Source organism: Lissotriton vulgaris, unplaced genomic scaffold (assembly GCF_964263255.1).
Source record: "Lissotriton vulgaris unplaced genomic scaffold, aLisVul1.2 SCAFFOLD_555, whole genome shotgun sequence".
Taxonomy (NCBI): Eukaryota; Metazoa; Chordata; class Amphibia; order Caudata; family Salamandridae; genus Lissotriton; species Lissotriton vulgaris.
The window spans coordinates 834,409-1,122,766 of record NW_028243517.1 but is presented as its reverse complement, the minus strand read 5'-3'; the positions used below and the strand labels follow the sequence as shown (position 1 = coordinate 1,122,766).

Below are 288,358 nucleotides of genomic sequence, written 5' to 3'. Positions count from 1 at the left end.
TTGCCTGTTGTGTCACTGACAAATGCAGCTCACAAATAGGCCTGTCTACCCTTTGTTACCCTACACATTTTGGAGCAAAATAAAAATAAGAGGCAAGTGTATACAGAGGGGGCATCCCTCACCTGCAGGCTGGCACTGAGGATAAAAGTAGCACCTTCAAAACCTCTCATCCGAACACTGCTGGTCCTGTGGAGGATTCAGGAAAAGGACTGTCCTGCTATCTGAAGAAAGAAGATTGGACCTGCTTGACTTGAGCTCAGGCTTCACATAAGTTATTCAAAGTGTCAGTTGATTCTCCTGTTGGAGCTACAGGGAAAAAATAAGCTTCCAGATGTCTTCCTGCAACTGTCAAGCTGACCAGAACTAACTGGTCCTGCATGGACCGGCATGAGCCCTGGTGCTGGCCTCTGCTGGATTGAGTGCTGATCCCTAAGAGGTGCATATCCAGGTTGTGACCCTCAACTACCATCAGAGTGTTCTCTTCTTGCCTGAAAACTAACCCTGGGCGGAGTTGGCGGAGTGGGGCTTCGCGGAGCTACGCGAAGTGGGCGAGAAACTACGCCCACCTCCGCACTCCGCGTAGCCCCACTCCGCAAACACCACTGGCCGCCAGCCCCGCCACCCGCCTCCCTCCCGCCCTCCCTAAATACTTTAAATTAAAGGAGTCAAATAATTTAAAACGCACTTACCTTGCCTGCCGCTGCCCGCTGCGTCCCCGGGGCTCGCTATCTTCCGTCTTCCGTCTTCTTTACTAATGCGCATGCGCGGGCGGCCGCGCATGCGTATTTCTCATGAGAAAATGCGCATGCGCGGCCGCCCGCGCATGCGCATTAGTAAAGAAGACGGAAGACGGAAGATAGCGAGCCCCGGGCACGCGGCGGGCAGCGGCGGGCAAGGTAAGTGCGTTTTAAATTATTTGATTCCTTTAATTGAAAGTATTTAGGGAGGGCGGGAGGGAGGCGGGTGGCGGCCAGCTACGCTCCGTCTGCGGAGCGTGCGTAGTGCCGCCTGGCTACGCCCGCTCCACAAAATGCGGAGTAGGCGGCACTATGCACACTCCGTGCACGGAGCGTAGCTGGCCGCCCACCCCTACTGAAAACCACAAGTCCTGAGTTCCTGGTGAAGATAAGGTTTTTGTCCGTGTGCAACTACGAATGTACTCCTCATGTCGCCTGGCAACCATCTGTGATGCCCGCTGACGTGAATCTCCTGTGACAACCTGCTCTTTGCGTCCCCTTCAAGAACCAGCATCAGCAACAGTAGCCTGTGATGACTGCCAACATGAAACTCCAGTGACGTAGAAAGATTTGGGATCTTTCTTGTGTAGTGTTTTCACTTCATCAATTATTAGTTTGAGTGCAGCATAAGTGGTATCCACATTACCACTAAATTAAGCATAAGTCCTTTTGTGCTAGGGCACTAGAGGATAAGCACAGGCTTACTTAGTGACTTTTGTGGTTTACCCAGACAAGGAATGTGTTTATTATTAGAGTGGTACTTCCTTTTCTTTCAACTAAGAACCCAGAGTCAGATGCATCAACAATCCATTTTTGCGATTTCTTAATTGTGAATTCTTACGATTCGCAATAGGAAATCGGAAAATAGAATCCATGAAATTGTGTTTAACACCTTCTGCGATTCCTACGGGATCGCAAATGATCTACCTCATGAATATTAATGGGGTAGATCGCAATTTACGACCCCCTCGGAAGTGCAAAAATCCCTTGAATGGTGGTCTGCTGGGCCCCTCTTTTTTTTTGTAAATACAGGAAGGGGGCACCCCGGTACCCGCCTACTCCCCGCATCCTGCAGAAGCCTACATTGATTTTGGACAGAGGTAGCTGCTAAACATGCAGCTCCCTCTGTCCCAAAGCAATTCTGCTCTGCTTTCAGAAAGTGAGAGTATTTTTAATGTTCTTGCTTGATGAAAGCGGAGCAGCATTTGCTAGAAGCCATGGCAAACATCAATGTCCCAGGAGGGGGCCTCCCTGTGACATTGCAAGAGCGCCCAGGCCATCTACGGATCCACAAGTAGGGCCACTTGGCCCCCCTCTTTCAAGTATTTAGCCCAGGGGAGATGGTGGTCCCCGCGGCCAGGGGTCCACAATGGACACCCTCCCATTATTCTGTTTGTGCCCCAGGGAGGTAGCTGTACCCGGGGAGCAACGTAGCTCCACCACAAATATACTATTTCTGCCCTGGGGAAGTGGTTGTCACCGGGGCAGCAGGGGAGGCAGTAGGGCCACTCCAACATTCCTTCTTAAATAATGTATGTGCTCCAGGGAGGTGGCGGACCCTGGGGCTGCCAGGGGGCTGGACGGGCTCCCCATGTTTACATTGTTCAGTGCCCCTGGGAGAGGGTGGTCCCTGGGGCTGTGGGGCTGCGCAAGCCCCCTGAATTTGTGTGCTTAAGTCCCCCGGGTAGGTTGCTGTCCTCATGGCTTTTCAAAAGCCTAGGAGGGAGCCCCCTGAACCTTTTCCTTGATTGTAATATGCCCCTGGGATTTGGCCGACCTGGGGTCTTCATAAAAAAAACAGTGGGAGCCCATGTATCTTATTTATAAAAAAATTCTTGTGGCCCTAGATATCTAGATTTTTTTACTTTAAGATCCTCGAAGCTACTCAACAGTAGTGAATTCCCAAACTCTATCCAAAACTGATGAATAGCAGGGTTATTGTGAGCACATTGATAATTGGTTAGGATGTGTAGCTCTTCGGGCAGCTTTATCTTTAACCTGTTATATGCTCTGCCCCCTTCTCCTTGATTGTAATATGCCCCTAGGATTTGGCCGACCTGGGGTCTTCATTAAAAAAAAACCAGTGGGAGCCATGCATCTTTTTTATAAAAGATTACTTGCGTCCCTAGATATCTAGATTTTTTTAACTTTAATATCTCTGAAGCTACTCAACAGATTTACACCAAGTCACAAAAAGCTTGGTTTCTGAACCTACATCAAACTTTGTATCAAATTTGCTGTAATTCCATTCAGCGGTTCAAGCGGAATCCCTTGCAAATCTCAAACTTTGTAAAAAAAATAACACATTTTCCTCACATTTCTGTGATGGAAAGTTCTGGAATCTGTTTGGATCCACAATCTTCCACCCACCCAGCATTACCCAAAGACTCCCAATAGAAATGCTACCTCACTTGTGCCTGGTGCCCGTGACAGGAAATGGCACAAAACGCAACGTGCACATCAGAGCTTTCCAGTGAAAAATGACCCGTCTTTTGCTATGTGTCTAGCTGTGGAATTTGGACTCTAGCTCAGCCAGCACGTATGGAAACCTAGAAAACCTATACATTTTTAAATACTAGACACCCAGTGAAATGCAGGATGGGGTGACTTGTGTGGCTATCAGCAGGTTCTGTTACCCAGAATCCCTTGTAAACTTCAAACATTGTCAATTTTGGCTAATATTGGTGTCCCCTTCAGGGGAATCCACAAACCCTGGGTACCTCTAAAATCCACATGATGTTGGAAGAAAAAGACGCAAATTTGGCATGGATACCTTGTGTGTACATACGGTTACAGGGGCCTAAGTGCGAACTACCCCAAATAGCCAAAAATGGCTTAGCAGCGGGGAAGAAAGTTCTAGCTGCGAAAGGGTTAAAGTGTACAGAAAACTGATGGATGTCATGCTTGAATTAATCACATCCTTTAGTATTTTCTCGAAGGCTCATCCAGACCCATCATTATTTTCCATACTTTATCACCTCAGTGTGGGCCCAGTCAAATTCAAAATAGGTCTTAACTCTGCTCTAATGGGAAAAGGCCAGGTTCTCTGTGAACCAGAACACCAGAAACCTAGGCCTGGTTTCACCCTAGTAGGGTTCATCAGACAGGTATAGCTTGGTTCCTGTGGCACACTGTATGTACAGACATGGGTTCTGTGACACTGTGACACTGGAACAAAGCTAAAGTGGATTGGAAAGCTTGTGGGCATTCCCTTATTGAAGAACTGTGACAGTTTCTGCATTTTCTTTAAGGGAAATACTGCTTCAGTTGTTTGTTGTAATTTCCCATACACCAGGATTTTCAACTCATCTTCCACCCTCTGCAGATTCCGTGTCTGTGACATCATCAGCATTGCCAGGTAGCAAAAATAGAAACATAACAAGCAGATGGTTGCTGATAGTGTCATAATGGCTCCATTAGTTCTGCCTAGGACACCGAGGCTGAGAGTTCTAGATCTCAGGCGCAGTGGTCACTTTCCTTGGAGACCTGGAAGGAGGAGGTTGAAGCTGTGTTAGCTCAGGAGAAGTGCAATTTCTGACATTTATTAGTGAGCTTGACTACTTCTACCACTGGTAGGTTAATTTATGTGTTAGATTGCTTGATTGGGGGTCTTTTTTCAGTATGGTTGATGGGATACTCAGTCAAAATGTGGCATATACATCTTCCTCCATATTACAAGTGCCTTAGACGATAATACACTTGGAATACAATGGATGGGATATCTGTTATGTTTTGAATCTAAATCATTATGTTAATATTTAACTTAAATGTAATTCAGACATTGTTCTACCTCTAAAGGCCCATGCATTTTCAGAATCCATGCACACTTGCACAAACACGCACACATGCAGGGGATAAAAGACGATACCTTACATTAAAGTTAAGGGACTAGGGATTATGCATTAGGGGAATAGATGTGAGGCTATGGGGATTATATATTTGTGGTTTTAGATTAAGGGTATAATAGTTAAGGTGTTGGGTACAGGTTTAAGTGTTATGGTTTTGGGGTATAGTGTTAAGGAGTTAAAGGGTTAGGGGTTAGGGTTATTATCAGTTTTAATATTGTTTCATATACGGTATAGGTATGACACTTTTGGGTGTATGGTTAATGATTCAGATTCAGATTCAGATTAGTTTTTTTCGATTTTTACGATTTAAAATCATAAAAGCAACAATACATATATGTACAGCATTACATTTCATCTAACAATAAATAACATTTATCTTAAGATAGGATTAAACCATTATTATGAATCAGCTAATCATTGAATTACGATTTTTTAAAACATTTTTTAAAAATCCAGTCATCACCATAGTGCAAGTAACATTTCCCAGTTGCTGCAAGCTAAGAAACGCAGGTCTGCATTGCCGCCAAACACCTTGCCTCAAATACTATTTAATCCATCTTTTTCGCTCCCTCTCGTACAGTTTAAAAAACGGTACTACATGAAAGGTGGATTGCAGCGACATGTTGTCACAGGGGCAAGGAACTAAGGTTCTAGACCAATCATTTTTACTTGGAAATGTGACCAGCCGGTGAAATAAATTAAACCTAAATCTGGTCAGGATGAATCGGTCAAAGCCCACAGTACTCATGGTTAAATATGGTTGTATTGTATAGGTGGTTAGCGACAATTGGTGACCAATTACTGTTTTCTTCATTAACTCCCCTGCACATCTTAATAAGTCGAAATGGGCCATGCATAACCTCATCAGTTCTTTTTTCGAAACATTCCTAACTAAGTCCGGGTTACTAAATAGCTCAGGCCGTTGGAGGTCAGTTAATGTTTTCTTAATATACTCAAGCCAGGCAATGCGCTTCGCATTATCTAGGCCCATGACATCCCTTATAATGTCCTGGTTTAGGCCGAGAGCTTCTGAGCCCATACTCTGCGCCAAAGCAGAATAGGTTGCATTTTAATCAGGTCTGTAATATGGTCCATCCCTAATTCCGTATGACAATTAAAAACTGAGGTGCCCTTTGGGAGAGCTAGCAGGTATCTATAAAATTTGTTATCTCCGCACTCCTTAATGCAATCGCTGTGGGAGGCCCTGTGCCAGATTCCTGGAGAGGTGCTGAGGTAGTCCCCATCTACAAAAAGGGCAGCCGGGATCTACCTGGGAATTATAGGCCCATAAGCCTAATAGACTCGAGCCAGAAACTGGCGGGGAAAGCCATTTTGGGGAGGATCTCACAATGGGTGGACGAAAACCACATCCTGTCCGATATGCAAGCCGGGTTCCGTTCAGGCACCGGAACTATCGAACAGGTCTTTAGGCTCCTGCTATTGCACTGGAAGGTGGTGGAGCTAGGCAAAGGCAGTCTCTACTTGGCCTTTATTGACCTAAAGACTGCCTTTGACCTGGTTCCTAGGGAGGAACTTTGGAGGGTGCTACACGGTCTAGGGATGCCCCCGTATTTACTAAACCTCCTTATTAAACTGCATAATAACACCTATGCCCAGGTTAGATGGGGGTTGAACGGGGAAAAGACCGACAAGATCAGGGTTGAGAGGGGAGTAAGGCAGGGCTGTGTCCTGGCCCCTACCCTATTCTCCCTCTATATCAATGGGGTGGTAGACCATCTACTCGGCGAACCAGCAGACGCTCCCACTCTGGGAGGCGTACAAATTCCAACTTTGCTGTTCGCCGACGACACCCTCCTCATCTCTAAAACCCCCCAAGGTCTCCAGACACTACTGAATCGCTTCCAGGACTTTTGCACCACCAGGGGACTTGTCATCAACGTGGAAAAAACCAAGTGCCTAGTTATGCACCCACCCCGCAAACTTGGCCGCCCTCCCATTCTGAACTCTACACCCCTTGAAAGAGTGGCAGAATTCGACTACTTGGGAATTCGACTTAACGACGCGATGAGCTGGACCGCCCACATCAATAAAATGACAATGGCCCACAAAAGGGTGGGGGGGGGCCCTCCTTAAGGAGTTTAACAACTCAACAAAACATTGCGTTGCCCCTCTACTAGATATATATAAAGCACGTGCGGTCTCTGCGTCACTTTACGGAGCCGAACTGTGGGGCCTGGGCAAAGTGGATTTTACTGAGCAAGGCTGAAAACAAATTCATCAAAGACCTCCTTGCCATCCCATCGAGTAGTCCGACTATCCCAGTGCTCATGGATGCTGGCTGTAAAGCAATAGGGGATCAGGCTCGTCTTCGACCCCTCTTGCTCTGGGCTCGCCTGTGGAGGGTACCAGAGCTAAAACCTTATGCTGATGGCCTAGCTGAGGTGATGCACTCCGACGGTTGGCATAGCATTAAATGGCTAAAGGACATTAAACATCTCTTAGGGGACCTAGGCCTGGACTCCTGCTGGCATAGCCACTCCGCTCCCCCGAAGGAGACCTTAAAAAAACTTTTTTGGGAGTGGGTTCGTGTGAAGCGCATCAGTAATCAGCAGCACTGCAAAACCACCGCAGCCTTTCTGCTGATAAAAGATGTCGTCGCCTACGAGCCGTACATGGACATAATAACAATCGCCATGGACAGGTCCTTGTACATCAAATTCCGGTTGGGAACCCTACCCTTGGCCGACCGATGCTCCAGGTGGACTAAATCCCAGTCCTCATCACGCTATTGTGCCCTTTGTCCGGATAAACCTGAGACGGTGCCACACTTTCTTTTCGAATGCCCGGACTATAGTCGCCCCAGATCACGTTGGCTTGGACCTATCTGCAGAGAATTGGGTACCCGCCAGTACTCTGTTGCCCTTCGGATTCTTTTAACCAACACAGCCCCTCCTATTGTCTGTGCTATTGCCAAGTTTTTAAAATGGGCTTGGTTGATTAGACTTAGAAGACTGTCCATATCAATGTAATTCTCTTTTTAATTAATTTATGCTGATCAAATGTATTTTACTCTTTTATCTAATGTACAGTCACACTTTTTTCGACATGCTGTTTTTATCTTTTGTACCGCTTTTATGATATATGCATATCGAAATAAAGCAATCAACCAACCAACCAAAATTTGTTACAATGATGTTTCCTAGTATCCCCAGATCCCTGCCCCATACAATGCGATACTTCTGCATTTGGCCACATACATTTTTAACATGATTTCAGTTTTTTTTTTTACCCAACTTAAAGGAGAAGTTCTTCAGTGCTGCTATTGATCGTTTAAAGGAAAGGGTCCTATTCTTAACCTCAGGTCCCCAAGTGCCAGAACCATCAATTAATACCCCCGAGTATGGGAAGGTTTTAATTTACTCAATTTCAAGTCCTGAAACTTTCAGGTATTTGGAGGTAGCGCGACCTTTGCCACAACGCATCACATATGATTTCTTTGCATTGATGTTAAGGCCCCTTACTTCCATGAATTCTAAATGCTTTGTAAGGGCCTTCTTCGCACCCATCTTCGTTCTTGCCATCAATACCGCGTCATCCGCATACAAGAGTGTTACTATCTGCTTATTACCAAACCTTGGGGAGTCGATTTTGCTGGCCCCCAGTTCAACCTCAAGATTATTCGTGTAGAGGGAAAAGAGATAAGGGGCCAGCACACAGCCTTGTCTTACGCCTTTTTCTATGGTAAAGGACCCCGTGCACTCCCCCCTCAGCCCATGTCTTACTTTAGCTGTTGCCCCTGAATAGAGCTGCCGTAAAAATAATACAATGGCTGGTGCGACTTCCATCTCCTCAAGTATTTGCTTCAATTTAGTATGTATCACGCAATCAAAGGCGGCAGAGAGGTCGACAAAAATTGCATAAAGACATCCTCTTTAGCCCGTGTATATTTCGCTTGAAGCAAACCAAAATGTAGGACCTGCTCTACGGTGCCCATCCCTTCCCAGAAGCCATACTTCACGGGGCTTAAAATGCCATGTTCCTCGGCCCATGATTGCATTTTATTTAGGACCACTCTCCCCACCATTTTCATAAGGGAGTCTAATAGGGATATTGGACTATAATTAGTTGGACTCTCCCTATCCCCCTTTTTGTATATTGGTATTATGACCGATTCCAACCAAGTACCAATAAAGCCTTTAGCACAACAAGCCTCAAGGACCCGTGTGCAAAGTGGGGCCCATAAATCTGTATTAAGTTAAAAAATATCAATAGGGATCCCATCTGGTCCCGGGGCTTTATTATTTTTGCTGGCAAGTAGTGCTAACTGTACTTCCTCAAGGGAAATCTCCATATTTATTGGATGATGGCCACCCCCTTTCAGCAGATACCCTCTTTTCTTGTCCTCATTCGTGGGTTGCCCCTGTGTGTTACTGTAGACCTTTGAGAAGAAATCGATCCAAGTTTTTTCATCTATGGCAATGTCTAGCCTTGCCGCCTCCTTTTTAGTAAAAAAGGGTGCATTGACTGCCTGCCAAAAGCATCTAGAGTCTCTACACTGTGAAGCACTCAACAGATTCTGCCATGCTAGATTTTTGAATTCCTTTTTTCGTTGGCGCCTTGCCTGGGTGTACACTTTCCTACAGTTTCTTATTACGTCATGTTCCCTTGGTTTGGTACTTAGGGCCACCTTAAGGGCAGTATACGCCTTAGTGCACCGAGAATCAAACCAGCCCATCCCTTTATTAGAGTTATTACTCTGTACCTTAGTTAACTTGTCCTGGATGATACTAGTGATGTTACTAAAAGCCTCCAGGGTTTGTCCATAAGAAGAATTCTCATCCAGACAGACCATAATGTATTTAAGGGCCGTAGTTATAATTTCATTAGATTTTTTAATCGGATCTACAATGCTCCATTTTAATGCCAGTCCGTTTTGGCGTGCTATAGCGATATTTTGTGTCCAGGTCAGGGACTCAATAGTAGAAACGCTAGTAAGCTCTGAGGTGCTTATAGTCACACTAAGGGGTAGATAATCACTTAACTCAATTATGGGAATATCAAAGTCTTCCACGCAATTAGAAAATCTATTCGGTACAATCACAAAGTATATGATAGAATGAAGCCTCCTAGCTAAAAATGTGGCACTAAAATCAACCTTAGGAGAACACAGCATATTAGCAAATCCATGATCGAAATTGGCCATAATACTATTTATTATCTCTCCTCTCTCAGTATGCATAAAGTGACTCCTACCCACATTTTCTCCCCTTCCATAATCCTGAAACCCACATGCTTCACAGTCACATATATTCATATTGAAATCCCCTACCCATATCAATGTGGTATTTTCCCCCTTAGACAGATTATGGCCACTTAATTCCACCTGTAATTTGTGCAAGACTTCAGCAAAGTCCTCATTCTTTATGTTGTTATAAAAATTAACTATTAGTAGCTCTACACAGTGGTTTAGAATAACTGAAACCAGTTGAAAATAATGTGAACAGTTTCTACTAGCGATCTTGACAACTTTTAACAAATTGGACACATAAATACATATCCCTCCTTTATGCCTACCATACAGAGAACGTACTGCAGGAATATGGAAAGTTTTAAAACCATCAAGGTGTTTCTCGTTTATAGGCCAACTTTCCTGTATACATAGGATGTCAATGTCCTGCACGAACTCCCCCCAGATTGTATTGTGTACTTTGCTCTCTAGCCCACACACGTTCCAGGAAACAATCCTCACTTGGCCACCCCGCTGCCTGGGGGAAAACTGTTTTGACCGTGGTTTATCGTTATCGGGGTTCACCCGCTGAGGATCTGACATTAATCCCATCCTTATAACTTCTTGCTCATACTTGCGTTTTTTACTAATCGGAGTAGTTAGTGATGTGCCCTCGCTATCCCCTACAGTGGGCGTAGTCCTGAGTGAGTTATCCATTAGTACATTTTCTTTAGTGGCATCTGTTTCCAGCGTGGGGGAACTTAGCAGAGTAGGCACTTCTCCTATTACTCCATTACCCTGAATTGCGTGATCAGACGAGGCATACGGTGATGGGGACTTCCCCAACAGTGCGGCATGTGTGGATATCTGTGTAGCTTTATTATCCTCACCACCCAGTCATCCACAGTCATTAAGACCGGAAAGGTCTGCCAACCTGTTTAGTCCTTCAAAAACGGGGACATACCCCACATATCCCCGCTGTATGTGATGTGGGTGACATGAATGACTCTTTCTAGGACATCCCCATCCTTGACTTACTTGTGGGTGCGGTATCCTATTGTATCCCCACCCATTACCTCTATTGGGGTTTGTTCTATTCAAATCTCTGTAAAAATACTCAAGAGGAAAAATCTCAATTCCTTGACTCCGTGTCCCTGCATAAAACATGACCTCACTAAGGATTCTCCCCACTGGTTCGGGGCTGTTAAAGTTCACTATAACACAGTTCCCCTGTTTTGCCCACCCAGGCCACCCTTCGTGCCATTATGATATTATGCCATATCTTGCTCCCCTCAGTGGTGTTATTTGCAATCCAGTGAGCCACCTTATTTTTAAGCTGATCATGGTTCTCCCTTGTTCCCTTATTCAATACCGGTACATTTCCAAGGAGAAGTACCAGAGGTGAGGAGTCAGGCGGTAAATTAATTACAGGCAAAGGAACCTGATCTTCCAGTTTAGCTTGCCCATCGTCTACCCCCTTATTCTCAATTGGTTTCACTATTGGTGTGTTTTGTGACCTATTTTCAGTGGATTTATTTCCTGCAGATTTCTGCAGGTGGCCAATATTGTTTCGATCTTTAGCTACAACCTTGGTAACTGCGCAAATAGCTGTCTTAGCTTCAGATGCTACAGTATTGCTATGCCCAGGCATACTGTCCTTATTGTGTTCTGGTGGTACTAAGATGTCCAGCTTTCGTGAGTTTTCTAGAATTGTTTCGCTTAGGGCGTCAAGTTTCCCGTTGATGACCCTTAGTCTTTCTATCAGGGGAAGAGTAAAAGATCTTAATAAAGGTGTCATATTAGAGAATGACATTTCTAACTCTTTCTCTTTCCCCGTTCTTTGTGCAATGTTTTGTAATTGTGGACCCAGGGTATCCGTAGCTATAAGACCTTTTACTGTTTTATTAGGTTTAAATGAGACATTTTTAGGGGTAGGTATTCGTGGTTTATATGACAATTTAATGATTTTAGGTTTCCTCCCCAAATGGCGGCCTCCTCCTCTCTTTCTTTTGCCAACTTGCTTGGGACAAGTAGGTACTATAGTTTGTAAGTCGATGGCCTGTATACTTTTCCTGGCCACTATCGGGTGGAAGCCCTCTGAAGATAAGCTACTGCATGAGGAGATGTTCAGAGGTGATAACTCAGCGTCCAAGTCAGTAAATTTATCATCAAGTGATACCCCTTCTTGTTCATTAGGGCTTGTCGTAACTAAGCATCTTGGTCCATCATGGACTGGTGTAACAGCATTTTTCAAGTCCCCTGGCGAGGAGCGCTTAGCACCCAAAAGTTCATGTGATAGGCATTTTCCCGTGAGTGCAATCTCTCTGTCATCAACCCCAGCAGCTCTTATGAAAAAGTCATCCAATGTTCCATTTAAGCTCCCCCCAGGTCCAGTGGTGCTCCGTTTCCCCCACCCCCCCCCCCTTCCAGGGATACGAGCCATAATCAGTTATTAGTTAGAGGCTATGATGATTGTTAACAGAGTTAATAGGTGGGAAATCTTACCATGGAGGAAGAAACCTTAGAGGGGGGCCCAGCCCGGCCTTATCCGGCCCTGGACAGCCATAGACGGCCCGCCCTTTGCCCGGGCTTTGCCCGGCGCCCGCCCGCGCGCGTCCCGCGTGCGCGTGTTTGGGCGTTACTAAATAGGAGGAGGAGGGGGCGGGAAGAGGCACCAGGTGCGCGTGGTCATGTAGCGCAAGTACCTCTGGTCCTCGCAGTCTGGCTCCCCCTGGGCAGCCCAAGTTCAAGCCAGCAGCGGGTCCAGGTCAGGAATAAAACAAAGGGCACCAGACGGCAGCAGTTCCAAATAAGATGCAAGAGTGGGCTTTAAGTTCACGCTGTCACCAAACGCATAACTCGATTACGAGCGGCTCCCGCGGAGCCGGGGCCGCGAGTCGTGTTTTAAGGGTTAGCAGGTAGGAGGGGGCAGGAAGAGGCACCAGGTGCTCGTGGTCATGAAGCGCAAGTACCTCTGGTCCTTGCAGTCCCGCTCCGCCTGGGCACCCCAAGTTCAAGCCAGCAGCGGGTCCAGGTCAGGAATAAAACAAATGGCACCAGCCGGCAGCAGTTCCAAATAAGATACAAGAGTGGGCTTTAAGTTCACGCTGTCACCAAACGCGTAACTCGACTACGAGCAGCCCCCGCGGAGCGGGGCCGCGAGTCGTGTTTTAAGGGTTAGCAGGGAGGAAGGGGCGGGAAGAGGCACCAGGTGCACGTGGTCATGAAGCGCAAGTACCTCTGGTCCTCGCAGTCCCGCTCCCCCTGGGCAGCCCAAGTTCAAGCCAGCAGCGGGTCCAGGTCAGGAATAAAACAAAGGGCACCAGATGGCAGCAGTTCCAAATAAGATGCAAGAGTGGGCTTTAAGTTCACGCTGTCACCAAACGCGTAACTCGACTACGAGCGGCTCCCGCGGAGCGGGGGCCGCGAGTCGTGTTTTAAGGGTTAGCAGGGAGGAGGGGGCGGGAAGAGGCACCAGGTGCGCGTGGTCATGAAGCGCAAGTACCTCTGGTCCTCGCAGTCCCGCTCCCCCTGGGCAGCCCAAGTTCAAGCCAGCAGCGGGTCCAGGTCAGGAATAAAACAAAGGGCACCAGACGGCAGCAGTTCCAAATAAGATGCAGGAGTGGGCTTTAAGTTCACACTGTCACCAAACGCGTAACTCGACTACGAGCGGTATGGTTAATGGGTTAAGGCTGTGGTTCCCAAAGTGTGCGCCGCGGCACCCCGGTGCGCCGTGATGAAAAGCCTGGGGCGCTGCGCTGCCTCGCAGGATGGGTCCTGGAAATTGCAGCCGCAATTCCTCCCCCTCCTTTGTTCACACCCTAAAGGGAAACGACCTGCTGCTCAGACACCGAGTAATGCGTGTGACATCACAGACAGACGACGCTGGATTGCAAGTGTTGTCACGCACGGATACGTGCTCATGCAGAGACCCCGAAGTTTCATTTATGATTTTCCTATGTATCTTGTCTTCTTTAAAGCACGCAGCGGGGATTTGTTGAATGTTGCCCAAATCCCAATTTACAGATGATTTACCAATTTGCCCCAACAGAACGGTCCGTAATGTATTGAGTACCTTTAGATCTCAGGAGACGAAGAGCCGGGCTATGTAGTTCATGTAATGGGCTGGGGTCACTAATTGGGCATTTTTGACTTTGCAGTCGATGCTTCTCTTTCCCTCTTTCTTTTTGTCTCGGCCCTTCTTAGAATCTTATCGTCTTAACTTCCTACATTTATTTTGCTCGTGCCTGTGTGCTTCAAACCCTGTCCTTTCTCCATGACAAGTAGTTGTCATTCCCTTTCTTTTTTACATGGCAGTATATGCTGCTATGATCTCAGGACGTGGTTAAGGGTCAGTGCTGGACTGGGACAGAAAATAGACATGGCCACCAATAAAAAAAACGCCCCTCATTTGGCATATGTTTGCAAATTGGGGCAGTTTTGAACTTGTAAAGGCATGCTATATAGCTGTGGCCCCAAAGTGCGGAATTAATGTAATTTGTTTTTGCATATTTATGCCAAATGACAAAATTGTGCATACTTATGTGAAATGCAAATTCATCATTTCCCGCTAAACTTTAGCACAGAATGAAATTTAGCGCAGAATGTGACATTGAGTCAATTTTTGACAAGAGCTACATTTTGCGCTAAAAATAGTGTAAAGAAAGAAAAGCAACATGAACAAGAGCACTCTGCATTATGGTCCCACATGTTGGATGAAAACTTATTGTCACATATCGCGCTTTTGCAGTAAATATTTACTGTGAATTGTGTGTCATTATGTGAAGTGGCATAATTTTGGGAATTTCACTTAACATGCATAACATGAAATCCCTAAAATTATGCAAATTATACCAGTGTAAACTACACTTTTCCCAGGTCTATGAATACCACCTAAACATGCACAGTTACTACATTTCTTGTCATGTTCTTCTAATAGTCATGGTGCAGATGGGCATCAAAAGTAGGGAGTCCTGATGACTCCATGTCACCAGGCCATAACTTTCCACTTCTGGGTTTTGATTTAGCATATTGCATTTTGAGAGTTGTAGTCTTGGTTCAGGTTAATTGAGCCAATTGCACCAACGAACCTGATAACAATGATGCAAAAGCAAAGTCCAGGAATGGAAAGTGGTGTTCCTGAGACATAGATCCATCTGGTCACAGGTGCTGTTCATCTTTGATAATACTGTGCTTGCATCCTGCATGGATCTCCACTAAGCCCACTTGTTTAAACACCAATGTGCGCTTTCCCGTGGACACTACCTCTTCTTCTCAATGCAGAACAAAAATGCATGTTATTGTCAGAGTATTATGGGTATGTACGTCTTACAATAGTCCATCCGTAATGCAGGCCAGTGTCTTCAATTATCTTTTTGAGAGACTATACAGTTTTGGACCTGTCCCACTTGTCCTCTGTACCCAGTTCACTTAAAACACTGGGTAGATGGGATCTGGTGAGCCGTCTATGGGTTCATCAGAGCATACCCCATGTAAACTTCTTGTAACGTAACAGAGCTCCTTGAGCCTTTCTCTAGCCTGGTTACTTTTAGTGGGAGTGCTTTATGCTACTCTATGATGGTTTTGTATGCATTTAGATGCACTTATAAGATCTTTGTGAATGCAAATAAGGTTTTATGGTAATGGTTACTCTCTGAATCCTTCATCACGTCTAGGCTCCATTCTTCATGTAGACCAGTGGTTCCCAAAGTGTGCGCCGCTGCACCCCGGTGCACCGGTAAAAAAATGGTGGGGAGCCACAGCCAACTGCCAATTAGGTCAAGGGAGCCACAGGTCAAAAAAGATTGGGAACCACTGGGTTAAGGGAATAGAGCTTATTTTTTGACAATCTGTTTTATTGAGTTTTGAATGTAACAATAAACAGCACCATTCAGAGCTACATTATACACTGTCAGAATAGGGAAAAACACATCACAGTGACATCAAGGCTACACAAGTAAAACCAATAATGACATATCCATGTGTACCTGAAGAGCAGACCACTCCTTATCAGTTTTATATTACTCCAACCCATTTGCCCCACATGCAGAGAAATTTCTGAGGGCATCCCCTGGCGACATAAAGAGGCAGCTCCTGCGCAGCACATCAGTCCACCCCTCTGCACCAGCGCCCTAGAGTGAGTGCGGTAGTGTCCAGCCAAAGAGCAGCAATGTCCCTTTTGGCAACCACCAACGCTGTATTAAGGAAGAGCATCTCAGCCCTAGAGCCATCCAGTCCGTCGGTGATGCCCAGCAGAAGACGTATGGGATCAAGAGGGGGGAATAGAGTTTAACAAATTGGAGTATAACTTACAGGGACAAGGGTATGGCTTAAGTATTTAGGGGAATCGTTTTTAAGGTTTTGACGAAGAGAGTTAAGGGTGTGGGTTACAGAATAAAAGAAACTCTGCTATTACATTTCTTTAATAATACAGATGGATGGGCCATATTATCAAGGAACGGCATTAAAATTATCATCGCTTAAGCAGCCGGAAACTGCCACTAAAGTGGCGATAATGGGCTTGATAATATGCCCTTGAGAATTCCAATAGAAACCCATGTTCTGGTGTTAACATGGGCTTCTATTGGAATTCTCTACGGTTTATTAGCAAGCCCATTACAGCCATTTTTTAGGCAGTTTCCTGTCGCTAAAGCAGCAATAATTTTAACGCCATTCCTTGATAATATGCCCCGAAATGTTTTAGATATGAGGTACACTAATGAGTGTCTTGTGAATTTAAAGCCCATCTGTATTAAAAATATGCAGTTTCACTTTTCACAATAACATTGCACTCAATCCATTTCAATGGAACACACATGACTTTCCTGTTAATTCAGTTACAAGTGCTTCAAAATATCTGGAAATATTTCTCAGTAAATGGTGTGAATTATCAAGGTACATAAGAACAACACAGACCTCTTGGTTATGTCATTTTTTTGTTATATTTAATAGGTTATACAACCAACATTTACATCTCTCTGATCCTCTCCTTTTTTAGGTTTCAAATAAGTACCAACTTATATTGGTGCAACATGTACCATTTTAGATGATTTCTTGCTTCGTAAAAGGTTATGATTTATGTTTTCCTTTTTAATTTTCTTTCATGATTGATTTAGGTTTAAAACTTCTAGAAATATGGTAATTGAGTGTGAAGTGTTTTAAGTGTTAGGGGCTGAAGTCTGTAAATGTTACGCCTTACCTAATTTGTGAAATTCTTTCATCGTCAACATTTCCTTATTGGTTCAGAGTTGATTTTCTGAATGAATTTTATTTGGGTGATTTATTGTCCTCATAATTCTACAGACATCTCTATTTTTGCTTTGCTATTGCTCACATTTAGATTTTCTAGTAAGTTTTGTTTTTTACTGCTCTTCTGGGTTAGAGATGATGCTATTAAACTCTGCTGGCCATTCTGTCTTTTCATATGACTTTTGTGTTTGAAGGCTGTCAGGTAGTTGCACATCCGTGTTATGAACCTGGGTAGTGGTACAGTGCAAGAGGAAAACATACAGGGTTTGGTAAAAGGAAGAAGGATTACTTGTCTTCTGTTCAAACACTATTCACCATCTAGAGCAGGGGTCTCCAAACCGGTCCTGGAGGGCCGGCTCCATGCCAGATTTTTAAAATTACTACATGTATCTCAATGGGGAGATCCAAAAAATCTGGCCTGGATCCGGCCCCCCAGGACCGGTTTGGAGACCCCTGATCTAGAGATATCTAATATATGTCTACATTAGGGCTGGGCTTGTAGACCTATCAAATACTAAAAAGAATAAATGCTTATGAGTTATATTTGCATCTAATCAATGTCAGTGGTGATGGTTTCATATCTGTTGGTCAGCCTTACAACCTACCAAAATATTACTAGTCAGTGAGCTGGTAATATGTACTTTAGATGTTTGAGGCAAAAACAGAATGAGGTGGTGTTCAACCTGGCACCTTATGCAAGGTCACCCTAGATTTGTTCCTTCATTCGCTGAACCCGCTTTTGTTGGCTTTTATGCCTCTGCACAGTTTGCTAATAAGTGGTAAAGAAATTGTGGTCTTCCTAACAAACAGGGGAAAGTTGGCCTACGTCTGAGTTGTTACATTTACTTTGCTTGTAAGTCCCTAGTATATGGTACTAAATATACCTAGGGCCTGGAAATTAAATGTTACTAGTGGTTTGCAGCATGCATTGTGCCCTCCTCACCCTCTAAAGTAGCACTGCAAAACGTGTTTCAGGCCTGCCACTGAAATCTGTAGTAACCTGTTAAACTGCCATTTCAACCAGTCATTACAAACCTTTTGCTAGGCCTAAACCTTCCTGTTTAATACATATAATTCACTCCTAATATATAGGGCAGGGTGCATTGTATTTAAAATGTAGGACATGTTTATTTCAGTTTTACATGCCCTGACAATGGAAAACTCCTAAAGGCAGTTTTCAATGTTGTAAAGCCCACATAGACTAACACCGGGTTACCTTGCCACGCTTTATAAGTCATAACTTCAATTTGGAACCAGATCAAGGGTCAGTGTTTCCATTCAAATAAATTGTAATTTGTAATCCTCTTTAATCATAAAGCCGGATTTTAAGTTGCAATTCTGAAAAACCCAGTTTTGGAAAGTGTGTGTTTTTCTGCATGAACAAAATGTGCATTTCTGCCAAGATCCAGGATCACATGACTCTGGATGTTTCTCCCATTGTGTTTTGTGTATTACTTCCAGATGTGATGACTAAAGGGCCTTGGGTGTGGGGCTGGGTGTTCCCCTCCTGACTGGGATGTCCTGGAAGGGTGTGCTTAGCCTTCCTGAACTTCAAAGCATAGCCTTAGGGCTAGCCCAGCCCTTCCCGACTTCTAAGGGGTGCCTGCTGTGCCACTGACAAATGCATCTCACAAATATGCCTGTCTACTCTTTGTTACCCTACACATTTTGGAGCCAAACATAGGTAAGCGGCAAGTTTAGACAGACGCGCCATCCCTCCCGCATAGGCTGGCACTGAGGATACAAGTGGCACCTTCAAAACCTCTCATCAGAACACTGCTTGTCCTGTGATAGATTCAGGAAATGGATTGCCCTGTTATCTGAAGAATGAAGATTGGACCTGCTTGACTTGAGCTCAGGCTCCACATAAGTGCTTCAAAATGTCAGTTGACTAACCTCCTGTTAGAGCTACAGGGAAAAAACAAGTTTCCAGAGGTCTCCTTGCAACTGTCAAGCCAACCAGCACCAACTGGACCTGCATGGACCGGCATGAGTCCTGTTGCTGGCCTCTGCTGAAGTGAGCGCTGATCCCCCAGTCAAGGTCGTGACCCTTGACTGGCATCAGAGTGTTCTCTTCCTGCCTGACAACCACAATTCCTGAGTCCCTGATGAAGATTCTAAGGTTTTGGGTCCCTGTGCGACTACAAATGGACTCCTCGTGTTGCCTGACAACCATCTGAGATGCCCGTTGATGTGAATATCCTGTGAGAACCTGCTCTTTGCGTCCTCTACAAGAACCAGCATCAGCAGCAGTAGACTGTGACCACTGCTAACATGAAGCTCTAGCAATGTAAAAAGATTTGAGATTTTTCTTGTGCAGTGTTTTCACTTTAGTACTTTATTTGTTTAAGTACTATACACATTACCACTAAGTAAAGCGTGAGTGCTTTTGTGTTAAGGTACTAGAGGGTAAGCACAGGCTTACTTAGTGACTTTTGTAGTTCACCCAGACAAGGAATCAGTTTATTATTTGATTGGTGCTTCTACTCCTCTCAACTAAGAACCCAGTTTCTTATACTTGGTCTGCTTAATTAGAAAGTTTATAATTGAAGCCAAAAGACAGTAATCTGTGAATGCATGGATAGTCTCTCAGGTGCAAGGTATTCTTTTAAATGAGCCCGGTCAGAATGGCCTGGAATGGATTTATCAATTTACAACAGTGTTCACTTTCCTTGGATACTTGGAGAGAAAACGTTAAAGCTGTGTTAGCTTGAGAAAAACTGTGATTCATTTCAATATGGATACTGTGAGTCTGAACTCAAAGTGAGTAAGATAAGCCCTTTGACTTATTACTTCACATGCAGTGTAATTTAATTAGAAGAGAAATGGAAAAATGTCCCCTCCAACTGTATATGGCTTTTGCCAATTAGATTCTAATGAGGGTTTTTACTATAAGCAGCATGACTAAAGCATGTAAAATCCACATCAGACATCAAAATTGGTTGGACAAACCACATCATCTTTGAAAAAATGACATCACTCATAATGCAGGATGAATACAGATAAATATATAAATATTCAAATTAAATGTTATGAAGTCATAGGAGCAATTTATAATACTCTGAACAACGCGTCCCTCATCCTCTGAATGATCAGCGCACAGCAAATGTGTGAACTACATGTATGAATGATGAGTGTACCACCACCTCTTTCTGTGAGCTGTGATCATCTGAGAAATCAGTGCTTGCTCGCAGTGTGCCATTCGCCCTGCTGACTGTGCTACAAGAGCCTTTGTGAATTGTGACGCTTTGACAAATCGTCCTCGAGATCTACTCTCACTATGTGGATAAAGGCTGCCTTAGCACCTCAGCAAATCATGGTCTTTACAACCCACTCAAAGTACTTGCTTCCTGCCAGTCCTCACTACACTACGCGTATACCCTCCCTAAATCACAAACCCTATCTCTCACAACCTACCCATACCGACTTTGCAATAAACCTCTGCCATAGACTTTCATCTCTCCTAGCAGTTAAACTTCCAACAAACATTGACCTACAAAGAAAACCAACCTATCTCCCTCTTCACTTTATTGTGCCCATGTAATAAAAGGTGACCATGTAAAATTACTTTAAATTGTATTAATAGTATTCAACACTCCTTTCGCATTATATATATATATATATATATATATATATATATTCACAGAAAAAACCATAGGTTATAGACCATATATAGTTAGGAATTTGCATTTACAAAACCTTGAAAATTCACTGAAAAAACCATAGGTTATAGACCATATATAGTTAGGGATTTGCATTTACAAAACCTTATTTTACTCGCATAAAACCATTGAAATTCCATATATAGTTAGTTGCGCTAACTATATATCGCGCACCCGCAATCCACTGCTGATGATGTCACATATTACATCATTCATGACATGGTCAGTGACATCACTGATGACATCACTGATGACAACATCCAGTGACTATGTTTCTGTAAAGTTTAAATATGTTTTACATATTGAAGAATGAGTGGATGTATAAGTGTCTGGATGAAGAATTTAGTAGGTGCATGACTGACTGTATGAGTGAGTGATTAAATGTGTCTCACTGAGTGCATGGGTTAGTGACTAAACTGTCTTAATTTGTGCATTATTATGTCTGTTGTTCTGTAAACTGCTGCATGTGTTGATAAGTAGCTATATGAGTAACTATATGGGATATTCATTGGTTGCCCAAGTATTTGTATGGGAGACTGAGTGTGTGTGGGGGTGGCTGGGAGGTGTATGACTCTGTGCATAGATGTGTGAGCAGTTGATTCACTAGATGTATGGTTTCAAAAGTGCATGTGGAAACAGCTGTATGGGCGGTTGACTGTGTGCATGAGTGTATTGGTGAGTGAATGGATATCTCAGTGCTACATGTCAAAGTAAGTACATATGTAAAACACAGTACATGTGAGAGTTGACATATATAAATAACTGTGCATAAGAGCCAGTGAATGTGTGAGTGGCTGTATGGATCATTGTGAACTTGTATCAGGGATTGTATAATAGAGTAAATATGTGTTAGTATATGTTTGAATAAGTAAAGTTTGTATAACTGTATAGTTGAGGAAATGGAGGTGTGATTGATTCTTTGCATGACTGACTAGGTGTGTGAGTAACTCCATGGATGAGTGACAGTCTGTGAGTGTCTGTTTACACTGATTGTATCTAAGGTTATATTAGAGTCTGAAGAGGTTCATTGTATTATCACATGAATGATATCATCAGTGATGTGATCAGTAATGTCAAATGAGATGTCATCAGTGATGTCATTTGAGATGTCATCAGTGATGTCATCAGTGATGTCACTGACCATGTCATGAATGATGTAATATGTGACATCATCAGCAGTGGATTGCGGGTGCGCGATATATAGTTAGCGCAACTAACTATATATGGAATTTCAATGGTTTTATGCGAGTAAAATAAGGTTTTGTAAATGCAAATCCCTAACTATATATGGTCTATAACCTATGGTTTTTTCAGTGAATTTTCAAGGTTTTGTAAATGCAAATTCCTAACTATATATGGTCTATAACCTATGGTTTTTTCTGTGAATTTCATTGGTTTTTTAAAAGCTAACATCTGTAGCTGTAAAATGTATTCTTCTTTAAATCTTAAAAAATATATTTTAGATGTTTATTAATAATTTTTTTTTAAATATTTTTTTTCTTCGCTTCTAGTTCGCGAACCGGGAAGCTTTCCGTTAGCTCATCTTGATGCCGCGACCTAGTCCGCGAACCGGTCAACGTTACGTTAGCGGAACTGTGACGCGTCGCGGAAGCGCGACGTATCACGTTGTCGCGTAATGCGTCTAATGACGCGCTGCGTTAGCGCTCCCGGAAGTGCTCCGGACCGCGAACCGGAAGCGATCCGAGACACGGCACGCACCGCGTAACATAAGCGGAACAGGTCATGTGACTTGTTTATCAAACTTTTCATTGGTTCATTTCACTTTTGGTTTCCAAATGATGTATGACTAGGTCATGTGACCTAAAAATAACACTTTTCATTGGTTCAGAACTTTTGCTTTTCCCAAATCATGTAAACCCCTCCTTCTTTCCTCACTCTGACTTTCATCTTGGTGAGAGAAAGACCATTTTCCTAGAGTTCAGCAATGGCTTCCATACTTGCTGCAGCTGGTGCACCCCCACCACCACCTCCACCTCCTCATAAGAAGAGAGGACCACCAAGTCAATTTACCTCCAACAGAGAGGAGGAAGAGGAGGAAGAAGAAGAAGAGGAAAGAGATCAATCACAATTTATCCCGGAGTTGCCCCGTGTTTCTAAGAGAAAAACAAGTTTCATCTGGCAGTTTTTTTCCATCCCTCCAGGGGAGAAGAAGGTGAATGCTAAATATGCCACCTGCCTCATCTGTGATTACAGATTGTCTAGAGGCACAGAGAAAAAATATAGTATGGGCAACTATACTATGCATCGACATATGACCAGGTGGCATCCCTTAAACTACAGCCGGGCTGAGTTAAGGGACCTACAAGACAATCCCCCGACAACTCCTGTGGCCAGATCTACCTCAACAATGTCTTTGACTGGAAGAGAGGCACAGGAAACTGTGCCAAACATTCAGCCAAATTTTAAACATATGAGGTTTACGTGTATATATTGTGGTGCTATGCTGTCGTATGGGAACATGAGCGTCAACTTGATTAATATGGTGTTCGAAAACCATAAGTGCCCTAATGCACCCAAGAAGTAATTTTTTTTTTGCTCCTGTTGAGCCCTTTTCAATGCCTGTTTTTTTGTTGTTTCCCCTCCATAAAAAACACAAAAAAAACATAAAACTGTTCTAAAAATACAAAAAAATCAAAAAATGTTCAGAAAAAATAAATAAATAAATAAAACAACAAAAACAAAAAAAAAAGTTCTTTTCAGAACTACCCCCCCTTTCAAATAAAATTGCTAGAATGTTTATCACTCTGGCAAGCTCTATTTCTTTTGGTTCGCTTCAAGTTCGCTGACCGGTTCGCGAACTGGAAGCGAACCAAAAAAATATTTTTTTAAAAAAAAGAAGAGTTAGTATAAGGGAAGTAAACAGAGAATAATGTAAAAAGAAAGACAGCTATAGAGAGTAAATGAGAGATAGTGTCAGTGACATCATCAGCAGTGCATTGCGGGTAAAAAGAGTAGAAAACATTTACCTTATAATTCTTGTTACCTTTTTAAAATATTTTTTCATACTTTCAATCTGTAAAACAGAGAACAAACATTTCCAAAAATATTAAAACATGTATTTAAAAATTAGAAAAGACAAGGGAAAAGGTTCAAGAACAAACAGTTTTTCAACAACTTGGACATTTACAGAAGTCTCTGCTTCTCTACGTCCCCTACACAATCCTAAAGATATATATTTTAAAGAAACTGTATCTTGATGTTGATGAACTGAGGCCTATTTTGGAACATGGTGCTTTTTTTGCACTGCTAATGTCTCACAATAGTGATGCAATTGCAGCGCAAAAAAGATGTAAAGCCATCATAAAATTGTGTCTAACATTTTAAATGATTGTTTCAGGATGCAAATAAGATGTGTGCTTTCAAGAGCTTTCTTTGAGGTGAGGCCTATTCATTTTTTTTTAAAAAAAAAACAGTACCCAGAAGTACAGCACTGTAAGCATTAAAATTGACACTTACAGAAGACTCAGTTTCTCCATATCTACTTCACATTTCTAAATGTATATCATAAGTACAAAAAGCAAAACATTAATTATACATGTTAAATGGTTTATTTTTGCTGTTCTCAGAATGTATCAAATTTCACTTAAATCAGTGACTTGAAGGTATTCATCATGTAACAGCGGGGAAAAAAAACACAATCAAAATGATTGTGTTTAAAAAACCCATTCAACATAAGAAATCTGAATTCAAAACTCCTTAAAATTAACTTACTTTCAATGACGTCGAAGGATGTCCTATGAACAGCGTCCACTGTGTTGTGCTATAAATATTGTCAGCCCGCCACTTTCTGAAAGAAAACCTCCAACGATTCGAAAAATATGCTACATACAAGAAAAGACTTCTCACATTCTACCACATGTTTCCACTTGGCCAAATCATGTTGCAGCTATTCACAAGTCTTGTAATTCTTCCAATCAAATCCCGTCATTTTCTATATTCGCAACTTTCAAAAAGAAAACATTTAAGATAATTTTCACAATCCTGGACTACTAATATCTTACCCTTCTTTGTCACTCATGTTCTCCTTTTCCTATGACACTGATACTGCTTACTATGAAGCAGACTTACTTGCATCAGGTTTATATAGTCGGATTTTACAAAATAACATTATAATTAAAAGTTTTGGACCAATAATCTAGACAGCATTGCAGACTTACATTCCCTCAACTTGATGAACCTTTTCCAATTCTTCACAGGAAATCTCGAGATTCTTTCTTTAAAATTTTGGTTTTAAAAACACCAGGTAAGAATTTTTAAGGTCAAACGGCAATTTTTTTTTGAAACTTACAACGGAATCATTGCAGAATGACCAGCCGTTTCGAGACTTTAAATAAGCTGTATAATGTCCTGAAGTTGTTGAAGGACCATCGTGATAGATAATTGCTACAGTTACAAAAGTCCTTCCTGATATTGAAAGCTGAGAAGCCACAAATTTTTTTATTAAAGTTGACAATTTTGATCCATCAGGCCTACATCGTTGCATCATCAAAATGACATACTGTCCATATCTACGTATAAGTAATGTTGACATCATTTCAGATTTACATTGGCTACACTCCATGTTGTGATCCGCTGCATTTACTAGCTTATTAAAGGAGACTGATTTACTGTCTGGCAAAGTTAAATATATAAATCTTTCTGAGTCTACACTAGTAGTACTTGATACCCTACAATTCTCGCAGTCATGCTGCCATTGATAAGAAAGCCCAAACAGTTGATCTACATCTACACCCTCATCTTGCAATATATCAAGCATATACATTAAAAACTCCTGACAATCTTGCTGATTATTTTCAGAGAAGTCTGTTTGACCTGAACATTCATCTAACAGATAACGAACTTCAGACACACTTTCTACTTTTGTTCGATCAGTGCTACATTTCTCGAAAACAGAATTCAACAAACAGCATAAAATTTGTTCTGAATTCAACAGAATCTGTTCTTTTAAACTCTCTAGTGAAAAGAGAACATTAACCACTACATTTGCATAGCACTTGACACCAGAACTGTTTTCAAATTGAAAACCGACAACATCTTCAACAGAATCCACTTTCTTTCTGCTAACAATTTTCGGTTCATTGACTTTTAGTCTTTTTGCAACAACCTCCCTACTATTACTGCTATTTCTACGTTTGCGGCCTACCACACGTTTCTCAAACAAAGGATATTGAGGCAAATGTGGCGCATACTCTCTTCTTAACCTATTGTATTCCTTAACACAATCTAGATCCGCACAAATGTTTGTGACATCACAGTCAATTAAGTACAATCCCGATAAAGTTCTAACTCGTGACAATGCCACATATGCCATACCCTCCTTGAACACAGAACTGCCAATATTCACCAATGCACAGTCTACACTTAAACCTTGCGATTTATGGATTGTCACCGCATATGCCAAGCAAACAGGAAACTGTTTACGGCGAACATATAAGTCTTTAACAAGCAAAAACCTAGCAGAACAACGACCAATTTGCTGTACTTCCTCAATGCCATCAAATTTAATTCTTAAAAATTCTATTCCATCTCTATTTCTGTATTTCTCAAAATCAACAACATTACCCATTGATCCATTTACCAGACCTCTTTCTACATGTAAATTCCTTCTCAAAATGATTCGGCAATTTAAACACACATTCAAAGTCTTTTCAAAACCCGCTGTTTTAGATATAGTCTTCTCTAATGAATGCAATTTTGATTTCAAATTGTCTGACAAAATAATTGTTGATCCCATATGCTCTAATTTGTCAATAGCTTCAAGTTTCACAATCTCTTGCTTTTCTAAATTCAACATTTTGTTGTTGAAGATGGCACATTCTGCAAGAGTTGGCATGAGACATATCCCGGATTTCTTCTCAGTAATTTTCTGAAAAATATTCTCAGGCACAATCTCTTGTTTGGGATATAAATTTGACAGTAATCGTGCATTTAAAGCTTCTTTCCCATGCTCAGTCACTTTTCCAATTCTAATATCTTGTAGAATATTCTTGTAATCTTCATCCTTTGCCTGACGCATATTTTGATGCAGTTCTGCATAATTGAAGTTTAACCATATATTGACGTTGCCAATGCTCCCTAGGCACTTCCTGGTATCTTCATGCGTGAGTATTTTGAACACAGGTTGACCTTTTACTGGTGTCAGCTGCAGAAGATCTCCGAAAACAATGATGTGTTTCCCACCAAATAACACATCATATTCAGTTTTAAGTACTTCTTGCATTCTCAAATGCACAAAGGCAAGCATGACATTGGAAACCATGCTTACTTCGTCAATGATAAGTAGTTTCATTTTCCTCAAGACTCTTGAAACTTCACAGCAAGCATCTCCAGATAACTTGTTGTATTGTAATTTGTTGTCATGCTCCACCGGCAGCATCAGTAGACGATGCAAAGTAATACCTTTAATGTTATGTGCTGCCAGTCCAGTAGGAGCGGTGACAACACAAGACAGCGATGACTCACTCCTTTCCTGCAAATAACAAGAGATTGCTTTAATGAGGAAACTTTTTCCAGTTCCCGCTTCTCCACTCACGTACAGTCGGACAGGCTTCAACGATGTACATGAGCACTTGTTCTTCTCATGACTTAATCCGTGCTCAATTTCCGTGGTAACTTCATCATATATTTTCCTCTGCTCAACGTTGAGTTGTTTTTCCAAGTCTTCTAAGTTAACTGAATCCTCCTGAGCATGTGCCATGGCTCTTTCTACTTCATTCATAGCAGTGGCAGCTTCATTTTCGATAATAGGTCCTCCAAGTGGATCTTGACTCAATGAAACAGAACTCTGACTGTCCTGAGAACTGTCTCTGGCAATCTCGGCTGCAATCGTTGCTTCCTGCTCAATTTCCAAAGTTAGCATTTCTTGATATTTAGAAAAAGCAGGACATTCTATGGACTCCTTGGCTGCATTGAAAGAGTCTTCGTAACAGAGGAAATCTCCAAGCAGTTCCTCTTCTGCACGCCAAGGCTTGATAAGTTGCAAAAGTGCTAAATAAAAAAACTCCTTTTTTTCTGGAGATTCACCACTCAATTTTCGATGGTTTACTAATTGGCATTTTCTTTGCTTGACCAGGCATCCCTCACTTCCAATTACAGCAAACACTCCTTTCTCAATATCTTCTTTGATGTTCCTCTTGAATATATAATTTTGGAGAACCTCATATAGACAAACATTCTCAAGGTGACTGCTTCGATTTGGATAATATGTATCCAACATGTTGGTCTTCAAAATGTCGGTACTGTTTGGTTCCTTTTCTGCCAAATACTCAATTTCCCGGACAGGTTTTAGAACTCGATTTCGCGTTGCAGCAAGACCAAGACTCGCCCAAACGAGACTCCTGGATTTGGCATAGAGACTTGCTGAAGACAATCGATCAGAACATTCGTAAGCTCCGATTTCTCGATGCGACAACATCTTCAGACTGAAACTGTACAACTTCTTGCTGAGGCTCTTTTCATGGGAAATGTCCTCCCACATATCCTTCAGTTCGGTCTTTTCTTTTTTGGTGATGTAAGATGTCACATACCGAGCCACAGCCATACAGTTGTCAGCCACAAACTGTATATCCATGTTAGCATTCCACATGGACAAAATCACTGGGTTGTAGTCATTGATGTACTTGGACTCTTCGTTCCTTTTCAAATTGTATGTATTCTTGGGTGATTTCCTCGTCACATTATGTCGCAGCGAAGACATCAAACTGTTCACTCTTCCTTTAGAAATCACCGGTCGTGGAAAGTTGAAACGACATTTGGTGTAGAACTTGTCCTTGTTTCTGAATTTACGACGACAGTACTTTCCACAACGATGGCTTTGGAAACGTAGAACTTGTTCTCTTAGACTTTTCTTCTCCGTTGCGTTTGGAACAGCACACGTAGAATACTGTTCGATGAAATTCATCACTAAGTCATCCGGATCTGTTCCAAATTTAGGTGCATCCTTGATCCACAACAACATATGTATATGAGGGGCACCTCTTGCTTGGTACTCCTTTCTCCAGAAGAAATCCAACACCTCTCCAAGAGGTGGATTCTTTTTATTTGTGATGAAAGACATCATAGCTTCAAATCTATGATTGAAGTACCTGCATACATTCACTGGATCCAAAGAACACAGTTCTCCAGGTGTCTTGAATTCAATGTTTTCAATATTTCCATTTGCCTCTCGTAGAAATTCAAGTAAGTCTTCCCAGCCATACTCGGCACAGCTCAGAGTGAGGAACCATGTTGGAGTTCCTAAGTTCCTCAGCATACATTTTAAATCACCATGACGACGGTACCAGTACTCATTAGTACCACGCTGACACGCCATGAGATTAATTAAGTGAGAATCCAAAATACTGTCTTGGACATTGACTTTATGCATAAAGTCACTTGCCGAGATGTTTCGCATCTGTATACCACTTTTTAAGATGTGGTTCACTGCATATGACAGTCCAGACAGATCGCTTTCAAACAGGAGATGAAACAAATAGGGAATGCATTGCCGAAACCTAGGATCTTCTGCATACAATCGTAAAGTCCGGTATTCAGACGCAGGAATTTGATGAGGTCGCTCATCATATCTTCCTCCTTGACCTGTGGGAAATAGCTGTGGGAAACACCGAGCTTCCAAACTTTCCTCCCAAACACTAATGGGACTCCCTTTGGCTTGTTTCATTTGAAACAACTCAATAGCATTCCCCATGACTTCCTTGGAATGCAAAGGATGAACACTATAATGTTCATATATTTCTTCACTTTTAGAGGCCTCTACTTTCTCAATTTGGCCAGCACACAAATCGCTATCCTCTTCATCACTTACTTCCTCTTCTGCAACATATACATTCTTATAGTACTTATTATTTTTCTTCAAATACACTGTTGCCTTTTTGACTTTCCTAACATCCACTAAATCTTGCCATATTTTCTTATTCTTTGTCGGAACCCCATTAACCAAGATAACCAGAGGTTCCTCTTCCACTTTTTCTATTCCAATTGTGTTAATGTTTTTGTTCAAATCTAGAGGCAAATAAACAACTCTTCCCTTTAATCCTCTCTGTAAATCTGCTGGAGGCAACTTCCCTGTCTTTGGCTCCATTCTTACAATAGCCTGAAAGGGATGGATACTTTGAATCAAAATAGATTCATAAGTATTTAAATCCTTCAATTCAGAAGGAATCTCAACCAATTCCAGATTATTATGAACTGCCCTAGCAGGCATCTGGTTTTGGTTTAATTTATTACAACAATAAGTACACACACGTTGATCCGATCCCAAATCAAAATAATTTTCTACCATCAAGTATGTGGCAAAATCCTTCCATTCACTATTATTTTCCCTTTCACTTTTTGCATATAAATCCACTACCTTAGTCTGATTCTTATAATAAGTGCGTCGACAACATACACAAGTGAAATTAGGCCTCTCACTTGATTTCATCTGAAACGTGGCAATTTCCTTCTCAAAATTATCTGTACTGGAAACCTGTACATTATCTTCCACATTACCCTCTACTTCAGGGTCAATTTGAACATTCTCATCTTTACTACCAAAGTAACAAAACTCAATTTCTTCACAAATATTCTTCACATCTATTTCAGAACCATGCAAAAGAGCAGCACATAATTGTTTAAGCATAATTGCTGGACTCTTAGCATAATACAACATTCTCACTAATTTTCTCACTTTATTATGATGCACTGCTAGCATCCTGAAATGATGAAAAACACTCTGGCATACTCTCCTGGAAAGACAAGCCAGTGAATGACCACGCAAACCTGTCATTTGTCTCACTCTGCAAGGATCTAAATCTTGCAACAACTTCATTTTCTGCTTCAAACTTTTCTTATTAAATGTCCGTATAAAATCACAAAGCAAATTGATGGAAACCTGTCGCACACTGCAAATAGAACTACACTTCCAAATGTACACAGGACCCTTAGGACGTCTTCCTAAAACCTCATCACTTAGCGCCTCTTCTGTCTCTGTTGTCACAAGTTGTTCTTTTTCAACTGGACAACCATCCTTCACTTCATAAGCTCGACCACTGATGTCAACTGCATGCACCAAATCATTATCCTGAAAATAAGTCTCCTCATTAAAAAATGCCTCAGAACTTGAACTATGCATCCATTCTCCGGAAAAAACTTCACAAAAGTTAGTACGATTTACTACTCTCTTCCATCTACTTTTTGTTTTGAAATCAGAAATTACCTTGCTTAGTTTCCTAATTCTATTGATTACCAAAATAAACAACTTTCGCTTAATTTCAAAAGCATGATCAATAATTTTCTCTACATTTTTCTTCTTCTTATAAAATGCCGCTTTCTGTTGGCCTTTCTTTTTAATATTTTTCAATAAATTAACTAATATCCTATTACGGAACATTCGATTTCGAATGTCCCTAAACTGTTGTTTCCTTCTACTATCATGCACAGAGTTATCTCTTCCTCTACCAGTAACATTTGTGATGGGTCTCTCCTTTCCATTTAAATTACTTTTCTTTTTGTGAACTGAAACATTTTTTTGAGCAAAACTTTTTTTACTACAAATATTTCTTAAGAATGATTTCGTGCTCCTACCCGGACCTTTCTTGCTGTTTTGACAAGTATTTGGGGAAGAGGACTGCTGCAATAAAACATCATCCTGCTGTCTTTGACGTTTTCTCGCCTTTCTCATTCTGTTTTTTGTAGGCATTTTCCAAACTATGAAAGAATCTGCAGTTGAATCTGTGGAAAAATATAATATAAAATGTTATTAACCACTATTACCAAACAGTAAATAAATAACAGTCATCTAAAACTTAATGCCCTACTAATTATTTAACATAGCAAATGTTTTTCACCAGCACTGCATCACAAAAATGACACTCAATGGTACAAAACAGGCATACAACACTCATAAATCACTCCCTAATATTTTAAATCATTAATTCAGGATGACGATAAGATGTAGCCTATCGAAAGATTTGTTTAGGCCCAGATCTTTAGACTGGGGTGAATGTGTGTCATTGATCCACATTCAGTCCATCACCTGTTTTGTTTATTTGAGGTGAGGCCAACACATGGTTGCAGATAACATTTTCACTGAAAAAAACCAAGGTAAAAAAACATGTGAAGGCCTACCAATGAAGTAAATCATTAAATGAAAACCAATACATTTCTGGAAATATGCACTACTAGTGCTTCATAAGATGTTTTGGGTCATATTTATGAGGCATTTGAGTGTCTAGTATGCTATTTTACGTTCTTCATGGTGCAAATTTATTGTAAATACGCTCCCACCTGCGGTTGGCAAATTTAGATTTTGATTATGGAAGTTAGATAGGCATGTTAATAATTTCCCAAAAATGGTGTATAACCCCAAACAACCTTTGAAGCAAATGCTCTTAGCCATGTTATCCACCTCCCATTGGATAACATGGCTAAGAAGTGCTTGCAAATGTGAAAAAAAACGGCCGCAATGCATGAATATCGCTGAAAAATCAGCGATATTCATGCATTTTCCAGCAAATGCTCTTAGCCATGTTATCCACTTCCTATTAAATAACATGGCTAAGAACTGCTCAGGGCCCCATGAGGAACGCTTTCCATTTAAAAAGGGAAAAATAACATCAAAGACACTAAAATGCCTTCTAAATATGACCCCAAACAACCTATGAAGCTCTAACAGTACATATCCTGAAATTTAATTGATTTCAAAATTCGTTTTTAAACACAGCATATAAATCAATTGTATACCTGCATTCATGAAGAAATGACTAAAAATGTCCTTGAGACACATGAAAGTGTTTTCTGGAATGCCCTAGCACCATTTTTGAAACACTATTAACATGGCTAGGTAACTCCTATAATCAAAATCTAAATTTGCCAAGCGCAAGTGGGAGCGTATTTACAAGACACTTGCCCCAAGAGGAACGCTTTCCATTTAAAAAGGTAAACATAACATCAAAGACACTAAAATGCCTTCTAAATATGACCCCAAACAACCTATGAAGCTCTAAAAGTACATATCAAGAAATGTAATTGTTTATCAAAAATGCGATTAAAAACAGCCGCAATGCATGAATATCGCTGAAAAGTCAACGATATTCATGCATTATCCAGCAAATGCTCTTAGCCATGTTATCCACCTCCCATTGGATAACATGGCTAAGAACTGCTCGCACATGCGAAAAAAAAACGGCCGCAATGCATGAATATCGCAGAAAAGTCAGCGATATTCATGCATTTTCCAGCAAATGCTCTTAGCCATGTTATCCACTTCCTATTAAATAACATGGCTAAGAACTGCTCAGGGCCCCATGAGGAACGCTTTCCATTTAAAAAGGGAAAAATAACATCAAAGACACTAAAATGCCTTCTAAATATGACCCCAAACAACCTATGAAGCTCTAACAGTACATATCCTGAAATTTAATTGATTTCAAAATTCGTTTTTAAACACAGCATATAAATCAATTGTATACCTGCATTCATGAAGAAATGACTAAAAATGTCCTTGAGACACATGAAAGTGTTTTCTGGAATGCCCTAACCCAATTTTTGGGACACTATTAACATGGCTAGGTAACTCCCATAATCAAAATCTAAATTTGCCAAGCGCAAGTGGGAGCGTATTTACAAGACACTTGCCCCAAGAGGAATGCTTTCCATTTAAAAAGGTAAACATAACATCAAAGACACTAAAATGCCTTCTAAATATGACCCCAAACAACCTATGAAGCTCTAAAAGTACATATCAAGAAATGTAATTGTTTATCACAAATGCGATTAAAAACAGCCGCAATGCATGAATATCGCTGAAAAGTCAACGATATTCATGCATTATCCAGCAAATGCTCTTAGCCATGTTATCCACCTCCCATTGGATAACATGGCTAAGAACTGCTCGCAAATGCGAAAAAAAAGGCCGCAATGCATGAATATCGCAGAAAAGTCAGCGATATTCATGCATTTTCCAGCAAATGCTCTTAGCCATGTTATCCACTTCCTATTAAATAACATGGCTAAGAACTGCTCAGGGCCCCATGAGGAACGCTTTCCATTTAAAAAGGGAAAAATAACATCAAAGACACTAAAATGCCTTCTAAATATGACCCCAAACAACCTATGAAGCTCTAACAGTACATATCCTGAAATTTAATTGATTTCAAAATTCGTTTTTAAACACAGCATATAAATCAATTGTATACCTGCATTCATGAAGAAATGACTAAAAATGTCCTTGAGACACATGAAAGTGTTTTCTGGAATGCCCTAGCACCATTTTTGGGACACTATTAACATGGCTAGGTAACTCCCATAATCAAAATCTAAATTTGCCAAGCACAAGTGGGAGCGTATTTACAAGACACTTGCCCCATGAGGAACACTTTACATTTTAAAAGGAAAACATAACATCTTAGACACTCAAATACCTTATAAATATGGCTCAAAACAACCTATGAAGCTCTAGCAGTACATATCCAGAAATGTAATTGATTTCTTAAATCGTTTTTAAAAACAACATATCTGTTTCAGCTTACATAACAGACCATGGAATGGGCTCCATGTACCACAATAACTTGTGTTACTGCATGCCAGAATGTTACACCAAATATGCAATTACAATTTCTCTATGAAACTAATTCTATTAGTATATCACTAGAGACAAAACCACATTTTAAAAACACAGCTTTCTTCATCATTTTCTCCTTAAATCATACTATTCTCTATCTAAATTAAATAAATCTTTTCTCACCTTAGCAAATATTTTTTGAGTTTTGAAAACAGTCTCAGAAATACACCAAATTGTCTTCAGCAGAAGAAAAAGGATGCACTCCAAAGGCTGCAGCTATTGAAAGCACAGAAATACAGATATTCATTTCACATATCTCTCATATTAGCCAATCATACCTCTTCCCTCACTTTTTTCAAATCAAAACCCTTCCCCCCTCTGCCCTCTCTGCCTTGTTTCCATAGCAACCACCTCCTGGAAGACCTCTCATGTTTGCAAATTCACACAACAATGTTTCAATTGAACTCTGAACTCTCAGTGCACCTGCGTATCCAGAGCAATCTTTCATTAAATGTTTCTTCCTTGACCATTCAAATTACATGTTTCAAAGAACACATCCATGCACCCTAACTTTCTGTTTTCAGAAATGGAAATGCACCAATCACTGCTAATGAATCATTAGCATTGTAAATCCACAGTTTTTTTTCTTTAGAAACTCCTACTGTTTCAACTGCCCTTTCATTACCAGACTTCATCTGACTGCAGAACAACCTTCTCCCACCATGTTTAAGGTCTGGATTGTTGGACATAGTTACATCCACTGGGCTCAAAGGTATGCTGAGAGCAGAAATTTACCTAACCTCAATTTACAAGATGTGGAAATTAAGTGGTTGGGCCAAAGAGGATTAAAATGTCACCAATTGATACCATTGGTGAAAACCTGTATGCATTTGCCAAAACCTGACCTGTTAATAGTGCACTGTGGAGGTAATGATTTGGGCACTTTGACAGGGGTAGGTCTGGAAATGCTTTTAAAGGACACCTTTGAGCAATTAATGGCACTTTTTCCTCAAACTGCCTTGGTATATTCCAATATATGCCAAAGACAGAAATGGAGGTGGTCCAACCAATTTTGTCCACAAATTGAGAAAGCGAGGAAGCATGTAAACAAATCTGTTTCAGCTTACATGAGAGACCATGGAATGGGCTCTCTGTACAACAATAACTTGCGTTACTACATGCAAGATATCTACAGAGGAGATGGAGTTCACTTCTCAGATGAGGGCAACAGAATTTTCATTCTGAATTTAAGACTGTGCATTGGTACCTACTTATAAGTACCTAAATGTACCATAAACCCAAAAGCTCTTCTCAGAGCTACCCTACATCTGATCACTCACAATTATTATTTTTCTCTAACTTTTTTCACTAATTTTCCACAAAATTCGCTCCCCGGAGCGCTACCCGGTTCGCTAACCGAAAGCTAACCTCGCGGATTTTTTTAAAAAATGTTTTTTTTCCGCACATATAAGCCTCCTCAGCCACGCTCAGAAAACCTAGGGGGTCAAGATAAGTCTACCATGACCCCTTCTACCCATTCTAAACATTATTTGCCCTCCATCTTGTATCTTAATGCGACCGAAACACAAAATGGTGGACTCCCGTGACGCTTAAGGTTCGCTAACCGGGCCGCTTTCCGGAAAGCGGCCTTAAAAAAAGGTGGGAAAGTAATTTACAGAAAAACGACTAGAGACACTCTCACCAAATATAGATTAGCTCATACTACATAACAATCCCTTCCATTCTCACAAATTTCATTGAAATTTCATTTAGCCATTTAGCCTGTAGACCTCTCCAAGTACCGTGAGGTAAATTACTTCACAAAACACATCTGAATTGTTGGAATTGACAACCAATGAAAATGTTACTTTCATTTTCTACTTTTATTACCTGACATTTGATTGGTTATATACCTGTATATATATAAAGGGAGAGAAGGAAACACAGCCATTTTGACTACTACTTCTTGTTGTACCTCCTATTTCAATAGCTTCAAAAAACTTCAACTTCTTTGTGAAGGTAAGTTATAATTTAATATATTGTGCACTATAACTTAATATAGTAGACTTTTTCTGCTAGATATACACTATCCCTCTGTAGTAGTAATGTATTTAGATAGACTTCTCTGTTATAGTTATGAATGGAGTAAGGCTTGTCTTGGTTAAATCACATACACTTTTTTATAGTCCTATTTCCACTCTCATACTATACACTGCCAAAAGATAAATTCACTGATAAAAACTGCCTATCTAAAATTAATTCCAACAGTGCCCTATCTCTACTAATATATATTTTTTTAATCCAAATTTCAGGCAAAATGGAAGGCGAGCAGCAAGTTTCTTTTGAGATGGACCTGCAAGAGAGCAGCCAGGAATTAATTGAACAAATTGACATGGAATTTATGGATGAAAGCTTGGATAATGAACTGCTGCAATGTGTCCAAGCAGTAGATGTCCTCCTTGCAAATGAGGACATTTTGCAACCACACAGATTGCAAACAATATTTCAAGAAAATAATGACATTTCAGACACTGAAATGTTAGAAAGTTTAATAAATTATGAAAAAGAATCAAAATAAAAAAACACTTTAAAAAAAAGAAAACAAAAAAAAACAAGAAAAACAACAAACAATTAACATACAGTATTAGAAAAGTCTTTCATTCTTTTATCCATAAAGTTCGCTGCCCAGAACGCTTTCCGGTTCGCGAACTTGGCGCTTACCACGCAAAAAAAAAATTTTTTTTTTTTTTTTGGACCCTCCTAGGCCCTTTTAAAACCTCCACATAAAACCTAGGGGGTCAACGAGGATCTACTATGCCCCCTTATGGTAATTTCCCCCTTTGTTTTGGCCTCCTCTTGTCTCTCGATCCTACCGAGAGACAAGATGGCGGCCGCTCCGGACTGTTTAGAATGTTGACAGACACCGGAGGGCCAATCAGCTTCGCATCGCAAAGTTCCGATACGCGAAAGGTTCGCTAACCGGATCGCTGCCCGGAGCGCTGTTACAGATATATATCTTGATTTAAACGTTAATTTCTCAAAATCCACTGAAGCACATATATTGAGACCTAGCAAAGGCACATCGGGCTAACAGTCCCTACAATTTTGCCAAGTTTCGTGAAAATCCATTCAGCCGTTCGGGCTAAAAGTGAGTCCAACCGCCCTATGGAAATTAACATGGGAAAAAGGCGTTTTGGGACCCCCCTTTTTTCTCGGCCCCCCCTCCACAAAACCCCCCCAAATTTTCAAGGGCTGCTCAGAAACAAAATGTGCCATTTTCCTGAAAATTTCAGCCAATTCCGTCCACAAACGCAAAAGTTATTAGGCATAGAATTTTCAGAAATCCCATAGGGAAAAAATCCTAACTATATATACCTACTGGCGACCGCCAGTAGGTAATATATATATATATATATATATATATATATATATATATATATATATACACATACATACACATATATATATATATATATATATATATATATATATATATATATATATATTACCTACTGGCGGTCGCCAGTAGGTATATATAGTTAGGATTTTTTCTCTATGGGATTTTTGAAAATTCTATGTCTAATAACTTTGGCGTTTGTGGACGGAATTGGCTGAAATTTTCAGGAAAAAAGAACATTTTGTTTCTGAGCAGCCCCTGACAATTTGGGGGGGTTTCATCAAGGGGGGGCCGAGAAAAAAGGGGGGTCCCAAAACACGTTTTTCCCATGTTAATTTCCATAGGGCGGTTAGCCTCACTTTTAGCTCGAACGGCTGAATGGATTTGCACGAAACTTGGCAAAATTGTAGGGACTGTTAGCCCGATGTGCCTTTGCTAGGTCTCAATATATGTGCTCCAGTGGATTTTGAGTAATTTAGGTTCAAAAAAAGATATATATCTGGGCGGAGCCTAACCACACATCTGAGCTGATTGGCTGTCAGCACTTCATCCAAGAAGTGTTGGCAGCCATCTTGGGACCAATATACATGATAGCACCTCATTAAAAAGCATTGTAGTTAATAGAGGGTTTTAGGACTTTAGTTACATTATAAATCATTTGTTGATGGTACCATACTCGTTTTAGGAATTGTGGTGGGTTCTAAGGTGATTTTACCATGTGAAAAAACCTTCTGCTGTGATATCATGAATATTGTTTGAAAGAAAACTAATATCTCATGATTTTCCCACAGTGGTTTGGAAGGGGATCTATAAGCTAAACTGAAAGCATATTTTCTGTAAATTCTAATTATCTTTCTCAGTCATGTGAAAATGAAGTCTGACATTCTCAGTAAAACATGTACATCCAACAAGGACAGAGACTGTCAGTTGATTCTATTTCAGGACCGGAGGCTTCAGATTATGCTTCTCCATCTTTAATGAAGCTCACAGCAGCCAATGAAAATGCTTGCTTTTCATAGAAAAACGTTAAACAAACTACACATCCCATCAGGACTAGCCCAAAGGCACGCCCCCCTAGTCCATAAGAGGCCTCTGCCTGCCGCCATCTTCCTCTTTCTTTGCTGCTCACAGCAAGAGCTAAGTGCACATTGTTTACTCCCTCTAGCTGTTAGCGACATGTCAATGTGAATGATGTTATGTTAATTTATTGACAATTAAGTGTACCCTTTATTCTATGCTTAAAGCGCATATTGGCTTATCGAGTTACCTACTTGTGAGGTGATCGATACTTCAGGGAGTGTATTGTGCTTTTTCCGCTAGCGTCGCGGCGCCTAGCGTGTTTCGATTCATTCCTCTGTGTGGCTTGATACGCCTTGTGGCGTGAGGTAGTGGCGGTCGTTGACCGGGAGTAGACGGGCACCGGGTTTCACTTTCAGGGCCTTTTGTCCCGGCTGGTTTCCCTGTAGGCGCGTCTCGCGCATGCGCATCGGCGTCCCTCATAGGCCGATGACGCGTGTAGGGTCCGGGTGGCTCTCGGCCGTGGCGTGCGTCCAAACGCGCTGAATTTGGGCTTGTTTCTAGTAGGATTTCAGTCGCGTTTGGGCTGCACGTCACGGCGCGATCCCCAAACTGTCAGACATAGCGTTTTGAACACGGAGAGTTACCGGTGGCCCCTCTACTCTGAATAAACGCCTGTAAAGGTTGTAAAATATTGAGGCCAGTGATTAGAGTGCGCACACGCTCTGTGAACAGTGTTTTGGCCTGGGTCTTTGGCCCCTTATGACTACAGCTTTGCTGAGGGGGTTTGTAATTTGTAGAATCCAGTGTGCTTGCAGGGTTAACCCCCCCCTTGACCCTCCTGTGGCTGAACAGTGATTTGGCAATTCTTCATTGACGTACAGGACCAACCATCCCTGAAATGTCGCAGTGGGGTCAGTACGATGAGGAATATGCAGAGGAGGAGGTTTATGACGGACAGCAGGAGGCTGTCCTTGAGGACAATTTGGTCATTGCATTGGACGCATCTGTGCAATCGACTGTCAATAGGGCTATGGAGACCACGGTCCCACAAACAGTGCAGCAAGCCCTAGCCACAGCCCTTCGCCCAATCCGGAAACAATTGGAGGGCTTTGCCAAGAGGCATGGCTATGTTATGTTGTTATGTTATGTTATTAACTTTTGTATAGCGCACAGATGCCGCAGCCAAGAGGCGTCCCGGCGCTTTTGGAGATAGAAGACATAACACAACAGAGATGACCAAAACACAGAGCTATACCAAACCGCAGAAGAAGAGAGCGGAAGCTTCCACTTCCAGTCAACAGGCTGTTGACTCTGCCACATGGCCGCATGCACAGGCCCTTGCTACCCTACCGGACACAGCGGATCATTCCTATTTTGGCGCCAAGGCCAAGTCCAAGCGCAGGGTCCATACAGATACTGACACGGACACGGACGCTTCCACGGGCACGGATACCGACACATCGGAAGAGCAGCCTCCTCCGAAGAAGGTGCAGGTGGAGATGGCCCAGGTGCATACTCCTTTCACATTCGATCCTACGGAGATCATACACCCCAGGTCACAGGACTGGGTGCCGCCTCAGGCGGTGACGGCATACATACACGACAATCTGAGAAGGAGCTTCCCGAGGGAAGTCAGGAATCGCCTTAAATCAGAATGCCCTCGCCCGGACATCCCAGACAAGGTGGCGGAGACCCCAGAGATCGACGCAAGCCTCTTGATCTTCCTTCGGAAGTTCTCGAAGGACCCCAAACGAGGTCTGGATAGAGCATGGTCAGGCTGCCAGGACAAGATGTTAGACACAATCGGCCCTCTGGCGAAGATCTTAGAGATGGCCCTAGCGGCCAAGGAGAGTTCCACCCCCGTGGATCCGGACGTATTGGCTGGCTGGACCCAGCGTGCCATTTGCTTGCTGGGCAACGCCAACTGCGCCATTTCGTCAGAGAGGAGGAAGTCCCTGCTGATGAAAATGGACAGTAACTTGACCGAGCTAGCGGACGCTGAGCCGGGACCCCTAGCAGCGGGCCAACTATTTGGAGACAAGTTTGTCAAAGATGTGTCCAAATATGTAGGGACATTTACGGCGCTGGACAAGGCGCAGTCAGGGATAAAGAGAGCTCTCAGTCAGAGAGTTTTTAACAGGGCCGGACGAGGCGGGGGCCGCTCGTCGGGCCGTGGAGGTCAGCAAGGTTCCCAAAGAGGCGACTTTGGCAGAGGAAAAAATGAATACGACTCCACCCGCGGTGGAACCTTCTACCCCTCCCGCAGGAGGTTCGACAGGAGCCGTTATCACTCCAATAACAACAGGGGGACCTTCAAGCATCAGCAGAACGCAGGTGAGAGTAACAGAGTTTACACTTCTACCTTTGGGGGGAAGGACTCGGCACTGCCTAGAGCAGTGGCGAGCACTGACACAAGACGCATGGGTGCTACAAACTGTGCAGGGTTTCCGCTTGGAGTTCTATTCTCATCTCGTTCAATCGGGGCTCCCGGCGGATCTCCATTTTTCCCAACAAGATCTCAGTTTTATAGACGAAGAGATCTCAGAATTGCTGCAGAAGCGCGCGATAGCACCGGTCTGTCAAGGTCCTCGTGGATTCTGCAGCAATATCTTTGTTATACAGAAGAAAGGAGGCGGAAACAGATTAGTTTTGAACCTCAGAGATTTCAACCAGTTTATAACGTACAATCATTTCAAGATGGAGGGAATCCATCTTTTGACGGATCTACTGCAGGTGGAAGACTGGATGGTCCGGCTGGACTTGAAAGACGCTTATCTGTCTGTGCCGATATTTCCCCCGCATCGCAGATATCTCCAATTCCGGTGGAAAGGCCGGTGGTACGAGTATTTGGTTCTGCCTTTCGGGCTCTCCTCAGCACCTTGGTGCTTCACCAAGGTGATGAAACCAGTGGTGGCGTACCTCAGGGAACGCGGTGTTCGCCTCATAATCTATCTAGACGACATCCTGATAGTGGATCAGTGTTGTCAGGCACTCTTGCGTCACCTTGCTCTGACGACAAGGTTGCTTCAAAACCTGGGCTTTGTAGTCAACACCAGGAAATCAGTCATGATACCCACTCAGGTGATAGACTTCCTGGGTTTCACGATCGATTCCAGGATAGCACAGCTAAGCCTCCCGAAGGACAAGCTGAAAGATCTGAAGAAGGAGATCAGGAGACTGTTGATCAGTCAGACAGTTTCGCTCAGGGCGATTGCGAGAGTGGTAGGAGTTTTGGCATCATCGGTGCAAGCGATATTCCCGGGCCCTCTTCATTACAGGGCTCTTCAACAGTTGAAGATCAGACACCTACGGAAGGGTCTGTCGTACTCGGACAACATTTCCCATCACAGCGGAGGTGAGGACAGAAATGCAATGGTGGCTAGGTCATGTAGACGCCTGGAACGGTCGAGCAATCTTCGGCTCTCTTCCAGAGGTAACAATAGAGTCAGACGCCAGTCGTTGGGGCTGGGGGGCTCGCTGCGGAGATGTCTCTACCGGTGGCAGATGGTCTCCGGACGAGCTTTCGCTTCACATAAATTGTCTCGAACTGCTCGCGGGATCGTTCGCAGTGCGGACGCTGTCCCCGAGGCAGACATCTTGTTGTATCCTCCTGCGTTTGGACAATGTGTCAGCGGTGAGATACATCAACAAGTTGGGCGGCACGAGGTCGTCGATGCTTGTACAGATAGCCAAGGACTTTTGGCATTACTGTCTAGAGAATCAGATATCAGTTATAGCAGAATACCTGCCGGGCCAGTCCAATCAGGTGGCGGACTGGAACTCGAGATACCTCAGGGACTACAGCGACTGGAAGTTGCTCCCGAAGGTGTTCCACTGGCTGCAGGAGATTTGGGGTCCGTTCGAGACGGACTTGTTTGCATCCAGACTAACATATCAGGTACCCAGATTCTTCAGCTGGAGACCGGATCCCGTGGCTCTGGCAACGGATGCATTTCTCCAGAATTGGACGGAAGGGACGCAGTACGCTTTCCCACCCTTCCTGCTGATCCCGAGGGCAATGTCTCAGGTGATCAAGCAACGGGCAGAAGTAGTGATGGTGACGCCTTGGTGGACGTCACAGTCATGGTTCCCCAAACTGATGCAGTGGAGCTGCGACCGTCCCAGACTCCTCCCGGAATCGACAACGCTATTGCTGGGCCCTCATCAGGAACAGCATCCCTTGGTAATGGAAGGCAGGCTCCAGCTGATGGCTTGGAGGCTTTCAGGGAACAGTGGCAGCTGCCAGGCCTTTCGAGCAGGACTTGTAATTTCATCAAGCAAGCCTGGGCACCATCCACGCGGAAGCGATACTCCTCGGCCTGGAAGAACTGGATGGGTTGGTGCATGGAACGACATCTGGATCCCGTGGGGGCAGACTTATCCCACGTGCTGAATTTCTTAACGGACAAGGCTTCCGAGGGTTTGGCCTATAGGTCGGTCAATAACTTTAGGTCAGCCATCTCAGCAGGCCACGCTCGGCTGGATGGTAAACCAGTAGGCATGCATCCACTGGTATGCAAATTGCTCAAGGGAATTAGGGTGGAGAACCCACCGAAACCCAAGTACACTGGGTTGTGGGACGTGTCTTTGGTTTTGGAGCTCTTTAACAAATGGCCGGTTAACTCGCTTTTATCCAGAAAACAGTTGTCAGCTAAGTTAGCCATGCTACTCTGCCTCTCGGCATGCAGGAGGTCATCGGACGTACGGGCGCTGGAAATTACAGGTAGAGTATTTACTCCAGAGGGAGTTTCTTTTTCCATTTCAGGACGCACTAAGACATTATCTCGTCATATTTCTTATAATGCTTTTCATGAGAACGATAAATTATGTGTTGTAAAATGTTTGAAAACCTATGAGGAATGTACAGCGGCTAATAGACCGCAGGGCTGTTCTCAGTTGTTGATTGCCATTCAGAAACCATTTAAAGCGGTGGCAGCTGCCACCATTGCCAGATGGCTTCGTTATATTATGGAAGAGGCAGGTGTAGATATCACCATTTTCGGGGCTCATTCAGTCAGAGGAGCCATGGCATCTAAATCATTTATGTTGGGTTCCAGCATACAGGATATAATGCGTAGCGCAGATTGGTCATCAGAATCGACCTTCAAGACATACTATTATAAGCCGGTGGGGGATATTACCTCTGTTGTTTTTAGTAAGCGTTAAACATGCATAATCTGAAGCCTCCGGTCCTGAAATAGAATCACAAATTTGCAAGCATTCGCGACAAGAATTTGCAATTCTATTAAGGACACGGAGGCGAGGATTATCCCACCCGGCATGTTATGTATTAAATGCTTGCCCACCCAATGGTTATGGTGGTTACGGTCTCATATCCTTTGTTGCAGGGCCAGATAAGAAGAGTGACTGAAAGTCGACGACTGCAAGGATAATGCGACCGAATAAGTTTCTTCCACGTTGGAGGAGTTATCAAGTTATCTAAGTTGTTGGAGCTGTTCGCCTTCAAGAAAGAGGAAGATGGCGGCAGGCAGAGGCCTCTTATGGACTAGGGGGGCGTGCCTTTGGGCTAGTCCTGATGGGATGTGTAGTTTGTTTAACGTTTTACTATGAAAAGCAAGCATTTTCATTGGCTGCTGTGAGCTTCATTAAAGATGGAGAAGCATAATCCTCGCCTCCGTGTCCTTAATAGAATTGCAAATTCTTGTCGCGAATGCTTGCAAATTTGTGATTCCTTTGTGTTCTACTGCAGCCTCCTAGAGTGTTCTAAAGAACAACTAGAGCGCTCACAGTCCTACTTATTACAAAGGTATGGCACACCTGAAGCCATCTTGATTGGAATAAAGTGGTAACTCTTAAAACATTTAATTTAAAAAGAAACAACATGAGGGGGTATATTTTGCCATAGAAAGTATGATTAGTGCTGCAGAATGAAAAATTAGGGCACATTTTGAGTGACTTCTCAAATCCTTTTCTATTTCATTAAAACATTCTGACATGCAGTCTCCCAAAATGGCCACCAGAGACAAAAGAGCCCAAATGTAGCCCAAATATCACCCAGATGTAGCCCAAGTATAGCCCAATGACAGAATGTCCCAGAGTGTTCTAAAGAACAACTAGAGCGCTAACAGTCCTACTTATTACAAAGGTATAGCACACCTGGAGCCATCGTGATGGGAATAAAGTGGTAACTCTTAAAACATTTAATTTAAAAAGGAACAAAATGAGGGGGTATATTATGCAATAGAGGGTTTTATTAGTGCTGCAGAAAGAAAAATTAGGGCACATTTTGAGTGACTTTTCAAATCCTCTTCTATTTCATTAAAAAATTCTGACATGCAGTCTCCCAAAATGGCCACCAGAGACAAAAGAGCCAAAATGTAGCCCAAATATCACCCAGATGTAGCCCAAGTATAGCCCAATGACAGAATGTCCCAGAGTGTTCTAAAGAACAACTAGAGCGCTAACAGTCCTACTTATTACAAAGGTATGGCACACCTGAAGCCATCTTGATTGGAATAAAGTGGTAACTCTTAAAACATTTAATTTAAAAAGGAACAAAATGAGGGGGTATATTTTGCCATATGAATTATGATTAGTGCTGCAGAAAGATAAATTAGGGCACATTTTGAGTGACTTCTCATACCCTCTTCAATTTCATTAAAAAATTCTGACATACAGTCTCCCAAGATGGCCACCAGAGACAAAAGAGCCTAAATGTAGCCAAAATATCACCCAGATGTACCCCAAGTATAGCCCAATAACAGAATGTCCCAGAGTGTTCTAAAGAACAACTAGAGCGCTAACAGTCTTACTTATGACAAAAGTATGGCACACCAGAAGCCATCTTGATTGGAATGAAGTGGTAAGTCTGAAAACACTCAATTTAAAAAGGAACAACATGAGGGGGTTAATTTTGCCATAGAAATATGATTAGTGCTTCAGAAAGAAAAATTAGGGATCATTTTGAGTGACTTCTCAAATCCTCTTCTATTTCATTAAAAAAATTCTGACATGCAGACTGAAACATGCACTTTGAATACCAGCAGCAGACGTCCCTGGTGAGCAGTAGCTTTACTACAGTGATCTAATGTGCAACTAGAGTGCTAACATTCAGAATTTATGGCAAATGTGTGACACATCTGAATGCCTTCTTGATGGAACCAAAGTAAACAAGCATTGAAAATGCAATAGATCTCGCCCTCGTTTAAGTTAAAGCCATTCTGTTTGTAATGAGGTGGCTTTTTAGCTTTGCTTTTATTAGTGTTTTTTCAACTTTCATGTAAATAACATGCATCTGTATGCATATAAGTATATGTATGCATGCATTTATGTTTGTATTTATATAGATATACAGATGATATATGTTTATATATGTATGTATATATATATATATATATATATATATATATATATATATATATATATATATATATATATTCACAGAAAAAACCATAGGCTATAGACCATATATAGTTAGGAATTAGCATTTACAAAACCTTGAAAATTCACTGAAAAAACCATAGGTTATAGACCATATATAGTTAGGAATTAGCATTTACAAAACCTTGAAAATTCACTGAAAAAACCATAGGTTATAGACCATATATAGTTAGGAATTCGCATTTACAAAACCTTATTTTACTCACACAAAACCATTGAAATTCCATATATAGTTAGTTGCACTAACTATATATCGCGCACCCGCAATCCACTGCTGATGATGTCACATATTACATCATTCATGACATGGTCAGTGACATCACTGATGACATCACTGATGACATCTCAAAGGACATCACTGATGACATCCCTGATGACAACATCCAGTGACTGTATGTTTCTGTAAAGTTAAAATATGTCTTACATATTGAAGAATGAGTGGATGTATAAGTGTCTGGATGAAGGATTTAGTAGGTGCATGACTGACTGTATGAGTGAGTGATTAAATGTGTCTCACTGAGTGCATGGGTTAGTGACTAAACTGTCTTAATTTGTGCATCATTATGTCTGTTGTTCTGTAAACTGTTGCATGTGTTGATAAGTAGCTATATGAGTAACTATATGGGTTATTGATTGGTTGCCCAAGTATTTGTATGGGAGACTGAGTGTGTGTGTGGGTGGCTGGGAGGTGTCTGACTCTGTGCATAGATGTGTGAGCAGTTGATTCACTAGATGTATGGTTTCAAAAGTGCATGTGGAAACAGCTGTATGGGCGGTTGACTGTGTGCATGAGTGTATTGGTGAGTGAATGGATATCTCAGTGCTACATGTCAAAGTAAGTACATATGTAAAACACAGTACATGTGAGAGTTGACATATATAAATAACTGTGCATAAGAGCCAGTGAATGTGTGAGTGGCTGTATGGATCATTGTGAACTTGTATCAGGGATTATATAAGAGAGTAAATATGTGTTAGTATATGTTTGAATAAGTAAAGTTTGTATAACTGTATAGTTGAGGAAATGGAGGTGTGATTGATTCTTTGCATGACTGACTAGGTGTGTGAGTAACTCCATGGATGAGTGACAATCTGTGAGTGTCTGTTTACACTGATTGTATCTAAGGTTATATTAGAGTCTGAAGAGGTTCATCGTATTATCACATGAATGATATCATCAGTGATGTGATCAGTAATGTCAAATGAGATGTCATTTGAGATGTCATCAGTGATGTCATTTGAGATGTCATCAGTGATGTCATTTGAGATGTCATCAATGATGTCATCAGTGATGTCACTGACCATGTCATGAATGATGTAATATGTGACATCATCAGCAGTGGATTGCGGGTGCGCGATATATAGTTAGTGCAACTAACTATATATGGAATTTCAATGGTTTTGTGTGAGTAAAATAAGGTTTTGTAAATGCGAATTCCTAACTATAAATGGTCTATAACCTATGGTTTTTTCAGTGAATATATATAGGGGACCCTCCAGCGGATCTTAGAGACCTTCGTTTGGACCTTGGCGCTTTGTGTGGAGTTTGCGCGCCCTGTCAAGCAAGGAACCAGCCAGCGCCTCGCCGGACCCGCTTCGCGGGTCCCGCAGCGCTTTGTTGCCTGATTGACTGCCTGGGATAGCCTTCTGGAGTGCGGGGCAGGCGAGCGAGTCAGCGGGGCTGCGAGCACTGAAGCAGGGACTCCAGTGTCCAGGAGCCCCTGCGCGCCCAACCAGCTACACCTGGGCTGCTCTCCCCGCTGGCCATGCCCCCGCCGACGGAGCTAAAGGCGGACTGAACCTTGACCCATTGGGACCCTCCGGCGGATCTTAGAGACCTTCGTTTGGACCTTGGCGCTTTGTGTGGAGTTTGCGCGCCCTGTCAAGCAAGGAACCAGCCAGCGCCTCGCAGGACACGCTTCGCGGGTCCCGCAGCGCTTTGTTGCCTGATTGACTGCCTGGGATAGCCTTCTGGAGTGCGGGACAGGCGAGCGAGTCAGCGGGGCTGCGAGCACTGAAGCAGGGACTCCAGTGTCCAGGAGCCCCTGCGCGCCCAACCAGCTACACCTGGGCTGCTCTCCCCGCTGGCCACGCCCCCCGCCGACGGAGCTAAAGGCGGACTGAACCTTGACCCATTGGGACCCTCCAGCGGATCTTAGAGACCTTCGTTTGGACCTTGGCGCTTTGTGTGGAGTTTGCGCGCCCTGTCAAGCAAGGAACCAGCCAGCGCCTCGCCGGACCCGCTTCGCGGGTCCCGCAGCGCTTTGTTGCCTGATTGACTGCCTGGGATAGCCTTCTGGAGTGCGGGGCAGGCGAGCGAGTCAGCGGGGCTGCGAGCACTGAAGCAGGGACTCCAGTGTCCAGGAGCCCCTGCGCGCCCAACCAGCTACACCTGGGCTGCTCTCCCCGCTGGTCACGCCTCCCGCCTATTGGTCACCTAGTAGGCGTAGCAGAGTACAAGGCTGAGTAGGGCTACCGCTTCGCGGGAGCGAGCGGGAGCGTGCCGGGAGAAGCCCGGGACAAGGGCGGGACCGTCTGTGGCCGTCAGAGGCCGGAGTAGGCCGGGCTGGGCCTACCCTCTTGGTTCCGCCGACTACCCCTAAGTACATAAGCCGATAAATTACCACATAGCTGTATCACACCCCAAAAACTATGCCGTCCCCGGCTAGAGAAAGCACCCCCATAAGACAGGCAGGAACCAAAAATATGACTTTGGATAATTATTTTCCTCGGGCGGGGGGAGAAGGGGATAAGGAGAACACATTAAGCCGGCTTAGAGCCGAGCGGAGGCGTTCTATAGACAACTTGAAAGGCAGACCCCTAGGAGATTACCCTCCCACACCCAGCGCAGACCTAACATTGATCGAAGACGTCCCAATCCTGCTTAGGGAGGTCACAAAAACGCCCCCAGAGATACCATTGACCTCAACCCCAGTGAGGTGCATAAGCCCAAGCAGGGGGACGATTGATTTAATTTCCCAACCTCCCCCACCATCAAAGTCTAGAACAACCAAACCTAAACCAGCTGCAGCGCAGGGAGTATTTGGGCCCCCCCCAAACAAACGCAGGAGGAAGGCGAAGGGTGCCCAGGCTAAAAATAAACCCAAGATCTCCCACTCTGACTTTGGGAAGCCTTCTAAACATACCCCACCAACTGTGACAGTGGCGGGTGATTCACACCCCAAACCCACGGCACAGGATGTTGCGGTTCCCATTCTGACTAAAGAGATGGCTAGTAACATTACCAATGCCCCCCTTTCGGTTGTTCCACTGGGCAACCTGGAATTCCTGCTCAGGTCACTTTTGCTACCTATCAGCGAAAGCATTAAAAGAGTGGAAATTAGATTAATCATTCTCGAGGCCACACTAAGCAGCATGAAAAACCCGGCCAATTCCCACGAAAAGGCTCTTAAACCTACTGTCACCCCAAAAGCCCCGAAAAGCGTACCACATCCTGCTCCCCCACAGGCTGCCACTGCGGCTGCACCATCACAAACCCAGAGGAATAACCCTGCCCCAAATAAGCCATCTAACTCTACAGGACCTAGCCCCCCTGCAACTGCAAACACCGTTCTTCCATCACAGTCCAAAGACAGTGTTGCACCCACCCCATTATTGAAGCCGCCCTCTAGGCCACGCAGACCCAACTTACCACCAGAGGCGAATGACTTCACAGTAGTCATGGCGGGCGTCCCCCCACTAAAGGAGGGTGAAGCCGAGGATTTTTGTACCTTAAAAAGTAGGGTGATCAAGTGGTTAAACCAGAACAGACCCTTACCTGTACATTTAAGTAATGAGATAATAATGGTCAGAAGGGTACCCTGGATAGGGAGAACACGTAAATCCATCATAGGGGATTGCATATTGGTGAGCTTCAGGGACACTGGAACAGTTGCTCACATATGCCAGGGAAGGAATAGATCACAGGTGACAACAATCCAAACACTCCACGTGTCTTTTTTCTTCCCACCTGCCCCGGTTCGTGTACATGGGACCCACCCTTATGACAACTGGGAAAGGGTGGGCCGAAGGGGTGTTCATCACGAGTTCAATCCCAGGCCCTCATTTAACCGCCCAGAGCCACCCTTCCATACATTTAATCGGTTCCACTGTCTGGATGGCCTTGAGGGGGTGGACTGACAAACAGAAAATTGCAGGCGGGCTATTGGGGGTAGAGGTGCCCAAAATGCAGAGCAGGAGAAACACAGCCATGTGCCACCAGGTTGTGTCCAGAGACAGGTGTTGGATGTACCTAGTGTTGCTGACATTGCATGCACAGGGGGGGCTCAAGGACTGGTCCCGGGGGAACAAGGGCGAGAATCACTAGGTGGGCCGCAGCGAAGCGGGGTCCGGGTGGGAGATACACTAAAAATTATTTCATGGAATATAGCCGGTTTGGCTGGTAAAGTTAATAACAATGAGTGGCTCGAATACATCAGGAAATTCCATATAATATGCTTGCAGGAGACCTGGGCCCAGGAGAACAATTTCCATTTGCAAGGGTACAAGTCCTTCTTTGTACCTGCGCAAAAATCAAGATCAGGGAGAGCCATGGGAGGTTTGGCTATCTATACAGATTTGAGCCTACCGGGAAATTATGCCTGCCTTGATTGTAACTCTCATAGGATTCAGGCAGTCAGGTTCACCGGAAAAGGTCTTAGATTTATCGCTGTAAATATTTATAATAATGAGACTGCGGGACCTAATACCCCCCTTGTTACCGAACTAGATAACAGGTTGGGCCAGGTAACAACATGTCAAAAAAATGGGCCCCCATATGGGTTGGTGGTCATGGGAGATTTTAACTGCCATTTGTGCCCGGCACTGGTCCAAACAAATATAGATTGGTCCCAATGCCCCATGGAGAAGGGACCGCATTTCTCTCATACGCCGTTGGGCCTAGCTCTTAGGACATTACGGTTCAAATATGATCTTGAACATACCATTAATATGGTAGGGACACAGGAGGATGGTACACTCCCCCCTACATTTAAGGGCAGAGGATGCTCTTCCTTTATAGATTACATCTTGGTGTCTAGGGCACTAATTAATAAGACAACCAGTGTAGGGATCGAGTGGAGTGGTTTTAGTGACCACAACCCCCTTGTTCTGGAACTGCTGTACTTGGCAGGTCCAAGAATTAGAGCCCAACCTACAGTCACTGAGAGAGTAACAGACCAGGGCAGGAGTTTAAAATGGGAAAAAATAGACGGGGAAACGTTTTACAAGGGTCTGGTAGAGGCCGGGAAACTCGCTATTAACGATTGTCTGGACATAGAGGTCCACGGACCGAGGGTAATGGATGCTTTCGACCAGATAGCTAAGCTGGTCGATGGTTTACTAAAGACTAGTGCGCCACTCAAGAACGACGGGAACCCCCGTTGGTTCGATAAAGACTGCTCTAAAGCCCTGAGGGAGTTGAAAAGTTGCCTTAAAACCAAACCAAGGGTCCCCCATAAAGTTAAAGAGTGCAGAGATGTCTACAAAAAGGAGATTAAGAGGAGGAAGCTTGCTTTGCAGGCGGAAGCATGGGCAGACTTGCGAGAAGCGGGGGAAAGAAAGGACTTAACAGGTTTCTGGAAAATAATTAATAACCCAACTTTCCAGGAAAAAGATTCCCCGGATATAGGGGCCAATATTCTCCCTGAACAGTGGGTCAACCATTACAGGGGCCTGTATAATCATGAGTCTGGTTCCACTGTAGACCCACAGGGCAGTTCAATCGAGGCCACATTGGTGGAATTTTCCATCAAAGAAATTATTGCAGGGATTGAGGGTTTGACCAAAAACAAAGCCCCGGGGACTGATGGAATCCCCCCTGACCTGTTTTTGAGTAACATCGAACTCTGGGCCCCTCTTATGACAAGGGTAATAAATACTGCTATTATTCACGGGCTGCCCCGGTCCTGGTCCATGGCAGTAATTGTGCCAATCTTCAAAAAGGGTAATAGGGACGACCCAAAGTGCTACCGCCCGATCTCCCTGATTGATGTGTCAGCAAAACTTTTGGGGAGGGCAATCCTTAATAGACTGTCCGAGTGGACCGATGAAAGAAACATCTTCTCGGACACTCAATATGGATTTAGGGCAGGGAGGTCCACTAGCGACCAGTGCCTGAACCTATATATGCTGACTGCCAAGTACACTATAGCTAGTGATGAACCCATTTACATGGGTTTCATGGATCTGGCAGCAGCATTCGACCACGTCAACAGGGACAAATTGTGGGGCATGATGCTCAGTATGGGGATAGAGAGCGGTCTAATTAACATCTTGAGAGAACTACATAGTGACACCACTGCCAAGGTCCGCTTTAACAGGGAGGGGGGATTGACTAGTTCTTTTCCCTGCAAGAGTGGAGTCCGTCAAGGCTGCATTCTTGCTCCCTTTTTGTTTTCCCTTTATATCAACAATCTAGAGCAGTTCCTGCTGGGTCTGAAGGCAGATTGCCCAAGGGTGGGGTCGCGTCACATTCCTGTTCTGCTTTATGCAGATGACGCGGTTCTGATTGCACGCACACCGAGGAGTCTACAAACCCTGATTGATGGATTTGTCAGTTTTATGAGTGCCTTGGACCTCTCTGCAAATCTTAGTAAATCCTATGTGCTCCTGGCAGGGAAAAAAAATACTTCCAAATTCACATACAAAATAGGGAGCCATACTCTGGAAGTGGTCAAAACGTTTCCCTACCTTGGCGTAACATTTGATGGCGCCTTGCGATTTGATACCTTGGTGGAGGAACGCTGTGGTAAAATGGTTGCATCTAACGGGGCAATCGCTAGCTATGGCAGGAGGCTAGGAAGATGGTCCCCGGAACAGGTGATAAACCTGTACAGCTCTGTATCATGCTCCAAGGTACTCTATGGGGCAGAAGTATGGGGCTTTGTTAATACCACTTGCATCCAACGAGAAGAAAATAAATACCTGAAGTCACTTCTGAGGGTTCCACAATGTACCGCTGGTTTGATTGCCCATAGAGAGTTAGGGAGGCCATATATAGAAGATCTGATAAAATTGAGGCCTATTATCGCCTGGCTAAAAATTTGGGTGAACCCGGAGGCGTCACTGGGCAGAGAAATCTTATCAGATTGCCTAAAGAGGGACAAGTGTATGCGCATTCCTTGGCTCCTTTATGTGAAAAATACCTTAGAGGAACTAGGTTTTGGGAACCTCTTCTTTCATCCCGCATTGATTGTAGCCCAGAACAAACAGCATGTGGGGAGAATTTTTCTGGAGCGGAAAACCCTGTGCAGAGATGAGGCCGAAGGGTGTAAAAAGACTGTGAGGGCCCATCACCAAGTAAAAAGTGTGGAAGGTATGGAGCCATACTTGTTTCTCATGCATAATGTACAGGACAGGTTCCTGATGTGCCGATTCAGATTGAACCTACTCCCATTCATGTTGGCATCTCCAGCGGGGTTTGTTACAACACTAGAACAGAAGGGGCCCTGCGGCTGCGACAACAGGTCTCCGCAGGACTCCCTTCATTTGGTTTTACTCTGCCCTTTTTACTCAATGCCCAGACGCAAATACCTGGTAAACAATTTGAGAAAAGCTAACTTGGTCCATGCTAGGGATGCATTACTTTTCCTACAGAAAGCGGAGGACCCCTTGACACTGTGTAGCATTATGAACTTTATTAAGGTAGCACTACGATTAAGGCTCACTAGAGGGGAAGACTGAATTCTTTTTATTTTTATTTTTAAATGTTTAACATGGTTTTACTGTCGCAGTTATGTCGTGTAAATCCATTGTACAAAGAATCCTGAAATGTTTAATGACTTTTTACTATGTAAATATGAATGTGCTTTTATGGTGTTTTTTAATCACCGAATAAAGATTCTTGAATGAATGAATGAATATATATATATATATATATATGTATATATATTTACAAAAAACACCAAACTTACAGGGACATTATAGTTAGGCTCAGGTGTCACTCATACAAAACCACTGACATGTAACTGTTATAGTTAGTGAGCTAACTATACAACTATAACTCACACCCCACAATGCCCTGCTTATGACCTCACATATTACATCACTCATGATACGGTCAGGGAAATCACTGATGACATTTCAAAGGACATCACTGATGACATCATCCAGTGAGTGTGAGCGTTTTTTAAAGGTTTTTGATGGTTTAAATTTATATACCAGGTGTATTGGTGCATCAGTGAGTGTGTGAGTACCTCTTTGGATGATTCAGTAGGTGTGTGACTGACTGTATAAGTGAGTGATTAGGTGTCTCAGTAAATGTTTGTGTGAGTGAATGGTTGTGTGAATGTCTGTATCAGTCAGCCAGTTGGTGTCTAAGTGGCTGTATGGTTGTGTGATTTTCTCTCACTTAGAGGCAATGTCCAAAGTATTTGCACAAAACTTCAAACAGTAAATCAGTGAAAATGCCACACAAAAAGATTCCACACCAGGTAAGAAAATAGAGCTTCACTAAATAAATATACAATACCAAAACAACCAAAATCCAATAAGTAGAACTTGAGACATTGAATTTTAAAGTTTTTTGTTAAACTAGTGCCTAAAAGCACTATTTGGGATATCTGGTAGCACTGGATGGGACAAAGTCAAAAGTTAAGGCCAACAGCGATAGAACATGCGCCGGCTACAGGGACCCTGTTAGGCCGCTGAGCCAAAGAACCATGATCCTGGCTGGCCCATCAAGTCACACTTAGTGTCCCATTGTTGGTGCCTGTCTAGGGGGGATACACAAGCCCCAACTGTCACCTACCCCAGACGTGTGATCAGAGACAAACAGCAAGTAGCAAATGGCTAAAGTCAGAAAAAGCTATCTTTCTAAAGGTTGCATTTTCAGAATAGCAACTTAAAACCTGACTTCACCATAAGTTTGTATTTTAAATTGCGATTCTAGAGACACCAAACACAAAATGTCTACCTCTTCATAATTAGAAATTGCACTTATAAAATGTAATTAGATAATCTCAATGTTCCTATCGGAGACAAAGGCCCTGCTGTAGTAAAAAAGGATTTAAGGGGTTTTCACTAAAAGGATATGCAAAACTTAAAACTACATGTCCTGCCTTTTAAATAAATTCCACCCTGCCCTCTGTATTGTCCAGGGCCTACCATAGGGTTGATTTATATGTATAAAAATTGAAGATTAGTTCCTAACGAAAGGTTTTATTTGCCAAGTCGACATGGCAGTGTGAACAGCACACACAGGCCCTGCAATTGAAGAACTGAGGCATGGTTAAAGGGCTACTTCAGTGGGTGGCACAACCAGTGCTGGAGGCCCACTGATAGTCTTTAATTTACAGGTCCTGGGTACAGGTACTAACATGTTCCTAGGGACTTATAAGTAAATTAAATATGCAAGTTGGGAACGAACCAATGTTACCATGTTTATGGGAGAGAAAACAAGCACTTCGACACTGATTAGCAGTAGTAAGGTGCACAAAGTCCTAATACCAGCAAAAACAAGGTCAGTAAAAGTGGATGAAGAAGGAAAAAAGTTGGGGGAAGACCACCAAAAGGCTGCCAGATCTAACAATATATATGTATACACACACACACACACACACACACACACACATACACAGGGGCAAGGGCTGTCCTCTACTCACACAATACCAATTTCACCCACACATTCTGCTGACCGGAGGAGTGCATTGCTCCCCTATGCCCCTTATGCTCACTATAACCCCTCCAGTAGACCTTCCCCTTCCTCATTTTGATTTGTCTGCATAACTACTCCGGTCACTTATAAATTAGTTGATTAGGTGATTTAAAATGCTTTTTGACTGGTCTACGTGCCATCTGAAACTGTGCTTACCCTCTATGGCCTTCAATACTTATACTTTTAACTTACAGCTTGAAATGCAACAAATGCAACCAACAACATGTTTTAACAATTATGCTGCAGTACAGCACTAATAGATGCACATCTTTGAATTTATCTTCATCTTTAATATACACATCAATGACATGTCAAAGGCACATAGAATAGTTGTGTCACAAGACAGGTGCTGCTTTAGGGCATTGTTTTCATTAGCACAATTGAGCTGATTCCATGTAACATAAAGCACTATGAATAAATAAAAAAAGGTTGTAAAGGTTTCACAGTGTCAACCTGTTTCATCCCAAACCTAGGCAATTTTTTAGTAGTCATTTATAGAAAGTGGGTGTTACTTGGTGAAAATGTGCATTCCCACAGATTCTGATAGAGGCAAATTCTGGTTATGTTTTAGGGATGAGATGCAATAAAGTCTTTAGTACAGAACATAACAGTATGAATGTTTTCCCATTGTTTTTGGAGAATTGATATTGACATATTGGGGTATTTGGGGTTTCATGAAAACAACAGCTTAGACATAAATCACGTTTTGTTTTCCTCTCTACTCTCCCTTCTCCTCACCTGACTCTGGTTATAAAAGTGATTTTCTTTCTCTAATAATTCCTTTCATCAGAAATTATTCATGTTAAAAAATAAAGTTGTATGTTCACAGACCTGTCTGGAATCAACAGTGTTTTAAAAACATATAAGGGCTCTTTATACAAGTCCTTTGCGCCATTGGAGTGTCACTTTTTTTGACGCTTTGGTGGCGTTGCAGCATTTCACATATTTACAAGGTGGTGCTAAACCGCTTAACGTGGCTTAACGCCATCTTGTAAATATACCCTTTGCCTCCACAGTCCATTGTTGCAAGTGGACATACAATGGGTGTTGCTGTGGGCGTTCCACCGCAACACTCATTGCTTTATGAGGCTGCCCCAGATTTACAAGGCTGGGGCAGCACCAAAAACTAAGGCCAGGTAATACTTGGTCTTAGACTGGTGATACGAGGAGAAATTATACATTTTTCTCCACATATTTCTCTATCTACTCAGCAAATCGCCATTATTGATTGTTTATCTGTGGGAAGTTGTCCCTCCTGCATGTGCACAATCACCTCTGCAGCACAGGCACCTTTGTTAGACCAGAGCTACAGAAAATTCTGGGCTGCACTGTATTTGTGTAAATATGGCACCTCCCTGACTTTGAAAAATGTCGAAGCATGACATTGCCAAATTTGGCATAACACCATGCTCCAGCATTTTTTGGTATATATGACTCTTATTGTTTAATGTTTCCTAATGTCGCAGGCTCTGTCATTGATCTCAGACTCTCACAACTCATGGAATTCTTTACTCGAAAACTATTGTGACAACTGAAGTTCTTGACTTCACACATTAACTTTTTTTTTTTAATTTTCTAGCTGTTTGCCTACCATCCAGTTGGGTGTGCACCATCAACCACAGCTGACATTTGAATTTTACTCTGGTCAAGATGTCCATAAATGTGAGTTCTTATTTCCTGCCTGTAAATTTAAATGAGGTATTTTGCTTCATTGTCGTTACCAGGGATTGAGTTTCAGATATACAAATGTTTACTACTAATTAGGGTGAAAGTTTAGAGGTTAAGGCCTGAGACAATAGCAGCAAATATAGTAGAAAGATCCTAAAGGAAGATGCAAGAGAGCAAGGGAAAAACACGAGGCATGCATGTGTTTTAAAATAGGAGTAGAAAACAATTTAGGACCTCATTACGATGTCAGACGAAAAGGCTCTGAGCGGCATTGGGTTTGTCCGAATCTGATTCCGAACCTGTCTTTCCAACCGACTTTGAAACCCTTCCGACCGACCGATTACGATGATTGTGCACCGTTTGGACTGTCCTACTCGGTTGCGACTCTGTTCCGATGGTCTTCTGAGGAACCGAATTGGTCGGAGCCGACTTGTTCAGGTCTACGGACCTCGTTTGCGACCAATGGATTACGATGTCTGATTCGGACAGCCTGTCCAAATCGTTTGTTCTGACACAGATCGGCTGTTAGAATTCACCCTTGGGGGCCCATAGTAGGCCCCCTTCACCCAGGGCACTCCCAATGGGGCATGTGGGGGTAACCCTGGGACCCCTTTTTACAACCATGCACAGTGTGACAGGCTTCCCAGGGCGCATGATTTTCCGCACCCACCCCATTTTCCAATGGGAGCCTGTGTTGTAAGTCAAAACACAGACTCTCATTGAAGTCAATTGGAGTACTTCTGGGAAAAGTTCGGAAACATTGTAATCAGTCAGTCAAACTCCCAAAATCTGATTTGGTCGGAAATGTTTCCGACACCGAGTTGGTCGCCGTGCTTTCCGACCGACATCATAATGAGCCACTTAGTATTATTATAAACACAGGGAAAGGGAACAGTTTTTGTAGTGAGCTTTGAACTTTGTTTTAGTTTGGTGACTGAGACATGATTGGAGCTGGATATAGGGTTTCTTCCCCACTCACAATGGGAGAATAAAAGTTAGGGAGAATAAGTAGCGAGTATATTATAGTGCTTACTTTAAAGTGTCCCCCTTGATGAAAAGAGTGATTGATATTGGGATGTTCACAGATTTGTTCACAATCAAATTAGTCTCTACAAAAAAAGTGCAGGAGATTGATCTTTTTCCCCAAATTGCAAAAACATCATGTTTAGTGCTCACCCTACTAGAGGCCTTCAATGTGAAGTGAAAGAGTTACACTGGACTAAACAATTTATTTCCCATTCAAGACAGGAGTGAGATATAGGGCATCACACCAAGAAAGCTCATAGAATGTAGTGAGACCAGTGGCATGGAGACCATTATAGTTGAGTATGTAGGTGTTCCCTTCAGTAGTTAGCTACTACATTTCAACAAGAAGGTGGTTGAGTGGCACAGGGTGTAACACTGAATAACAAAATGACTCAATGATTAAATCTGGTTTTAGAGAGAATGACCTAATGATTCTGTCTGCTCTTCGTTTAGTTGCAAATGCGTCCCCGTCGGAGGGCAGTAATCTGCTGCTGCAAACCATATGCAGTGCCTGAAGGAGGTAAGTGGTCAAAAACAAAACCCCTCATTGTCTCATGGTACTAGACATAAATGTACTCTGGGTGTTCTCCTTTTGTGTGCCTTCTCGCATTATTTATAGTTTTACTGAAACAAATGAGTGTAGTTATGGAACAAGTACATTTTCAGCAGAGAACAAGCTGTCCTTGTAGCTATTATGTAATTTCATAGTACATGAATTGCAGGGTAATCAATCACTTAATATTAAAGTTCATGCAGATATGGAGGCAGCAGTCACTCAGTATTAGAATGTATAGTGGATGTGGTGGCATCATTGATCATTCGGTATTCAGTTCTGGGCGTATTGGGCCTTCAGTCATTGTGGTCGGAGGTACTTAATCCTGGCACGACCCCAACATAATGCTCAAACGATAACCAAATGCAGCACTGAAAATCTAATAGAGCGTTATGGTATGTGGGTGGTGGGCTTTTGTGACCACAGGATGATCAGGCAAGATGGGCAAATTGGGCAATTGCCCAGTTTCCCCTCCCTTCCAAGAGACTCTATTGGAAAGTGAACTTTCTCTCCTGTTGATCTCTGACTATTCTATTGCTCTATCTACACTCTTTGCTTACTGCTACAACTGACTCTTTTTACCCCTGTGTCATTTTAAGGACTTTTGTCACCCTGGTCAAGACATATTTCAACTAATTATGTGACCCCGTTAATATATAATTTAGTGCTGTTTGGAATCATGCAGGCTTGAATTTCCAGGAAATTGGTAATAACATTCGAGTTTGGACTGTATAGGGGCCCTTAAACCATGTTTTGCCAAGGACCCAAAAAATCCTAAAGACGACACTTAAAATGATCACGGGTATTGTGGCCTGTGAATGCATGCTGCCAAATGTCGGTGACAAATACTAATGGTGTGCAATACAAAGAACTCCAATCAAGGCCTTATTGGATAGGTTAGACAGTTCATGGGGTCTGGTGTCTTGTATGCCGGGGACTTTAACATGAGATAATATTTGAGGAGTTTGATTATAGAAATTAAGAGTAACAGTGTCAGGACTTCTTTCAGAGGGCCACAGGGTATGCATGAGCTCATGGGCTCAATCGTAGTGGTTGAGGTAATTTACTCCTGATCTCCTATATTCCGACCTACTATGGACCCTGAGAAACTGGGCCTAGTACCCCTTCCGCACTTGACTCTCTGTGATAGCTGTAGATAATCAGTCAAAGGCTCCATCATAGGGGAAGTGTAGAAACAGGTTGTTTAGCACGACTCATAACTAATATTGTCATTAAATCAATGTTTTGTTTTTATATTAAAAAGTATTATTTTCTTTTTAACTCTACGCATTCAAAAATGTATTTCAGCATTGACAAGCAATAATAATTCTCTTGAGGTTAGGGCTCCAGTTTTTAACAGGTAAATCCCTGTAGCACCCTCTTTCGTCTAAAGTGGTTGGAGTTATCCCCCATTCGCCATTTCACAGTGACTGGGGGGCGGGTGTCTCTCTCTGCCTTCTCCAATGTGTCCCCACCTGCTCACAGGAACGCAGCATTAAGCAAAGCTGTCTGGGGCATTCCTATAATTGTAATGTCTTCATTAGGTAGGCAGAGGCTTCCCAATTGGAACCCAGGGTCCTCCATGTAATGTACCTTTTCAGGCCCACTACACACAGTGTGTGAACACAGTGCACACTCTATGCAGTACTGCTACATTCATGCATAGTATCCTCACAGGCACACATACATTCAGCAAACACATTCACTCTGGGCACTGTTCATTACAGTAGCCTTTCTTTGTTGTGCAATGATGTTCTACTTAAAAACACACACAGCCAGCGCACTTATTCATCATACGCATACTGCACAACACTTAACCTTTCATGTGTTATGCTTTTCGCAAGCACCCAAATACCCAGCACATGTTTTCACTGTGCATGCACTGCACAGCACTACATCTCTCATATTATGTATTTCACACTGCCAACATACACCCAGTACATGCGCTCCCCATGCATGTTCTTCACAGCACTGCTCTATCCCCGTACTGTACCATTTCCAAGCACACATATAACCAGTGCAGAGTCACCACTCCAACGCAGCACTTTAGGCAAGTAGCACGAGGGTCAGTTAGGCACACAGCAGTGGAACTTTTAAAATGGGGAGTGAGCCTGCAGACCTAACTCCAGTGACACAGGGTAAAAATGACCTGTTCACTCCTATCATCATCTACCCAGTAGGTTGCCGCCACAGAGCTTAACTCTGGGTCAAGGCAGTGGCCTTCCAGCACTATTAGGGTAGTGCTTTGGTCACCCCTCCTGGTCCATCAAGAGTGCAATTTGTGAGACAGGCCTATGACATGGAGCACACACATGATATGTGATTGCTGATAAAAACGAAAATCAACAAAGACAAAATGTGCACTATTCAAATGCTTTAAATATATTTTAACATGCAGAGAAACTCAGCTGTAGCTGAGGCATTTAAATAAATATAAGACAACCTAAACTTGCAATGCAAAATACCAAACATTTGGCTTTGTACCCCTTTATTTAGGTTTTGAGTTTAGAAAAAGTTGATATATGAAATTTATGATAGGATGTTTTTAAGTCATTCATTTGAGTGTTCACAAGTTTTTCATCAAAATATATTTGAAGGGAACAAATCATTCCACTTTTACTTTGCTATATAATTATCTCCCTTTCCCACACTTATGTTTCTAATTTTTGCCCTTTCCTCATTAGTTCATTGCTTACTGGTCCTCTGTCATGAGGTGTGACTACATGTTGTCCAATGATCTAGTGTTCAGTACTCAGAGAGGTCCTACTGCCCCCCCTCATCTGACCTACGTGTTGCTTCCTTCTTAATGAAATACTGGTCATTTGTCCTCATGGGTATACAGGATCCTCAGGGAGCCACACCTACCTGCATATTGTCTAATTCTATTTTATCTCACTGTTCTTATTTACAGAATCTTTTACATCGTTCACTGCTTATCTTACTTAAGTTCTGACAAATTTAACTTAACTTTCTTATCAGGATGAATAATCAGCCCACTTTCATCATGTAACTCTACCCCCAAATTACCCTTTACACATCATGTTGACTTGCCAAGATAAATTGAGCACTGGTCAAACCCTTCCAAACAGTTGGAAGAGAGGGCCAATTGCCAGCCACCATATGCAACTAAGGGCTCCATGGCATCATTATGATAACATGCCATATGCCACCACTGACTAGTTCATCACTCAAAAACTTCAATGAGTTGTTCCACCTGCCCGAATAACCTAGAAAAGGGAGTTTGGCTGACTCCCTAGTTTTGGGGCTTTTTGGGGCCTCTTTCGTGTTAGCTGTTTATTAATGAAGCCCAATTGAGCAATACAAAACATAGAGTAGTCCTTCTGTCAGTTCCTTGATCATGTTTGGATGGTTTTCTTGTCTTGTTTTCCTCCCTCTTATTGTGTTTGTCTCTCATTCAAGCCTTTTCTTCTCACTCTGTTTTGATTGTATGGCAGGATTCCTTTCACTACATGCATCAGATCTTTCACTGCAGTGAATATGAAGTATTATTTTCTCTTATTTACTCCTGCTGCTACATCTTCTGCCGTCACCTTCTCTTTTTTAAAACAACCCTCTCAACATGTCCTTCATCCTCTAGAGACTTCGGGCTCTTAGCTCAGCTCAATGTTGTATTGGCAGATGATAATCATAAAATTTTTTTGAACCATTACAATATGTCTGACAGAACTTCCATGTGCACACGTAAATATGACAGACATTTCCTAATGTATTTTAATCAGCTTTAAGAAAATCCATTCTTAGATGGCTGACATAGATGTGTGTTCATTTGCAGATATCATCTTTGAACGGATTTTCTTAACCCTTTCAGTGTGCACGACGGCCGGGAGCCGTCATGCTCAATGGTGCTCGTGTGCGCAGGTTGGCTCCTGGCTACCCTGGCACAAAGCACCGGAAATCCCTCATGTGCAGGCACCAGAGGGATTTCTTTTTCTTCCCCAAAGCCTAGAGAGCTGGGGAAGAGCTTCCCCAGCTCCAGAGGCCCCCGTGGTTTCTATGAAATGGTGATCAGCGCACGTTGCGCTGACGTCATTTCACAGAAACCGAAACTGAAATGAGCCTTTAGGCTCATTTCAGTTTTACTTTCTATGTGCTCAGGGGTCTATCTCAGCCCCCTGAGCACGTAGAAAGACGGAAGAGGTATCATTGGAAAGGGGGGAATCTCCCCAGTGGATCCCTGCTTGGGGATTGCCCCAGGAGGGGCAAAAATATTGGCCAAATTCAGTTTTTCTGCCCCCATGGGGGGCAGAAAGCCCACTGGACACCAGGGATTTTTATTGCGGCAATTTCAATGAGTGTGGGGGTTGCCCAAACATGCATGCCAATGCCCCCACACCGGCCATAACTACAGACTTTCTGCCCCTCCTGGGGGACAGATGGGGCAGTAGTCCTCAATCTGCCCCTCGGGGTAGAAAGCCCACTAGACACTAGGGATTTTTGGGGGTCATTTTAATTAGGGTGGGGCTGCCCAAAATAGGCAAGCCAATGACCCCATCACCTGCCACAATTACAGTCTTTCTGCACCCCCTGGGGGGCAAATAGGGGCAGTAGCCACCAATCTGCCCCCCTGGGGGCAGAAAGCCCCCTAGACACCAGCGATTTATTTGGGACAATTTTAATTAGGGTGGAGACTGCCTAAAACGACATGCCAATGCCCCCTGCCATACTTACAGCCTTTATGTCCCCCTGGGGGCAAATGGGGCAATAGCCCCCAATCAGCCCCCAGGGGGGGCAAAAAGCCCACTAGAAACTAGGGATTTTTGAGGGAAATTTTTAATTAGGGTGGGGCTGCCCAAAATGGGCATGTCAATGCCCCACCCTGCTATAATTACAGCCTTTCTGCACCCCTGGTGGGTAGATGGGGCAGTAGCCCCCAATCTGCCCCTCCAGAAGGGAAAAAAGCTCACTATACACCAGGGATTTTTTTGCCAATTTGAATCAGGGGTGGGGGCTGCCCAAAACGGGCATGCCAATACCCCCACCTCGCCCACAAAAAATCCAGTCTTTCTGCCCCCCTGGGGAGCATATGGGGGCAGTAGCCCCAAATCTGCCCCCCCCCCCATGGGGCAGAAAGCGCACTAGAAACCAGGGATTTTTTTGTATTCATGTAGGGGGGGGGGGGGGCTGCTGAGAATGGGCATGACAATACCGCCACCACAGCGAAATTCCAGTCTTTGTGCTCCCCCGGGGGCAGATGGGGCAGTGGCCCCTTATCTGCCCTGGCTGGGCAGAAAGCCCACTAGGCACCAGCGACTACCCTGGCTGCATGGATAGAGGCTGCCCAGAATGAGCATACCAATGACCCCACCCCTCCACAATTAGCCTGAGTCTTTCTGCTCCCCTTGGGGACATTTCAGGGCAAATTCCCCCCCCCCCCTCCGATTCCCCCCAGGGTGGCAGAAAGCCAACTAGACTATTTTTCTTTAGCAATGTGCCTACCTGTGGATTTTGGGCCCTAGCGCAGCTGGCACATAGGGGAAACTATCAAACTTGTACCTTTTTGAAAACTAGACACCAAGGGGAATCCAGGATAGGATGACCTGTCTGGCTCTCATCAGTTTATGTTACCCAGAATCCCTTGCAAACCTCAAACTTTGTGAAAAGAAACACATTTTCTTCACATTTCTGTGGTGGAAAGTTCTGGAATCTGTTTGGATCCACAAAATTCCACCCACCCTGCGTTCCTTAAAGTCTTTTGAGAAAAATGGTACCTCACTTGTGTGCGTAGGCCTAGTGCCCACAACAGGAAACGGCCCAAAACGCAGCGTGGATGCTCCACATTTTACAGTGCAAACTGACACTATTTTGCAAAGTGCCTAGCTGTAGATTTTGAACCCTAGCTCTGCCGGCACCTAGGGAAACGTAGTAAACCTATACATTCTAAAAAACTGGACACCCAGGGGAATCCAGGATGGGGTGACGTGTCTGGCACTCACACAGATTTAAGAACTTTCCACCACATAAATGTGAAGAAAATTTGGTTTTGACACATTTTGAGGTTTGAAAGGGATTCTGGGTAAGAGAAACTGGTGAGAGCCATTCTACGTTGGAAAATGTAAGGGGATCCATGCATCCATACCTCAATGGACTCCGCCGGGTGTCTAGTTTTTAGGAATGTGTGGGTTTGGTAGGTTTCCTTAGATGGCCGCCAAGCCCGGGACCAAAAACTCATGTGAACACCCCCTTGCAAAACAAGGTAATTTTCGGATACATAGGGGCAGCTGAGTTTTTGGTCCCGAGTTGGCAGCCATCTAGAGAAACCTACAGAACCCCACATTTCTGAAAACTAGAAACCCAGGGGAGTCCAGGGAGGTATGGCTTGCGTGGGTCTCCTAACATTTTCCTACCCAGAATCACCTGCAATCCTCAAATTTTGATGAAAAAATCATTTTTTTCTCAAAATTCTGTGCGGGTAAGTTCTGGAATCTATGTGGATCCACAAATTTCCTACCACCCAGCGTTCCCACAGGTCTCCCAATAAAAATGGTAGTTCACTTGCTAGGGTGGGTCAAGTACCCGCGACAGGCAAGGGCCCAAAACGTACTAAGGCGACATCAAAATGACCTTTCACAAAACAACCTGGTTTCGCAAGATGAGTCACCTGGGTTTTTGGCCCCGGCTCGATGGCCATCTTGGAAAACTACCAAACCCACACATTTCTGAAAACTAGACACCCGGAGGAGTGCAGCAAGTTATAGCTTGCGTGGGTCCCCTAACGATTTCCTACCCACAATGCCCTTCAAACTTCAAATTTAGCTGAAAAAATAACTTTTTTTAAAATTGTCTGTGTGGGAAAGTTCTGGAATCTACGTGGATCAACAAATTCCCTACCACCCAGCACTCCCCCGGTCTCCTGATAAAAATTATATCTCACTCACATAGGTGGGGCAAGTACCCGCAACAGGCAAGGGCCCAAAGCATATTGAGGAGACATCAAAATTACCTATCACAAAAAAACCTGGTTTTGCAAGGGGGGGGGGGTCATCTTGGCTTTTGGCCCTGGGCTCAGCGGCCATCTTGGAAAAATGCCAAACCACACATTTCTGAAAACTAGAAACCCTGGAAAGTCCAGCGAGGTATGGCTTGCATGGGTCGCCCAACCTTTTCCTACCTAGAATTCCCTGCAAACCTCAAATTTAGCTGAAAAAAACAAATTTTCCACATATTTTTGGGTGGAATCACTGTGCCGGCACATATGTCCTAGCCCACAGCGTTCCCCTCAGTCTCCCGAGTAAAATTATACCTCACTTGTTTGGGTGGGGCAAGGGCCTCTGACTGGGAAGAGCCCAAGACATAGGAAAAAAGTGTATAGCACCAAGAATTCCAAGTGCTACATTTTTTAAAAAATACGTTTTAGCCACTTCTGCTTTGGACACCCACACAAGTGAGGTATCATTTTACTTGAGACACTATTGAAAACGCTCTGGGGTAGGCCGTTTGTGCTACCACTATGTTTCCTCACAAAAATATGTAGAAAATGTGTTTTTTTTCAGCTAAATTTGAGGTTTGCAGGGATTTTTGGGTAGGGAAACTTTGGGGGATCCATGCAAGCCATAGCTCATTAGACTCCCCGAGGTGTCTAGTTTTCAGAAATGTATGGGTTTGGTAGGTTTCCCTAGATAGCCGCAAGCCCGGGGCAAAAATCCCAGGTGTCCCCCTCCAAAACCAGGTCGTTTTTTTGTTATAGGTAACTTTGAAGTTTCCACAGTACGATTTGGGCCATTTCCTGTTGCAGCCACTATGCCTACCCACAAAAGTAAGGTTCCATTCTTATCGGGAGACATGTGGGAATGCTGGGTGATAGGAAATTTGTGTCAACCCTGTGATCCTACAACTTTCCACACAGAAATGTGAGGAAAAATAGATATTTGAAACAAAATTTGAGGTTTGCATGGGATTCTGTGTAGGGAAATGTTGGGGAACCCATGCAAGCCATACCTTGGAGGACTCCCCCATGTGTCTAGTTTTCAGAAATGTGTGAGTGTTGTAGGTTTCCCTAGGTGTCCACGGAGCCCGGGGCCAAAAACTCACGGGACCCACCAAACAAAACCAGGTTGTTTTGTGATAGGTAATTTTGATGTCGCCTCAATAGGTTTTGGGTTCTTGACCCACCCATGTGAGTAAGGGTACCATTTTTATTGAGAGACCTGGGGGAATGCTGTATAGAAGGAAATTTGTGGATCCATGTAGTTTCCAGAACTTTCCCACACAGAAATTTGAGAAAAAAGTGTTTTTTTCATCTAAATTTGAGGTTTGTAGGGGATTCTCTGTAGAGAAATCCTCGGGGACGCACGCAAGAAATATCTTGCTGGAATCCTCAGGGTCTCTAGTTTTTAGAATTGTGTGGGATTGGTATTTTCCCTAGATGGCCGCCGAGCCCGGGGCCAAAAACTCATGGGACCCCCCCTTGCCAAACTAGGTGGTTTTGTGATAGTTAATTTTGAAGTCGCCTCAATAGCTTTTGAGACCTTGCGTGTTGCGGGTACTTGATTCACCCACACAAGTGAGGTACCATTTTTCTCAGAAGACTTTGGGGAATGAGGGTTTGGTGGAATTTTGTGGATCCACACAGATTCCAGAACTTTCCTCCACAGAAATGTGAGGAAATTGTGTTTTTTTATTTTGAGGTTTGCATGGAATTCTGTGTAACAGAACCTGGGGTGAGCCAACCAAGTGACCCTATCCTGGATTTCCCTGGGTGTCTAGTTTAAAAAAATGTATAGGTTTGAGAGGATTCGCTAGGTGCAGGCAAAGCTAGGGTTCAAACTCTACGGTTAGGCACTCTGCAAAAAAAGGGTCCGTTTTCACAGTGATAATGTGTTGTGTCCACGTTGCATTTTGGACCGTTTCCTGTTGCGGGAACAAGGCCTACCCACACAAATGAGGTACCATTTTTCTCAGAAAAACCTTGGGGAACGCATTGTGGGTGGAATATTGTGGATCCACACAGATTTCAAAACTATCACCACAGAATTGTAAGGAAAATTAGTTTTTTTGACAAATGTTGAGGTTTGCAAGGGATTCTGGGTAGCAGAACCTAGTGAGAGCCAGACAAGTCACCCCATCCTGGATTCCCCTGGGTGCCTAGTTTTTAAAAATATATTGGTTTGCTAGGTTTCCCTAGGTGCCGGCTGAGCTAGCGTTCAAAATCTACAGCTAGGCACTTTGTAAAATAGTTTGTTTCCACTGTAAAATGTGGTGTATCCACGTTGCGTTTTGGGCCGTTTCCTGTTGTGGGCATTATGCCTAACCACACAAGTGAGGTACCATTTTTCTCTGAAGAATTTGGGAAGGCAGAGTGGGTGGAATTTTGTGGATCCACACAGATTTAAGTACTTTGCACCACAGAAATGTGAGGAAAATTAGTTTTATTTACACATGTTGAGGTGTGCAAGGGATTCCGGGTAACAGAACCTGGTGAGAGCCAGTCAAGTCACCTCATCCTGGATTTCACTGGGTGTCTAGTTTTTAAAAATGTATGGGATTGCTAGAATTCCCTAGGTGCAGGCAGAGTTAGGGTTCAGAATTTACAGCTAGGCACTTTCAATCAATCAATCAAAGACATTTATAGAGCGCACTACCTACCCATAGGGTCTCAAGGCGCTTGGGGGGGTGGGGGGGGGGGGGTGCCGTTACTGCTCGAACAGCCAGGTCTTGAGCTTCTTCCTGTAGGAGAGGTGGTCTTGGGTAAGGCGCAGGTCGGCCGGGAGGGAGTTCCAGGTCTTGGCGGCCAGGTAGGAGAAGGACCTTCCTCCTGTTGTCGCTCTCCGGATGCGTGGGACGGCGGCGAGGGCGTGGCTGGCTGATCGGAGGTGGCGTTTGGGAGCGTAGAAGTTGATACGGTTGTTGAGGTAGCTCGGGCCTTGATCGTGTAGGGCTTTGTGTGCGTGTGTGAGGAGCCAGAAGGTGATTCTTTTGTTGACGGGGAGCCAGTGCAGGTCTCTCAGGTGTCCGGAGATGTGGCTGTTTCGTGGGATGTCGAGGATGAGTCTGGCTGAGGTGTTCTGGATCCGCTGGAGTTTCTTCTGGAGCTTGGCGGTGGTTCCGGCGTAGAGGGCGTTGCCGTAGTCCAGTCGGCTGGTGACGAGGGCCTGGGTGACGGTCTTCCTGGTCTCCGTGGGGATCCACCAGAATATCTTCCGAAGCATGCGCAGGATGTTGAAGCATGACGAGGAGACGGCGTTGACTTGCCTGGTCATGGAGAGGGAGGAGTCCAGGATGAAGCCCAGGTTGTGTGCGTGGTTCGTCGGTTTGGGTGCGGTGCCCAGGGCGGGGCGCCACCAGGAGTCGTCCCAGGCGGAGGGCGAGGAGCCCAGGATGAGGACCTCCGTCTTGTCTGAGTTCAGTTTCAGGCGGCTGGTCGTCATCCACTCGGCTATCTCTTTCATCCCTTCGTGCAGGTTGGCTCTGGCGGCGGCGGGCTCGTTGGTCAGGGAGAGGATCAGCTGGGTGTAGTCGGCGTAGGAGTTTATGTTGAGGTTGTGTTGACGTGCGATGGCCGCGAGGGGGCACATGTAGACGTTGAAGAGGGTAGGGCTCAGCGAGGATCCTTGAGGGACGCCGCAGATGACTTCGGTTGCCTCTGACTTGTACGGTGGTAGGCGGACTCTCTGCGTTCTTCCGTCGAGGAAGGAGACGATCCATTCCAGTGCCTTCTCCTGGATTCCGACGTTGCCGAGGCGCTGCACTAGGGTGCGGTGGTAGACCGTGTCGAAAGCTGCGGAGAGGTCTAGGAGGATGAGGGCCGCTGTCTCTCCGTTGTCCATCAGGGCTCGGATGTCGTCGGTGGCGGCGATGAGGGCGGTCTCGGTGCTGTGGTTGGCTCGGAAGCCGGACTGTGAGGGGTCGAGGGATCCGTTCGTCTCGAGGAAGGCGGCCAGCTGTTTGTTGACGGTCTTCTCGATGACTTTGGCTGGAAACGGGAGTAGCGAGATGGGGCGGTAATTCTTGAGTTCGGTGGGGTCTGCTGTGGGTTTCTTGAGTAGAGCGCTGAGTTCGGCGTGCTTCCAGCTCTCGGGGAAGGTGGCGGTGTTGAAGGAGGTGTTGATGATGTCCCGCAGGTGGGGTGCGAAGACAGCGTCGGCTTTGTTGAAGACGTGGTGAGGGCAGGGGTCGGTTGGAGATCCAGAGTGGACGGAGTTCATCATGCGGATGGTGTCTTCAGTGCTGATCGGAGTCCAGGCTCGGAGGGTGGTGGTGGGCGGCGTTGCTGTGGTCGTGGCGTGGGTCGGTTGAGTGCTGAAGCTGTTGTGTATGTCCGTGATCTTGTTGTGGAAGTAGGAGGCGAGGGAGTTGCAGAGGTATTGCGATGGGGTGATGTCGTTGTTTCCGGCGTTGGGGTTGGAGAGCTCTTTCACGATTTTGAAGAGTTCCTTGCAGTTGTGTGCGTTGTTGTCCAGTCGGTTCTTGAAAGCCGTTTTCTTGGTGGCGCGGATCAGTTGGTGGTGCTTCCGGGTGGCGAGCTTGAGGGTGGTCCTGTTGTCCGGTGTGGGTTCCTTTCTCCAGACTTTCTCAAGGGCTCGGCAGTTCTTCTTGGAGCTCTTGAGTTCGTCGGTAAACCATGGGGCTTTCTTGCTGCCGGGTCTGCTGGGCGGGGTCCTCATAGGGGCGAGTACGTCTGCGCAGTTGCTGATCCACTTCGTGAGGTTGTCGGCGGCCTGGCTGGGGTTCGCTGAGCTGGCCGGAGGGTGCTGGCTCAGGGAGGCGGCGAGCTGGTCGGCGGTGATCTTGTTCCAGCTTCTACGGGCGACCTGTTGCTGGTGGTGGTGGATCGTCGTTCTTTCGAAGGTGAAGTGGACACAGCTGTGGTCCGTCCAGTGGAGTTCTGTGGCGTGGTTAAAAGCGATGTCTTTGCTGGATGAGAAGATGGCGTCGAGTGTGTGTCCGGCGAGGTGGGTGGGGGTGCTCACCAGTTGCTTGAGTCCAAGGTTTGGGAGGTTGTCGAGCAGGGTGCTGGTGTTGCGGTCGTTGTTGTTCTCCAGGTGGAAGTTGAGGTCCCCCAGGAGGATGTAGTCAGCGGAGGGGAGGGCGTGCGGGCTGATGAATTCGGCGATGTCCTCGCTGAATTGAGTGCGTGGCCCCGGGGGTCGGTAGATCAGGGTGCCTCTGAGGGTGGTCTTCGGGTCGGTGTGGATCTGGAAGTGCAGGTGTTCGGCGGTGGTTAGGGTGTTGTCGGTGCTGGTCGTGACACGGATGGTGTTCCTGTGGATGATGGCGATGCCTCCTCCCACCTGGTTGGCGGTGCGGTCCCTCCGGGTGATCTTGTAGCCCTCTGGGATGGCGATGGCGATGTCGGGCGCTGAGGAGGCGTTCATCCAGGTCTCCGTGAGGAAGGCAACGTCAGGGGCTGTGGTGTCTAGGAGGTTCCAGAGTTCGATGGCGTGTCTGTGGACGGAGCGGGTGTTGAGCAGGATGCACTTGATGTGGTTGCTGCTGGTGTTCGGCTTGGCGGGTGCTGGTGCAGGGCAGGTCCGGATGCAGGTGAACTTGCATGCGTGACAGCTGAAGGGTCCGTGGGGGCGACGTGGGGTGGCTCGGTAGCATCCTGGGGTTCGGCCGGTGTTGAGAGCAATGAGGGTGGCGGCGGTGTACGTCAGGCGGGTCGGTCGGGGTCCCCATGGGCCAGGGGTCCTGGCACTGGGCGCGGTCCAGGCGCGGACGGGCGTAGACGGGCTTACCTTTGGCGTGCCTTCGGCGCACAATCGGCGCGCCCACTGCGCGTGACCGCTGCGCGTTCGCACGGTCGCCATATATGGCCAAGTGCGCGGGGGGCGGAGCAGCTGGGAGGCGGGAGCGGGGAGGGTACACAAAGAAAGGGGCAGGGCTAGCGGTGATGGCGGGAAGCGGGGAGGGATGAGACGGGGACGGCAAAAAACGAAGGCAAAACAGGCACAAATGGGGGAATAAAACAATTCAACAGAACAGCTTACAAGTCAATACAAATCAATACAAATCGTATGACAACAACAGAGACAGGTACACAGGCCAGGAAGCTAGCACAGACCACGCCGCTTGGTGGCAGGGGGCGTGGTCACGTGGCGGAGCCGGGGCAGCGAGGCACAAGGCGGGGAGGCACACGCAGCAGCAGGTGGCCGTGCGGCGCGGGGGTGTCCTAGAACTAGGTCACACTCACCTGCGTCGCACGGTCGCCATATATGGCCAAGTGCGCGGGGGGCGGAGCAGCTGGGAGGCGGGAGCGGGGAGGGTACACAAAGAAAGGGGCGGGGCTAGCGGTGATGGCGGGAAGCGGGGAGGGATGAGACGGGGACGGCAAAAAACGAAGGCAAAACAGGCACAAATGGGGGAATAAAACAATTCAACAGAACAGCTTACAAGTCAATACAAATCAATACAAATCGAATGACAACAACAGAGACAGGTACACAGGCCAGGAAGCTAGCACAGACCACGCCGCTCGGTGGCAGGGGGCGTGGTCACGCGGCGGAGCCGGGGCAGTGAGGCACAAGGCGGGGAGACACACGCAGCAGCTGGTGGCCGTGCGGCGCGGGGGTGTCCTAGAACTAGGAACTAGAACTAGAACTTTGAAAAAAAGGGTCTGTTTTCACTGTGAAAATGTGGTGTGTCCACGTTGCATTTTGGGCCGTTTCCTGTCACGGGCACTAGGCCTACCCACAAATGTGAGGTACCATTTTTCTCGGAAGACTTTAGGAAACGCGGTCGGTGAAATTTTGTGGATCCATGCAGATTTCAGAACTTTCCACCACAGAAATGTGAGGGAAATGTGTTTTTTTAAAAACACATTTTGAGGTTTGCAAGGGTTTCTGGGTAACAGAACCTAGTGAGAGCCAGACAGCGAGACAAGTCACCCCATCCTGGATACCCCTGGGTGCCTAGTTTTAAATGTATTGGTTTGCTAGGTTTCCCTGGGTGCCGGCAGAGCTAGGGTTCAAAGTCTACAGCTAGGCACTTTGCAAAATAGTTTTAGTTTCCACTGTAAAATGTGGTGTGTCCACGTTGCGTTTTGGGCCATTTCTGGTTGCGGGCACAATGCCTTCCCACACAAGTGAGGTACCATTTTTCTCAGAAGACTTTGGGGAATGCTGGGTGGGTGGAATTTTGTGGATCCACACAGGTTTCAGAACATTTCCACCTCAGAAATGTGAGGGAAATGTGTTTTTTACACATTTTGAGGTTTGCAAGGGATTTTGGGTAACAGAACCTGGTGAGAGCCAGTCAAGTCCCCTCATCCTGGATTCCCTTGGTGTCTAATTTTCAAAAATGTATAGGTTTGCTAGGTTTCCTTAGTAGCAGGCAGAGTTAGGGTTCAAAACCTACAACTAGGCACGCTGCAAAAAAAGGGTCAGTTTTCACTATGAAAATGTGGTGTGTCCTCATTGAGTTTTTTTTCCGTTTCCTGTTGTGGGCTCTAGGCCCACCCACACAAGTGAGGTATCATTTTTCTCGGAAGGCTTTGAAGAATATGGGGTGAGCAGACTTTTGTGGATCCACGCAAATTCCAGAACTTTCCACCACAGAAATAAGAGGAACATGTGTTTTTTTACACATTTTTAGGTTTGCAAGGGATTCTGGGTAACAGAACCTGGTATGAGCAAGTCACCCCATCCTAGATTTCCCTGTGTGTCTAGTTATAAAAAATGTATAGGTTTGCTAGGTTTCCCTAGATGCCGTCAGAGCTGGGTTCAAAATCTTACAGCTAGGCACTTTGCAAAAAAGGTGGTGTGTCCGCGTTGCATTTTGGGCCATTTCCTGTTGTGGGTACTAGGCCTACCCACACAAGTGAGGTACCTTTTTCTTGGAAGACTTTGAGGAATGCTGGGTGGAGGGGATATCATGTATCCACGCATATTCCAGAACTTTCCATCACAGAAATGTGAGGAAAATGTGTTATTTTTACAAATCTTTAGGTTTGCAAGGGATTCTGGGTAATAGAACCTGGTGAGAGCCAGTCAAGTCACCCCATCCTGGATTCCCCTAGGTATCTTGCTTTAAAAAAAGTATAGATTTGCTCAGTTTCCATAGGTACCGGCAGAGCTAGGATTCAAAAGCTACAGCTAGGCACTTTGCAAAAAAAGGGTCAGTTTTCACTGCAAAAATGTAGTGAGTCCACGTTGCATTTTGGGCCATTTCCTGTCACGGGCATGAGGCCTACCTACACATTTTTCTCAGAAGACTTTGGGGAACTCGAAGTGGGGGGAATTTTGTGGATTTACGCCCATTCCTGAACTTTCCACCACAGAAATGTGAGGAACATTTGGGTTTGTTTACAAATATTTAGGTTTGCAAGGGGGTCTGGGTAATAGAACCTGGTGAGAGCCAGTCAAGTCCTGGATTCCCCTTAGTCTAATTTAAAAAAATGTGTAGGTTTGCTAGGTTTCCCTATGTGCCAGCAGAGCTAGGGTTCAAAATCTACAGCGATGGAAATTTACAAAAAAGGGTCAGTTTTCACTGTTAAAAGAAAGTGTCCATGTTGCATTTTGAGCCATTTCCTGTCACGGGCACTAGGCCTACATACACAAGTGAGGTACCATTTTTATCGGGAGACTTACAGTAACACAGAATTGTAGAGCAACTGTTATTACCTATAGATTTTTGATGCATTTCTGCCTTCCAAATGAAAGACAATGTGAAAAAAGAAGTGATTTTGAAAAATGGCCCGTAATTCTCATACTAGTATGGGTACTAACAATTTCGGAAATGCGCAAATATATACTGTTTCTAAACTCTGGGGCAGATTTACAACTTCTGGTACATCTCTGCTAATCAGTAGGGATGCGCCAGAACAGTTGCAACAAGCCAAACCATCCGTGCACCACCACTGCACCGTGGCGCCCCAGATGGTCAGATGCGTGTTGCATCCCCTGGCGGAAAGGCAGTGCATTGCTGGAGTCACGTCGCAAGAGCGACTCAGCTCCAGCGAGGCTCTGGGTGCCCCTATGCCTAACATGCTGCATCAATCCTTACGCCTGCTTCAAGCAGGCGTAGGGTTTTGACGCAGCATGGCCGTAAATGTTACTGAGGCGTTCCTGCGCCGGTGCGCCCCCCCCCCCCCCCCATGCCAGAGCGCCCTCATGTGGTGCAGGGCTTTACAATGTGATGCATCTCCCTAGATGTGTCATGTTGTATATACCCATCAGCATGGTGCTGGCTTTGCGCTGCTGCTGCGTCATAAAAGTGACGCAACAGCAGCACAAATGTGGCTTACGGGGCTTGTAAATCTGCCCCTCTATATTTTGTTGCAATTTCAGAAATACATAGGTGTCTTTCATACCGATTTTTCCATGTATGTATTTTCCCAAATGAATTGCTAGGTACATACTAAAAAAACATTGCAAGACCCTGCTCAGTTACAGGTTAAAACGTTGACACAAATGGCTGTTTTTTTCCCACTAATTTTCAATCTTTCCTATATTCAACGGTTAGTCTCTACAAAGAAACCTTGAAGGATCTACACAAATGACACCTTGCTGAATTCAGAATTTTGCCCACTTATCTAAAATGTATAGCTTTCCAGGATCCATTATTGCTTTCATACCCATTTCTACCATTAACTGGAAAGAGGTTGAAAGCACAAAAAATACCAAAAATAGGCTATGTCCCAGAAAAATGACAAAAACTGTGTAAAACATTTTGGTTTTCTGACAAAAGTCTGCTTGTGCCTGAAAGCTGGGAAGATGGTGATTTCAGCATCACAACCCTTTTTTTTATACCATTTGCAGGGAAAAAATCAGACGCTTTCATTTGTAGCCCATTTTTCCCCAAAAACATAACATTTTGCTGTATTTTTTCTAATTTCTGGATCCCCTCAAAGGGAATCCAAAAACCTGGGGCACCTTTTGAATTCCCATGATGTTGGAAAAAAAGGAGGCAGATTTGGCATGCATACCGTATGTGGTCAAAACGTTACAGGGGCCTAAGCGCGAACTACCCCAATTAGCCAAAGGCTTAGCGTAGGGAGGGGGGGGGAGGCCTAGCAGCGAGGGGTTAAAGCATAAAATATCCTTTCAAAGCTGACAACCAGGAATGCATGTGCATCCACAGAAGTCACCTAAAAATAATTGGAAAATCCAATATGGTTCAGGTTTAGGGTTGCCACCTAACTTGCTCCCTAGCAGAGCCACCATCATTTTAATGTCTCAGTTGAAATAAAAATAAGCAAACTCACCTAATGCAGGAATTTTAAGCCCTTATCTGCGTTCTAGACATGAGTAAATCATCCATGACAAATAATTCACTTAAACTAAGACAGAAGAGCCATTTTACAAATGAATACATACGATTTTGTTTAAAGTCCTATTTTGGGCCTTTACAGGCTCTTAAACCAACAACAAATGGTGACATTTTTTTTGGAAAGGTGGCAAACCTATTTAGGGGTTAAGATCTATTGGCTTTGCCAATGTTATTTTTACCAGTAGTTCATAAGCACATATATCAAGAGCATAACACTTGCATTCCATATGTGATAAATCCATAAGAAAATAACATACAACATAATTTGCGCAAGAACAAATGCATCATGGACATCTGTCCTTTCTTGAAAAATTCATGCAGATTGTGCTGCGAGTTAAGAATGTCTTATGATACTCTTTTCTAAATGACTAAAGAATGTTGAACAACATCTGTCTGGACAATATTCGTACATGTGTCTATTTCTTGGGGTTGTCATTACAGTTCGACTGACGGAATCGATCCGGCGCTTGGACCTAGAAACCCTTATGGGTTTTTTGGATACGTCTGCTTCTGTCGAACCAGATGAGACCATTTTATCTTGCTGTAAAATCCTGGAACATCGAAAAAAGGTATCTGTCAGTCTTCATTATTTTACATGGCATTTAAGGCAATGAGAGGCAGTGAGGTTTAGCTACATATGTGGTTGTCTAACATTGTGGTATATTGTAGTGTTGTATTGTGACGTGTGCTTTACTGTACTGTAAAGGACTGTGTAGTGTAAAGTATTGCTGTAATATGTTAGGTTGTATTGGGTTGCAGTGCAGAGCAGTGCGTGCTGTAGTGTACAGTATAAATAAGTTATAGTGCGATAATGCAGTGTTATATCACATGTTTGCAGTGTATTATAGTCTTGTACAGTTTTGCAGTGACCTGCTTTACAGTAGTGCAGCTTTGTGTGTGTTATGGTGTAGTGTTGTAGCATGGTGCAATGATGTATTGTAGTGTATTACCATGCTGTGTTGTGTTGCAAGTACCTGGGATGACATATTTGCATCTAAAGCATCGATTAAGTATGCATATATATTGCACTTCTTGGAGGAATCATTGGGGAATACAGAATTGTAACCTTTGCTTCAGCATTTCAACTCTGTTCAATCAATCAATAAAACTTTATTCGGATAACAAAGTATCCATAAAAGTACAGATACATAAAAGAACATAAGAGTCACAAAACAATTAAAAAAGAAAAAAAGAAAGTAGCATCGTAAATTTTCAAAATACATACAGGTTCACAGATCAAACATAGTCAGTCTAGCTCGAACAGCTATACGCAAAAAAGTGCCAGTGCGAAGTATGAGTTCATCATTGTCCATAGTTAATATCATTAAATATGCATTTTCCAAGCTAATAGGCTTTAATATTTTAAAAACCATTTAATGTATTTTATATAAAATTTACAAAAGAATAAAAAATGCAACGCAGATTGGCCACTCGATCCGTCGCACGGACAGAGCAAGGAATCAAGTTCTTTCTGGTGACAAAGAGGAAAACAAAGTGCAAATTTGATTGAACCTGCCCTCAAGCGGAATAATAAACCCCGCACCCAGTGGCTCATTGCAAGTGTCAGATAGTGGGGCATGGGCGAAGTTAAAAAATCAAAAGCCAGATATGTAGAAACAGTGATCTTAGGAGATTCCCTGTCCAGTCTTTCTTCATCATACAGTGTGTATAGAGCAATTCTTATTTCATTTTTATGTGGGAGATTATCAGCAGTGTTCTTAATAAAAACATTCCCATAGTTGATGCTACAAAAACTATTATACACTCCAGAAAGCCAGGGGATACTCATACATTTATCACAGTTCCGACAATCAGTAATAATATCTCTGGAAAGTGAAGTCGCCGGGTTCTTCCAAATAGAAAGCCAGAGCAGGGCAGGACGAGCACGAATGAAGTTTAACTCCTTGTGACAGACATATTGTGTAGTAGAGATAGGAACACAGAGCATCTCCCTGAGAAATCTGTTCTCTTCCAATTGAATAGGTCCACACTTGGTCACACCCCAAACCTCCGCGCCGTAAGTGGCAACGGGGGTACACTGGGCTTTATACATTTTTAAAATGGCAGATAAGGTACCAGTGTGTTTAGAACGGGGTAGGCTGAGGATTGAGTTGATGGCCTTTGAGAACCTACTCCTGGAGTGAGCAATATGCTCAGTCCAGGAGTTGCTCGCAGCAAAGACCTCCCCTAAGTAGGGAAAACTATTAGTGGACCATAGTTTGTCTGCACCTACCAAGATACTACCTAACTGTCGTTTATTAGGGCCACAAGACATAATAAAAGATTTCTTGAAATTAGTTTTTAAGTCAAGGGATTCCATATAGTCAACAAATCTATGTAAAGCATTCGGGGTGCGGCCCATAAGCCCTGCATCATCTGCGTAAAGCAGAACGGGAAGGGAGTTGCCCAAGATTTTCGGCACGTCGTGAGTAAGAGGGGTGAGCGTTTTATGCAGACCATTAATATAAATAATAAAGAGGAGGGGAGCTAAAACGCAGCCCTTTCTGACCAAACTAACACAGGCTTCCAAATCTTTGTGCAGATAGGCCAGGAAGTGCACAAGGTGCTCATCTAATCCGTAGTTCAAGAGAGCTGTCCAGAGCTTTGATCTATTTACAAAATCGAACGCAGAGGACAGGTCCATGAAGGCGAGATAGACTGGCGATCTGCGTGCAATATTATATTTCCCCAAAATTAAATTTAAATTGAGACACTGCTCAATGGTTCCGACCCTATTACGGAAACCTAATTGGCAGCGTTCCAAGATACCATTATCCTCGGTTCAACTCAGGATCTTATTGTATAAGATCCTGCCAAGTGTTTTTAGCGTAATATCGATAAGGGAGATGGGCCTATAGCAGTTTGGTTGTGAACAGTCTCCCTTTTTAAAAATAGGGACGATAATGCTTGTTGACCAAGTACGAGGAAGGGGAGCAACAGTAAGGTTATTGAACACATTTAAAAGAAGTGGAGCCCAGACGTCTACGTTTATTTTGATAATATCAATGGGTAGGCCGTCAGGGCCCGGTGCCTTACTCCCCATGCTCTGATTAATAGCATCCTCCACTTCAGGTAAAGTTATTTCAACCCTTGGTGGATGGCAAAAAGACAATGGGGTCGGCTCCGGGCAGGGCGCGGCATAGATGGCATTAAAATGATTCACCCATGCTTCACCTGTGATGGTACAACTGATCGGGGTCATGAGCTGTCCAGAGGAGCGTAAGTCTTTAACAGCCGACCAAAAGGTATTACCCTTCTTTAGGTCAGCGGCTCTGGCTAAAACAGCCCCACGACCTTCTAAGATCTCTGTTTTCCTTCTACTAACAGCAGCTTTATACCTGGATCTAGCTTCTCTTATTTTAATGGAACAGATTGGTTTAAAAGACAGTGCCCTTCGCACCTCCCTGTTTGCCTTGGAGCATTCGTCATTAAACCATCTGGGATCTTGTGCAATATCCCTGCAAGGTACAGATAATAACATTTTAGAGGCTGATCAAATCTTGACAAAATCATAGACGGCCTTGGGATGGGGGGCTGTGTATAATAAGCATGAATTGAAGAGATATAAATTATCTCTGACTATGGCAGGAAACACTTCCCTAATGTTAATCCCCTGCCATCTGAGTCAAAGTTTGTCTATGGAGGGTGAGAGATTCCTAGCACCACACTCCTTATTAAAGATGGGCCGTGATTCCATACTCATGACAACCCTAATAGGGTTGTGATCCCCTTGGCTCATTGGGATAACAGCACCATCTAGTAGACAGTCCGCTATACGGGGTGAGGCAAAGAAATAATCAATAGTTGAGGAACACCCCCTGCCTCTAAAAGTTGGCACTAACTGGTCATTAGGAAGGAAATTAACAACGGTGTCCATGACATTTTGCAGGTTATGGGTATGTAAAAAGGAGGACAATTTAGTTCCCCTTTGACAAGAAGTGCTTTGCCCATTCCGCCTGTTGTGTGGGGCCACACTCGCCAGCATAGCATTAAAATTTCCACCCAGAAGAATACCACAAGTCTTATGAAAATCTGGCCTAGACTCTAAATTAGTAATAAAATTGAATAAATCAAGAAAATTCCTAGTAGGAGAAGTGTTAAAATCGTTGTTATAAAAATTAATCAAAAATAATGAAACTTTCCGTTTATATAAAAAAGCTTGGAAGTGCAAATTGTCAGTTGGTATGTTCTTAACACACCCTAAAGCAGAAATGTTAATCCAAGTTGATAGACCGCCAGAAGGGCGATCCAATCTTGGTTTAACAGCTAGGGTGTTATGGCATTGGAACCCATTAAGGTGCAATTCTTGTGTGGCCCAGGTCTCCTGAAACATCACAATATCCTGCTGGTTTATCAGGCTGAGCCACTCCACATCTTCTAACCTGGATTGATGACCAGCGACATTCCAGGTTAGGACTTTTAGGTTGTTAGCTCCCTCTATTCTAGTCAGTCTGGGTGGGTTATTAAAGTTCGACAAAAGAGATAAGGCACAGGAGACATTGGCATGCTCTAGATGGTAAGTTTGTAAATGTGGTTATCAGTCAGGAATATCCAGATCTGACAGAGCAGAAAAGCGATTAACCAAAGGTAGGTTTGCTGGTGTGTTAGAATGCGGGCGGTTGGGGGGTTTGTAGAAGTAGCCCAAAGGAAGGGCGCAAATGTCAGTACAAGCCCTGAAAATGTGCTCCCGTGAGGAAAGGATATTACGCACCGATTGGGGCTTACTAAAAGTTAATAACAATACAGTCCCCCATGATTTTTTGTGGGATAAACCAACCCACCCCACTCTACGCACCATCAGTATTTCATGCAAGTTAGCGGGATTGAAACCTTTATGTTTCTTAAGCCAGTCCACACACTTGTTCCGTAGGTTGACCCATGACTCCCTCCCATTAGATGACAAACTAGGAACGCCTGCCAGAACCAAGACATAGGGGCAGGAAGCCGGGGAAGATTCAAGACATCAGTATTAGGCTGTTAACAGATGGGCAACACTCTAGTATTAACCAATTTGTTCTTAAGCGTTAGAAGATATACAAGAAGGGTGCTGTTTATTACAATCCTCCAACCCAGGGCCAGTAGCAGCAATGGGTTTTAAAGTGGTGCCATCTTGACCATTAGTACATGAATTACTGACACTAGCTGCCATGGTCACCAAGGTATGATCGATAATCGGAGGAGGAGCACAGTCTCTGAAATTATTTATACCAGGCTCTGGTGTAATCAACCGTTCTAAGTCATCCAATCTTTTTTGTAGTATACCAATGTTCTTTTCAAAAAGAGCTTTAATATAACTTTAATATATCGCGCCAGGATACCCCGTGGTAATAGAGCGCGCTATAAAAGTTTTAATAAACATAAACATAAACATAAACATGGTTCTCAAGCTAGAGTCCAAAACATCAATAATGTTACCTGCTCTTAGTGGGGGTGGTGCGTCATCAGTCTGAATACCAATAGAAGAGGTGGTTAGTATGGATGCAGAAGGAACGATGCTTCTTATATTTTTAGGAGGAATTTTGGGTTTCCTTAAAACAGGTGGAATGAATCGTTTCCGTTTTGCTGCAGGCTCCTGTAGCTTGGTAGAGGCCATGGTTTTGGGGGCGCGTGCCCGGGCAACGAAATTTGAGCCATTAGGTGGAACAATAGGTGGAGTCTCCGTAATCAATCATGTTGGCGAGGGTGATGCCTCAGACAGTGGCTGTAAGTTTGGCGATAAAGAAAGACGAGGATAAAGGGTATCGCCCTGATTTAACGTCCAAGGATGCTGGTTAGAGCATCCAAGGACAAACGCCGTACAGTAAGCTCAATTTCGTGTGGTAAATAGTTGTCAGCCCTGACAAGAAAATCATCCAGAGTTCCTGCAGCTCCCTTGCGTTTAGTCATTGTCAAAAACTTCTTGGCCCCAATTAACAAGAGTTACTAATAGGTATATATGCAATCGGGGTATTTGTGCTACAATATTAATAATCAGTACCTTCTGGCCGATGAGGCCCAAGTAGCAGATGTCAAGGGATGGGCCCAGCCCGGCCTCCTCCGGACTGTGACGGCCTTGGACGGTCCCGCCCTTGTCCCGGGCTTCTCCCGGGATGCTCCCGCACGCTCCATGCAGCGGGTGCCCAGGCTACTAACATGTCAAGGGAGGGATCCAGTGGGCAGAGTCACAACGCGGGACCAGGTGGTGTTGATGAAGCAGGGACTCCTGGTAGAGTGAGTCCCTGCAGGCATTCTCTGCGTAATCTCCTTCAGTTGAGGAGCTGCCCCAGGTCGCAGGCGCCAGCAAATGCCCAGGGAAGTGTATATTCTCGTCCAGAAACCGCGATGCGGCAAGCAGTGGCGGTAATTAGCGGTAAGATCTCCCCAAAGCGGCAGCCAGACAAGGACAGTCAGTACTCCTCTCACAGCAACTACGGCACCCCTGTGTTAGTTTAGAGATTGTGGGAGACAATGCTGGACACTATTACCTTACTGTTACATGTCATGGCAAAGTCGCTGGAGTGAAGAAAGAACAGTTACACTGATAGTTTACTGTAAAAATACTTCAGTTCTTAGGTGTGCAACCTAGAACCATTAAGACTGGATCATGCCAGGTATTCCAGATCTTCCTATAAAACAAATATACATAACACATTCGAAAAGAAGATCATTCCAACACTGTGGTTAATCCAGGAATCTATCCTGAAACTTGCCTTGCGAGACCTTTTTGAAACCCCCTGATCATGATTAAAACTAATATGTGAATAGAAATGTCTCATCTTTAGCTATTTTAGACCTAACAATGTTATGTTGAGTGTCATATAAAGGAGAAATGTCTGAAAGAGCAAACATTCATACCTTGTTCCTACTCTGGGTATGGACAGTTGAAAAAAATAAAGAAATATGGCACCAGGAAAAGGTTAATGATTACCAATGCAAAAACAATAAGGGACCTATTCACAAAAGTAAATTTACACACATGTGTACATTTACTCTTAGACTTTGCAGTAACTTTACTGCTTTTGCCACGGCACCATTTCCCTAAGCGTATATACATATACAACCATTCTCCTTAGTAGCAAAGATTTCCCAGAGACACTACCATTGCTTGAAATCTGCAGAGGTTGTTTACTACAAGTGATGACTCCACACACTACATATATATTGAAATTGAGGGAGATCAAAATTAAGGGGCTCATTACGATGGCGGATAGTTGCGGTGCTGGGACTACCCGCCGGTATGGCGGCGGTCCCACTGAGTGAATTAGGAGGTGCCCGCCACTATGGCAGGCACATTCAGGGCCCTGATCATTGTGGACACACAATGCCAAAATGCCACGTAGCGCATTTCCATACACAACGTGGCAGGCACCACGCGGTGCGTGCCACCTTGTGAATGAAAATGTAGGGGGTGCCATGGGTACCCCCAGTGCACATACATCCTCCCCCCATACAGAGGGGGCCCGCAAGGGGTCCCCAAACCCATCCTCCGCCAGCCTTTCCATGGTAGAGACTGGCTGACGCTAGCATTGTCATCTGGTGGGCTGTGGCGGCTAGGCAATGCCGCCATTTTACCCATGCTGACCGCTCCGCCAGGCAATCGTGAGGATTGTCTGTGGTGAAAGGGTGAAGGGCGGTCTTTGTTACCGCCGCGGTAACAAGGCTGATTTCACCTGCCATTCTAATGTGGCTGGGGAAATGGGAATCAGGTGGCGGGAGGACCGCCACCGCCGGCCCAGCGGTAGTGGTCCTTCCGCTATCATAATGAACCCCTAAGTGCCAATTTTGTTAATTGATGCTGCTGTTGTACATTCTCTTGGTACATGCCATGGTTTGTAAGTACCGGAAATAAACAAACTGTAGGATCTAAATACGCAGCCTATACAATGCTAGACATTTAGAGCAGCCTCTTTAGGAAGTTTATACAAAAGAGGTTTCACACATGATAAGCATGCATGTTTTATATAGGTTGCACAGCAGTGTTGGGAATGGAATGTCCATTTCACGATGACTAGCATCATTGAGGGATTACAGGCATCCTTGAAGTACATTTTCGACATTTATTTATTTAATATAACATTCGTGCTTTAGAAATTGGGTAAATAGATACATAGATTAGGAGACAAGTATTTATTTAAATCATGATAGTTGATTCTGTAAACTGTACGCGCAATCATGTTTTTATTGTGAAGTTTATGGTAAATGGCAAATCTATTCCGATTTATTAAGAAACATTAACATTAACTTTAAATATTAATCATGTGCAACACAAAAGATTATGTATTCTATGTCTGCATGTGACTACAAAATGGCTGCCTCGTTTTTAATCTTTTGAGATTGATTTGAACAGTTCTCTGTTTATGTATATGCTTTAAGATTCTGCCAATAATAATGCACTGTTTTTAGATTGAACATATTTTGTCACTATGGGTAGCTGACATTGACAAAGGCCAGGGAGCCGAAAAGTGTTGCCAGCTGTAGTTTGCACGTACAATTGAAAATGAAATATCAAGAAAAAAGAAGCCTTGAGTGACCAGCGTCTTTCTGAGGGAAAACAACATATATATACTATATATATATATATATACAGGAAAATGGCACATTTTGATTCTGAGCAGCCCCTGAAAATTTGGGGGGGTTTCGTCAAGGGGGGGCCGAGAAAAAAGGGGGGTCCCAAAACGCGTTTTTCCCATTCATTTTTCCATAGGGCGGTTGGAATCACTTTTAGCTCGAACGGCTGAATGAATTTACACGAAACTTGGCAAAATTGTAGATATGGTTTGCCCGTCGTGCCTTTGCTATGTCTCAATATATGTGCTCCAGTGGATTTTGAGAAATTAGCGTTTCAAAAAACAGAGATATCTGTAACAGCCCTCCGGTTAGCGCTCCGGTTCGCGTACCTGACGCGTAACGGAACTTCGCTAGGAGAAGCCGATTGGCTCCCCGGTGACTGTGAACATTCTAAACAGTCCGGAGCGGCCGCCATCTTGTGTCTCGGTAGGATCGAGACACAAGATATGGCAAAAACAAAGGGGGAAATGAGCATAAGGGGGCAGAGTACATCCTCCCTGACCCCCTAGGTTTGATGAGGGGGCTTTAAAAGGGCCCCGCGGGGGGGGGGGAAATTTTTATTATCGTTTTTGCGCGGGGGGAGCGCTCGGTACGCGCACCGGGAAGCGGTCCGGGAAGCGTAATATTGGGAAAATAGGATAAAAGAATGTTCAAATATTTTATGTTTATTGATTGTCCTTTTTGTTTTATTTTTTTTTTAATTATTTTTATTTAAGTACCAACATTTAGGTACCAATGCAGAGTCTAAAAATAAAAATACACAGTTTTCTTTGTAGATATCTTGCATGTTGTTTCAGAAGTTATTGTGGTATATGGAATTCATAGCGTAGTCTGTCAGGAAAGCAGAAACACCATGGAGGCAGAAGATGATAGAGAGATGTTAAATACACATTGGAGATAATATAGTGGAAGAAAGGAAGTAACTATGAGCAAACTTACTATGTAACACAAAAAAGTTGCACAGTATATTTAAAGTCTAATTTTACATTATAATCAATTTGCTACTAGTTTAAAAAATACATATAAAAATGAACAATTTTTGAATTATTAAATATAAATTTATTTTTCTGATTCGTTTTCAAAATTAAAAAGAACTTCTAATAATTCATTGTCAGAAATTTTCTCATTTTCAATTAGGTAATCTACTGATTCTACACATTGCAGAAGTTCAAAGTCCTGTGTTTCATCAAAGAATTCAGAGTCAATTTCTGTATCTTTGTTGCTTTCTGCAACAATTTCGAAGTTATTTTTTTTCTCTCCTTCCATTTTTGTGCTGTAAAATGAATTTTAAAAAAATATATCAGTACAGATAGGGCACTGTTGGGTTTAAGTACAGACAGGTAGTTTGGTTTTTTAAACAGTGATTTTATCTTTGGGCAGTGTATGGTATCAGACTGGAAGTAGAAATATAAAAAAATGTATGTGATAAAGCCTAAGTCAATTCTTAATTATACAAGACAAGCCTAACTCCATCCATAACTAAAACAGAGAAGTCTATCTTATTCTATAAGTATTACAGAGGGATAGTATATAACTATCAGAAAATGTTTTCCTAATTAACTTAAAGTGCAGAACATACTTCAGTTTTTAAAATAACATCTTACCTTTCCAAAAGAAGTTTAAGTTCTCAGTTGAAATGCACTTGATATGTACTTCAGGAAGTAGTAGTCAAACTGGCTGTGTTTCTCTCTCTTTCTTTATATATATTCAGGTACATAACCAATCAAATGTCATGAAATAATAGAAGATATTGAAAGTAGTATTTTGATTGGTTGTCAATTCTAACACTTTATAAGTGTTTTTGTTAGGTAATTTACCTCAGGATATTTAGTCAGGCTTACAGTATAATGTTCTCAATGGAATTCCATCAAATTTGGGTAAATGGTAGGGACTGCTATGTAGTAGGGCCTATTCTATATTTGATGAAAGTGTCTGTAGTGGTTTTTCTGTAAATTACTTTCCCACCTTTTTTTATCGAGCGCTTACCGGTGCGCTCCTCGGTACGCGAACCGGCAGCGTTATGGGAGTCCTCCATTTTGTGTATCGGTAGAATTGAGACATAAGATGGAGGACAAACAATGTTCGGAATGGGTAGAAGGGGGCACAGTAGACACTTTGTGACCGTCTAGGTTTTCTGAGGGGGGATTAGGACGCTGATATATGCAAAAATAAAAAAATAAAATTTTTGAAAATTTCGCGGGGGAGCGCCCGGTACGCGCACCGGTAAGCGAACCGGGGAGCATACTTTGGTGGAAAAAAAAAGTTTGAAAAATATAAACGTTTTGAATGATCAGAGGTAGGGTAGCTATGAAAAGAGCTATTGGGTTCTGTGGCTAATTTAGGTACCTACAAGTAGGTTCCAATGCACACTTTTAAATAAAGGACGAATATTCTATTCCCTTTATCGGAGAAGTGCACACCATCTCTTCTGTAGATGTCTTGAATGTTGTAACGCAAGTTATTGTTGTATATTAAACCCATCCCATAGTCTCTCATGTAAGCAGAAACAGATTTATTCACATGTTTCCGTGCTTTCTTAAATTGTGGAAAAAATTGGCTGGACCACTTACATTTCTGTCTTTGACATATATTGGAATATACCAAGGCAGTTTGGGGAAAAAGTGTCATCAATTGAAGAAAGGTGTTCTTTAAAAGCATTTCCAGACAAACCCCAGTCATAGTGCCCAAATCATTTCCACCACAGTGCACTATTAAGAGGTCAGGGTTTGGCAGATGCATACATTTTTTTTATTAAAAACATATAAAATATATTTTTGCATTAAAATAAGAATACATTTTACAGCTTTTGATATTTACTATTAAAAAACTATTGAAATTCACTGAAAAAACCATAGGTTATAGACCATATATAGTTAGGAATTAGCATTTACAAAACCTTAATAATTCACTAAAAAAAAAAATAGGTTATAGACCATATATAGTTAGGGATTAGCATTTACAAAACCTTATTTTACTCGCACAAAACCATTGAAATTCGCATATATAGTTAGTTCCACTAACTATATATCGCGCACCCGCAATCCACTGCTAATGATGTCACATATTACATCATTCATGACATGGTCAGTGACATCACTGATGACATCACTGATGACATCTCAAATGACATCACTGATGACATCACTGATGACATCTCATTTGACATTACTGATTACATCACTGATGATATCATTCATGTGATAATACGTTGAACCTCTTCAGACTCTAATATAACCTTACATACACTCAGTGTAAACAGACACTCACAGACTGTCACTCATCCATGGAGTTACTCACACACCTAGTCAGTCATGCAAAGAATCAATCACACCTCCATTTCCTCAACTATACAGTTATACACACCTTACTTATTCAAACATATACTAACACATATTTACTCTTTTATACAATCCTTGATTGAAGTTCACAATGATCCATACAGCCACTCACACATTCACTGGCTCTTATGCACAGTTATTTATATATGTCAACTCTCACATGTACTGTGTTTTACATATGTACTTACTTTGACATGTAGCACTGAGATATCCATTCACTCACCAATACACTCATGCACACAGTCAACTGCCCATATAGCTGTTTCCACATGCACTTTTGAACTCATACATCTAGTGAATCAACTGCTCACACATCTATGTACAGAGTCATACCCCTCCCAGCCACCCACACACATACTCAGTCTCCCATACAAATACTTGGACAACCAATCAATAACCCATATAGTTACTCATATAGCTACTGATTAACACATGCAGCAGTTTACAGAACAACAGACATAATGATGCACAAATTAAGACAGTTTAGTCACTAACCCATGCACTCAGTGAGACACATTTAATCACTCACTCATACAGTCAGTCATGCACCTACTAAATCCTTCATCCAGACACTTATACATCCACTCATTCTTCAATATGTAAGACACATTTTAACTTTACAGAAACATACAGTCACTGGATGTTGTCATCAGTGATGTCATCAGTGATGTCATTTGAGATGTCATCAGTGATGTCATCAGTGATATCACTGACCATGTCATGAATGATGTAATATGTGACATCATTAGCAGTGGATTGCGGGTGCGCGATATATAGTTAGTGGAACTAACTATACATGCGAATTTCAATGGTTTTGTGCGAGTAAAATAAGGTTTTGTAAATGCTAATCCCTAACTATATATGGTCTATAACCTATGTTTTCTTTCAGTGAATATATATATACTGTTTTGAAATATTTCATCTGCAAGCAAATTACACAGACCCCACTGGAGGGGAAGAATTGGGCACAGCACAAAAACTTCAAACCCCAGAATGCACATGAATTTCCACACCTGTTTAAGTGAGGCCTCTGGAGAGGTTAATTGAAAAAGAAAAAAACGAACTGAAGGCTGGAGGGTGTGCTGTGCTGATCTGTGGCTGACAGACTGTGTTTTCCCTTTGAAAAAGAAGCATGTTGCTTTGAAACGCGTCAGGGAAGGTAATGAACAATTGGAAAGCTGAGCTGGTTTCAGAAAATAAAGGGTTCTGTGAACTTATTTTTCGTGGAGTGGCGTCCTTAAGCAGCGGGCACTTTTGTTGGAATATATATATATATATATATATATATATATATATATATATATATATATATATATATATATATATATATATATACACTTTCAGAGTATTTGCCTGCTTTTCCGCCCAGAGGCCCATTAGAATTCTAATGTACTTTCATACAGGGCTGAACTACAGTGCCCACTGTGGTAGTACTGCGCTATTCATCATAAAGAGTCTACAGGTACCAGCTTGCCATCAGAGAAACACACAACTGTGAAATAATTAGCGCATGTGCTCAAGTATCGTAACAGTAGCTTCTACTGTTGTTCTTCACTGGCCTCAAAACACGTTAGGAAGATGTCGTAATTAAAACTTTGGACGGAGCCAGCATGGTGTGAGTTTTTTATGTCCCCCACAATGGTGAGATCCTACAGCAGGCGGCGGCGCAGGTGACACATCAGGCCGACGAGGAGGCCCCAGCCACCAAGGCATTCATGATGGAGCTCTTTGCTGCTATCAAGGAGGACATTCTGAAGGTACGCTCCCAGCTCTCCTCGGACATGCGGGAGATGCGCTGCGATGTTGACTCTATTGGGGAGCGGGTGGCCACTCTGGAGGAGCATGATGTGGGCACCACAGACGAATTGCACCACCTCCAACAAGACATCATTCGCCTGACGGAGCAAAATCTGGATTTACAAGCGCATGCGGAGGTCTTGGAAAACCGCTCGAGGAGGAACAACATCAGGTTTAGACCGGTGCCCTGGAAGGGTAAGGGGGGAAAGCCTCCGAGACTACGTCTTGGCTCTGTTCCACCAGGTCCTGGGCAAGGGGGACGACTTCGAGCTCAAACTGGACAGAGTGCACAGGGTTGGCCTGCCAAGAGGGGCACAGGCCCCGCCACCGGACGTACTGGTTTGCGTCCATGACTTCCAGATTAAGGAACAAATCCTGCGCAAAGCAAGGGACCCTGCGGGCATCCAATTCCGTGGGCACCTTCCTGCCCTCTTTCAGGATTTGGTGACCTCCACCCTCATCAAACGCCGCAGTTTCAGGCCTATCACCTCCTTTCTACGAGAGCAGGGCATCCCTTACTGTTGGGGCCACCCGTTTTGCATCATCTTCAAATACAAAGGGAAGCTCCTGCAGCTACGCTCTCTGGAGGCAGCATTTGAGGCATTGGGCCTGGCTCGTCCGGATCCAGCAGTAGCCACTGACAACTCCCCGCGCCGACAGCGCAGGCAGTCTAGCGAATGGCAAACAGTGGGGAGACCACTACCGACAGGGAAGCCTGACCCCTCTGCAAGCCTCTTGGAAAGGGAGGCGGCCGTCTCCTCTGTGGCGCTGGTGACTGAAAATGACCCGGCTCCTTGACACTAATATGAAGACCAGGTCTGTTCTGCAGGGTGGTGTCGGGAGGGTTTGCAGTCTTGAGCTCTAGATCTTCGCTCATGACGGATTCCTGCACTACGACCCGGAGACCAACTGTCGGGTACCATGCCCGCCTTCCTTTGGGTCTTGTTTCAAATTGGTTTCTATATTCTGTTTTGCTTTTGAGGGGTTTGGGGAGAGTGGGTGGGGGGGTTAGGGTGGGACGTGGTGGTAGCAGGGTATTGTTCACTGAGGGTACAGAACTACTGATGGCATCCTACATACGAAACGGGCCGCAGGGGGTAGGACAGGAGGGCCGGGGGTCTGCGTACTGGGAAATGGCTTGATCCGGGTTGGATGGTCCTATGCCGTTACTGCCAAGGGGAAAGAGATACGCAGTGGAGAAACTATGCTTTCATGGGCTCAATATGGAGGTAAGGGGTGGATGGCCCCCACAGAGCAGTCCCGATGGTTCCATAGACGATGCCGATAACACTGGGGACGTGGAATGTAAAGGGGCTTAACTCACCCCAAAAACGCCAAAAGGTCTGGAAATATATTATTGACCACCAGTTGGATATCGTGGGCCTACAGGAGACACACCTAACTAAATTAGATGACTCCCGCCTTAAGCATAAACAGTTCCCACTTATTTATAGGTCCTCAGCCTCCACGAAACAGAGAGGGGTGGCCCTTATGTTCCGCTCAGCCCTGCACTTTTAGCCCATGGGGGTCCAAGGTGACAAAGAGGGGCGCTGGATCATGGTGAAGGGGCTTCTGCGGGGTAGACCATGCACTTTTGTTGTATTGTACGCTCCAAACACAGGCCAGAATGGGTTCCTTCAGACTCTACTGGGGCAAGTGGTAGACTTTGCTGAAGGGCCGCTGTTCATTATGGGGGACTTTAACTTGATATGGCAGAAAGACCTGGATAGTACTCACTCGCAGAGGTCTGACATGGGCTCCTTTTCCCCTGAGACACAACAGAAGGTCAGGGATATGGGGCTTTTCAATGCGTGGCGCTCCCTACATCCCCAATCCAGAGACTACACCTTTTTCTCACATGTTCATCGCTCTTACTCCGGACTAGATCACTTCTTCCTGAGTCAGTCCCTCCGAGGCGATCTACACAAAGCCAAGATTTTCCCATTGTCTGTGTCCGATCATAGTTTGCATGCAATAGGCCTACACTGGGGTGTGAAGAGTGGGACAAGCCCTAGATGGTACTTTCCGGCATCCCTGGTTCAGGACAAAACCTCCTGTACTGCGCTGAGGGGAGCTATACAGGAGTTTTTCACACTTAACGACACGGGGGACACTTCCATCTTTACCACCTGGGACGCGTTTAAAGCATACGGGGACAGTGCCTGGGCCTGAATGCTTCAGTAAATAAACAGCGGGGTCGAGAATGGGAACAATTAGAGGAGGAACTCTCCACCCTAGAACAAGCTCATAAGGCTAACCCCTCCAGACGCGCAGTGCGACAACTCACAGCAGTCAGAGGGAAACTCAGAGCACACTACAATAATAGGGCAGAAGACACGCTGCTCAAACTGAGGCGTCTCTCCTACTCCCAAGGCAACAAAGTGGGGAGGCATCTCGCCAGGCAGCTCAGAGACAAAAGGGACAGAGAATATATAAAGGGGGGATTCTGGACAATCAGGGGGAACTGACACACATGGACAAGTTAAAAGCCGAGCTTTTTGGTACCTTCTATAAATACCTCTACTCGGGGGAGACCCATGATACCGCCCAGCAAACGGAGTACTTAGGAATGCTACCGCTACCCCAGGTGTCGGCGGAATGGAATGAGACGCTTTCTGCACCCTTTACCAGAGATGACGTGTTAGCGGCCATTAAGGGTCTGAAATCCCACAAGGCCTCGGGGGCAGATGGATACACAGCCATCTTCTATAAGACCTTCGCCTCTGAACTTAGTCCATTCTTGGTCAGATTTATTTATTTATTTATTTTGAAGTTTGTAAAGCGCGCAGCTACCTCCGACGGAGGTGTCCCGGCGCTGAAGACAATATCTTGTGAGGTTCAGAGGGGTTCAGGAGGAAAAGAGTGGGCTAGATCAGAGAGAAGAGCCAGGTCTTAAGTTTGTTCCGAAACAGAGGCTCAGAAGTCAGTAATCTCAGTTCTGTTGGGAGGTGATTCCACAGTCTGGAGGTGGCTACTGCAAAGGCCCTTTCTCCCGTTCGCGCTAGACGAAAAACGGGGGCAGATCATAAGGCGGAGATGGTTAGATCTGAGATTTCGGGATGCCTGTGAGATCTTCAGCTTGTGTCTCAGGTAGGCGGGGCCTCGGCCATTAAGAGCTCTAAAAGTAAGGGTAAGGGATTTAAACTGAATACGTAGTCTCACTGGGAGCCAATGGAGTTTGATCAGATGGGGTGAGATGGAATGACGGTATGGGATATTACAGATCAGCCTGGACGCTGAGTTCTGTACTGTCTGTAATCGATTGATGAGATACGCCGGGGCTCCAACGTACAGGCTATTTGCGTAGTCCAGATTAGAAGTTATGAGGGTGTGGACTACTGTCTTGCGTGAGTCTAATGGCAGGAAAGGGATGATTTTTTTAATCATGCGGAGCTTTCCAAAACAAGATGCTGTGACTTTGTTAATTTGGGTCTTGCAGGGGAGGACAGTGTCAAATTGGAAGCCCAGATTGCGAGCAGCTTGGACAGGTACAGGGGGAGGATCTAATTCAGCCGGCCACCAGAGGCTGGAAGAGATGGGGGATTTCTGGTTAAAAAATAAGACTTCTGTCTTATCTGTATTCAGTTTTAAATTGTTAGAGGACATCCAGGTGGCGATGTTCACCATACAGGGGCGAAAATTTAGCAACAAGCTTTCAGAATGATCTTCGAAGGAGAACACCAGCTGAGTGTCGTCAGCATAGAAGATCACTCTGACGCCCCATGATTCCACCACTTTTGCCAAAAGCTTCAGGTATACATTGAACAGGAGCGGGCTAAGGGCAGATCCCTGTGGAACCCCCCATGTCAACGGTTTCTTGGTGGAAAAGAAGGAGCCCAGCATCACTTGTTGGAATCTATCCGAGAGGAATGATTTGACCCAGGCGAGAGGGGTCCCACCAACTCCCACCTCTTGCAAGCGTGTGAGTAGTGTTTCATGGGAGATGGTGTCGAATGCTGTGGATAGGTCGAGAAGGACCAGTATGGCATCCTCTCCCCTATCCGTGCACTTACGAATCGACTCGTACACTTCTAGTAGTGCTGATTCGGTACTAAAGTCCGGCCTGAATCCTGACTGAGAGTCGTGGAACAGCGAATTTGACTCAAGATAGTTGGACAGCTGTTCTTGTACCGCCTTCTCGAGCACTTTGGCTGGCTTGGGTAGGAGTGAGATCGGTCGGTAGTTGCTCAAACATGTAGGATCTACACCGGCTTTTTTTTGAATGGGGATTAGTAACGCGTGTTTCCATATGGAACGGACAACACCTGAATATAAGGAGGAGTTCCAGATTTCAAGCAGGGGGTTAATAACTAGTGGGGCAATCTCATTCAGAATCAGAGCCGGGGCTGGATCCAATGGTGAGCCTGATTTGCATTTTAGAAATAGATTCAGGGCATACTCCTTGGTGAGTGGTTTAAAAGTTGTAAATGCTTTAGTGCAGGTGGTGTCAGAATCTAAGGTGGTTTCTGTACGATTCTGAAGGATTGTTGCCGTGATATTGGCAATTTTTTCCGCAAAAAAGTCAGATAGGCCTTCGCTAAGTGCTTGGGAGGGGATGACGGGAGCGGACAGAGCCGTGGGATTGGTGAACTCTTTAACGATGGTAAAGAGGGCCTTAGTGGAGTTTTTTGCGTTGACAATAGTTTCTGCAAAGTATACACTCATGGTATTACGTTTGAGTTTATGAAACTCTTTAAGGGCCTGTCTGTAAAGAGATTTGGTTGCAGGATCATAGGTCCGACGCCATAGGCGCTCCAGTTTTTTACATTTGCTTCTGTTTTCCCTTAATTCCAGGGTAAACCAGGGAGCTGAAGGTTTAGATCTGAGGGAGGTAAGGGTCTGTAGGGGCGCGACTTTCTCAATGGCGTTCATGAGATCTTTATTAAATGTAAGAACCGCTCCATTGAGATCGTCAGGGAGTGAGTCTGAGCTATTATTGTACGATTGCTCTAGGGCAGTACATGAGATCTTGTGCCATTTTCTGCCTTGTGCTCTGATGGCAGATTCCTTCTTAGGAGATTGGGGTAAGGACACCTCGAACGGAATCAGGGAATAGTCAGACCATGGCAGAGGTGTGGAAGGAAGAATTTTAAGCTTCGTACAATTAGAAAAGATTAGATCAAGGGTGTGTCCCGCAACATGTGTGGGGCCTCAACCCCTTGTGTCAGATTCATACTTTGCATGGAGTCGAGGAGATGGGTGGCGCGGCTGCAGCCACTTACCTCTACGTGATGGTTAAAGTCTCCCAATACCGTGAAATGAGGGTGCTTAAGAGACAGATCTGCGGTGACTGCTTATAGTTCAGAAATGGCAGACTGTGGGGTGTTAGGGGGGCTGTAAACCAGGATCCCTGACAAGATGGCTGTAGTAGTGTCCGAGATGGAGAAATATAGTGCCTCTATGGGCCCTATATTTGTGATTTTTCTCGACGTGATCGTCAGGTGAGTCTGTAAGATTACCGCGATTCCACCTCCCGTCTTGGGGCCTTCACGGCTTATACCTGTAAGGCGGTATCTCGGGGGCAAGGCAAGGGAAATGTCTGGGTTGGAGGAGTCTTTAATCCATGTCTCAGTCAGGAACAGTAGGTCCCAGGACATGGAAGACAACAGCAACCAAATGTCACTAGCGTGGCATGGTAAAGAGCGACAATTTACCAATCCCATAGAATATGTTTTTATGGGTGTGGGATGACTAACTAATGAGTCATGGGGACATTTTGTGTAAGGGGAGAACGAAAAAGGGCAGCTATGACATTTAAACAGGAGGGGGCTAGTCAGAGAGAGGTTGCATGGTGTTGAGGGAGTGCAAGTTGACTTTCCAAGATCAATAAGCTGTGATCTAGTCCAGACCTGCCTCTGTGCGGGGTGGGAACCGGCAGCATGGCTGGCCCTTGGCCCGGAGCTGGCGCGGACGGGCGCATTATTTAACAACCTGGCAAGCGAGGGGGAGACGTCGGGCACAATGGCGGAAGCTCTGATATCCGTCATACCCAAACCCGAGAAGGACCCCAAGAAGTGCGCCTCTTATAGGCCAATAGCCCTCCTGAATCTGGATGCAAAACTCTATTCCTCTATCATCGCCCGACGGCTCAATGACCTGATGCCGGCTCTCATACACCCAGACCAGTCAGGGTTCATCAAGGGTCACCAGACCCAAGACAATATGAGGCGGGTACTACATTTGATCGAAAAAGCCAACAAGTTTAAAATCCCAGCGGTCCTGGTGGGGCTCGACGCTGAAAAAGCGTTTGACCGGGTAGACTGGGGATTCCTCTTCCAGACGCTGGCCGCCTTCGGCTTCTCCTCAAGGTTTCTGACGATGATTCGGGTGAACTACCTCTCCCCTAGATCCAGAGTGGTAGTAAATGGGCACCCGTCCTCCTTCTTTGAGCACTCCAGGGGCACTAGACAGGGTTTCCCCCTTTCTCCCCTGCTCTTCGCCCTCAGTATAGAGCCCCTAGCGATGGCAGTGAGAGACAATCCCAATATTCAAGGCCTACCCTTCACTGGGGAAGCACACAAACTCACGCTCTTTGCAGACAACGTCCTCCTCTCCCTCTCGGGCCCGGGCCGTTCTCTCCCCCACGTGCAGACGGAACTGGAGCGCTTCGAGGCGGTTGCCGGATTCAAGGTTAACTATGACAAATCATGCGTGTTGAACCTCACACTACCCCACTCTGAAGTCCTCCGTCTGCAGTCATCAACACGTCTCTCATGGGCCAACTCCTCCATTGTATACCTGGGGATCCACTTGACCCCCACACTGGGGAAACTCTACTCAGCCAACTTTCCCCCACTTCTCGCCCAGATACAGACCGACCTGAACTGCTGGAAGCCCATTTTCATATCATGGTTGGGGAGGGTCCACGCGATTAAAATGTCTCTTCTTCCCCAACTACTTTATTTATTCCAGGCTCTTTCTATTGACCTTGACAGGGAGTTCTTTCGACGAGTAAAATCCATGATGCTACGGTTTATCTGGCAGGGGGGTCGTGTGCGCTTTTCCTTCACCATCCTGCGCAGACCAAGGAAAGAGGGAGGTGTGGGACTACCTGACATTCACCTGTACTATAAAGCTGCGCAACTCCAAGTGCTAGTAGAATGGTCGCAAAAGGAATCCGAAAAACACTGGCTCCATATGGATCAAAGCATAGCGGGAAGGACGATCTGGGATCTAGTGTGGTTAGCCAAGAGCGACAGACCTAAAAATGTGTACCTCAGTACCCCCACTAGCACTACGTTGAAGGTCTGGGACTCGGTTTCCAGGGACGAAAGGTAGACAACATTCACCTCCCCCTTCACTCCCTTGCACTTTAACCCTGATTTCCAACCAGCAATGACGGAGGGCCCCTTTGATACTTGGAGGGAAGGGGGCTGTTTAGCTCTAACACATCATTTCCATAACTGGGACCCACTCACCTACGACAACTGTAAGAGGGACTATGGGGTTCAGGAGACCAAACGCTACCACCACACACAGCTACTACATTGGGCACTATCTCCTTAGGTGAGAGAAGCAGCTACACATCCCCTCACCAAGTTTGAAGCCTTTATGACCAAATCCTCTTCCATAAAGGGCGCTATCACCTTTATTTATGGGTTCCTTCTTTCCACCGCCATTTCCCCTCGGCCTCACTACATATCCATGTGGGAGGGGGTGCTCCAACGGGATATTCCTGACACGGAATGGACACACTTATGGTCGGATATAGCTAAGTTTAACCACTCTGTGGAACTAAGGGAGGCACATATGAAAACCATGATGGACTGGTACTTGTACCCGGCCAACCTGCGACAGATATTCCCCGACACTTCAGATAGATGCTGGAGGGGGTGTGGAATTTTGGGAGACTTCCAGCACATATGGTGGGATTGCCCTATCATACGACCATTTTGGGAGGAAATTCTGCCCCACATTAAGGAGATGCTGGGGTACCCCATTCCTACCTCGATAGCCACTACCCTCCTGGGTCTCCGTGATCCTAGTCTCGACCATCAAACTAGGGCGGACAAGAGGATCATGTGGCTCAGCATCGGGGCTGCCAAGCTCACCCTCACTGCTGTATGGAAACAGAGGGAGGCACCGGCCATCTCTCTTTGGCACTCGCGCCTTTGGAGGCTATTAAGTATGGAAAGAATGGCCGACATATTCCTAGACGACTTTAAGGATTTTGAATTCCGCTGGGGCCCCTTGGTTGCTTTCCTCTCCAAAGGACTGCCTTCCGCAGTGTGTCCTGCCAGTGTTAGAGCCCTCCACTTGTTTCAACTGTGATCTGTTCACACTGTGCGCCTGTCTTTAGTACCTACGAGTTGCTACCACCACGGGGGAGGGGGAGGGTTGTGGAGGAGGGATGGGGGGGGGTTCCTAATTTTGTTATCATTACTGTGTATCCCGCTGATAGCTTCTTCATGGCGAACCCCACCAGGGTGCCACGCGAGGATGTTCGCCTTTGACCCACCATGAGAGGATGGTTATTGACTTTATGTTGGACAATACCGGTCAGACTTTGATTGATTAGCACTGCAGGGGTCTGGCCTACCTGCCACTGGTTGTGCATTTACCCAGCGAGCCGGGAGGCACCCCTCTTCGTCATGCTTGCACCTATTTGAACCCTAATTGATGTGCCTGGGGCCTGGTTGAAATGAGTTCGGTCCGGTAAGGTGGGTTGAAGGTGGGCTCTAATTTCACAGCTAACCCCTGTGTGGGAGATGCGCGGCATTGTCGTAATTTCATCCTTTTTTCTGTGTTTTACAAAGAAATGCCAATAAAAATACTTTTGAAAAAAATATATAATTTACAATAAAAGCATATAAGAACATTATTAAAAACGCCCAATATCTTTTAAAACGTCCATTGTCAGTGGACCAGCCGGGAGGAGGGAACTCTATCTCTCACATAGATTTAACTCCAGATGCCTTGCTGCAGGGTTAACTATAACAGAGTGGAGAATCACAGGTAATAAAAAAGCAAAACTAAGTGCCAGTCTTTAACAAATACCTTCGTTTAGACCACATAGCAAGGAGCAATTTCGAAAGTAAAGCAACATAAACTGGGTCAGTGTCAGATTTTAGGATCCTAAAGAATTCACTGTGGTTCCTAATGCCCAGTTTTCTGCACAATAGTATAACCCATTTAGACCTGGCCTGTTTGTATGCCGAGCATAAGAACAATACATGAATTACTGTTTCCTCCTCCACTAGGCATCCAGGACAGAGGCAATGGGTTGAGCCCGCCCACTTATTAGTTATTGCATAGAGCGGGAGCGTCCCATATCTAAATTGCAGAAACAACTTCCTTGCTAATGGGGGCTGTATTAAATCTAGCACCTGCTTAAATTGATAATGTGACTTAAAATCCAAGAACCCATGTGTTAAACTCATAGTTTTGACTGCCTGTATAAGGCTAGTCAATTTAAACTCTTTCACTACTTTAGCTAAAGTTTTTTTAGGGATGGCTAGACAAGATTCTTCGGTAGTGATCTATAAGTCCTCTATGCCCATAGCTCGAAAAGAATCCCTAACAAAGGACAACCAAGGTATACTAAACACAGCCCCAGTGATGACATTACCGCTTTTAGTTCTTCCCTATAGTGTCTCAACTCTGGTGTACTCCACAGCCGTTGCCAATAAAGCAACGGTCGGGACGAGATTAAATCCACCATTGGGAGGATACCCAAATTCATCCTTAGTGGTACTAGGGGTGTGTTTGTTGGCAAAGCCAGGATTTGTCTAATGAACCTATTTTCAGTGAGGGTCAGGGCATTAGATGGACTGTGCCCCCACAATTCTGACCCATTGGACTCTGTATATTTCTAGCGGTGGGCTTATGACCTTTAATGCACAACTCTTCTGGACTTTTAGGATTCCCCCAATTGCCTGGGTTAGCTTCAGATTGGCCTTGTTGATTTGGGGACCCCAACCCATTTTATCATTTAGGGAAAGGCCCAAATAATCAAAGATATGGACCCGCTCGAGCGGCCTGTCATCCATCATTGGGTGTGGGCAGTTAGTGGAATTGACATTGAAGACCATATATTTTGTTTTATTGATATTTACTACAAGGTTCCTCTTTTTGCAAAACTGCCTAAATTCCTTTAACACTCGCTGCATCCCCATCGGAGATTTCGAGAGGAGCAGGGTGTCATCCGCAAACATTAGTGCGGGAAATTTGCGGAATGATATTTTAGGGGAATCCAAATCCTTGGCGGCAAGTAGATCTTCAATTAAACCGTTTAGGAAGAGGCTCTGCGCAAGCACGCATCCCTGCCTCACCCCCTTACCGACAGGGAAGGGGGCTGTTAGTTGGCCATTCTTGTCTTATCTTACTCTAGCGTATGTGCCCGCGTGGAGGCGTTTAAGTTGGAAACAAAGATATGGTGGAATTCCCATGTCCAGCAGGATGCTCCACAGCTGGTCACGGTCCACCATATCAAACGCTGATTTCAAATCCACGAAGGTAAGATACAGGCTCCCACCTTCCCGAACCGCATGCTTCCAATAGATCAACTGAAGGCTAAACAGCTGATCTACAGTTGAAGTTTTAGCTCTAAAGCCTGCTTGCAACGGAGTTAGAACATCACAGTCTTCCATCCAATCCTGTAGTCTTTCTAATAACACCCCTGCAAAGATTTTTTGAGTAACATCAATGAGGCTAATTGGCCTATAATTTGCAGGTTCAATGGGGGACCCTTTTTTATAGATCGGAATGATCTCTGCACCAGCCCACGTGGACGGTGCTGGGAGGCCATGAAGAATTGCATTAAAAAGTAATAATAGATATGGAGCCCACACAATAGATATGGAGCCCACACATAGATATGGAGCCCACAAATAGAATGTTGCGGATTTCCTATGGAAAATAGGTCCTAACTATAACTACCTACTGGCGACCACCAGTTGGTAATATATATATATACACACACACACAATTATATGTGTATATACGTAGGTTTTAAAAGTCAAAATAAGTTCATGTATTTTAACATTCATTTATATCTCCATTATTTGCAATGGAATAGTGTTGCAATTTCAATAGTTTGCCTTGTGTGACTGCACTTTCTCCAGATATGGCCCGAAAAACATTTGTAACTACGTTATGACCTGTATGGCTGAAGTAATAACATTTGTACAGTTTGTAAATAGCAAGAAGCTTAAACCTTTGGCGGTGGATGTTTGTCTCTTCCTAAACACATCAATAATTCTTCCTTTTCCCCTCCTTACCTTTTCCTAAACCTCTATCATTTTGTAATAAGAGTTCCCATTTTCCAGCCAGGAACCCCTGTTCTTCCCACAGGTAGAACAAAACGGTAGGTGTACATGTGGGGCAGATATCTCCTTGTAAAAAAGATAAGAGAGGTCTTCAGATATAGGTTTTGGGGAAACATTTTGTAGTATGTTGCACTTTGTGAATAAGTCCCTGATTCATCCTGTTGTTCACATGTATGAAATTTGCTTTTTCTCCCAGTTAACACCCCTGCAGGAACTAGCCATTGTACGTTGTATGTATACTACCATCACTCAAAGGGAGGTGACAAAGAGGACCATGTTTGTGACAGCTGACACTCTGGATCGCATCCTGACAGGCTCGGTAAGCACAGGGTCTCACTGACAGATGGTGCTCATTCACTCAGTCATGGAAAACCTCAGGACCTTCGGGCAGGGGCTGCAAAGCACTGCATCTTTCCTGACACGGCAAAGCAGAATTACTGCTGATCATTCAGTCAGACCTTTGGTATCCCAGATAGTTCCGTCATGGTTTGCAGCCAGTATAGAAACCAGCAAAGGTGTGATTGGATGGTTAACAGGGTTATACAGATGGCTCTCTTAGAGTATATGCAATAATTAGCACTGGAAGATTAACTTGTCTCTGCAATAGATGTGAGTTAAGAGCCCAGCAAAAGTAGTACATGGGAGATACAATGAGGCATACAAAATAGCAAGATCTTCTTGACATGAAAAAGTCACATTTTTTACCCAATGGGAATAGGAGGGATTTTGTAGGATGTACCACAGGATGTTAGATTGGAGATCTCATTGAGCTGCAAGAAATGTGGCAGCTCTTTGAAAGACAGCACAGACTTAGTTTTACAGTGGGTGGGAATGTAATAATCAATAGGACTATATATCAGAATATTATATATAGAATATAATTTGACATCACCATCATGTCCTAAATGTGGCAAAAACTTTTTTGTACAACGTTTGTTAAAAAAATGTATTTCAGACAATATACTGACGAAGATATTCTGGTTCCACACCTTCAATAGAATGTGGCATAGGATGATAGATTAAAAATTATAAGGGGTGATAGCGGGTAAATCCGTAGCACTCAGACAGGCAGGTACACCATATGAAAATCCAGTTTGTATGGCCATACTTTGATCTTGTGCATGGGCATGTGCATTGAAGGCAGAGCAGAATAACTATGCATTGACACCAGATGCTTCTGCATCATCAGATTATGTCAGGTGGACCTATACGATATATTAGATGCTAGTCCAGTAGTACTTGCAGTAAAAAGGTATATTTGGTTTCACATAGTGTAAAATGCAGTCATAGTATTTCTATTTCAATTAAAATGCAAACGCTTAACGTATCACTGTGTGCACACACATTATTTTTAACAATGACCTTTTCAACTGAGTAAGTTTAAGTATGTAAGTTTTATTTGTAAAGTGCATGGTTATTCAAAACCATTACATGGATAATAAAATCAGAAAAGTAATTAACTATAAAATATGGCATTTTCCAAACAGTTTTGTCATTTACACACCGGTTTCTCATTTATTTCCATTAAGAAGCCTTTAAGGAGGAGTAAAATACAAAGTGCTGCCTTTTTTGTTGCCATTGCTGATACTATTGTGGGTGCAATATTCTATTATTCCCATTTAGGAGTTTTAGTAGAGAATCTCTCTACAGAAAGCACTCACAAGACAACAGTTAATCATTTTGTTACCTAGTATTTGCATGTTATTTTCTGTGATCCTTCTAGGTCCTTTATTCTGGTGTAGTGGTAATTTAGAGTTGATAGGGATGAATTATTATATTGATAATGAGGCGTGTCCTGAGGAAGGAAGTAATAGTGTGCCTCAAATGGTCTGCCTCTATAGAATGAGTGCAGTGAACATCAGGTTGCAATATAAACTAGTGTAAACATGCCACTCTGATACATGTTTAGGGACATCTGACATCACCAGCTAAACTCTAACCTGCACCTACACTGCACTTACACACCACACCTTCACTACCTACATCATACATGAAACCTACTTCCTAATGTTTGCTGTTCTACACTCTTGCAACTACATCAGGTACGACTAGCTAACATGTACATCCTTCAGCACCACATGCAGCCTACACTGCCGTCAGCACTCTTTAAAACAGGTGTCTTCAACCTTTCCTGAGCTACTATCTAATATAGGGAGTTTATACATGTACATAGATACCAAGGGGCGGATGTATCAAGATTCCAATTTGCGAATTCTAATAGCGATTTTTTGGGAATCGCTATTTAGAATTCGCAAAATGGAATGTATGTACAAAATCGCTATTTTTTAGCGATTCCTTATTCTTTATTTGCAAATTCGCGAATAATTTCCAATGCATTCCTATGGGCCAGGAGGCCCATAGGAATGATTTTGAACTAATTCTCAAATTGCGAATTCGCAATTTTCTAATCGCAATTTGAGAATTAATTCAAGGGTGCTGGGGTGTCTGAAAGACACCCTGCTGCACCACTGAAATGTACATATGTGTGCATATGGCGCACATACATGCCCCATGGGCATGTGTGCGCGTCACATGCCACCTTAAAAATTTTTAAATTGTGCATTTGTTGAGGACTTCGCAAATTACCATCAACTACAAGTTGGTGGTAATTTGCGATTCCTTAACCAAAATTCGCAACAGAAAAATGCTTCATACATAGCATTTAAGGAATCACAAAATTTGGGATTCCTTAAATGCTGTGGCAAATTAAGGAATCGCAAATCTTTGCGATTTCTTAATTTGCAAATTCTTGATACATTCTAAATCATGCAAAATGACTATTTGCTAAGTCGCAAAGGCCAAAATTCTGCGAATTTCGGCCTTTGCGAGTCGCAAAACGGTTGATACATCTGCCCCCAAATAACTTAAATACTTCCCCTAGAGTACCTCATTCCAGATACAGGGAACATAAAGTATTAATAGAACAGGAGATGCATTGCAAAGGTTTACTTTTGGGATCCTTGGGGATCAGCTGTGTCCCTTTGCCCTTGAAAGAACAAAAGAGAGTGAATTAGAGAGAGTGAGAGAAAGAGAGACAGACAATGATCTGAGAGAAAAAAGAGAGGAAGTGAGAAGAGAAAGAAAATAAAAGGAAAGAATGAAAGAATTAGGGGGAAACGGCAAGAAACAAAGAAAACAAATTAAATAGGAAAGAGGAAGCGATATTCAGAAAGACCGCAAAATAAAGGTGAATATCTACATTACTAGAGAAAAGAGCACAATACAGGAAATGAAGGAAGAAAGAAATTAAGAAGAAACGAAAAACGAAGAATCAAACTGTGAAGGTATGAATGAAAAGAGGGTAAGAATAAAGAAGGCATGACAAAGGAAGAGGTAGAAGGAGAAAGAATAAAGAGCACAACAGAGAAAGAGTAGCGAAAGAAGGTAAGAGAAAGAAAAAGACAACGAGAAAACAATAGAAAGGAAAGAAAGGAAAAAATAAGAGAACGAAAGTAGAAGAAAAAAGAATGAAGGAGATCAGGTCACTAGGGGATGAAGAAAGGAGAAAAAGAAAGAAAAAAGAACAACAGGTAAATACAACAAAAGGAGGAAGACAGAAAAAGAATAACAGAGGAGGAAAAGTGAAGGCAGAGAAAACAGATTGAACAAAAGGAGGGATAGAAGGAAACAACAAGAGAAAAATACAGAGAAAGAAAGACATTGAGAAAGACAGAGATAGGACAAAAGAAAAGAAGGAGAGGAGAGAAATCAAGTAAAGGTGAAAGAAATAAAAATAAAAATGGAAAAAAGAAACACAGAAATGGGAGGAAAAGAAAGAATGAAAGAACAAAGGAAAGAATCACTGAGAGAAACAGGGAGAGAAAGAAAGGTGGAGAAGAAGGAATTAGTTGGAAAAAAGAAATATGCCAAGAAAAAGAGAAAAAATAAAGAGATTTAAAGAGGGGAAAAAAAGTAAGAAAGAGACAAAGAATGGGAAAATGGAGGAAAAGGACCAAATAGAGATGGAAATGAGAAAAAAAGGGAAAAGAGCAAGAATAAAAATTAAGCTTAGAAGATAAAAGAGGTAGAACTGAAAAAGGTTGCACAAAAAGTGTTAAAGAAAGAAATAGTGCAAACAAATAGGAAGAAAGTGAGAAAGATAGAGAACGAGAGAGAACAAGAGAAAGCAAGAAAGAGGGAATAAAATACAGTGAGAATGGAAATGGAAAGAGAGACAGGAAAGCAAGAAAAAAGAAAGACAAGGAAAGAAGGTGGAAATAAAGTAGAAAGAAATTATTTTTCAGAAAAGGATAGTCTGCATCATCTAGTACTGTCAGCTTTTGCCTAAATCATAGAAACAGGCACAGTGTTTTTAATAGCTGTGTTATCAGGTGGGCACCTGCCTTTTCACAAGCCTGTTGACAAGCAAGTATCATATGCGAGCCCAGATTCCACATGTAGGCAAGAGCTGAGAACACAAAATATATTCAATCTGTATGTAACAGACTTATAGATTCAAAAGCAAAGCTGTCTTGTAGATTTTGATTTGTGTTTTGTAGAATTACTTGCCTATTTTAGTGCCTGACGTGCACACAGAAATGTGTGTTCATGTCCGTATGTGTTTGTTTGTGTAGTTGTGTATGTGTGTGAGAAACAGAGAAAGGAGAGAGAAAGAAAGGGAGAGAGAGATGAAACCGCATTTCTTTTCACAAAACACACAATTATTGCTGGACGGAATGCAGAAAAAAATCAAAACATTCACCCCAGTCAAGGGATCTGGGTTAAATCCATCAAGCTTTTGCTCACCATGCCACCCCAGTTTAGACCTGACCAGCCATTTTCACCTCATGGACTAGGGGCCAGATGTAGGTAGACCTTTACCGATCGGAATCGGCTGAAAATACCAATTTTCGGCCGTTTCCGATCGGTAAAGGGCTAGGGAGATGTAGGTGCACATATTCGGTAATTTTACCGAATCGTTATTATTACCGAATCGGTAATAAGTACCGATTCGGTAATAATTACCGAATCGGTAATATTTACCGATTCGGTAATATTTACCGATTCGGTAAAATTACCGAAAATGCTATGTGGGTAGCCAATTTTCTATTGGCACATGGCTTACAGAATCCGTATTTTACCATGGAATACAAATCCATGGTAAAATACCGATTCCTGTGTACATGCACATCTGTGCATGTACACATGTGCCATGTGACAGACAGACGTGCCCTTAGGGCAAGTCTGTGTGCCACATTGCACACATGCCCGTTTTGGGGGTGCTAGAGGGTGTCAAAGTGACACCCCCTGCACCCTTTAAGGATTCGGTAACGAATCCAGATGTTGGGACCTACATCCCATTTACCGATTTTGAAATACTGAATCGGTAAAATTCGGTATTTCAAAATCGGTAAATGGGATTTACCTACATCGGGCCCTAGATCAGCAAAGTGCACAGGAAATAGGTGGTGCTAGCTCCTTTTTTTGCACCCCATTGAGCCTTCTATTTGCAGCAGATGCTGCCAAGGCATGTGCGGGTCCTTTTTTAACAAGGTTTGTACTTACACCCATTTCACCCCCTCAGTGTGTCAAGATGCATTAAACCACTTGTTAGGTTTAGCCCCATACAAATGAGGGACCACTTTTGTCCAGGTTTTTCTGTCAAATTACTAAGCACTGACAAAGGCAAACTGGATCCCAGAAGATGTCTTTGGGAAGCGGTGCAAAGCTAGCACACCTACCCAGGCACACTTTGGGAGGAGCCATGAGGAGTCTCAGGGACCCAGTCATTCCCATAAAGAAAGATGAAGTTAAGCAATGTATCCACTTCAACATGCAGTCCGATATGCTGGCAGTACAAAACAGAACAGCATGGAAGTGCCACACATCCTCAACTCTTTGGCCTCTGAGAGTTCAGAACTTCACTGGAGAGGTCAACTTTTTAACAAAATATACAAAGAGACTAAGCAGTTGTAGACCTATTTTGTAATACATCGCATGGTCATTAAGATGCAGTTTATATATGTTATTATTATAGTACTTTTGATTTATTGGCATGATGCTTTATCATGTATTTCCCGTTATTGCTACCTAAAACAGTCCATCATTTTTAGAGTGTTAGTCCTAAAATAAGATAAATGTTTGTTAAAATAATTATTCAGTGTTTTTAAAGCCTGTTTACTATTTGTTCTGATAAAAAAAGATATTGCAGTCTCTATGTCATATATTGTGTTTGAAAAGAAGTTAAATATTTCACAAAATCACACATTAAAGTACAGCTATTTTATAGGTAGAAAACACTAACAGTCACATGCATCAAAGGATTTTGCAATCGCAAACGGTGCGATTCGCAAAAATCGGCCGTTTGCGATCGCAAAATCTGCTTTTGGAATGCATGAAGGGTGAAGGCCCTTGCAATTAAAGAATTCGCAAATATTTGCAAATTCTCAAATTGCGATTGCTTTTAACGAATCGCATTTTGCGATTCCTTAAATGCAATGCATGAAACTTAAAAAACATTGCAAATTCGCAATTAGGGGGAGCAAATTACCATGAGGTTGAACCTCATGGTAATTTGCCAAAACTTTGAAAAATGCACTTTTGTGCATTTTTCAAAGTTTCATGTTGTACGGACACATGCCCTAAGGGCATGTGTGTACACAACATATGTGCATAGATTGATTTCAGGGGTGCAACAGGGTGTGCTTTGGACACCCCTGCACCCTTGAAATCGCAATCTCAATTTGCGATTCGCTAATTGCTAATCGCAAATTGAGAATATCTTCCCATTCATTCCTGTGGGCCACTAGGCCCATAGGAATGAATGGGAAGGTATTCCTTAATTGGGATTCGCAATTTGCGAGTTGCAATTAAGGAATTTTAAGAAATCGCTAATTTTTCAGTGATTTCTTCATGCATAGGCTTTTGCGATTTCTTAATTGCGATTCCTTAAAAATCGCAATTAAGAAATCGCAAAAGCCAACAATGATGCATGTACCTGTAAGTTAATACAAGTCTAGAGAATAGCCAAATGCAATTAATTACTTTTGATTGTAATGCCCATTTCAAGTACAGAAAGTGGCTATGAAAATAGTTCACACCTCCCAGCCAGTCCCTAGAAATACATTTGGTGCACACTCTAAATGGTATCAATCGCTTTTGGTATTCTCTGCAGTGCAGAAAGACATAAATTTATAAAAAATAAAACTATCTTGGATGTGAAATAGAGGCAAGAATTTCTGATATTGTTAACGGGTGCACCACTATATTTATTCTATATATGACCCATCTTTATCCTATACACTTTCTTGCTGCTAGTGCTCAAGAAATCTTAGGCTACATCCTTATTTTCAATCTGTTTTGGCAACTCATGGTTCTACTTGGTGTATTTCAAGGAGTGAATATATTTCTCTTATCTGCTCCGGTTCTGTCTTATTGTTGATTGAGTCGTAGGGCCTGATTCCGAGTTTGCCGGAAAGGGTTAGTGTGCCGCAAACTTGAGGGATAGCCTGTCTGCAATATTACAACTTCATTATATCCATGGATCTAATTATGTGGACGGGATATCCATCATGTTTGTGACTAAGTATCCCAGCCACCAAACTCATAATCAGGCCCTTAATGATGGGTTTAAGCCTCTCCTGTGTCACAATAACTGCTCAATGCCTGATACGTTTTACTTAATTCTTGTTTTGGGTTTGTTTGTCTCTTCTTGTTTGTCATAAATCATTCAAATTACCAATATTTCCTTTTTCTGCATATTTAGGAGAATGCAGCTGAACTTGAAAGGATGGCATTAATGTGTCAAATTGCGCTTACCAAGGGGATACCACGTTCAATATCCTCTAGGATTGTAAATCTATTTACGGTGCCTTCTATTCCAGAGGAGATTGTATTTTGGGCCATCCATCAAATGGCAATTCTATACGGTAATTTGAAATAATGCTATTTAGTTGTGGAACACTGTGATCTGTGGCAATCTACTGGAATTACTTAACAAAAGAAGAAAAGTGAGGAGGGAACATAGGCGCTCGTTCGTCTCCACTAACCTTGAATTAGACTAAGAAAGAGAACAAACTCAAAGCTAAGCTTCAATTATACCAGTCATCAGGGTCACCAGAAAAACTCTCCAGTGCAGGGAACCCATTTCGTTTATGGAAGAACCCTCACCCACCAACCTAGTTGGTGTCATGTTCCATCATAGGGTTCCCACCCAGGGGGCCGAGTATCTCCTAGGTGTGCTTCGATGCCTAATTACAGCGGATATTTTTTTTTGTTGAGTTTCTTTTTGGTGAGGAGTGAATACCGTGAGAGAGAAAAATTAAGGTTAAAACTACCTCCGCGGTACCAAATTATTTATTATGTGGTCTAAGGGGTAGTGTTAAACGCAAGTTCTTTGGACATGAGTGAGAGATTGTGATCTCACACGTCTCTTAAAGGGTGTTCAATAGTCTACATGTTTCAGCCAATTAATTTTGCAATTGATTGGCTTTCTTAAGGATCTATGCTTCAGAGTAAATATAGCCCTGAACCTGCATGAACTATGCATACACGCTAAGGTGTGCATAGGTGTTTAGGATGCATAACTTACCCTGAACCGCTTTGGTTCTATGTCCCAAAGGATGACAAAAGTGCTTTTAGATGGCTTGTGATTTTCCACTGTCCTTGAGAGGCAAAGGTTAATTCACCAGAGGGGCTCACCCCAACTGATCAGAAAGCCTCATCCCCTTGTCAATGTGCACCCCTCATTACTGTAGGAAGGATGATGTAGTCTTTTAAACCTCCCTGGAACACTGCTTCACCGAGATCCCAGAAGAGACGAATGAGTAGGTAAGTATGCAGGCGGCTGACCTTGATGCAGTGAGTAACTAAAGCACAATACCACTCACTTGAGATGTCACATGACAGGTACAGCCTGTGTTAAAACCATTTTTTTCCCTGTTTTTTTTACCCTCACTACCATGTACAAAGTGTGACAATAGGCACCGCCTCCCACCGGGAACTATGTTGTGAAAAAGTTTAGTGCATTAAGTAGTTTGTACTTAAAAACCATTTGCTGACACTTGCATTTTATTCTGACAGTCTGCTATAATATCCTTATGCACCTTCCTTGACTCAAATTCAAATTCAAAAGTACTTTATTCGGTTTTCATTTTCAGAAACCATAAAAGGTAAATAATCCAAGATACAGTACAAACACATAATACATTTTCGTTACCCTACGGCAAGACATTAACAGGAAATTGATTACTTCGTTGTAGAGATGTTGGTGACATAAAAACATTTTCATATTAAAAAGAACCTTAAAAATACAATATCCAATTAAAAATCTAGACTTTTTCTACATTTCATTGCACTTTTTAAAAAAACGGCCACAAAAGGGACACATTTGGGATTCAGCAACTGCAGGTAAAAAAGAGCTGGACGTATATGCCGGAAATTTAACTTTTTTGAAATGGTTTTTAAAAAAAGGGATATGGGCATTTCATAGTATTTACAGAGGAACGTAAAGTGGAGCAGATCCTGTGGAGACTTGTTGTCGCAGCCAAAGGATGCTAACACTTTCCCTTTGTGACTTTCCCTTGGTACTGCTAATAACAGGTGGAAAAGATTTAGTCTAAACCTAGTAAGTAGAAAACGATCATATGCAGATATTGGCAAGGACAGATATGGTTCCATATCTGGGGAGGTTTTAAGCGTCAGGTTTTGTTGAGAATAAAGGAGTGTTTTACGAACGTTATATCCTTTCTAGTTATACCTTCAGGTTTTGTGAATAAGTCCAGACGTCCCAGATCGTTAAAACTAGGGGCATATTACCAACAACTAGCAATAATTATCGGTATGTTGGTTTAGCAGCGATATTTTTATCGCCGAGCTGCGGCGATTTGTATCGCTAAGGAACCTTGCTATTATCAAGGTTTATCTTCTAAGCGATAAAAATCGGCCGAAATGCATGAATATCGCTGAAAAGTCAGCGATATTCATGCATTACCGAGCTAATGCTCTTAGCCATGTTATCCACCTACCATTGGATAACATGGCTAAGAACTGCTCAGGGGCAGGTGTTAGCTTTTTGAGATATTCGCGCTTAGCGCGAATATCTCCAAAAGTTGGTAATAGGAGATAGTGATGTTAGCGACTGTTTCCTGTCGCTAGCATCTTGGCACGCCCACTTTGCATGTCATTAGTGATAAATATCACTGACATGCAAAGCGGGGCCCAAGATGGTCGCTATCTCCTACTAGCTGTCGCTAACTGGTGTTAGCGACAGCTAGGTAATAGGGAGATAATTTAACTCTTTTAAAGCCAAAAAAGCGGAGATAAACCCCCTTGATAATATGCCCCAAGATTTTGAATACTTGATCCAGGGCATTTTGGTCCTGTGATCTAAGTTTAAAATGTCCCTCATAAGGTTATGTGTAAGACCTAGGTGCTTGTTGAGCCAACATTGAGGCCAAAAGGTCAACGGGCGTAAGGCCAGCGTGTCACTTACATAGGGTAAACCAGTTTCTTCGCGGACTGACAGATTCGCTGTCCCTTTTGGGACGCTCAGTAGTTGTTTAAAAAAGTTATTTTCAGTCACCTGTAGGCCTACAAGGCCAGTGTACCCCATGTGTCACTCCCGTAGCTGGCTATCGATAGACTTTTGGCTCAATATATTTTTAACAAAGCTGCCACTGGTCGACTGCCCATTTTGTTGGCAAATCCGAATAAAGCGGCATTTTCCCTTGTAAATTCGCGCCTTTTTTATTTAGGAGTGCTACCCAGTTAAGCTGGTGATCTAAAAGAACACCCAAATAGGAGAAGGTTGAACAGGTGGGCACTCTGGTTCCATTCACAGCAAAAATGTACTTACTTTTGGAACTAGACCCCACCTGCATCATGTAGGATTTGGTGTTGTTCATGGCCAGATCTCGCTTGGTCATGAATCCATTAAAGGCGTCAAGTAGGGTTTGTAAACCCTTAGGGGTGCGTGTGCGGAGGACTGCATCGCCTGCATAGAGCACGACAGGCAGTCCTCTCTGTCCTACATAAGGCTAATCATCCCCCGTGTCCAGCAAAACTCCTTCTAGGTTGTTAATATATAGATTAAAAAGAAAGGGCGCTAAAATGCACCCTTGTTGTACCCCCCGTTCGGTGTTAAAATTCCTGTATACCTTCAGTTCTATTGAGTATCGGATGTTGGCCTTGGTATCTCTGTGAAGGTCCCTTAGGAAATTCACCAGAGATCGCTCCACCCCCATGGCCTCCATGGACTGCCACAACCTTCCTCGGTTGACACAGTCAAAGGCCGAGGAAAGATCCATGAAGGCCATATAGATCGTCCCAGGGCGGGCGATGGTGTATTTACCCAGGATCAGATAAAGGTTGAGGCACTGGGCCATTGTCGAGTGACCTGGGAGGAACCCGTACTGGATATCCAAGATTGTCTTATTCTCCTCAGCCCAGGTACTCAGTCTATTTGACTCACCCTGCCTTATTAATTGACGTGCTGGGGCATTTTGATGTTTTAATTTTAAATGGTAATAAATGGTAATAACAGGCTAATTTATAATCGGATGGCACACGAGGTGTGATTCGGATTTTCTCAAAAATCTGAATTACCATCTGATAGCCCCTATTTACTAGGCCATAGGCCTAGTAGAGCCCTCCTGCATTCAATGCTGCATGCCAGACGATGCAACCACTACTCTCACAGGCACACCTATCAGTAGAGGATAATTAACTACCCGGGACACATGCATGGATGACAGGTCCCTACCATGGGGGACCTTTTAATTGTTTGTAATTATGTTGTGTCTCCTTTTCTCATGCATAAATGATCAAATCTGACGGTGAACCGTAACCGTAAGTTATGTACCTTACACACCTATGCAAACATTAGCATGTATGCTTAGTTCATGTAGGTTCAGGGCTATTTTTACTCTGAACCACAGGCCCTGAAGAAAGACAATTAATTGGAAACGCATTGGCTGAAACATGTAGACCATTTCACACCCTTTAAGAGACGTGCAAGATCACACTCTCTCACCCACATCCAAATAACTTGCTTTGAACCCTACCCCAGGGACCACATAATAAAGAATTTGGTACCCCGGAGATAGTTTTAACCTTAATTTTTCACTCTCATGGTATTTACTCCTCACCAAAAAGAAACACAACAATAAAAACAGCTCAGCTGTAATGAGACGTCAAAGCACACCTAGGAGGCACTTGCCCGCTGGGTGGGAACCGTATGATGAAGCATGCCACCAACTAGTTTGGTGGGTGAGGTTTCTTCGATAAACCAAATGGGTTCCCTGCAAGGCAGACTTTTTCTGATGACCATGATGACTGGGTTGATTGAAACTTAGCTTTGATCTTGTTCTCTTTGTTTGTTGAATCTACTGGAATCTACATTACTTTTAGGTCTGGCTGCAAATAGTGTTATCTTACTATGGCTCATGCCATCACCACACTCAAATACACAGAGAGTGGGCTTTGAAACATGTTCCAACAGATGTTGGCTTGTTCATTTAGGTCCCTTAATACATTGCTTGTGAAAGGTTTTTCACATATTGAATAAACCAATGACAGTATTGTGGATTTATACATTTTATAGTGGGGATTGAAAATGGGTCAATCACTAGCATTGCATATACAATACAAATTGAAAGCAGAAAAAAGCCATACACAGTAATTTTAAGTTCTCTCCTACAAATATTTCAAACAATGGCGGCATTGAGAATAGAGGCCCGTGCATTTTTGTCATTTTAACCTGCATATTTAAAACACTTCATTTTTGAGGAATGTGACAACTGAAATGAAGGAAATAAAACATCACTACTATGCTTTTCTACCAAGTGTCATAATGGGTATACACATAAACTCTAAAATGATTCCTTTTTAGACAGTGCTCATGAAAGAAACAAGCATGCCATCAGGAAGCTTCAAAATATGCAACTCCAGCAAGAGGCCTTAGAAGTGTATGGTTGTAACTTTAGCTAAATACAGGTCCACTGACAGCCACTTTTGAAGGACAAAATGTATTGCTGCTATTTTGGGTATTATGTTAAAATGATGAATATTGTTTTAGATTTGTTGACGTTTGTGGTCATTTCAAATTGCAGATACACATTTCAGCACCACATACCAGCAGAAGATGTTCCTTACAAGTGTTATTTCATTATGTCGCTTGCTAAAATACAGTTAAAAAGTAAAACAGCTCTACACCAACTAGCTACTTAACTATTATTATTAAGCCTTTATTTGTACAAGGAAATGCAGCAACTCTGCTATAATTCTGAACTCCTTAATCACCGTCATAAAAAGGTGCAAGTGAATCCAGGGAAAAAACAATGTGAAACTTTCTTTTCTGCCTACTGATAAAGGTCGATTGCGTAACGTGCGTTGTGAAAAGATGCATTTTGGGAACATTGTTTTGGCTTGGCTTAGGCAACAGAGGCTCCCTTGGCTAGACTCCCTACTTGCTTTCTCCAGAACTGTTAGTATAAACGTTGCTGTACATGCAGAAAAGTGTCGACTACACCAAGATGCAAAAATTGTAGTAAAGTCTTACTTGTGTGAGTCATGTTAAGGAAGAGTTGCAGACATTTTGTCAGAAAAGAAAGGTCCTCATTTCTCTGTATCAAAGTTGGTGAAATCTGGTTCCCATATACCTTGAGGGTTTGAAGTTTTATGGTCTGCTGAGTAGAACATTTAGAAAGCAATACATCAAGTTATTTTACAAAATGTATTATAAAAAAACATAAGCTTTACAGCACACTCTTCATTTCAAGTTTTTATTCATCTTTTTTTTATTATTGATGTTTTTTCTATTTTCTCTTTTAGAACCAGAAATGGAACAATGCCTCAGTCTTATTCTCAGAACATTTTGTCCTGTAATGAAGACTGCTTCTACAGTCAACCAGAAATTTTGGTTTAGCCTTGGTGTGTACTTCAATGGTGTAACGGTGGGGCTCTGTTTGATGCTTTGGGAGTGTGGGGAGAGTACACCTTTATTAAGTTCTCTTTTGTAACATTACCTGAGAACACCCTTCATGCAAAGAGATGCAATTTCTGTTTGATGCAGCGAATACCAGTCCATATTCATCTTTTTTTTAATCTACATTGAACTCTCATTTGTTGCCCAAATCAGAATTCAACTGCAACATTGGTCTGCATAAAGTGTAACTCCCCTACTTTCTAGTACATCTGCATATTGAACTGGCATGCTGAGCTGCTGTGTCAAGTTTGCTATGTCATGACTGGAACACATCTCTTGTCTGAAGAGTACACCTCTGAGAGACACCCTATTAATTTCCGTACCAAAAATCTAAGGGTCTGATTTAAAGTTTTGGGGGACATGTTGCTCCATCACAAACGTGACGTATGTTCCATCAACTGATTTATTATAAGTTCTTTATAACATATTGTATTTGTAATAAGACGGAAGGGGCTTTCCCCTCATGCTTTTGATGGGATACCCATCTGTAGAGGATGTATCCTTATGGCTAGATCAGATGATCTCGAAGCTGGGGAACAGGGTTCAAGTCTCGGCAACGACTCTGAACATCCTGTGATTCTGGGCAAATCACTTAATCTCCCTGTGCCTAACAAAATGAATATGTCCTTGTGTAATGAAACTGGTGCTCATGTACAGCACTCTGATACCTGATATCTTCGGGTCTAGTATGCGCTATATAACACTAAAAAAATACAGGCCTTATGTTGTGAAATCACATCCATGGAAAGAGGAGAATTAAAGCCTGTAGAAATTGTACATAAATTTCAAGAGGTCATTGTTCATTTCCATGGCACAGACATCTAGTTGCAACCTACAGCTCGCACAATTGCAAACTCGGCACCATATTAAGTAAAGGTTTAGACTGGTGCAAATCAGGGAGTACACATATTTTAACCATTTTTCCCACAGGAAAAATAAACAATGCAGGAAGCAAGATCTGCACCCAAAAAACATGTGCAATAATAGGACATAAAAAGGAGAAATGTAATTTCACACTTTTTGCTATGTTTAAAATAGGAAATTGAGTGAATTCGTGTTTTTTCAGATATGTGATATTAAATCAGTCCAGTTTCTTCCTGCCTGAGCAGTAAAATAGTGTATAACCACTATACCACATTTTTACTCTGAATCAGCACTTCTTTGTTAACCACATAAAATGATTCACAAAATTACTAATAAGGAATGTTTTAATGCATCATCTTTTATATTTTTACATGCACTTTTTTTATTTTGCCCAGAGGGCCAATATCTTCATACACTATGAACTTGTGCAAATCTGATTTATCCACTCTTATTTCAAAAACAACAATACTGTGCAAAATGGAATTGCTTTGCAACAAATTTTAAGTAGAAAGCAACCTGGTGACACGAATTCGGCCTTTCATTTCCTTTGAGTTCAAAACAATGAGTTGCATTAATGTGGAATTATTACCATGTATTGTCTAGAATGCTACAAAAGTGCAATAGGATGCAGAAGCGAAATGGAAACCATTACATGACCCATGAGAGTCAGAGAAAAGCTATGTGTATTGAGACTATTACCCGTGAATAATCGTTTAATATCAGCAGACACATTGCACTGTGTTTGCTCAGTATGTCCTATGCACTACCAGGCAAGGTGGGAAATATGTAGATAAATGCAACACTTAAGCCTTTGAGCTTTAACTGTGATTTTCTGTTTTTCTGCAAGTCATTGAGATGTTATCAGGCCAGTTTGCTGCCAGTGTAGACACTCCTGTAGTCACACTTTTCTTTGAAGCCTACTCAACCTGTAAGGCATTTCTTCTAGAAACCATCCCCAATCTCCAGGAGGTAAGTTGGGAAAGTGGGAAAAGAACAGAGCGCAGTGGATGAAGGTTGAGAGCTGTTACGTTTTGTGAGATGACTGATGCATACACATTGACTGCCCCTTCCTCTACCTTTGCATATGTACTTCATTTGATGAAATACAAAAAAAGGAAATTCATTCTCTTGACCCACATTTGTGATCTCCATTATTGTAGATAACTAAAATGTGTAAAAACCTTTATTGTACCACACCAAGTATCAAAAGAATATCAGGTCCGCTATATCAGACAAAATCAAAGCTAAACCATGTTATAATACTAAAGTATTAAGCAACACTTTTAAGTCTAATAAGCATTTTTGAAAAACGAAAGTGCCATAGAGAGATTCTATGGCAATTTAATAAAATCAGTGTTACAGTAGTCTCTTTTTTATGTCTACCACAGCCTGTACATGAAGAGGAGTCAGAGAGGACATTGGGATAAAATTATGGCACAGCTGAAAAGTGGTTGTGAGGGTTAATGGCAGGAGTTGTAATGAGGAGCTTCTGGGAAGAGATGACTTAAGTAGGGGAGTAGAAATTGTTAAAAACAGCTGAGAGACGTGGTGGAGTGGCAGGGGAAATACATACATTTAAAGAATGGATGAGGGGGAGAAAACAAAGAGGGTGGGTGGGGACCCTCATCCAAGTAAAACAAGAGAGGGTTGTGAGGGGTGCAGCATAGGAAGGTATGGTGGCGAACAAAAGGATCAATGCAATTTTAGCAAAGGAATATGAGGCAATTACTCTGATATTACATTCAATAATTATTATAAATATAACAACTTGGTACTATAATTTATTTGAAATATTTGTGGAAACAAATTCTTGGATAACATTTCAAATTTGTCTTGTAGATTATGCTGCCAGTAAAAACAAACCACTGTCTTTGCATGGCAGAATCACCTCCTAGGTAACAGATGTCTAGTGCAGCTGCCTCTCCAGGGAACCCCCACCTTCCACATGTGGCTCATGTTTTCTTAGTAGTTAATGTCTAGTGTGTGGAACTGAAAACCTGCTGTGATTTATCTTAACAGGTCTGGGGACAGGTCATCACCACTCTGGGACATTTGGCCTCCGTCCTGCCAGAGGAGCAACTAGATAAAGAGCTTCCATGGTTGGTCAATGAGGTTAAAAGGCTCCAGCCCCAACTGCCTGCTGATATGGCATTTCGTTTGCTCACGGTGAGTGTGACCTCTATTTGCTGTCCATGCATGTCACTTCAACCAATCCCAAGTGATCCACTCATAATGAACACCGTATCCTATAGTGAGTGATTAGCTGCAATGAAACAATACATTATTGAGAAATGAGGGCTGAATACAGAACTAAAGGGTTCTATTGGTGAGTCAGTTACACCACATTTAGAGTCCGAGATGGTTCAGGCCTCCATCATGTGACTATTAGGTCATCACATTGGTATTCCACACCTGACAGTACAAATGTTGCGGGTATCAATAATTTTGAGATGTAAGAAAAATGCATGATTCCAAGCTTGCTCCTTAGGTACCCGTGAGAAATAGAAATACTATACAATTCAGACTGTAGTACCCCACTATTTGACACATTCAAGCATGGTAGTTTCTTAAGCATTGATCTGGTGTATTGTTTGGGGAGATTAAGGGATTAGGGGGAATATAGTTTTCCAGCATTCAGTCTAAATACTGAACTAAATACATTTTGATTTGTACACAATACGTGAAGGCAGCCTGAGAAGCAAAACTAACATTTTTATTTGTTACATATGAAATTGGGATAAATAAAAAATAATTATGAACCAAACAGTGGTGTTGAAATTTAAATAAACATTAGCATTGCAGTATTTTTCTCCACCTGTTGTTGTGATACTGAGTAAGTAAAATGTGGTTATGGAAGTGAAATCAAGCATACTGACGCTCCATATTGGTGCGTTGATCACAGCAAATCTTTAGACACTAGAGCCCTGTGATAGATCCTGAGCAGTTGGGAGGCTAACTGAAGCCTCAGTGTGCTCTTGAAAGTATGCTGTTTTAATTGTGCATACAGCAAGATCATTACAGCAGCATTTAACCCTTGTTGTTGTTGTTGATTTTATGAATAGCTTGGACCTGCGACCAATTTTATTAAATCACATGTTATGAACCTGACACTAAAGTACATAAAAAGTGCCACTTTTTGCCCCAGGGCCATATTTAAGTAAGGCGGACAACTTTCCGTATTTAAGTATCGTATTAGCTGGCAACCATTAGTTAAAAAGAACATATGTTCCTTTATGAGAGCATGTGCAGGTGTTAATGAATTCTCCTCCTGTTTGTGCCACAAACCTCTGAAAATTATTCTGGATATATACAAAGGCAAATGCATACCAATTGCAACCTTTGGCAGTGAAATATGGGGTAATCGAATATAAAACAACTAATGATAGCAGAGAATAACAATCTCAGAGGACTTTTGGCATTGGGACAATATATCTCCACTGAAATTATACATGAGGAATTAAGTATCAGTTGCATTATGGATTATATTAGGTCACAGCTCTAACAGCTCTGGTGTAGCGTTTGGTTAAAAGAAGTTCTACGCCTGAACAGATTAATCATACTTGATTGCATGAAATTAGGCAATATATGCAATATACCATGGCTAGCTTACATCAGAGATAATTTTATAAACTTAGAAAGACCAGGGTTATTTTCTAATCCATCCAATATTACCAAACAAGACAGGACCTGGTTAAAGGAAGCTTTTAATGTAAGAATGGCTACTGAGCGAGAAGAATGTAATCTCTTTATTGTTTAGTTAATTAAAACCATACCAATATTTTCTACATGTATCAACTTTGATTAAAAACATACATTGAAATTATTTCATCAAGCCAATATGTCACAATATAATATCACACAGTCATAAAACAAAGATCCTCAATTATCAGTGTTGGCAGAAACTCTCAAAATTGGTATCTAAATGATGTAAGACTATTGATTTGTTTGGCACTGACATGGAAAACCATCAAATAATGGGTGACAAAAGTATTAGTTTCATTTATGATAGGAGTAATTTATAAATTAAATGTTGTAGGTCTATTATATTAGTCATTAGGACCGGTTGCTGTAGGCATTATTTCTTCAGTGGATGAACCCTCACATGGTGGCTTAGACTTCAGAGCCTGATCATGTATATGAAGAAACTTAACCAGTTTTCAGTTCATCTGAGGGTCAGATGGATCAAGCCCTGTAATAACAGCAGCCCTGCAGGATCATATTCCTCTAATCCAGAAGGCTTCCTTTAGTAAAGTGACACATTTTGGATGAAGTTTCTGACAGGTACATATCAGGTGTGTAAGATCTTCCTGATGACTACCACACAAGCAACACATTTTTAAGCCAATGTTTTTCCACCTGGGAGCGCCTGATAGTGAGGGATAATTTCCAAACCGTAGTGCCATCAGCCTTTTTTTGTGGACTGAAAAAGTGAGGTCTAAATAGGCCGCTGGTTTGAGGACGTTATAGTTGTTGAGTACTGTCCAGGAATGAGATCTTTGACTAAAAGTACTTTTGTTCAATCATAAAGAATGGAGTTTTGCGGCTTTGTTTGGTGCTAACTTAATTGTTAAAAAGGAAAGATTTTTATTCCAAAGGCCCAAAGTACAAGAGGATTTAAGTGCGTTGTGCAAAAAAACAGTGTATGGTGATTTATTCCCTTTCTCGAGTTCTTGCCACAATGCCTCATTAAGGCTAGCGTTCTCCACATATTGTTTTATCCAATACCAAACTTTTATTGATGAGTAAAGTCGGCCCCGTGTTTCATTAATTAGGCCAAATTGTAAGGGCATTTGAGCTGGCGAAGCGGTTTAAGGGAGTTGGAAGACCTTTTTAAAAATAATAGTTATTAAGTTATTCAGAAAAGTTGAATCTTTTCGTAATGGGCAGCACTGGCATACATTAAAGTTGGGAGTGTTTTGGCTGCCATTACTGAAATCAGTGGTCTGAATGATTGGCCCTCCAGTTTTTTTGCAAGTGAATTATAAGCAAAAGTTAGTGCACTTTCCTGTTGAGCCATATAATTCTGCTGTTCGCAATGAGTCAGTTTATTGCCAATGTAATATCCTAGATATTTGTAGCTAGACATATTTTCTAAGGATTTTTCTTTCAGACAGATGTTATACAGGCGGGCTACCCGATGACTAATAAGCATGGTTTTTGTTTTTGTTGTGTTGGGTTCTAACTTGTTTGCTGTTAGAAATTGTGGAAGTTCGGGGGGCGGAGCTTGCGGCGAAGAAAATGGCCACATAAACCCCGAGCTCCACTCGGTGATATCAATAATCCTGCACTAATCCTACATTAGCTGTAAATATAGCGTGCAAATTCTGACCTCCTGCCCGGAGGAGAGCTGTGCTGTGCCGAGTGGGAATCCCGACTCTGCGCCGACCCTGGATCCCTGCGAACAAGAAGTAGGCGGGACGAGCTGCGGTGGGCCGAGAAGCAGCAGCCTCGAGTGCTGAGGCGATCCGCACGCTGTAGCAGTGCGTGCGGCCGAGGAGTGACGTCCACCCGGGAGTGTTGCGGACCCTAACAAACTGCCTGAAACGGGTGCTGAGGGACAACGGCTGAGACTGCCTTGTGACGGCGCCTCGCTGCCGCGAAGCCGGAGGACTTAATTTGAGCTTTTTCGCCCCCCCCTCCCACCGCGAGATAGACCGCGTTTGGCGGCTGTGGCGATTCAAGAACAAAGGAGGCCTGGCAAAAGGGGGAGCGTAGCACGGCGCTTGCTGCTGTCTGGTTTGGGCGCCACATTGAGGGGTTTGACTGCGGGGCCCCGAGTCAACTAAGGCGGTCGGCGCTGGCAGTGTGCACCCTCAAAAGTGCCCAGGGGTAGTAACCCATAACTTGGAGATTGCTGGGCACCTGCTAAGACAGGACGGCGGACGCCAGCGGGTGAGCCCAAATTGACAGCCTTACTGTGCTTTGGGACTGAACTTCTGGAGCTTATACATAATAAATTGGGCATAATTTGGCTGGAGGTGAAAGTCGGGCACTAAGGACGGATCTAGCGGGTGCGTGCTCTGGAATGCGCATGGGGTGCCTGACCCGAGCCTTCCACTCCTCGATAGCCGAAACAACGGAGGTGTGGGGCCCTGCTGGATAGTTGCCAAGCACTAGGGCAGTAGTTGCGACCTAATCCCGCTGATAGCCCGATACTAGGCTGTAACGAACCCGGATCGTTATCCGGAAGACGGAGCCGCCCGACAGAGTTGGGGCCAACATCAAGGCGAGGGCACGACAGCACCAGATAAACACCGCCCTAGCCCAGAGTGCTGCACGGCTATTGTGCGTTCATCAAAGGTACACATTTTGCATCGCAGGGAGGGCTACCCCTGCAGGTGCCATACATGATGGGTCGAGGAGACAAGTCTCAGACTAAACTTTCCTTTGATCAACGGCGGTCTAAGTCACAGGACGCAGTTCACACGAAAAATGGCGCTTCACAGGAGGGCAAAGGCGCCGACGGAGATGCTGACATAAAATCTATGCTGCTAGCGCTGGACAAGGGCCTTCAAAATAGCATAGCGGCATTGGGGTCTAAAATTGACGCCCTTACATACCGAATGGACCGGATGGCTGAAAGAATAGACAAGCATGCAGAAAGACTTGATATGTCGGAGCGGAGGCTAACTGAAGTGGAGGAAGCGCACATGGAGCTGAACACCGGGCATCAAAAAATTGAATCATTGATGAAGCCCTGCAGGACAAGACCGAGGACTTGGAGGCGTGGTCTCGACGCTGTAACCTACGGATCACGGGTCTTCCGGAAACAACACAGACGGGAAACATGGAGAGATTTGTGGACTAGCTCCTCATCACTCTGCTTGGAGAGGAAACTTTTTCTCCGCTGTTTGTGATCGAGCGCGCCCATCGATCCTTGGGACCGCGACCGAAGCCGGGTGCCCCCCCACGCCCAATTATTGCTAAAGTGCTGAATTACAGGGACAGGGACGCGGCTCTACGACAAGCCAGAGACAAGAAAACGCTCCAATATGAGGGATCGGAGATCTCGTTGTACCCGGATTACACCGCCAGAGTACAGGAAGCTCCCAAACATTTTGCTCCGTATAAGAAACAGTTGCGAGACTTAGGCTTGGACTACGCGATGTTGTACCCGGCGAAGCTAAGGGTCAATAGTAATAGCACTCTCACCTGTTTACGGACCCACGCGCCCTGCAGCAGGCTCTAAAAGGTTGGTCGAGGGAAAATCGCAAGGCCGCTGACGTACCTAGCAGCAAGGCTGGAGGGAGCAGTCAACTGGACGAGCAGGAGTGATTCGCCGCCTACAACTGTTCCTGTTTTACGGTGAGGTACAGGGGTAGTGCCTCATGGAGGAGCAATTCCAGACTGCCGGGGATTGAGGGGAGGGGGGATTTCGCCTGAAGGACTGCGCAGATTTCAAAGCTGCTGTGGAGAGACTAACGTTACAAGTGAATTTACAGCAGCAGTCACAAGAGATTAAGGGTCCGGGAAGTGCTCAATGCGCACAGGTTACGCACTGTTGATATGGGGTCTGAAATGCAATATTATGCTGTAGTTTTGCTATGATTACTCACAAGGATGGGGGTTGTTGCACTATGCTTGCAGATTTTTCTTTGCACTCACCTACTCTGAGCGTGAGTGACCAGTTCCCCCCTAGAACTGCTTATGTGTGATTAACACCATTGCGGGCGGTGGGTTTCATGTCTCCGGCGTAGTGCGACTTAGCACTGTTTGCTGACAACATGGCAACCTCGGCCCCAGCGCTTAATGCTCTTATTTGACTCTCAGGAGTTGGAACCAGTTGGGGAGGGAAAGAGAGGGAGGGGGGATGGGATAGGGTTCGGCAAGATCAGGTTTTGGGAGGTCTGCTGTGGGAGGGGGGAGGTTACTGCTGGTTATTGTTATTTTGAGGGGGAATTTATTGTTTGCGCACACTGCCTGCCCTGGGCTTAAGCATCTCTCTGCCACCTATGTTACACGTGCTCCTGACAGATAGCAAATTCATTGTTGGGGTCTCACGACACTGTCTGCCACTCAACTCACACTTCAAATGACCTGATGTTGGGTGCACTTAACTCGAACACACACGACTCACCTACTAGGCTTCGGGCTCTTACGTGGAACGTACGTGGCCTCAATGACTATCGGAAGCTTAGGAAGGTAGTCAGCTACTTGCAGCGACAGAGGATAGACTTAGCACTCTTGCCAGAGACACACCTACCACTCACAAGCAAGATGTTACAGAGCAAAGGTCTGGTGGGTTGTATAGCGGCGGCAGGATTCACGTCGCACTCCAGGGGAGTGTTAACCTGGGTCAACCCTAGATCGAAGCTGACACTGAAGCCACTACAAGCAGACAGGGAGGGCCGGTATGGGATCACACGGTGTACAGGGATGGGACTGGATTTACTAGTCATTAATATGTATGGCCCTAACTACGGAGTTCTACCGTAACTTGGCCGGTGTGGCTCACACCTTTCCCACGTCGCAGTCGCTGTGGGGGGGATATTTAAACTTAATACTAGACCCGGCTCTGGATAGATCAGCTGGCCCACCACGTAGACCTTCTGCTGCAGTGCAGGCGCTGCAAGCTGAAATGATTAGCCATGACGTGGAAGATGTATGGAGGTATAAAGACAAAGCACAGGGTGGATTTACGCACTACTCTGCCTACCATGACATTCACACGTGAATAGACTACTGGCTGGCAAGTTCCTGTTTGCTGCGGCGCGTCAGTGCTTGCACTGTGATGGCGCGCACTCTCTGAGAACACTCTCCGCTTCTACTGGAGTTGGAGTCCCCTAAAAAGGCGATTCCCCCGTTCACATGGCGCTTCCCCCCGTTTTCGCTTCTAGACCCACAGTTCCGAGGTGAGCTTGCAGAAGAAATCGATGTCTTTTTTTAAGCTAACATAGGGTCTGTAGACAATTTCCAATCAACCTGGGAGGCCTTTAAAGTATACATTAGGGGCATAGCTATGTCCAAGCACTCGAGCGTCCTTAAATCCATCCGGCAAAGACTGTCATTGTTAGAAAAGAAACTATCTATATTGGAGGAATGACAAAGGAACACCACAGACTTAGCGATAGTTGAGGAAATTAAAGCACTTATAATCGAATACTACAAGGAGGTGGACAGAGAGGTACAACACATGGGCAAATATGCCACTGCACGAACGTATGGAGAGGGAGACCGACCTAGCTCACTCCTACCCAGAATACAGAAGGGCAACAGGGGGAGGTCTCAGATTTCGGAGTTGAAGACGACAGATGGTAAAGTAATTACAGACGAGAGGGAGATAGCTACTGAGTTTAGGAACTATTATACTGACCTGTACTCCTCCAGAGGCTGAGACCTATTGGATGAAATCTCAGACTATCTTGAACACATATCGTTGCCCATGCTTACTAACGTGCACCTGGAGTTCCTCATGCAGCCCATAGACAAAGATGAAATAGTTGAGGCCCTGTCGGGTATGCGCTCTGGCAGTGCTCCGGGAGCGGATGGACTCAAAGTGGGATTTTATAAAGCATTCCAGGAGAAACTAATCCTGCACTTGTCCACACTGTTTGACGACATCTGCGTGGAGGGGAGCATGCCACGATCAATGAGAGAAGCTCTAATAGTCACAATTCTTTAACCCGGAAAAGCTCCCAATGAGTGCAGCTCCTATAGGCCACTTTCGTTATTAAATGTTGAAGCTAAGCTATATGCAAAGGTATTGGATACTCGCCTCGCACTTCTGGCCCCCGAGCTGGTCGCACCGGAGCAGGCGGGTTTCATACCGGAGAGAAATTTGACCTATAATATTCGAACAGTGCTAGATACTATGCAACACATCAGGCAGGACACTGAGGCCATTGCGGTCTTTCTCGACATGGAGAAGGCCTTCGACTCCGTCGAGTGGCCATTCTTAAGTAGAGTACTGCGACGAATCGGACTGGGCGAGCCAGTTCTCCAAATGCTAGGCGCTCTATATCACAAACCAACGGCCAGGCTCCGACTGGGGGATCTGGTGACAGACTCGCTCCCTATTAGCAGGGGTACTAGGCAGGGCTGCCCATTGTCTCCCCTGTTATACGCGCTGGTGGCAGAGCCTCTTGCCTGTGCGCTCCGGGAATACCATGGGAATGAAGGAGTCAGCTTTCCAACATATAAGAAAGTTGTGTCGACATACGCAGATGACACACAGCTGTATGTTCGTGACCCAGAAAATAATTTGTCATCAATGTTGAGAGACGTGGTACGTTTTGGAGCTCTATCGGGTCTTAGAGTCAATTGGACGACATCAGTAGCATTTCCCCTCACCCCAGTGACCTATAGGGTTGACATGGAATATCCATTGCAGTGGTCCACAGACCCGGTTCGATACTTAGGAGTCAAGCTGCACATAGATTCGGAAATATTACTACAAGAAAACTATGGGGTGGCATATGGTAGGCTGGAGGACGATGTAGAAGCGTGGTGCAAGCTCCCGCTCTCCCTCCCAGGACGTATAGCCATCATGAAAATGGTGGTCCTCCCCAGATTCCTCTTCTTGTTTAGCGCCATTCCAATGGTACTCTCTAAAACCTTCTTCCAGACCATGACACAACTCATGATTAAGCTAGCGTGGGGAGACAAACAACCCAGAGCAAAGTGGATTCTGCTTACGCTGCCGTGCGACATGGCGGACTGTGTGCCCCTGATCTAGAACTATATTACAGAGTGGCACAGGCATCCCACCTTCACACGTGGATCCACGGAGATGCAAGGATCCCCCACCTCTGCATGGAAAGGCTCTTGGCGGACCCTCTGCCACTCACAGCCACGGTCTTCAGACCAGTAGATCGAAGAACGGGTGTCTTGGACTCCATTGCAGCTACCAATCATGCATGGTACTCTCTTTTGCAGGCTCGGAGGGGAGCGCTTTTATATTCTCCTAGCATGCCCATTGAGTGTGCCTTGTGGATAGCGCCGCGGAGAGAAAAAGGCGTGGTGCAAGCGTTAAGCAAACTGCACATCAAGATGGCGGGAGACTTATTTGTGGATGGGACAGTGAAAATAAGCGAGCAAATAGCAATGGAGGGAGGTGAAGTACCCCTGCTATACCGCTTCCAATACCATAGGGTGCATACTGCATTAACGGACCTGTTAGGCCCTGACATGGAGGAACCGCCGGAGGTCCCGGAACTCACATGTGTGATCAGAGCGGAGACCCCCAGGAATTTGATCACTAAGCTCTATAAACTTGCTCTGGAGCACAAAGGGTCTCAATTCACGAAAGCGAAAACGGCATGGCAAACTGACCTGCAAGTCGATATCAATGATGATATGTGGAGGTACTGCTGTGCGAACACTAAGAAGGTGTCGCTGAATGGTAGGCATAGGTTGGTGCATTTCAAGTTTCTCCAGAGGGTTTATTACACCCCGGAGCATCTGGCCTGAGACAATCTGCTGAATGTGAAAGATGCCATGAGCCGGTTGCAAATTTTATGCACCTAGCGTGGTATTGCCCAGGGGCACTGCAATATTGGGTCAATATCTTCACAGCCATAAACACGATCCTGGACCTTCAGCTGACCCCAGACCCGGCGCTTGCGCTGCTAGGATATTCCAGAGGCTTGCCGGTAGCAGTCAGACGACTCACAGATATGGCTATGTTAATAGCCAGGAGAGTTGTGGCGAGGTGCTGGATGAGGGGGCCACTACCAACAGCCAAAAGATGGGCTAATGACATGCTGTATTGCTGTACACAATCTGAGCTTTATAGCGACCTTCTCCCCCCCACGTCCCGACCCAAGAACTTCTGGGGCCTGTATCTGATGCACTTTAAGGCTGGGGATACAAACGATGATGTGGGTATAGCCCAGAACGGGGAAGGACAGAGTCCTGATGTACTTACACACACAGGGGATGCACAACACACCAACGCTACGGGGTAACGTACTTGAGGCGACACATGGGAGCAATTCGCAGATAGGGGGTGGCGGTTTTCAGCAACTCGGAGAGGCAGACAGAGACCAACAGGTCATGATCACATTTAAGAGAAATGAGTTGGCTCGTGCTACACTGTGCGGCACTGTCCGGCTGCAGACATAAGCAAGAATGCTACTTGATTACACAGCCAACACAGGGATATCTGGGGGCACTTGGACTCCAATCCTAGATGGAAAGTCCACAGGGAGGGAGTAGGTTAGTGCAGGGCAGTTGGGGGGAGGGGATAGTTAATACATGCTACATGGTTTTCTCTAGACGGGAACATAACATGAATGCAATAGCACCTAGTGGGCTAGATTTATACGCACTGGGGGATAAGTTCAGTGTGACACAAGATTAACCCCTTCCCTGCTCATGACGAGCTCAGCTCATCATGAGGCACAGTGGAGCTGTGCTTATGACGAGCTGAGCTCGTCATGAACAATGGTAAATCTGGAGTAACAGCACATTAGGGGAAAATCCATAGCAGCCAAGGTGTTAACAGAGGGGTAGGGATGCCCCATTACTTTTTCAATGGCAGCAGAGACTTGATTTCTGAATGAACAGTTTGCCGCCGAACCCCAGGGTTGTCGGCTAAATGGCTGTGTCATGCTACTGTAAAATTTCTTGTTTCGGATTCGAGATACTCTGCCGCCGGCCCCCCTGGGTTGTAGGCTACAGGCTGTGTACATCCATTGAAAGAAAACAATAAAGGTTGTTTGAAAATTAAAAAAAAAAAAAGATATTGTGCAAGTTCAGTTAATATTCTCGTTAGGCCAATCTTGGTTAAGCTGACTAACACAATGTCATCAGCGTGAGCAAGGTGTGATAGGGCTAAGGTGCCAAGATATGGGGAATGAGAGTTAATTGCATTAAGGTTTATTGACAGATCAGATATGAAAAGATTAAATAGATGTGGGGCCAGCACATATCCCTGCATCAGGCCTTTGTTCATATATATTTTTCTTGAGGCTCTTGAACTGTCCCCGAGTTATACTCTTACCCATGTATCAGTATAAAATAACATTTAGTCCGTTTAGAATTCTTTCTAGAATGTTCCATGCTCGCAGTTTAGTCCACAGAAGATTCCGGTCAACGCTATCAAATGCAGCTTTTAGATCAATAAAAACGAGATGCAGATTCTGTTTGTTTTGTCTTGCATTTCTCTGCAATTAGGGAGATGGATAAAATGTTAGATATAGTTCCTATCCCTTCTCTAAAGCCCGGTTGATTTGCAGGAATCAGATTGAGTTTGTTAGACCAATTAACCAGATCTCCCAGGATCAGGGAGGCAAGGTAATTTAATTCGACTTCCAGCAGTACTATTAGCCTATAGTTGGATGGGTTTGTTTGTTCTCCTTCTTTGTATATTGGTGTAAAAATAGATCCTTGCCAGCTCTCTGGAATTTGGTTTAGGAGCTCAGCCTAAAAAAAAGGTTCTCTAGTGTTGAGCTCCAGAAAGCTGGGTCATGTTTAACAAAGGCTTGCGGGACACCATTGTGCCCCGTTGCTTCATCTCTTTTGCTTTGTTTTTTTATACTTTTTATTGCATCTGCTGTGTAAGGGGACTTGTTTGTATTAGATTCCGTTATTTTGCCAAAGATCTTGTTTGTGGCATATGCAAAGGTGGTTGGTTGTCAGCACCTGGTTGCTGTGGATGACTTATGTGAACCTGCACTGTCTGTGTCCGTTGGGAAATATGGTGCTGTATTCCAAATTTCTGATTTATATAGTTTGTCCATTCCTGTTCCTGCATATTTAATGTTAGAGTGTTCCTTGGCCGATTCAATTTGGTTATTGTTTGCCAACATTTGTTTGAGTTATGATTTCTTGTGTTGTGTAATAGCTTTACCCAGAAGTTATCCGCTTTTGATCTTTTGTTCCTCCATAGCTTTTTTAATAATGTTTTCTCTGCTCTCATAATGCTTCCCATGCAGGGCATTACTGTTTTTTGTTTGTAGCTTCCTTAGTGTTTTATTTAAATCTCTTCTTAATTGTTGTACCTCACTTGTTAATCCTTTATGTGGGTTGAAGCATGGTATCTAGTGACAAGGTTTAATCCTTACAGTTGCTTGAGTAGACTAACCGAGTTGCACTTTCGTTGTTGTAAATTGCAGCTGATTGCTTCCACTTGACGAGGTGAGGCATTTTAGTTTTATTGTGTTCAAGTTGCCTTACTGAGATGTAGAGGCTTGAAATCGTGTGAAGTTCAAGTTAAAAACAATGTGCTGAATTGAATGGTCGCTCAGTGTGGTGTATTCAATATAATAATGAGTAAGAAGTGGCGTTAATGGTAGCGTTATGATCGTGTAATCAAGTGTCGGCTGTGACATTGGGCCGTTGTATGTGTATTTGGGTGGGATATCTTCTTCCGATCTTCCATTAATCACACACATTCCCTGGTATTCTAGAGCTTTTACCAGCTGTCGGCTGATTTTGTGCTGTTGAGTCGGTCTATTTGAGAGCTGTTGCAGTACGCTCCAGAAAATATTGTCAGATCCCAGATTTTCATCTTCTTCAGGTGTGTGGAACAAGTTTAGTTGAAATCCCCAGTTAGAACTATATCCCATGCTGGTTCAGCCCAATGTTATTCTGAGATGGTTTTAAGTAAAAGTGCGTTGTTGTTCTTTTTGGGGGGGGCATTCGGCTGTGTGTAGTAGTTGATCAATATTACTGATGTCTTTTTCCCAAGCAATGGTATGTAAGTTTAATATGTTGAATACTCTAATCTGGAGAATTTAACTATTCAGAGGTAAAGTTTAGAGCTAATGCAAACTGTCAGGACCCCATTGTTCAGCCAGGACCCCATTGTCCAGCCATGTTTTTTTTTTTTTTTTACATTTTTGGAAGACCTTTATTGACAAAAATCGCACATACAATCCAGCAATGAGCCAGAGGGCTCACAAATACAGTACATTGCAACAGAGAAGGCGCAAAGGATATGTTACAGAGATACTGAGGTCTAATTTTTAAAGATTTTTTCTGAAGGATACACAGGAGCAGGATATCGAAGAACAACGAGTTGGTTCCGGCTTCGTAGGAACAGGATAGACAAATACAAAACGTAATAAAATGCCAGAATCGCTGCTTACCACACATGTAGAACGTCTAAACCCAGAAAAGAAAGTAAAAGAAAAAGAATAGAAGGCCCATAGAACCAAAAGGATAAAAACAAAAAATCCCCCCGTCCACCCCCCACCCTGCACCCCTGCAGCTGGCTACGGCCTAACCCCCCCCCTAGCAGTGTGCCTGTCGCCCAGTAAAAGGAGTCCCGAAATATAGAGAGTAAGAAAAGAGTCCTAATCTATAACTCTCAGCAAATAAAGAAAGGCGGGGAGGAGCCTACCACCCGTCCCCCGGCCACACCATCCCGCAAGTTCAGCAACAACGCAAAGTAAAAAGCCCGGTGATATTAAGCAGTACAATCAGGATAAATTAGAGGTACAGAATCGACACACAGCGCAGTCAAAGGCAGCGACACACCACCCACATGCCCAGGTCAGCAACAGGAAACCACCAAACCATAAGCATAAATGTTCACCCCTGGCCCGTTCTCTCTCCTCCACCACTGCTAACCATGGAAACCCAGATAGTCAAGGGAGATGTGCACGATAGTCCAAACGGGGAACATTGACTTGAGCACTCAACCATGTCGCGTATATACAGGGCCACTGATAACAAGCTGGGCCAAAAGTACACCACACCTGTGGCACAGAGCGAAACCGATCCAAGGAAGAAAGTCTCAATGTCCGGCCCCTTCTGGAGCGATCTCCGGGTAGAGGGAGACACGGTGCAGGGAGAGAACTCCCGTCGTGATTGCAGTCCGTGCTTTCCACTTCGGCCAGGGCAATAATCAGCAGTAGCAAGAGGCACCCCGGGGCCTGGGGTCTCTGGGCCAGCACCGCTATGCAACGCCGCTATCTTGTCGCAGTCAGACGTGGAACAAAGAACAGCGCTACAGTCCGGCGAGGCGGCCATTTTGGAGCATCCACGAGCACTTATTATAATGTCCACCTTGTAGATCAGGGTTCTTGCAGAGTGTAGCACTTCGTAATGAAGGGAGTCAATAGCCGCCAATAGGTCTCCATAGCCCCGAGCAGTTCCACGCTCCCTTCCGGTCAAGTCCTCTTGCACCACACGTCCACGATCACTCTATGACACAGGCTCTCCAAAGCTGCCCTCCATTGTGCGCTTCGCGATCACCAATGGAAACACCTCGAGTGATGCAGGGCTGCTGGAAATGGGCCACAGGTTTACAGCTCAAGGAAAGGCGTTAAGCAGGTCCGGAGAGTGGCCGTAAGCATTGTCCCTGAAACAAGCCGCCCCGCTCGATATTGAGGGAGTAGAAAGTTCGGGAGCCTCCCGCCGCTAGCGGGGCTGTGTTCAAGCACTCTTCCACAGTCGCAGTGTGGGTTTCTGCACTCGTGCAATATCTCCGGATAACTCGCCAGGCACATCCAACACAGTACCTGCAGTCCAATGGGGCGCACGTTCCAAATTCGGCCGCGTCTAATGGAAATGGTCCGACCGGGTCAAAGCAGCTGCTGACGCCCGGTGTTGTTCATCCGGCAGCCGGCCCCAGCGTCCACTCGAGGCCCCGGTCTCGGGTCCGCTGTGGGCCGCAAACTTCAGTCGGACATTACACCCGCTTGCAAGGAATCGCAAGCCTCAGGATTTCACCGCGGGCCGCCTGAGCACATCAGCTTCCTCAATGTGCCTTCTAAAAACAGGATCACCGGCAGGATAGACACAAAGAAGGAGGTGATCTCCGGAGCCGAGGGACTACACGTCCGATCAGGTCGCCATCTTGGCTCCTCCCCCCATTGTCCAGCCATGTTGTTTGCATTTCTTTCTGCCGCCACTGTGTAATGAGCAAATCCAACTATAAGAAGGTCTTCCAATGCCCATGTCCCCTGTAAGGTTAATTATGTCACAGAAGACCCACTCTTGTAGTGGAAGACCTTCTTCAAGAAATGTATTTGCTCCAGCTATATTCCAGGATAGAATGTGAATCTCGTCCTCGTAAGGATTTCTAGTTTTGTTTGTTCTTTGTCATTCTCTTTTACTGGGGGGCTAGTGTACCCGGAAGCCAGTGTCATTCATTTAAGCTTCAGTTGTTTACTGGATGACGATCTATGGCTATTCTGTCCAATTTCGCATGTGAACTGCTGCTTCCCTTAGCGCTCTGCAGTATGGAATAAACTTGTTTAGTAACCAGAAGATTGTTGAGATCTTGTTTAGGTTGATGTAAGTGATTATTAATCAGTGGAGAGGGGTAGCAAGGGCTTGTTGGTATAGATAGTTTTATACTGCAGTCCGCATATTGTTGGGAGCTGTTTATTATTAGCTGAGATATTTCTGCTGATTGCCATGTAGTTAATGTTTGTTCCCTAGAGTCTTTTCGGTCTGCTGTAAGGAACTGGACTGCCAGAATTTTGGTTGTATGTATCAGTTTTAGGTTCCGGGATTACAGCCATGAGTCTTAGTATCTTACTTCTGTTCAAGATATCATGGCTGCCTTGTAAATTATATTATCTGCTGAGTTGTGCTGTTGAGCTTAGTTATGTCCCTTAAGCTTTCCTTAAGTGTACTCTCCTCTGACACAGGGTTTATCTGGCTTGCAATATGATATCGTAGTGGTACTTGTGATAGCTGGGTTCCCTTTATCGTTTCTTGGCTTACGGCAATGATTCCGGAAATCTCTGGTGGGTCTGTATTATTATTTATTTCCTGCTGCTGGGAGCCCAGTGTATCGTCGTTGATTAGTTGACAGGTTTAGGACCTACTGTTATTCTGGGTAAAAGATTCCGAACTGGAGGCAGTGAGTGTGCGGTTGATCAGAGATGTGAGTTTAAAGGAGCCTGGTTTCCCCTTTTTTTGGACCCTTCTCTGTCTGTTCGCCTCTTGAGTTCTGATGCACACAAACCAGCTCTGTCAACTGACTTGTGTATTTCCATTTCCTCCTGGGGTTATAGCATAAACCGAGACAGTGGTATCAGCAGTTTTGTTTTTAGGAGACCCAGAGCCTTCTGTATTCATTCCTCCGGTCTCTTGTATTGAAATGGTTTGGATTAGCGGGGGATTTGCAAGTGTTGATGACGATAGACTCTCATCTAAGTTTTTATTTTGACATGATGTAGTAAAGATTGGGTATAGTTTGGTGAAGCTTTCAGTAGGATGTTCCTTTATTCTATTTCTTGCTTTCCTTACTCTCTTTTTTTTGCCTTCTGGATTGCAACAGTGTGTTTGGTTGACCTGGATATAGCAATGGTTTTGTTAATTGCTCCGCATTTGCATATTCACCCGTCTCTGCGGTAGAAGATTGGGTTGTGCTATTAATTCCAAGTGCGGAGACTGGCAATACTTATGAGGCTGCTTGTTTGAAGTTGAATCGGTATGATCTGTAATGATACTCTCCGGATGGGGGTTAAAGTGAACCATGTGTTTGTTAAGACAAAGAATCTGTTCCATTAAAGTTGGTAGAAAACTTAGCTTATCTAGTATTGGGCCGCATGCACATGAAGTGGGCTGGGTGGAGTCAATGGATGGTTTTGACTTTATACCTGTAATGTAAGATGCAATAAAGTTTATTAGGTCTATTTGAATGTCAAGCCTGTTTGACTGCATAATCAGAGTTTCTGTTGATGCTTGCAGCAACAGGGGTATGAGTTCCATCAGAATCTGTGTCGTGGTCCTTGCCCCGCTGTCTGTTAGGGGAATTTGTCTGGCATTTTCCTTAGGTCCGAGTGGAAAATTTGTACCTAAACTGGCAATTACAGTGAGCTCTGGGGGTGGGCAAGACTTAATAGCGCATTTTTGAGGCAACATTATTTGTTGAACTGGCACATTGTTATTGCTATGTAGAAGTTCTTCCATGTCCTCTCTTCGCCACACCTCAGGCAAACCATCTTGCGAGTTTTGTTTGAACTTATTAGTGTGCGAGTAAACCTTGTCAATTTCTGGGATATGTAGGTTTAGCCATAAAAGATCTAGGTCCTCGTTACTCAATTGAGACGTTTGGGAGATAAATATGTGACCTTGGACTTGAGTCCTAGAGAGTGCCCCAGGTGGGATGTCTTGTGCTTGTTTCTCTTGCTTAGTGACTAGACTTACTGGGATATTGTCTCCTTCAGTTTTTATTAGCCTAAGTGGCTGCACATGGGTTCCCCTTATATTGTTTTCTTTGCAGACTGTGTGTACAAGAGCTGTTGTTGTTGAGATGTTATCTCTTGTTATAATTGGACTGAGTGGCAGCAAATGGGGAGTCACCAACCCTGGAGTATCTCCTGTTGCTGCAAAGATTAGTAAACCCGGGTCCTTGAGCAATTGAAATATGAGGTGTTTCGTATTGCCTGAGTGCTCTTAGTTTATCTTCCAAACATAGTGGCTATTGGTGAGATCAATGGACTCCTTCATGTAGTACTAGCGCCGGTTGTTTTGGACGCTTCCCTAGTGTTTTGTTTTCCTTTAGTTCCTTTTTTTGTGGGCTCCTGGTTTGTCACCTGGTCCTTCCTGACCTTGCCAGATCACATATTTATTTAAGGTTGTTACCTTCCTTGAGTTCCTGTTGAGTTTTCGTATTTGCCTTAATCAGGTTATGTTTACTCGTTTCTGTAGGAGAGTAGGATCTGCTTACTATGGCACTTTTTGCTGGTGTTTCACTGTTTTTCTACTTAAGTCTAGCTGGGACCCTGCTATTCAGGACCCCAGCCCAGCTGCTTCCTCTCTAACTTGATTTCATGTAATTTAGGTACACTCCAGATTGGTTACTTGTTTACCCTTGTGAGTCCCTAGTATGTGGTACCTAGGCACCAAGGGCATATGTACCCAAGAGGCCTACCAGGGTCTGAAGCATGTACTATGCCACTCCTGGGAAGCCTTCCAAAATGGCACCACAAGTCTACTACTGCAGCCTGGGTAAGGTGGTGCTTGCACCCCTTACTAGGATATAGGTTACCTATATCTACCTTCAATCACTGACACATATAAAGCTATAAGTCACTCCTATGGCAGGCCTTATCAAATCTGAAGGCAGAGTGCTTGGTTTTGTGGGAAAGGGTGCCCAGTCATGAGCTGAGCCACTCTGCAGCTTTCTGAATCTATTCTCTGAGGCTGTTCTGTGATGCAGCATGACCATATATTCTTAAGCTCATTATATCCTTGCGGTAAATGCTAACTTTGAAATGGCTGCATGGAAACATGTATCAAACACTTTGGAATCCTACCCCCCCCCCCCCCCTCACCCCCACCGGTCCTGGTGGCAGGGGTAGAATTCCACCCTTCTAGAGGGAGAAGACATGTACACACTTACCTAACCGGTAATAGTTTAAAAGAGCCTCAGTATCACAAAACGGATGCTGCAGCCACAGACACGGGTCTAACCTCCTGCTGCTGGATGAAACCCCGGCAGGGGAGGCCTAGACAATAGGTTTCCTGTCACAGGGAGGTGTAACCACCATCCAGACAGGCTGTAGAGTATTGGGGCTGGATGGGTGCATTCATAGAATGCTTTTCAGACAGTGCTGGGGGCATACTTGGTGTCCCTGTGCATACCCCAGTTCAAACCAGTTGCAGGGGCACTCAGCCCCTGCTCTGGTGCGCAACTGGACAAAGGGAAAGGGGTGTTACCACCCCCTCCCTGGGTCCTCCCATAGGTGGGCCCCTAGAGTAAGTCCAACCCCTAAACATAGTATGAGATTAGGAAACCAGTCCTTAAGACTTTAGATTATATCTGGACGAAATTCTGCAACATATATCCTGGAAATTCGACATTCTATTTCGACTAGAAGACAGACAGATCTCCCTTGGGGGTCAAGGAGTGACTCCCCTGTTCAATCAGGCACCAAAGAAGCATCTTGCCAGTCTGCATTTCCTAGGCTTCCGCTGGATCCCGATGGATTTGCGACACAAGACATAGAGTTGCAGACTTCTCCAAAGCCAACACGAGATCACAGCAAAGCTGAGACCCGCAGCCCTCACATGTGACGTGGAACCGGAACTCCTGGACACCATGCGCATTTGCTAATGCATCGACTTCTCGAGCTTTCCCGAAGTTGCGCATTGGGCTAAATATAGTACAATACCGAGACCATCTGCACCAAAGATTGTGTGCCTACACTCCACAATTGTTCAGAGAGCCCGCTTCTAGCATTTCTGCTCGGACCCCTTCGCGATCCCTGGTCCATCGACTGGTGGGTCCCCACAAAGGTAGCTCTTTTGTTTCTTTAGCTTCGCTGTTTGCTCTAGACGTGCCCTGACTCCCCTCCAAAGGGTGAGTCCCTTAGACCTTGCTGATCTGCACCAAAGCCAATCTTTGCTTTCTGCGTGGGATGCTGTTGCCAAGGCTTGTTGGGTCCAATCCGGATACCGACGCCGCAGTACTTGACATCCTTCGTGGGACAGCTCCGATCCAGCTCCTGGTTGTTGTTGACTTCTCCTGGTCCTCGTGGCTGAAGAGTCAAGCTTCACCTTCTGTACCTGAAATCACCCGACATGGGTGGGCATCTGCTCATCGCCTTTCTGGTCAATGGCTAGTGAACCAGACTCTGTCTCCTCTGCTTTTAGGTTCTTCAGATCTCCAATCCACCCTTGGATCCATTCGGACACTCTCTACTTGGTTGCCTGCAGCACTTTTCTGTAGCTCGCCATCGAAAACGACGACAAAACCCGACACGAAAAGACACCTATGCACCCGGCTTCCCTCGGTGAGATAACTTGAGTACTCTGGTGCTCCCATGGGTATTGACTCTAGAAATGTCTAGTTCTAAAGGGGTTTGCTCCAAGTCCACTTCTAAGTGTCCATAATCTTTAAAATTCTAATTGCAACTTTCTCCATAGAAATCAATGGTGATTCTCTCCTGTGTCACTACCTTGGGTAGTTCCGGGTTGCCCCAGCGGTTCTACAGGCCTGAGGCCTTGTCCCTATGTCTATCTTGGTTCTTATACCACTTTCTTAGTATATGGTCTGTTACGCCCCCTAGGGCTAGTCAAATATTGTGCTAATTTACTCTGTGCTAAATAAATTTACCGAATGTACTTTTGCCTCTAGCCTCATAAGGAGAGGGATGTGTTTAGAATAAATGCATATATTTTATATACATATGCCTAGTGTGGTTCTCCTTTTATTTTGTCATTCATGAGAATATAGACTGGTAAAACAAGCTGCTTTACATTCCTTCACGACTTAGCCTGAAGGCTGCTCCCCACAGCTACCACTAAGATAGCTTTCTATATAGGTTGTCTTTAAATCTACCATCAATAAGGGTCGTTTGGACTAGTGCAAGGTGCCCAATAGAATAGTGGACAGCATATGACAGGCCAACTTCTCACATTGATGTGCCGTGTGTGGATTCCAGCTTGCCATTGTTTTACCAGAAAATCATAATCATTTGAAAACCACTAAAGGTACCAGAGGTACATATAATGCAAGCTTAAATACAGTAAGTTTTACTGAACTTAGGGTTGTCTCTCAAGGTCTTAAGTACACCCTTTCTACAACTTAAGAGAGGTTTAGTAGGTAAACAACTAGAGTAGGTAGTGCATACACCACACCGCACTAGTCATGACTTCAAGGACAGGGCCCAATGGGTCTCTGCCAGATGTCAGTCAAGTCTAGACATCCAAATATGACACATTCCCTATTCAAGAGTTAAGGGCTCTGTGTGCTATGAGGAAATTGAAGCTAGGACAAAATCCCAATACCCAAAGCCTCATTGAGGCATTGCTGCTTGAAGACTTTAGACAGGCCTCAGAGCCTGAAAGGGTAGGCAGTGGGATGGGGACAGCAGAGGAAGAAGGGCCCAGTGGGGCAAACCAACAGGACCTAGACTCTGATGCTGACCAGGCAGGTAAACAGGACCTAGACCTGGACAATCCAGCTCTAACTGGAGATGAAGAAGGCCATAGTGGCCCTCTCTGTGTCCCCCCAGGAAGAGTTGAGGGTGTGCCTAGAAGACCCAGGTCACTTTCAGTGGAATCTGACCATTCTGACGACTATGTAGGGACTTCTGTCTCTTCTCATAGGAGGGACACCTCCCAGGAGAAGAGAGAGACAGCTGAGGCTTAAAGAAGCTCATCTGAGAATAAGGAGACAAAAGTTAGCCTTAGAAAGGGAGTCCCTAGAGCTTGAAAAAGCTAGAAAAAAGATGGGACTAGAGTCCCAGGGTGACAGCAACTTCCCTAGTAGTAGGGAAAGGTCCTATGAAAATAGACACTTAAATAGATTCTCCCTCTCTACCAGAGTGGGGATGACATCCACAAATGGATAACTGCACTGGAAAAGGCCTGCAAAGTAGAAAAGGTCCCCGAGGAGCAGTGGGCAGCAATTTTGTTGCTCTCCTTTGCAGACAAAGGTAGAGACACGCTCCTCGCTAAGGAGAAGAGGATGCTGATGATTACAAAGTCATGAAGAGTGCTCCAATAGAGGGGTTTGGCTTAACCACTGAGCAGTATAGAATACAGTTCAGAGATACCCAGAAGACACAGACACAGGACTGGGTTGACGTCGTTGATTGTGCTACTAAGGCTCTGGAGGACTGGTTACTGGGCAGTAACGTGTGTGATTATACAGGATTGTATAACTTGATCATGAGGGAGCAGATCCTTAATAACTGTCAATATCAGCTGTTGCATCAGCACCTGGTAAACTCTGATCTGACCTCTCCCCAAGAATTGGGAAAGGTGGCAGACAAATGGGTCAGAATCATGGCTACTGATGAGGGACAGGAGGAAGAGAGTGACCCTCTCCGAGATTTGCTCTCCCAGAACCCTGATGATGGGTCAGTTGATGGTGTAACCTTGGCATGCAGCCTCACTGACCAGCAGCAAACTGATTGCAGACAAGTTCTCAATCAGTTCAGACATATGTTTTCTCTGACTCCAAGTCAGACCACCTGGTGCACTCATGAAGTGGACACTGAGGACAGTCTGCCTGTTAAAAATAAGATTTACAGGCAACCTGATCATGTCAGGGACTGTATCAGGACTGAAGTCCAGAAAATGTTGGATTTGGGAGTTATTGAACCCACAGATAGCCCTTGGGTTAGTCAGTAAACTTGGTACCTAAACCTCACACCCAAGGTGGTAAGAGAGAGATGAGGTTGTGTGTTGACTACAGAGGTCTCAATGCAGTCACTAGGACTGATGCCCATCCAATCCCAAAAGCAGATGAGTTTATAGATATGTTGGCCTCAGCCAAATTTCTGAGCACATTTGATCTTACAGCAGGCTACTGGCAGATCAGATCAGCTGATGATGTGAAGCCAAAGACAGCATTCTCAACCCCTGTGGGCACTATCAATTTGTGGTAATGCCCTTTGGTCTGAGGAATGCACCTGCCACTTTTCAAATGTTGGTGAATAAAGTCCTAACAGACCTGGAAGACTATAGTGCAGGATATCTAGATGATATTGCTGTCTTTAGCTCCACCTGAGAAGATCACCTGGTCTACCTGTGAAATGTTTTCGAGGCCCTGCAAAAGGCAGGCCTAACTATCAAGGCTACTTAGTGCCAGATAGGGTAGAGTCAGGTTGTGTACTTGGGCCACCTTGTAGGTGGAGGCCAGGTTCAACCATTGCAGAGCAAAATCCAAACCATCATGGAATGGGTTGCTCCAACTACCCAGACTCAGGTCAGAGCTTTCCTGGGCCTGACTGGGTACTACAGAAGATTTGTCAAGGGGTATAGTTCCATTGTGACACCCCTGAATGACTTTTGTTTAAATCTTTTTATTGGGGTTTTACTTTACAGATTCCCATGTGGGACGTCAGACAGGTCACAGGTCAATCATCACATAAGTTATTGATTACACATCAGCTACAGTTATAGCACATCATTATCATTCGGGTTCCATTCCTACAAATATGGTAACACATCATCTCTCAGGTATCTGTTAATAAATCGTCTTGTTACATGATGCTGTGCAGTATTGCGTCCGGTCCCTTGTGTTGTATAATGGCGAGGGCTGGTGTAACTTCCTCCCCTCTACCTGTGTATGATCATCCTTTACTGCGTGTTCAATCGGTAGTGCTCTGTGAATAGGTCGGCTTCTGAATCGCCGCCTGGAACTTAACTGGAAACTGTGGGAAGAAACGTCTCACAAAAGAGAGGGGAGGGGGAGTACAAGGGGCGAGTGAGGACAGGTGGCCGTGGCAGGCGGTATGTGAGCCTGGTACTGGCCTAGGGGGTGGGGTCGCGTGCCACCCGTGATGGGGAATGAGTGAACTGTCATGGGAGCAGACGATAGTCTCAGTAGTATTGACTGCCTGTCCTATTCTATCCTCTCAGCGGGGGCTTCACTCGGCTGGCATTGAGACCTGTGACCTGGGGTGTTGGGAAGAATTGCGGGGTGGGGGTTGTGTCGGCTCCGGTGCCTTCTCTACTGTTGTCTCTTGTTTAATTGTATTAATAGTTGCGCCCACTCCATAGAGATTGGGTGTTTAAGTGTGCCTTTCACCTCTTCCTCTCTCAGGGTCTCTTCCTCCGCTGCCCCCCATTTGCTCACCGCTCCCACCCAAGCTGCTTTTGGGGGTCCTGTAGGGGCTCTCCAGTGCATGGCTATGTTTCTTTTTGCTAGGAGGATAGCTAGGGATGCGAATCGCCGCTGCAGCTTATCAGACTTTTTTTCGGTAAATTCCAAAGGCACACTCCTCCTATGTGGTAATGTGTGGCAGGTTGACTATTGTTTGTAGTGTACGATGTATTTTGTCCCAATAGCCTTGTATGGATGGGCAGTCCCAGAACATGTGTCTGAAGTTCGCCTCTAGTGTCAGGATATTAAACTGTATGTTTTTGAAACGTCCATTCCTGTAAACCTTTTTAGGGTATTCTGAGGCCAGGGACCATTCTTTGTCGTGGAGGGCTCGACCCACTTCGTCCTCCCACGAATGTCTCAATCCGTCCAGGGAGACATTGGTCAATTCCCCGATCGCTTTGTAGTGCCATGTTACCAGGTGTCTGCCTGCCCCCATTCGTAATATCGTGTGCAGTACCGGGTGTGTTGGGGGTTCCCCATCTCGTAGGTCCCAGCATTGGAGACCGCTATCCAAGAGTTGCCTATCTGTTAAGAATTGCCCCTGCGGGAGGTCGTACCATTCAACCATGTCCTCATATGTTTTTAGTTGCCCTTCGTGGAACAGAGCTTCTGCTTCCGTCACGTTGTGATCGGTCCATACCTGCAGGGCTCTCGCGGTGTAGTAGTCTTCCTTTCGGGGGAGGCCCACCAAGGGAAGCAGTGGGGAGTATAGCAGCCGCCCTTTCAACATTCTGTGCACTCGCATCATGGGAGGAACGAGGTGGGATCACTGGAAGATTTGTGAAGTAATATAGCATTCTGGGAATCATAATCATTTTAGCTATAGCTACCCACCCAATAGGTGTCAGGGGTAGTGTCTTCCAGAAGCCCACCGCTGATCGTAGGCCTGCTAACACTTTGCAATGGTTACCTTCGTAGAGGTCCTCCGGGGAGTGATATAGGCGTACTCCCAGATATCTGGGGTCGCTTCGCTCCACTTCAATGTCTGTGTGCCTATCTCTATGTTCTGTGGCGCCAATTGGGGACCGAGTGGGTAAACTGTTGATTTTCCCCAGTTGACTTTGAGACCGGAGGTCTCTCCAAATTCCTGTAAAGCTGCCCATATTGAGGTGAAGCTGCCTGTTACGTCCCGAACGTATATCAGCAGATCATCTGCATATAGCGATACGCAGTGTAGTGTTTCCGCTATCGGGATACCCCATGCTTCCCCCTCTCGTCGTAATCGTATGGCCAGGGGTTCCACTGCCAGTGCAAAAAGGAGGGGGGAGAGGGGGAACCCCTGTCTAGTCCCCCTCTCCACCGGGAATGGGGCTGAGATAAGTTTGCTGACTCTCACCCTAGAGGTGACGCCTCTGTATAGGAGCTTTGTGTATGCCATCAGTGTTGGGCCAATATTTATTTTCCAAGGGACTTCAAACAGAGGGGGCCATGTCAGTGTGTTAAATGCCTTTTCTAAATCAAGGATCAGGCACGCCGCAAGTGGGAATCTGTCTTTTACCCTGTCCTGTATATGAAACAGTCTACGTAAATTATGCGAAGTATTAAATCGTGGCACGAAGCCGCATTGGTCAGGATGTACCAAGGCTGGGAGAATTTGACTGTAGCGATTGGCCAATAGATTTCCCAGGATCTTGCAGTCTGCGTTCAGAAGTGTTATCGGCCTGTAAGAGGCCGGGAGTGTTGGGTCTCTATGGGGTTTCGGAAATGTCACCAACACCGATTCGCAGAACGACTCCGGTAAAATGCCTCTGGTTAGGGTGTCGTCGTATGTGGATGCTAGGTGGGGCACTATCTGGGCAGCGAACGTGCTGTAGTACTCTAGTGGGAATCCGTCCATACCCGGCGCTTTTTTCTTTGCTAATGGCCCGATTGCATGCTTTATGTCGGAGGGTGTAATTTTGCTGTCTAAATCATTCCTATCTGCCAGGGAGATTGTGGGCATAGGCGATGGGTCCATAAATTGTGCCAGCTCACTTGGTGTCTCCGGTGTCGGGGCACGGTATACTTCTGTGTAATAGTCCTGAAATATGTGCAAGATGTCGATTTGGGAGTGTTTTAGGTGCCCATTCCTGACTGTGAGCTCTGTGATGGGATGTGACGCTGTTTCCTGTTTGACTACCCATGCCAGTAACGCTCCCGTTCTATTGCCCTCCCTGTGTGCCCTGGTTGCATATGCGCCGAAGTTGTATTTGCGTAGGTCTCGTAGCGCCTCTGCGTGTAAGAGTTTTGCCACTGAGAGCTGCACTAGTGTGGCCATCCCCTGGTCCGTGTCTCAGGACATGTCTGCCAATCTTTTCTCTGCTCCGTTTAGTGTCTGTTATAGTGTTCTCCGTACCCCCACCACCTGTTGGATACATTGTCCTCTGGCGCTGACCTTATATGTATCCCACTCTATTGCCCTGGAGGAGGCCGAGCCAGCGTTCCGTAGAAAATGTTCCTGGATATATTCCCCATGGATGTGGCGAAAGGCCTGATCAGTGAGACAGTCTTGGGGCAGTTTCCATGTTGGGACTGGGGGTTGGGGCGGTCTCCATCTAAGGGTCCCTATGTGTGCATCATGATCCGACACTATCCTTCCCATAGAGTAAGCGTATTGCATCTTGGGTAAGAGGTCTGTGGAGCACAGGAATCTATTATGTATAACTCGCAAGTTGTGAGGGATGGAGTGAAAGGAGTACATCCTGGCGTCTGGGTTCCGCGCCTCCAGGCATCCACTAGTGCCCAGTGCTCTACCTATCTACGGAAGCGGTCAGTTTGTTTATGCGCAGGCGAGTATAGTGGTGGGGAATGTGATCTATCTAGGTGTAAATCTAGTACGCAGTTGTAGTCTCCCCCTAGGAGCCATGGGATGGCTGTGTAGTGAGCTAGCACGTTTGTAAGTTTTTCCCAATACTGGTCTTGTTCCACATTGGGGGCGTATATACATCCTATGAGTATAGGTTGACCCTCTAATAGCCCTGTCATGCTTACATATCGCCCTTCCCTATCTATGTGTCGAGTTTGTTCCTTAAAGGGCACCCCTGGTCTTATCCATATAAGTGTACCTCTGGTGAAGGCGGAGTACACAGTGGCACAAGAGTATGCCCGCCATTTTTTGTGCAGGCGGCCTACTACCTGTTCTGTCAGATGTGTCTCCTGTAGGAGGGCCACTTGGGTCTGTTGCCTCTTAACATAGGCGTAGACAGAGTAATGTTTCGTAGCTGTATGCATACCCCTGACGTTCAGTGTGACGAATTTTATGTTTGTGGTTGGTGTTTTATGTGTCGTGTCTTACGAACAATCCGCGTTCTTCTCTAGCTGTATTGTCCCCTTCCCCCTACCCACCCCACCCTGCCCCCCACCGCTCACCGTCTCTGAGAACTCTGTATTGTCCAGTCTCTTCACATCTCACCCGCTTAAGGATATCTGGGAAATTTAGGAAAGAAAGGGGGACAAACTGCAACTCTGGGGAACAGTCCCAACTTGGGGGACCTACTGCTGGAGGCAATACGTTCAAACTGGTCATCATAGGTAGACTTTAGTTCATTGTTGTGGGGTAGTGGCGGTTCCTCTCCCTGACTTCTGCCGGTGCGGCCGCACATTCATAAAAGACTGCGGGAATGTGCCCCCTTGCATCACAGTGAGTGTTGATTGTTTTCACTGGATTAGAGTGACTTTGTGTTATAATCATCATAATAAGTCCTGACGGTCGCCGCTCTACATCCCGGTGACTGGATGCCATTGCGCATGCACGCGGTTCAGTTTCGGGTCATGCAACTCTCACTGTGTGTCCTGGGCGCCCACTAGACTGTTATATCAATGTGTCAGCTGTTTGAGGAGTCACTATTGGAGGCGTCATTGAGCCTTCTCAAGACGCAGGTGCGTCACTGCCCTCATCGTCAGAGCTGAACAGGCGAGGGCCTCCCTCCACGTCCGACCCTGACCCGGAGGCACTTAAAAGATCAGGGCGCCTCCCGCAGCGCGAGAAACTTTTACTTGCATTCTCTGGAAAATCCTACCTTTTGGGGTACATCAGCAGTATCGCCGCTGGTCCGGCTCACCTGCCGGAGTGAACCGCCGCCCACGCAGCACCGTGACTCACAGACTACACCTCCCAGGGTGCTTTGGGGGCCGCGCACCTGATTGACATCACCTCTAAGCGCCCGGAGGCGCTTAAAAGATCAGGGCGCCTCCCGTGGTGCGGGAAACTTTTACTTGCATTCTCTGGATAACCCTACCTGTTTGGGGACATCAGCAGTATCGCCGCTGGTCCGGCTCGCCTGCTAGAGTGAACTGCCGCCCACTCACCACCGGGACCCGCAGACTACACCTCCCAGGGTGCTTTGGGGGCCGCGCACCTGATTGACATCACCTCTAAGCTCCCGGAGGCGTTTAAAAGATCAGGGCGCCTCCTGCGACGCGGGACACTTTTACTTGCATTCTCTGGATAATCCTACTTGTTTGGGGACATCAGCAGTATCGCTGCTGGTCCGGCTCGCCTGCCGGAGTGAACTGCCGCCCACGCAGCACCGGAACCAGCAGACTAAACATCCCAGGGTGCTTTGGGGGCCGCGCACCTGATTGACATCACCTCTAAGCACCCGGAGGCGCTTAAAAGATCAGGGCGCCTACCGCGGTCCGTGTTTAAATTGTATTAATAGTTGCACCCACTCCATAGAGATTGGGTGTTTAAGTGTGCCTTTCACCTCTTCCTCTCTCAGGGTCTCTTCCTCCGCTGCCCCCCATTTGCTCACCGCTCCCACCCAAGCCGCTTTTGGGGGTCCTGTAGGGGCTCTCCAGTGCATGGCTATGTTTCTTTTTGCTAGGAGGATAGCTAGGGATGCGAATCGCCACTGCAGCTTATCAGTCTTTTTTTCGGTAAATTCCAAAGGCACACTCCTCCTATGTGGTAATGTGTGGCAGGTTGACTATTGCTTGTAGTGTGCGATGTATTTTGTCCCAATAGCCTTGTATGGATGGGCAGTCCCAGAACATGTGTCTGAAGTTCGCCTCTAGTGTCAGGATATTAAACTGTATGTTTTTGAAACGTCCATTCCTGTAAACCTTTTTAGGGTATTCTGAGGCTAGGGACCATTCTTTGTCGTGGAGGGCTCGACCCACTTCGTCCTCCCACGAATGTCTCAATCCGTCCAGGGAGACATTGGTCAATTCCCCGATCGCTTTGTAATGCCATGTTACCAGGTGTCTGCCTGCCCCCATTCGTAATATCGTGTGCAGTACCGGGTGTGTTGGGGCTTCCCCATCTCGAAGGTCCCAGCATTGGCGACCGCTATCAAAGAGTTGCCTATCTGCCAAGAATTGCCCCTGCGGGAGGTCGTGCCATTCAACCATGTCCTCATATGTTTTTAGTTGCCCTTCGTGGAACAGAGCTTCTACTTCCGTCACGTTGTGATCGGTCCATACCTCCAGGGCTCTCGCGGTGTAGTAGTCTTCCTTTCGGGGGAGGCCCACCAAGGGAAGCAGTGGGGAGTATAGCAGCCGCCCTTTCAACATTCTGTGCACTCGCATCATGGGAGGAACGAGGTGGGATCACTGGAAGATTTGTGAAGTAATATAGCATTCTGGGAACCATAATCATTTTAGCTATAGCTACCCACCCAATAGGTGCCAGGGGTAGTGTCTTCCAGAAGCCCACCGCTGATCGTAGGCCTGCTAACACTTTGCAATGGTTACCTTCGTAGAGGTCCTCCGGGGAGTGATATAGGCGTACTCCCAGATATCTGGGGTCGCTTCGCTCCACTTCAATGTCTGTGTGCCTATCTCTATGTTCTGTGGCGCCAATTGGGGACCGAGTGGGTAAACTGTTGATTTTCCCCAGTTGACTTTGAGACCGGAGGTCTCTCCAAATTCCTGTAAAGCTGCCCATATTGAGGTGAAGCTGCCTGTTACGTCCCGAACGTATATCAGCAGATCATCTGCATATAGCGATACGCAGTGTAGTGTTTCCGCTATCGGGATACCCCACGCTTCCCCCTCTCGTCGTAATCGTATGGCCAGGGGTTCCACTGCCAGTGCAAAAAGGAGGGGGGAGGGGGGGCACCCCTGTCTAGTCCCCCTCTCCACCGGGAATGGGGCTGAGATAAGTTTGCTGACTCTCACCCTAGAGGTGACGCCTCTGTATAGGAGCTTTGTGTATGCCATCAGTGTTGGGCCAATATTTATTTTCCAAGGGACTTCAAACAGAGGGGGCCATGTCAGTGTGTTAAATGCCTTTTCTAAATCAAGGATCAGGCACGCCGCAAGTGGGAATCTGTCTTTTACCCTGTCCTGTATATGAAACAGTCTACGTAAATTATGCGAAGTATTAAATCGTGGCACGAAGCCGCATTGGTCAGGATGTACCAAGGCTGGGAGAATTTGACTGTAGCAATTGGCCAACAGCTTTCCCAGGATCTTGCAGTCTGCGTTCAGAAGTGTTATCGGCCTGTAAGAGGCCGGGAGTGTTGGGTCTCTATGGGGTTTCGGAAATGTCACCAACACCGATTCGCAGAACGACTCCGGTAAAATGCCTCTGGTTAGGGTGTCGTCGTATGTGGATGCTAGGTGGGGCACTATCTGGGCAGCGAACGTGCTGTAGTACTCTAGTGGGAATCCGTCCATACCCGGCTCTTTTTTCTTTGCTAACGGCCCGATTGCATGCTTTATGTCGGAGGGTGTAATTTTGCTGTCTAAATCATTCCTATCTGCCAGGGAGATTGTGGGCATAGGCGATGGGTCCATAAATTGTGCCAGCTCACTTGGTGTCTCGGGTGTCGGGGCACGGTATACTTCTGTATAATAGTCCTGAAATATGTGTAAGATGTCGATTTGGGAGTGTTTTAGGTGCCCATTCCTGACTGTGAGCTCTGTGATGGGATGTGACGCCGTTTCCTGTTTGACTACCCATGCCAGTAACGCTCCCGTTCTATTGCCCTCCCTGTGTGCCCTGGTTGCATATGCGCCGAAGTTGTATTTGCGTAGGTCTCGTGGCGCCTCTGCGTGTAAGAGTTTTGCCACTGAGAGCTGCGTTAGTGTGGCCATCCCCTGGTCCGTGTCTCGGGACATGTCTGCCAATCTTTTCTCTGCTCCGTTTAGTGTCTGTTCTAGTGTTCTCCGTACCCCCACCACCTGTTGGATACATTGTCCTCTGGCGCTGACCTTATATGCATCCCACTCTATTGCCCTGGAGGAGGCCGAGCCAGCGTTCCGTAGAAAATGTTCCTGGATATATTCCCCATGGATGTGGCGAAAGGCCTGATCAGTGAGACAGTCTTGGGGCAGTTTCCATGTTGGGACTGGGGGTTGGGGCGGTCTCCATCTAAGGGTCCCTATGTGTGCATCATGGTCCGACACTATCCTTCCCATATAGTAAGCGTATTGCATCTTGGGTAAGAGGTCTGTGGAGCACAGGAACCTATTATGTCTAACTCGCAAGTTGTGAGGGATGGAGTGAAAGGAGTACATCCTGGCGTCTGGGTTCCGCGCCCTCCAGGCATCCACTAGTGCCCAGTGCTCTACCCATCTACGGAAGCGGTCAGTTTGTTTATGCGCAGGCGAGTATAGTGGTGGGGAATGTGATCTATCTAGGTGTAAATCTAGTACGCAGTTGTAGTCTCCCCCTAGGAGCCATGGCATGGCTGTGTAGTGAGCTAGCACGTTTGTAAGTTTTTCCCAATACTGGTCTTGTTCCACATTGGGGGCGTATATACATCATATGAGTATAGGTTGACCCTCTAATAGCCCTGTCATGATTACATATCGCCCTTCCCTATCTATGTGTCGAGTTTGTTCCTTAAAGGGCACCCCTGGTCTTATCCATATAAGTGTACCTCTGGTGAAGGCGGAGTACACAGTGGCACAAGAGTATGCCCGCCATTTTTTGTGCAGGCGGCCTACTTCCTGTTCTGGCAGATGTGTCTCCTGTAGGAGGGCCACTTGGGTCTGTTGCCTCTTAACATAGGCGTAGACAGAGTAACGTTTCGTAGCTGTATGCATACCCCTGACGTTCAGTGTGACGAATTTTATGTCTGTGTTTGGTGTTTTATGTGTCGTGTCACACGAACAATCCGCGTTCTTCTCTAGCTGTATTGTCCCCTTCCCCCTACCCACCCCACCCTCCCCCCACCGCTCACCGTCTCTGAGAACTCTGTATTGTCCAGTCTCTTCACATCTCACCCGCTTAAGGATATCTGGGAAATTTAGGAAAGAAAGGGGGACAAACTGCAACTCTGGGGAACAGTCCCAACTTGGGGGACCTACTGATGGAGGCAATACGTTCAAACTGGTCATCATAGGTAGACTTTAGTTCATTGTTGTGGGGTGGTGGCGGTTCCTCTCCCTGACTTCTGCCGGTGCGGCTGCACATTCATAAAAGACTGCGGGAATGTGCCCCCTTGCATCACAGTGAGTGTTGATTGTTTTCACTGGATTAGAGTGACTTTGTGTTATAATCATCATAATAAGTCCTGACGGTCGCCGCTCTACATCCCGGTGACTGGATGCCATTGTGCATGCACGCGGTTCAGTTCCGGGTCATGCAACTCTCACTGTGTGTCCTGGGCGCCCACTAGACTGTTATATCAATGTGTTAGCTGTTTGAGGAGTCACTATTGGAGGCGTCATTGAGCCTTCTCAAGACGCAGGTGCGTCACTGCCCTCATCGTCAGAGCTGAACAGGCGAGGGCCTCCCTCCACATCCGATCCTGACCCGGAGGCACTTAAAATATCAGGGCGCCTCCCGCAGCGCGAGAAACTTTTACTTGCATTCTCTGGATAATCCTGCCTTTTTGGGTACATCAGCAGTATCGCCGCTGGTCCGGCTCACCTGCCGGAGTGAACCGCCGCCCACGCAGCACCGTGACTCACAGACTACACCTCCCAGGGTGCTTTGGGGGCCGCGCAACTGATTGACATCACCTCTAAGCGCCCGGAGGCGCTTAAAAGATCAGGGCGCCTCCCGTGGTGCGGGAAACTTTTACTTGCATTCTCTGGATAATCCTACCTGTTTGGGGACATCAGCAGTATCGCCGCTGGTCCGGCTCGCCTGCTGAAGTGAACTGCCGCCCACGCACCACCGGGACCCGCAGACTACACCTCCCAGGGTGCTTTGGGGGCCGCGCACCTGATTGACACCACCTCTAAGCGCCCGGAGGCGTTTAATAGATCAGGGCGCCTCCTGCGACGCGGGACACTTTTACTTGCATTCTCTGGATAAACCTACTTGTTTGGGGACATCAGCAGTATCGCTGCTGGTCCGGCTCGCCTGCCGGAGTGAACTGCCGCCCACGCAGCACCGGAACCAGCAGACTACACCTCCCAGGGTGCTTTGGGGGCCGCGCACCTGATTGACATCACCTCTAAGCACCCGGAGGCGCTTAAAAGATCAGCACGCCTCCCGCGGTGCGGGACGCGCACGGGCGTGCCCAGGCAAAGCCCGGGCCAAGGGCGGGCCCGTCCGCGCCCGTCAAAGGCCGGAGGAGGCTGGGCTGGGCTGGACCAGGTCTTTTGGTTTCATCACTAGCTTTGGAGCGGATTGAAATACTTAACCACGGGTAAATGACACTATAGACTTTATTGTATGTAATCCTTGCTGTCTGCAATAACCCATAATCGACTCGGGGTCTGCAACCCCATATTCTTATTGGGTCTGCTAATCAACCTAGAGGGCCAACAGGGGGACCAGGAAAGAAAGCTGGTGATAATTATCAACCGCACTGTAAGTTAAATACCCGGATATTTACTTGTGCACTCTGTCTATTGTGTCTAGTTTGTACATGTAAGTGGCGAGGGCGTGCAGGGCTGTTTACTCATAAGTACGTACCAACTTTGTGAAACAACAGCAAGGGTATAGTTCCATCAACCGATCAGGGTATAGCAGTTACTAACTGGCCTTTTGTTAAATGGGGAAAAGAAAGCTACACACTAGCCCACCGGGCAAGAAAGCGTCTATTGTTAAAGAGTCGAGTACGACCCTAATGAAATATTTGACGGGTGCAGTAGGAGCCATAGAGAAGCGAATTTCTAACGTAAAGGAAAAACTCAATATAGGGCTGTCCGCAACAAGCATCATTGAACCTGTTAGAAACGAGTTGAGTGATGTACCTGCAATTTTTATAGCAAATGTATCTCCCCTGGATCACCACAATGTGTGTTTACAGCAGGGTAGCGACGAGATTTCTGTAATTGACCTAGAGGGCTCTGATCTCCCCTGCCAAAAAAGAGTATGCATGTCCAAGAATCCTCCCCACACTATTTTAGTACCTCAGATCCATGAATTTCCAGCAACCCCAAATGTCCTAAAGAGTAAAAGTAAATCACATATAGGGAAAGAGGTAAGAAAAAGCAGAAAGGAACAAAAGAAAAATGTGTCCAAAATCCACTAACGATGAACGCTTAAGCAAGGGCCAAAACTACACTGATTATGGAGACATCATGAAGTCAATAGTTGATCTCACCATATTCGTGTTTGACAATACTCACAGTGCAAGGGAAAGAGGTACACAGTAAACAGGTTGCTCCTAGTAGTACTAGCAACACTCAGCCTAGCCGGCCTTGCAGTCCGCACAAAGTTAGGCCGCCCACTTCTGCCAGTCAAAATAATAGTGGGCATCGTTCTTCCATGCCCACGGTAGATGGACCTGGAAAAACAGGGAGTAGTACACTTCCTTACCAAGATGACGGCTATTTTTTGCCAAATCTGAACCTCCCACCCGCGGCAGCTCCCTATACGTTGGTTTTGGCCAACGTTCCCATAGTGGAGGACGGGGTGAGGGAAAACTGGGAAACACTGAGAAACAAAGCTATTCATTTCCTGGGTCAGAAAACGGGATTAACACGAGATATGTTACATTCATTTAAAATGGCAAGCGAGTAAGGTGGCTTGCCCCAAATAATAAGTCCTTTGTTGGGGATTGCTTAGTTTTATCATTTGCCTCCCCACCCTTAGTCAAAGAAATCTTGGATCGGGACGGGGATAATAGAAGGCGGACGGCGGGCATAAATGTGCTCCCACTTGGTTTTTCTACTATCCCAAAATGCCAAATAAGTTTAATATTCACCCCTTTGGTCACCCTCTTAACAATCCACTGAGGTATAATTTGGAAGTTACAAATAGGTTTGCCCCTCTACACTCGCTAGATGAAGTAGATTTACCTATACTGGCAAGGGTCTCCCGGGAATGTAGTATTTCAACCAGCTACCCAACGCCCCCAATTATAGAAGATCCAGGGCATGAGGGAGTATTCATTTACGAGGTTAGGAATGCTAACGACAAACCTTAAAATTGGTTGCTCCCCATTTTCTACCCCCCGTGGATGCTGACACGGGAATGACCACCTCAGAACAGGCACAAAAAGTACTGCTGAACAAACTGCCGCAATTAGGCCCTGGAACTTCTGGCAGTGATGGAGGTGTCACCCCGGTTTCCATAGTAACAATTGGGGAGGAACACAGGGCAAGGAGTGTGGTTACCCATGGCACCCAAGAGTCGTTTGTAAAGGGACGGGCGAGGGTAGTATTTTGGAATATTTCCGGTCTTCGTTCCAAGACTATTAACCCAATTTGGGTAGATTTCATTAAAAATGTTGACATCCTTTGCCTGCAGGAGACATGGTCTTTGGAGGAAATTCATCTTAGAGGTTTTAAAACGTTTCATGTTCCTGCGGGTTACTCAAGTCATGGAAGGAATAAAGGTGGGATCTGTGTGTATGTCACAAATCTTTTGGGGGCAGTTGGGATAAAAATGGTGAAAGCATCCAGTTATTACCAAATTATTGTCATCAAAATGTCCTCACTGGTTGAGTTAACAATCATTAACATGTATAATAATCTGGATAAGGGCCAGGTTTGTGATAGGCTCCGTGACTCAATGAGGACGTTAAGAGTGTGAGCGATAACTCAGGGAAGGATTGCATCCTCATATAGGGCTGCGATTTTCATCACAACCTCTGCCAACAGTTCTTGAGTGGATGTGGCGATTGTGAGGTTGATGATGATGACCACCAGCCCCACTTTATTCACACTAATGGGTGCGGCAGCTTTAACGAAGTCATGGCAACACATAACCTAGGTTTCTCTAACTGTTGATTTTAGTCCAACATTTGTAGGGAGAGGACTCAGTACCCTGATCGATTCATTGTTTGTTCAAACAGCTACGCAACCTGGGTAGCGGATTTCGCTACCCATACAGTTGGGATCAGTGACCATCTCCCGCTCAGTATTAACATTTTACTCCCTCATAAAAAGGCAAGCTCGCTGGTAGAGAGCTTAGCCTGGACTCAAGGGTGGGTATTGTATAGACAAAATGGGTATTCCCTTCGATGGGCTAAGAGCGACCCTGCGGTCACTAATAAGAAAATAATCATGGAGGCTATAACTCCAATTTTAAAGTGTCTGCAGGAAGAGGCATCACACTTAGACATACTGGGTTCTTTTGCCGATATTACAAGGATAATCCAAAAAATCTTACAGCGCCCCAACAGAGATTTTAAATCCAACAAGAATGGATGGTTCGACTCTGACTGTACAAAGGCCTACTCCCAACTGAAAAAGGCCTCACATAGTACGAGGAGGGATTCTGAAAAAGTTAGGAGTTGCAGGAAGGAATACTATTTAGCAAGAAAGAGATGCAAGCTGGCTTGGACCAATCTATATGATGCTTCGTTAAAGAAGGATAGCTCACTCTTTTGGGGAGCAGTTAAGGCACCGTTTTTTAGCACGGGGGATGGGGCGAGAATTGAGGTGGCTATATCAGAAGATCTGTGGGTAGACTTCTTCGCAGAAGTATATAATCCTGGGGGGACTGATAAAATTGCATACACGGGGATCGCAACCCAGGAGGGTCCAGAAAAATTTGCACAAATTAAAATTAATATCAGTAACAAGGAAGTATTAGAAGCCATAAAACAAAGTAAGGGAGGTAAAGCGCCGGGCCCCGACGGCACCCCGATCGACTTATTAAAGTACTTGGTTGAACTTTGGTCCCCACTATTAACCCGAGTTCTTGAATCAAGTTGCAAGTTGGGCTTCATTAAAACCTGGTCCGAATCAGTAATTATCCCTATATTTAAAAAGGGGGACCAGGATAATCCTTCCTGTTAACGTCCTATATCCCTGCTTGACTCCTTTATGAAAGTTACTGGCAGGGTTATTTTGAGCAGCCTCCAACAATGGGCAGAAGATACTAACGTATTAAGTCCAGTACAATACGGGTTTAGGGAGGGGCGGGGCACTGTAGAGCAGGTGCTAAATTTTTCCATTTTACATGGAAAACATACTCAGGCTAAGGGAGGCAAATTATACTCAGCGTTTGTCGACTTAAGCGCTGCTTTTGACTGCGTAATCCATAGTCGTTTATGGCAGATTTGATCAGGCATGAAGGTGGATGAGGTACTTATATTATTTTTAAGACAACTCTATGCAGGTGCTACAGCCAAGGTGAGATTTGGTTTAAAAGGTAAATGTACCAAGCCTTTTCATGTGAGGAGAGGCGTCAGACAAGGCTGCATACTCGCCCCTTTTCCTTTTTACCTTATATACCAACGATTTGGAAAAAGAACTGGTGGCCAAAGTACGAGACTCACCCCAGGTTAACCATAAACAGATTGTTTCACTCCTGTATGCCGACGAGGCCGTCTTAATGGCGAGAACACAAATTGGCCTTCAGACGGCACTAGACACCTATATAAACTTTATGGATAATAGGGGTTTGAAACTTAATGTTAAAAAAAGTTTGTTATGACCTGTGGGAGGGGCAAGGATAGATCCTGCGCCCTGTTCGCCGGGAATGAAAAAAATTTGCACCCACTAAAACATTCTCCTATTTAGGCATCATTTTAGAAGAATCGGGATCCTGGGGACCAGCTATTAGAAGCAGGACATTGTCGTTTAAAAGAGCAATGGCAGCACTCATGATATTTGCAAGAAAAATGGGGAAAAGGCCACCAGAAATCCTGCTAAAAATCTATCAGGCTAAGTGCATAAGCACAGCTATTTATGGAGCAGGCGTTTGGGGAGCCTGTGATAGCTCAGCCATTCAAAAAGTAGAAAATGCTTTTTTAAGATTTATTTTAGCTATTACTCAATGTACTCCTGTTTTTAATTGTCATTCTGGACTGGGCATCGGCCATGTCAGCGACTTGATAAGCATGCAACCAATACTGTTATAGCACAGAGCCTGGACCTCACCTGTCCTAGTTTTAAATAGAGATATAATTAAAGATTCCTTGGGTTTGGATCAGGCCGCCAACATTCCATGGTTGTGTTATATTCGCAAGTTTACAAATGACTTGGGGAGACCAGAGTTTTACCATAAGCCAGACTCCCTAAACAACATAACGAGGAAAGATTTAAAGTCACTTTGCTGGAACCATCTAGAAACATTAAGGCTAGGAGTGGAATGAAATAAAAAAACAGTATTACAACACCAACTCACCCTGGTCTTGGCCTCAATTCAACCCTATTTGGTTTAGTGTCAGGAGGGCTATGATAGGTATATCCTGACAAGATTTAGATTCTACTATTTCTTTCGCTTAACTACATTTTCTAAAGTAAACGATTGGTCCAGAATGCTCTGCAAATGCCCGTGCGATAATATATCAGACCAATCTACTCTGCATGTAATATGTTTTGGTAAATTTTATTCAACAGAAAGGACAAGATGGATCAAACCATTTTAAAAAAAACAAGGTTCATGGCATCAATGTCGCCCGGCTCAATTGTTTCTACAATCCTTAAATGATACATACTGTGTTGGAATAATGACAGGTTTTTTAAAAAGTATCTTGAGGAAAAGGAAAAGTTTAATTAGCTCTTAAAACTTTTATGAACCTATTTACTGTTCTCATCTGTAATTCATTGGAATGTTTGACTTAACAAATGAATTGTCGCTTTTATGATTTTATATTTTGTGAAATCGAATAAAGCTTTTCTACTACTACTACTACACTGCCACCTATAAACCTATAAGTCACTCCTTGGCAGGCCTTATCAATCCTGAAGGCAGAGTGCTTGGTTTTGTGTGAGAGGGTGCCCAAGTATGAGCTGAGCCACTCTGCAGCTTTCGGAATCTATTCTCTGATGCTGTTCTGTGATGCAGCCAGACCATATACTCTTAAGTGCATTATAACCTTGCGGTAAATGCTAAATTTGGAATGGCTGTATGGAAACATGTGTTTGGTGTCAAACACTTTGGAATCCTACACCCCACCAGTCCTGGCGGCGGGGGTAGAATTCCACCCTTCTAGAGGGAGAAGACATGTACACACTTACCTAACCGGTAATAGTTTAAAAGAACCCCAGCATCACAAAATGAATGCTGCAGCCACAGACACGGGCCTGACCTCCTGCTGCTGGACCAAACTCCAGCAGGGAAGGCCTGGGCAATAGGTTTCCTGTCACAGGGAGGTGTAACCACCTCCCAGGTAGGCTTTAGTGTATTTGGGGTGGGTGGGTGCATTTATAGAATGCTTTTCAGACAGTGCTGCGGACACACTTGGTGTCCTTGTGCATAGCCAAGTTCAAACCGGTTGCAGGGGCACTCAGCCCCTGCTCTGGCGCAAAACTGGACAAGGGGAAAGGGGTGTAACCACCCCCTCCCTGGGTCCTCCAGTAGTTGGGACCCTAGAGTAAGTCCAACCACTAAACTTAGAATAAGTATAGGAACCCAGTCCTTAATACTTTGGATTATACCTGGACGAAACTTTACAACATATATCCTGGAACTTTGACATTCTATTTCGACTAGAAGACAGAAGGATCTCCCTTGTGGTCAAGGAGTGACTTCCCTGTTCAAACCGGCTCCAAAGATGCATCTTGCAGGTCTGCATTTCCAAGGCTCCCGCCGGATGCCGACAGATTTGCAACACAGGACACAGACTTCCAGACTTCCCCGAGGCCGACATGAGATCCCAGCAAAGCTGAGACCCGCAGCCCTCACAAGTGACTTGAAATCGGAACTCCTGGACACTATGCACATTTGCTAGTGCATCAACTTACCAAGCTTTCCCGAAGTTGTGCATTGGGCTAATGATAGTCCTTGGGCCGTCGACTGGTGGGTCCCCATGAAGGTAACTCTTTTGTTTCTTGGGCTTCCCTGATTGCTCCAGATGTGCCCTGACTCCCCTCCAAAATGTGAGTCCCTCAGACCTTTCTGGTCTGCACCAACGCCAATTTATTTGCTTTCTACATGGGTTGCTCTTGCCAAGGCTTGTTGGGTCCAATCCAGATACCGACACCACAGCACTCGACATCCCTCATGGCACTGCTCAAATCCAGCTCCTTATTGTTGTTGAGGCATCCTGGTCCTCATTGCTGAAGAGTCAAGCTTCACCTTCTGCACCTGTAATCACCGGACATCGGTGGGCATCTGCTCATCGCCTTCCTGGTCACTGGCTAGTAACCCAGACTCTGTCCTCTCTGCTTTCAGGTTCTTCATCTCTCTGATCCACCCTTGGATCCATCCGGACACTTTCTACTTGGTCGCTGCAGCTCTTTTCCGCAGCTCACCATAGAAAACGACGACGAAACCTGACACAAAAAGACACCTATGCACCCGGCTTCCACGGGTGATGTAACTCGAGTACTCCGGTGCTCCCGTGGGTATTGACTCTAGAGCTGCCTAGTTCTAAATGGGTTTGCTCCAAGTCCACTTCTGAGTGTCCCTAATCTTTAAAATTCTAACCTCAACTTTCTCCATAGAAGTCAATGGTGATTCTCGGCTGTGTTTAGACACTGCACGTGTGCCCCGTGGGTCATCTCTGTCACTTCCTTGGGTGGTTCCTGGTTGCCCCAGCGGTTTTACAGGCCCTAGGCCTTGTCTCTATGTCTATTGTAGTTCTTATACTACTTTCTTAGTATATGGTTTATTACGCCCCTAGGGCTAATCATATATTGTGCTAATTTACTGTGTGCTAAATAAGTTTACCAAATGTACTTTCGCCTCTAGCCTCATAAAGAGACTAGAGGGATGTGTTTAGAATAAATACATATATGTTATATATATACCTAGCGTGGTTCTCCTTTCAATTGGTCATTCATGAGATTATAGACTGGCAAAACAAGCTGCTTTACATACCTTCAAGACTTAGCCTGAAGGTTGCTCTCCACAGCTACCACTAGGATAGCTTTCTATATAGATTATCTTTAAACCTACCATCAATAAGGGTCGTTTGGACTTGTGCAAGGTGCCCACTAGAATAGTGGACAGCATATGCCAGGCCAACTTCTCACAGTTTCACTTCCAGTGGATCTGCTTGTTGGCTCTAGTTGCATCTTAGGGTACCAGACAGTTTCACCAGCAAGGAGGAATAGACGCTGAGAGCAGAGGACAGCTGGTCAGCCACCACTAAGTGCACTGAGAAACACCTACTGGAACCCCTCTTGGACTAGGTGCAGTAAGAAGCCGGGGGCCCGAGTCTCTCAACCCCCAGCGACAGGACAAGAAAGAACTCTTAACCCCACAGGGCTGCTACCATCTCTGGTTGTCTTTGTACACCGCTTTGCCCTTGTTTTATTCTCTGCTGCTAATCTGCTCTCCTTTCTGTTTCTGCGATGCTGCTCCTGAATGCAAGAGGAGAAGTGGGAGGCAATCGGGGCCAACAAGTGGGGACAATGCAGTTCGCTTGCAAGCTGCACCCGGTCCTGTTCTGGCCGCTTCTGCTGGCTACCGGGTCTCTCACTTAGCAGCCACCTACTAATGGTGGCTGCGCTTGTGCTTGGCTTCCCAACCTGCTGGTCCCGCGACCCGTCTAATTAGCCTGACGGCTGCTCTACTGTGGCTGATGCTGCATCTCTGGATTTCAGGGGGCTTAGTCCTCCTGACTACCGTTTACTCCTCTGCACGGGTCCCCAGGCAGGAATTCGTTAAGAGTTGAGGCAGCAGGACGAGAAAGAGCAATAGGGCCTTATGGCCATCAGGGTTTGAAGAGGGGCTGGGCAGAGCCAAGAGGGTCAAGTGGGAGTCAAGAGGGGGCCGCAACTAAGCGAAAGTAAGTACTTGACCACGGCTCTCCCCTCAGCTTAGCTCTCCCCTCTCTCTTCTCCTCACCTCCAGATGACATTGATGCTCCGTGTTCTTTGCCGGCACAAGGGCTCTTGGCTCATATCACTTCAGCTGCAACTGCAATTGCTGCCGCAAGAGGCTGCAAAAGGCCGTGAGCAACCGTGGCACACACCGCCTGGTTCTTGAAGGAGCAGCACCAGCAGTGGGAGCGCCCAATACAGCCCTCAGAGGAGTGGCAGAGGAGTTACGGTTACGGCTACGGCTACAATGAGGCAAATCCAGCAATGTCACTTCCAAACGGCCGTTCCACTCTCCAACACCGCAGCCTCACTCGCTTGCTGACAAGAATGCACATGACCGCAGGGAGGAGTCCAACAGACAGTTAGTTCCAGGCTGCTGAGAGAGAAGCTCTATCACTGGCCAAACCATTATTTAAAAAAATGATCATCTTTAAGACAGTTCCAGTCATACTTACTCTATGGGATGCCTGTTCACCAGTACTGTCTTTTAACTTTTTTAGGCTGGGTCTGTTTCATCAATTGTTAAATCCAGAGGAAAAATGGTTTAAGTATACCGATTCTCCATTTTGTTCCTGTAATTTGTCTTTTAAAAGTGATATTTTGCACATCGTGATGATATGTCCTATGTTTGAACATCTCCATCACAAATTTTCAAATCCACTTCTTTTAATTGGTTCCTTTGATTGTGACAGGGCAACTTTTTTGTTTTACAACTTCTAAATTCGCAATTAATATATTATAAAGTATCAATGTTTCATATGAGGGGTTCATAAAGTGATACGATAGGGGACAATACCACTTGTATTGTATGGCATATGAATCTATTCATATACTTTTTTTTACTGTGATGGATTCTCTTATGTACTTGTATGATTGTATCGCAAAATCGAATATAAGTCTCCTATCATTATATTAGGACGAGCAGCTAGGTGAAATGTATCAGTATAATGACATCCATTTATGTTTTATTGCTTGAAAATTATATTATTTCAATCATTGCAGGGCTCATTAGTACCCCACCTATTTTAGTGAATATTTTTGACCTCCCCATACTAGACAATAATATAGATAACACAAGTAACATAGGCGACCCCTAATGAGCCCACTTCCTAGAACTTTTTTCTGAGGTTTTTATCCCTTCGGCTTTCGTCTTAGTATTGTTTTAGCATTTTCACAATCAATGTATTATTAATGTAATTGTTTTATATATTACACTGCTATGACCTGTAATTCGTATCTATTGTGCTTTTATGTATTTATATTGCTTTTGTCCTGTGCACTTTTATGGTTTCTTGAAACGAAATAAAGTTGGTTGAAGAAGAAGACCTCTTAGAACAAACTGTGTGCCATTGTATCTTCTCTAGTCTGAGGGGCTACATACACCCTTTGAAATAAAAGTTAGACAGTCCAAGTAAATGTATAAATGACCTTCACTAAAGATCACAATGACTTTGCATTACACTCCTGGTGACCAAACAGGTAAAACAAAGCAGTCTTAAGAGGAGCCCTTGAAATGTACCATGTTGGAAATCAATAATGTGTTTGCATTATTGAATACTATTTGTGGTTGCGATGTGAACTTAAAAAATATTTTTGCAAAATAAATAGTCTACAGTTACTGGGGTGTGAATTATATTTGCTGGAAAAGCAAGAGAGACAGACCTTGGTGGACTCGCTATTGGAATCATTACTTCTTCAATCTGCCAATTTTCATTTGCACAGAAATATACTTTTATGAGCCTTGAGACTAGAAGATTAATGTTGAGGTCCAAAGTGATTCAGTTTCTGCCTGGTCTGAGCTCTTACAGTTCAAAGGACAGGGTGTTACGATTCCCTTATGGGCCTTCTTTTGAAAGCCTCCACTTAGAATAAAAATTTTAAAGCCAGCTACAAACCAAAAACAAATGACAACATTTTGGTGTAAACCCTACTGGCCATGCACCTTTGAGGCTGTTCCCCTGATGAGTCTTCTGAGCCTTCACTGAAGGTGATCATTCTCCTCATTAACATCTGGGAACCTAAATGTGTTCCTAAATCTACTTTCAGTCACCCATCTTATGTGCTGCAGCTACTGCCTCTAAGTCACCTCTGTGTCTCTTCTAAGCAACCCCTCCCCCTATTAGGCACATCTGCACTCCCTTGGTTCACAATGGCAGGGCTGCAAGAGGGACATTGAAAAATCCCTTATCCACTAATGCTAATACTGAAACAGGTGTAGTGGCACCTAGGTCCAGGGTTTAGGGGAATATCCAAATTATGACTGTATTTCACTATCTAAATGTAAACAGGGGGCTAATTTCCTTTCAATGGTGTCCATCTAAACATTCTCAATCTCAGTGTGTCCTCTGGCTGGAGGCTGTATCTGGTTGACTTTGGATGAGGATATATTGGTGAAGCACTTGCAGAATCAGGCAGATACCCAGAGGACCTGTGGGATGAAGAGGGAGAACTAAGGGGTGAAGAGGTTACACAGACGAGGAGGACAAGGGTACAAGAATCTCACAAAGGACCAGAAAAAGGGCCAGTACAACTGAATGGAGGAGGAGGCGAATGACCAGGTCCACCAGTAGGGTTAGGAACTGGATGTCCAAAAGAAGGAAGAGAAAGCAATATCAGTAGGGCCATGAAAAAGACCTGGAGGATCAGGCACCAAAGACCAAGTCTGCTAGAATGACTGATGCCACAAGGACATGAGGACCAGCATGCCCAAGACAAAAGGAAGGATCAGTAAAACCAGGAGGAGAATTAGAATGAGGAATACCGGAACCAGGAGGCCAAAGAGGAGGAGAATGATTGGCAAGTGGAAAACGAGGGGCATCAGGAGGACTAGGACACAAGAACAAGAAGGAAGAAGACGGCCAGATCCACAAGGAGGACTTAGACCACTACAAAGACCACACACAGGATGAGGAGAAGGAAGATGGCCATGAGGATGACTAGAGGAGTTGAAGGGGGTCCAGGACCACTAAGAAGTTTATGAACTCCAGGACCACCAGAAGGATTTGGGTCACTTGACCAACAGGGGGCCAATACCTTGTCCAAGTACTAGGGAAAACAAGAGGATCAAGACCAGGAGGACTGGGAAAAGGACTTCCAAGAGGACTAGGAGAATAAGGAGGAAAACCAGGAGGAGCAGGAACAGAAAAAGGAGGAGAATTAAGAAGAGAAGGAGAAAGAGGAGGCCAGGAGGAACAGAACAGCAGTCACCGCCATGATCACCATGAGGGTCAACATCAGGACCGCTAGGAGGAATGGCACTAGAGGATCCAGAGGACTAGGAAGAGGATGACCAAGACTAGCTGGACCATAAACACAAGGACAAGCAAGATCATGAGGACCAGCAGGACTGGGAACAGAAGGATGAAAAGTTCCAAGAACACCAGGGCAAGATCACCAGAAGAACAACAAGGAGGGACACAGCAAGAAGCACCATGGTAAAGATAATATTTACCAACAGGACAAGGGTCTCAGGAGGATGAGGGCCACTTATGACCAATTATCAATACCCAGAAGATCAGGACCAAGAATATGTGGATGAAGACCAGAAGTATGAGTTTGAGGAAAACTACGAGGTGGGACAGGGTAAAGAAGATTAAGAAGATAATCAGGAGGAAGAGATCTAGAAAAAAGGATAGCTTGAAAACCAACATGAAATTAGGAGAACTAGGAAAAGGAAGAGCTGGTAAACCAGGAGCATGAAGAGGAAAACCTGCTGGTGGAAGACCAGGATGAGGAGAATGACCAGGAGGAGCAGAGGGACCAGGGCAGCCGAGAAGACTAGGAGCACTAGGATTACCAGGTCCCCCAAGAGAATCAGTGGACCATGACCTGGAGGACCAGGATACAAGCAACAAGAGAATCGTGAGAACAAGCATTAGGAGGAATAGGGATGGGTGTAGCAAATGCAGAATAAGGATTTGAAAAAGGAAAGGGAGAGCAACAAAACTAGTTAGTACCATCAAGACCAGCAGGAGGATGAGGAACAAGGAGACCATGACTGGGGGGAGGGACTAAAATGGCCAAGAGGATCTAGACAAGAGTGCCATAAGAAGCAGGCATAGCAGACAACCCAGAAAACTAGAATCACCAAGAGAACTAGGACAACCAAAACGAGGGCCTTCAGCAACTGTGGTTAGGAATACAGGGCCCACAATGACAAGAAGTGATTCTAGGCTACATGCGTTAGGGCATGCCCCAGTTAAATGCAAAAGAAACAATTGATGGACAGAATTCTGGACAATCCAAACATTCACCCACAGTCACAAAGACCTGGGTTAAATCCATCATTCTTTTGTTCACCACACCACCACAGTTTGGACCCAGCCATATGCAATTCAGTCTTAGACCTGTTCCTTGTGGGAACAGTCCAGCCTGAGCTACCAAGCCAGGTCCTCCCTGGACTGGAAGCAAGCATCCTAGGACCAGTTTCAGGGCATCACCCTTCATCAGCCAGGCTAGCTTGAATCCAGTGGTGAAGTAAGCACGGCGCCCACGTCTGGGCATACCCTTCCCACTTAGGGCGACATTTGCAAAGGAACAATTGATGAGCGGGCTGCTGGGCAATGGAAACCTTCAAGCCCAGTTACAGGGATCTGGGTTAAATCCATCATTCTATTGCTCACCACACCACCCCAGTGTGGACCCAGCCTTAAGCAAATCAGTCTTCACCCTGTTCCTTATGGGAACCATCCAGCCTGAACTGCAAAGCCTTTCTTCCCATGGACTAGAAACAAGCATCCTGGGACCCGTTTCAGGACATCACCCTTCATCAGCCAGGCTAGCTTGAATCCAGTGGTGTAATGAGCACCAGACCCACGTCTGGGCATACCCTTCCCACTTGGGGTGACATATGCAAAGGAGCAATTGATGGACGGAATGCTGGACAATGCAAACAGTAACCCCAAGTCACAAAGATCTGGGTTAAATCCATAATTCCTTTGCTCACCACACCACCTCAATTTGGACCCAGCCATATGCAAATCAGTCTTGACCAAGTTCCTTGAGGGAACAGTCCAACACGAACTGCCAAGCCAGGTCTTCCCTGGACCAGAAACAAGCATCCTGGGACCGGTTTCAGGGCATCTCCCTTCATCCTCCAGGCTAGCTTGAATCCAGTGGTGTAGTGCACACAGGACCCACATCTGGGCATACCCGTACTACTCAGGACGACATATGCAAAAGGAACAATTGATGGATAGAATGGTGGACAATGCAAACATTCACCCCAAGTCACAACAATCTGTGTCAAATCCATCATTCTTTTGCTAACAAACTACCCCAGTTTGGACCCATCCATATGCAAATCAGTCTTGACCCAGTTCCTTGTGGGAACTTCCAGCCCAAACTGCCATGCCAGGTCCTCCATGGACTGGAAACAATCATCCTGGGACTGGTTTCAGAGCATCACCCTGCATCAGCCAGGCTAGCTTGAATCCAGTGGTGTAGTGAGCATGGGACCCACCCACTTAGGGCGACATATGTAAAGGAACAATTGATGGACGAAATGCTGGGCAATGCAAACATTCACCCCCTGTCACAAGGATTTTGGTTAAATCTATCATTCTTTTGCTCACCGCACCACCCCAGTTGCGACACAGCCATATGCAAATCAGTCTTGACCCTGTTCCTTGTGAGAACCATCCAGCTCAAACTGCCAAGCCAGGTCCTCCGTGGACTGGAAACAAGCATCCTGGGACCGGTTTCAGGGCATCACCCTTCATCAGCCAAGCTAGCTTGAATCCAGTGGTGTAGTGAGTTAGGGACCAACGTCTGGGCATACCCTTCCAACTTGGGGTGACATACGCAAAGGAAACCCAGATCTCTTGACTGGGGGAGAATGTTTGAATCATTCAGCATTCCGTCCATCATTTGTTGCAGTTACACTTATCGCCCTAAGTGGGATGAGTATGCGCCAGACGTGGGCCCCTTGCTCAGTGTGCCACTGGATTCAAGCTAGCCTGGCTGATGAAGGGTGAAATAAAACCGGTCCCAGGATGCTTGTTTCCTGTCCAGGGAGACCTGGCTTGGCAGTTCGTTCTGGACTGTTCCCATGAGGCACAAGGTCAAGGCTGATTGCATATGGGTGGGTCCAAACTGGGGTGCAGCAGTGGGCAAAAGAACAATGGATTTAACCCAGATCTCTTGACTTGGGGAGTATGTTTGAATCATTCAGCATTCCGTCCATCATTTGTTGCAGTTACACTTTTCACCCTAAGTGGGAAGGACATTCACAGACATGGGTCCCTTGCTCACTGTGCCACTGTATTGAAGCTAGCCTGGCTGATAAAGGGTGACATAACCTGGAACCGGTCCCAGGATGCTTGTTTCTGGTCCAGGGAGGACCTGGTTTGGCGATTTTCTCTGGACTGTTCCCATGAGACACAGTGTCAAGACTGATTTGCATAAGGCTGCGTCCAAACTCTGGTGGCATAGTGGGCAAAAGAATGATGGATTTAAACCATATCTCTTGACTGGGGGAGAATGTTTCAATCATTCAGCATTCCATCCATCATTTATTACAGTTACACCAGTTAAATGCTGCATGTGTCCTCTTGTGGTTCCTTGAAGGTCTATAATCCAAAATCTGACTCCATTAGGTAACCTCTACAGAAATCCCTATGGACATTAGAGATCTTGATTGCTGACAGGCATTAATTATAAAAGGGTACTCCTGTGTGAGGCACTGTGAGTCAAAAAAACAGAGCCATCAATGAAGAAACAATTAGACATATTAGTGGTCACCTTTCAAAAAATACTTGTGGTCATGTGTATTTAGAATTAGTACATAAGAGAGCTTGTTCACACACAAACTCACTCTAGCATTCATACAGAATGTATAATTTGATGTTTGTCATTTACCATTGACCCTCACCATGTCCTCAATTTTGCCCTTTGGCCTCATCTCAATTGACTTATCTCCTTGCAGACCCTTGAGTTATGCATGAAGGCAGCTGTTACCAAGAGTTGCAGAGCACTGAAGGAAACTGTGCCAACCGTGCTTACGGCTCTGCATCACCTGGTAAGTATATACATGAGGACATGCAAAGTATTTCAGCAGGAGACAACTGACATTTCCTAACAAAGAGGGTCCTGCATTAATCCAATTTATAGTAAGAGTATTTTTAGAGGGGAACATTTGGGAACTCGCTTGTATAAAATATTAAATGATCACCCATAAAGAGCCTACATGAACCAATTTGCTTCAAGGATGCAAAGAAAGAATACAATGCAAATACCTCTGTCAGATCTTTCAGCGTTGAGAGGTCATCAGCAGGAACCACCCATAAGTCTACCTCTCAGCAATTCTGGCTCTGATAATAGGTAGCAACAGAGTGGCCTGACAAGGAAAGGGACACAGGGAGGTACACCAAGGATGGAGACATGAAAAAGAAAAGATTTGCCCAATAACAATGGTTTACAAACAAATATATAATCACTAACAATGATTATCTCTGAGGGTCAATTGTCCATCTAGACTTTACTATATAACATATACTTATATAGATAATGATAAATAGTATATATCATATACATCTGATTAATGTCATCGATCAAAGTAAATTCATTATTTATCCAGCTGGGGTTCCTAAAGTCAATATGTACAGAAACTACCCTACAAATAAGTTCAAACAATCCAAATGCATAATTCAAAATCAAGTTAAAGCCATTCGCTTTGCTATACAATAGCATTAGCAAAGCTAATGCCTTTAACTTAATCAAAAGCAAGACCTATGCATTTTCAATGCTTCTTTTTTTATTGCTGCTATGAGTACTTTCCAAGAGACTGGGAGCATACTACATTTACTCAGATCCTGCTTAATATCTTTTACTAATGCTAACCATTTATCAGGGACCATCTTTGGCAGTGATGGGGTGATGCAAAGTCTTTAATATTTAGTGTAATAGAAGTTATTTTTTAAATCCCTTCACTTCTGTTTGTGCAGGCATCAGTGCAAGTGTTTTAGATTTATTTATATTTAGACAAAACCATGCTATCCCATAAACAGTCTACTTGTTCCGAGAGTCGTGTATCAAGTCTTGGAAAGCCATCCCTTTACAGGTTCCTCTTTGAATGGTCTTCTGTTTGCTCCTCTCTGCAAGAATTAATATATTCAGATGGTATGTGGTATCTTGGCAAACACAAGGAGATCTTTGCCACAATGTCCTGAGGTCTAGCTTTGTCATAGAGCTCTTTCTCCCCCTTTGTGGTCTCTTTCAATCCCTATAGGGAAGTCTAAAGAGCTGTTCAAGCACTCCACCACATATTCTCCTTCTTCTCCCTTTCCTTTTCCATATTACAGCCTCTTAGATTGCCTGTCTGGACCTATTTTCTAGGTCTTCACATCTATTAATTAATTATATGCTCTCGGTCTCCGGAGTAACTATCGACGTGGTGGCAACCTGGCTCATGTTACATGAAAATTGCTCTTCAAAGCCATGCCTCCAGCCTGGTAATATAGATTCTACCATCTAGTGCAGTGGTTCTTAACCTGGATTCTGCAACACCTACTCAGGCTGCCCAAAATAGAAAATCAAATCAAATAGCAAATTAATTAAGCAAACCTAGCTAAACATCGAAAATGTATTAATGTTCTATAAATTAGTAGGAATTTGCAACTGGGAGTCTACAAATTAAGTTGGTACTGTTAGCACGATTCGAAGGAGCAGCACAAGAACAGCAACTAGAATCCAGTTGGACAAATGGTGGCCTCAACTGGAGCACTGCTAGACACGAAAAACGCCAGCAGTAGGAACGAAAAAGAAAGTGATTTGCAACAGTCTAGCATATTGTTTTTGAATCTGAGAAATAAAAACACATTTTGAAAAGTTCCAACCTTCCAATTAAAATGTCAACTTTTTCATAGTTTTTTATTTGTGAGTGAAAGAATTGCATATGTTGTGTATTTTGTTTGATGTACACTTGTTTCTTTATTTTCCTGTATTGTTTAGATGTTTGAATCGAAGCAATTGTGCTCAGGCAGGGTCCAGCTTCTAGTAGTGATTCAGTCGGTGTCTGTTTACAGATGTCAAAAGTTTAAACACCACTTAATTGTAGTGGCAATTCCGCCTCACTTCAACATATGCAATGTTCCTAACCCCTTTCTACTAGTGTCATGCTTATCACCCACTTAAAGTTGTTCAGTATTTTCATGTGTCACGCTGTGTCTTCCCGGTAGCAAGCCTCAATTTGCAGGTGTTCCGCTACTAGCAGTTGTCATCATGCATCAAGCCGTCTCCCTTACGCCATGTCAAAGTCCTCATGCCCTAGTCTCTCTTCCTCCACCCATAACAATACATATAACCCTCATACACTGCCTGTCATTCTTCATAACCCACCTTGTCGCACACCATACCCGGATGGTGTCAGGCTTCAATCGGGGTAGAACGCATCTGAGCTGGGTTTTGCTTCTAACATCTGAAGTCACAGGTCTCGCCTTTTCAGACGAATAGCCAAGGCTATTGTGAAATATCCTTCAGGCTTAAAGAGCATCTTCATGCGTCCCAGACATACCAACTTTCAATGCATGTACCTGTCTTGTCATTCTCTATATCTCCTATTGTGTCACAATCCTTGTCCCCGTCTCGGACTTTAACCTGCAAGCAGCATACCTACAAGCCAAGTTGTCAAAATTCCATGATGTCAAACTCCTAGAATCAAGTTCCCTGCAATGAACCTCGAACCACGAGTATCATAGGGTTTTACCAATTGTCTCTAGAAGGAAATGCCACTGTTCAGTGGAGTCGCTCTATCCATTACTGTTTCGGTTTCATCCAATCACCTACAAGATGCTGCTTTAGGTTTCACACGTGTTCAAAGATGACTTACAAAGATGTCGTGCTCATGTCAAAACATACCTGCTGTTATCATGGAATGTATGACCTTACAACGCGGTCTTTACACCGCGATACGTTCACAACGCGGTCATTACAATGCAAGTTGTTAGAACGACTTGCGCTAGAGGCGAGGGACTTAGGAATAGTATGATTTACTATTCCAACTCCAGCTACGTAACAATAGGGAAGGTATTGGAATAGTAAATCATACTATTCCTTACTATATAGCGCCATCCAGCGCAAGTCGTTGTAACGACTTGCGTTGTAATGACCGCGTTGTAAACATATCGCGGTGTAAAGACCGCGTTGTAACTGTTGTCTCCCATTATCATGCTCTTCCCTACTAACAGACCTACATAGTCATCTTCCGTGCGGCTGCTCACCCGCAATTATGGCACCAACCAGTCATCAGAATGGCTGGAGTCGAAGACCAGTGTCACAACTCCTTAAATGACCGGTTCAGGTGTGGCACGTTCAGCCAGAATAATTGATGACAAATCACCCTTAAAGTAATATTCAGTATTCCCTTCTACAAAAGTATGTGTCACTTAATAGCTACTACATAAAACAAGCTTACAAAAAAAAGTGCTGCAATGAACAAAATAAATAATTATGAGAAGCATACGCTTACCGTCATGGCGGCAGAGAATAAAGAAGCTTACAAAAAAAGTGTGGCAAGCTGATAATATACCTACTGTGTCACGCCACGGGTAAGAGATCCAATCCCGCTAGGCATGGCTAAAAGGAGACAGGATGGCAACAAGCAGCGATTTACATGCCTTGCATGCAATCCTTGCACTGCTATCGGCATAATTTTGATGCCAAACGTCGCGCACAAATCAAAGCTGAAGGTGGAGCTAAGACGAGGCTTTTGGAATTGTATCAATTCCAAGAAGATTCGTAAGACGAGAGCAGCACATGCGCTGCCTATGTCACAAGACCTAAAAAAGGAAGTACACAACTTGACGACCATGGCATGAAATTCTAAATAGCAATGCTGGTGTGTGGAATTTGCAATGAACAGGAACCAAAAAGACATGCAGCTCTGATGGGGACCAATCTGCGAGAACTGAATGCAAGCAAAGAACAAAAAAAAAAAATTATTGCTAGCGGTACGGCAGAAGCAGCGAGTGGCGGTGAGACCTGAAAAAGACCCTAATGCAGGCACCAACAGAAACACTCGCTCACTACTCTGCCAACCAGAAACTGGGGACACAAAAGGGAGGAAAAGTGCACAAAAGAGGCCCGCTCTGAAAAGCATGCAACCCACCTTGCTAGCCAGACACTGTGAGATGCAAAGGGGGAACGCACTTACAGTCCCTGGAGATAAACTAAGTTGAAGTGCAACAACAGCCTCTGTCTTGATTTCCTTGAACAGCAGACGCTGTCACTAGTGCCAACTGTGTTAAATAGCATTCAGTACGACTGCCTGCTGCAATGTTGTGAGACTTCAGTCTCCAAACCATGCAGAAACCATAGGAAACTAAGGCGTTAATCTTAGAATGGCAACTGAGAATTTGCAATTCCACCATCATGGCCCCACAAATCCTGACAAACTCTTATGCCGTCATTTCCCCACTGAATGGAATTTGCTTTCCAGATGTATAGGGTTGGCTTTCAAATAGCCTAGCTTCCATTATTGTTTAATATGGCTTTGTTATTGACAGATCTGCGCACCCTACCGTGGAGGTTCAGATGAAAGGGAAGAGTCAGTCAAGGTGTCCACGGCCATTATCCTGTCACTGGGTGAGTTGGTCATAAATGTATATATGTATATATGTGTGATACTGCAAGTATATGACGGTCTTTACCAGTGATCGGGTCCTCCGAAACATTAATTTCTGTCCACTGCTCTGCACATCACTTGATCTTCTTAAAAGCTATTGTTGCTTCAGTAATTACCTCCCTTCCCAGTGCATTTGTTAGCTTTCTATTAGAACACGTTGTCCAATTTACTATATACAGCTATGGTAGTCACATGAGTACCATGTGCTCCACCGATCATCATTAAATGTTGTAAACTATTGATATTGTACCTCCTGGATATGCGTTGAAAATTTCCTTACATTTGGCCTTGATGACCTGCTCCCCTGCGTTTAGTTCCTCCGTGCATGATTTTATTGTATGTCATTTTTCATGTATGTCTATTTTTCTTTTCACTTTACTCTTGCAGCCCATTCTAGCTCTAGTGAGGTCCTTAAATATTTTGGAAGTAGCTTGATCCATATGGGTGCAGAGTCCCGTGCCACAACAATAAAGCTGCTCTGCAAGCTTCTTGCTGAAACTGGTAAGCCTCTCAGTGGGTGGGTGGCAGCATGTGATTTCGATAGACATGGAAGATAGTTAAAGGACTGAATGCTTTTCATGGAATGTGGAGCCCTAAGTTATAATTCCAACTTACCCTCTTACTTAACCAACATGGTGCAGCTATGAGCAAATCACCTCAATTTCATATTCCTCAGCTACACTGACTGCCAACAGTTCCTGGTAGAGCACTGTAATTTAAGAATAAATCCTCCCATCGTTAACATGAGTCGTGGTGAAGAAATAAAGTAGTGGTCAAACATTTCCACATCTGTCTTTTTGATAAATTGTTCCCACTGTGAGCCAATAATGGGACAGGGACACTGTGGAAAGAGATCCTGACATAGACTTCGGTGAGGAACAAAAAGGGACATAAAATATGGGGCAGGAAGACACAGACCCACTCAGTGGTACATGATGACACAGACATGCACAGTAGAACAGGAAGACATTGATAGGCCCATGAGGCTCACAGTCACAGACACACACACCAAGACTTGACAGGACCCTCAGGTAGGTAGGCACATGTAATAGTGGAAGCTTCATCTACTTATCTATTATTCCTGATCGTACTAGACAAAGACATTATCTATGTGTTATGAACATTTGATGTATGGCTTCATTTCATAGATTCAGAAGGTGCCTCTTATCTGGATGCTGTCCGTCACGTTCTTGAGGATGACAATCACAAGGTACCATCAAGTTATTATGTGTGCAGCATTCTGTGGTCAAGCAGTTTCATAATTAGCAACGCAATCTAATTTAAGTTATGCACTTTTTGAATAGTGCAGTATTCTCTACTTACGTGGACTCATTGCAGTGGTGCGTATACCACAGTCTGTTGTATTTTTCTAAGGCTGGTCTTTCGTGCAGGTGTTGGGTCATGCAACCTCCATCCATGTGTGTCTCCTCAGTGTCTTGTGTCTACTGTTTCCCTGTTCAAGTGGACATATCCAGGTTTTCCTGTCCTTCTCTGTGTCAACTCATTTTCAGACCCAATCCCATAGAAAGTCCATGTTCCCTAATTGCTGAATAAGTGTGTGTTAAGAAACAATTCTCACCAAACATGGTTCAATAATACAGGATAATATTCAATGTGCACATTTGAAAAGTCTGATTGTGATATAAAAGATGTATTTTGTGTAGAAATTGGAATATATGTAACTCTGTTGACTCCATGTATGTCCACAATGTGCCCAATGTCAGTGCAATTGAGAAAGCAGGCAACTTCAGCATCAGCATCACCGTGTTCAGCATGTAAGCAAGCACAGGATATAGGCATGAAGGAAAATCAACAAAGTCATTTTCTTTGGATAACCAACAAAAACTTGTATTTCCATGACTGGGTCTCTAGTGTATTCTCTTTGAGAGGTTTATTGAGTTGACCATTTTTTAACCTCAGGGCATGATATAAACCTTACATTCTTGGTAGACTAAACCAGAAACATCAGACACAGAACTCTACCAGAAATATAAGAATCAAAGAAATAAAACATGAACGTATTCTTTGGAGGTTGAAGCCATTGGGTCCAGCCTGTGCAAATATGCAGCGAACAGAGTCATGTTAGGGATGTGAATTTTAACCCGGCTACTAGAGGAGACTGTGACTATATACGGTCTTGAGCCAAAATGATTTCTTGAAAGTGACATGGATCAACCAAACAACAAGGTGTGGGACAATGGACACTGAGTACTTTAACCCATTTGTTATCTGCTGGCCGTGTTGGGATAGTGTAGGTCTGCTAAATCCTGCAGGTTGAGTTAGACAGTGGCCATCATTCTTCCCACAGACTACTCTAGGTTTTTTTCATTTCCACATTATTGGAATCTACAGCCTACTGATTTCTCATTTGTATTTTTGTAATCAATACAAGGTCCTGAGAGCTTCTTTGCTAGTTGTAACCTACCTAGACATCTTTTGCAATGTATCTTTCAATCTTTTACCAAGTTCCAATCACCTATAGAAGGAGTACACCACCTGGAATGTTTGAATATTCCCTCAATCACGCTTTGGTCAGACATTCTGTAAAAACAGTTTAATTAAATTGATTCAGGTTTTATTCTCAGAGTGTCTTAAAAACCATTTTCCAATATTTTTTCAAAGGCTATTTCCAGGTACTAGCTTTCCACACATACAAGTGTATTTCTATTTCCTCTATGAACAAAAAGGAAGGAGAGATTGTATGGTTTTCTCACACTCCCGTGCTGCTCCCTCACCAGAATGTGGGATTTGGTTTTATTTATACATCAAAAGGGTTTCTCACTAACCATGTTTTGCTTCATCACAGGTTATTCTTGCCACTTTAAGTTTAATATCCAATTTAACAACCAAAGGATATTATGATATGAATGGAAGAGCTTTGATGGAATATGTGCTTAGGAAAAACAGTCTCATCATCGAAGAACAGGTAAGTGGCAGATGTACATATTTGGGTGGGTGAATGTGTTAGGGGAACAGCAACCGTAGTCAGCCCAAAAGAAATAAGTGGACCTTTTAGCCCCCTTGTGCCCCAATGTAGCTTGTTTGCCACGTAATACAGATCTGCAGTGTTCCATATTTGCCCCTGGTGGTGGAATATAGACCTTATGTACCTCTATTTAGTTCACATAGGCCCACTTAACATTCCATGTTCTCCATTTGAGCCTGATGTTCCCCACTTGCATTCCACTGCGTCTTTCACCCTCCCTCAACCGTATGGGTCTCCCTTGCTCCATCAGGCTGATTACATTTGAACCTGAAATTGAGCTGCTGACTACCAGTGTCAACACTGTATATGCCTTTTCTTTATGTCTTGTTCTTTCAGGGTGCCCATGACGTGAACCAAGCCACTCAAGTGCTTTCCAGTATATTTACTTGTAGCTTCACTTGGACAGTCATCCTTTCAGTATACCTAGGCTTTCCTGTTTTCAGTTTCTATTTGTGGTCCATTCTCGTGTGCATGGCTAAACACTTATAAGGTCCCAAAGGAAATACCTATTGGCTATGCCAATGCTTGTTTTAAAATCCCTTCTCAACGGTTTATACAATGATCAAAATTACAGCTTTCCTAGAAAATCTCATATCTCCACAGGCTGTTGACGAGATAGGACTGGGCAAATGTGTCGGAATTATTATGATTTATGGAGTCCTGCAGCAGGGTAGCAGCACCGGCCCAGCTCCGAAACAACTATCTCGCACTTCCATGTAAAAGAAGATGTGTGTCCACACTTTTCATCAGTTGTTCATGATAAATGGGCAGATAGTGCGGTTTTAATATTACATAAAGTTCCATGCAGCAGGACCATGACTCGCATAAGGCGAAATGAGGCAGCAATGTCAGGGTATTAGGACTAGGTGGCGCAATAAATCAAGGAAAGGCCATTAAAATAGACGGCTTTCCTTCTTTGCCTGGAGCACCGAGTATGCTAAACAAAATGGACTACTAGTGAGGAACAACAGTGGCTTGTGAGCTGCACTGCTTTAACAATGCTTTTGTTTACTTTTAACAATAACGGGAAAAATAGAGACTATGGGGATACGGAAAACAATATGGTTTATCTGTTAAACTTTTGTAGATCAGAAGTTGGCGTTGCACCTATAAAGCACTTCAAAATCCTAGAAAGGTGCAAAGACGCGATTTGACAGACTGGTACCCCAGTACTCATTTGCTTGGGCTTGTTTGGAAGCTCTGTGGGATCCAATATTTAATTACTTCCAGGGCTTACCAGCCTAGCAAACACATTACAAATCTACAGTCACACATCCTGCACAGCTAGAGTAAATATCTATTGCCAGTCTTTTACAAGACATACGTTAAGCGACGAGCGACCACGTTTACCCAGTCAACTGCAGCACTGAATAATCCAAACATACCAATGCTCGAATTGATAGGCAGGTTCTCTCTGCTCGCTACCTCCACTAGGTGGAGCCTAACCTCCATCACAGCTTCCTTGTGGTTCAGACTGAGCATGGACTCCCACAGGGCCTTCTCGCCAAAGAATGTAAGAAAAAAACTAGAAACAACCGGAACTAAACAAAACCATGCATTTGTATTCTACCATTTGCTTTAGAATCTGCCCGGCACATAACAGAGAGCATACAGCTGCATGCTGGAAGAAACAGAGACGCCACATGTATCTCACTTGGTTTCATTATAGATGAACATTGAAAGTATAATAGTGAAAGAAACAGAAAAAAATACAAGCTTCATCAGCACACGAGTGGTGCGCGCACGAGGCAAGAAGTAAACGAGAGGGAGGGGTGGGAGAGTGCCCGCGCGCATGCTAAATATCTAAAGGACATTTTGAAAAAAGCACGTAGGTGGTGGCCGAAACAGCATTGTAGGTGCAAATGATGTCTAAACATGAAGCACAGCAACCTAATGTGGGTCATCGCGATCGTTGTGAAAACGAAAGTGATTGCGATGACGTGCCAAAACACGTAAGGGATACGCGCGCAGCAGGCCGCATGCTTGTGCGCATTCTAGCAAGCTGGTGGCTGCTTTGGGAGCACTTCCCAAAGCCGCTACTATATGGACAGCGCATGCGCGCTGACTCATCGAGACCTAATCAGTGGTGTCAGGGGTTACAACTTTTTCGCGCCATGAAAAGCAACAGAATCAGTGTTTTTCTGGTGTGTATGGAACATTTTGCTTTTATTATTGCTTGCTTTCTACACTGATAATGCATGGTATATAGACAGTGTATGTACAGTGTATATGAGGTCCAAATACATTTTTGCAAATCAAACGTATTGTAGTACACCATACAATACTTCTTCAATGAGTCTTTGGTCATGTGCGCTCGCTTTTTCCTTCCCATGTCCCTTTTTTCTGTGAAAAGGCCCTCTCAACATTGGCACTTGAAATGGGCAATGACAAGACAGCCAGTACACTATTTGCTAACGCTGGCCACTGACATAGCTTTCTATACCTACACTGTGCCCTTGAAGATTGCAATTCTCTGGACAGGTTCTGCAGCATTTGCTTTGAACTGGGCGATTCTGCCCTCCAAGTTATTGAAGTGGTCAAAAATAAAGCAGCACTTTTGAAACTACTGAGAAAATTCCCCTTTACTGAAGGGAACTAGAACTTGCACAGTGTACCACAGTGAGGATTCATTGACTTCAAATGCCATGGTTGATGAAGGGACATTTCTATGTCAAGCCGTTTCTCGTACATTGTAAAATAAAAGTTCCTGAATTGCTCTTCAACACTGATTTGTTTACCATATGGCAAGCACTCTAACATGGAACATGTTGCAGTGCCAAAGTCAATTTAAGGTGTCACCCAGACAACTCTCAAGACGATGTTTCACATTTACACCAAGTATGCAGAACACTTGGCAGACCAGGGTGTTTTCCGACTCTAGTTTTTTTATGTCCACTACAGCAGTTATGTTTTCCTGTAAACATCTAAGACTTTAGTAGAGTGTACTTCTTTTCACATCACTAGTAATTTGCGAACAAATATCCTCACATTTCTTGCCTTTGGCATCATCATTCAGCAAACATGTTGTAAACGGTTTCCACATGGGTACTATAGCATTTCACAGCCCCTTGGTCCAAGAACCATCAGCTAAGTGGCACAGTTCACAGTGGGATGACTTTTTCTTTGATGCCACACAAAGCACAAAATGAGAAATATTTGTGTTTTAGTCCCCTCGCACAACAAAACAGTGCACTAGGATGGACTAAAAAGTCAATAGCATTCTTCATTAACTCTGAAGATTGTAAAGATGCTTTTAGCATACCATCTAACAAGTGGACAGGATCTCTTACAGGTATCAATTTTGAAAGGTCATTACACAGCTTTTTTATATATGTAGCTGAATCACTGCAAGTACAATCAAAATCACTCCAATCTTTGTTGAATTTAGAAAGAAACATTTTGCAGCGGCATACCGAGTGACACTGCGATCCATGTTTCATCCTGTCATGTTTTCACCACTATCCCAGATGCTTGGCGATAGCACTTTTTTCACATATACTTGTCATTATACATTGCATTGAATGTTTAAAGCCTGTGGTGTTGTCAATTCACCTACTATCAATACTGACTCACTAGAAACTTGGGGCTGATCTATCAAGGGCTTTTACCCATTCTCTGTGGATAAATGTGATGGCACATTTTGGGACAGATTTGTATGAAACCAGCCATTTTACCTATCAGTAAAAGAATCAAACACAGCCAAAATATCAAATATGATTTTGATATTTCCTGATTCTCTACAGTTTATCAAATTATTAAACACGACCTAAAACATGCTTCTAAACTCTGCATCTTTAGACCAAAGACCACAAAACTTCAAAAAGCAAAAGGAAGAAAAAACATTATTTCAGTGACATCCCTCAACAGCAAAACTCAAGCAGAATAATGTTAGCCCAGTCTTTCTTGCTGCCACCTTATATAACAAAGTTATATTGTATAGGCCCCCTCAGGAAAAAATGACTCTTTCACTCTCCTTTTCCTTTCTTTGAATGGCATTTAATTAGTGGTACGCAGGTGTTTTTTCAGTGTTTATAAGTTTAAACTGGTGAGGGTTTATCAGTTATTATAGGTTTAAAACTAAGACAGCCAAAGTATACCCTATCCATGGTTTTTCAATTATTGCGAAACGATTAACACAGTGTACCCTTACTATTGTGGGGTCCGAGTTTTGATGTCAAACACAAGTGCAGTCAGTGTCCCCAAATAAGAGTCATTGCCACTGGTTTGAGTAGGACTGTGGCCCTTCTGATCCTTTGATGGCTTTCATCAAGCTCTTGTGGTGTGAAAAATTGTTCAATGTTGTGAACAACGCACATCAGAAAAGGGTCCAATAATATCCTTTAGTTATTCTCATTCTAATTATTTGCCCTCCTCTTCCTCCACAGATCCAATGAGTGATTTTGTATTGGGCACGTCTTCTGCCTCTTCTCTTTTCTTGGACCTTCTCAAGTCCTATGGACGCTTACACTTTGATCATATCTCTAGACGCTGTAGAAACACCTGTCATCTGACTAGGGGACAGGAATGAGTTTTGGATCAGTGCCCTTCACCAGTGTTTGTGGGGCTGCAGGTGATGGTGTGAAAGCATGGGCAATGGGAGGTGGCATGGTGCCTGAAGGCTGCAGCACACTTGGCTTTGTCAGTGTCCCTGTGAGAGTAGGCCACAGTTGCTTATGCTCTCCCCAATCCCTCCAGAACAGCAAACGTACCATGTCCTTTTTGATCACTGTGAAAGATGGCGGGACCTTATTGAAGCTTGTAAGGAGAGGAACATGCACCACTTTTGGAGCCTGATAAAATGGGGTGCAGGAAGCACATGTAATCACTGCAAAATCATGTGGAGCCTGCTCTGTAGGTTACGTTTTTTCAGATCAATATGCATCTAATAATAAAATGGATTATGACCCTTCTTGGGTTTATTTTAAATCATCGGATACTGTCTTCAACTTAGCTGATGTGACAATGGCGCTGAGCACTGTTACCATTGGGAGAGCGCCAGGCATAGTCAAGGTCCCCGCAGATATTTTTCTCCAGGATAAAGACAATGGAATCAAAACATAATGTTTTTAGCAAATGCAATTGCTCATGGAGCTCTGATCCCGGATACCTGGAGAGGGGCGGAAATCATCCCGATTTATAAAAAAAGGAGATACATCCTTACCCGGGAACTACAGGCAAATAAGCCTGTTAAACTCAATCCAGAAAGTCGTAGCTCAACTTATCTTGGCAAAAATTAAAACCTGTATTGATGATAATGACATTTTGAGTCCTCTTCTGGGCTAATATGAGCACTATTTATAAAGTATTCCGATTAATTAAAATTTATCGGTGGACAGTAACACTTGGAAAAGGAAGCCTTTATGCAGCCTTTGTTGATCTTAAGTCTGCTTTTGACTTGATATCACGGCCCAAACTGTGGAGGGTACTGCAGGAACTCAGCTTGCCCCCGACCTTCTTTTCCTAATTGTGCGCCTCTACGAATACAACTATGACCACATTTGTTGGGGGGCGCTAGGAAACAAGACTGACCAGTTCCCGGTAAAGATGGGAGTACGTCAGGGTTGCGTTTTAGCACCTACGTTATTCTCACTCCTTATTAATGGTATTATTAGCTTTTTAGCTTCCTTTTCCACAGATGCTCCAGTTTTAGCAGGCACAAAAATTCCCATAATAATGTTTGCGGACGATATGCTTATACTGTCTAAAACACTGAGTGGGCTACAGCATTCGCTGTTGCATTTTGAAGGATTTTGCTTATTGCCTGGCCTAACAGTCAATAGTTCAAATAAAAGTTCATGACCTTTAAACCACATAGGTCATTTAATGGGGGGTAATGGATGGGCAATCCGTGGATCAGGTTGATGCATTACTTATCTAGGCATCACCCTGCATAAACGACTTAGCTGGAGGCCGCATATTGACACCATGGCCTTAAAGCACATGCAGTTGGCCGGAGCCATGAAAAAAAGGAACATAAGACATCACTGACTAAGCCCCTTTACCCCGGCACTGCACATCTATATTATGGGGCTTAGAGAAAATGCATCCTCTAGCTTTCTCCGAGAATAAGTTCCTGAGTGGGATAACAAGCCTACATCAAAGTACCCCTATGATTTAGGCAGAAAAGCCATAGTAGACCTTGCAAGGCTATGCCCTATTCTCTTCTGGCGTAGAATCTGGCGTACCCCTGAATTGGCCATCTTTGCAGACGGTCTTAAAGATATAATGGAGGCAGATCACTTCCACAAGATTGGCTGGCTATGCAACATCAGATCATTACTAATTAGCATGGGTATGCCATCACTGTGGGATGATCCTAGTGCTACTGGGTTCCCACCAAAACATTTAATTAAGCAAAAGTACTGGGAACCGATGGTGCAAGAAGCAAATAGAATGAGCGATGCCACCTCTCTAACAGGGAAGTTCTAACAAATTAAACCAAATCCATGTTTTACTGTGACGTAATTAGTACTAAGCCGCTAGATCGCAAACTGTGTTTTCAGTTTAGAGCAGGCTGCTTACCTTTGAAGTCCTTTACAGCTGCATGGTCCACTGCGGCCGATGACAAATGTCTAAACTGCACTGACACTGAAGAATCATACGCGCATGTGCTGTTTGTCTGTCCGGCGTACGCTGCTCCCCGCAAAGCCTGGCTGACACACATTTGTAGGAACATGGGTACTCACTTGTTAAGTGTAGCAATGAGAATATTGTGTTCTGATCCATCAGTCCAGTGCGCAGTATCAGTGGAAACGTTTTTGAGATGGATGTGGACAATTAGATCTAGGCTCCTTTTGTACCTCTGTAAATGAAGTCTCCTACCGATAATAATAATAATATGCTATATTTAATTGCTTGGACACTTTTTTAAACTATCTATCAATTAGTAGCATTAATTTTGTCTATCAACATATAGTATATGCTCTTTTAATGTGTTTGATTATCTCTTTTTATTGAAATTTTCAATTTATTGTATTTTTTTTATAACTTGAAAAATCGTTTTTATGTGAATTGCTTTTGTGACATCTGTCGAATAAAGCTCATGTTGACTGACAGTTAAGCAAGGCCCAACCTTAAAAAAACAAAACCTATGAAAAGCAATTTTTTGGAAAGGCAAGGGTCAGTTTTGGTCATGATTCAAAATGGTGGCCAAAGATAAAATGGTGCCGCAAATGCAAATTTTTACATGAATAAGTGCATAATCAAAACAGCAAAAACAATTTTATTCTAACAAGGTCTGCTGCTGGGGACAATTCAGATGTCTGTCCTTGTGTTGCATCGCACTGTAAGAATGATGCTTGTACACCTAGATCCCATCTTAGTTAACCTGATGCACATGTTGACTGGCTTAAGCGCAAAGAAATAAAATGCTCAGACAATTTGGGAATGGGACTGGCTCAACAGCAGTGCTCACAGGCAGTACAGAGGCCAACCACACAATCCAGCCTATGAGATCCAACTGCCCCTTAGACTTTACCAAGGCTAACTGGGCTATTTCTGGGGTGATTGGGGAAGGCACATGGGCATTCAGCTACTGCACTGATAAGCTGGGCTTTTCACTGACAGTGCATTATCTAGTGGGTTATTTTCTGTTGCATACCCCACTTTACAGTTTAAATGCCTAACATGGCAAACCACCAAATCCAGCGCAAAGTAGCATGAACATACTTCAAATCAGTATTTCATATCAAAACTGCCTATCATAAACGTGGTTCCTGGTATTCTTTAGTCTTTATTGAGTGTATTAAGTCCCATAAGGTATCACATACTTCCTCATCAAGTCATAGGGGAAGGGCAAATCTGTGTGGTGAGCAAGAGATACTACTGTGTGGTGCCAGAGGCGCAATTTCTCAGGGGTAGTGTCCCATGTATCAGAACCTTATGTATTATAAGTGAGTCCACCGGTATTTTGACAGTATATGAATGCTATACCCTCCCACGCCTAATGGCTGGGTACTTTTACACTCAACAGAGCGGAGCATGAGAGCATAACCGCATTTGTACATTTCTATTTACATGTTTGAGGCTAGTAGTTTTGCTTTCACATTTGGATTTGTCAAGAGGTTCTCTTTGTGCTTGACAACCTTGATTAGAAAGTTGTGATGTTTTAACTCTCAAATCTCTTGTCCCTCCATAAGGAGAGAAAACACAATTAAAATTATGTGCAAATACATCGTATTTTACTTTGCTTTCTTTTCCACATTTCCACAGATCGCTAGTCACCTGGATGATGAATCTGATGTTGAGGAAGAGACCATCCTCATCCAAATCTCTCAGCTCCTCAATACAATTGCATTACACCATAGAAATACTGATGAGGTAAGCGAGGGGGATGTGAAACAAGGTGGGTTATTTAACTAGGTGTATAGAAAATATAACTTGCAGAATGTCCAAAGACTCCTAAATTCCCGGGTGATCTTCATTATCCTCCGGCTCAAATACAAGCACATTTTTGTAAAGCTCCCTCTGCTGCAGGGTTGTATGTTGGAACCATGCAGGCATTTATCACACCTGCCTTAACAACGTGTTCTGAACCACGATTGCATGTTTGAAACGCATTGCTTTACCAGAGAAGTCGTTACAATGAATTGCCTTAGGGAAAGCGCTGGACTTTGGAATAGTAAAATTTACTATTCCAACTCCATTATGTGCAACAGTAGGGAAAGTGTTGGCCTTAAAGTCCAAAATTAGTCCAACAACGCTTTCCTTTAGGCGAGGCATCGCAACTACCTGTGTGGTAAAGGAATACATTGTAAAGATGCATTAGTGAGTTGGATCACATTGTTAATGCACACAGTGGTTCGAGATACGATGTAAAAGTTGTGTCCTCTGATGGAGGAATGGAGGTCTGCTGTCCCATGCAGAACTTCCCAGGGTTTGGAGCATTTGTACAAGAGTACCAATTGAAACCTACCTCATTCATTTGAATGAGGCGGAAGGGTTTGCAGCTTCTTCTAAATAGACTGAAATGAGACTTAATGGTACATCGGTTATATTGCATAACTTTGCTTCTCAATTTGCATCTCCTATTTGCTACCTGTCCCATGATACATCAGGCACCAATATTTCATATCAACATGGTTGTTCATTCCCAGCCATTGCTTTTCGTATTCTGGCACATTCCTAAAGATGACTCTATGAAGATTCCAACAGATAATGAGCTAATTTGCAAACTTCAGCTCACTTGTAGGGTTTTTGGAAAGTAACATGTTTCACACATTCTCTGCACATAATGGGTTCATTTTGATTGGATGCAGAATCCCAGATTGTAGCATTAAACACGGTTAGTGCTACATCAGTGTAATACTAGGCATCTGCCTTGGACCCCATCAGCGAGGAATTGTATCAGCAAGGGGATGAATCAAATATAGCCCCATCTCTTGGATATGGGAGCTTGCAAAATGCCCTATGAACTAAATAAAATGCCAAAAACCCTCCCACCAGCCATGATTGTTTATCTGTGGGAATAAAGCCTTATTAAATGCTAATGATACAAATAACACGTTCACCACTCTTTCTTGCAGGACTTTTGGAAAGAGATTTTGCTCTACATGCTGGAAGAGGGCTATACTTCATCTGTGCCAGCACTGTGCCAGATGGTACTTGTTGTAGATAAGAAAGCAAGCATCAACTTTAAGGAATGTGGTGAGTCTTAAACATCCTACTCATTGATGCCGTGGGATCTACCATTGAAGGTGGTTAATGCTTCCTCCTCCTCTCCCCAGATTCCCTCATATTTAGTAATGATCTGGCATGAGGTGAAGAACCAGTCCATTAGCTCAGGAGTTTGGTTAATTTACTATAGTATGTGGGTGTCATTCTTTCAATAACAGTGTTTGCTCTCACTTTAGTGATATATGTATCTGTGTTGATGTTGCTGCTTTCTATATAATAATAAATCTTCATTCGGAAGTAGTCACATCCATAAAAGATTCAAAAAAATATAAAATATAACTATAAGAAGAACTTGATTACATTAAAAGAGATACTGTGCAAATTTGCATGGTCCAAGCTGACGTCAGTCGCATCTTGAGCTTCTTGATCTAAAAGAATCCCTCAGGAAATTTGTGGCAACAAAAAGGGTATGGTTGTTAGGCAAAAGCTGCAAATGCATTACTACAACCCAGGCTTGTCTAAATTTCATGGCTTTTAAAAGGAGCCTAAGAATCAATCTCCTGGGGTGGGGAAAATATTTACATAAGAAGACAAAGTGTAAGGTGTCCTGTGGCGGCCAAAAGTGTGGCAGGGTATGCTCAGACGTGAGTCCCTTGCTCACTTTGCCACTGGATTCAATCAAGCCGGGCTGAAGACGGCTGGAATGCCAGAAACCGGTCCTCGGAAGCTTGTTTCCGGGCCAGGGAAGGCATGGCTTGGCAGTTTGGGCTGGACTGTTCCCATGAGGCACAGGGTCAGACTAATTAGCATATAGCCATGTCTGAACTGGGGGGGCAGAGTGGGCTAAAGAATGGTGATGGATCAAACCCAGATCTTTTGACTGGGTGTGAGTGTTTGATTGGTTTAGATGCTCCGTCCATTACCACCCCCTTTTGTACTGCTTTTGGCCGCCATAAGTGTGGCAGGGTATGCTCAGACGTGAGTCCCTTGCTCACTTTGCCACTGGATTCAAGCAAGCCGGGCTGAAGACGGCTGGAATGCCAGAAACCGGTCCTCGGAAGCTTGTTTCCGGTCCAGGGAAGGCATGGCTTGGCAGTTTGGACTGGACTGTTCCCATGAGGCACAGGGTCAGACTGATTTGCATATAGCCATGTCTGAACTGGGGTGGCAGAGTGGGCTAAAGAACGGTGATGGATTAAACCCAGATCTTTTGACTGGGTGTGAGTGTTTGATTGGTTCAGATGCTCCGTCCATTACCACCCCCTTTTGTACTTCTATCTGTGACTAGCATAGATGCCTCCCCTGGTCGCTTAAAGATAATGTGCCCGGTGATATGGGAGGGTCCGCCGCCTTGTTCTCTATATACTTATTGTAGTTTGTCAGCCATAAAGTTACTTTCTGTTGGTTTCAGCTCTTCATCTGGTTATTACCCTCACGCCACTTAAATGCAATGTGCTGACTGTCTCAGGTTTCCACACTCTGTGAGACTTCTCAGGCCTCTAATGGTCCTCTTCAAACCTTGGAGTATTCTTGCTCTCCATGGAGTTACCTATCTCTGGTATGGTGATCAGACCTTTCTGGGTATGGTACCTATTTATACGCTTTTACTTTAGTCAGCCGCAAAATGGATGTATTTTATTTCTCTATGGAGTTACTTTTGGTTATGATATTTGTCTCTTCAATGTTTCTGGTTCATTATTTTGGACTTCAGATCCAGACTAAATTGCTAGTTATTGGCTCTCACTTGACATATGGACCTGATAGACAGGGAGGCCTACTCAATGAGGGTAAGTGAAAATAATTATTTGGACTGACTTCAAGGTCAAGAAGTAGATTTGCATCATGTGGTGAGAGCCTGTAATTGAAAACTACATTTCCAGAGCTCCAATTAGCAGTCCCCACTCAACTTTCCAATGAATATGTTGATAAAGTACAAGTAACCTGGGCAGATGGTATCATTATCTATTTCTTTGTCACTCATGTAAAGGGTCCTAAGCAGAACAGAACAGGCAATTATGTATTCATTATAGCCTGCTCCCCAGGTGGTTAACATTATTAGAAAATGGTTATGCAAGAACATGTTTTGGAGTCCTCTTTCTGTTGGGATATCCGTTGTGGCAGAATGACTCCTCTTTAGCATGGTCCATTCAATATGTAGGGCGTGTCCACGGCTCCTGTTGCATCCTCTCTTATCCCACTGTAGTCTTCTGTCACTCAATGACAGCTGAAGCAGGACCATTGCATGACAGCTTAGGTAGCATCTTCTGCGGCTGTCATCCTTGACAGCAATTGTTGGGGTAGGGAGGTGGAGCATTGTAGCACAGACCATTGAGGTACTGTATACCACTAGCAGCATCCTTTGTGGTGGGGTTGTCTTTGTCAGTATCTGCAGGGACATTAAAGCATCCTCATGACCTCTAGTGCCTTATTGAAATACCACCCATCACTCCATCCTCTTCTTTGCAGATACTACTGAGTGTCTTAAGTGTGTTTGTCAGCCACATGTCTTCCTTTGGCAAGTGTTGCTCAGTATTTTATGGACTGAGTATGACATGTCTTCTTTCTTTTGTATCTAAACAGCTAAAGGAATTCCAATACACAGCCTCTTCATAAGATTGCTTGTGAGTATCCACCCCCACCATATTCCAACAGATCCCTCTCCTCAAGTTCTTTGCTGGCATTTCTATGCAACCTGCCCATGGAGAGCTTGCATTCAACTCAGCTTTTATCCTTTTGAACTTGATGGTTTTATTTCTAGTCAATTGGTTATCAGTAAGACATACTATTGATATCACACAGAAACAGCCAAAATGAGGTATTTAGTACTGTATAGAAAACAAGGTAGCATTTCCAGATGCTTTAAAGACCAGTGAGTATTCTCTTGCTGAATTCTTTGTTGTGGGTTTTCAGGTCATTTCTTCACATCCTCGCTGGGATGTCGAAAAGGGAACCGCTGTCTTGGCTCTTCTCGAACGCCTGATTCCTGCAAACTACCCGTTTTTAGCGAGGCTCATCAGAATGAAGATCCCCCCATTGATAACATATTTGGAAGGTGAGTTCCCAAAGCACAAGCCATTGAGCACCCAATTTAAACAAGCATTAATGGTATTTCAAACAAGCATTGACAAAGCTATTAAGCCTGGTGTTGGCTGCTAGTTTTTAGGCTTTGTCCATGTTTGTTTTTTTTCACAGTTTTTGTAAGCCTTTACTGTGGGAGGAGATGCCAGGTACTCAAAAAGCCCACATTCCCTTAGTAGTCCCTGGAACTAAAGAAAAATACTTTGTGGATGTGCTCCTTGTGACCCTCACGGGTGAGTAGTGCGCTCTACAAGTGTATTGATTGATTGATTGAAAAAGCAGAATGCCATCACTTACAGTGAAGTTAGCTTAAGGCTGATTTGGCCCATGATGAATGCTGTGGAGGGCAGAAGAGAATGTGAATGATATGAAACAATAGGTCAGCAGATGAGGAGGTCGAACTATGAAGTGTTATAATCATTTTGGTCTTGGTTATAATAAAGGAGTATTTTTCTATATGTACGTAATTTTAGAGCAGGTATGCACTTTTTATCTCTGAACCACGACGGCCATCCCCTATGTGATCAAGGCTGCATCTGACAGCCAAATGCTTTCAGGCTAAAGCTCTGTAAAAATAGATCTTCTGCAAACAAGTGGTGTGGCAGCCTTTTGGTTATATAAGAAAGGAAACCAAAATATATAAACCTAAAATTACAACCAGATATAAGGATGTAAGAGTGACATCAAGGGCACATGAACAACTGATGACATTGAAGTCAAATCCCAGGACAGGCTGAGCCAACAGCCAGATTTTGCACACTTTGAATTGTGTGACTCTACTTCTGCTAGTGCTTGGTATTTAAGCCCATGGCATTTGAAATGTTGCCTGCTGTTCACTTTTACTTACATATTTTTTTTTTCCCAACTGCTATTTCAGCTGCAACTGAAAGAAACTTTGACTTGGAACAGTGGAAATGCGCGCTTGTTTCAGTAAGGATTAATTGCTAATGAATGTCACACATGGCTCTTAACGCATTGTCTTTCATATTCACTCATTTAGAGTGAATTATTGCAGATATTAAATTCACCCCATCATAGTGCTGTTCTGCTATGTGGTTGCAATATGTTCACCATATGCCTATTGTTTCTCTGGATTGTGAATGGGCACGGTGAGGGAGAAGCCAATCTCGGTACACAACTTTTTCCTAGAATGCAATATTTACCAGAACCATTTAAAACCTCATTGGCCATATTCACATTCAGAACCTTGGAATTACGTGCTTACTGCAGATAGTCCTGTATGTATCAGATTTTATCTCCATGTTTTACCTACATAAATTACAGGCACTGCAGTGATTATTGCATTAAATCAATCTGACTGTTTTTACACAGGGTTCGAAATGTAGCCCCGTGTTGGAAATCATGTCCTCTGACTCTTTTTGTCCCCAGGATAGTCACACTAGCACAACATTCTTCTTTCCCTGGATTGTCACAATATCACTCTTCCGGGCCTGCCAACTGCTTTTCACATAATCAGAATGTTTATATTCTGCAATCAGTTTGGCATGTGATCAGTGCTCCCCATATTCATCTGAATTGTTACTCTGTCACTGTTCTAGTGTAACCTTGTAATGGCCAGGTTATAACTGTCTCTATTCAATCCTTGGTTATCGCACTCCTACTTGGTTCCTTTGTAACAGTGTATTCTTTGCCAGGTCATCACACTTCACTTTGCTTTTATTGTGCTCCTGTGAGGTAATTTTCTTTTCCTTGTGTTCAGTCTTCACCCTTATTAACACTACATTTTCATTCAGCCCTAACTCTGGTGATCTAAGAGTATATGGAGCAGATTTACAACCCTGTCCGCCCCTTTTGCGTCACTTTTCCCACTTTTCCCATGTTAAAAGTGGCTCAAGGGGCTTGTAAATCAGCCCCTAGAGGTTTGCATTCTGCTCCTAAGTATATGATATAGTTGCAAAATCCCCATGTGTTTTCTGTCTGGATGGCTGCACTGTAACTCTTTTCACAATAATTTGCAGGTAGCATGCTTTTGGTGCGCATGTTTCTGTGTAAATCACTGCCACTGTAAAGGCATCCTATTTCTTCTGACCACTGATTTCACACCACACTATTTACGTGCTGCTCTATGTGTTCTCTGGTTCTTCTGTCCACACATTATTTCATCATTACTGAGGTTGTTGTCAGCTGAAGTTTGTTTTCCCATATCTTCTCAAAGTCACTGCAAACATCAGCTGTGGATACTGCATTAATGTTTATATTACTGCATTAAAGTCTCTCACTGTTTTCTTTTTAGTTCCTGGGGACTATCCTGAAGCAAGCACCATACAGAAAATGGCATGCCTTTTTTATGGAAGAACTCACCGCACAAATTGACAGTTTTGCCCATCATGAGAATGAGGAGGTTAGTGCTCTCAAGGGTCATTTGGAAAGGCAGTTTAATACAAAGTCAGAGAAGGATATAACTTTGTATTCCAATCGCACTGTGATTGGTAAACTACACTTGTATACTATGGGTGCACAGCACTGGAATTAGTCAGTCGGGAAAATCAGGTATGGTTCTCCAACTCCCTGGAAAAGCCAACGTTCTTAGAGTCAGATGGAGATAAACACCATGAGGTAATTCCTCTCCACCTGGCTCGTTAGGAGACACCACATACCAGGGCTATACTCCTTGCCCTAATGGATCTTCTTTAGCCAATAGGTATTCTTCATTAGAGCCACTCTCCATTCAGTGGATGTAAGGTCATATTCATGCAAAAGTCAGGGGAGCTATTGTTCCTATTGAAAAGCAAGGATGAAAGAAAGGCAGACAAGAAGGGGGAACCCTAAGGATTATTTCTTGGTGCCCTCACACATCAATGAGGATGTCATGCTTCATAGTGGGCGTGCTCCTTGTAAGGCCATCACTGTAATGCTCTGTGGGCCCCACGAAGAGTCGCTTTAGCGGGGATCTTTTTATTTTTGCTGTCTGATGAAAAGTGTCTGTGTGAGGGCATTTTGAATGTGAGGGGTGGAGTGAAAGTCTAAAGTGAAGGGAAGGGAGACTAAAACTATCTAAGAGATACCAAACTGGACCTTAATGTGATGGGTCCCTTGCAAGGATTAAAAAACATAATTTAGTAGGGTGATGTACCCAAGTAGCCTAAAGTGAGGGCAGGTCGCTATGTTTCACGCCCAATGGCCTAAAAAGGATCCACAATGCTTCTTCAGTACCTAAAAAACGGGTGGATAACCCTTTCCCACACCTAAGGCGTGACATCCAGTATAGGTATTCCCTCAAAAGAAAATACCCGGTTCAACAAGTTAAAAATTGATCATCCAATCTAGAAAATAAATGAGAATATAAAAAAAAACACACAGTAAGCAAATGTTTTGTATATGGTCCAATGATTCACTGGAATCGCTTTTCCAGCTCACTGTATCACATTGTCTCCAAAGGTACAAATGTTCATGCTAATATTGGTGCTGATCAGTCACCACAATGTGAAAAATGTGAAAAACACACTTGTACTTACAATATAACAGATAAAGCAAGTGGACATACGTGGAACAGACAACATAAAACCAATCTCTGGTGGTGTTACACATCGCTTCATGAGTGATTGGTTGTCTTCAGGTGTGAGTGCAGGGTCTTACACTTTGATACAATGTATTATGCCCCATAGTTCAAAAGCACAAGAGTCTATTCTCCTCTGCTTTAAGGTGCAGGTAATTGGAGTGATTTTTACAGGTGTGGTGTGTGCATTTGCGGGAAGAAGTGATGACCAAATGGCCAATGAGGAGAGGAGGGGTAACCTTGAGCCAGTAGGAGCAAGCCCCTCACGTGCTGGTGTAACAGAGGTATCATCCCTCATTGGCGGCCATCTCAGAGTGTGTAGTGCTGAAATGCTGGCCGACCCAAAGTCAACCATGGTTTTTGAAAGGTGGCATCTAAGCAGTAAACTAAGACAGTTGAAGGTTTTCTTAATGGAAGGTGATGGTAAGAGAAATGTATGGGGCACCTAAGTGCCCACGCATATATAGTGACGGGAAGCAAGTCAGGTGCACATAAGTGCTTGCCATCCCTCATGGATTATTCTAGGCATATTGGCGTCTATGTTCATGTTGTAAATATGGGCGGTCACATTTAATAAGTAACAAGGGCGGCTAAGTGGTCTACTGCCAATGGATTTGCATGCTTGGAGAGCACTGTTGGGCAAATGGCTAATGAGGATAAGAGAGAAGAGTAGGGGTGTGCTAGAAGTCATAGGAGTGAGACCCTCATGTGCTGGTGTAACAGAAGTATCATCCTTCAGTGGTGGCCATCCTGGAGTCTGTGGTGCGGTTAAATGTGGGCTGGCCCAAAGTCATCAATTATATTACTAAAACGGCGTCTAAAACAGTAGACTAACACAGTTAAATGTTTTCTTATGAAGGGTACCACCTCATTGTTTCCACAGAAACATTTGTAGTAATGAAGAAGATACCCATGGCAAGTCGCAAAAGGCTTATCATAAGCACTGCTTTTTGTGGTATATGAGACTCTAAAGCAGGTATGTTACATGGTCTCAATGGTGAAATGGTAGATCAGATCCCCTGTATGGCGGCATGTCAATAAATCCATTGTAAGGGAGTATCTGATTTAGCAGGAGACTGACATGGGAATTACACCTTGCACCAAGGGATTTCATCATTCAGACATTTGCTGTTCATGGAGAGGCAGAAAATACACCATTGCTCCCTTCTGAAAAGTTTTAACAGGACTACATGAGTTACTTGCCATACATGAAACAAATTTGTTTACAGTGTGTCTTCTTTATTTTCTAATTTAGTTTCTAGGTTGGATGATCAATTTTAAAATTTTTGAACAAGAAGTTTTTTTCTAGGGCAATACCTACACTGCATATTACGTCTTAGGTGTGGGGTAGGGTTACCCCCCCCCTTTTAGGTTCTGAAGAAGCACTTTGGATCCTTTTTGGACCATCATGCGCAAAACATGTTGACCTGACCACACTTACAGATTTAGGCTACTTTGATACATCATGTCCCTGTAATAGCCCCTACCAAATTACGTTTTTCAATCTTGCAGAGGGAACCATCACATTAAAGTCCTGCGTGGTATCTCTTAGACTGTTTTAGTCTCCCTTCATTTCACTATACCCATTCACTCCACCCCACACATTCAAAATGCCATCACACTGGCACATGTCATCAGATAGCAAACCTAAAAAGGTCTTTGCTAAAGCGACCCTTCGTGGGGCACTGCAGCACCAGCCCTATGAGGAGCACATCCTATGATGATATAGTACATCTTCATGGATGTGTGATGGCACCAAGATATAATCAAAGGGATTCTCCCTTCTTTGTCAGCCTTTCTTTCTTCTTTGCTTCCTGAAAGGAACAGTACCTCAACTGCTTTTTGGATTAGCAGTTTCGGAGCATAGGTACTGGACCTTTACTGGCTCCCAGTCCTCCCTCTTCATTGTTTTGAGTCATATTCATGGCCATATCCAAATCTCTACAATGTCCAGAAGGTATAACATGACATAACATAACAAACATTTCGCTCAACTCATTAAGAGTTGTTTCATAGTGTGAGTTGAAGACATGTGTAGAGTGAATCAAAGATGAATACTCCTCTATAAGTATTACTCTCATAGAGTGGGCAGGAGTTTCTTTTCATTCTTAACTCAGACTGTCTTTAATTTACTCCTATATTAGGGTTTTATTTTCCGGTGCCTCGGGAAGTGCCTCGCCGCATGCGATGATACTGAGCTGATCTTACGTTACCTTCGAAAGATGTTCAATTCTACTAAGTTTATTACAACTCCTCACCATGCAGTAAGTATCAAGTGTATTTCTATTCCCCTTAGGTAAAATTTGACCCTGTATGACCAGAACAAGCACATGGGGAGTCTTACGGAACTGAAGAACATCTGGGTTATATTGTTCTGGATTGTAACTTCATTAAAGGAGCTTGATGGTAAATTAATGATAACAGGAAACACCTTCCTCACTTAGCACATCCTGTCACCCAAAAGTGTGATATCTACCCCATGGATAGCCAAATCATATCAGAGTGGAAACCCTCCGCAGAGTGGATGAAGAGTAAGCTAGCTGAAACTAGAAGTGTAGCGCCTTTGTTCGGGTTACTACTGCTGCATTTCATCAGGGATTATTTTTGCCTCTTTAGGTGATCCGTCTTGATGGACACAAGTGAATTATTTATATAAATCAAGCTTAATCAATGTAGCAGATAAATGGGATGACGATCTAAAGCTTTGTGAAGCTTTCAGAAAAGCCCAAATAGATAACAGAGCTGTCTGTTTCTACCTGTTGTCAGAGGGGGGCAATATTTCAAAGAATGAAGGACAGAGCAGAATCTGGTATAATCCCTGCACAGTACCCTTGAGGAAGAGAGGATAAGCATTCCTTCTAAAGAAAGTGCACTCCTTCTTCCCAAATGCTTGTGTACTAAAAAGTCCTTGCAGTTTCTTTAGGTGAAAACCAGAAAGAACTAAGTTACAGAACACAAATAGTGACTGAACTCTCATCTTATTGTCCATAGATGTTTCTTCAGTAGCATGGTAAGGACACTCCAGCATAGTTGTATAGGGGGTATCCTTAAATCATGCTTTCTGGAAACTGAATATATTTGCTTTACTAGTGGAGAACCATTTGTAATTGCCAGTTGTAAACACTGAAGGTCCAATCAAGAACCGTATCATTATAATTTCTTTCGAATATGGAATCTCTATTCCTAAATGCCTGTGTTTGGTTAATGTTTCCCTAATGCTGTGAGTTGTCTTTCACTCTTTGCAGGATATAATAATTGGATTTCAAACATGTGCCAAGACTCATCCATTCGAAAGCCGTCGGGTGATTGAAGAGTACAAAGGCTATCTTTTTGCTATTGACCTGGTAAGAACCATGCATCTCTTTTTTTCTCATATTTCCAACTTTCCTCAGCAGTGGCGATTCACATCTATAAAAGTGTAATTTGCAATTAGATAACAGTTTACAAGAAAGAAAAGCAAAAATATGTCTAAAGGCGTAGGTGGTCTACAATACCGAAAACAAAAGAAATTTAAATATTTATTTTGAATGGGCTTATGATACCAAATGCAACAATGTCTTAAATTCACTATAAACAACAAGAACATTCAACCTTTACTTCCTCCTTTGCATTACTCATGACTTCAGAAGTGATAGAGCACAAAGGGAAAGGCTGCCCTCCAAGGCGACTCGCATTTAGGAATCAATACAAGACAGGGTCTAAGACCGGTCCCTGCACTCCGAGGTGGCGGAGTACTCAGGATCAAACACCAGGCCTGGCTAAAGGCTGGGCTCTGTATCCACAGGATACACAATACAGTTACATTGAGGAAAGGGGAAGGGCTCTGTTCATAACTCCAGTTGAAATAGTGACTGGCTTAAGCCAGGAGGCAACCTTCACTGGCCCTGGTGTGTTGTGCTACATTCAGGACATCCTGGGGCCGAATAGCAAAGGCAATCTGAGACAAAAGTCTAACTTTACAACTTTTGGTATTCACAGAAGTTATTTATGACTTTTGGTATTCAAAGAGGTCATTTATGAGTCGTATCTATACGTTTGCAGTCGGGCCGGAATCTTCGCCTCTGTGCCAAACTCTACACACCCAGGCCTTACTCTCCGGCTGGGGCCGTACTCTCCAGCTGTGGCATTACTCTCCATTTTGAGTCGTTCTTTCCAGCTCAGGCCGGATGAAGTGTAATAAATGGGCTGGAATGCAAAATTTACAAAAAGGAACATTAGGAACATGTGATAAATTGTAGAGGAGGCCATTTAAAACAGTCTGGCAGGGAAAAGGGTATGGCCAGACACTGCATCATGACCCAGATAAGTTTGCTCCTCTGTATCATGGTACAATTTGTGCTTACCTCAGTGTTGACTGTAGTGTAAACACTACAGTCAACACTTAGGGCGCTCCCCTTAGTGTTGACTGTAGTGTTAATACCAGAGAGTGTGTGTGTGTGTGTGTGTGAATAAGAGCTACAGTAGGAGTAATGGGACACATTAAAGTTAGGTGCAGTGATAGACTCCAGGTTGTGTATATTGTGCCAATTATGGAACAGTTTTTGTTTAATGTTAGTCTTAGGGATACCTTTATGGCTAGAGATGAAGTATGGGTTTGATACAAGGTATTGGTAAATGATTTTCTTAAGGTTAAGGATACTTTGCAGGATTGAACTAGGTTTACGTTTATGGAATGTAGGTGTAAATTATGCTGCTAGTGTTAGGGGTTTTGTGTTTGGGTTACATTGCATAAGAGTAATGGGCAATTGATGAGGATAGCGTTATCGTTAGGCATAGGATTTGCAGTTCGTGTACCTGGTTCGTGAATGAGAAAATGAGCTGGGTGTCGGAAGCGTGGAATACTATCCTGAGTCTGTGTTTTCTGACAATGGTGGCAAGAAGGACCATGCAGATGTTGAGGAGCGTGGGGCTGATAGAGGATCCTTGGGGTACTCCGCAGCTGATCTCTGTTGGTTCAGAGAGGAAGGGCGGGAGTCTGATTATTTGAGTTCGGCCGGTGAGAAAGGAATGGATCCATTCCCCTGAATGCCGGCGTCGCAGAGTCTGGCGGTTAGTGCACGGTGGGAGACGGTGTCGAAGGCTGCTGACAGGTCTAGTGGGATGAGGGCAGCCATGTGTCCTTGGTCAAGGAGGGGGAGGATGTCGCCCGTGGCGGCTAGTTGGGTAGTCTCATGCGGAGGTTGCTACGGAATACATATTAGGAAGTGTAGAGGATCGAGTTGGATTCAATAAAGTTCGTGAGCTGGTTGTTGACGATCTTCTGTTTGACTTTGGCTGCGAAGGGGAGGAGAGAGGTGAGAAAGGAACGGATCCATTCCCCTGAATTCCGGCGTCGCAGAGACTGGCGGTTAATGCACAGTGGGAGACGGTGTCGAAGGCTGCTGATAGATCTAATAGGATGAGGGCAGTCATGTGTCCCTGGTCGAGGAGGGTGCGGATGTTGCCCGTGGTGGCTATAAGGGCAGTCTCAGTGCTAAGGTTACTACGTAATACAAATTGGGAAGTGTAGAGAATTGAGTTGGATTCTATAAGTTTGTGAGCTGGTTGTTGACGATCTTCTCGGTGACTTTGGCTGCAAAGGGGAGGAGAACGATTGATCTATAGTTCTGGAGGTTGTCAGCTCTGCGGAGGGCTTCTTGAGGAGGATCTTGACATCAGCGTGTTTCCAATCACCGGGAAACATGCCTGTTTTGAGGGTGCTATAGGGGAGGTGGCTCTGTGGTAGATGTACGTCGGGCTGGGGTCAGTGGGGGCTCCTGAGTGTATGCTTCTCATGGTTTTAGCTGTGTCTTCTGTGGTGACAGGGGTCCATGCGGTGATGGTAGGCTGGTTGGCATTGCTGGTTGTAGGTGTAGTAGCGGTGCCTAGGTTCCGCTGAGTAAGTCCCAGATTTCTACTGCATGTCTGTGCAGGGAGCGTATGCTGAGGAGTATGCAGCTCAGGGGAATGGGTGCACTGGCATCCGGTGGGTAGGCACAAATAAATATCACGTAGTCCCAGGGCTTTAAGTGGGCTGGGTCTTGACGGTGCACCAGCAGTACTAAAAAACAGGTGCTGAGATGGGTCCCTATTGGGCTTTTTCATTTGTATAACGTGCCCTTATTATTGCTCTCTCTTTCTAACTCCTGGGGCTAGGTACCCTCTCACACTCCAGTGGATTTGAAAATGCAAAAGCTTATGTGTCCCTTGCCACTGCCTACCTGGGCTCTCTGCAGGAGGGGCCTTTCACTGAAGTGTGGGCCGCACTGAAGCAACCTCTCAATCCGTGTGCCACCTCTTCAATAAAATAGGAACAACGCCTACTTTTCTCAGAACGTAACTGTGGGTCGAAAGGTTGGTATGTGATCGAAAAGAGTGGCAGATTGTAAGGTACTACACTATGAACATTTTGAGAACCATCGGAGTCATTTTACACTCATCTAATTTGAAGAAACCTGTTACATATGTTTCTTTTATTATATTGGATTACACCATATTTGCATGTACATGTGATTTTCCTAGGATTACCTTTGTACACATGTGTGCTACTTTGTGTGCATACCCCCAAGGACAGGATGCCATATTGCACATTTATGTCTGCATCTACAAATTTGTCCACTACCCCTATACCGTGGCCAAAACACACGCAGCCATTTTTGTTGTCAGGCATACTGCTCCCACTTACTCATAAACCACAGTGTCTGCTTGGTCAGTCTATCTTGCTCTATGCCTCACTCTGAGAATGCGAAGAAAACATATATGCATTGGTACAGGCAAAGCCTTGCACCGCTATTCAGGTATCTCTCTGATGGTAAATTACACAGTTAGATTAAGTCATGTTTTTAGATCTTGGCTCTAGACAGCACACATGAGCTGTCTCAAACCAAGAAATACTGCATCTACTACATAGGCTTCAGCCTGCCCATGGGCTTCCCATTTGCTGAAACCTTTGTCACTCTTAAATTCTATCCGCATAATTCCACAGCACACCATGCCACATATTTCCACTACACAACTTCACACTACGCCACACAATTCCACAACAAACAATTTCAATCCAACACTTGCACTACCACCAAACCTGTCATCTCTCTTCCACATACCCACAGCCCCTCTCATCTCTCCCTCACACTCACAGTACCCGCTCTCATCTTGCAATACCACTGCCCTCTCATCCCTCCCTCACATACACTGTCTCCTCTCTATACTGCCTGCTCACACACGCTACCTTCCTGTACCTCCTCACGCTCTGCACTGGTCCGCTTCTCCCCCATGGGTGCCCCTTCCACTCATGCCTTTTTCTCTCTCTCTCTCTCACTTGTATTCTCTCTCACCCCTCTCTCTCGCTCCCTCACACACTCTTACCGCCTCTCTCATATGGTTCTCTTCAGGTCTTGAAGCACAGTTTCTTTCTCGTGCCTTTTCAACATTTCAATCCCTCAAACCCATCCTCTCCTCCTCTTCTTTAGGTGTCTTCTGCTTACACATGTGGCCCCACTGTATGCATCTGTGGCCTGCTGTCCCCTTCTTTTTGCTACCCTATCTCAATATCAATCACCACTTCCTGCACAAACTACCTATTCCTCTTGATCTTCTTTTCTATCTATTCTGTGCAGCTCTCATCCCTATCTATTCACTATGCCACAACATTCCCTTTCACAAATACACAACACAATTTCAAAACTAACAATGTCCAATACAACCCACATATTTGCACTCTACACCACATACATCCACTTCACTCCAACCAAAATATATAGGTAAAAGGCATTGTCATGTACGTCAATTGCTCTAAATATCAAAACTCTGAGTCCTAATGTATTGCAAATGCTTGTTAAATTATGCAATCCAATAACTGTGAAGGTCTCTGTGCATTGGCTGAGGGTTATGAAAGGGATAATGTAGATGATCAGTGGCTAATAAAGCAAGACAATGAAAGGCTCAGACTAGATGAAGAGTTTAGAGAAATGCAACAGCACCTACAAAGGTCGAAGTGAGGTGCCTACCTTAACCAATAGTTGTCAATCTAGAAACATGTAATTTGATTCTCTTAGAATACATCAGTCACAACAGCAGTTCCACCTCTTCCTAGGTAACCTAACACTCTACACTGATATTGCATGTATGTATGCATAGATATTTCTATAATCTGAACTTCATACATATTGTAGTGTTGATGGATGGGCCAGACCATCAAATAGTGTACTCCGTTTGGACAGGACAGTGGTGGCATGTACTCTACTGACCTGGCAGACATACAGCCAACCATATTGAGGGATTTCTTCCCTCTGAAAATCCCATGCTAGTTTGTAGGACTTGGGTCAATAATACCAAAAGTTGTGAAGAAATTCAGATGGCACATCAGCAGGGTCAGCTTTGACTGTGATGTGAACAGATTGGTGGAGATTCATTGCTGCATTTCACTCTGATTCGAGAGTAGCTATTGCACAAGAGATAATTCTTGTTGTATTTCCTGTAGCTGGATAGTAATTTATTTCTTTAAAAAAATTATTTTACTTAGTTTTCAACAATTTTAAGATCACAATACTGTGACACTGCTTCGCCATCCACCTGATTCTCCCCTTTCTTAATATCCCATTTAGTTCCAAAATACCATGAAGTAGACCACAGTCAAGTCCACTGCAACCAGTCCGGTGCACTATAGATGGGTCTGTGCCCCAGTCAACTGTGTGCTTTTCCCCCAACAACTTCCTATGGGTGGGCCGCTCTGGGTATTTTGTGAAGCGCTTTTTAACTGTCCCCAGATGTTATCATACTTTTGTGGTCCCCCTCTGGACTTATTCACTGCTTCCTCAGCTGAAAAGAAGAAATCCATCCCTCTTAGCCACTTTGAGATTGGGAGGGCCCCCCGGATCCTCAATGGCCCGCTATGTGATGTTTAGCCAAAAAACAACTGATCCCAACCATCAATTTTTGTCCCCTTACCTGTCCCAACCCGGGAATAAGTTCTGTGTAAATGGCATTCAGCTTTGAGATGGTCAGACAACATCATATGGTGTGTCTGCCAGACGTCTCCCAATTTTGAGATCCCCAACTTATTTCAGTGTACTTGAGCCCTACTGTTTTCCATAGCCATGTACCCTTCCACAATGGCTTCTTCCTAGTGGGCACCCTCCACTTTCATATCCATTGCAATGCCTCTTTACAGCTAATCACTGGAATGGCTGGAATGGCCGGGGGAGTGGGTAGGAGGGACTCCCCATACAGCCAAAACCCTGGTGCTTGCCTGGTAAAGTCCATGTGCGTCTCGTAGTGGGTCCCCATGCACCAAAGATCCAATCAATAACCACAACCAGCTGGGCAGCCCAGTAAAGTAATACAGTCTGATGTCTACTGCCCCTAGTCCACCATCATAAGGGGATTGTATGCAGTTCTTATGGGAGATTCACAGCAACGATCCTCGCTACTTGTTGCTATAAGTTGGCCTCTAGGGTTGTAAACAAAAGGCTAGGGATTTTGTGGGGGTAGTGTTGCAAAACATACAACAGCTGTGACCAGGCCACAATTTTGAAGAGGGCTATAGACCCCATCATGATCAGGGGGAGAGAGTTCCATCTTGCCATATGTCCCTTAATTTTGCATGTCAAAGGGGTTATATTCCTGCCCCAGCGTTCCTCTGGGTCTCTTGATAAGAGCATGCCTCAGTGTTTGAAATTGGCTTTCTGGTTGGCACAGGTACGCACCCTGTCCAAGCAGAAGCCATAATCCTGGTCAGGATAAGCAAGATACACACTAAAAGATAACCTGTGCTCAGCTTGGCACAGAACACTCAGGGGTATCCAAAGAGACAATGTGCAAAGTATGTGTGCAACACACACACATGCACAGTAACACAATGAATACACCACAACAAGACTCTAGACAGGTTTAGAAAACGATAGACAATTATATTATAACCAAAACAAGCCTAAAATGACAAAAATCCAATGTATAGAAGTTGAGATATATAACATTTTTAAATGAATAAATGCATTAAAGCACCTAGAAGCAAGCAGCTCTAAAAAGGTTACTTCAGGTTGCGCTGTATCGGGTCAAAGTTCAGGCCAAACGCGTGGAAGCGCAGGCCAGCTACAGAACACCGGCAGGAAGAAGTGAAAAAAGTACCTTTCCTGGTCTCAAACAGTGAGATGTGTTGATCTGCTCCACGTAGTGAAGGCGATACGTCAGTTCTGAAAATGGGTGGTAGATGTGTTGAGTGATGTGCCACATCGGATTCTGCGACACAGTCGAGGGGATGCATCGATCTTACCAAGCTGCCGCCGAGGCGATACGCAGTCTAATGTATCGATCTCTGAGGGCAAAGCGCTAGTTCTGATGCGCTGTGCCCATTTTACTCCTGCAACTGGTTGATGCGCCAGTTCTGTTAAACACAGACATACAATTCATCGAATTCCATGCTGCAAGTGTCTGGGCCACTTCCAGTGAGTTCAGGTACTGGAGCAGGGATAGAGACTTTGATGTCCCTCAGTCTCATGCAATAGGAGGCCAGCCAACAAGCCCTTGGAGATCACTTGGAGGATAGGCAGAGCCCAGCTCTCCTTCAGGGCAGTCAGAGAAAAGCAGACAGCAGAGAAACACCAGAGAAAAGCAGGCCTTCCAAGCCTGCAAGCCAAAGATAAGTCATTTAAGCAGAACAGCAGTCCTTCTGACATAGATTCAGTTCAAGATCCAGAAGTGCCTGATTTTGAGTGGGGCGTGTTGTACAGAGACCCAGACTTATAGCCAAAAGTGCCTTTGATGCTGGTTGGTGAATTCAAAGCAGCTCTCTGAAGTGCACAGCTTCCTCTTTCAGCCCAGTCCTGTCCTCCAGGCTATCTATAGGGGATAATCAGTCCTTTGTGTGGGGACAGGCCACTGCCTATTCAAGTAAAGTGTTAGACCCTCTGTTGCACTCTGCCCAGGTAAGGCCATCAGAATACAAATGCATGTTGATGGCTACTCAGACACACCTATCTTTTCTGGGTTGTGGCTGTCAAGAGGGAATGCAAAAAGTGTAGCTGTCACTTACTCCAAATATTGGAGATGGGCTGTCAGGCACACAACGCAGTATGTGCAGATAAATGTCTACTTTCTTATTGTGAACAAAGCAAACACAAGGAAATGATGTACGGAGCGCTGACACTTTTCAGACACTCACCCCCTGTCACAGATTGGGGTGAATGCATCATCATTCTTTAGCTCACTTCGCCACTTCAGTTCAGACCCAGCTACATGCAAATCAGTCTTGAACCTGGCTTGGCAGTTCAGGCTGGACTGCTCCCATAAGGAACAGGGTCAAGACTGATTTGCATATGGCTGGGTCCAAACTGGGGTGGTGTGGTAAGCAAAGGAATGATAGATTAAACCCAGATCCTTGTGACCGGGGGTGAATGTTTGCATTGTCCAGCATTCTGTCCAGCAATTGTTTCTTTTGCATACTTTCTTAAAGCAGAGCGGCATTTCTAAAATAGCAATGTTAAATTCAACTTCACCAGTAAGTAGGATTTATCACTACCATTCCAAACATACGAAACACGAAAAAGCCTCATTGTAGTGAAAAGTGAAATATGCTGTTTGTCACTATCAGGACACGCAAAACAGAAAAGTACATGTCCTACGTTTTACTTGCATACACTGTGCCCTTAGGGCTACATAGGGCCTACCTTAGGGGTGACTTATAAGAAATAAAGGGGGAGTTTAAGGCTTAGTAAGTAGTTCTAAATGCCAAATCAAAGTAGCATTAAACTGCAAACACAGGCACTGCAGTTGCAGGCCTGAGAGAGGTTTGAAAGGCTTCTTCTGTTGGTGGCACGATCAGAGCTGCAGCCCACTAGTAGCACTACATTTACAGGCCCTGGGTATATGATATACCACCTTACAAGGGACTTACAAGTTAAATAAACAGGTCAATTAAGTATACACCAATTATACACATGTTTAAGGAAGAAGCACATGCTCTTTAGCACTGATTCAGAGTGGTAAAGTGCTCAGAGTCTTAGGACCAACAATAGATTCAGCCAAATGTGGAGGCAAAAAGATTGGGGAAGACCACCCTCGGGCTGACAGGTCAAACACCAACTATTTAAGTGCTCCAGATCACCTGGAAGTAACTCTGGAGGAATGGCACCACAGGGATTATGACTGATTTCCCCCAGTTCACTCTCAGGCCTGTTTCTTCTTTGTAGATTTCTAGAATGCAAATCAGCTGTAGGATCAGTTGGTTTAGGTGCTGAATATAAAGGAGGACATCATACCACATACAAAGAGATGCAGTACCCTAATTCTACACCCCACCTCAAGCCCCAAACCTGCGCATCCCCCGATCTAATTGGCCAGTGTTTCAATCACAAGAGCGAACAGGAGAGTAGACAGCAGGTGGCCCTGCCAGTGGCCTCTGCCTAGCTGGAACTGTTGTGAGTAAATGGTGTTCACTCTGACCCTATCATATGGCACTGTGTATAACATCTTTACAGACTGAAGGACTTTAGGGCCAAAATTAATCTTTTCCATGATGCGTGGAGGAAAGGTCATTCAATTGAGTCGAAGGCCTTCTCTAAGTCCAGTTTCATCACTAGGAATCTCACCTGTTTCAGTACCCTGGTGCTACGGCCTTTGCAAATATTTTGGTTTAAATATTACTTAGGGGAATCAGGCTGTAAAATGCACAGTCTGTAGGTGGCCTATATGGTTTGGGGAAAACTACAACTGAGGCCCCCATAGATATGATAGGGAATTATCATAGCTGTACCTGCAGCTTCGACCATTGTAAAGAAGTGAGAGAGTAGTGTTGGTGTAACCTTTTCTGCACTTGAACCGGGCACCTTCTCAGAATGCATCTCCTGCAAGGCTGAAAATAATTCCTCCTTCGACAGAGGTGCATCCAAGTCCTGCAGCATGATCAGGTCCGCAGCTATGGGGTGTTGTTGCTCCACGTGCCCGACGTGTTTGATTGGTAAAGTTTCTCATAGTAATGTGTGCAGTCATTGCCGATTGCCTCAGCAACATTTGTCACCTCACCGTCGGGCCCCGTGTCTATGGGACAAACCTGTCTGCCAGAGTTGGTTGCATACCTGTGTAGCAATGTTCCCATATTCTCGCTGTTTTTGAGAATCGGACACTGCTGCCCATGCAGGGTCTGCTATTGTGTTCCCCTGAAGAACTGCTTTCCTTCCCTCCCACAATGTGATTGGGGAGACATCTGTTGTGGAGTTTGTTCTGAGGTAGAGTTATATCTTTACCTTCATGTGTTCCAAAAATCTAACATACTTCAGTCACCCAACCTGAAGGCTTCAGTGCGTATTAGACCTAGGCATCCCCAATTAGTTAAATCGGTCAGTGGTCCAATGGTACCCTTCTGAGAAATCGGAGTCCAGCAATGAAAATAATACATACTGACTAGTTCTTTGCTTTCCATTGATTGCAAAGCATCAGGGACTCCACCCATGGCACCAGGGTTGAGCCTCTCTTTTCACATCAAGTTGTGGGTGCATGACATTATTGAAGTGGCCTGCTACAATAAGGTCCCACTCCGAGGCTGTGGTGATAACTGTCATCAGATCTTTCATTGTGGTCGCCTGCAGGTTCGGTGAAATATACACAGACACTACCATCAATAGGATGCCATTCAGGAATTGAGTAACCACCACATATCTATCCATGGTGTCTCAGATAGCATGCGTGACCATCAGGGGAAAGGTAACTCTTGTTGAGCACCTAGTAAACCCTGCATGATATACGCAGTTAAAGCCATGCTGTACCAAAAAGGAACCCCTACTCCCAAGCAAATATGTCTCTTGCAACAATAGAACCACCAGGGTCAGCTTGTGGACCTATTGAGAATTGTTGTGCATTTTATTTTATCCAGCAACCCACTGACATTGCAAGACAACAGCTTTTAGTGGATGGTTTTGTTGTCAGAGGTCTTGGCGAGTCGTTGAGCCCGTTTGACTAGGGTCCGTGGCCGTGTAATGTGTCTTGCGTGAGGCATAGTGTTGCAACCAAAATCAGCCCTATAGTACGCAACTTCAGGCGCGGCTGGCACAGGTAACAGCGGTGGGGTGTGAAGGGGTGGGAGGGATGAAGTCGGCAGAAAGTAATCACCATAGTTTTGTGTAGCTTCGCTCCAAGCAAGCCCCTCTATCTGGAGGCAATGTGTCTCTTCTCCATAAGTGAATGAGACAACATTTGTAGCTATACATGGAGGAAAGGAAGGAAGGGTACCAAAATTCTCCTGTCTGAGGAGGATGCTCTATGTCTGTCCTCTGGTTGTGACCAGAGTTGCCCTCCTATCAGTCAGCTACACTTCTTCTTAGGGTGGGATGGTTGACCCCCTACAGTCTCCCGAGATGTCATTGGCTCCTTTGTTTATATGGGCAGTTATTTCCTCTCCACTGCTCACTCCCAGGCCTCTTCCGGGCTCTCAAAGAAAATGGTTCTCCACTGTGACATTAATTTCAATTTGGCAGGTTATATCAGCATATATTGAATGTCCACAGCCCTGACTTTCTACTTAATCTCTAAGAAAGATTTACAAAGGAGCTGCACTTTAGTTGTGTAATAAGGGAAGAGTATAACCCTGGAGTTGGTGCAATGGATGTCTAGATGTTGGCGTACCTGCCACAGGATATATTATCAGCTCACAAAGTTCAGTACCCTGATGACAATGGCTCTAATGGGTCCCCCCCGGTGGAGGCCTTAGGGCAACCACCCTGTGTGCCCTTTCCAGAACAAAGTAGGGGGAAAACTCACAATCCAGGATCCAGGGTCTGAAGTATTCCATGAGGAATTTCTCTGGGTGCTGGTTTTACATGCCCTCTGGGAGGCCCACCAGCCATAAGGGCAGAGGAGGGTCAACCCCTACACCTGATACAGGGAACATCTGCCTACGCTGGTCCAGGACAGGGGCCACACCCTCTATCCTCTTGAGACACCAGAGTGAGGTGGAGTATTGCTGTACTTGTTTGACCGTCCAAGCCCAGTGTTTGCTGTAGTAGTCTCCCAGGATCTCTGGGCTCCTGGGGCGTCACCTCCTGAGGGGGAAGCTGTGTGCCCATCTCCTACCTTTGGGGTGAGACGTCATGTGCGGGTTTCCACCCACCCAGGCTGCAATCGTAGTCCTGGATTCTCATGTTGCTCAGTCTGTCTCATCTACCCTTGTCCGCCAATTTGGCTGGGCTGTCACAAGCCCATGTGGCTGCCTAAAGGTGAAAGGGGGTCCCTACCTCTCTTCTCCATGTGACTGTTTCTTCTGACTCGCTGTGCCCAAAGAGTGAATGCTGAGGTAAACGTGGGTCGCTGCTGTGGGATTGCAGCTCCAGGTTGTGTCCGTTAGCGTCATGCCAGTCTCACGGCAGGGCGTTGTTTGCCTAATGCGTTTCTCTTGTCCCCGGCTTGGGTAAGCTGAAGGGGAAAAGCGCGGAGGCCGCCTCATGGATTTTTGCCTCAGAGAAAAGTTTGCCCCATAGTCAGCTCTTCCAGGATGCAGTTGCAGTCCTGGCTACTTATAGCGCCCAGCCCATCTCCTCCACTTTAAGGTACCCGTTCCGCTATTACGAGCTACCGCTTGGAAGTGAAAACAGCTTTGTCCCACACCCCGGCTAATCAGCTGTCTTCTCTCCCTCGCTCATCCCAGGAATCGATGCAAAGGGGGGTTTGCCACGGTGGGTTCACAGCTCCAGGTGGAGTTTGCCACCAGCAGGCCATCTCTCAGCAGGCCATACGCACACCCATGTTGTCGATCACCAAAATGATCTCTCTCATCCCGGGCTCCCTGGATGGGCCAAAGGGGGTGAATATGAGGGCCATTGTTCAGGTGCTTGCAACCGAAAAAAGGTCGCCTAAGGGTCGGATTCAGCACGATTCTCAGAGCAGACACCAGATTGTTAAAAATGTGGCCACAATCCTAGGGTGCTTGCCCCCCCCCCCCCCCCCCAGTAATTTCTTCCCTGATGCTCTTTACAATGTAGTTGAGGAGAGTGATATGTCAATGGTAGATGATCCCTTTGGAGCCAGGATGGTATTCATCAATAAGGTAGAAAATGTATTGTTTAGGAGTCATACAAGATTTCTTGAGTAAAGAGCAGAGTGAGCACTTCTAGTAGCAGTACACTTGTACACTGCCAGCTCACCATTATTCACTATTTCTGCATCTTTGATCTATTACTCACAAATAGAAACATTTCACTCACACATATCTTCTACTTTAAAAGGTGATGAACACAAGGTGCTATGGATGTGAAATGCCAAAATAGGAAGCAAGCATAGTATGCAGTTACTTGTACAATTTTTTTCTCCATTTTTAGTTGTTTGAGGTGTGCAGCGTTTCATGACTTCCATCTCTGGAAACTTATAACAGTCCACATTTGTTGACAATGGTCTTGGTAATGCTGATCTTTTTTATTATATTTTCAGTATCCATATAAACTACTTGAAGAAGTAACACCACCGGAACACAGAGATGCCTTCAACATCCCCACCTTAGCAGCTGAGAAACATGTGAGTCTTCTTTAAAATACCATAACATCATGTTTATGTGCCTCCTCTCTCGGACTCTGTTTCTTCCATTCCATCTTCACAAATCAAAGTAAATCTGCAAGATATCACAGGAATAACTGCCTGTGGAAAATGCACTCCATTCTCAGAAACAAAGGAATTCTTTACGATACTAGCAAGGAGTGAATGGTGTAGCAACTCAATCCGTCTCTCAGCCACTGGTACCCTTAGAAAGCTAGAGCTGGTTTCTTAATTTCAAAGACGGTTTTAGTGCATAGAGTAAACAGACAGAGTTGGAATCTATCTCCTGCTGGTAACAGGGATTAATTAAAACAATTGTCTTGACTACTAGACTAACCTCTTCTGTGAGAGATGAGAAAACAATACACTGGGTTGATCCTACTTGTGGACAAGCAAGAACTTATGGGCTCAAAAATTCCATTTCACTCTAGGATCAAATTTTGCCTCACTTCTAAACTAGACAAAGGAAACAGCTGGCATTGGCTTTGAGCAAAGAATAAAAAAATCTTCTCTTAAAAAATTGGTCACTCCCAGATTTCGCAGGTGCAAGTGGGGTGGCCGCTCCGTTTCTGTGGCAGCCGTAAAACTCTGGAAATCTTTGCCCCTTCTGATATCCAAGGCAGACTCCCTTCCGGTCTTTAGGAAGCTCTTGAAGACCTGGGACCAGATGCATGACCCATTTTTGCATGCACAAATGGGTTAGCGACCTGTTTGCACATGCAAAATCTAATAGGGCCATGTACAAACCCTATTTAGCATGTAGCAATTTATTTGCAATTTGATGAATAGGATTTGCAACTCACAATTAGGATGGGGCATTCCGAGGGTGTCCCTTCCTAATTGCGATTTGCTACCCTATGTAAGGATGTTTTGCGATTGCAATTGCAGTCACAAAACACTCACAATTTACCGCCCTCTTCAAGAGGGTGATAATGCACTCTCAAATGAGAAGGTGTCCCCAGGGGACCCTTCCACTTTGCAAATGCAGGGGAAAACAAAAACGTTAATTTGTAAACACATCCAGTTTTCCTTTAAGGAAAAGGGGCTGGATTTAAAAAAAAACTGCTTTATTGAAAAGCAGTCCCAGACATGGAGGTCTTCTAAGTCGAGCAAGTCGCCATACCTTTGAAGGCCAGCCATTCTTACTGGGGTCGCAAACTGCGAGTGCCTCATGAATACTGATGAGGCATGTATTGTGCAACCCCATTGGGAATCACAAACAGTGTCTCTGACACTGTTGTACATGGCATTTAGCGACTCGCAAATTGCGACTCGAAATTGAGCGTAATTTGCAAGTCGCTAAATGCCCCGGTCGTACATCTGGCCCCTGGTTATTTGCCTCCTAGCAGGTTGTTGTTGCTGTCACTTCTCCCTGTTCACTTAGCGCCTTGACACCAGCTGGTATAAGTGCGCTTTATAAATACTATCCTATCGTATTACCTAGGATCAACCAGTTTTGCCATTTTAGAGAGAAATATATCAACAGTTTTACAAGTCTAAGTAGCCTTCTTGTTTCCATTCTCTCTATCTATCAGCTTGAGAACATGATCAAAATGATGAACAGCACTCTCAGGTTGTGCGAGTTCATACTATCTACAGAGGGCGAGGTAAGATTTTGATGCTTTTTTCTGTCAATGTGAGAGAGAGTGTGAGTACTATCCAATTGAAAGAATCACACAACTAACCGTTACTAATCAATGTGGTCTCTAGAATGTAATGTAAATGTAAGGTGGATTTGTAAAGCAGTGCTTGTCACCCATGAGGGTATCCAGGGGTTTCTCCCATCCAATTATGGGTTTGCTTTCCTTGCCAAATAATCCATCCTATGATACACACTTTGCAGTTTTCCACAAATAAATGTTTGGCTTGTTTAGAAGGATCAAATATAACACATGGTGCTGCGCGGTGGCAAACGTTAACTACTCACCTGATTGTTTCACCCAAGTGTTATATTGGTACTAGAGAGGCAGAACGTCTTGTGAGAACAGCATTAATATGTGATGAAACAGCAAAATAGTATTTTCACAGAATGCACTACATTATGTTGCATCATTTTCACTGTGTTCAATAATTTGGCCTTCCAAATGTGTCTCTGAACATGAATATTGTGAGGCACTAATATCATTGACAAAAAGTCGAGAGGCAAAATGTCAAAAGGTATTTGCATAGATTTTCTGTACCTAATTCCACATCTGTGTACCAAAACAAACATACACATATATCTTCATTTATGTGGCGTTAATAATGGCAAATGTATACATCCCTCTGTGCATTTACCATTCGATATTTTGTCCCTCTATATTTTGTCCACTGTTTTACTGTGCCACAATATTCTTGTCCTAGATATTAAAGAATACAATCGGCCCTTTCATAGTCTTAGAATTCCAGAACCACTTCTGATGGAAGACATTTGATTAATGTTTTAAATTACATTACAGTTGGGTGTGTAGAAAAAGAAGTAAATGCATAGGTTTTCAAGAGTCTTTGGAAAAAGTTTAATCAACATACGACATGGAGAGACTGAGGCTCACATCCTAATGGTGCTGTAGAAGGAGCGTTTCTGGGGTAGGGTCATTCAAAGCAGTCCTCATCATATAAGAAACCCATTTATGTTGATTAAGATTGGGTGCAAAACCTTTTAAAAGAGAAAGACTTTGTTTATATGAATTAATTACATGCATCATGTGAGAATAGAGCTCCCAAGAGCTTGACTGTCATCCCTATATGGATGCTTTGGGATTGCCACAGAAGAGCAAAATAATTCTGCAAATCTAGTTCAGATGCAAGGGGGGCCCGATGGGTAAGTAACATTATCTGCCCCCTAGAGTCCAAGACTGGTGTTTATCAGGTCGCGGTCAGATTGTTATAAATAATCTGAATGAGTACAAAACTCCTACTGGCTGTTTAGAGACTTCAAAGAGTAGTAGAATTCTGTGGAGTAGCTCCTGCGTGGGAGAGGTTGTGACACTGGAGAAGAGATGAGGCCGCTACTGGAGTACAATATTGTATGGAAGCACATTTTTATGAACTGTCTTACCTCTTGTAGTGTTTAAAGAGGCATAATCTCTTCCCAGCTAACTCCCCCTTTACCTTACTTAAAGTTATTTAAATTCTTTGCAAGCCAACATTTAAAGCAAGGCAAAAGATATTTTATGAGCTCATGGTGCCTCCACGTTGCTTGCTAGACTGTGAGGATGGGCAATTGCCTACTTTACCAATCTGACCATGTACCTTTCAACTTTCAGGTTCCAGCCGAAATGCCATCTTTCGATTCTGACCACTGTGACTGATATCACTGATCACATTTATGGAGGATCCCTCACCTTTTCCTTTCTTTACATATTTATTTAAATAAACATTTATTAATTTATATACCTATTTATGTATTCCATATTTATTTGTTTTATTCAACAGCAAATGTTATACCTCCATTGATATCTTTTTTTAGTATTGTATTTATTAACCACTTATTGATGCCTTATTATTAACTTGTATTATATTATAAAACTCAATACAAATTTTCAACACAAAAAATATGTGTAATGTGAATGTTCTTACCCACACTTAACTGAAGGTAAACATTGTCCATTTTTTGTTTATTATGCATTTTAAGGTGCCCTTGGAACATAATAAATTAAATAAAGAAAATCCATACTCTTGCCTTTAATGAGAGCTATCATATATTCTTGGCTACATGACTGGCATAATCCTTCAAGATAGAGTTTTAAAACTAAGTAGGTTTGGGGCATATTGCAACACTCTTGAAAAGGCACACTCAGCAAGGTTTTTTAATGCAGAATTTAAGATTTGGGTGGAACATGTTTCTTAAATCACATTCCCAAATTTGAAACACAGGGACACACTGGTCTTTGTCTATGAATTTGCTTGGTTCAGCCATGTGCAAGAGAAGCAACATGAAGAAAAGAATTTTGTTAATTAGCTGGGCAGTAAACTCTGCTGCACTTCCGGAGTTTGCAGAGTATTTCCCACTCTGTGCCCCGCACAGAGCACGGAGATCTGAAAAACTCTGCAAAGTGGCATGGAGTGGAGTATTTCCTCTCTCCTGGCTCACCAAGGCTAGACTATCTCTTGGCGAGAATCCTCAACATGGGTGGTCACAGCAGATCGTTACTGCTCACGTTGAAAAACCGGCCACTTGCATTGAGGAAGCTGCCACTCAAGCTAAACATGTTTTCAATTGGCAGAAAGAAGCTTGCTCCTCTTGCTCTGCTTGTGGTGCTGTTCACGCTGTTTTACTTCTTGTGGTAAAAATCAGCAGCGTGACTTATCTCACTCTGCTGCTTCTGGGCCTCCATGGAGCACTGTGGAATTTTTTGCCACTCAAGCCTACTAATTTGTCCCTTGTTTATGTAAACGCTTATGCCAGCCATTAAAAAGCCATGAAGAATCTAAGAAACCACATTTACACAAATCACCATAAAAAACAAATCCATGCTGATCACATTTATGAATCTTCTTCAACTATTCTCAACCATCTTCGTTATTTGGGATGTTTCAATGGACAAAAATAATCTCACTGTTTCAATTATTATGTAGTGTCCTTGAGCAGGGTTATGGGCACATACATCTTTCTTGAGGAAATAAATAACAAAGTAAAAAAAAAGTGAAAGAGTATCTAAGCCCCTAACTCGCAGGAGATTTTTTGCTTTTTACCCCAAATGATTTTTTCGACTCCTGACTCATTCTAAGAAGGAAGAGATGTAACTGAGGATCATATGGCTTCTCTGGCATAAGTAAGAGACAAGGTAATTAGTAAACAAACCCCGTAGCTGTGTGTCTCAAAATGTCCTTTCTTATTGTTAGATTTGGGGGTCTGTAGTTGGCCCAGGTAGGTACTTGTGACAAATAGGGCCCCTTGCCTCTAGTCTGGGTAAGGGGGTATACTCCTAAAATAACCCCTGCTCACCCTATTGGTAGCTTGGCACGAGCAGACAGGTTTATCTCAGAGGCAGTGTGTAAAGCATTTGTGAACACATACAGTAATCAAGTGACAACACTACACATGGATACCACACAGGTTTTATATAAAAAATAAGTATTCTTTATATAGGCTTATCACAAGACCACTACCAACAAAAATTCACAATCCTAAAATTAAGATGGTCGTTTTAGCTTAGTTCTCTTTAGTTCTTAAAATGCAACACTTTGAGTCTATGTACCTTAAGATGCGACACGAAGGGCAACGAAAGTGTTGCAACAATGGAAATGCAGCTAAGATCCGGTGCAAAGAAATAAAGATGGTGCTTTCTCCTTGATGCGACGCGCTTCCCGGTAATGCGGCGGCATCTGCTGCAATGTCGATCCTCTTCTCCGGCGATGAGCGGCGACAGGCCCTGCGACATGCTACTCGGAGATGCGGCGGCGACTGATACAACGTCGATCCTCTACTCCTACGACACGCTTCCCGGTGAGGCGGCGGCGTCTGCTGCAACATCGATACTCTCCTCTGGCGATGCGAGGCACCTCATGTTGTGAAGAGGCAGCTCTGCGACACACTTCTCGATCTTGAGTCGTGCTACCAGCTCCTTGCGACGCGCAAGTCCCTAAAAAGTCCAACACAACTGCAGGCACTTCAGGAGAACTCTTGAGGAGCCAGTGGGTGAAGTCTGCTGTGGTGTGGAGTGCAAAAAAACGATGGATTTGGGCCCAGATCTTTTCACTGGGGTGAATGTGTGACATTGATCCACATTCGGTCCATCACTTATTGTTTTTGCAATTGCCGCCCTAAGTGCGCTGGGGATGCCCAGACGTGGGTCCCAGGCACTCCACACCACTTGGAGTCAAGCTAGCCGGGCTGATGAGAGGTGTTACCTCGAAACCGGTACGGTCCTCGGATGCTTGATTCCGTTCTGGGAAGGACATGGCTTTTGTAGTTCGGACTGGACTGTTCCCATGGGGCAACAGGGTCAGAGCTGATTTGCATATCACCATTGTCTAACCCAGGGTGGTGTGGAGTGCAAAAAAACAATGGATTTGGGCCCAGATCTTTTGACTGGGGTGAATGTGTGACATTGATCCACATTCGGTCCATCACTTGTTGTTTTTGCAATTGCCGCCCTAAGTGCGCTGGGGATGCCCAGACGTGGGTCCCAGGCACTCCACACCACTTGGAGTCAAGCTAGCCGGGCTGATGAGAGGTGTTACCTCGAAACCGGTCCGGTCCTCGGATGCTTGATTCCGTTCTGGGAAGGACATGGCTTTTGTAGTTCGGACTGGACTGTTCCCATGGGGCAACAGGGTCAGAGCTGATTTGCATATCGCCATTGTCTAACCCAGGGTGGTGTGGAGTGCAAAAAAACGATGGATTTGGGCCCAGATCTTTTGACTGGGGTGAATGTGTGACATTGATCCACATTCGGTCCATCACTTGTTGTTTTTGCAATTGCCGCCCTAAGTGCGCTGGGGATGCCCAGACGTGGGTCCCAGGCACTCCACACCACTTGGAGTCAAGCTAGCCGGGCTGATGAGAGGTGTTACCTCGAAACCGGTCCGTTCCTCGGATGCTTGATTCCGTTCTGGGAAGGACATGGCTTTTGTAGTTCGGACTGGACTGTTCCCATGGGGCAACAGGGTCAGAGCTGATTTGCATATCACCATTGTCTAACCCAGGGTGGTGTGGAGTGCAAAAAAACGATGGATTTGGGCCCAGATCTTTTGACTGGGGTGAATGTGTGACATTGATCCACATTCGGTCCATCACTTGTTGTTTTTGCAATTGCCGTCCCTGAGACTTCAGCAGGAGGCAAGCTCTGTTGCAAGCCCTTGGAGAGCCTTACACAAGTTGATGAAAGTACACACAAAGTTCCTCTCACCTTTCTTTGGCAGTCAGGCAACCACTGTAGGCCAGTCCCCCAAGCAGCACTTCAGCTTAGGGATAGTCTTTCCTCAGTTTCGTCAGGTTCCTCTCCTCAGCAAAGGTTTTTTCTTGTTGTCCAAAAGTGATCTAATTTCTTGGGATGAGGGTCCCAATATTTATACCCCAAAATTATTTGTCCTCTGAGGGCAGAGGGGGTTTTGCCTAGTCCAAACCAGTTCTGGAGCATTCTATTTACATGACTCCTTCTTTCCTTTCACAGTGCAGGGCAGAAACATCAGAAGCCCCACAGGAGGTGGAGCCAGCATTGCGGAGGAAAGGAACAGCCCTGGAGCACTCTGTTGACATGATTCCTTCTCTCCTTTCACAGTGCAGGGCAGAAACATCAGACGCCCCACAGGAGTTGGAGCCAGCATTGTGGAGGAAAGGCACAGCCCTGGAGCATCTGTTGGCATGACTCCTTCTCTCTTTTCACAGTGCAGGGTAGAGACATCAGACGCACCACAGGGGGTGGAGCCGGCATTGTGGAAGGCAGGCACAGCCCTATTCAGGTCCCAAGTGCAACTCCTCCCACCCATCTAGATGCAGATCTCTATATTCACCACTGGGCTGACTCATCCTGTCTCCTGGAATCCCCCAGCCCTGTCACTCAAACTCCAGACAAGGAATACACAAACTAGTAGAGGCAGGCTTGGGTAGTTAGACAAGAAAATACCTACTTTCTAAAAGTGGTATTTTCAAACACAGAATGTTAAAACCAACTTCGCTAAAATATGTATTTTATCATTCTGAGTTCAGGCGTACTAAACTTGAATTTCTACCATGTCCTCTGAGTCAGTTAGAATTATAAGAGGTTTAATCTAACTGCCCATTCTGGCACATGGAGAACAGGTATCCTTGCAATAGTGAAAAACGAAAATTGCTGTAATTCACTATTAGGACATGCCACACACAACAGGGCTTGTCCTAACTTATACTTACAATGCACCCTGCCCTGGGGCCTACCATAAGGGTGTCTGATATGAAGAAAAGGGAAGGTTTAGGGACTGGCAAGTGGGTGCACTTGCCCAGTCAACATGGCAGTAGCAGACTGCACACAGGCTCTGCAATGGCAGACCTGAGACACACTTTTACAGGCTGCTTCTGTGGGTAGCACAACCAGTGCTGCAAACCCATTAACAGCATTTGGTTTACAAGCCCTGGGCACACTCAGTGCACTGTACTAGGGTCTGATAAGTAAACCAAATCAGCCAATCATGGAATCACTAATCCATACATCAATTTACAATAGGGAGAGCATATGCACTTTAGCACTGATAAGCAGTGGTAAAGTGCCCAGAGTCAAAAAACAACCAACAACAGGTCAGAAAAAATAGAGGAGGAAGGCAAAAAGTTTAGGGATGACCCTACAAAAAGGGCCAAGTCCAACACTTATAGAGAATTTTCTTGTTGTTTATAAAATTGGGAGGGATGGGATCTGATGAGCAGAATGAGGGTTTGGTGCTTTTTATGGCAGGCTTAATACAGCACGCTCGGGAGGGATTTCTATCCTCATGATGCACCTTGTTACTTCGTCTTTACTTGATATATGAAAACTCATGTTATAGAGTATAGTGCCTCACTAAAGGCCTATAACTGCCTCTTGGGGCACCCGTCTTTAAGGCCTAAGGAGATTTGATTGTGTGCAAATTGTAGAACAATATGATAGTGCTACGTTTTTTTTTACAGAGAACTGTACAATATACAAAACCTATGGTCTGTTCACAAACAGTGTTAATCCGCAAAAGGATGTTGCCCTAGGTCCCCATATGAACTCGCTGTAATATGATGGTTGTAATACGACCTTGCCCAGCATTAGATTGCTAAAAGACTAGACCTTGTAATAGATAACTTATAATAGATAATAGATCCCCCTATATATGGGATTTATTCTTGTTGTACATGGAGAAAACCTTTAGGGGTCCATTAGGATGGCGGGCGGGCTTTGGCCGCCCGCCACCCTAACGGAGAAGTGGACCGCCCGCTAACAGTGCGGGGGTCCCAACAATGGCATTAGGATGCGCCCGCCACACAGGCGGGCGCATCCTGTATGTTTACCATTGCGGCGGGCGGAGCAGGAATCTCCGCCCACCGCAATGGTAAAAGTGCACGTTGTACTTTGCAAAGCGCAACATGACAGGCACCGCACGGTGCCTGCCATGTTGCACACATGGTTCCCCCCATGTGCACCCCCCAAGCCACGGACTCCGAGGGGGCCCGCAAGGGGCCCCCGCAGGGAGTCTCCGCATGCCTTTCCGTGGTGGCATTGCCGCCACGGAAATGCATTGTGCAAAGCCCATTGTAATGGTGTTGTTGTCAGAGGTAAAGGCGAGTCGTTGAGCCCGTTTGACTAGGGCCCGTGGCCGTGTAATGTGTCTTGCGTGAGGCATAGTGTTGCAACTGAAATCAGCCCTAAAGTACCCAACTTCAGGGTTCGCTGGCACAGGTAACAGCGGTGGGGTGGGACGGGGTGGGAGGGGGGAAGTCGGCAGAAAGTAATCACCATAGTCTTGTATAGCTTCACCGCATGCAAGCCCCTCTCTCAGGAGGTAATGTGTCTCTTCTCCATCAGTGAATGAGAAGAAATCTGTAGCTATACATGGAGGAAAGGTAGGAAGGGGACCAAACTTCCCCTCTATAACGCTGAATAACTTCTCATCATCTACTAGTAGGGTCCCCTTCCCGGTGATCACCCGAGCTCTATGAAGAGGATGCCCTATGTCTGTCCTCTGGTTGTGACCAGAGTTGCCCTCATATCAGTCTGCTGCATTTCCTTCTAGGGTGGGATGGTTGACCCCCTACGGTCTCCAGAGATGTCATTGGCTCCTATGTTTATATGGGCAGTTATTTCCTCTCCGCTGCTCAGTCCCATGCCTCTTCCGGGCTCTCAAAGAAAATGGTTCTCCACTGAGACATTCATTTCAGTTTGGCAGGTTGCATCAGTATATAGTGAATGTCCACAGCCCTGACTTTCTACTTAACCTCTAGGAATAATTTACAAAGCAGCTGCACTTTAGTTGTGTAATCGGAGAAGAGCATAACCCTGGAGTTGATACAATGGATGTCTAGATGTTGGTGTACCTGCCACAGGATAGATTATCAGTTCACAAATTCAGTACCCTGATGACAATGGCTCTAGGAGGTCCCCCCTGGTGGAGGCCTTAGGGCAAGCACCCTGTGTGCCCTTTGCACAACAAAGTAGGGGGAATACTCACAATCCAGGATCCAGGGTCTGTACTATTCCATGAGGAATTTCTCCAGGTGATGGTCTTACGTGTCCTCTGGCAGGCCCATCAGCCATAAGGGCACAGGAGGGTCCCCCCCCTAACACCAGATACAGGGAACATCTGGTTACGCTTGTCTCTGAGATGCCATGTCTTGAGGGTCCAGGACAGGGGACACCCCCTCTATCCTCCTGAGACACCATGGGGAGATGGAGTATTGCTGTACTTGTGTGACCGTCAAAGCCCAGTGTTTTCTGTAGTAGTGTTCCAGGCCCTTTGGGCTCCTGGGATGGTCACCTCCTGAGGGGGAAGCTGTGTGCAGGTCTTCTGGCTTTGGGGCGAGATGTCTTGTGTGGGTTTCCACCCACCCAGGCTGCAATCGTAGTCCTGGAGTCTCATGCTGCTCAGTCTGTCTCATCTACCCTTGTCCATCAGTTCAGCTGGGCTGTCACAAACTCTTGTGGTTGCCTAAAGGTGAAAGGGGGTCCTTATCTCTCTTCTTCTTGAGACTGACTCCTCAGCCTCGCTGTGCCCCAACAGTCAATGCTGAGGTAAAGGTGGGTCTCTACTGTGCGATTGCAGCTCCAGGTTGTGTCCATTGCCGGCATGCCAGTCTCACGGCAGGGCGTTGTATGGACTAATGCGTTTCTCTTGTCCCCGGCTCCCAGCATGGACTTGGGTAAGCCAAAGGGGACAAGGGTTCGGGCCACCTTATGGATTTTTGTATCAGAGAAAAGGTTGCCCCATAGTCGGCTCGTCCAGGCAGCCCATCTCCTCCACTCTAATGTACCCGTTCCGGTATTACGGGCTACCACTTGGAAGTGAAAACAGCTTTGTCCCACACCCCGGCTAATCAGCTGTCTTCTCTCCCTCGCTCATCCAGGAGTTGATGCAAAGGGGTGTTCGCCACTGTGGGTTCACAGCTCCAGGTGGTATTTGCCACCAGCAGGCAGTCTTCCGGCAGGTCATATGCACACCCATGTTGTCGATCACCGAAATTATCTCTCTCATCACAGACTCCCTGGATGGGCTCAGGTGAGTCAAAGGGGGTGAAAATAAGGACCATTGTTTGTGTGCTTGCGACCGAAAAAGGTCGCCTAAGGGTCAGATTCAGCAGGATTCTCAGAGCTGACACCAGCTTGCTTAAAACGCGGCCACCATTTTAGGCTGCTTGGCCACGCCCACCAGTAATTTCTTTCCTGATGCTCTTTACAATGTAGGGGAGGAGAGTGATATATAATGGTAGGTGAGCCCTTTGCAGACATGATGGTATTTATCAGATAAGGTAGAAACTGTATTCTTTTTTTTTTTTGCAAGACCTTTATTGTCATTTGATAATCCGTACACAGCCAGGAGCCTACAACCCTGGGGCCGGCTGCGAGGTAAGAAATAGGACAAGCCAATGAAGGAGTTACACAGCCCTTCAGCCGATAACGCTAGGTCCGGCGGCTTAATGCATTACATGAAGTCTTACAGTTTTATGGTTCTTTTGTAGATGTCCAACGACAAACAGAAAACAATTACTTAGAAACCTGAAAATGAGACCATTACAATCCAGCTGTCACAACAGTGTAATCTGTATGATTCATGACATGTACAATCCGACGGGACAGTACGGCACACAACCATCACAACATCGACCCTTACATTGTAACTCGTGTATATGGATCACTCACGCGCGTCCACATCCAGTGTACCCATATAATCCGTGAAGTAGTCCCAAAAGTTCTTGGGCCTAGATTTCACCGGTAGCTCTTCCTCGTCTGTTAACAGCTTATCTCTACAGCTGGACATGTCGTGTAGCCATCTGGATGCTTTTGGCACTTTCCTACTGTGCCAGCATTGTGCAATCTGTCTTTTGGCCAACAGTAGGGAAATCACACAAAATTTGCGTTTGGCGGCTTTAAGATGTGGTACGATTCCTAGCAGGCAGGACCGTATTGTGCATTCTACCTCTACCCCTATCATAGTAGAGAGTGTTGTGGTTACCTCCGCCCAGTAGTCTTGGACCTTTAGGCATGACCAAGCCAAGTGTGCGAAATCTGCGCCCTCCACCCCACATCTCTTACACCTGTCTTCTACTTGTAGGCCAAATTTACACATACGCGCAGGCGTGTAGTACGCCTGATGTACAAACTTTTAATGGATAATTCTGAGGTTGCCATTAGGAGTGAGGATTTGTGTTAATGCGCAAGTTTGCTGCCATTCTTGGTCTGTCACTGAATCCTCTAATACCGTGTCCCATCGTGCTTTAGCCTTCTCAGTGGTGTGTGGTATCTCAGCCTGTGCTGTGGAGTATAGTCTTGATACTAGGTGCGATAAGTCTTGGGTTTCAATGAGCAGCTGTATTGTGTCTAAACTATCTGGTTCGTTGGGGAATGTAGGATAAAGTTCTTTCAGTGCGCGTTTCAATCTGAGGTGCGTGAAGTGGAACATGGGCGACTTGTTTTGAATATATGTTAGGTCCTCAATGTCAAGAAATGTGCCCTCATGAAACAGGTCACCCATTCTTTCTATGCCCACTTGTTGTAATAGTGACATGCCCACTTTTTCACCTGTGACCGACAACGCCTGATGGTGATGTAATGGCATTGCAGGTGCATATAGCGGGGTCTTATGCGCCATTTGCCCCAGTTTCTGCCAGGCTTTGACTGTGGTGTCGATAGTGTTGATGTCTTGAGCATGAAGGGGTTGTCTGACATGAGACAGGATTGCTGTCAATGGGATTGGTTCCCCGTCCCCTTCCTCAATGGCAGTATGAGCGATGTACGGTAACTCGTGGTACCAATAAGCAGCATATTGGGCCTGGGCACATAAATAATACAATAGAAAGTCCGGCACCCCGAAACCTCCCCGGATATATGGAAGAGTTAGATCCACGCGAGCCTGTTTGCCTGCCCATATGAGCTTTAGTACGAGTGATTTTATGCGGCGGAAAACCTCTCCAGGGGGTGTGATAGGGATGTTATTAAAAAGGTATAATAGTTTAGGTAACACATTCATTTTCACGATCGCTATGTGATCCGCCAAAGATAGTGGCAATTGTATCCAACGCTGTACCTTGTCTTCCAATTTGGAGATCGCTGACCCATAGTTCGACCTGATAATCACCTCAGGGTCTCTATGATACATCACACCCAGATACCGTATGGGATCTTTCTGCCATTCTAGCGGATATTCAGTGTCAAAGGGAGTCGTCGTATCCGTTAGAGGGATAATGGAGGATTTGGACCAGTTTATGGCCAATCCCGAGTGTGCCCCGAATTTGATATACTCTCGCAGCAGCCGATTTAAATGTGTGTTGGGATCGGGAACGTATAACAACATATCGTCTGCGTACAGCGAGATATGAAGTGGTCTGGAAGAGAACTGCAGGGCCGACATTTGTATTTCTGTCTGATCAGGCAGGCCAATGGCTCCAGTGCTAGCGTGAAGAGCAAGGGTGAAAGCGGGCACCCTTGCCTGGTACCTCGCTCTATATTAAAGATGTCAGAGACGTAACCATTCACTCGAACTCGGGCGCACAGATTGGTGTATATCAACGATACCCATTGTACGAAACGTTTGGGGAAGCCCATTCTCTGCAGAATAGCAATCAGATAGCTCCATTCAATAGAATCGAAAGCCTTGGCGGCATTGAGCATGACTGCCACTGTTTTCGTGGAAGGCTGAAGATAGTGCGAGAGGGCAAACAGTGTCCTAGTGTTATGGGATGTTGCCCGCGTAGGGATAAACCCTGCCTGGTCCGGGAGGACCAATTTCGTCATCAGTGGAGTCAGCCGAACCGCCAGTAATTTCGCGAGTATTTTGGAATCAGTATTGATAAGCGATAGCGGTCTGTAAGAGTTGCACAATTCCGGGTCTTTGGAGGGTTTTAAAAGGGCGATTATCACAGCTTCCGAAGTGTAGGGGGTAATTCTGCCCGGTCGAAAGCTGCACCGTACATTTCTACCATATAAGGCGCAAGCACATCTACGTATTGTTTATAAAATTCATTTGTGTACTCGTCTGGGCCAGGTGCCTTCCCGTTCGGAAGTGATTTGATCACGTCAGTCACTTCCTCTACCGTAATGGGTAACTCCAAATATTCCCTCTGGTGAGGTACCGGGTTTTTATGGACCCGGCGGTGCCGGGGGAAACACCCAAAGACCTCGAGTCCCTCCTGTTTTGGACCACAGAAACACAGAGTCTTCTAGGTGATGGCAAAGATCGTATTTATTGGCTGCAACCAGTAACAGGTATCCTAGAAGTACAATAACATGAAGCGCATGTATGTTCTCAGGAGACTGCTTGTTTTTACAGAACCAGCCTTCTCTTTTTATACAAAATATTGAGCTTCAGGCAAGAATTCCTTGTTTTACAGTTTGACCATATACATATTTTCACTACAAAGAAAAAGCAGAGTCACGATGACAAGCCCACATTTCAGTCTGTCCAGTTTGTGATAGATTACCCGGCAAGGCCCAGAACTTTCATCAGATATCGACAGACCCCTAATAAAATCGGGCACCTCCTCCTTGTAAAACAGGTCATAAAGAAGAAACAGGAACAGGTGTGTGTGAGATAAAACATAGCTTGTATGCGATGAACGGTTTATGACATGTTATGCCTTGATACTAATCTTGTTCGGCCATTGGGAAAGGAACTGCCCGAACAGGTTTGGCATGAGGCAGTGGAGTCAACTCGCCCAGGTCACAGAGGAGTCAGCAAAGGTGTACGTTGTACGTGTCCTTTTAGATCGAATTCGGCCTTTGGTCGTTTTGACTATGTAAGGGCAATCACAAAATGGATGCCGCTCACAAAATGGAACCCGAGGGTTCAAAGACAAAAACTACGATTTCAGGGTGATTGCGTCACTCGATCATGACGCAAATGTTGATGTATAGTATCCCAATCATTACCGGTCTGCCGATACCAAAATCGTCATGGTACGATGATATTTATGACACGGATGCAGAGCTTCGGTACCACACAATAGCGGGGTCCAGAATTTTCGGTACCACAGACTCTCCTTTTGCCCTTATATAGGCAATAACCTATACTCATGCTAATCTGAGTCTAGGTCTGTATACATAAAGTCATTGAGATGCTGCTGTAGCATCATCCTATTACTTAGTTTACCTCTTGATACAGGTTTCCTTACACATGATGTAGCACAGAGGGCACATATTGCAGGAGCACACTGCACGCACAGGCAGAACATAAACAGAACGGCTAAGACCATCCCAATGACTATCAGAATCTTCCATCCCCAGGCAGATATCAGTTCCCAGAACCACCCCATTAAGGACCAGTCTCTTTTGTCCACATGAATGGACTCAGAGATCTTATGCAATTTGGAGATGGCCTGGTATACTGTCGGAGAGTTATCTGGGATGAAGATGCAGCAACTGGATTGGATCACCTTACATACCCCACCACGATCTGCAAGTATGACATCTAGGGCAACCCTGTTCTGAAGAGTCATAAGGCGGTCCGACTGGAGCTCCGCAGTCAAGTTACTAAGGGCACCAGCCGTTTCAATCACGGCGGATTCAACTACCCTCGTCAATTGGCGAATGTTCTTGTTGTTCACCATAGGCCCCCAAAACGGCAGAAAACCTTTTGCGAAATCCCCAAACTCCTGTTCCGCAGTATCGTCTTTACTCACAACACCCCTAACTGTCCTTGTCCTATGGTAATCTGCCGCGGCCGTGTAGGTGGGTGGCAGCAGGAACGAGATAAAACATGTGCCCGAAAAGTCAGGGGGCAGCCATGTATATGCTCTATCATGGCAGATGAAATATGTACCCTTAGCTGCTAAGAATGAAGGGGAGGTCTGAGACGAGAAAACATATGTTTCGGTACAGACGCTCTTTCCTAGCTGAGCTCTGGGGTTTTTGCCATTTCCCTGCAGACATAGGTGACCCTGATGGGGTACTATCCAGATTGGGGAGGACTTCTTTGCTCGCTGGCTCTCACTCAAGGAAATTTCATAGTTTGTTATATTCCATCTACTGTAAGCCTGCAATTCGTCCCTGGGAATCGTTCTATACGTGTCGATATCTCTACTCATATTTCTGATTCCTGCAACTAGTGCCTTGTTGCTCGAGTTGCTTCCTGTGGAACGTGAGGAATATGGTTCGAGGGCAAATAGGAACATTGTTTGAAATGCCCACAGAGAACCATAGTAGCTAAATGGCAAGACAAAATAAGGGATACCTTTATCTGTCGTGTGCGGCATAAGTCCACACACCCAACAATTTGTCGTGTTCACTACAAACTGGTGTTGGTGTAGGAGCTGAACGAATTAGTTATTTATAAATTCTAATCTCCTAGAGGACTCATGTTCGGGCAGGGGGTGAAAAGAATGCGAGGAAACAGTAGGAGGAGGTATGGGCTGTGTAGTGGGTGCAAATGAAACTCGAAAGGTGTATAAAGCATAGCCAATTAAAAACATCATTATACTACACAACATAAAAATGGATTCTATTAAAAATCGTGTTTTTGCCATTACAGTGCATATTCTGGTTTCAAAGTTCGTTGATCTGGCAGGTCTCTCTATGTTGGGAAACTCCATCCTCCCTAATTTGCTGCCCGCGGTGGGAGGTTGTTTCTGCTAAGGAGTGCTTCTGTCAGTCCAGGGTAACTCTCTTGAACCGACCAGAACTGTCGACCTAACCGTCTCCAGCTGCACTCCAAAGACTGTGGCAACCGCGACCCTAGCAGCAGAACCGGATGGCGGTTCAAAAAAAACAAAAATGAGCAAGTTTCCTAGATGAGAGAGCTGCACAATAAAAAGTAAAAAAGGTTTATTTGTCCATAGTCATAGGTCTCAGCCTCAAATTATAACGATTGGTACCAGGTGCCGTTTGGTCTTGAAACAGAAGTTCAGGCTCTGTAGTGTCCAATCGCATTGACGGTGGCACAGATCCTTGCAGAATGTCGTCACTTTCGCGTACAGAGTTTGTTCCTTTTATCTGTGCATCACTAAAGAGCAAGAAGCGAGGCAAAGTCTCGGTCTCAGAGTCAGCAATCCCTTCCTGGACCCGCTGGTCGTAAGGCAGAGGTAACGGGACCCTCTTGCAATGGGTCCCGTGGATCCAGTTTTTCTTTCCTTCCACTCGAACCGACGATCTTGTGGAGAGGAGAACTAGGTGGGGACCGGTCCAGCGGGGCTCATCATTCTTTGTCCGCTGGAAGTTTTTCACGAGGACATAGGTTCCAGGATCGATAGGGTGTCCTGGAGCTTCAGAGGCCTGAGGTAGGATGTCGTGGACCTGTTGGTGTAAAACACGCAATTTAGCCGTCAATTCATACAGATAGTCAAGCAGTACAGGATGCTCTATTTCACTGAACCTGGTGGGCCTTGGCACTCCCCATATGTTGGCCGGGCGGCCGAACACAATTTCATGTGGACTAAGTCCCACTCTAGACTGAACAGTCATTCTTGTGGATAGGAGTGCCAAGGGCAGGGCGTCAGGCCATTTAAGACCTGTGCTTGCTTGAATCTTGGCCAGTTTCAGTTTTAACGTGCCATTATAGCACTCTACTAGTCCAGCTGATTGGGGGTGATTTGCAGCGTGGAACTTCTGTTGTATGCCTAGCCCCTCACACACTTTCTTCATCACTCGTCCCACAAATTCACTTCCATTATCACTCCAAACCATTCTAGGCATTCCAAACCTAGGGAAGAATTCCTTGACAAGGGCTTTAGCTGTGGATAAGGCAGTGTTGTCCTTAAGGGGATATGCTTCCACCCAACTGGAGAAGGCACAAACAACAACGAGTACGTATTTCAGATTGTTGCACCTTTCCATGTGGATGAAATCTAGCTGCAAAACCTCGAACGGATACGTTGGAGGCGCAAAATGACCAGCTGGAGTTGGGGTTCCTCTACCAGGGTTGTATTTCAGACACACCATACAATTCTTGACCACATTCTCTGCACACTTAGGGATCCCAACATTTTGCCATACTGGAGCCAACAACTTACAGATCCCTTTCACGCTAATGTGAGCCATTCCATGAGCCATTGTCACCACGGCAAGCACATACGCATCGGGTAACAACCATCTCTGATGTTCTGACAATTCGACCCAACAACCATTCGCATCCAATTTACCCTTACTTTCTCTCCATTCATTCACCTCTTTCTCTGTGGCTTCGGCTTGGATAGACTTCACACTCTCAATCGTATCTTCACACATACCAACATCACCAATCCATCTCGCAGGGCCTGCAACATACATTCGGCTCATTACATTCCTTGCAGTTTCTTTCGTGACTTCATCCGCAAATGCATTTCCACGACCAACATCATCCGTCACCTTTTTGCGTGCACTGCATTTCACAATCGCAACTTGTAATGGCAAGGTCAGTGACTCGAGAAGCTTATTTACTGACTGACCATGCTGGATCTTAGCACCATGCGAAGTCAGGAACCCACGTTCTCGCCACAAACGTCCAAAACCGTGAGCCACGCCAAAGGCGTATTGGCTGTCCGTGTACACATTCACTCGTTTCCCTTTTGCCAAAACACATGCTCTTGTAAGTGCAATCAACTCTGCTGCTTGCGCGGAATTGTGGGGGATACGTGCAGCTTCAACAATAGTATGCAACATCGTTACAGCATATGCTGCAGTCGTATCGCCATTCGGCAACTTGAAACATGAACCATCAACCCATAAGGTATCATCACATTCAGGAAGAGGAGTGTCCTGTAAATCTATTCTCCCTCTTGTCTCTTCTTCTGTCCTAAAACAGCACTCATGTTCCTCGACTTCATCTGTCTCTACTGGAATGGGCAATAACGTGGCTGGGTTTAGTGTGTCGCACCTCTTTATATGTACATGACTTGCTAACAGTGTCAGCTCATAACTTGACAATCGAGCACTAGTTAAGTGCTGTGTCCTTGTTCTGTTTAGCAAAATGTCTACTGCATGTTTGACCATGACAATTAGCATATTATTCATTACTAACCCAGCAGACTGTCGAATACAGACAGCTGCTGCCGCAGTGGCTCTCAAGCAACTTGGCAATGCCTTAGCTACCGGATCTAGAGTCGCTGAAAAGTACGCGCATGGACGCTGTTTGTCCCCGAAAGATTGTGTCAGAACTGATAAAGCACAACCTTCTTTCTCATGGACATACAATGTAAAAGGCTTACTGTAGTCGGGGGTACCCAACACAGGAGCCGAACACAATGCATCTCGCAATTTGGAAAAACTTTTCTGACACTCTTCAGACCATGGAATGGGTTTCGGTGTATCTTTACGAGTTAATGCTACCAAAGGTTTGGCCAATAAGGAGAAATTCAATATCCATTGCCTGCAATATGATGTAATGCCCAAGAAAGCACGCACTTCTCTCTGTGTCCTTGGGACACTCAATCTTGCAATTGCCTGAATTCTTTCTGGGGTCAGTTTCCTTCCCTCCTTCGATAAGAGGTGACCTAGGTAGGTCACTTCTTGTCGACAATATTGCAACTTTGAAAGAGAGACTTTGTGGTGCAGATCACATAAATGACGCAACAACGACAATGTGGCTTCCCTACAAATATCCTCAGTATCTGCAGCTATTAGCAAATCATCGACGTACTGAATAAGGGTAGCGCCGTCGGGTAAAACGATCGTGTCAAGCTGCGATTTCAAGGCCTGACTGAATATTGATGGACTTTCACAGTAGCCCTGAGGAGCGCGTTTGAAGCGGAAACTTCGGCCTCCTAAATTGAAGCCAAAAATATCTCTGCTCTCCTCGGCAATCGGGATGCTGAAGAAAGCATTCTTTGGGAAACATCATTTACCACGAAGGCACTACCACTACTCACGTTTACCACGTGACACTTACCACGCAGGGTGCCTTCCACGCAGGGTACCTTCCACGACGTCTTTACCACGGGCTAGGGGGGAGACGTGGTATTCCTTCAAGTCGATCTGCATGGGCATGGGGGGGCAGAGGGAGGGGGGGGGCTCGGAGGGGGGCTGGGGGGGCTTCCCCCCCAAAAAAATAACAAGCAGGTTACTTTAACAAAAAAACGAACATAAATTTAAAAGAAAGAGGAAAGAGCCTCCCCCAAAGACGTGCCGTGTACGTAAAAAAAGCAGTCCTTTTTTTATTTTGGTATACGTGTTTTGACGCTTGTTTCAAAGGAGGATGGAAGTAAGGGCTCGTGGAGAAAGACGTGCAGGTAAGACGTTTCTACTCGTAGTAAAATGCTACGTTGTAAATACCAGCGTGGTAAAGCCACTTGCGAGGTAAAATTCGCGTGGTAAAGCCATGCGTGGTAACTGAAATCGTGGTATAATCATATATTCGCATTCTTTAAGTCAATCACCGAGAACCAAGTGGCTGAAGCTGGAATCATAGTCAATAGGGCAGTGATATCAGGGACGACTGGAAATTGTGGCACAACAATCTTATTGACCTCGCTAAGATCAATCACAAATCGGTACACAGGTGGCTGGGAAGGATCAGTACGCTTCAGAACCGGCAGAACAGGACTATTACTGATGTTGCCTGCTGTCTCCTCAATGACATCTTTCTCAATCAGATCATAAGTGATCGCTAACAACGCTTTTTCACCTTCACTAGAGATCTTGTATTGGGGAATGCGTGGTATTCTAACATTAGTTTTCAATGTTATAACATATGGCGCTATTTCCAAGAGACCCACATCATTAGAGCCAGTAGCCCAAAGTGTATCCGGAAGAGAAGACAATTCTGCTGGGAGCTTTTCCCTTGACATGTACATTAGAGAAACCACTTTCTTACCCAGTGTAAGCTGTACTCCCGAAGGAGAACAGTACAAGGTCGCATACAATCTTTTCAACAGATCCAATCCCAACAAGTTTTCGCCACAACCTGTTGTGAGAATAAGGGGTGCTTCTAATTCACATGGCCCAACAGAAAGGGACATAGGACTAGAGATCGGTTCCTAACCGGGGCGCCAGAAAAACCTACTGAAACATTCATTTCGCCAGACAAAGGTGCGCCAGGGAGTTTTGAGTGCATAATAGAACTCTTTGTAGCACCAGTATCTAACAGAAAATGCTCTGACACACCTGATGTAATCACCTCAACATTAGGTCCGTTCTGATCTACTGGAACTGAAACAACTCCCTCTCTTTGTCCATGGCTGTCCTAGCAATCATACATAATCGTTTTCTGCATAGTAGTCATCAGCATAGTACTGAGCTGTCCTGGCGAACGCGTTATTCTGCTGGTCAAAACTATTCATAGAATTCTGAGGCGGGAAAGAAGGAGCATTCTGGGGGAAATTTCCACGGCCCCTACCTCTAGGAGCCTGTTGAACACCTCGACCTCTTGCACCAGAAGCACCATTCATACGTCGTAACAAAACCGGACAACTACTCTCGAAATGACCCTCTTCCTTGCAATACGCACACTGATTCGGTCCATACTGTAAACGTGGTTGAGAAGACTCGTTTCTTTGCGAGTTTCTCGAATACTGCTGGGGTTGCTGATAGTCACGCTGACTAGTAGTACTAGGTGGATAAGCTTGCTGTAGAAGGACTATAGTTTTCAATTCCTTAGTCTTTTTATCCGCTTTCTCTAGCTCATCTTTGCGCCGATTTTCATAGTACTGGGCCGTAGCTAAAATCTGTGCTGATGTGGAAACGGCCCAAGCACTCTCAGAATCATCCTTCAACTTATTACATAATTCAGGAAGCAAATTATGTACAAATTTGTCAACAAACAATCTCTGGCCACCCTCAGTAGCCATATCCTGACCACTATTATCGACGAAAGTCTCCTCGAACTGCGTGAAAAAGTCGGACACAGTCTCATCTTTCTTCTGCTTGCACGCAGACAACTTGTCCCAATTCACACGCAATTCGGGCATTAAAGTCTTCATATACGTAATAATCCTACCAGGAAGTTCTGCTACTAAAGGCTCAGGTTTAGCACCACCAACTTGTCTAGCATCAGCAGTTGCAATATTAACCCATGTGTCACCTAACTCTTGATCATGATCTGTATGACGAATCTTTCCCCATAAAGGCTGTGGAACAACATTTCCAAACAAACATGTCTATATCGGCTAAATTCATGATGCAGGAGCTCGCAGTCTGTGATAACTCCTTATAATATCCTGCAGGATTTTTACGGGGATCAGGCAATGTCTGTTTAAGAGCCAAAACTTCAGATCTCTTCCAAGGAACATGTACCCACACACGCTGAAAATGCGGCGGAATGGCTGGATTAGCATTTGCGTCACCTTCCCTCCAAACTGGGGGAACCTCTCTCATGGGATACTGTCGCGCCTTTTTCCTACCTGGTGCGTCACATTCAGATAGTGATCTGGAAGTGCCCCCTCTACTCCTATAGGATAATAATGTCGCAACCGCTTGTTCAACATCGGTGCCCACAATCATGCCCTCCGCGAACCTGAACCGCACAAGGTAAAACTCAGACAGATCGTGTTCCGGATCATTTCCCTTCAGATCTTCGCGGAGAAGTACACACATTTGTTCAAAAACATATCTCTGTTTCGATGCTTCCCATTGACGGAAGACTTCTATAATAGACTCTTCATCATGTCTTGCAGTATCGACAACCCATTTGCGCGCTAACTCATCCAATAATTCTCTCTCCCGATAGTCAGGCAGTTGACTCCGCAACTGTCTTCGTTCTGAGTTAGGGGTCGTATTAGGCGACCCAAAGAAAGGTGAGAAAGGTGAGAAAAGGCCAGTAACAGTGTTTGTTACTCTCTGTCGAACAGAAGGAGAAACTGACGGAAAGGCATAAGCGCCGGAAAAGACAGGCTGATGTAAAGCAGAGGTGGAGGCAGTAATAGAGGAAGTATTAGGATAAGCAGTTGGAGCAGTAGGCGAAGTCGTAGGAAAAACAGATGGAGTAGGTAGCAAAGGCGGCAACCCTTGAGAGGGCTGCGCCGGAGCAGTAGGAACCAGCTGAAGAGGAGCTGTGCTTGTGGTAGAACCTGTGGACCAACAATGGGAGGTTGTTGGGGTGCTGTAGCACTCTGCGCATAAGGCGGTGGTGACTCAGTAAATGAGACATTAAAGGATCTTTATCGAGTTCTTCTTTTGATCCTCGTCCTTTACGTGGCAAAACTGGGTAGACCTTGTCTACCGCTAACTTCCTACTTCTAAGTGTTTGTTCACTCTCTTGCTCTTCCTCATTATCCCTGAACGCCACGGCAGCTTGTACCATTGACATAGCTTGTTTATTTTTCTTTGCTAATTTCATTTCTTTCTGTTTGGCTTCTTTGCGCCATAGGCGAAAGGAATCAAACATCGCCGGCCGGGCTTTCATCTTGAAAAGTTTTACCTGCAGATTATCTAAAATCTCTGTGTCAAAGCTACCATATTGGGGCCATTTTAAGACACCATCGTTTCTGGTGTATCGGATCCACACTTCATTATATGTGATAGGGCCTACGCCATGCTTCACATAGAGCTCATACGTTGGAGTTCCAATCGGAGGAACCGGACACGAGTCCTCCAATCGGGAGTCCCTACTACAACCAAGACAAAACAAATTTCCAAGTCTGCTAAGACCAGGCATCTTCGCTCTCTAGTCTGGCTACAAACTGCAAAGGATTATCGAATACGATAGTCTCGTGAATACACGAGTCCTTCGGCTTTGGCGCTTGCAAGTTCCAAATCAAAGCGTATCCGAAGGATACCAAACAAAGAACCAAACTAAGGACTGGGAGACGCTCCACTTATACTTAACTGAAGTATCGATGATCGATGACGTCACCAGAAGACTCGTCTATCGTTTCGCTCTACCAATCATCAAGGGTCCAAAACAGGGCGATAGTCAGGGCAGCAGTCCTTCGTAGCCGTCGGGACACGGGGAACCTCACAGCAAAGACCTTCGGAACCACGTCGACATACAGGGGTCGCTGAAGTGGCTGGCCGTCCTCCAGAATTTTCACACGAAGCTCCTCACGAACCTCTGGCTTGGACCGGTACCGCTTGATACCGCCCCGAGTTGGGCGCCAACTGAGGTACCGGGTTTTTATGGACCCGGCGGTGCCAGGGGAAACACCCAAAGACCTCGAGTCCTTCCTGTTTTGGACCACAGAAACACAGTCTTCTAGGTGATGGCAAAGATCGTATTTATTGGCTGCAACCAGTAACAGGTATCCTAGAAGTACAATAGCATGAAGCGCATGTATGTTCTCAGGAGACTGCTCGTTTTTACAGAACCAGCCTTCTCTTTTTATACAAAATATTGAGCTTCAGGCAAGAACTCCTTGTTTTACAGTTTGACCATATACATATTTTCACTACAAAGAAAAAGCAGAGTCACGATGACAAGCCCACATTTCAGTCTGTCCAGTTCGTGATAGATTACCCGGCAAGGCCCAGAACTTTCATCAGATATCGACAGACCCTTAATAAAATCGGGCACCTCCTCCTTGTAAAACAGGTCATAAAGAAGAAACAGGGAAAGGTATGTGTGAGATAAAACATAGCTTGTATGCGATAAACTGTTTATGACATGTTATGCCTTGATACTAATCTTGTTCGGCCATTGGGAAAGGAACTGCCCGAACAGGTTTGGCTTGAGGCAGTGGAGTCAACTCGCCCAGGTCACAGAGGAGTCAGCAAAGGTGTACGTGTCCTTTTAGATCGAATTCGGCCTTTGGTCGTTTTGACTAGGTAAGGGCAATCACAAAATGGATGCCGCTCACAAAATGGAACCCGAGGGTTCAAAGACGAAAACTACGATTTCAGGGTGATTGCATCACTCGATCATGACGCAAATGTTGATGTATAGTATCCCAATCATTACCGGTCTGCCGATACCAAAATCGTCATGGTACGATGATATTTATGACACGGATGCAGAGCTTCGGTACCACACAATAGCGGGGTCCAGAATTTTCGGTACCACAGACTCTCCTTTTGCCCTTATATAGGCAATAACCTATACTCATGCTAATCTGAGTCTAGGTCTGTATACATAAAGTCATTGAGATGCTGCTGTAGCATCATCCTATTACTTAGTTTACCTCTTGATACAGGTTTCCTTACACATGATGTAGCACAGAGGGCACATATTGCAGGAGCACACTGCACGCACAGGCAGAACATAAACAGAACGGCTAAGACCATCCCAATGACTATCAGAATCTTCCATCCCCAGGCAGATATCAGTTCCCAGAACCACCCCATTAAGGACCAGTCTCTTTTGTCCACATGAATGGACTCAGAGATCTTATGCAATTTGGAGATGGCCTGGTATACTGTCGGAGAGTTATCTGGGATGATATTTATGACACGGATGCAGAGCTTTGGTACCACACAATAGCGGGGTCCAGAATTTTCAGTACCACACTGGCCGTCCGACAGCCAACCTATTGCCACATCCTCCAAATAGCTAAAAATCTCCTCCGCCGATGCTATCGGTTGTGATTTGTATAGTGCCCCGTGAGTGTCAACAAAGCCATTCAGAATGTCCGTGGCTTGTGTCTGTAATGTACCATCCCTAGACTTGATGCGCAGTATAGCCGTGTGTCCCTTGCCCTCGCATATTTTGGTTGCCAGTACGCCGCCAGGTCTACCGCCCTCACCGAAAGATCTAGCCGTGTGTTTTCGATCTATATACTTTATTTCATCGTCAACAAATGTTTGATGTTCTGTGTGTATTAGACGCAGTTCCCCCAGTAGGGTGATATCGTGAGTGGTCTCAAAGGCCATTTCTCGCTCCTTCATGCGCGTCTCGCAGCGCTTTATCTGTTGCCTAATGTCTTTTAATATGCCTATTGTAGTGCTCATGCACACGCCCCGTATTGTGGCCTTAAATGCCTCCCATAACAGCCCTGGATCCTCCACCACTGGTGCATTTATCTGAAAATATTCCCTAATCGCTTTATTGATGGTTTTAGCGTAAACATTATCAGCTAGAGCACGTGAGTTGAACCTCCAGTGAAACGGGGGTGGTGCGTAATGCGGTATCGTGAGTTTTAACCATACAGGGTTATGGTCTGACAGTGTTCTAGGTAGGACGCGCAAGTCCTGTGCCCACAGTGCAATGCTATCCGTGCCCAGCCAGTAATCCAAACGTGACCAACTATTGTGGATCGCTGAAATGTGTGTGGCCCCCGGTGTGTCAGGGTGTCTGTGTCTCCAAAGATCTGTTAACGACAGGTCCGTCAGCATATGAACAAGTTTCGTCCTTGCCTGCTTGTGCTGTTCCGAGGAGTGTAAGGAACGGTCTACACCATCCACCATAGCCACATTCCAGTCACCCCCGCATATGATGTGTGTGTTTGTGAGTGTCTGTAAATGCCCCCACACTTCTTGAAAAAATTCGGGTGCATCCACATTCGGACCGTACACGTAAAGGAGCGTTAGTCGTTGCCCACGTAATGTGCCGGACACAATAACATATCTCCCATTGGTGTACTGTGAAGTTCACACCCCTCCAGATCAGTGTGCTCACCCCTCTCGAATAAGAGGAGTAAGTAGCAGTGTAGGATGACTGCGCCCAGCGTTTGCCTATGTGCTGATGTGTGTTAGGTGCGATGTGTGTCTCCTGCAGCGCAGCCACATCTATGTCCCATCTATTTAGGTAGGCAAACACCTGTCTTATTTTCTTTGGTTGTGTAAAGCCTCTGATATTCCACGTGAGGAAATTTAAATGTGTTCTACCTGTACCTCTACCTTCCGGAGTCATCGATAAGGCCATTGAGTCCAAGCTAGCAACAACTTACAATCATGATCAGAATCAATACGCACTGCAATGTGTGCGGTCACGTGTGACCTATTAGCCCCTTGCCATACAAAACACAGGAACTTGACATTGTCATGAAAAATACCCTTACCCCTCCCCCCATCCACTCCAGCAACCCAAATCTGCACTTCTGAAACATACCCTTCAACCTAGAGAACTTCAAAACAATTCCCATCTTAACAGAACTTACGTGGGGGGATACCCTTGCGGAGGTCCGCTTGGCGCACAACTCAACACCCAACTTAATGGATGCGGACGACTCACTTATCGATCGATTCACACATGTGTGGTATGGCTGGCTGCCCCTATCCCACCCACCACCAACAGGAACCTGGATACAGTCTGTGAGTAGTAACATCAGTGACCTCGTAGAGCATGACAGTCCAGCATGAAGATGCCAGCGATTTAGGGGGCTTTGTGTAAGGCTGATAACAAGGTATACAGTGTGCACATATATCTCACCCGGTCATATCGAACCTTCCGTATTATGACACTGCGTGAGGCCGTAATGGCCGCACCACAAATCACAGGTCATGTGCTCCTTTGCCATTGTTCACCCTTGTCCTTTCGTCAAACGGGCAGTGGTCTACAGGACGCATAGGAGCGTGAAACATTATCATGCAGAGTGACAGAGTCCCGAGTGGAGCGGGACAGTATAGAGGGCGTGTGCAGACCCATTGGCCAGCACTAACAATCAGCCAGCAAGGCACTTCCTCATTACATCAGAAGTAAGTTAGGGTCGTAATGCAGATATGCCAGTGATGTGCAACCCATAGCGATAAAGGGCACTCTGGAGGCTAGGATTAATGCATAACAACGCCTTGTTAATGAGCGTAGCAATGATACAGTTCTCATGGCTACACAGTGGGCCAGTCTCTAGTCCTGTCACGCCCAGCGGCCTCCAACGATTACACCCAAAGCAATAGTTTGCATATCTGACAGCCCTTTGAAACAGTTAGTGCAGGCCACGGAAATTGGCAGTCGATGCCACCTGGGATTTGCACGCCGTGAACATGACCGTACCAGTTATTGGGAACATCAAACCACAAATGATCAGAGATCGTCTTACCACAATTTTCGCGGGAGTACTGCCCATCTGTCCATCCCCCTCAGTCGGAATCCGGTTTCTGTTCCACTCGTGCATTAAGTTTATTCTGTTTCATCACCTTTTTCACAAATTCTTGCGCGGCCTTAGGGGTCGACAGCAGTACAGCTTTACCTTCCCAAGACACACGTAATTTGCCGGGTATAACATGGAGTAACTGATGTTGAGATCTTGGAGCTTGGCCTTCACAGACGCAAATTCTTTCCTTGCTTGCTGTACCGCTACAGTGTGGTCCGGGTAGAATTCTAAAGTGTTACCTTGATGGGTGATCGTTCCCTTCTCAGGTGCGAGCCTCAAGATGGTGTCCCTGTCACGATAATTAAGAATTCTCGCCACTATGGGCTGTGGTGGAGCTCCCGGTGGTGGACGAGGCGCGAGGGATCTGTGAGCCCTCTCAACTATGAAGATCGGAGATAGCGCGTCTGCACCGAAGAGATCTTTGCACCACTGTTCTATGTATACCTCCATGCGACCGGTGTTTGTTGTTTCCGGAAGGAAGGCCAGTGATACACACATTATTGCGCCTGGACCGCGCTTCCAATTCCTCCCCCTTCGCCTTTATCACTTCCAACATGCGTTCCATGCCGGCGCATTTGTTGGTCGTGGCGCGCGACTCATCTTCTACTGTTGATATCCTGGTTTCGGCCGTTTCCAACCTCTCGCCATGTTTTTCCAGTTTGTCAGACATGCCGTCCATCGTGCATGTCAAGTTGTCCAATTTGCCGTTAATGTCCTGTAAGTTCGCCTGAATGGAAAGCAGTATCTTCTCCATATTGTTACTCGGCGCCAGGTCGGTCGACACCTCGCCGTCCGCCATCTGCTCCGTGGGTTTAGGTGCTTTTTTGCTTTCAAATGAAATCTTTTGCTGCTGTTTGTCTGGCTTAACCATCTTCACTGGCAGTGGTGGTCTTGGTTCCACAGCCTGAAGCGAGGACCTGGTGATCCTGGTTGATGCCGCCGTCGTTGCTGCCAAGCGATATTTAACTATGTGCACCGCATGCAAATCAGGGTCCCTAGCGCCGCCGCTCCCGATGTCCAACCGAGGCGTGGTTTGAGCTGCCTGGTGGGGTGCAAAGTGTTATCTTGTAATGGGGCTGAGGGGGGCACCACTGCAATACCCAGCAGGATGGCTGATCCCCACGATGTTTGTTTAAGGGCGAGCAGCCTTCAGCCCTGACGAATCATTGGACGCTGAGTACAGTGTTGGCTTTATCAGGTGCATGAATGGAGCGACACGGCGCATCAAAAGCCACTGCAAGTCCGTATCCTCCCAATGGCACCACAGCGAATCGTCCTAGTCCGTAGGCTTCGCTTGCATACAGGGTTGACCAGTCCGTGCGTTTTCGCGCCCTTTCATTGCCATAGCGCCTGGCGAAGTATCGCCTCCTGGACCGCGAAGCACCGCGCGTGCTCTGGACGCCACTGCCGCCTACACATCCAAGGGTTGGTTTACAGTGAGCAGTCTTCCCCCAGTCCCACATATCACGTTGGTCGTATAGTAAGTGCAATGCTCGCCTGCCGATCACAGGTTACATGGGCGCTGCCATTTTGCCTCAGTGCATTCCCGGGCGCTTAAAGGAGCCGTACCCCAGCCATTACGGTCCGGCACTGAATCCATACCTTCCGGTGCTCGTCTCAGCCCGCATGTCACAGCCCACACGTACAGCGCTAACGGTGTTGCTGGTCTCCGCGTTGCTTACTTCGGAGTTCTGGGCTTGTACGAGTCGGCAGCAGACGCGGCGACCGCCATCTTGAATCGCCGCACAGTCCCACTCTCTTTTGTCCGCAGTTTTCTCTACTCCACTCGTGATATTGGCGTTCAAACTCGCTTTTTCACCATCCTGATGTATTCACACGTCGGGGCCATATTCCGTCGGCGACATTGCAGGCCTCGGGGCGAGCACAGACCGCGTTTCCTTCAGTTGTCCGGCGGAGCTGCGGTCTCACCAAGCCATTCCGCTGTGCGCCCCCTAGCGCCTCATTTCAGGTAGAAACTGTATTGTTTAGAAGGAGTCACACAAGATTTCTTGGGTAAAGAGCAGAGTGAGCACTTCTGGTAGCAGCACACTTGTACATAGCCAGCTCACCTTTATTCACTGTTTCTGCATCTTTGATCTATTACTCACCAGATAGAAATATTTCACTCACACCTATCTTCTACTTTAGAAGGTGATAAACACAAAGTGCTATGGATGTGAAATGCCAAAATGGTAAGCAAGCATAGCATGTAGTTACTTGTACAAATGGTTTTTAAAATGTTTAGTACCTTGAGATGTGCAGCGTTACATGACTTCCGTCTCTGTGAAACTCATGACAGTCTACATTTTTTGACAATGGTCTTGGTAATGCTGATCTTTTTTATTATATTTTCAGTATCCATATAAACTACTTGAAGAAGTAACACCACCGGAACACAGGGATGTCTTCAACATCCCCACCTTAGCAGCTGAGAAACATTTGAGTCTTCTTTAAAATACCATACCATCATGTTCATGTTCCTTCTCTCTCAAACTATATTTCTTCCATTATATCTTCACAAATCAAAGTAAATTTGCAAGATATCACAGGAATAACTGCTTGTGGAAAATGCGCTCCATTCTCAGAAACAAAGGAATTCTTTACGGTACTAGCAATGAGTGAATGGTGTAGCAACTCAATCTGTCTCTCATCCACTGGAACCCTTAGAGAGCTACAGCTGATCTCTTAATTTCAAAGCTGGTTTTAGTGCACAGTGTAAACAGACAGAGGTGGAATCTATCTCCTGCTGGAAACAGGGATTAATTAAAACAATCATCCTTCTGACTACTAGACTAACCTCTTCTGTGCGAGACGAGAACAAAAAACACAGGGTTGATCCTACTTGTGGACGAGCAAAAAACTATGGGCTCAAAAATTCCATTTCACTCTAGGATCAAATTTAGCCCCACTTCTAAATTAAGCAAAAGATTCGGCTGGCATTGGCTTTGAGCAAAGAATAAAAAAATCTTTTTCTCTTAAAAAATTGGTCACTCCCAGATTTCGCAGGTGCAAGTGGGGTGGCTGCTCCTTCTCTTTGGCAGCCGTAAAACTCTGCAAATCTTTGCGCCTTCCGATTTCCAAGGCAGACTCACTTCCGGTCTTTAAGAAGCTCTTAAAGTAATGGGGCCAGATGTACGACCCATTTTTGCATGAGCAAACGGGTTATGGACTCATTTGCGCATGCAAAAACAAATAGGGCCATGTACAAACCCTATTTAGCAAGTTGCAATTTATTTGCAACTCGCTAAATAGGATTTACAACTCACTATCGGAAGGGGCATTCCAAGAGTGCCCCTTCCTAATTGCGACTTGCTACCTTATGTAAGAATGTTTTGCTACTGCAATTGCAGTTGCAAAACACTCACAATTTACCACCCTCTTCAAGAGGGTGATAAAACACTCTCAAATGGGAATGGGTCCCCAGGGGACCCCTTCCACTTTGCAATTGCAGAGGAAAATGAAAACGTTACATGTTCTATTAAAATACATCCAGTTTTCCTTTAAGGAAAACGGGCTGCATTAAAAAAATGCTTTATTGAAAAGCAGTTTCAGGCATGGAGGCCTGTTGAACTGAGCAGGCCGCCATACCTGAGAAGGCCAGCCATTCCTATTGGGGTTGCAAACTATGAGTGCCTCATGAATATTGATGAGGCATGCTATGTGCAACCCCATTGGGAATGACAAACAGTGTCTCTGACACTGTTGTACATGGCATTTAGCGACTCACAAATTGCGACTCGCAATTGAGAGCAATTTGCGAGTCACTAAATGCCCGGGTCGTACACCAGGCCCCTGTTTATTTGCCTCCTAGCAGGTTGTTGGTGCTTACTTCTCCCTGTTCACTTAGCGCCTTGACATCAGCTGGTATAAGTGCGCTTTATAAATACTATCCTATCCTATTACCTAGGATCAACCGGTTATTGGTAATGCCCACAGTTTGCTATTTTAGAGAAAAATAAATCAACTGTTTTATATGTCTAAATAGCCTTCTTGTTTCCATTCTCTCTATCTATCAGCTTGAGAACATGATCAAAATGATGAAAAGCACTCTCAGGTTTTATGAGTTCATACTTTCTACATAGAGCGAGGTAAGATTTTGATGCTTTTTTCTGTCAAAAAGAGAGAGCGTGAGTACTATCTAATTGAAAGAATCACACAAATAACCGTCACTATTCAATGAGGTCGCTGGAATGTAATGTAAATGTAAGGTGGATTTGTAGAGCAGTGCTTGTCACCCTAGAGGGTATCCAGGGGCTTCTTCCATACAATAATGGGTTTGCTTTACTTGCCAAATAATCCACCCTATGATACACACTTTGCAGTTTTCCACAAAGAATTGTTTTGCTACTTTAGAAGGATCAAAAATCACACATGGTGCTGCGCCGTGGCAAACGTTAACTACTCGCCTGATTGTTTCACCCGTGTTAAATTGGTACTAGAGAGGCAGAACATCTTGCGAGAATAGCATTAATGTGTGATGAAACAGCAAAATATTATTGTCACAGAATGCACTACATTTGCTGCATCATTTTCACTGTGTTCCATAATTTGGCCTTCCAAATGTGTCTCTGAATATCAATATTGTGAAGCACTAATATCATTGACAAAAAATCGAGAGACAAAATATCAAAAGGTATGTGTATAGATTTTCTGCACCTAATTCCACATCGGTGTACCAAAAAAACATACACATATATCTTCATTTATGTGGCGTTAAGAATGGCAAATGTATACGTTCCTCTATGCATTTACCATTCATTATTTTGTCCCTCGATATTTTGTCCACTCTTTTACTGTGCCACAATATTCTTGTCCTATATATTCAAAAATACAATCGCCCCTTCATAGTTTCAGAATTCCAGAGCCATTTCTGATAGAAGACCTTTGATTAATGTTTTAAATTACATTACAGTTGGGTGTGTAGAAAAAGAACGAAATACAAAGGTTTTTAAGAGTCATGGGGAAAAATGTAATCAACATACGACATGGAGAGATTGAGGCTCAAATCCCATTGGTGCTTGAGGAGGAGCGATTCTGGGGTAGGGTCATTCAAGTCCTCATCATCAAAGAAACACTTTTATGTTGATTAAGATTGGGTGCAAAACCTTTTAAAAGAGAAAGACTTTGTTTATATGAATTCATTATGTGCATCACGTGGGAATGGACCCCCAAGAGCTTGGCTGTCATCCCACTATGGATGCTTTGGGATTGCCACAGAAGAGCAAAATAATTGTGCAAATCTAGGTCAGATGCAAGGGGGACCAAATGGGTAAGTAACATTATCTGCCCCCTAGAGTCGAAGACTGGTGGTTATCAGGTCGCGGTCACATTGTTATAAATAATCTGTATGATTACAAAACACCTACTGGCTGTTTAAAGACTTCCAAGAGTGTTAGAATTCTGTGGAGTAGCTCCTGCATGGGAGAGGTTGTGACACTGGAGAAGAGACGACGCAGCTACTGGAGTACAATATTGTATGGCAGCACATTTTTATGAACTGTCTTACCTCTTGTTGTGTTTAAAGAGGCCCAATCTCTTCCCAGCTAACTCCCCCTTTACATTGGTTAAAGTTATTCAGGTTCTTTGCAAGCCAACGTTTAAAACAAGGCAAAAGATATTTTATGAGCCCATGGTACCTCCACGTTGCTTGCTAGACTGTAAGGATGGGAAATTGCCTACTTGACCAATCTGACCTTGTACCTTTCAACTTTCAGGTTCCAGACTAAATGCCATCTCTTCAGCTTTTGATTCTGACCACTGTGATTGATATCACTGACAACATTTATGGAGGATCCCTCGCCATTTCCTTTCTGAGAAGCATTCAGTGCTGAAATGCCATATCCCACCAGAGGACTTGCAGAGAACATTTAGAAATCATTGAATAGTAAAGCTTCACCAGCTGTAGAGAAACATGAAGGTTCGACTTTTGTGATTTGGCGAAGAATGACGACAGCATCTCAACGGCTTAGAATCACCTCCAATGACAATGAAGTACTGCTTCCTCGAGTCTGGGGCTCCTACATCAAATCATTCTCCAATATCAGCCATGAAACATTGGTTCATCACAACTTGAGCAATATTAAGCAGTTAATAAATAGTTATTGTACAGCTATGATGAATATGAAATTGCTTACTATTTGTAAAGTAAATCTGACTCTTTAAAATAAATGTAATGTGAATGTTCTTACCCAGACCACTGAATGTAAACATTGTACATTTTTTGTTTTTTTTTATGCATTTTAAGCACCCTTGGCACTAAATAAAAAAAATGAAGAAAACAAATATTCTTGCCTTTAATGAGAGCTATCGTATATTCTTGGCTACATGACTGGCATAATCCTTCAAGATAGAGTTTCAAAACTAAGTAGGTGTGGGGCATATTGCAACACAATGCATCACTCTTGAAAAATCACTCTAAGCAAGGTTTTTATGCAGAATTTAAGATTTGGATGGAACATGTTCCTTAAATCACATTCACAAATTTGAAACACAGGGACACACTGGTCTCGTCTATAAATTTGCTTGGCTCAGACATGGGCAAGAGAAGTAACATGAAGAAAATAATTCTGTTTATTAGCTGGGCACTAAACTTTGCTGCACTTGAGGAGTTTTTTTACTGAGTTTTTCCCACTCTGAGCTCCGCACAGAGCACGGAGATCTGAAAAAGTCTGCATAGTGGCATGATATGTGAGTGATACTTCTTAAACACTAACAGAATACTAAGCAAATACTTATTTGCTAACCGTATAGTCTTCATTTACAATGCAGAACATTTAGTGAATACAAACAATTTGAATACTACTGGACTTTACCCAGACTACTATTAACATTCTAATCAAGTTGCATGCTAAATAGTAGCAGATTGTGAACCTTATTAGTTATTAAATATTAAAAAGATGTTCAAAGCATTTTGTGTCCAAACTGTTAAAGCTAAACCGAACGGTATGGCTAGGTTAATAATATATCATAATATTTACAAATAAACAGGTACACTAGCAGATACTTTCTAATTACACATGCATAGATTGGAGGATCTCACAACTTCCTCAATTAATATATTAGTATGAATTAATGGTCAAAGTATTTCAGCACTGATGACCGTTTGTTCATATGACTATTTGGTTTATTTTCAAAAGTCCTAAGATTACAATAAAGTAAAAGTATATGAATTTTTATCAGTAATACATTGAACAATCTCCACATACAATGACTGAGACGCATAGAAGCCCACCTTCATTTGTCACCCTTAAGTGCTATAATATTTATTTGGCTTGACCATTTGAACTAGCTTGTGCCTTCTTTTTTTTTAAACAAATTTTATTTGTCAAGTTGCACATATATTGCAGGGCTCTGCACCCCAGAGACAACTGCACAATTCAACCATACAGTGATAATGACTTTGACATTTAATAACCAAACACATATTAACAACTACCTCCTCCTCCCTCCTCCCTCCTCCCTCTACCCCCCAGATCGCGCCAATTCCACATAAACCTGTCCACCACTTGGAGACACAGCAGGAAATGCTAGCCCCTCTGAGCCCTCCCACAATTTGCCCCCTGGTCTAAAAGTATGCATATGTATAATTCTGACAAATGTGCCTCTACCACCGGCGGCGGTTTCAACATCAGACCCCGATAATCTCCCAACCGTTTCCAAATTTTGTAGTGTTTGCGCGGGCACCCCCTAGCAATCAAAATGGGTTGTTCTAGCCCCATACAGAAGTCCAGCCCATTCTTCCATGCAGCCACCGATGGGGCCCTAGGTGCCTTCCATGTCCTGGCAATATCCCTTTTTGCCAGTGTAAAGCCCAATTGCATGAGGTGTCTCTTATAGTTATTACCCCCTACCTCCTCCATAACATGCAGTAGGGCAAGCTGCAGCATGCGGGGGAGCCCCCATCCCAGAACCTCAGAGAGGCTGGAATATACCCAACTCCAAAAGCGACTAAGAGACGGACAGTTCCAGAACGTGTGAATAAATGTGCCCTCCTCCCGATTACAGCAAAGGCACATAGAGGAGGCGATCAGCCCTGCCTTCCACAAACGCACTTTGGTGAAGTAGACCCTTTGTAGGTACTTGAACTGCACCAGCCGAAGGCGCATCGCTATTGCCGCCCCCGCGGGGCTGCTAAGGCCTCAGTCCAATCCTCCTCCTCCAATGTGCCACATCCTCCTCTCAAGCTTTCCGAAGCCTCTGTAGCGTGGGGTAGCAGTGATTGACCAGGGATTGGTAAATTCGAGAGATCTTCAGGTCAGTGAGATCTCCCATGAAGACCTTCACCGCTAATGGACCGAACTCCGGCAGTTACTCCAGGCCCTCTAAACTAGGGGATAGGGCATGCCTAAATTGCAGTAGCGGTAAAACTGGGATTTCGGCATCGAAGATTCCTTCTGCAGGTCTTTAAAAGATTTGAGAGTCCGGCCCCTTATGACATCACCAAGGACCGAGATACCTATTGCGTTGCAACCCCGGAAACCCTGTAAGGCCGCTAGCTGAGGCAGAAGCCCATTGTCCCAGAGGGGGGGTCTCACGAGTCAAAATGTTCCACCACCCCATGTGGCGTAGAGCTTGCCTCAAAATCAGAAAAACTGCTCGCATGACCGATGGCAGCGACAAATATAATATCATATGTAGGGAATGGCGCTCCATGAGCTGCCGCTCAACTGCATATGCCGGGCCGCCCTGGTCACCGTACCACCACTCATTAAGAACCAGCAAGTGTGAAGCTTGATATTAAGAGAGGACATCCGAGGACGCCAGCCCTCCACAGTAGGTGGACAGGAAACATCTGCGCAAGGCCACCCGCACCTTTCCCCCCTCCCACAGGAACTGACCCAGTGGTGCGTTCACTTGCTTAAACCATCGGGGTGGGATCTGGTATGGATGGTTCTGCAATTGGTAGAGGAGCAGAGGAAGCACCACCATCCCGTATAGGGACAGAGGCATATGGGACCAGGACTTAAGATCTTCCCGAGTGCGTTCCCACACTGGGACCAGATTGCGTTCCCAGTAAATTGCTGGTATATCTGATAGAAACATGCCCAGGTATTGCAGCTCCCCCGCCGCCAGCTGGACCGAGGACTCCCACGCTCCTACTCCAGTGTGATCCCCTAAAATTCATAGTGTTGACTTATGAGGGTTCATATAGAGTCTTGGAGTGTCCCCAAAGATTTGCAGAATGCGCAATAGCCGCAGCCCCGTCCTATCTATAGCCGTGAGAAAGAAAAGGACATTGTCTGCGTATAATGCAATCCTATCGAACAGGCCCAGCGCCCATTCAAATCTCCAGATCTGAGCGTCAATGCGCCCCCAGGCTGCCAGCGGCTCCATGGCAAGCGCAAATAAGTATGGGGACAGGGTGCAGCCCCGCCGTGTACCCCGCTTAATAGAGAAGGATGAAGAAAGTGCTCCCGCCACCCGCACCGACGCCGTCAGGTCTGCGTATAGTAGAGTTAGGTAGGAAAGAAAGCGCGGGCCGAAGTTGAGCCTTCGCAGCAAGGCAAAAAGGTACACCCAGCTCAGGAAGTCAAACACCTGTTCATATTGGCCAATTAGAGTGCAGCTGGCTCCTCCAGTTGCCCGCTGGCCGCCACATGTGCCCACCTACCTGGTCGCCCTCTGGGGCATAAACCCAGCCTGGTCGGGGTGCATCAGAGTGGAAATGTGGGGCAGAAGACAGTTGGCCAAAGCCTTGGCCAGAACCTTCGCCTCCACATTCAAGAGGGAGATGGGACGGTATGAAGCATGCTGCTCTGGGGGCCTACCTGGTTTGTGGAATACCACCACCTCCACATGTCTCCAGTCCGGGGGAGCGAGCCATCAATGGGGAATCCGTTGGGTCCCGGGCATTCCCGGGGTTGAGTTCTCCCAGCGCAGTACCCAACTCCTCATCTGTCAGTGGCAGCTCCAATTGTTTTCGCACCTCAACCAACACATCTTTAGACGGTAAATCATCGATAAATTTACCTATGACGGCAGCTAATTCATAAATTACAGCATTCTTTTGAAGCGTAAAGTTCCGCAGAATAAGGAGCCAAGCTTTCGGCAATAGCCGCGGAGTCGATAATTGATTCTCCCGCCGGGCCGCATTGATACACTCTGCTACGCATCGCCAGCCAGGCTTGGTGGGCCTCATCCATTGAGAGGGCCGCATAATTTTGTTGTACCACTAACAGTTGCCACCTCACTGGGCCCCCCTCTACCTCCCGGCTCCTACGTTCAAGCACCTCTATTCCTGCCTCCACTTGCAGTAGTTCCTTCTTACGCTCCCTACGCGCTGCTGCACACCACGAAATATCCACCCCTCTCAGCATGGGTTTCAGTGCCTCCCACAGTGTCTCAGTACAGGAAACGGACCCCACATTAACAGTCAGGTAGTGATAGATAGCTTAACTCATGCTCTCCTTATAGTCATCTTTCTACAGGTACCACACAGACATACGCCACCTAAACGGCTGTCGCCCTCGAACCATCTGAAGTGTAAGGGCCCCCAGGGAGTTATCCGACAGGCCCCGGGGCAGAATGTCCGCTGACACCACTGCACTCACTGTCACCCTGGGGACAAAGAGATAGTCAATTCTGGAGAACGGGTTATGTACTGCGGATAAATAGGTGAATTCCCGACTATCCCCATGGAGGCGCCTCCAGACATCCAGCCCAGCTTGTGCTTTCTGAACACGCACAAGCTGCAAATTATCAGGCGCAGGTAAAACATTGCAAAAATTTGGGCACGTACCCCTACAATATTTAATTTGCTCTTAACTTGCAGCAGACCCATACGCCCGAAGCAGGTTCATTGATAGCTACATTTAAGGAACATTTTTCTTCAGATATTCATAAATCACAGCAGATCAAGCACTTCAAAACATCAATGCTTTATTGAAAACTGTGTCACATAAATATAAGTGTTAGGAATACTGGATGAGCATCACCTGGATGAGCAGCAGCTGCCTGAAGCTCAACTCTGAGAAAACAGAATTCATCATCCTCAAAACCACCCCCTCCTCGTGGGACGACACCTGGAGGCCCGCCGCCCTCGAAAACACTCCCATGCCCGTGGACCATACCCGCAACCTCGCCATCATACTCAACTCCTCCCTGACCATGAACTGACAGATCTACACACATGATTCAACACCCTCTGCATACTCTGCAAGACCTTCAAATGGAGCCATCCTGAATCGAGGAAGACCGTCTTAAGCTATTGGGCGGCATACTTACCACACGTGAATAACATTATCGTATGGTTAGGTATTTACCATTCAGGGTAAATGCCTCTTATTTCTAGTTTTCAACAAGAAAACAACGCCCAACATAATTAGCCTCCAACACACCAAATTGCAAACGCTTTGCCTTTTTTCCCCCAGACATTTTTCCCTGATAAATTTCTGCAGGTTGACAAGTTACTGTTTTTTGGTGTCTTCTGAAGTACAACTCAAATACTGAACTCAAGGTAACCAATATGGATGGGAGAGCCAAGCACCATTCTCAGAAGCGTTCTTAAAGCTATTTCGGTTGATCCCACAAGATGTAATGCTGCACTGCCAAAGGAGACCTGAAAAAACTGAACTCTGCTGGGGCCACTCAGTATGCAATAGAAGGGTCTACCAATATGAGACTACTGCAACCCCACACAATTCTGCATAATCGCGGAGCTATATTAAAGCTGCTCGTTTCAAATAATTTGTTAATATTGGGACATCTTTATCACTTCGGAGGGGATTCGAACTGGACAAACGAACAGTGCTGTGGCTTTGTGGTGATGAACGTGACCGATTCGATCTACAAGGTCATTTCGAGGCAAGAGAACCAATTGGAAGCTCTGTGACACAAATAATACCAATTACCCTAGGACGTGTCTCACAGTCACTGAAGTATACTCGCCAGGGTAAAAAAAACCTCCAACACAATTGATTTTGAATCTACAACCAAACCTTTAACCAGCAAAAACATGCCACAGAATATAGAACTCTACCACTTCAGCAACCAGGAGATCATCCCTTAAAAGAAAGGACCCATGAATCAATCTTATTCCTTCAATAGTCCGACTAAATCTGCAGGCCTGCTAAGTATCACGCATCAGGTGTTGTTAGACTAATGCATTTCAGTGTGGTGCGCATCACCGCACTGAAATGGAAAGTCATGCATTTATATAGCGTCTCCTGGGCTCTCAAAACAAACAGGAGCGCTGTAAATTAACATTACAGACAGAAAGCTGACAGCACTCGGAGGGCGCAGCTTGCAGGCTTGTGTGGGGGGCTGGCTCCACTCGCACAAGGCGCAAGCAGGTGGGGTTACAACTTAACTAATTCGCCTGTGCCGCGTGCGCGTGGTTGCGCAGACCGTTTCGGCTGAGTGCTCACACTGCGCATAACTATTCACTTGCGTCAGACTATTATGTACCGTAATATGCCCACCCCGTCTGCCACCAAAGTGACAGTGCATCAGCAGACACTGCAACCTGTAGCGTGTCCAGCAGCATTGAGGCCATTATCAATGCTGCGTTGGCACTGTCCTCGACTCGAGGCTTGGACCACGGTCGGAGCTGTTTCAGGGGAAAGTCATTGCAGCAGGGAGGCCCAGCAGTCCGTGTAGTTGCGGCTACCAGGAGCAGGCTCGTTGGCAGCAACTGCTGCGAAAGTAAGTGTCTCATTACAAAATCCTACTTGATTATGCTGCTGTTCGACTGTTTTCGGCGCAGTTAGCCACAGAGTTGTGGCATGGCTGAAATTCCTCATTTTTGGGCGACTGAGCAATAGCTAATTTTTGCTCGAGTGAGGCTGAGCTGCAGCAAAAACAGCACAATGGCGTCCGCTGTGTGGATGTCCATGGCAGCCATGGCAGACACTCCCAGAACTGTGTCCGGGGATGTTCATGGCAAACAATCCCATGATTTGTGTCCTCTCTGCCGAAGTCTCCCTTGTCTGGACCTCCCCTCCCGCACATTCCTTCTCTCCTGCTTTGTATGCTTCTTGAGGTGGCCATATATACGGCACCAGCAAGGCCACGAGCTGGCAGGCGTGTTTCCCACAATCCTAGAGAGCCTTGAAGACCGAGTTGGAAGCTGCAGCCAGGGAACGAGGCCTCCAAAACCAGGCAACAAACCCAGGGGCGAGATGCTCCAGAACTCCCAGGGGTGCCACATTGTACTTAAAAGATCAGCAGGTGAAGACAGTGATAGGGAGCCCAATATAATCTCGGGAAGGGAAGGAGTCGGGGAGCCCTCACAGAGCACCTGTGAAGGCCAGGTCTCCCAGGGAGCGAGGACAAATTATCCACATGGGAGGGGCGGTCTGAACTAGGGAAGCATGGATTGTCAACTCTTGAAAAGGAGAGGTAAAGAGAGAGAAAGTGCCTAATTAATCAAGCATTGGCATAGCCAAAAGGTCTCGCCTTTGGGACCTTATAAGTGTTTAGCCATGCAACAGCTGCTGTTGTTGCAACAAGGATATTGTGCTGAATACCTAAATACTTATAAGGTCCCAAAAGTGAGACCTATTGGCTATGCCAATGCTTGTTATTTTTGACCTCACTAAATAATGAAGTAATACTATTACAAAATAAGCAGCACTAAGCTGCACAATTTGCCTTTTCTTGCCGCATAATTTACTCAGTCCTGCCCCATAATTTGGCCTTTCCTGCAGTATAATTCCAGTGGCCCTACCTATAAGGCAATTAGGCAACAGCTCCATGGTATGATGCCTTATGTTCCCTTGCCAGTAGGCGTTTGTGGGTGGGACCATTTACAAAACCTAGAAACATAGATGGTTGAGCACATTATAAACTTGCCCTCAAAATGGCCAAAACAGAGCTTAAGTATTAGAATTGGGATCGTGTTTTTAGGTTTTACAGAGGCGCAGTCCAAATATCTTCTAGCAGACTATCAATTCAATTAGGGTAAGTGATTGCATTTTAACTATAATAAGTACTCAAACCACAGACCCTCAGTGGGTTTCTCATTTTAAGGTAATTTATAGTTTGATGCTGCTACTAACCCTAATGTTCAAGGTAAACCTCTTAGTGAAGCTGCTGGTTTTAACTGAAGCTTTAATTATGACAAAGTGTTCTTAGTGTGTAGTGGCCCCCTCAGCTGGTGCCTAGATTTCCCTGATACAAAAACCCTACCACCTCTACTCTCTTGCACCCCTCCACAAACTCTTCCCATAGTGGGACAACATGCCAACTGTTTTTAGAAATGTTTTGTACAGTGTGATGTCTGTACATGTAATGGTTGAGAAGCTTGCACCAAAGTGGTGGCAATTAGTTACTTGTGCAGTACTGTACTTAACTACTCACACCAGTTTTTATATTTCCAAAAAGAACTTTAAGCAAGTCGAGCCTCCTGACATACAGCCTACAGAGCAGGAATGAATGGTTTGTAAGCCTCAGCAATGGTAGTGTGTTTAGAGGGGGCTGTGCAAGTGCCTAGTGATCCATTTGTTGGTTTCACTAATTAAGGTGCACAAAATGGATTTGATGTATCCTTTTTAGGTGCTGATCTCCCCCACAGATACGAAATGTGCCTTTAAGTACGAGTTCGCAATTAAGCACGGGCAGGGATACTAAAAAATAATAACGAAAGAAAATATATGCAGATAAAGTAAACTGTAGTGTTTTATCAGGTTTTTAAAAGAGGGAGGAGAGAGAGGAAGAGTGAAGGGGGAGGGTGGGGAGCCAGTGAAGGGGAGATAGACGGAAAAAAGAAATAAGAAACAATGCCAAAAAAACAAACGGGAAGGGGGCGTGGCTTAGCGGACGATGATGGCGGTTGCAGCTTCCCAGAGCTCCCGCCGGCCCGATACATATCCGACCAATTATCCTGGCCCCCGGACCCAGTACTGCAGACCAACTGTGGGGCAAGTGTGACGGACGGTGCCGAGAGTCCTCCGGAGCGAGGAGCGGCGCTTCTGGACCGTCCGGTGCGGCTGAGTCGCCGGCGGCGGCCTGCGGCCTGGTCCTGAGCAGCGAGGCCGGGGCCTCGATTTTGGGGCTTCCGGGCAGGAGGGCTTGTGCGCGGGCCGGCCGCACTGCAGGCTTGCCTGGGCCTGGAGACTCCTGGGGTCGGCGAAGCGGCGGACGAGCCCCCGGTTGTCTCGCCAGTTGCAGGGGAGGTGGTCAGAGCACGGAGGACTCCCGGGGGGAGCAGCGGCCTACATCGATTCCGGGCAGCCGGGGCCTCGAGTTTGGTGGTCCTTGCCGATTGGAGCTGGCGTCTGACTCCGGCTGCGACTGACCAGCGGCGGGGCCTGGGGAGCTGAGACCCCTGGTGTGTGGCCTTGTTCAGAGGGCTGAGCGCAACACTACTGTCCTTCCTCTGGTGGCGGACTGGTGGGCAGTCGGACGGACCAGCGAGGATCGTGCCCGTACCGGGCGCAGCCCTGGGGCGGTCTATGAACAGTGAGTGACTCCCCTGGGGCCTCAATATCGGTGCTGTTAGCTGCTGGGCATGGGAGGAAGGCTACTAGAGTGAGTGGGCTCGCAGCACCTGGCGAATTAGTGCAGAGCGGTCAGAAGCAGGGTGGCCACGAGACTACGGAACCACGAGGCGGCCGGCGAGGTGGGTGCAGACCGGGGGCCAGATTGAAACTGGTTTGCGGCACCTGTTCTAGCTTCGACCAGGGAGCCAACCCGGTACCGGTGGTAGCTGTATAAAAGACGTCTACACCCAGGAGCAGAGGAGACGCTGGGTTGGTCTACATTGAACGTTATTGGAGGTGCGTGGAGTCTGCGCTAGTGCAAACACTCATACTGTAGCAGCCCCAGGGTTGACCGCAGCCATGACCAGAGGAGGCGGCGGTCCCTCCAAACAAGGGCCCATCGATAAATTCACGGGGCCCAGTGGGGGGCCCGGAGCATCCGGAGGAGGTCATGGAGCGGGGCCAGACAATGCGGCGCTCATGGCAGCGATCACCCAGTCCAGGGACATGCTGGACGCCAAGATTGGGGCAGTAGGTGCGGATGTGACCCTGTTGCGTCAAGACCTACGGAATGCAGTGGCATGGATTACAGAGACGGAATCCAGGATTTCGGTGGTGGAAGATGACGTTGGGACCCTGAAGCAGAAAATGGCGGCGATGGAAAACATTCAAAAGGGCCTCGCGCTCCGTGTGGAAGATGCCGAAGGGCGCGCACGCAGAAACAACCTTCGCTTCGTTGGTTTTCCGGAGAGATGTGAGAAAGGAAATATGGAACAGTTTCTATCCCAGTGGTTGGAGAGCTGGCTACCCCCGGGGGTTCTCTGCCAATTACTTTGTAATTGAGCGTGCTCATCGGGCCTTGACGCAGAGGCCACCGGAGGACCAGTGATCGCTAGACTTTTGAATCACTTGATAGGGACGCTATCTTGCGGGAAGCAAGAACCAGGGACTCCATTTCATAGCCGCCAAGGCGAAACTGCGGGGTCTGAAAATCCAGTATTCCCTGCTGTATCCAGCCCGCCTGCGGGTGGTCTACCAGTCGCGGACACACTTCTTCGATACCCCTGAGGACGTCTTTAAATGGACTGATGAAACGGTGAGGATCAGGCCGCATGCCCAGCCGGGGCTGGACCCGGGCGGTTCAAGGGGATCGTCGCAAGACCGGAGGGACCAGCCTACCCGGGGCGGACGGAACCGGAGGTCCAGATCGCGGAAGAGACACAAGACAGTGAAACTCTAGACTCTGATCACTCTGGAAAAAACCATTGAGGCCTGGGGAGAACTGCGCTTGTCTGTTGATGCCACGGACTCCGGCTGAAGGGGGTCGCACGGCCAGGTCCCATAGTTTGGATGCATTAACACTGCCTATGTTGCCGGCTCTAAATGGTGCTTGTGCATGTGTGGTATTGCGGGTTGGGGTTGGGGAGGCTACTCAATAGGGGCCACCAACTTCCTACTAGAGTGGGAGTTGACTGGGGGGGTGATTCGACTGTTTTCGGGGGGTGTTGGGATCCATTGGTATGGTTGGCCTTGGGTCCTCTGTTTTGGGCCCGAGGTTGCCCATGCCGCGACAGGTACTTCAGAGTTCTATGAGGTATAGGGGTGGGGGGCGTGGGGTGAAGGGAGGGGAGGGAGGGGAAGAGTTGGGGCTGGATTGGGTTATGGTAGGTGGGGGGGTTGGTGTTGTTGTGGGGGGGACCTGGGGTGGGTGGGGGGGACTGCACGTGATTCTCCCTGATTTACTAATGACAGTGCTGAGTGCGTGGGTGTGGCGCAGGGGGCCTACTTGGTTAGTCCCACTCGATTATGGCTGAAATACCTCAAGGGCATACCCAGTGAGTCCATGCGTGTGGTAACCTGGAATGTCAGGGGGATGCTTGACAAGATTAAACGGGGGCGATTTTGCGGTGGGGAAGAGGGAGGCTGCAGAAGTGCTCTTGCTACAGGAAACGCACATGATGGGATCGAAGGTGCTTAGTCTACAGAGGTTTGGCTACCAACAAGTCTTTCATACCGGGTTCTCTAGGGGGTCCAGAGGTGTTGCCATCTTGGTACATCGCAGGTTGGCCTACGTCCACGAGAAGCAGTGGGCAGATCCACAGGGTCGCTACATTTTTGTTAAAGGGATGGTGGGTACTGAACCAGTGGTTTTTGGAAGTGTCTACGCCCCTCCTCCTCTGCAGTGGGCTCTGTCTGAGAAGCTGTTTACAGTATGGGAGGATAGCCCAGAGTCATTGGCTGTAGTGGGGGGCGATTGGAATGAGGTGATGGATGTATGCATGGACCGTCAGAGACAGCAGGGGACACTAACGGCTGCCCCCCCCCCCTACCCGGTTGAATGCTATGGTGGAGGGGATGGGCTGGGTGGATGTGTGGCGACATATGCATCGCAAGGTACGCGAGTACACGTATGTTTCTGCGGTGCATGGCTCCTTCTCAAGACTGGATTATGTGTTTGTGCCCAGTGTATGCCTGAACAGAGTGCGGGAGGCCGGGATCTTGCCGAGAGGGCTGTCTGACCACTCCCCGGTGGTAGTCAGGGTAGAGCTGCTTAGGAAACGACAACCGTTCCGGTGGAGGATGTCCTCGTGGCACCTTCAGCAGCCCGGTTATATCCAACATCTACAGGGGGCGATTGCCCATTACTGGCAGGAAAACCTAGTGGACGACATAGACTCAGTCGTAGTTTGGGAGGCGATGAAGCCCACCATACGGGGTATAGACATCGTGTGGTGTGCGGCGGCCCGTCGACGACGCCGGGAGACAATCGCCGAGGCGGCCACACTGGTGGAAACCTTGGAGCTGCGGTGCCGGGGAGGGGGCGATGAGATTGCGGTGAGGTTGCTCTTGCAGGCACAACAGTCCTATGCATCTGTGTTACTTGATGAGGCTAGACAAGCGTGGCTGGCCACGCGGAGTAGAATATATCAGTGGGGAGATAAGTCCTGTACAATGCTCCATAGGCTATGTCAACGTAATCTCCAACCGATTGCGCTGCCGGGCCTCACTGCTGGGGACGGAGTTGCGATTACGGACCCGGCTGAGCTGGTAGCGAGTTTTGCCTGCTACTTTACGGCACAATATGCTCCGCGGGATTGTCTGTCGGCGGATGAGGTCGCTAAATTCATTGATGACTTGCCTCCGAGGGCGGTCTCAGATGAGACCAGGAAGGCACTTGACGTCCCCCTTACAGCGGAAGAACTAGGTGATGCACTGGGACAGCTCAACACAGGGAAGGCACCTGGGCCAAGTGACTTCCAGAGTGAATTCTATAGGAAATTTCAACTCCAACTGGGGTCCCATTACCGGAGTGCACTGGAGGCGGCACGAGCACGGGGTAGGTTGCCACCTGACTGGCGTCATGCCGAAGTTGTGGTCTTTCAGAAGCCGGGCAGACCCCCCGATAGACATGACTCTTATCGCCCAATATCTCTGCTCAACATAGAGGCTAAGATACTGGCTAAGGCTCTGGTGAACCGACTACTCCCGTATGTGACGGATCTGGTCCACCCAGACCAGGCCGGCTTTATGCCACATAGGGCAATGCGGCATAACATCCGGCGGGCACAGGCGGCGGTTGATGCCATGGGGGCCACGGGGGAACGAGCGGCTCTGCTACTAGCGGATATTGATAAAGCTTTCGACTCGGTTAGCTGGACGTACCTATTTGCGCTCCTGCCTCGTCTCAATCTGGGCCCGGTGTTTATTTCCTACATCCAACTACTATATACCAATATCACAGCTTCGGTGCGTGTCTCCGGGGCGGTCTCAGAAAAGTTTCCGATTGGTCGGGGGACCCGGCAGGGGTGTCCACTCTCCCCATACTTGTTTGCCCTAGCTATGGAGCCCCTGGCCTCTTGGGTGCGCATAGACGCACAGATGTGGGGCTTTGTGTGGAGTGGGAACCTCACTGATAGAATTGCATTATATGCAGATGACGTCCTCTTCTTTCTTACTGATTTACATAGATCGGGGCCCGAGTCTTGGAAATCATGCGTATCTTCGGGGAGGTATCGGGCCTTTGTCTAAATCCACGTAAGTCCACCCTGTGGGTGTTGGGGGGCGGAATTGTGGCGGACCCCTGGGCATCAGGGTTGCAGGTAGCAGCCGGAGGTTTGAAGTATCTGGGGGTGTTCCTCTCGGAATCAGTAGATATTGCCTGGGAACGTAACATAGGGCCAGTATGGGAGAGGGTTCAGATAGACGTGACAACGTGGTCTAGGATGCCCCTAACTATTTTCGGTAGGTCCGCGATCTTCAAAATGGTTGCGCTCCCGCGCCTTTTATACCAGCTACAAAGCTACCCCCACCTGATTAACCCCAAGTGGTTTCGGCAGGTCAACTTTGTTCTAGGCCGTTTCCTATGGGCTGGGGGTGCTGCTAGGGTGGCGCTGCGGACATGCTTCCTGTCCACGTATTGTGGTGGTCTGGCCACTTCGGACCTATTGTCCTATTATCAGGCCTCCCAGTTACTGGTTCTTAATGAATGGTGGTATGGAGACAGAGGGGACCCAGCATATGCCCTGGAGTGCTTGCTGATGGGAGACAACACACTACACACGATCCTGTACTCGGCTAGGCTGCGGCAGACATTGCCGTGTGCCACGAGAGTTGTCTTTGTTGTGTGGCGACAGACGCTGCGTCGCATGGGCTGGTGGGGTAGATTAATGGCGGAGACTCCGTTGTGGAACAACGGGCAGCTCCCCGAGCTGACCTCCCTGGCGGGGTTTGATAGCTGGGACGCCATTGGGATCTCGTCGTTGGTCCATGTGCTGACCGGGGTCACCCTCAAATCATTCCAGGAGCTCAGTACTGAGTTCCACATGCCCCAGACCCAATTCTTTCGGTACCTACAGTTTCGCCATGCGCTAGCGCCTAGCATTGCTAACATGGAGTCGCTCCCAGAATTTAACCCAGTTGAAGCGAAGGTCTTCATGGGAGACCTTGGAGATAAGAAGGTCTCCCGAATCTATCAAACGTTGGTCACTCATTGCTCCTCCACCCTACCTCCCCTCAAGGAGGCCTGGGAGGCGGATGTTGGTCCCCTAGACGAGGATGATTGGAGGGAAGCCCAGGAATCCCCGCAAGGGGCTGCCATTGCAATGCGACTTAGGCTAATCCAATTCAAGTATTTACACAGGGCCTATTACACCCGAGAGCGGCTGTGGAAGGCGGGACTGATTGGGTCTCCGGAGTGTCTGCGCTGTGGGGCTGCAACGGGTACGCTGCTGCATACTGTGTGGTCGTGTACTGGGCTGATTGGTTTCTGGAGGGGCGTATGGAGTTGCCTGTCAGAGGTATTGGGATGGGATATTCCCTGCACCCATCGGTTAGGGTTGCTCCATGTATTGGAGGGTGTCGGTGGGAATATATATAAACGCCATCTATTGTTGCTGGGGCTTGTTGTTGCCAAAAGAGACCTGGCCCGAGCGTGGAAGGGAGAGCGAGCCCCCCCCTGTGTGCATGGAAGGCTGGACGAGACTACTTTATGGGGCTAGAACACCCGGTATTTGAAGCAAGAGGATGCCCCCGTAAGCATTTTAAGATCTGGAAGCGGTGGGCGGACTATAGGGGATTGACACTGGACCCCCCAGTAGAACAAGAGGAGGAAATATAGGTGGAGGATGCCGTACAGGCCTGAGAACTGTGTCATACCTAGCACACTACGACCAAGTACTGAATGTTTTATAATCTCACGTGCATGGGGTTAGGGAGGGATAAGGGGTGGGTAGTAGGGTAGTTGGGTGGTGGGGGTTGGCGGGTGGTGGAGGGGGGGGGGTTTGTCTTTTCTCCTTTTATTGATTGGACTTTGCACTAGTGATGTAAAATGTGCCACGATGCTTGGTGGCGATCTCCTGACTGTGGGGAGCCACGTATCTTACTTTGCTTAATCACTCAATAAGTCAAGTCAAGTCAAGTGATTTATATAGCGCGCTACATACCCAGAGGGTCTCAAGGCGCTTGAGGAAGGGTGGGGGATTACTTGTCGAATATCCAGGTTTTAAGTTGCTTTCTGAATGTAAGGTGGTTCTGAGTGAGGCGAAGGTGAGTGGGAAGTGAGTTCCAGGTTTTAGCTGCCAGGTAGGAGAAGGATCTGCCTCCCATGGTGGTTTTGTTGATGCGAGGTACAGTTGCAAGGGCTTGGTTGGAGGATCGTAGGTGGCGGGAGGGGGTGTAGAAGGAAAGTCGTGAGTTGAGGCATTCGGGTCCAAGTTCGTAGAGTGCTTTGTGTGCGTGGGTTAGGAGGCGGAAAGTAATCCTCTTGTTAACGGGGAGCCAGTGGAGGTTTTTCAGGTGTCCGGAGATGTGGTCTTTACGCGGGATGTCTAGTAAGAGTCTGGCTGAGGCGTTCTGGATGCGTTGGAGTTTTTTCTGGAGTTTTGCGGTGGTACCGGCGTATAGGGTGTTTCCGTAGTCCAGGCGGCTCGTGACCAATGCGTGGGTGACCATTTTTCTAGTTTCGGTGGGGATCCAGCGAAATGTTTTTTTGAGCATGCGAAGAATATTGAAGCAAGAAGATGAGACGGCGTTGACTTGTCTGTTCATAGAGAGTGAGGAGTCCAGGATGACACCTAAGTTCCGTGCGTGGTCCGTCGGGATGGGTGCTTTTCCAAGGGCCTCTGGCCACCAAGAGTCATCCCAGGCGGAGGGGGAGGTACCAAGGATAAGGACTACAGTTTTGTCAGAGTTCAGTTTAAGACGGCTGTACTTCATCCACTCGGCTACTTCTTTCATTCCTTCATGTAGGTTGGTTTTGGCGGTGTTGGGGTCTTTGGTGAGTGATAGTATCAGTTGAGTGTCATCAGCGTAGGAGATGATGTTGAGGTTGTGTTGGCGTGCGATAGCCGCGAGGGGGCTCATGTATACGTTGAAGAGGGTGGGACTGAGTAAAGATCCTTGTGGCACGCCGCAGATGACTTCGGTAGCTTCTGATTTGAATGGTGGAAGGCGGACTCTCTGAGTTCTTCCGGCAAGAAACGAGGTGATCCATTCCAGTGCTTTTCCTTGGATTCCGATGTAACTGAGGCGTTGTATTAAGGTGCTATGACAAACTGTGTCAAAGGCTGCGGAGAGGTGGAGGAGGATGAGGGCGACTGTGTCTCGGTTGTCTAGCAGAGTTCGAATGTCGTCTGTTGCTGCGATGAGTGCGGTCTCAGTGCTGTGTTTGGCTCGGAAGCCGGAAGGGTGGGGGATTACTTGTCGAATATCCAGGTTTTAAGTTGCTTTCTGAATGTAAGGTGGTTCTGAGTGAGGCGAAGGTAAGTGGGAAGTGAGTTCCAGGTTTTAGCTGCCAGGTAGGAGAAGGATCTGCCTCCCATGGTGGTTTTGTTGATGCGAGGTACAGTTGCAAGGGCTTGGTTGGAGGATCGTAGGTGGCGGGAGGGGGTGTAGAAGGAAAGTCGTGAGTTGAGGCATTCGGGTCCAAGTTCGTAGAGTGCTTTGTGTGCGTGGGTTAGGAGGCGGAAAGTAATCCTCTTGTTAACGGGGAGCCAGTGGAGGTTTTTCAGGTGTCCGGAGATGTGGTCTTTACGCGGGATGTCTAGTATGAGTCTGGCTGAGGCGTTCTGGATGCGTTGGAGTTTTTTCTGGAGTTTTGCGGTGGTACCGGCGTATAGGGTGTTTCCGTAGTCCAGGCGGCTCGTGACCAATGCGTGGGTGACCATTTTTCTAGTTTCGGTGGGGATCCAGCGAAATGTTTTTTTGAGCATGCGAAGAATATTGAAGCAAGAAGATGAGACGGCGTTGACTTGTCTGTTCATAGAGAGTGAGGAGTCCAGGATGACACCTAAGTTCCGTGCGTGGTCCGTCGGGATGGGTGCTTTTCCAAGGGCCTCTGGCCACCAAGAGTCATCCCAGGCGGAGGGGGAGGTACCAAGGATAAGGACTACAGTTTTGTCAGAGTTCAGTTTAAGACGGCTGTACTTCATCCACTCGGCTACTTCTTTCATTCCTTCATGTAGGTTGGTTTTGGCGGTGTTGGGGTCTTTGGTGAGTGATAGTATCAGTTGAGTGTCATCAGCGTAGGAGATGATGTTGAGGTTGTGTTGGCGTGCGATAGCCGCGAGGGGGCTCATGTATACGTTGAAGAGGGTGGGACTGAGTAAAGATCCTTGTGGCACGCCGCAGATGACTTCGGTAGCTTCTGATTTGAATGGTGGAAGGCGGACTCTCTGAGTTCTTCCGGCAAGAAACGAGGTGATCCATTCCAGTGCTTTTCCTTGGATTCCGATGTAACTGAGGCGTTGTATTAAGGTGCTATGACAAACTGTGTCAAAGGCTGCGGAGAGGTCGAGGAGGATGAGGGCGACTGTGTCTCCGTTGTCTAGCAGAGTTCGAATGTCGTCTGTTGCTGCGATGAGTGCGGTCTCAGTGCTGTGTTTGGCTCGGAAGCCGGACTGTGAGGAGTCGAGGGATTTGTTGGTTTCGAGGAAGGCTGCGAGCTGGTTGTTGACAGCTTTCTCGATGACTTTGGCCGGGAATGGAAGGAGCGAGATGGGGCGGTAGTTTTTGAGTTCGGTGGGGTCAGCTGTGGGTTTCTTCAGAAGGGCGCTGAGTTCGGCATGTTTCCAACTTTCCGGGAAGGTTGCGGAGTTGAGGGAGCAGTTGATGACGTAATGGAGTCTGCTTTGTTAAAGATGTGGTGAGGGCATGGGTCTGTGGGGGATCCTGAGTGGATAGAGTTCATCAGGCGGATGGTGTCCTCAGTGGAGATTGGGTTCCAGTCATTGAGGATGTTCAAGGGGGGTGGGGGTCCTGCAGAGGGTTAAATAATAGGGTAAATAAAACTTGTTGTGAAAAAAACTAACTAACGGGAAAGAGACATAAGAAACAGTGCTAAGCAAGACTGCAGCAACATTACATTTGCTCCACACATGAAATATAGCTCTTATGCAAGAGTGTGCTTTGGGGCAGGGCTGATATCCAGGGACTGTTTAGAAGAGGCGCTGAAGCATGTGACATTAGACAGAGAGGGAGAAGTTAAAACATTACGGGTTGTTTATATGCAATGGCATGTGAGTATTAACATCACACAAAGTTATCAGAGGGGGCATTTATAAGAGGTGCCGAGTGAGAAACATTAGATGCAGCTATCAAAGTGGAACATTGTGAGCTGTCACTTATTAGAGTTATTCTGTAAACAATGTCCTTTATCAGTGCTGCTGTATGTGCTGTCGTAGGTGCCTGTTTACAAGAACTCTGTTAAGTCTGGAACATCCTGTGCAATTTAAGTATATGTGGCGGAGCCACGGAAAGCTCCAGACAGAGACTGAGCTTTCAAGTGGCTTCTGCCAGCAAGCCCACGCTCTAACCTCAAGCACCAACAATTGAAGAAGACCTCAATTTACCGGGCTGTCGAAACGCCCTCCAACATTGATTGTTAAAACAATTCAGCACACACAAAACAATACCGGCCCTACCAAAAAATTAATGTTACCGTGTGTTATGAAACTGATGCTTGTGTAAAGCGCTCCAATACCTACGGGCCGAGATCGCTTTGTATAAAATTTCAAAAGGGGAGGGAGGAAATCAATACACAGTGGAGCGGAAAGAGGTCACTGAACGCAGTGACCTCGGAGGGCAAGTGGGAGTGGTGAGATGGTGTTGGGCAAGGCACGGGAGATCAGGAAGATGAGTCATGGGCAAGCAGAATAATAAAGTGGCTGGGAAGGCTTATAGGAAGTAAAGCAAACTAAGCATTTAACAGGAGCAGAGACAGGATAACCAAACAAGCATTGGCTGCGCAGCAGTAAAAGTAACGCTGCGCGGCCGTGAAAGCGAAAGTCATCGCGATCGCGATCACTCTGATAGCGCAGGTGATCACGATCGCGATGACGTGCTAAAGCACGCTAGGGATTCGCGCGCTTGTGCGTGTGACAGTAAGCTGGTGGCCGCTTTGGTAGCACTTTTAAAAGCAGCTACTAAATGTCTCGGCCAGACCAGCGCATGATCAGTTCGAGACCTAAAAAATAACAAGCACAGGGCCCCAAAGATTTTCTTAGGGGCCCGCTGCAGGAGCAGTAAAATGCTAGAGTGCCTTGTAGACAACTAATGCCTGTTTTTCCACCCCAAACCCCAACCCTGCGTGTCTCTTTATCTCTCTTTTATAGGTTCATTTTTAGGTCTCGCCTACGCAACGCACATGCGCTGCATAGGAGAGAGACCCAATGCCATCGGCACCGCTTTGGGGGCAAATACGTGCACGTGTTGCATTGCTTGCAATGGCAACGCGTGCACGTCTGGCAATTTCCTTAAGGGAGCGCGCAGCGCCATATAGTTGCACGCTCCCGCAAGGGAATCGCGCAGGCCCCCTCCCCTGCTGCCGTGCGAGGGGCACGCTTGCTTTCATTCTGAAGGTACGCCGGAAAGTATTTCCTTTTATCTCTACTGAAAAGCAGACTATAGTGATGGTAGTGTTATTATTGTCGCGCAGAACGTAGTAAAGCCGGACCTATACATGGTGCAAATGTACTTAACATTTTCATTGTTTAGGCGTACATTTTCTTCCGTATAGCGCCATCGGAATGTCCAATGGAGCTGCTATGAGGCCATTCTTTACACCACGCCACCTGTTTTAAATCAGCAGTAAACTTGTAATTGGACCAGGTAAATACCTGGGCTCAAATAGTTATTTATTCTTGCGGGACATGTAACAATTTCTGAACTGTTCTGCAGTAGATTTACCCACCCTTTTGGCACGCGACCCAGTCTGCTTGGCTTCCAGGGTGTACCTGCCCTGGCATCGCTTATTTCCCACACACGAATAACAAACTTGTTCTTCGACCAGTGATGCAAGATCTGTCTCATTTTAGTTTTCAGGATAAATATTTTGAATTGAGGCAACCCAAAACAGAACAAGCAAAAAACACATTGCCCCTTGTTTTAGACATGCAGGTGCCAAAAGCTGACAGCTCACGTTCGCTTTCTCACACACTCACACACACATTCTAGGAATCACTTATTGACAGGTTCCTCCGCCGGTGGATGTATAGCGGGAGGCGGAGCCAGGGCGGGGCATACTGAGGGTAGGTAAATAAGAGTCTGGACCAGGTTGGGTCCTGTCCTGTGAAATGGAAAGTGGGTGGTGCTGTGTAGTCGCAGATGGAGATTTTACCTCGTGTTTGAAGGGGGGTTGTAAATGGTTTGGCCGATGCCCCCTGTGCACACCTCAGGAAAAGGCAGCTGCTGGCGTGTTTCCTCTGCAAAAAGCATCTTTCTGACTGCACCAAAAATCGACAGAGAGGGTGGGGAAGAAAATGTTTTTTTGTGGTTTTGGTGGAAGCAAGACCGGGGGGTTGATCTGATCGCTTTGTTGGGGTAGTCCTCTGGTGTTTCTGGAGGACCCGCACCAGTTACCTTGGCATGGGCTGACACAAGAGCACGTGTACTGTCCCAGAAACAGGAGCCTTCTCTTCAGTGAGACATCCTCAAAAGCAGTCCTGTTCAGCTGACTTGAAGCAGCCTGCACGTGAAGAATGGGAGGCATGGGGGCCACCAGGCAGACAGCATGTGCCCCATGCCTGCTCTACCACGGCAAAGTGTTTCCCCTTGTCATCATGGTACCCACCGCCTCCGCCACACCAGACAGTAAGTTTCAAGCAATATGTGTGTCTTTTTGGCAAGGGCAACAAGCATTGGCATAGTCAATAGGTCGCCCCTGTGGGACCTCATAAGTTTTAGCCATGCAACAGTTGATGTTGTTGCACCAAGGATATTGTGCTGGATACCTAAACACTTATAAGGTCCCAAAGGCGAGACCTATTGGCTATGCCAATGCTTGTTGTTTATGCTTTCTCCTTCTTTACAGTTTTCCTATTCCCCCCTTTTTCTTCCGCCTTTATCCCGTACCCTGTCTGAATAAGGACAAATGTGTCCCATTCCTCTAAAAAAAGAGCAGCACACCATGTTTACAATCCAAGCCTTTCGTTTTAGGTATCTTTGTTTTCAAGTGTGTTTATACAAAGCGCTCCACTGAGGCATGTCAAGACTACAGCTCACAGAATGCACTGAGTGGTTAAATCACCATAGCTGCCATGGTCTCAGATTGCTATGTGTGACAGTTTAATAATTTCATTGCAATTATGCGTCAGCGGCCGCATCGTTTGCACCAGTTTTAAGTGCACTTCGCGAGCTACGCGTAGCACTACGCAAACTGCATAGTAGCCGGTTCGCACTGTGCAAGATGCCGTTTTCAATGATTGCATAGTGCGGACAAGCATCCGGCACTGTGCAATCATAGAAAACGGCATCTTGCACAGTGCGAGCTGTAGTTTTCTGCCGCTCAAGTAGATTTTTACTTGAGCGGCAGCTTTCTTAACAAGGACTGGTAGTTTCTCATCGCGAGCGAGGTTACGTGACCACTTGCAATGAGAAACCTGACCTCCCCGCGTTGAGAATCTTGCCGGGAGGTTTATTTTCCAAACTCGCATTCAGCAACTTGGAAACTGGAGCTGCACCAAGCTCAACCCACGGGCAACAAACGGCCCGAATTACCGACGCTGTGTAACCTCACACGCTACCCCCATTCTGACGGAAACCGATTATCTTCGGTACCGCTCTCTTGTGTACAGAAACATCCCGATTAGGACCGGGACGGAATTATCACCGGTCTCCCGATAACGCGCCTCGATCTTTTAGATCAGCCCTGAAGATTCACAGCCACATGCTGTGATGAAACACGTGTAGGCTAGAGTGATATGGCACAGTGATTCTGAGAAAAGAACACTGTTGAACAATAAAACTTTTGAAAATTTATGACTGGTTTGATCTATCCCATTGGTTTGGCCATTTGACCATTTGAAGATTGAAATTTTATTTGATACACTAAGTGTGCTCTGGATTCTTGTCCAATTACATTAGAGAGAGGTCCCTGATCCTCTTCTCTTACAGAGGTTAAGGTTTTCCTCTGCCAAGAAGCACCTAATTCTATACCACGACACCTTAATACTTACCGTGATAAGTTGAGCGCCACATTTCTGAACACTTAAAAACCTGTTCACAGATTGTATAAAAACGGAAGATGTACTGGTTTAACCCTCAGCTACGTGATTACGGCTGAGGCCTGGGAAAGCAGAAAGCTTTTGGCGGGGACACTGGCAGTTCAGCAGCGGTGCGCTATGAGTGTGGGGGGGTGTTGTGGGGATACAAGTGATGCTGTGGCAGGAGTCACGATGGGAACCCAACGTTGGGTGGCATGAGTCAGAGAGGATAATATGGCAACTGGGGTAGCAAGGGTGGCCGGTCGGCTCACAAGCGGTCATTTGGTGGCGAGGCATTGGCATTCATATGATGGTGGGGCTCAGAGGTTGGACAATTACCCTTGCGGCGGGGGGGGGGGGTTTCGCAAGATGCAGACACTACCCAAAGCATGGCTTGCTGGCGAGCTTGGCAGCATTACGTGGGCTCAATGAATTAGCAGAGAAGGGGACAGGGCAGATTGGGGAGGGGGGTAGGTTTCCGCAGGAGGTATTATGCCGGACAGGCCCCCCGGGGTCAAAGGGGACGGATTCCACAGATGTGACGCAGGCGGGTTGAGGTTCGGGGCCTGGGGGGTCCTTCCTGGCTAACTGGGGGTCATGGGGTCTGGGAGGAAGTCAGGTTTTTTGGTGTACGATGTAGGAGGCGGCATGCTTCACATCATGGCTCATCGGGTGTGCGGGGTAGGGGCTTGTCAGATGGGCTATCCACACCAGGGTGGGGGCCAGTTGTGACGGGCTATAACGGATGGTAAAAGGTTTTACTATTCGGGATTTGTTGCATTGCAGTTTCCTGGGGGCGGGGTGGGGGTCACGTGAGCCGAGTGCAAGATGTAAGGCACAGTCTACGATAGCGAACACGGGTATGATGGTGCTACAAAAGGGGTTTGTGGGTGAAAGTAATAAGGTGACGGGTGACTGACACGTCGGCATGGGCAGGGTATTTTGGTGGGATTGTAGGGGGAGGTGTGTTTTTTGGCGGGGGAACGAGGAGATTCTGAAGGCGAGGCATGTGTTCAGGGGTGCAGGTGGTGGCTCGGTGGCCATTGTTTGGGCAAGTGCGCATGATCTGACAAGGGCACGTAACGTGGGGTTTTGTGCGGGGTTGGCAGAGGTGGGGCAGGAAGATGGAATGCTGTGGTAGAGGTATAGAGCCGCTGGGTTATATTGTCTGAGTTTTTTCGTTGAACTGCGTGCTTGGTACTGCACACCCTGGAGGCGGGAGTTTATGGTTCAGAGGGAGCTACGGATAAAAGGGGCTGTAGGGGGGGCAGGTTGGTTTGCGCTGGGCGGTTGGTGGTGCCAAAAATGAGGCACAGGCATTTCGAGCAGAGCAGCGGGGGCTAATCCTTTGGGGGGCTGCGGACTCGGGACGACAGGAGTACAGCATGGTGTCTGTGGCGACGTAGGTACTGGGGGCATGGGTTTTTTGCAGAGGTGTTTAGGACGACTGCCGTAAGGGGGCTGGGGACCATGATGTATTTCTTGCAGAACTAATTTTTCTTTTTCTACCATAGGATCTGGAAGTAGAGCGGGAGCCAGGGCAGTCACCTGGATGGGGGTGGTCTTTCTCCCGGCATTTGGACAGCACAGGAGGCGCACTAGCGGGTGTGCAGACATCACTGGGGCAGGGACCACAATCATCGGGCTGTGAGATGATGGGGGAACCAGTCTAATTAAATTTGTGGGGGGATGTTTGTTGCCAGTACGGTTGACATTGGGTCGCAGAAAATATGAGGTTGTCCCGATCTGAGAATACATGCGGGGGAGAAGTTTACTGGGATATATCAGGTCTGGCGTTATCCTGGGATGCTTAGCCGGGGATGTGTTTCAAGTGAACGGAGCATGGGGCATCCTGGTCACGCGCATGGATTGTGCTTGCTAGAGGACGGGTTGGGGGGTTATGGATTTGGAGGTCCAGGCCATGGCGCACTGGTGATGAGACTGTTTGAGGTGAAATTGAGGGGGGGTCTTATTCAAGGGGGGGCACCTGTCACGGTCCAAGAATGGTCGGGGACTGTTACTCACTTACATTTGGACACAGGTGCAGGTGGTGGATGGTCGTCCACGGGGGGCGCCTCTCATGGACGAAGTTTGGCCCGAGAACGTTCTGTGTACGGGATGCAGGCCCGGGTGGTGAATAGTCGTTCACTGCGTGTAGCGGGATCCAAATGTAAATATCCAAAGCACAAAGATATAAGAGACAAATTAAAGATTAACATGCAGAAGTTTGATTCTTAAGAAAGACCAAAGTTTGTTCACTTTGCAATCCTATGATCATCTGAAGATCACAACACGTTCTAGAATACTTCTGTGTCATCAGGAACTTCTAAGGTTAAACATTCCTTAAAGATGCGATGCAATTGGGGGCGCTAGAGGGCGCACTGCGGGATAGTTGGCTTGTGAGCCAGCTCCGCCGGATGGGTGTAACATACAGCGGCCTAAAGTATGCAAATGGACCGAGAGAAAAGCGAGAACGTCGGAAAACACAATCGGAACATGCAGTCCGCCGACTGCGAGTATTAAGGACCTCAAATAGTGCCAGACGAGCGAGATATCGGATGTAAGAACTACAGTCACCCGAGGCACCCAAAATGGCGGCTCCCGGTCACTGAGACCGAGTGACAGAGAGACGACTACTGATGTCAGGCAAGGGCTCCAATTCGAGGAAAACTTCGGCATAGGCAGCGAAACCAGCACGAAACCCAAAGTGTAAGCCCCGGTGCGCTCTGCACTTAACACGAACAGCACCGCGTTTGCATTCCACTGTGCCCAAAATGGCGACGTAAGTCGAACGCATAGACCCGGAGACGGCGGCGGTGAGCAACGGGGAGCACGGAGCTATCGCAATGCTGGTAGGACTGTAATGAAAGTGTGCCGGGCGAGAATGAGGCAGTGGTGGTACTAATAACGCTGGAGAGTGCAAGGAGGGTAAACCGCATGTGCAGGAGACGGCTGTAACTGCTATTTGCGGTGCGCTGTAAGAACTAATGACCGGGAGCGCTACAAGATAAATGGCCCACCACTGCAGGAGCAAAAGTCAGCAATGAAACGCCGTGAATTACACGCTGCAGGGTGCAATCATTAAGCACGGAGAAGTACGACCTCTGAGTCAACTACTGGCTACATATGGCAGCAGCAGAAAGCACAGTAGAACAGAGAAGCACAACGTGTGGCGCTGTTGAGGTTTTGCCGCAAATAAAGACATAACATAATGCTTGGACTTGTCTGCCACTCCTCATAGCCGCACACATACACACAACGACGCTCCTGCATGCCCAGTACAGGCGTGGCAGTCGGGAACCTCGGAGGGTAGGTGCTGTGAACACGATAAATAGCACATAACGATCTACAGATACCATGGCCCTGATGTTCTGACTAAGGCACATACACCCAGCTAACACAGAGAGCACAATCTATATATTGAAGGACTGTGACAACACCTGCGCAACTATAAGCCACACACGACCATTATGGGGAAACCTGAGAAACAACAATCAAAGCTGCAATTCGAAACGAAGAAACAGCCAAAAAATGCCGCTGCGCTATCTGAGAATGAAGGGGACAATGAGACTGAAGAGGGGAGCGGCAATGAAAGCGTACTCAGGGCGATACAACACAGTCTACAAGAAATTAATAGCAAATTGGATAGCGTAGTGCAACGTGTAGACAACATGGCTGCGAAACTCGATAAACACGGAGAAAGACTAGTGGAGGCAGAACAACGTCTTTCCAAGGTGGAAGATGAATCAGCGTCCACGACAAAACAGTGTGGAGGAATGGAGAAAATGCTGGAGGTGTTGCGAGCTAAAGTGGAGGATCAGGAAGCCAGGTCTCGACGCAACAACGTCCGAATAGCAGGCCTGCCAGAAACCACAAACACGGGCAAGATGGAGGACTACGTGGAGTCGTTGCTCAAGGAGCTGTTTGGAGAAGAAGGACTATCAACGGTCTTCCTGGTAGAACGTGCTCATCGCTCACTTGCACCTAGGCCGAAACCAGGGGCTCCTCCGCGAATAATAATCGCCCGCATGCTTAACTACAGGGATAGAGACACGGTTCTCCGACTTGCCAGAGAAAAGGGAGACATCAACCACCAGGGAAATAAACTTGAGTTCTATCCTGATCACACCATGGCGGTTCAAATGGCCGCAAGGAGTTCAATCCTGTAAAAAAGAAACTGAGAGACCTGGGCATCGAATACGCCATGCTGTATCCAGCGAAACTCAAAGTTACGAACGCTGGCAAATCCACAATCCTCCTCACAGTTCAGGCAGCACAAGAATACATCAAGAAGCTAGGACGGCGGCGCAAAACGCAAGGTCGCGAGGAACTGGGCAGCGATGAAGACTGACGTACTTGAAATGACTGTACTGATCCACTATGTGAAAGTCCTGTGTACTGGTGAACACTAAACGAGGTGGTGCGCTTGGTTGCTACCTCCCGCAGGCCGGCTGTAGCGGGCCTTGCCGCGGGTTTGAAACTGGGCCACAGGAACTAGATAAAAGGACCAGACTAGATAAGATGGTGGCACGGATGAATGTTGGAGATTTCCTGGAGTTTGCTATAAATTGTGCACTGTGAACTGAACTTTCAAGCACGCAGTGAGTAATGTTAATACCATAGAAATGTTAAGGGATAGTGGAAATTAGACTATCTGTAATGATCACTGTTAAGCGACTGTTTGCCCCAGCTGTTGGCACTACATGATTAGTAGAGCAGACATATGTTATAAGCAGATCGTCTGAATGTGCGGGTATAGAAGTCTGAAATACTGAGTTAGCTATTAGAATGTACGATGCATATTAGCAGTGCGGGGCAGGAACATGTTTCGCTGCAGGATGAAGGATGACAAGTCAAACGACCTCCCTTATAGTGCACCCTGCGAGTAGGGTGAGGAGGGCAAGGAGACATAACAGTAAGGTTCATGTTATTCGCATACCACCCGTCCACATCCACTATGGGATGGAGTTGTGTGCATCTGGTGGAACCCCCGAGCAGGTGTGCCCCACCTACAGTTAAGTTTCAATGTACTGTTCACTTCATTTTGGGATATGGCTTTGGCAAAGTTTGGGCGCTAAAGTGGGTGGGGGGTGGGGGGGATACTATGGGTTTGTTCGAGTTAGATCACTATGGCTAAGAAGCATTGCGACCTCTTCGACATTGCAAATAGCACGACCTATCGTCTGCAGAGGTGGTAGTCGAGTAGCGCTAAAGATGTTGCCGCTGAAATGCCTTGCAGAGCACTTATGCTATAAAACTATGACACTCTGAGGTAACACGACCCGCCGCACTAACTTTTATTACTTGGAACGTGAGGGGTCTGAATAACCCTAGAAAGATTCGACAGATTTTTGCTTATCTTGACAGACTGCACGTAGATATAACGTTTCTTCAGGAGACACATATTGCAAGTAGCACCACATCTACACTGGGGGCCAGATGGGCAGAATCAGTACATAGCTCGCATTACTCCTCATATTCCCGCGGGGTAAGCATATTGATAAGGAAGGGAGTGAATTTTGAGGTAACAGCAGTCCAGAAAGACGAGGAAGCAGGAGCATCATTGTAGTAGGCTCTGTGAGAAATCAACAATTGGCGCTAATAAATACATACGGCCTGAACACAGATAAGCCAGGTTTTTTCACAAAAATATGGCACACCATTTCTGAATTACAGGTTGCAAACGTTATATGGGGGGGACTTCAATGTAACCCTGAAGGAGGGTATGGATTGCGCACCTAACACTACGGAACCACACAAGAAAGCAAGGGCAACACTGCTAGACGCTATCATGGACCTACAACTAAGTGATGTGTGGAGAGACAACCACCCAGCGACACTAGAAGCAACACACATTACTGCAGCACATAACAGCTGGTCTAGACTAGATTATTGGCTAGGAACAAGGGAGGTGACGGCATGGACTATATCCGTTAAGCACCTACCGCGTACACTGTCTGACCACGCTCCAGTACTATTAGCAGTTGCCATGCCACATTATATTCCCCCTCCTTTCACTTGGAAGTTCAACGCCAGAGCATTACTGGACCCTCTCTACACAGACACAATACATAAAGCTATAGTTGATTATTTTGAACTAAATTGCCCTACGACTGATGATCCGGGACTCTTGTGGGAGGCCTTTAAGGCGATGCTAAGGGGGACATGTATAAGCACGACAGTGGGTATTCTAAAGGATATAAGACACCAGTTGCAAACGCGGGAACGCGCTCTAAACGCACAGGAATGCAGATACACACAAACACGTGATCCAACAATTCTGGCTGACATTCAACTGCTCCTATCCGAGCATCAGAAATATGCGGCCGACGAGCTCAAATACGTAACGAAACACAAGGTGGCCAGAACGTATGGGGAGGGGGGCAGGCCCGGGAGAGCGCTAGCTCAGAAAATATGTGCAGGTCACGCACCCCAGCATATAGCTACAATCAATACACACACAGGCAGCAAAACACAAGACATTAAGGGTATAATGAACGAATTCATGATCACTTACGGACAGCTCTATGCTGAGAGGCAGACTATGTCGCAGGCAGACATGCTGTCATACATGGCGGAAGTTGAAATAGCGTGGCTGTCTAATGCCCATAGAGAATACCTATCACAGCCAGTAACAGTTGAGGAAGTCACAGATGTTATTAAAAGTCTGCCAAATGGAAAAGCACCGGGACCCGACGGGTTTATAAATGAATTTTATAAGGCATTCGCGGACCTGTTGGCCCCGCACTTAGTGGGGGTATATGGAGCTGCACGTGAAGCGCAAACTCTTCCTGCGTCAATGAGGGAGGCCATGCTAATTGCCCTACTAAAACCAGGGAAAGATAAGGAACAATGCGACTCCTTTAGCCCCTTGTCCCTAATCAACGTGGACACGAAAATCATTGCGAGCCTGCTGGCAGCGCGACTTAAACCCCTCATGCCCCTACTGGTGAGACCGGATCAATCTGTTTTTATACCTGATAGATCAACCACACATAACACGCGCACGCTATTTGCATTGTCGTACTATCTGTCTCCCAAGATTAAAGCCGCGGCAGTGCTTCTTGATGCCCCTAAGGCATTTGACACAATAGATTGGCCCTTCTTACAAGCTGTACTGATTCGTATGGGGTTTCCGCTAATTTACATACAATGGATCTCGATGTTATACACGAATTTTTCAGCACGCATTAAAATTAACAAGTACGTCTCAGATCCGAGCATGATACAACGAGGTACTAGACAGGGATGTCCGCTCTCACCAATGCTGTTCGCTCTGGTATTGGAACCTTTGGCATGCAAGATCAGGCAACACCATCACTATTCAGCCCTACAATTCCCAACACGCCCCATACACATCTCCCTATATGCGGACGACATGGTACTTTATGTGAAAGAGCCGGCACACCACCTGAACCCCTTATTGCGTGACTACATAAAGTTTGGCCAATATTCAGGACTGCAGATCAACTGGTCTAAATCCTTGATCTTGGCATTGACGGATAGCACTGTTCCTTTTCCCCTAGACTATCCGCTGGAGTGGCAGGAGGAACCGACTAAGTACTTGGCCATATGGTTCCACAGAGATCCTGAGTTGGTCATCCGAACAAATTACGGTAGGGTAATATCATCACTAGAGGACAAAATCAAAATATGGAACAGATTACCTTTGTCACTGGCGGACAGAACTGCGATAGTGAAGATGGTGCTATTGCCTAAGTTCTTATACTTATTTAACAATATCCCTATCAAGCCTCCTGCTGAGGTGTTCCGAAATATTAACAAATTGGTCGTCAGTCTAATTTGGGCGGGAAAGCATGCTAGACTAGAATTGCAGACGTTGACACTACCATATGCACAAGGGGGCTTTAGAGTTCCGGACCTTCTTCTTTATTACTTATGTGCTCAGGCGCAGTTTGCACATTACTGGTACCATGAAATACCGTTCCTGACACATGTCGCGGTAGAAACGGGGGATGCATCACCTATACCGCTGGCAAGCATACTACCACATAAGAGACCGAAGTTACACGAGCGTGACATTAACCCAATTGATGCCACGAACGAAGCATGGCGACTGATGGGGAAAAAAGCAGGGAAATTGCCATTGTACGCACCAGCCCTACCACTGGCAGATCATCCGGCACTTTCAGTCACGCAAGAGCAGGTGGGCATGAATTTGCTGAGACAAGCAGGGATGGACAAGATGGGCGGTCTATATCAAGATGGGGTTTTCCAAACGCTGGACAAGCTGACTTACATAAGCCATCCAACACTGTTATTTAATTTTACATATTATAGATTACAGAAGGCTATCAAAGAACACTACACAACATATCCAGAAGAGCCCCAACAATTATCTTCACTACAACTTTTATTGACAACGCCCACAGCATCACATCTAGTATCGAAATTATACACTAGCTTGCAGGCGGATATAGGGAGGAACACTACCAAAATGAGAGAAAAATGGTGCTCCATAATGGATGATGAGCTAACTGTAGAAGAATGGGCAGCAGCCTGCACACTCACCACTTTGTTGACACCAAATGGTAACCTGAGAATCATTCACTATAAATATTTGCACCAAATGTATTATACGCCACAGAGGCTCTTCAGATATGGTTTACGTGATGACTCAAGATGTGTGCGATGTAAGCAAGAAAATGCAGATTTTCTACATCTGGCGTGGCAATGTCAAGCAGTTGCGGGGTTTTGGTTGCAGATCACGCAGGCGCTTAGCGCTATGTTAGGCATGTCAATAGACTGTACAGTTAAAGTGTGCTTGTTGGGTCTGGTTCCGCAACTCAGAGCGAAGAAGCGCAAATTTTGTGCAGTCGCACTTTTAATGGCCAAAAGAAGGGTCTCAATACATTGGAATAGCAGGATAAGGCCGAAAATGAAGAGATGGCCAGAGGACCTAGTCTACTGTTGTGACACATTAATGACTTATGAAGAAGAACTACCAGCTAGGTCGCGTCCAAAAGACTACTGGCTTTACTTGCGAGAGTACCTTCAAGCGCAATCAGTGGACAACAGTGAATAAGAATGTGCGTATAATTGGTATATTAATACTGTAGACGAGAATAGGTCAGCGTATAAGATGAGGGGGGAGAATGCTGTGCCGTAGTGGTCAAAGTTTGTTTTGTTCTTTCACAATTTTACACTGTTAGTAAATGGGTTAGCTGTTGCTCCTACGGGGGCACGCCACAGGAAGTGGTTTTTCATTTTGGTATAAAATGTGTAAGACTATAAACATGAGATAACTAACGGGATGTATTGCACAATGATCGGGTGTTCTAACCTGTAACGCCGCCGGTCCCACGGATGTCGGCTGATGGGCTGTGTAAACCAAGTAACATTGCATATTTAGTGTACATGCTGTAGCCGGCCTGGATGGTTGTAGGCGAGAAGATGTATTAAATTTCTTTTGAACTGTGCAATAAACATCTTACACAAAAAAAACAAAAAAAAAAAGATGCGATGCAATTAAATATAGAAGGGAAACAAACTTACATGCTACACAGCGTTGGGGGGCACTTTTTTATGGACAAGGAGCGGTCTAACATCTTATTGTTTATCAAGGGACGCAAAGGACGAATGTACAAGGGGTGGATGGTCATTCACCTCGAAGGTTCGGGGGGGGGCACCTTGGGTGATCAATAGATTGGTCCAGAAAGGTTGCTTGTTTTGCTGGGCACAGGTACGTGTGGTGGACGGTCGTTCTCCACGAGGGGGCAATTGTCTCTGGGTCAAGGATTGGGCCCGACAAAGGTTGCATGTACATGGGACACAGGTCCAGGTGGTAACTGGGTGTTCATGGCGAGGGAGGTGTCTGTTTGCGGACAGGGATTGGCCCTGCAAGGTTACCAGTTCCACGGGATGCAGGCCAGGTGGTGGATGGCCGTTCACCGCGAGAGGAGGCACCTTTTTTTGGTCAAATGATTGGGCCCGGACATGTTGCTAGTTTATACGGACGTTGGTCCAGGTGGTGGATGGTCGTTCACCGCGTTGGGGGGTGCCGTTTACGGCAGGGAGTGGCCCCATGGGATGTTATTTGCTTACCCGGCACGCAGGTACAGGTGGGGTGATGGACTATCACCGCGTTGAGAGCATCTTTTCTTCTTGGGGTTTGTCCTGGGAACGTTCCTGACTTGCAGGGGACGCATGTTTAGGTGGATGGTCGTTCACCAGGTGCTGCAGAGTGGGGCAGCCTTTAAGCGCACAGGACTGAAGGGCACGTGGGCCCGCTTTGGATGGGCTTTCGCGATTCACGTTTGTACCAAGAATGTTACTTTGCTGCAGGACACAGGGTGAGGTGGTGGATGGTCGTCCACTAGGAGGCCGCAGGGTCGGCTGGCAGGAGGCAAAAGGTGCACAGGACAGTGTGGGGGGTGGGGCAGGTAACCGCCCCACAGGGGTTCCCTGGTTGGCTGTACTTTGGAGGGGTGGGGAGTCACATACGGGCGTATCCACCCCTTGGGTGGGGGGAGAACGGTACACAGGTGACTGATAGCGGGGCACGGGAGGCAATGAGCAATGAAGGCAAAGTCAACAGAGGATGCTTGGAGGGCAAGTGAAGGTGAGAATGGGGAAAGGAAGGAGGTTATCGAGTGAATGGGGAAGAGTCAAACAGGTGAGATGGTTTTGAGAAGGCGGAATGGAGAATGCATGGGAATGGGATGGGAACGTATTTCTTGCAATGATGTACTTTTAATAAGTCTAAATGATTGCAACCTTGTCCTAATAAATTGGCCTTTTACGTTTCGAATAACAGCGTGGAGTGTAGTTATTGCGCAATGCGGCCCCCGGGGGAAGTGAAGGTCGCAGACCAGTCTTCCCCCGGGGTATTCGCGCAATAGCGGAAGGACAAGGTGGGGGGCGGGACTAGAGGGGTTAAAGTAAGGGGTGGGATTGGGAGGGCATATAAGGTGTCAGGAGAGGAAGATCCGGCCTCTTCCTAACACCTGAGCACCACCGGGTGGATTTAGAAACGTTGTCCACCCACCCACCCTACAGGTTTTCAGTGAAGGACTAGGGGTGCTTTTTTAGGTCTGGGGGTGCCAGTTTAGGGCAGGTTGTGAAGCAGAGGCGTTATGGTACTTTGGAGGGGTGGGGAGTCACGTACAGGCGGATCCACCCCTCGGCCGGGGGGAGAACAGTACACAGGTGACTGTTCGCGGGGCTCGGGAGGCAATGAGCAATGAAGGCAAAGTCAACGGAGGATGCTTAAAGGGCAAGTTATCGAGTGAATGGGGAAGAGTCAAACAGGTGAGATGGTTTTGAGAAGGCAGAATGGACAATGCGTGGGAACGTATATTTCTTACATTGATGTACTGTTAATAAGTCTAAATGATTGCAACCTTGTCCTAATAAAATGGCCTTTTACGCTTCAAGTAACAGCGTGGAGTGGAGTTATTGCGTGACGCACACTCTTTGGGCCTGCACATGAAGGGGAAGAATGGATGCGTGCTGCTCCTGCTTCGTGAAATAAAAAATGTTTAACCGCCTTTAAAATGCAAAATACTTATATAAGAGCAAACCACATCTTATAGCGAAATTATAAAATGCACAAAGAACCCCAGTTGTTTCCAGTAATGAAGTGGACGTATCCACATCACTCTAAGAGCCCTGCAGTTTATTGCTCACACAGTTGTAAAAGTGAATGCTGCAGACATTTCATGTCACTTTGGTATTGGTCATATTCTCAAAATTAAACCACCGGGAAATGGTTTGCGCTATTTCATTTAATAAACGTTTCTTTAAGGCACATAGCGCTTCTTGTCACCTCCTGGCAGCGTTATGACACTAGTCATGAGAAACTAAAGTGGATAAATGATTAGTCAGAGTGTGCATACTTCAGGTGGATTAAATAGTTGCTCTACAGTTGGTTTTGCTAATGTTTGTTGATTGGCATGTCTTGCCTCCCTCCCTGGTGCTTTCCTAGTACAGTGACAGTGTGTGCTCTTGCACTGTTGGCAGCAACTTATCTTGCTGGTAAATCAGCTGCTTTGGGACTGGCAATCGCTTGACCGGAGTCCTTTGGATATGTTGCTTTTCATTTTATTTTTCATATACATTTTGTTAAAATCATTTTCTACAGAACATATGGATGCAAATGACCACATTATATGAGCTGCTGACAAATAGCACATCAGTGCTTTAAAGTCTACCCTTACTTAAAAGAAAATACTGTATAGCCTCGCCTTTAAAAAATTAATTAATAAATAAACAAGCATTGGCATAGCCAATAGGTCTCGCCTTTGGAACCTTATAGATATTTAGTTATGCAGTACAATATCCTTGGTGCAACAACATCAACTGTTGCATGGCTAAACACTTATAAGGTCCCAAATGTGAGACCTATTGGCTATGCCAATGCTTCATCGCCAGTCCTTCTTCCAAGTAAATCCTATTAATGAGTAAAATTGTAGCTTACCTGTTGGAGAATTACCTTGCCGTACTTTGGCCAGACAGAAGCAACAGCTGGTCACACGGCATTGCCGTCTTACCTTCTAGGATAGCCTTGTAGATTCTTAGCAGTTCTCAGACTAATTACTTGTGTTAAGTTTATTTTCAAGCACTTTGACAGACACCTTGTCCGTCATCTGTTACAATTAAACCTCTATGCTGAGTACGTTTTCGCTGCATATGTAGAACCCACATCATACCAGTCAGCATCAGATGACTGATCAGCCCCGTTGTTGAATTCGTTTTTTTTCTTGCATTTAACACGGCTAGAAGCATGAAGAGCAGTCTAAATTACAAACAAGTAAAAAAGTTTTCAAAGCATTTGATACGGTTCCTATTTTTTTAAACATTAACAATTGCTGCTGCACCGCTCCAACTCATGTAAACAAATCAACAAATGCTCATCCCTAAACTTCGAGTACTTTCTGTACTCCCTCTCCAACAATACGAACATCTTCATTTTGAAGCATGTTCCTTAATACACACCTGAACCCTACAGGCTAGATTTTCTTAAGTACTCTCCCTTAACCAACTTTTAGTTTCAGTCAGTCTACACTTACATTTATTTCTGCACAGAGGGAGAAAACTGTGAGCCGTGGAGGGCATTGGAGTTTGTGTGCTGAATACTGCTCAAAGAAACATGATCATACAAGGGTTGCCACAGAAAACAAAAAGGTAGAAATTGGAAGTTTAAAATTCTACTTCGAAAAGCTTTTGGCCACACCTACTTGCTGACAGAAATTTTCATTTTCTCGCATACGTACTTCTTAAAATGCTATTAAATACTAGTCACAACCTTATATTGACTTCACTGATCGTCACATTGCTGTGTCCTATGCCTCAAACAGCAAGATGTATTTTAACAATGCTGCAATTTGTTTAGTTGGCTAGAGAGTAAAACACACTTTTAAAAGGGAAAGGGTAAGGGGGATAGAGTGTTTCTTTTGACATGCCTAGTTCACACAATGAAATAAGGATTGTGTTAGAATACACGCACGACCTGATCCCCTGCATAGCACCGATTTAACAAGGAGAAAAGTACTCAAAAATAGCTATCTTGATTGTGTAGATAAACAGGAAAAAAGTGACAGCGTACTACTTTTTTCTCTTGAAAAAATAGCAGAGACCAATTTGCCCTCCCTACACATTGAGCTACAAAATCATAGCGCAGTCAACAAAATCTTGAAAATCTAAAGCATTTCAAGTAATAAAAAGATAATTAAAAAGTCGCAAAGGGTCGAGAATGCTTCATGGGCCAGTTTCAAAACCGTGGTGAAAGCAAGGCTGCATAACCAGAGCAAACAGCTCAGAGCCCACACGTATGACGAAGTGGAAGTTTGGAAACGTAAGTACATTGTAAGTGCTCTTCCACTTTGTGACACCCAGTTAAGCACTGACGGCATTTCAATATTTTCTCCTAGTAGATGACCTTTGAAGAACAAAATTCCTACCGTGAGAGTTGTTAACTTGCACAGTAAGACTCAAGAGAATACCAGTCTGGCTGTTATGTCCTCATTACAAAGTACCTCTATTGACACACCCCATGGAAAAACTAACCAACGCTGAGGCAGATGCATGGCCCCAGAACTAAGCTGCTTGGTCAAGGATCTTGTCCAGCAGTCTCTCAATCCAGCTGCATGCTCTCCTGCTATAAACCATTCCACTTGCACAATTCAATTTAAAGGCAGCTCCTTGGTACCTTGTAATCTTGTTCACGCTCTATCATTTACTCAACTCCGGAGCAGAATTTTCCCAAGTCGTTCCTTCCAAGAAAGCAACACAAGTGAAGGTACAGAACACTGCCACCACCACTTGCGCAAAAAGGAGCGCTCCATTCAAGTTTTAACAACTCACGTCAATTGTTAGCACTTGTATTCAATTATACACAACTACAAAGTCTGCCCATCACTTACATTCAGTGTCCCCAAAAAAATGTCTGACCCAGAGGTGTGCATCCAATACCCAAAGCAACCAGCCAAGCCAAATGAAGTTAACACGTAGATAACAATATAAATGTATGTGTTCCATAGTAATCAATGTATTGTGACAGAACCAAAAAGTATACAAAGATTACATGCAGCCCATTTCAGATGACACTGGACGAGGAAACTGCTCAAGTATCCCACAAACGTAACGTAATAGTTTTTCCAATGTATACAGAGTACAATCTAAATCAGGATAAAGCACAAATCAAATCATCATAAAAATGTATATTGCTTGCTAGGAGTGTCAAAATGGTATCTAACTAAGCAGGGGGCTGATAAATAATGGCTTATAATATATATATATCTTTATCATACACAAAAATTAAATGTTCAGCAGGCAGTTAACTGCTATTGTGCAGCAAATTCAGCTATATAGGTTTGGTTAACTCGTAAACAAATGTTTTGGCTAGACCTGGGCAAAATGTCTATTATGCAGACGTAATCTTGCAAATTAATTGTTACGCAAAATTCCACCATTACACCACGAGGTGTAATTGCACCCCTTTTGCGGCAACGTTTTAGCGCAGGACTAAATGTATGACCAACCCTCGAGTGGCAGTTGTTCATGGCACTTCATCTTTTCATGTTTTTTTAAGCACAAAATGTACACTTGCCTCCAAAATGTAAGCATTCTGCGCTAAAATATAACACGTAGGCCTAGATGTAGGTAATAGCAAATTACCGAATGGTAAATACCGAATTTTACCGATTCGGTATTCACTATTCGGTAATTGCTATGTAGGTAAAGTATTCGGTAAAAATACTGAATCTGTAAGATTCGGTAATTACCAATTCTGTAATTACAGAATCGGTAAAATTACCGAATTTGCAAGGGTGACAGGGTGTCACTTTGACACCCTGTTGCACCCCTGTTTCTGGCTTGTGTGCCATGTGACACACAGATATGCCCTTAGGGCATGTCTGTGTGCCACATGGCACAGGTGTGCATGCACGATGCACATGCACGATTCGGTATTGTACCGATTCTGTAAATTTACCGAATCGGTAAATATACCGATTCTGGAAATAAAGGCCTAGATGTAGGTAATAGCAATTTACCGAATGGTTTGTACTAGTAGGCAGCACACTGATGTTATGACTGTTCACTGTTTTACTGGCCATCACCAGAGGGCGCGAGAGAGCCGAGAGAGAAGCGAATCGCCATTCTGACCAGACGTCGAACAACGGACAACGGACAACGCCGGTCAACGGTAGGCAGCGGGCTGATAGCAGGCTTCCCGGCTGGTTACTGGCTCTCCACCGCTCGGGAGGTCCGGAGGCTCGTTTGTCTCTGCTGCCGTGACCGCGGCCCTCGCTGCCCACGTTGTGGTCCGTGTTGCCGTGTTGCGCTAGCTGCTGCCACCGCCTTACCTCCCGTGCTGTGCGACTCGACGGACTGGCCAGAGTTGGCAAGTGACTGCGGAGTGGGGAAAACTTGGGCAGCAAAGTCGGAGCCTCCCGCTTGGAGCTGGGGGCAAGAAGCAGGTGGCTGACTAGTGGCTGACTAGAGCCTGTGAGACCACACAACCGCACAAGTGTAAAACAAAGGCTGAGGTGCTGCAGTGGAGTGTCTCGTTGTGCTCTTATCCTCTGTGCTCTTTTCCCCTGGAGTGCCATACCTTGTGCTGGATCTGGTGGCTCCCTGCGCCACTGTGTGTGGCCCCCTGCTTTCTCACATAACGACTCTGTAATTAGCCGTGCCTGCATCCCTTGCACTCCCCCTGCATCCCCTGCACCCCCCCAGCAGCCCCAAGCACCCCTCTTTGAAGCATCTCAGCATCCCTGCACCCCTGCACCCCGATAGCAGACTGGGGGCAGACTGGGGGGCGGCAAGCTGTGGCTGAGGGGGACCAAGGTGTCACTAAAGGAGACAAACCAGGACAGCTATCCAGAACAATAACCGGCAATTTAAAAACTGACGGCGAGAAAGGTGGAGTGTCAGTCAAAACGGACGATATTTATCGGACGGGCATTGGATTGGAATGGTAAGCCCCAACAATTGTTGTGCTACTTTCATTTTAAAATGAAACTACAAGCTGCATACTCCTGAACTGTTACTGAACTTTCCTGTTATTACGGAATTAATGCCGCTTATTCACTGACCTTTGTGCTTCGCCTTTGCCGTTTGCCGTCTGAAGGAGCGCTGCAAGATCCATCAAGTGTTACCGCAGTATTCTGTTTTTTCTGCGAGGCACCGCCGCTGGTGTGAGCGCGTCCGCAGTCGGCGGATTAACAAACGCTCCCAGCAAGAGAGTGCCTAGCAGGAACTACTCGGAGGGTTTACCTGGCCGAGGACTTACCGGGGGACTGCGAGGACCAGCATCCTTCACGTTGCTGAGCTGGTGCCTCTTCCCCCGGCGGCCACACCCCCCAGCCTCTACGTATTTAATAGGCGCAGACCTACCGCGACGCGGGACGCGCACGGGACTAAGACCGGACACAGAGCGGGCCCTCTGAGGCCCTCTGAGACCATCTGAGGCCGGTCGGCCTACCTCATTGACGTTTCCCTTCCGACTCGGATTGTGTACTAATTTCATTTTTATCCCCTAGCGGTGACTATATACACACTAGTCCCCGTTGCTAGACAGGGGTTGACGCTTGGCCGTGTTAGGTCACTGCGGATTGGTCCAGCCCTTGGATATAGTGGTACGTGACCTTTTTTTCACTGAATTTTATGGGGATTGTGTTGTAAATCGTTCGTGTGCTCATTTTCTGTTCCCCGCTACTTTGTGCTATCCATAGCGGGTTGGTCAAATATCTTAGTCATTGCTACACTTTTCCCATAATGGTAATGTCTGAGAGGCGATTACGCTCACAGACTAAAGCTAAAGCGGCAGACTCTTTAGTACCCCTCAGTAATTCTGGTCTGAGCAGTTTGTGTCCTATCAAACCTCAAAAAACCATTAAACGTCATAGACCAGGCACACATCTGTCTTTACTAAAATCCTATCCATCAGTAAAATCAATTTTTGCAAAAAAAGGAAGGAGTTATAAGTGTGGTATGGGGCAAAATAATGGTGATGGAGAGCTGGACGGGAATTTAATGATGGGGTCAATGGACACAGATGATATAAAAGAGTTAAGCCTGGATGGTAGTACAACAGGGCGGGAGACTCTCTACCCTGTTGTTACCATTTTAAAGGGGAATGGGTGTAATAGTAAAACGTCGCCACCTTGGGTAGCTAATATGAAAGATATACAGCATGTAGTAAACAAGGAAAATAAATCTGTGACGGAAATGGAAATGGACCATCAAGAATCAAAGGTAATAGAATATGCTGAGGGGAAAGAAACTGAAATCAGGGATGTTGTATCCTACTCTCCTTTAGCAAACTTAATTACTTACATGGATAATAGTAAAGATAATGTAAATGTTACACATAGGAGCCCGAGGGATTGTTCACTATTAAGGCTAGATGATGCTTCTGAAAAACTAGAAGATTTGAAAGAATACAGTTCGCAAAATGGGCAGGCTAAAGTCGAGGACTACACCGTCCCGGATTTAGCAATCCCACTAGAAAGGAACGCGGAACGTGTAAGATATTTAGAGAAATTGCGCATGCAGGGCGGGGGTTCAGAAGTGCTCCCAAATAAACATCTATTGTCCACCAATATAGGAACGCAAACTAACATGCCCATCCTGTACAGTAGTACTCCTACAGACTTGTCTATGATTTCGGACTTACAGGATCTATCAGGTGTAGACCCTTTAATGACTTCTATTAATGAAGTAAAGGTTCCCGTACATTCTTCGTCATTAAATGAGAATGTAGGGGTAGATGGGTTATTAAGTACATTCTCCAATTTAGAAAAAATACTATTTGCAATTTTGTCTCTTCTGGAGAAAAGTACTTTAAATTCAGATCACATCTTGAAAGTCCTTAAGCCAATCCTAGGAGGGATTTTGGATCTTAAAAACCATAGACCGGTACACGAGAACTGTGTCACCTCTACTGCTTGTAAATCAGCCCAAACGCTCAATGTACCTTTTAATTCCGACAAAGATTTAGGGCTAGATAAACCAGAAGATCTGCAGGCAGATTTAACAAAAATATCATGCGAAGGAAAAACAACTTCAGGTGTATCTAAAGTAAGTCATAATGGGTCTGCAAATGTCCTCCTGTTGAGGGATGAGACATCTGTAGACGCCTGCCTTAAGGAAAATGCTGTACGTGTCTTTCCGATCTTTGTTAAGAATAAGTCAAATAAGCCTATAGTACAAAAAACGGATGAATCAAAGCTTAACTTAGTGAGCCTAGTTGAAAAGGTAGATCTGGGTGACACAATTTTTAATTCGAGCAAGCAGAGGGATACGTCACCTTTAAAACCTGTCGAAGTATCTGATACTGTAGAGAGCTCTGTTGATGCAGGGGAGTCTCTAGCAAGGAAAGGATCCAGTAGAAACGGTCATAGGAGGAGGAGAAAATCGATGAAATATCGTCGGTTTCCAAAGCGTAAACAAAGGAAGTTGCGCTTTGAACCGATAAGTATTAATGAAACATCAATCCCTAGCCTAGACGACAAAACAACTGTGGATAATCAGAATTTAAATAAGAATCTTGGTAACGCACAACTTCTTGGGCACCAGTTGGATTGCTTATCGGGTGGGCTGATTACAGCTCCGGTTATTGTTGGGGGGGTTAAAGAAAATATTGGAGGTGGCTCTAATTTGCACGATAGTATTAAAATAAACAACTCTGAAAATAGCCCAAGAATAGAAATACATGGTGCCGCACATGATCTGGTTGCTCAAACTCCATTGACAATGACTCTAAACATAAGTAAAGATGGGGGTGGAAATCGGAGAATGTGCTTAATTAGCAACAAGGATAAAGGGGGTAATTTAGATGATGATGCACATAGAAGTGTGTATAATGCTAATCAGGCAAAGTCTTTAGTGACTTGTGCTGGGCAAGCGAATAGGGTTATTATTTTCATTCCCCTTTTCGATGCCGAGTCATTAATTCTAAATAGAAGCGTCCTCTTAAAAATCATCTCCGAAATAGAAGATCTAAAGTTAATCTCTAGTAAAGATATTGAATTAGTCCACATAGACCGGAGGTATCAGTCATATGTAACAAAAGTTACTTTTTCATCAGGGGTAGTATCCTCATTCATCCTAGCGAATGCGGATGGATTTAGGAAGAGAGGAATTGACGTTTTTACTAGTTCTCTTTTACCGGATGATTCAATTAAAAATAACATGGTTTTTAGCAATCGGCTAGGGACTGAAAACCGGGGAAATAAGGGAGAAAGCCCGTGCTTTCAATATGATGATATTAAAATAACGGTGGGTAGGGCAGTAGGAGAAAGATCAATTAAGCTCCCGGAGTTGGTGGTCCAAGAGGTCATTGGTGCAGACAGAGCAGATGATGTATCCAAATGGAGTTGGATTGCAAGCGCCCTTAATGGGGTAAATCCAGCTTCAACAAAATTAAAGACGCAGGGGTAGCCTGCCGTGTACCATTGCCTCTTGGAACATTGCTGGGCTAGGTAAAGATAATCTGAAGCTTAAATCATTGATCCCCCAAGATCCAAAGATAATCTGCCTCCAGGAAACATGGGCAAGGGATGAATTCCAGCTGGAGAACTATTATGTGCATTGTGTTGCTGCAAAGAAATCACAGAGAGGTCGCGCAAGTGGTGGACTAGTAATTTTGTTGAGTTGTGATTTTGTATGGGATGCAGTGATAGATATACACCCTTCAAAATGTTGTATGTGTGCTAAGTTGAGGTTGGATAGTAATTCTAAGGATCATGGTGGGTCCCTGTTTTTGGTAAACGTGTATATTCCTCCGGGAAAGGCCTCTACCCCTTTGATTGATTCCATTGGCGCTTATGTATATGATTTATGTAGGAGCGAAGACAGAGTGCGGATATTAATGGTTGGTGATTTCAACGCTAAAATAAGTGGTAGTTCTATCAAGACGTTCTCCAATGAAGATCTGGAGGAGGTCTGGTGTATTCCAGATCTCGTTCTCCCGCCAAATTTAAAAGAGGATAAAAGAGGGTTACTACTGCTACAAAGTCTTAGGGAGTTAGACCTTGTTCTGTTAAATGGTAGATTTGCAGAAGATCAACCAGCAGCATTAACTTTTCATGGGGCATTTGGCTACTCTTTAATTGATTATATGGCCGTGTCTTTCCAAATGTTTGGGGCGTGTTCACAATTTAATGTGATGCCAACAAAGCTGAGTGATCATGATATTTTGATGGTAAACCTAGCAATAAGCTTAGGGAAACCAGAACTCTGGAATCAGAGGAAGGATAATATATCTTACTCTCGAAAGAATGGTCGCACTTTTTGGTCATTTAAGAATCTCCCGAATTTCCAGTGGGTCTTTGAACATATTTTACCTGGCCTCGTTGAGGAGAATTTGATCGTGGGGTATGAGAAATTTATGAGTGCCATAAAAGCATTGGGTAAAAAGCAGCATAGTGATGGAGGTGGCCCCCCAAAAATCCTGTCAAGTGATAGTAAAAAATTAAATAAGAAAATAAATGAGTTAATAAGAGCTCAATTTAAAACTCCAGTGGCATTGAGACAACGGGAGATATACAGGTTAAAACAGGTACGGAAAAGGAAATAAAGAGCAGTCCGAAGGGCGGCAGAAGATGAAAAATGGGTAAAACTCCGGGAAGTGGCACTCTCAGGGGATACTAGGAAATATTGGGCGCTAATTGCCAAATATTGTGACAGTTTAGAAAAATCTCAACCCATGTTAATTCCGGAGGAAGAATGGTCTACCTACATCTCCTTATTGTATGCTGCAAATAAAGGGTCTGAAGAAGATGTTGGACTGTGTAATATCCCACAAACGGTAGCTGATGTTGTAGCTCCATCAATAAGGGAAATTGAGGGATTTATTAAGGGGGCAAGGTATTCAGGGGCAATGGGTCCAGATGATGTTCCCGTGGCCATCATAAAGAATGACAGTGCCGATTGGGCAAAATTACTGTATCCATTGTTCGCTCATTGTTATAGCCTCGGGACCATCCCCTACTCGTGGAAGGGAAGTGTAATAGTCCCACTCAACAAAAAGGGCCCAAAAAATTCTCCATCCAGCTTTAGGCAAATCTCTTTGCTAGACGCAACAGGAAAATTATTTGCAAAAAGTATCTTAATCCATCTGCAAGAGTGGGCTTTTGAAAATAATTTAATCCCTCTTGAGCAATCGGGGTTTAGAAAGAATAGTGGAACGCTGGATAATATATCTGTTTTACAAACTCTCATTGATAAATATCCGGTGAGTCGTAGGTCCCCTTTGTATACTGCTTTCATCGATTTCTCCACAGCGTTCGATAGGGTGGACCGTGGGACGCTGTTTAGGAAACTGCTCGCTCTGGGTATACCGGGTAACCTGTTGCGTGTAATAATAGCATTGCACTCAGCCACTTGGACTCAAGTCTTGCTAGGAGGGTCTCAGGGACTATCAAAGAAAATTCCCACTAATAATGGCTTAAAGCAAGGGTGCCTATTAGCCCCGTTGCTTTTTTCAATTTATATAAATGATTTACCGAGCCGGTTAGGGGAATGTAAGGGGGACCCTCCCCAATTAGGTGATCTAAAGTTAAGCAGTCTGCTATATGCGGACGATGCTTTAATAATGGATCTAACTCCAATTGGACTACAGAGGCGATTGACGGAACTGATTAGGTACACTAAAGAACAATTTTTAAAAATAAACATTTCAAAGAGCAAAGTGATGATTTTTAGTTATAGTGGATGTAAGGTGAGACCAAATTTGAAATGGTTTATAGGAGACGAGAGAATGGAAATTGTAAAATTTTATCAGTACTTAGGAAAAATCTTTACAAATAGGTGCTCTGCTAAAAGACATTTGGCCCACTGTAAAAGTAAAGCCATTTCGCAAGCAGCTGGTATTAATCGACTTTATCTGCAATGTGGAAAAAGACATTTCTCTCATACCATTGCGGTATATAAAATAAAGATTCCGCCCACATTAAATTATGCGATAGAAACTATTGAGGAAAGGGAGTGGGGTATATTTGAGAAGGTCGAAGGTAAAATTTGGCGCCAAATATGTAACTTAAATTCTTCTGCGCCCATTGCAGCACTTAGACTTGAATTCGGTCTTCTTTCAACATATGTGCTCTCGATGGCAGCTTGCTTGCGGTGGTGTAATGCTTTGGTGAATGAGCAGGAGAACTTACTAAGGGCTGCATTGCACAAGGAAATTTTTGAAAATTTGCTAAAGAAAAGTGTAATTTTTAGGAACTTTTTAAAATCGTTAAATATTTTTGAACTTGACTTGGAAAACGTACTCCGTTTAGATAAGACATCCTTAAAAGTTGTTATTAAAAAATCTATATACATGATCTCATGCAAAAGAGATCAGCAATCATGTAATATGAATGGAAGACTTGATTGCATCTCAGGGAGCTATATTGTTAAAAAACCTCAGCCATACGTTTTTTGGAATGTGCATCATGGAGCACGTCGAGTGCTTCCTTTATTGAGACTGGACATTCTTCCACTAAGGATTGTGACAGGTGCCTGGGAAGATATCCCCAAAACTGAAAGATTTTGTAATCTATGCAATTGTGGCGTACAAGATCTTAATCATGTTCTAATTATATGTCCGGCACTCCATTTTGTCCGTCGCAAATACTTAAGGCTTGGTTTTCTTCAGTATAATATCTCTACGACAGTACAGGCTCGCAATTTCCTTATGTTTCCTCCATCTGAATTAATGTGTTATAAAATATTTTGTTTTTTTAAAGAATTTTTAAATGTCTATTGAAAATGGTATGGGTTGTAAGAAGTTCGGGATCTCTAAGGAATGTAATTTTTAAGGTGACTTATTCCGAAGCACTATAGACACTTTAAAAGACCCGTAAGAGTAATATCCCAATCATACCTACACTACTTCTACTGTACCTGTAATAATGATGTTTGATTCTGTTTGATGTTTTTTATGATGTATTTTAAACACTCTTTTCTTTTGATGCGCTTGTACTTTAGTAAGTACTGTTGGAAATTATTCATGGTTCTCTCTTTTTAATGGTCTCCTCTAAAGCAAATCAAATATTGACATTCTGGGACTCTTGAAATAGTTTTTTATGGTGATAAGTGTACCTGTTCTGTTAAAATCAAGGTTAATGCTACATCATGCCCCTTATCGTGACACTATAGATTAGTAATAATTGCGATATAAGTAAGGAAAATTGTGGGTAAAAAATTCTTCGTTCTTTTTGTAATGGTGTTTTTGATATTAACTTTTTTGTACTAATAAGTGTAACTCTGAGAATGATTCTTAACTAACATGTTGTGTATAAGCTGTTTTTTATTCTGTATTTTATGTGGAATTCCTTGGAATTCCAAATCATAAATAAATAAAACTTGATTAGAATGGTAAATACCGAATTTTACAGATTCGGTATTCACTATTCGGTAATTGCTATGTAGGTAAAATAATCTGTAAAAATACCGAATCTGTATGATTCGGTAATTACTGATTCTGTAATTACAGAATCGGTATTTGCCATTGATCCCTATGGGCCTTGAAGCCCATAGGAATCAATGGCAAATACCGATTCTGTAATTACAGAATCCGTAAAATTACCGATTTTGCAAGGGTGACAGGGTGTCACTTTGACACCCTGTTGCACCCCTGTTTCTGCCTTGTGTGCCATGTGACACACAGATATGCCCTTAGGGCATGTCTGTGTGCCACATGGCACAGGTGTACATGCACAGATGAGCATGTACACTGGAATTCGTTCTTTACCATGGAATAGTATTCCATGGTAAATAACGATTCAGTAAGGGCCTGTGGCACTGATTACAGTGCCACCTAAATCTTGATTTACAGAATCGGTAAAATTACTGATTCGGTATTGTACCGATTCTGTAAATTTACCGAATCGGTAAATATACCGATTCTGGAAATAAAGGCCTAGATGTAGGTAATAGCAATTTACCGAATGGTAAATACCGAATTTTACAGATTCGGTATTCACTATTCGGTAATTGCTATGTAGGTAAAATAATCTGTAAAAATACCGAATCTGTATGATTCGGTAATTACCGATTCTGTAATTACAGAATCGGTATTTGCCATTGATCCCTATGGGCCTTGAAGCCCATAGGAATCAATGGCAAATTCCGATTCTGTAATTACAGAATCCGTAAAATTACCGATTTTGCAAGGGTGACAGGGTGTCACTTTGACACCCTGTTGCACCCCTGTTTCTGGCTTGTGTGCCATTTGACACACAGACATGCCCTTAGGGCATGTCTGTGTGCCACATGGCACAGGTGTACATGCACAGATGTGCATGTACACTGGAATTCGTTATTTACCATGGAATAGTATTCCATGGTAAATAACGATTCGGTAAGGGCCTGTGGCACTGCTTACAGTGCCACCTACATCTTGATTTACAGAATCGGTAAATTTACCGATTCGGTATTTTACCGATTCTGTATATTTACCGAATCGGTAAATATACCGATTCTGTAAATAAAATGCCCCCTACATCTCAAAAGCCAAATACCGGTCGGAAACCGCCGAAATCGGCCGTTTCCGACTGGTATTAAGGCTCCTACATCTGGCCCAAAATGCCCCCTACATGCCAAATCCCAAATACCGGTCGGTAATGGCCGAAATCGTCCGTTACCGGCCGGTAATTGGCGACCTACATCTGGCCCTAAATGCTGTTTTGCTTTGCCACTATTGTGGAATTTTGTGTAATCACCTTGTTTGGGCAAGCTTAATTCAGTGAAAGTCGCCTTTCTCAAGAAGCCCCTCCAAAAAATTACTTCATAGAATGCAAACCAGATATCAACTGGAAATCACAGACTAACCCAATTTCTAAATGTTGGAGGTCCACAAGTCAATTAGCT

General features: G+C 45.0%; 1 protein-coding gene across 1 annotated transcript; it reads left to right on the top strand.

Moving 5' to 3' along the window:
* The first annotated feature begins 116,782 nt into the window (after positions 1-116,782).
* LOC147668324 (maestro heat-like repeat-containing protein family member 1) lies at positions 116,783-209,992 on the top strand. The gene is made up of 18 exons (XM_086948601.1): positions 116,783-116,896; positions 117,947-118,093; positions 166,321-166,413; positions 170,897-170,975; positions 171,403-171,516; positions 172,164-172,225; positions 173,822-173,941; positions 182,213-182,320; positions 183,526-183,646; positions 186,197-186,237; positions 186,527-186,668; positions 187,572-187,624; positions 188,949-189,056; positions 192,356-192,475; positions 193,457-193,555; positions 206,601-206,684; positions 208,238-208,309; positions 209,948-209,992. Exons 1-18 carry the CDS (start codon positions 116,783-116,785, stop codon positions 209,990-209,992), a joined length of 1,722 nt encoding a protein of 573 aa, XP_086804727.1.
* Positions 209,993-288,358: the final 78,366 nt, after the last annotated feature.

Coding starts and splice junctions, on each gene's coding strand:
- LOC147668324 (XM_086948601.1), top strand. CDS start 116,783: ATGTTATCAGGCCAGTTTGCTGCCAGTGTAGACACTCCTGTAGTCACA. Junction 193,556..206,600: donor ATCTTTTTGCTATTGACCTG/GTAAGAACCATG, acceptor TTATATTTTCAG/TATCCATATAAACTACTTGA. Junction 208,310..209,947: donor TACTATCTACAGAGGGCGAG/GTAAGATTTTGA, acceptor TTCAACTTTCAG/GTTCCAGCCGAAATGCCATC.